General features: G+C 45.0%; 5 protein-coding genes across 10 annotated transcripts; 4 read left to right on the top strand and 1 right to left on the bottom strand.

Annotated features, from left to right (window-relative positions):
- Positions 1-14981: 14981 nt before the first annotated feature.
- RASGEF1C (RasGEF domain family member 1C) lies at positions 14982-41799 on the top strand. Its single transcript, XM_084268649.1, has 13 exons — positions 14982-15164; positions 16811-16933; positions 19486-19623; positions 24677-24889; positions 27013-27087; positions 30999-31094; positions 32107-32209; positions 32312-32391; positions 33013-33108; positions 37770-37865; positions 38467-38590; positions 40610-40682; positions 41058-41799. The coding sequence occupies exons 1-13, from the start codon at positions 14988-14990 to the stop codon at positions 41080-41082; spliced, it is 1419 nt and encodes a 472-aa protein (XP_084124775.1). The 5' UTR covers positions 14982-14987; the 3' UTR covers positions 41083-41799.
- Positions 41800-53449: 11650 nt separating this feature from the next.
- CLK4 (CDC like kinase 4) lies at positions 53450-64746 on the top strand. The gene is made up of 14 exons (XM_084268921.1): positions 53450-53542; positions 55577-55636; positions 56276-56433; positions 57455-57680; positions 58878-58968; positions 59365-59431; positions 60511-60627; positions 60718-60884; positions 61028-61122; positions 62184-62313; positions 62627-62709; positions 62927-63006; positions 64226-64313; positions 64394-64746. The coding sequence occupies exons 2-14, from the start codon at positions 55583-55585 to the stop codon at positions 64529-64531; spliced, it is 1494 nt and encodes a 497-aa protein (XP_084125047.1). The 5' UTR covers positions 53450-53542; positions 55577-55582; the 3' UTR covers positions 64532-64746.
- Positions 64747-67669: 2923 nt separating this feature from the next.
- On the top strand, positions 67670-253172 carry COL23A1 (collagen type XXIII alpha 1 chain; the record flags this gene model as incomplete). Its single annotated transcript, XM_084268715.1, is given in 35 exon segments — positions 67670-67864; positions 67927-68059; positions 68062-68176; positions 68178-68244; positions 68247-68543; positions 72662-72731; positions 202184-202228; positions 209553-209596; positions 227434-227460; positions 229289-229315; positions 229979-230005; positions 233764-233835; positions 235093-235209; positions 235668-235703; positions 236238-236264; positions 236660-236686; positions 237821-237865; positions 238460-238522; positions 239831-239875; positions 240759-240836; positions 241393-241416; positions 242241-242294; positions 243010-243054; positions 243274-243363; positions 243862-243933; positions 244701-244742; positions 245536-245562; positions 245995-246066; positions 246145-246198; positions 246379-246405; positions 246895-246948; positions 247588-247674; positions 249139-249216; positions 251632-251670; positions 252939-253172. Coding segments are annotated over 35 exon segments (2373 nt in total). The 3' UTR covers positions 252990-253172.
- On the bottom strand, positions 250604-280200 carry HNRNPAB (heterogeneous nuclear ribonucleoprotein A/B). Of its 6 annotated transcripts, XR_014617503.1 has the most exons (10): positions 280063-280200; positions 279635-279932; positions 276384-276552; positions 276141-276299; positions 275616-275747; positions 273769-273877; positions 273523-273675; positions 273360-273444; positions 255307-255405; positions 250604-251049 (listed from the first exon to the last, which is right to left on the bottom strand). XR_014617503.1 is itself a non-coding variant. In XM_084268840.1 (9 exons), the coding sequence occupies exons 2-8, from the start codon at positions 279892-279894 to the stop codon at positions 273374-273376; spliced, it is 1053 nt and encodes a 350-aa protein (XP_084124966.1). In that variant the 5' UTR covers positions 279895-279932; positions 280063-280200; the 3' UTR covers positions 254703-255405; positions 273360-273373. The 6 variants fall into 6 exon arrangements, 5 of the variants coding, with proteins under 5 accessions (XP_084124966.1, XP_084124968.1, XP_084124967.1 ...); XM_084268840.1 differs by lacking the exon at positions 250604-251049 and having other exon boundaries at positions 254703-255405; XM_084268841.1 differs by lacking the exons at positions 250604-251049; positions 255307-255405 and adding an exon at positions 272781-273104.
- On the top strand, positions 262286-271115 carry PHYKPL (5-phosphohydroxy-L-lysine phospho-lyase). Its single transcript, XM_084268629.1, has 13 exons — positions 262286-262322; positions 263951-264069; positions 264888-265047; positions 265689-265763; positions 266561-266648; positions 266743-266859; positions 267077-267159; positions 267454-267679; positions 267898-268052; positions 268439-268528; positions 268738-268868; positions 269282-269338; positions 270626-271115. The coding sequence occupies exons 2-12, from the start codon at positions 264015-264017 to the stop codon at positions 269332-269334; spliced, it is 1233 nt and encodes a 410-aa protein (XP_084124755.1). The 5' UTR covers positions 262286-262322; positions 263951-264014; the 3' UTR covers positions 269335-269338; positions 270626-271115.
- Positions 280201-285573: the final 5373 nt, after the last annotated feature.

Below are 285573 nucleotides of genomic sequence, written 5' to 3'. Positions count from 1 at the left end.
AAAAAAGTAAAAATCGTAGGATTCTGGAGAAGATGGTGCTGGAGCAAAACCTTTCCTTGTGGGAGGGTTGTTTGGAAACTGGAAGCTCCTGGAGGCTTTTGTAGAAATGAGCATTGAATAACGATGGACTAAGCTCCACAATAACCTCTTGACTCTGGCTTCTTATGCTGTGCAGTGTGGCAGTGGAGCAGAATGAAGAGCCAGTGTAACATGAAAAGGGATGTTTTAGAAGCGGGGGATTTGGGAATTTCAGAATTAAGTTCCTGCTGAGAAATGACTTGGCTGGTAAACCAGACTGCAGTCCTAGAAAATGTTGGTGACTTGTACCATATATAAGATGGAATTTTTTTTATGCCTGAGTAATTCGTGGTGCCCATCTAAATACTCATTATATTAATAAAAAATTAAAAACAAGAAAGCAATTATATATTTATGAAAGACAGACACACACTTAAAAATTCCCTGGACAATAAAGAAGAATATTGGTCATTAGTATGGTAAAAGAGACATAATGGGCTAAATAACTTAATTTTCCCCACATTTCTGGATTTGGCCAACATGAAAGATTTCACTGAAATGATCACAAAACAGACTGAGATAATCTTGGCCAATATCCTCCTTTTCAACAAAACCGATTCTAATAATAAAATCCTGCTTTTGATTGCTTAGCCCAGTGAAAGGCTTTTAGTAATCTTTCCTTTTCATACTGTTTAATAGGCTGTAGCAATATTGCCAACCAGTCCAGAGCAGGAAGGGAAAGAGAGTTTTGTGCTGGCCTTGGCAGGGAGGTCGGGCCACAGATCCGGCTGAAGCGTGGTGGGACTTGGAGCGACCAGCTGGGGTGACTATTAAATGTGCAGAATGGAGCTGAATGGGAGCACTGGTGTGAAGGGGTGATTTCACAGATATCTCTATTTACAAGCTAATACTTGAATAAAATGCTTATCACAGTATGGGAGGCATTCTGATATGGGCAATCTCCTCATATTTCCCAAAAGGGCTCCTGTGTTGGTGGGACTTTTGGCCCGGCTGAGGTCCGGGAGGTCTCCTGGTGAGGGACCAACCTGGCTGTAGACACTCACTGCTTTTGGAGTTTGCTGCATATGTAAATGGCCATGTGGCCCAAAAAAGGTAGCTTCTCTGTTTAATTTGCTAAAACTCTTTGAAGAACATAAATGTTCAGAGCTCTGTCCAAAGCTGAATTTTATCTTGTCCTGTTCTTGTAGCATAGGCAGGTTGTTTTGAGCACTCTCCAAGTTGGTTTTTTTTTTCCACTGACCATTAAAAATCACCTAAATCCAACATGTTATTTGAAAGCTTGAGTATTTCATTTTTGTGGATATTTTAAGCAGGGATCCTTGAAATCCCTTAAAAAAAAAAAATCCCAAACCCAGCTTGTTTCCCTAAGTCCCAGGCATGTCTGCTGAAAACACAGTAAATCTCACTGTACAGGCTGCCCAAAACAGACACATTGATGTTATTTAGCTTTTGCTTGCCAAGTTGAGCGTTAGGATTTTGTTTTCACATGTGAAGCAGCTATCAGCTTTACAGATAGCCATATTTTCATAAGCTGCATTTGGCTGTCACACCTTCTCCTGTATTCTCTTGATATGCAAACAAGCCTCGGTTATATATGCTCCTGGCCTATAAATTGATATCCCTGAAGAGTTCCTGATTATCCTTCCATTAACTTTTACTCTTCCCTGTCTCCCTTGGGGAAGTAACAAGTAGTCTTTCCTTCATCGTGGGTTTCCAGCTGGTTACCTCCCAGGTTCCCTCCTAAATGGATTCTCTCGGTGTGTCACTAAGGTAATACTGAGTGTGAAATTTCAGTGCCATCTAAAAGTACAGCAGGAATGGCTGAACTAGAGATTGGACAATTTGAAAGGCAAGGAAAGCATCCTGCATCTTGAAGTGCCACCCCAAAGAACTTGGTAACCATACACCACATTTAAAATACGAGGGGAAGGGGCATCACTGTTTGTATATGGTATTTCAAATGACTGACACTGACAACTTTGTTGAAGGCTTGTGTGAATGCTTGTCACTTTATTTTTCTGGTCTAATTAGTATTGCTTACAAACTAACCTTCAAACCTGCATCTTGGTGGCACTGAATGCTGCCCGTTGCATTGTGTTCCTCAGCTCCTCAGTCTTTCCTTTACAGTGTTCAGATTGCTTCTCAATGAAAACATCTTAATGAAACATCCCAGCAAGCACCTTCTGCAGGCAGCCGTGACAGCCAGTGTTTGTGTGAGTACTACCCGAGCCCTGCTCTCAAACACTGGGTCTGTGCAGGGCATGTTGCACTGGGAACCCATCTGTACAAGTTTGGGCATACTGCTGTTGTCTTGACCGTTAATCTCTATTATTATTTAAATTCAAGGTAGTACTAAAATAGCCTTTGAGGTCTCTGTCTTCCATCACATATCCCTACTTGTTTTATATTCAGTTGACAATGGGATGTATGTTTCTTCTAGTTATTGCCTTAAATTGAGCATTAACCAGTGTTTGCTTGTTCCCGTCAATATTCTTTATGTGAAACAGGCTGCTGGCTCAGCTCCTTTCCAATTATTCAAACTGAAATATTATTTAGCTGAATAAATGTTTCAAGGCAAGTTGCACATTTCTGTGTTAGGTAGTAGGTCTCTTAGAAAACCTGCAAATACTGAGACTGAATTTTTAAGTGTGATATGTAACCTTGTGGCCATAAACACTTCTGTGAGCAATCAGTAGTATCTGGGGAGCAGAGGTGCCTCCCCTTATCCCTGCAAAGCAGAAGCATGCTTTTTGAATAGTCATGGTGAATACAAAAGCTTGTCGAGTTTGTGGCTGCCGAACAGAAATGAGATGGTTAGAGTATGGCCCCAGCTACATGGCGATGCCAGACCTCATTTGTGTGTGTGACTCATCCAATTTCCCATGCGGAGTGGGAAGTCAAGGGTTTCCTTCAATTGCATGTATAAATCTATGGGCTTGAGAGATTACAGGTGACATTAGGCTCTTCTTTTTGCAAATCCTGCACATTTGCATATCTGTACATGAATAATTTTACCAGAAATTCCCCTACAGTGTTTAAAGTCCTGTTGTGGATGTCTCTGTCTGTGCAGGTCTGGAGCCTCAGAAGATTAAGTAGGGGTGAGACATTTAGCCCTAGGGTAACAACTGTGGTGTGTGTTCAAATTTTCTATCAGGTAGTTTGTTCTGTTATTAAAATAGTACCATTTCGTAACAGTGGTAGGTGCTGCTTTGAAAACCACACTGCTGCTCAAGCAATATACAAAGCGAATGAATACAGCTTTTTATGCTGGGCCCCATCCTAAATACTTGGGATTTTCCCTGTCTCCCTGTACAGCATGCTTCAAACAGTACAGAGGTGTGGGGGGGTTGTCCCCCAATCTGTGCTGCCTGTACACTAAGTGAGCTGCTACCCTGCAGCCTTTTGTGGGGAGGGGAAGACAAGACACGCATGTTGTTCGTGGCCTCTCAGAGCACCAGCATGAGTTTCAAACACTCCGTGCTTTCTGACGGGTCACATATCTCTCTCATCTATAGGATTTGCACCCTTGACACCATCTTTTGAGGAGTGCTTCCAAAAAGTATGGAATGAATGTAGTTTATGTGGGAAAAATCTCAGTGGTGTGCTCACACAGCTCCAGTCGGCACAGTCTCCCACTGTTAACTGAACATGTCCTTTATGGAAATTGGCTTTGTAACCCACATTTCAACTGCTAAAGAGTTATGAGGTCAGCAAGTGCAGTTCAGAATTTAGCTTATTTTGTGTATATCTTGGACCATATTCACCCCTGGCTTTTATACCACAAAACTCAGTGGAATGATGCCAAGAAAAAAAAAAAATCCCCTGATTTTTAAAGTCAGACTGTCACACACACACACACACACACGTGTGTTTCACCGAGCTCCCCGCTGTAGCTCTAGGAAGGCTTCTGCCTGCCTGTTCCTGAAGGTTATAATTTTATATGGGCACTGAGAATAACTAGCAATAGCGGATTTTGGATGGGTATTAAATCTTGTGCTTCGGGGTGTGAACTAGTCTCTTAACTTCTTCAGAACAGGAGGTGGCTGCTGTAGCGAGTGAGCTGTTGCATTTCTGCCCTCTGCAGTGCTCCTGCCCCTTTCTGCGATGAATGTGGTGGTGGGCAGTGTGAGAGGCAGGTGGGTGAGCTAGATGGACCTCAGGCAGCTCAGCACAGCTGATTTCCAGCTTTCTTGGAGAGCAGATTGCTGATCCCAGTGCTAGAGCATCACATCGCTGGTGCTTGGATAGAAAGCAAAGAGCTAATGTCTGCAGTCCCTTTTAGCGACGAGACTTTTAGCAGTGATCGCAGAAGTGTCTTGCAGAGTTAATTTTCACTAATGAGCAGCTAGTTGGCTCGGCAGGGACTCCCCTTGCCATTTGCTGGCTGGGGAAGAGCTTGGGGCTGAGTGCAGCGCTTCCCTGGGGTCTCGGAGCCCCAGCAAGGACCCCCATGGCCCCAGCACTCTCATCTGTGATGTGCTGGAGAAGAGGTGGCACAGAACTTGGGCTACAGCTGAAATTTCCTCTTTCTGAAGTTGAGGGATTTATTTTCTAGCTACAGGCTTGCTGTGTTATCCTAAATGTCAGCAGTCACTTCTTTTTTTTTCTTTTTTTTTTTTTCTTCTTAAATACTTAATGCAGCCAGAGAAAAATCTGTCAGCAGAAGCCTCCTTGCCTGCCCAAACAAAGGTTGAACTTGCGTGGGCTGAGCATATTCCAGCACGAATGTGTTTAAATTTGGGGATAGCCACAGATGATGTTGCTGCTTTCTCGCCTCATCCGAGAAGCACGGGGCTGGCGAGCGCCCCAGAGCTGGCGTGTGCCCGGCTGCCTCGGGTCATGCCGTGGTAGCGGGTGGTGGGACTGGGAGCAGGCACAGATGGTGTTCCAGAAGGGGAAATCCAGAAGCTCGTGAGCTCGTTTCTTTTAGGGAGACGTGTCCATATGCCACAAGAGCATAAGAGCCTGCTAGTCAGTCTGGAGCGCTCCAGGGATGCTAAGATGAAACAACCTGAATATATAGGGAAGACTGGAGCTGGATGCAGGCTGCAGTCATGTAACCCCTGTGCTCTGTCTGCCTTCCCTGGTAGGGACCATCAGTGCCTCCCAGCCTGGGGCTGAGTGTGATAGTTAGGAGTAAGCTTGGAATCCAGCGTGGCCAGATCCATCTCTGACAGACTCAGCTCTAACAACCCAGTTTTCCTCTGCACGGCTCTTGAAGCCATCAAGGATAGGGGATGTGATCACCATAAATTGGGTGCTCTGTTGTCCGTCCCCTGGGCTGGGCAGAAGCACAGTGGTACTGGCTACAAAGGATGCCTTGCAGTGGCACATAAATCTCAGGGATGCCTGCAGACCATGGCAATCAAGAACAAAAAAACCTAAGAGACATTTGTGCGAGTCTGGTAACGGAGCGTTGCTGAAGTACAGTGTAATTAACAGGGGTGACAAATTGACGTTGGTGACAGTCAGAGCTTATGCTGCTCTTCAGAAGGCATTGATGTTTTCTGAGATAGAGCAGACCCTCTTCCATTAGTATTTTAGTGAATTTGGGAAGAAAAGAAGTGACGTGAAATGTCCCACCCAAACCAGAGTAGAGATAGGTGAGTGACTTGCATGGCTGTATTTATATTTTGGGGAGGGGAGGCATCCTTACATAAATGTGTGTGCCTCTATATAACTGCATGTATAGGCATGTAATGCCCAAAATACATCATTATGTGTTCACATTTGCGTGCAGAGTCTGTCTGAGGATGTATGTGTATATATAAAAGTATGATTTATAGATATTTTTTTAAACCTCCCTGACAGGCTCCAGGAAACCAATTTCTAAATGTATGCCAAGGTTTTTGACTAAGAGACAGGTAGCAGGAGGTGCTAATAAATGAAAGAACTGCGAGTGAAATGTTGTGACATGCACCTCTCCGAACAACCTGCGGAGCGCTGGCAGAATCATCAAACCGAGCTGCGAGTAATCAGCAGGGACTGATAAAGCTGCTCTCGTAATTATTCGTTTGATATACAGCTTTCCTTCTTCCCTCTGCATAAATAGCAGAATTGCTTTGCTTAGTGTGGGAGGGTTTTTTGGGGTTTTTTTTATTCCTGTCAGGGCTTGTTCTCACCAAGATGTCATGAGAGGAGGACTGAGGTCTGCATTTTCGTTTTATTTACGGGCTTTCCATTGTAATTCTGACAGCATGCGGTGGAGACAGCATTCATTTAGATGGGGAGAGGCGTCCTTGCTCATGCGAAGCTGTCGGTGTTGCAGGGGCCAGACTCTGCCATGCTGCTTTTTAAGCCCCTCTGATTCCTTCAGGTTTGGCCTGCAAGAAGCTGTTCCTTGAGAGGAGGCGGGTGCTGAGGTCAGAAGGCAGTCATGATGTCACACCCGTGTATTTAGACGTTAAATAAAATTCCAACAGCAGCTTTTCTCCTTTAGGAGCATGAGCTGATGATGCTGCAGCCCAGACTGCCCTACAAAACCGCCGAGCCCTTCAGATTGACAACTGTTAGTTATCCTTAAATAACTTCCTCTCCTTGCAGAAACAAGCAAATCCAAGCGTTGACTGATTTCCAGGCAGTCACAGTGGTGGCCCGTCAGCGACGACTGAACTGAGCCAAAAGGCTCCTGTTGATGTCAGTGGGTTCTGGGAACACTGCCTGCATGGTTTTGTTCCGGGATTTCCCTCTCTGTCCCTGCCTGGCTGGGCTCTGACTTCACTCAGGGCAAATTTTGCAATTCTGTGCTTAACAAAAGGTGCAGCAATTAATTCCCACTATTTCCTTGTTCTGTTTACGTTCTATTTATCCCTTTTCTTAAGGAGAGAAAAAGGATACTTTGTTTTAATGAGAAAAAAAACAACTGAAGTCCTATACACCAGGGTAGTTTTTATCTCATCAGAGGGTTTTACCAGGAGCTCAGTGGGGAGGGGGAGGCGTAAGGGGAGAGAGGCACGTTAGAGCAGAAAATAGATTTCCTTGCCTGAAGTGAGAGAGAAATCCAGACTGCTGCCTTCAGCGTACATTTAAATATTGTCAAGGGCATGTGGAATGCATTGGTAGGTGTTCTCCTGATAGTAATGCTAAAAAGCTGGTAATGACGAGGCCCAGACACGCCACAGGCCCTGTCCTCCACATGCACACACAGTACTGGGACAGTGGCTGGGGCATCGGACGCTGCCTTCGGCCTCGTGCCAGGGCCGATGCCAACTCACTCAGGAGAAACGTTTCAGACTTGAACCAGATTAATGAAAAGAGAAATTGTTGTGAGACTTAAGAAAAAAGCTTAACACTCACTGCAGTTTTATGGGGGGGATGCTGTTCCTGAGCGATTCCAGCACGTCCCTTCAGTGCTTTCTGATTCCAGGCAATGATGGCATTCTAAGATAAATAATGTGTTCACGGCTCTGCTTGTTATTGAAGGGCTTTTATTATTGCTGATGTTACATGAAAAAGAAAGTTATTAAAAAAATGTGGCACTAACAAATTGAAACCCCCAGGGAACTGTTGCCTGAATGGGATTTTGATTGGAGTTCAATTTAATTGGCCATAAATCTTCTCGTTTCTGATTTACATTCTCCCTCAGACCAGTCTACCAAATTCCTGATAATCAGGTTTTCATTTTTCTCTATTGAACAAAATACTCCAACATGAACATAAACAGAAACATTCCTTCAGCAAGGTGACCTTGTTCTTGCTTGCACCGTGGTGGTAATTGATTTAATGCCGCTTTACCTATAAATTGGGCTTCTTTCTGAGGCATGTCCATCAGATTTCAAGGTAATTGGTTAGCACAGTTGTTTTTCCACTGTAGTATTTTGACTGTGAGATATTTCTCATAAACCTCTAGTACAAGAGTAGCTGTGATCATTCTCACTGACATGATGGAAAAAAAATTCAGCTGGTAGACAGACATACACTTGCCTTTCCCACTGGCTGGTTCTGGAGGCAGCTATGTGCATACCTCAGAGAATAAAAGCTCTTGTTGTAGCCCGGAGTAAATAAGTGAGATGCAGAGCCCAGTAATTTCTGTGGGGTTTCAGTCACCTCTTTTTTTTTTTTTTTTTTTTTTTTAATCCTGTCACATTGCAGCGTCTGTAGGGGAATGAAGTTCTACTGCAGGCACCCCCTGTGCTGGGCCATTCTGGTCTGGAAGTTTGCTGCAAAGGAAGAAGCTGGGCTCTTTTTTGTGCATGCCATGCACCGCAGCCTTAGTTCTGTGGCTTGCCCACGTTGCTAGCAGAGAGGGGATGGAGACCTGAGGGCTTCCCTGCATGTTCCACGGGCCTGTGGAAATGCTGGTTTGTAGGTACTGAGTCTAGTTTTTGGTCTGAATGTTTGAAATTACACTTTGGGATTAGAATGCATTTTAACTGGGGAAGTTGGAAGCCCACCAATAATTGCTTTTTGTGGGGGCTTGTAGCTCAGAATCACTTTGGTTTGGGTAAAGAGGGTTTGTGCTTGAGGTGGTTCCCCAGTGCCCCATGGGAGCTGCAGCTCAGTTGCTCTCATACCCTGTTCTCCCTGGGTCAGAGCCCCCCAGGGCATCCCCTTCCCCACCTTGTGCTGAGGCTTCATCATGTCCCTTCTCCCCAGAAACAAGGATGGGCAGCAGCTCTAAGAACAGTTAGAAGCACTTCAGTTTGGGCCAAACTATAGTGGAATTTCATCACCCCTAAAAGAAATGTGACACAAGAAAAAGTTCTCCTTGTGTAAAAAAGCATAAGGCACCCTGAGGCTCCTGGCCTGCACCCCTCTGCTGCTCTGGGGTGCCACGTGCCACATTGTAGAGCTGTGCTTCTTGCTGTCTGCTTCTCTGAGCCCCTTTCCCTTTCTTTACCCAAGGATGCTTCCTATGGCTGCAGGAGTTTTCCTCCCCCTCCTGATCTGCAACACCCAAAGGAGGCTCCGCAAAGAGGACTGTGGGGGAGAATTCTTCAGGGAAGAGATTTGGGAGGAGGCGTGAGTAAGAGATGAGAACTCGGTGGGATCAAAGGAACCAGAATTGTCATCTAATTCTGATTAGATACCCAAGCCCCTTATATTCACTCACTGCTCTTGCAATCTTGTGTGAATCTCAGTGAAGTGCCTCAGCTGCTGCAAGGAACGGGTAGGAACAGGGAGGGAGCCAGCCTGCATCAAGATGTAATCATTGTTATTGAGTTGAAGAATATTTAAGTGATTTTTTTCCCCATCTTTCCCGCCCTGTAGTTCTTTTCCCCTGTGATTCTTTTGTGTTCCTAAGTTGTATAGCTTCATTATATTGCTCATTTAACCATTTCCAACAGTATGGGGATTGACAGGTTGAGTTTTCTGCAATCTTACAACTTCATGGACTGTAAATTGAATGTTTTATGGCCTGTTGAAATGGTGGAAAGAAAGTTAGGTTTGCTACCACTTTCCTAATTGCACCAGCATCAAATACATTATGAGTTTGTTAATGCCAGGTACTCTTGCTGGAAAAACCTTTATAACCATGGCAAGCAATTACTTTGCAGTGGTTTTCCTTTTGTTTTCCAAAACATCAGAATTCTTTTTCCTCTACTATTCAAAAGTAATAGAGAAAAATCTGAATCTTCACTCACGATGATTATCTTCTGAAGCTTTTTGTTTGGTGAGTTTTTTTTCTCTGCAAAGATGAATAGCTAGGAAATTGCAGAAAATAATGTAAAGAAAAATGAGCATCTGTTACGGAGGTTTTGGCTGAGCCCATCGGTATTTAGGGCTGGTATGATAGTGGTGGGCAGGTACCCAGGGAGATGAGAGCAGACTGTGTCTCCTGCTGTCCTGGCTGAGAATGCAGAGCAGGGTTTGCTCCCCAGGCTGTGGGTCAGAAAGTGAATGCTTTATGTGGAACAGCTGAAGGACTCGCGCCGTGTCCTGACCCACAGGGGATGTGTGGCAGAGATGAGAGGCGTCACTAATGAATGTGTCTTCATGCCAAATAATGCATCCACGAACAGCTACTCCAGTAGCTGCTCTGGTGCTCAGGCTGCCTGTGAAATTGTCAGTGATGTGAAACTCGCCTTTGTTCTGTGGCCTGTTCCACAGCACAATTCTTTTTGCTCCTTAAGTCATTACCTACTTGAGACTCAGTTTAGGAATCAAAGTCTGTTCCAAACGATCTAGATGGTAACTGTGGCTATAGCTTGGACACTAAAGCCCAGGGAGTAGGACCAGGAGTTGGTGGTTCTCCCACCACTGGCATTGCGTAGATCACCTTTGGCTCTGGTTTCCTAACCTATTGTTTGCCTATCACTTTTGTTTGGGGCAGGATTCACCTGTATGTGAATAAGGACAAACAAGGCCTAGGTTTTGGTGGTATTGCAAGGGAACAGCAAAGGAGAAGAGATCTGTTTATGTCTGCTTGGCACTGCTGGCCTGTGCTGTCCATTAGATCATTTGTGCCAACATCCGTCTAGAGAACATGGTGGTTGCTTGTGATTCTTTCTCTTTTCCTGCTATTCCATCTTTTGGTTCCTTATGCTTTTGGAGCAGAGCAAATCCTTCAACAAAGCTCTTTCAATTTCACATGGCGAAGTTAGCAGTGGTTGGATAATAGCTTTGGTTACTAAAATTGGCCAAGTATTCTCCGAGAGGATGTGTTTTTCCTTCTTCACTTCCTGAGACTCTCTGATTTTGGTGCAAGTTTGATCAATAAAGAATTTTTCAGGATTGGGATAGGGAGGGGTGGCAGATGTCTCCCACCTCTGTTCCCAGACGGGAGTAAGAACCAGTCCAGCTCATTCTTGAGTAGGGATATTTGTCAAAGTCTTTGCCTTGCCAAATTCCGCTTGACCTTGAGTCTGCCATACCCTTGATTTATCTCCTGCTCATGCTCACTGAGCACTCATGTCCCGAGTTGTTCTAAGGAGGAGCCCATCATCACACTCAGGATCACAAGCGGAACTGAGCCTCCCCCATGGCACAGATGGACATCCCAGCCTCCATGCCTTCCTTCTAGCTCCAGTAATTCTGGTGGGAGACTGTCAAAAGCTTGAGCCTTTCATCCCTGAAGTGGGAAGGGGTTTGTTTATTTTGTTAATCTGGAAGTTAAGTGGGTGGGAAGATAAGTCTGCAGCCCCGCTCCATTCGTCACATGGTACCAGCTCTTGTTTCCCCTTGAGAGAGGCAGAGCAGATGGAAGGCAGAGATGAAATGAAGATCAAAAGTAAACAGTGTGATTAAGTTTTTGATAAAAGGATAAAACACTTATCACATCAAAGCTGCTGAAAAACACATTAAATGTTTCCTGAACGTTTCGTGTCCACATAAGCATTAACTATACTTGCCGTGGGGATGTTCATAGCAGCAGGCAGTGGAGTTGGGGAATGCTGGTGGGGTATTTATCCTTGTGGCTCTGCCCCAGGTAACCTGGCTGGTACCAGGAAGGCAGAGCTGGCAGCCTTTTAGCTGTCCTCTGGCATGTTGAACCTCTCTTGCTGCAGATGGATGGGCCTGTGGTGTTGGTTATGCAGTCGTTTTCTTAAGCTGTGGCCTGCTCAGTTTTGCAGGTTTGGGCTCAGGTTGCTCAAGGCTGTGTCTAGTTGAGTTTTGAAAATCTCCCAGGATAGAGACTGAACATCCTTTCCAGGTTCCTCTTCCAATTTCGTGAGGTGCTCGGGAGGATTTCCTCTTCTGTTTGAGTGGAATTTCCCTTCTGCGCCCTGGGGTGTTGCCTTTCATCCTGTCACCCTGCTCTTCTGAGAAGGGTCTGGCCCTGTCTACACCACCTACCTCTTCTGTCATCCAAACCATCATCAGCACAGCAAGACAAATCTCCTTGAGGTTGTTTGCTTGTTGATTTTCCTCTTTTTGTGCTTCCCTTGTTGTTTCTGTGTTCTGTGGGTGATTGACAGCATAACCTCGTCTTCCACCTACTCCAGGCAATCACATATTTGGGCTCATTCAAAGCAAGATCTTGTGTCCATTTAGTGCTTTTGAAGAGAGTGCTTTGGAAACTGTGTGAACAGAAAAAGACATGAGGTGATGTGAGCAGAGAATTCCTTGTCCTAAATTCCTGTCTGCCAAATACTAATGTTAGTTATTATCAAGCTTAGTAGTGCAAGAGGCTTTTAGTCTACTTACAGTTGGCCTTCATCCTGCTGTGAACATAACGATATCAGTCAACAGTGAGCAAAAAGGCATGAAATTAAAACCTTCAGGTCTTCTTCAGTGGCAAGTGAGGTGGCAACCGGGCACCAGCACAAATGTGACACAGGCCTTGCCTGAAAATTTGAGATTAGACCAAGAACTTCGTAATAAATCAAATTTAATTTCATAACGATACCCAAAATGGATGTCTCAATGACATTTGTACAGCTGGCTTTGTTCAGGGTTTTTTGAAAGAGGTAACTTTTTCTGGAGAAGCATTACTGTTTCTTTCAGCAAGATTTCTCATGTAATGAGATGCAAAAGTTCAGGCAATATCCTGTTTAGATATGTTTCTATTAGATAATAAAAATGGCATTGACAGTGAGGGATTGTGCTGAATAAATCAGTGCTTTGAATTCTGCTTTACACTGAAGCTGGGGTGTCCTTGAATTCTGCTTTACACTGAAGCTGGGATGTCCTGGAAGTTCACAGCTGTTTGAACTTTTCCTTTTCCTCATCTAGACAGCTATGTGTCCATAAGATTTCATTCTTGATCTATATGGACATGCAATCCTTCTTGGGATTATTGCCATAGAAACAAGACATAACATAGAGCGTGTTAGAAGTAACAAATGGGATTTGGCAGCCTTTCCCATTTACTACACAGAGCCCGAGCTGTGTACAAAAAGCAGCGATTATTTGCACTCGGAGCCTTATTAACAGGCACATCTGCACGTTCATTAAAGCTAGATACTTCAGCTTCCATTCTGGCTGGGATGACATTTGGATATTCTGGTCTTTAACCTAAACTAAAAGCCCTGACATCTCTTTTTGGTTTTCAGCCAAGGCAGGAATTGGTTGGGTTTGACATGTCTGTTCCTTCTTGTGTGATTGCAAATCCCAGAAGCAGCCGGTGCTCCCAGCCCGTGTGAGCCGCCCAGGAGGAGATAAGGCACAGTAACCCAACCGCTGACTCCCAGGGAATGGTCCCTCCTTTGAAGGATGATGTCACCCAAGTTTTGCTCGTAAAGCCTGATCTCCCACGGTGCTGGGACCCAGCTCCCAGCCTCTCCTAGGGCTTCACACCCTGCCTGGCTTCCAGGCACGCTGCCCTTCTCATCCTCTGCAGCCCAAGGTTGCTCCAGGTTGGCAAGTTGCAACAGCCTGAGCTTGGGGGAGTAGATGGGCTGTGCCAGGCAGAGAGGTGCTTTTGCAGAGGGAAATGAAACAAACTGTTCACGTAACCAAAGCTGAACTGTCCAGGTCACAGCACATCTACTGACAGGTGTGAGGGAGAACTGCAAACTCAGAGTTTCAAGCCAAATCCTTGGGGCAGCTTTTAAAGTCATATGGGATGGCAAAGAGGTGGAAAAGCAGAGAGAACAGGAAAAGGACAGAGAAGTATATGAAAAAGTAAGGCATGTCTGCTGAGTGCTTGTGACTGAGCACCAGCAGGATGGGGCCAGCAGCAGGCAGGCGCTGTCAGCCTGTGGCCTTGTGCCTGCCTACATGGGAGGTCGATGCCGGCTCAGCAGGCTGCAGGGTGTGGATCTTGCTCTTCCAGCAGATAGAGGTTATGCTCAGGAGGGATAGCTGGACTGCTGGGAGATGTTTTGTAGCTGCTCAGAGGAGCAGAGGTTGGGTCTGGGACTCTTCTCTTCCTTGATCTCTTTCCCATCCTCTCTCTCAACAAGTAAAACAAAATTTAGAAGCAAATTGTCAGGTCACAGAGGGGTCCCTTGCTCTGGGTGATGTATTCGCTGGTCTGGGAGTAAGGACACACCATCCTTTTCCCAGTCCACATCCTATAATGCTGCCTCTTGTTGAGAGTGGAGCAGCTTCTAGGGGGGATTTCAGAGGCAGCTGGAGATGCATTAAAGCTCTCGGGGCAAAATCTGTCATTCTCCCTGCACAAATTCAGGAACTAAACAACTTTGCGCAGCAGAATAAACATTAAAAGCTGATTGCAAGCTTCAAAATTGACATGGAGCCTAGAAGGCAAGCTGGAGAGCCCAGAGAACTGACATACGGGGAGCCTGAAAGTGGGCTACACGCTCTGAGCTTGCCTGGCCTCCTTTCCAAAGGTGCTGAGGACTCTATATCTCTAGTGAAGTCAATGAGTGCTCAGGATCTTTTTGAAACATTTATTTAGTGCCTAAGTATAGATCTGGGACTGACTAACTTCAGGCTCCAAAAATAGTGCAGGTGTCTGCCTTCTCCCTCTCCCTCATTTCTCTTTTGCTTGCTCTTTAATCTCTTCGTCAGCTCCCACGTTCCCTCCAACTCCATTTTTTTCATCCTCCTCCACTTGACTTCTCCTGCTTCTGCCCCCTCATTCACTCCGACACCTCTCCTGTCCTATGGGAGCCACAGAGTGCTCCTTAAGCGTTCCTCAGCAAGGCTTAGGTGGCATCCCTTCTTTCTTCCTTTTATCCTAAATTCTCCCTGCCTCATTCCTGGGGGGACAGAGGTTCAAACAAACAGCTCTGTTCTGCTCAGGAACCTGCTAAATTCAAGTCCCAAGTCAGTCCTCTCCTACATAGGACTGACCAGGGCTGGTTGCCAAAAGTGGATCATCACAGAGTTCTCGATTGGAGTGGGAGCCCAAAGCAGCTGCTGTCCCTTTCCATCCTAAACACATAAACCAAACATCCCATCTTCCTGTGTATTTCCCATCGCAGGCATGATCTGCCAATGACAACAATAAAAGAGGTTATAATGAAGGGGTAATGTTAATTTTGTGAACAGGAAGCTCTTATTAGTGGCTTGTGTTTTTTGAATCAGTCAGAAGACAGATGGGGCTGTGAGTCTGATGGATCTTGTCCCTGATGTGAGTTTGTCTGTTGTAGGAAGGCATGCCCCAAACGCTGAGCTCTACCAGTATGTTTACCCCATGTGGCTTCAGCCCTCATCTACATACTTCGAAAGAAGACGAACAAGGAGGACTGATCTTCCAGGATGGAAACCTTACCTCAGCATCTCTGGATGCTCTGATCCAGCATCTGATACCTACCACTGATTACTACCCTGAAGTAAGCACTTCACCATATAATAAACTGTTTAATTTTGATGAATTGGGGCAGCGCTTGATGCAAAAGTGCAAATGTGTTAAATTTTGAATTAAGAGGGCTAATTTAAAAGATGCATACAATTACAGCTTGGTAAACTGATGCATTGCTTTAAATGCTGTTTCACTGCTCTATAATTGTTCCCATGAAAAAGCAGAACCCAAAGTTAATGCTGCCTTTAAATAAGAGAACTGGGGATGCAGGAGGTGGTGGGGCGGGTAAGCTGTGGTGGTGATGAATTAGTGATGTAGCAGTCAGAGCGCTTACAAAATAGCAGCGCATCCCAGAGAGGTTTAGATGAAGAGCAAAGCAAAAAGCTTCCAGTCTGAACTGGCATTAAATTAGCTGAGTTTCAGCAGCTACTGAAGTCGTCCAGGTTTGTGTATACAAAGCATTCCTGTGACAAGTGACGCTCCTTCTGGTGGGTTCATAATTTACCTGGGGTTATATTCACACCAACTTTGAAGTCACTGGACAGTACGGTCCAGATCCTAATCCTTGCTCCATCAGTGCTCCATCCTTGCTCCATCTTTGCTCCACTGAATAATCAGTGTTTCTTCACCAACAGTGTAAGGACTGAAATTGTAAGCAAGCTTATGGTCTTGCAAGCCATTGACTTCACTGGATTTTGCACGTTCTCAGTGGAATTCAAGACAGAATTTGACTGGAAGACCTTTAAGTGCTATATCTCTATGGAAATGCTTGTATTTCAAAGCAGAGAGTAACATTGACTTCTGGGCAGTTTAGGAGACTACAGAAGTTATCAATGCAGAGCAGACAGCATGTTTTAAATTACCCACAGCTCAGTTTCTGATCAGCTAAAAATATGTAATAAAGAGGCATATCAATTAAAAAAAGAACAGAAAGGCAATAAAATAGGTAATGGACAGATTAGGCTGTGAGATTGTCATTAAGCAACGTGTGATATGTAATATTATACCTGCTGCTCAGGAGCATGGCTAGGTCTGGGGGAAAGAAGATAATTCAGGTGCCAGGAGGGGTCAGAACGCAAACAACTGAGGATTCATGCACATATTTTAAATTCACTGCTGGAATACTTTAAATAATCCAGCACATTATCCACCAGGCCTGCTTCCCACAGCTTCACAGATGCAGGACTGCATATGATACGGTTTGGCTGATAGAAATGAATTTTGTGGAGTTAGTAGAATAAATGAAATTTTTATTGAAACAGGCTGGGTGGGACCTGCAGGGCAGAAGCAAGGCGTCACTAATCTGGGGGTGTCCTCAGCTCACGACTCAGTACAATGCAGAGATGTCCAAGTGTCCATGTGTTTGCCTTTCTCTGGCCTCTGTGCATCCCCAGTTGTGTGGTCTCCTGTACCCAGTCTCTCTCCTGTAGCGTGACCTCCATGCTGTCATTGATGGATGCTTGCACAGGGTTTGGGCAACCAAGGGTTGGAAGTGGATGCTGTGGAAGAAGGAGATGCCACTGCCTCCTGCACCCACTGTAACCAGTTCCATTTTCAGGGTCAGAATCCTTATGTTTTTCACACATGAATGCAAAAGCTGTGGATTCGAGGCTTTTATAGATAATACTGCCCACTGTGTGGATGTTTACAGCAGGTCTGCTTTTCTTTCTCCCACAGAAAGCCTATATCTTTACATTCCTGCTGAGTTCCAGACTCTTCATTGAACCCCATGAGCTTTTGTCCCGAGTTTGTCACAAGTGCATTGAGCAGCAGCGGCTGGATGACCCTGTGCTGGACAAGGTTAGTTTATCATTACAGCAGGAAAATGTGAGCTGTTTTCAATGGGCAGAGAATTCTGGGGCTCTGGTGTGTGTCCTTGGCCTCCCTTTGGACTGAATGAAGCCTTCTTGTAAAGGATGATGGTTGCTGCTGAGATCCTGACATTGAGACATCCTAGTATCCACATCCAAGAGCAGTGCTTCAGGCCTTAGTCACTTCAAATCTTCTTCTAATTTTCCCTTTCCCCGTCTCAGTCTCCCCAGGTGACTTTCCTTCTTAACTTCTTTAAGGCTCTGATGAAGCCTGCGGGATGCAAGGAGGTAGGATGCAAACCTCACCCACTGTCAGTCACAGATGTTGACACACCACTCTCCCACTTTTACTTAATGTGTCTGCCCTTTTGCTTTCTTGCTTCTGGTGCAGTAATATTTCCTCTTGGCCTCACCTGTCACTTTGAACGCTCTGTAACAGCATGCAGCTACCCACTAACCTCCTGTTGCTGGCACTGACAGACTGCTGCACAGCCGTGCTGCAGAGCAGCACTGTCCGGCACACCAGGAATGAGTTGGAGCAGTGGTGAGGCTGTGACCAGCTAACAGAATGAGGAAATCCAAGCTTACTGTGCTGTCACTCCTCCTGTTTTGCCCTAGGGACTGAGCAGACTGATACAACTTGTAAGAACATGTGCATCCTCTGGCAGCCCCACAGGCACCATGGAGGAGGAGGTGGATCCCACTGGATCCTATTCAGTGCTAGATTCCACCCAAGCCCTGCTAGGTGCATTGAGGAAGATATAACCAGTACGTTCCTGGAGCAGGAGATGCATCTTCAGTGCAGTGGAGGGAAGAAGAATGTGTGTTAGTTACTACTTTCCCAAAACCCCAGGATTCTGAAATGATGATCTCAAGATCAGCCTTCACAGCTTTAAAGCACTATTTTTGGCAGCAAACACTGAATCACCAACATCTGAACACGTGTGCTTGTTTTTGCCCAGGCAACTGGTTGCATGAGTAAGAGGAGCTCTGTCCTCACTGTGGGGAGCAATCACCCAGACCACGTGGAAATCTGATACTTGGGTTGTCGTACAGTCCATGTTAACAGAAATATCTGTGTGATGTGCAGCATCCAGAGCAGTTTTTCTGAGGTGTGATAGGTTCTGATCTCTGATGCTATGGCTGATGCAGATTTAGGAGGATTAAAATGTAATGTTTTGCTGCTTATTAAACCTTGCAAGAAATGAGAAGTGTTATCTTACTGTGAAGATCTCCTGATTTCCCTGAGGTGAGTCTGTGTTTTGGACTAGCCTGCAGTAACACAGAGCTGGTTGGACATGGCTGATTTTGTGTCCCTGAGAGCAGGGCTGGCTTTGGAACTTCACACACAAGCCACCTCCCATCCCCTGTCTGCTGTGACTTGCGCAAAGCCTTCTCCTTCAGTTCATAAGAGCAGTTTACACAGCTGGAGCAAATGTCTCCCTGGACCTTTGTAGTTTCCAGCGGAGCTTTCCCTGCAGCCACCTGCTGGTCTTTGAGCGTGAGCTTAATGCTAGCTGACAGCAGCTATTTTTAGAGATGTGGTTCATTGAAACCTGTTGTTAGTGGAAAGCTGGAATATGCATTTTAACCACCTCGGTTGGAAAGCAGAGAGCTCCAGAGCTCAAGAGTATAATTTTTCCTGATTACAGGGTACGCTTTAGATACAGGACGTAGGCTGCAGAAGGTGGCTGTTTGGTTTGGACTGTGTTTTCTGTAAACAAAAACGCAGTTTGTTGTTTATTGCAATTTCCTTTCCACGTGTTCTTGGATAACGGAGGCTGGAAGCTTTGGAAGCAGCTGTGCTGGCCATCTTTTGAGATAATACTAATGCACCGATTGTGCCGCTCCCCAAATCTCCCTCCTCGCCTCTTATCTTCTTGACTGCTGCATCCTCAGGTAAATCTACACCAAAAGTAAAGGGTGCATCAGCTCTGTGTTATGGACTGGGTGTCTTTGTCCCATCATGACCTTGAACTCATGTGGGAAGAGAGCAACGTTATCAGTTGCACAGGTAAAGTTACTAAGGTGCTGGTGTGTTGTCCATCTCTTCTTCCTCACATTACATCTGCCAGTGGTCACTGAGCTATTTTTCATATGGCCTGAAAGCAAAAGATTGACCTCTTTGGAGGTCAAGAAAGACATGGCAAACAGTTTTACAGGAAAGGATGAAAAATTAGGAGAGTTCTAAGCACAAAAGGTGGTGATGCTCACATGAGCAAAAAGGCCAGATGTTTTTAAAAAAGGTATAAAGGTTGCACCAACAAAACGCCCAACTGGGAACTGCATGTGCAGAGTATTTACATCTGCATGTGAACCAGCCAGCTGTGCATGCATCGAAGTACTGGGACATTCTGCTTGCCAAAACATGTAATCTGTGCACCACACTACTTGTTTGCATGTGTGCAGATTTTGCAGGTGCAACCGTCAGATCCTTCTTTGAAAATCTGGCCCTGCTTTCAGCAAGATATGTATTTGCAGGGAGAGTTCAATGTACAAAGACATTTCAATCCCTGCCCATCATTCTGGTTTCTGTTTCAGGCACGGATCAGAAAATTTGGACCCAAAATCTTACAGTTACTGACAGAGTGGACGGAGACGTTCCCGTATGACTTTCAGGAAGAGCGGATGATTGGCCATCTGAAAGACATGATTCACAGGATAGCTCCATGTGATGAGGTGAGGATGTCTGACCCAGGACATTGCACGGAGATCTTATCTTCATCTTCCCTCTTGGTTCCTCCTTTCCCTCATTTTGCCATTTTCTGGGCCTCTTTCTGGGAACTCTTACAGTTTTATTCTCCTCTGATGGTTAAAACCTGCAGTAGGTCTCCTGAAAGCCACATCACTCTCGGTTTAGGTACCCCTGTAGCAGCCATGTGGGGGCATGTTGGAGTGATGAGTGGAATTTATCTACTGCACATCAAATTGTAAGAGAATAGCATTCCCATTTTACAGATGGAAGATCTGAGGCATACCACAGACTGAATGGGGAGGTCACAATCCAAACAGCAACAAAGCTGTCATTGCATAAGTTATAGTCTAGCAAAGGAGTTGAAGTATCGTGACCTGAGACCAGCCATCCTGCCCAAGCAGGGGCTCAGGGGTCGCTCCAGGATGTTATTTTAGAGAATGAGGAGTGAAGCAAGCAGCTAGTCATCAAGTGATTGTATTGGGGAGCTAAAAAAAGATCTTCAGTTGCTTCAAGGGACCTGATGAAGGGTTTGTCTCATTAAGAAAATGAGTTTTCTGAAAGAGTGACCAACAAAGGGTGTTTATGGTCCGTTTGGTTTCACCTTTTCCATTTGCTTCTGTCCTTAATCACCTGTGCTGAAATCTAACTTTCCATTCCTTGCTTTACATGTCTTCAGCCTGGCAGGCTTTATGAAAACAGTCTTTGCATTTTGTCATCTTTTTCCTTAGTGAACTGAACAAGGGTTTGGCTTTACACCTTCCTGTCCTGTGTAAAGACTTCACAGGCCCTATGCTTGGGCCAGCTGATCTTGTAAAGCAGGGACCCAGACAGGAGGTGAGCAGGCACAGAGCAGCAGGCTCTGATCACAGTTTGACTGCTGCCACTGGAACACCCATCAAAGTTCACAGGACCTTGGCCTAAGAGAGAACTCCTGTTGAATCCAGCCTGCTTCACTGATACAGTGAGGTAGCAAGGGGTAGTCCTTACATTTAAAGGTAACAGAAATGTTTATGGACATGTAGCTTCTCTGGGAGCATGAAAGTGGTAGAAGATAACTGTGTGTGGCCTGCTGGGCAAAACTCAGCCTAGGTGGCTGTATGGTCTCGATGTTCAAATGCATGAGCCACGTGTGTGGCAGAATAGGGTGCAGCGAGTGGAGTCTCTGGGAGCCCTGCTTTCAAATTCAGGTGGGTGAATCCCATACACTAATTCAGAAACATTAAAAATACCACAAAATCCATGAAAATAATAAGGATAAGAGCAAGTAGTACATAAAGAATCTCTAATTACTTCTAGGTTAACCATAGTATGTGGAATAAATCGGTTGCATTGGCTACATCAAGGCCTGGCTTCAGGTCACAGATGGGTGCAATTGAGTAGAACAAAAAGCACATACCCATGAGTCTAAGAAGGAGAGGAGAGGAGTGGAGACATGAGAGAAGGGATTAACAGGGTTGCAGCACGACAGAAATGAAATTGGACCCTCCTACCCACACAAAACACAAGAGAAATGGAAACAGCTGCTCTTGGGCTGGGCTGGCACCACAGCTGGCGCTTTTGGGTGGCTGTAGGCTGGCATGGCTTGGCTGGCTGGGGTGGGAAGGGAACACAGAGGGCTTTCAGAAAGAGCCAAGGTGGCCTCAGTTCCACTGACCAGAGCAGTGAAACTTCTCCCTCACAGGGAAAAGGTAATGAACTTGCTCCTGCCAGCCTCCAAGGAAGGTACATCTGAGGCGAGAGAAACCCACACAGACCCACCAAAATCATCTGCACTGGAAAGAAGGAACCAACCAAAAGGGCAGGGAACAGGGGCTTCTTTAAAAGAAGTATCTGTACTGCTGAAGAGCCATAAATGCTAAACATCAACTTTTTGCATATAAAGCAATAGTTTATTTGCCTAACCTGAGCAGGTGCTGCACACCTTCAACTCTGGAGTGGGCATCGCTGTGTACCAAAGCTTATGGGTGCCCTGAGGGGCAAATAATTGGTTTTCAGATATCACTGGGCACCATAATTGCGAGTGATTATGCCTGAGCAAAATCAATAATTAAATTAAGAAGCAGCTCATATCCTGCAAATGCAAATTGCCTTTCTTAAGGGACAGCGTAAGAGTGGTGGTGCCCATTAGTTATTTGGAGGAAAGTTGTTCCTGTTGTGGATCATAGAAATCAAAGATGGAAAGATTTGTGAGGTCATCTAGTCCGTGTAGGTTAATGCAGGATTTTCCCCTGCAGTGTATGCTCCTGTCCTTTGTAGAGTCCACTTTCTAAGGGCTCTGTGATGTGCTTATAAAGGTGTCCATGCTGAGAAGCGTTTCTTAGTAAGTGCTGTGATTTGCATTTAGAGTTAGAAATTTTAATTAAAATTTGAGCTCCTAAGCCACCTGCTGAGGCCTGCCACCTTCACAGGAACTTTCCCTGTTAAGAATGAAACATTTTCTTTAAATATTAAACAGTAGTATGCTTCTTTTGACTGTTAATGTGGCAATGAAGTGAAATCAGTCGATAGTCCAGCGTGCAGCCCCTGTGCAATGGGGGGGTCACTTTGTGGCAAGGTAATTACCAGCGTGCTGGAGGTAATGAACAATGTTATTTTCACTTAGTGAACATAGTTTAAAGAACACAGGAAATGCTTTTAAAAGGGAAAAAGCAGGGGTTTTAAAAAATTTCTCCCCCAGCACAGACAGAAAGGCTTTCTAGGCAAGGGAGCACCCAACTGATTCCCAGTGAGCCTCTTCAAGACCTCTAATTTCTGGCTTATCTTTTCTTGTGTCCATTGTCTCAATCTTTACTTGGTGGTTGCCTTACCTGAGTCTCTTTACTATATCTATATTTTCATGCCATATTCCCTACAAAACTAGGTGAAACTAGATCCCTTGATAAGGATTTATCAAAAGGCTGGCTAATGCACATATCTTTCAAGCAATTTTAGTCTGCTTTTCATCCAAACAGTGAAGAATTCAATGCTGCATAGACGTGACTGGTCCAAGATTTTTCAGCCAAGCTCCTTTTTGAAAGAGACGTGTGTTTTCAGCTAGAAGTCTTTAAAGATTTTAGCCAAATGTTTTAAATTCTGTAGAAGACTTGGATTTCAGTGCCTGCCTGCACTCTGCCCCAAAATGAATTCCTCTGTTTACAAAATGTGTTCACAAAATACCAAATATGTTGCTACTTGAGTTTCCACTAAAATGTAACATTCCATTCATAGAGCTTGATAAACTGCACTGAGATGTAAACCAGAGAAATGTTTAGGTGATGTTCGGTAGTTTGGGTCCAGGATGGTCTTTGTCAATCAAAAATGTGACTGGCTGAATGAGGATGTATTTCCTTGGAGCCAGGAAACAACCAGATAGGAACTGAAAGCACCTGTTTTAATTTTCTAAAGACTTTTCATATATTTTTACATGTTCCAATCCAGCTCAAGAGACCATCTTCCTTGAATGAATTGAGCGGTCCCTCAGCAATGTGAAACCTCCTGCTAGAAAAGCCGGATGAAAGTTACGGTATTGCAGCAAAAGTTGAAGCACTTGGGATGGTCTGAAGGTTTCCAGCCTCAGACTGTGATGAAACAGGGTAGACATGAGCATGTTGTTCCTCTCTGTGAGGCAGGAGGGTGTGCTGCCTGCAGTGTGCAGGTGGCATCCTGTGTAGGTGAGAAGAACACTGACTGACTTCTGGTACCTAAACCCTGAGTGCTGTCAATGCCTAACAGCGAAGACCATCCACAGTCTACAGAAGTCTGAAGATGCAGCCTACAAAGGCTGTGTCTAAACCATGGCATTGGGGAGCGCTTCCCAAGACTTCACTTGTGCTGCATCCAGCATGGGATGTGACACAGGTGTGTGTTGGTCCTCAGGGAAGGCACGCTCTAGCCAAGTCCCTGTTGTGATGATGAGGACTGCATGGAGGGTGCCAGGGTGTGCATCTGCTGTGCAGTGCAGATGTAGCAGGAGAGGGCTTCATGCCAGCTTTGGTTCACACTGGCAGATTACAAAGTGATGTTACTGGCAGCTCAATGTTACTAAACTCTGTTTGAATGGGGAGTGAGGATTTATTCCACTTGTGAGCAGCTAGAGGATCTCTCCACTGTGTGTCTTCGTGATGGAAGAGGGGCTGGTGCAAACTGTTTTCCCAAGTGACTGTGCTCTTTGGAATTGAGTGTTGCAGTCATGCCTGATGCTCCTTTTTCTGGCTGGGAAACCCATTAGGCTGTGTTCCTCAGCTGGGTACACCCGATGTTCCATGTGGGGCTTTTGCCCAAGGACGTTTCCAATTAATCCTTGTCTTCAGAGCCCATCCTCTCAGGTATCTCAGTGTTATGAAGTCTGCATCTGCCAGCCATGAAGAGTTGAAGGCATTTCATTCTGCTGATCCTCCACGGCCAGCGGCTCTACTCATTGTCTGTAAAGCGCTGCTCCAGCTCTGAGAACAACCTGAGCAACTTAGTAATGATCACCCTGCTGAGCACATGGCTGTGCTTGGAATACAATATGGGCTTCCTTCAGCAGCAATTAACATTTTGGATATTAAATACTCCAAGCCACATGATGCTCAGACCACTCCAACTGGGTAGCAGCTTCTGCTGCTCTCAGCTGAAAAGGATGGAGAGAACAGCATCAAAATGTTTCTTATTCCTAATAAATAGGAGTTGACTAGGCACCACTTGCAGGTAGAGTTCTCAGCCAACACACAACTGACACAGAGGATCAGTACTGAATGCTCCAGAAAGCTGCAGTAACTTGTGTTGTAGCATTATCTCTCCTCTGATCCTGATGTTGGCAGGAATATGTGAGTATCAGTGCCAGCTCAACCCACCAGTCCTGCCTGCCTCTTCTCTTGACTGCAGTCTCTTTCTGTGGTCCACAACACAGAACTGTAATTAAGCCAACTGGGTATTCTGAAATAGGCTTGTTGAAAATAAAATGGTAACCTGTTGCTGGCTTAGGAGTATTTTGCAGAAGGGAAAACTCAGCATAAAAACACTCCTTTGTCAAGTTCTGTGGGTGGTTTATGTTTCTTTCTCTCCCTGTCTCTCCAGGCCTACTGGAAAAAGATGAATCAGCTTTTGCAAACCCTGAATCAGAAGCTAGCAACCCTCAGCCACGGGCAAGAAGGGATTGTCAAGATCAGCCCTGCTGTCTCTGATAAGCTGGTTGCCTTTAAAAGTAAACCTCCATCAATTCAGAGAGAAATCCTGAGTGTCTGCAGTGACCCTTACACTCTGGCTCAGCAACTGACACATGTGGAGCTGGTAAGTGGGAATGGTTCCCAAGTTCTGCAGTCAGGTATTATTTTAAGCCAGCAGCTGCTAAGTATTCCAGACATAACCAAAAAATGTCTGCACTGCTGCAGCACATCCCGTGCTGTATCAGCACTGCAGCAGGAGGCAGGGTTTGACAGGTTGAGGGATGCTTGGGAAGCAACCTATATATCAGTGTTCTGTGCATCTTGGGGTGGGTCACTTTTTCAGCTAGCTTATTTGTGAAATGTGAGTCATAGTCCCAGGAAGGTCAGGGGATTCTCACTCTGCAAGGTGCTCTGAGCCCCACAGCCTGAAGTGAAGTGGCTGGTCATTGGCCCTTTTATTAATTTTATTAATTTGGAAGAAATTTTAACAGTTCAAATCCCTACCTACAGATGCACAAAGCATCCAAGCTGCCTGATGTGCTTTTCATTCTTCCCTTTGAGACCTTGTGCATGGAGGTACCAGGGTGTGCAAATACCACCCCACGAAGTCTGGCTGTTTCCCTCGTTGGGCTGCTGTCTGTTCTCAAACAGGCTTTTGATGGTAATTGCTCCAATTGCAGTACCAGGATCTTGGACAGACTGCTGTGTTGCACACCCTTCTCCCAGGTTCAGGTCATCCATGGAGACCTGGCTGTCCACATAAAACATTGCTGCCATCTGCAGATCTCTCGATGCTGCAGTGATTCCCTGTAGCCAGTGTTCAGCCTTGCCAGGAAGGCTGGAAAAACAAACCATGAAATGGGACTGTGGATTGGAGTGAATGTCCTTGGGAATTATGAAGGTAGTTGATGTTCTATTTGTCAAGAGGTGGAATAACTCAGAAACCCCAAATTTAGGTTCATCATCTCACCTTGGTTAGTTTTCTGAGCATGCTGCTTTGGCTCTCTCTACTTGATATAGTTTAAGCCAGAGAGAAGTCCTTTTGCCTGGAGTTTTTCCTCTTTTTGTACAACTGTGTTCCAAGGGGAGATTCCCTGTGACCAGGGCACCACTGCACTTTTAAAACTGATGCAGCCAGAGGTTTTCATCCCACTTTACTATGATCAGTGGTCTCTACCCTCTCTTTCACTTACATCTGGTACACCAGCTGCTCTGCACTAAAACTGTCTGATGCTTATTTGTTAGTAAGAATCATTCACTTCTTATTAAATAGTTATTTGTTAGTAAGAGTCCTGCACAGTTACCAGATGCAAGGTGGGATGCCAAGAGAAATAGCATGGGAATAGCTGTAAAATTTTCACTTAAGCAAAACTACTGTTGGTTTTATTGTTGGACTTTTTACTTGGACTTGATGATCTTAAAGGTCTTTTCCAACCTTGTGATTCTGTGTTGCTTGAGTGTCCTAAGTTTGGGTTGTAGGAATTCCACAATACCTCCTCTGAAACACCTTTGTGACCAACAACCTGCCAAAAGCATTTATTTCTGATAAATGTGTTTAAGGGAATTGAAAAGCTTCTTAAGAAGGCCAGTGGAACTGCCAGGTTTGTTGAGGAGCTGCTGGAGATGGCCTCTATTTTACTGAGAAGGATCTGGATGCTTTACTTACTCTTGGTTAATCCCTGGGACGCTCTGCAGTGTGAGCAATGCCTTTAATGTAAGCACATGCATCTTCAATGCCTTTCTTCTGCAGTGGCACAGAGCCATCACCCCAGGGCATCACCTGAGCTTCACTGGGTAGGGAGGCAGGGTGAGAGCACTGGGTGTGCAGATGAGCAACACATTGCTATGGTTACTGGATCACAGCATCACTGCCGTTCAGCAGCTGGGGAAGAAGGCTATTGAGTAATGCTGGACCACAGCAGGTCTGTGGCAGTGCCAGGCATGGGACTGAGGTCTGCTGGCTCCCAGATGGGGCCTTGTACACCCAGCACCTTTCTCTCTGCACAGTGGAGAGGGCTCTTGCTGTGGTTTGTCAGTAATGAGATATGTTTATTCTCATTTTCTTCTCTTTGCTGAAATAACTCTAATTGTTCTTATGAATTTTAATGTCTGCTGCTAGTTGGCTGTCTACCAGTTCAGTAACACCATTCAGGGCTGTCAGATAATGGGGTTCTCTTACTAAGAAAAACAGAGGAGATTCTGGGGTGCTTTCTTATTTCTTCTCTTTCTTCCCTCCCCCTCTCATAGGAAAGACTGAGTCACATTGGACCTGAGGAGTTTGTTCAGGCATTTGTACATAAAGACCCCCTGGATGGTACCAAGGTATGATTTGTCTGCATTGTAAAGTGTCTCCTGCACTCACTGTTTGTTCTAGGTCAATTGATGCTGTTCCCTCCTAGGGGATGATGGTTAACATGATTTGGGTGGAGAGTCGAGTACTACAATCATCTCATGTTTAACATGTGTTCCTTTTTGCTCATTAGCATATTGGGAGGGGGTCAGTGTTAATACTCATTTTGCAGTTAATGAAGCAAAAGGTCTCACTCTGGGCACCACGGCTTTGAAAACTCTGGGTAGAAACAATCTGTCTGTTTATTCCACAGTCTCTAGCCAAAGCAGGGATGTCCTGCCATGGTAAGGCTCCCTCCTTCACCTGCTTTTCACACCAACTTTGTGGATCTCCATCCACAATATTTATATAAGAGATAAGCAGACACCTGTATTTGTAACCTCTTATATGCAGTCCCCACAGCCTAGAGCATGTGTTGACCATGGCCAGGCCAGCTGATGATCTGTATTCTCACAGCAGGGGTAGGACCTGTTGGTAGAGCTCGCACTGGGCAGGTCACTGCCATTCCTTCCTGGTGAGAGTACGTCCAAGCCTGAGACTGCCCAGCACCCTCATGTTTTACTTTCTGGCTTGTTCCACCTAACCTGCTTTGACCAGGGCAGATGGCTTGCAGCTGTACACAACCAGGGAATGTCTGTTCCCTGTGTTGAAGGTGTAAAGACTCTGGACATGATGTAATGCCCATAGTGTGTGCCCAGACATCGCAGTAATGAGTCAGTGCATCATGAATCAACATACTCTTCTTGCTCTGCACAATAGCTCTTAACCCAAGACACCACAGGGAATGGAGTTCCTGATCAGGGCTTCATCCAAAGTCTGTGGAAGCCAGTTGGAGTCTTTCCACTGATTCCAGTGGGATTTGAAGAAGCATTTTAGTGAGTGCCTTGATAAAGAAAGAGACTTCCTGGCTGGGGAGGGAGAGTTGGAGATTCCAGATACTGACAGAAAAGAAGGTGGAAAATTCTTCCCCAGAACTGCAAATGGGCTTCCACTGAGATCATACATCAATGGCAGAATTTCATCCTTGGATGCTGAACATAGCAGGAAGACCTCTGTTTATAGTGCTTCCCAAAGAGCACCAGAGTAGCTTATAAGGATGGATGGATGGATGGATGGATGGATGGATGGATGGATGGATGGATGGATGGATGGATGGATGGATGAAAACTGCAACATTGGGCTCTCTCCTTTTCTTACTGGACTCATGGAGATTCTGCAGTTGGTTTCAGGGAGAGGGGAGTAGGTTAGGAAGGAACTCTAAGGTGGCAAAGGTGTATCAGAAACATGAAATACCAAAACAGCTACGGTATGATTTCAGCAACCTGCTGCCAACTTGAGGGGCAAAACTGAAAATGAACAGCCATCTGTTGTGAAGTAAAATGAAAGAGATCAAATGAGGGCACTAAATTTGAATGACTTTTGGAAGAGTGGGAGGGAGGCAGCAATGAGTGAAATCAAATTGCGTAATGCCATAGCGGGGAAGGGATGCTGAGAGGAAGAAGGAAATGTTTGCTAACAAACTAACGTGTGCATAATGGCTGTAGTGTATCTGGAATTTCAAAGGCAGGGCCAGCACAGAATACCACCAAAATGGGAAGAGAAATTGAGGTTGCAAGGTAAACACAAGGAAACATCAGCTAAGGTGGACAGGAAGGATTAGAATGAGAGACGGGGAGCCTGAAGATAATGGTTGGATGGGAAATAGGAGCAAATCATCTTGACAGATTATTACAAGCTATTTGGCAGTTATGCATGTTCTTCAAATGCTCATCTGAACTCTGAGCTGCTGCCCAGTAATAGCTCTGTGACTTCATGAAGTGTGTAATAACAAAGAAAATAAGAGGCGGAAAGCAAGGCCACAGCACTGTGTTGCCTTCAGAGTTCAAGCAGTGACTTCCCCCAGGAGGATCTACTTAGCTCAGCAAGACAGCTGTAACATTTTCTCACAAGACACAGAACACCAATTATTTGGCTTCAAGTTAGCAAGGCTGATGAAAGTAGAGATGGTCTGCAACTTTCCTGCACCTTTTCCCTGGGCTGACCAAAGTTGCCAGTGATGATTTAAAAGAGGCTCCACACCAGGGTAAGGTATAGCCATGGGATTGTGTGGGACCTGGCAGCACACTGTACATAGCAGCACAGACCTTACACAGAGTTGACATAGCAATCTCCAACCCATGGAGACCACCCCTGTTAACCACAGGGAATTGGCTCTGGTCTGAATCCCCTCCAGCTGGAGATCATTTTGAACATCTTTCTTGCATGAGGGCTTCAGAAGGCTTCACTTAGTGTTTATCAAGCACTTTGAGTCACAGATGGAAGATGCTAAGGAGGTGCTAAATATTGTTGCCATTTATAAAGCTTAACCTTTAAAAAGCAGCCTGTCTCAACTTTAACTGGTGCACGTTTTTCACAAGTTTTGTGGTATTAGCTGTGGTTCTCATGCCCTGGCACAGAACAGCAGCGTGGAGATGGAAATACATACGTAGAACAAAGCCCAGGTTTCGTGTGCTTTTTGCTGTGGCAGGGAAGGAGAAATACGAGAGTGCATGGAAAGCAACTGCTACAGCTAGACTGGGGCTGCTCTGGGTTTCCTTTGTGTCCTTTGATATTTGCAGGCTGCTTGCTGACGTCTGCTTCTGAGATGCTTTAAAAAAATACTGTTTTAATTGTACATGTGGCCTACTTATAAGTTTTTAGGGATTTCAGGCTTGTTAAGATTTGCTCCACAGCACAGTGCTGTGATTTCTGTTTCTGAACATGCTTCTATACAGAATCACAGGGGAGTATTTTCTTACTTCGAATTACCTTTGGAGTCATGTTAAGCCCTGTTTCTTAAGGGGTTTTAGCCACTTGTTTAACTTATATAATATGGGTAATCCCGTTGACATTAATGGATCTGTGTTTATGTATTGTGATTTTCTTCTCAGCAGCATGTATTTATGGTAGCTCTGGGAAATGATCTTCATGAAACAAAAAATCTGTATTCTCTGATACCCTCTAGTGGATGTCAATGAATGTTCAAATGAGTCACATGAACTCTTGTGTCCTAGATGGACAGTCTTAAGAATTTAGGGAAAAGGACTTGAGTTCTTCACATCTCAAGTAACATCTTCAGGCTGTGTGAACTTGCCTTGGCACTCCACTGATGTCAAATTATCTGTTGATATCAAAGGAATTGGAAGAGTTCAGCCAAATATCTGCTCCCACAGCCTGTATTGGTTATGGGAATTTAAGTTACATATAAAAAAAAAGTTTAAAATGTGCTTCTAGTAAAGGCTTATATCAACGAAGTATCTCTGGCATGTAAGTGACCTGTTCAGGAGCAGCCATCCAGACAGAGCTGGTTGCTAGAGAACCTATTACTGTGAAAACTCCATAAAGGGAATACTTTTTTTCCATAAAGTGGCAACTATAACTGGGTTTTCTCTTGCTTCTCTCATGTTCACCTCACTAAATAATGGTCTCACCCCTCCAGAAAAGAAGTGCAGGAAGCTCTAGAATCAGAGGCACAAACTGACTGTGCTGTGGAAGACTCTGCTTGTCTTACTTTTTCTGTAGCGCTTTTGCTGTCTGAATCCTGCAACACCCCAGCTCTTAATATCCCAATGAACAAAGGTCAATGCCAAATGGGTGGGTGAACACTTGCTCAGGTGAAATGGGGCTGTTTTCTGTATGCTGGTGTGACTTGTTCAGTGCCACAGTCAGCTAGACCCTGTGCACCTGCCAGCCACTGACATTTTGGAAGGGGCCCTTGAAGCATACTCTTCCATGTGCATGAGAGAGTTGTGGCCAGTAATTACCTTTGTGTAGTATGTGCTTTCGCAGTCTGGCAGTCAGCTGACACACAGTTACCTGTCTTCCCATGCTTTTTCCTCCCCAGACTTGTTTCAGTGAACAGAAGAAGACGAGTAACCTCGAGGCCTACGTGAAGTGGTTCAATCGACTCTGCTATCTTGTGGCAACAGAGATTTGCATGGTAAGGGGAAAGCGTGACGTGCCAGGTGGAGATGGGACATTAATAAGCAAACCTGGGGATTTATTTCTTGTGACCTAGCTAAGCAGCTGATGGTAAGTGTTAGTATTAATGCACTCACAGAAGTGACCTGATAAATGACAAACATACTGCCAACCAGTGCTGGCGACACACAAGGGATACGCTCTTCTCTTGATGTAGTAGGAGCACAGTGTGGAATAATGAACCCTGTGGGGGAAAAGAGAGGAAAAAATACCTTGAATTATCCTGGGAGATTTCTGCCAGGAAAGATTCTAGTGGAGCACTATTTGTTATCTGTCATCCTAAAGCTCTGTTGTGCTTGTGAATTCCCTGTGCGTGGTGTTTTGTCCTGCTGCCCATTACTGCAGCTGTGACTAGTGCTTTTTTAACTTGGTAGTGGTTTTGTTTTGTTTAACTTGGCCCTGTGAAAATGACAGTAATGTTTTCTCCTTTGAAAAGGGTGTGGAAGGGAGGAGTCATAATGGTATAAAGAGCCTAGATAGCCCATGACTCAAAAGCACTACTGTTTGAAGATCATCTTTGGAAAAGGTGGGGTGATTGCAATTAAAATGTGTATTTAAAAGGCACAACACCATTTTCCCTGGATGTATTGCTGGCAGGGTCAAAAGACGGGAAAGGGATTCCTACAGTGAAACAAAGCTTTTCTGGGAGAAGGATGCTGCTATGCCTGCTGAGTTGAGGGATGCTGGCTGGGAGCTGAGGCACAGCTTCAGGCTGTTCTGGCTGCTTGTCCCAGCACAGAGGTATGAACTGCAGCAAGCCTGGGAAGTGCCATGACCTTCTTCTGTGTCACCACAATGAAAGCTTCAATTTTAGAGACTGCCAGTCACCAGCATCTGGATTGCTGGAACACTGACTGACAGCAGGTGACCCAAGCTGTGCAAAGAGCCCTGCTATGTATGTAAAATACCTAAAACACCCCCCCCAGTTCTGCAAAGAATTCTTACAGCTATTCATTTATTTTAATTTTCAGCCTGCAAAGAAGAAACAGCGAGCACAAGTCATCGAATTCTTCATTGATGTTGCCCGAGAGTGCTTTAACATAGGGAATTTTAATTCGCTGATGGCAATCATATGTAAGTACAGCTTCTGGGCAGGTCTCTCCATCAGCTGCCACAGATGAAAAGAGAAAACCTGACTCTCATGCATGGCTTTCTTTCCTTCTTTCTCATTGATAGCTGGAATGAACATGAGTCCAGTTTCCAGGCTAAAGAAGACTTGGTCAAAAGTGAAAACAGCCAAGTTTTTCATTCTTGAGGTAAAAAAAATAAATAAAAATGTGCCTATGCATTGTTTGAATTATATTCTGGATTGTCTTGGTTGTGAATTTTCACCTTTTTGTCCAGGTATGAGATGTTTGTAGATATGCTTCCTGGGCAGAGGGCCAGATTCTGACTGAAGTTTCCCAGGAGTAGTGAGGAAGGTGTGAAGCTGCTCATATGTAGAGGGGAATCAGAGCATTCAGATAAATAGGAGGAAAACCAAAAATACGCAAGCCCTTGTGCTTCCACTGATGTGAGTTTTGTTTGGCCACAGACACAGCACTGAGTGGAAAGCTCCCAAGCTATACCTTGGGTGTCAAGTGAATGAGGCCCAAGGTTGTTTCTTCTGTTGAGGATACCAGTGTTTGGCATACATAAGATGTACAGTCCTTATTCTTCACACAAAAGCCCAATAAGATGTTACTATAAAAATAAAAACTACAAACAGCCACAACCTGTAGATCTCTTGTTGTATCTTTGTTTGGATATGGGGTTTGGAGGGGGTGGTGAAGATGTAGGCTAGGTCCTCTTTGGGGGTTGGCAACAAATGAGGGTAAAGTTGTCTTCAGAGGACCCTGGACACCTTCTCACCAATATGTCATCTTTTGTGTATCCAGCACCAGATGGACCCTACTGGGAACTTCTATAACTACCGAACAGCGTTGCGGGGGGCTGCTCACAGGTCACTCACTGCACACAGCAACAGGGAGAAGGTAGGTGTGACCACATCCCACTTATCTCCAAAGGGGTGGTGTGTGCTTTGCTGCTCCATGGCTTAAAGACTTTGTGCAGGTGCTTTCCTCCCTTCCACAGAGCGCCGACACAAGGCTTGTGTGCTGCTAAATGTGAGTCTCTGGGAAGGAGTGTGGAATGCATCTCAGGGATTCTGTGGACTTGCTCTCAGACACAGGGGAGATAGAGAGGGACACACTGCATGGAAGACTTTGTTCCACATGTTTCTATAATTCCAAGCCGTGCACATTACTTAGATTGATAAACCTGATGGAATAGGGATTCCAGACTTTTATTCTGGTGCGGAGTACCAGCCCAGCAGGCCCAGGTGGAACTCTGCTTTTGTGACGGCCGGGCCTCTGCACAGAGAAGCTCCTGTCATGTCATGTGTGATCTGAGAGATCACACAGGGCACAGCACTCGGGGATGGGGTTGTTCTCCATTTACATCAGGGAAAGGTGACTTCCTGCAAGTGAAGTCTAGTCTGAATCCATTGCAGCAGATTTGGGGTGAGATTCTGTCCTTGTGAATTTTCATTTCAGTGGTGGTTGCTTTCTGAGATGTCACTAGTGTTGCAAAAATCAGATTGACAAAATCTTAGTGTAGGATCCTCCTGTTGAGTGCCCTGTGTGCTTCTTGTTAACATTTTATTTCTCCATTCAATTTGTTTGTTTTATGAAAGAGTATTTGTTTTTCACATTGCAATTGCACAGTCATAAACCTCTGCACAGAGCATGGCTAAGGTAAAGTAGATACTGCATGAAGCATCATAATATAGAATTTATAGCAATCATAATATAGAATTTAGTATTCATTCACTACAGCAGCCAGGCCAGATGCTAATCTCACATCCCTGTAAATTTGATGTAAATCTGCTGGAGCTAATGGAATCTCACAGCATTTACAGTGAAATGAGATCAGCATCTGGTTGCTGCCTGACTCAGCTGCAGTGGGAGTACACTGGGTTGTTCTGAGCAGCACTTCTTTGTGCAGAGAAGGAACAATGGCTTTGGATGTGTGTGACTGGCAGAGAAATTCTTCTAACTCTCACACACCACAGCAAGGACCTGTCTGAGATGCTTCAGCAGTTTAGTAGTTCTGTGACCATCATATACGTTCAAATCAGTTGCTTTATTGTTTGGCTTAATTTCCTGTGGAGGTTAGTAATCTCTGTGAGATCTCTACCTGTGGCTGGTTAAGACCGAGGGCAGAGAGGTTATTAGATTGGAAGGAATCTATTTAACACAAGGAAAAGCCTATATTCTGATTCCCTTTGTACATACGTGAGTTCAGGAGAATGCTCAAACATATGATTTGGTCATTGCTCACACAGGGTATTTTATCAGTGTCAGATACAGCAGGTCATGTAATTATTGCTGTAGGAATTAAGGGATTTTGTTTCTTTTTACAGGCAAGATTATCAGCTATTTTAATAGCTTTGAATAAAATTTAAAGAACATGATCACTTTTTGGATAGAAAATGTTACATTGTTTCTTTGCAAACTTGTAGCAAAACTCACTCTGAAGACAATTTTTATCTTCAAATGGAATTGTGCTCACAAGCGTTTGAGATCCCCATATTCCTCCCCACCCCTTTTTCTCAGCAAGTGGCCACCCCAGAAGCACAGATGGAGGGTTTGGGGCTCTGTCCACCTGCCCAAGAAGGAAGGTGCTGTGGGGGGATCGCTCCTGTTGCAGCCCAACAGACTAAGCAGTGGGTTGTGCCTTGCAGGAAGAAAAATTGCCTGTAGACTCAGAGGAGCTAATATTTAACTGGTGGACTCACCAGAAACTTTACTTTCTTTCCTCAGGGCTAGTGTCTTGGCTGCTGAGTTCTGCTCAGCACTTGAACAGAAACACAGCTCAGGGGCTAAATTAGACCCTCCAAGGGAGACAGACCTGAGAACCCCTCCCTCCTACTACTCTGTGCAAACCTCACCCTCAGTCCTCACTGTTAGAATCCAGCCCAGCTCTCTGTAACAGCATAGTTCTAACTGCTTGTTACTTGCTTAGGAGCAGGCTTGTAAAGAGGTATGGCAAGGCAGCTCTCAAAGCTGAGAGGTGTGATACAGCAGCAGGGAAAAAGCTGCCTAAATACAGGGTGAGAGAGCTGGTAATGAAGAAGGGCTGATGTTTCATGCAGAATTCAGAGGGGTACACTTGATAGGAACCAAGTCTGCCTTTATCTATGCAGTCAGCTGACCTATGGCATCCCCAAAATGAAGTCATTCTGCTGGGAAACCCTGCGTTGTGCTAATGACACTTCCCTGGCTTTGAAACGCTGGGAGTGTGTACAGTGCGGTCCTGTGTGGTGTTGCCGCCTGATACTGCAGAGGAAGAACATGTCTCATCTCATTAGCTGTCGTCTTTCTGCAGGAGGCAATTGTCCTTCAGCATGTGGGTGGGTCAGATGGCACGGGGAGGGGGGAATCAAAAGGGACTGAAATATGAGTTTCTGGCATTAACCCAGATTTTATGCTAGAAAAGGTTCTGGATTGAAGCCAACGTTAGGGTGTAACTACATCCAGTTTTGTTGTTTTCCCGACAGAAATCTGGAAAACAAAACATAATAGGGTAACACATTTTATCAGAGAAATGAATGGTGACCCAAAGACAGAAATGCCCTGGAAATGTATAGGGAATTGGTATCCTAGGGCATGTCTTTTGGATGCAGATGGGAACAAGCTCTCCCCATGCTCAGAGCTGACTGGTGGCTTTGTAGCTGTTAGTATGGCATGGAGCCCACATTCATATCCCTTCCCTCCCAGCAAGGCTTTTCGTTTATGTTTAGTACCACTAATGATGGTGACCTAGCTCCCAGGCAGAGTGGAGCACGGCCGAACAAGCTCACATCTGCCTGCAAAAAACATGTAGACAGAACTTGGCAGTGATTACTAGCTGGAGATCAGTGTCTGACTCCAGCTCTCTGTGTCTTTCCAACTTACAAGACCACAGTGGTTACAGAGTAGAAAACAAACCACATGGACTGCATTGTATTCTTTACCTCAGGTTGACTGACCTAGTTTGGATGACAAAAAAAGGAATCCTGAAACACACTTAGCACAGTCATAATAGCACATGGCTATTGTACTGACATGATGGAGTTTGTCTGTCAGATAAAAAAGCCAAGTATTTTAGCTGAAACAGAAATTGGCTTCCATTGTCACAGCAAGAGGTGGTAGTGGCCTGTAGACCCCTTGCCTCAGTAACTGTTTTTGCCTCTGTGACTTGCTTGAACTCACTGTTGCAGCGTGAATGCTGTAGACTGGAAAGACATCTGCCAGTCCTGCTCTAGGTCTATTTCATATCCCATCACAGCTGATGTACGGCATGAGATGGAGTAACAGTACAACATTAACTGCTTAACTAAAGGATTGCTCCCTTGGCTGGATTTGAATGCCATGAAAGCACTTTAAATTTGGTGCACACTGAAGTTACAGTTCAGCTAATCTACAAGTAGAACAGTGGAAACAGTTGGACACTCTACCATGCAATGTGCTTTCCTTGAAGTTCATGGTGATTAAGTTTATACTTGGCTGCTTAAAAGAGAGGTGTCACTGGTGCAGGAAGATGCTCACAGAAGTGGCTGCTGACAAACAGTTCAAACCCTCCATGTGGTGTTTTTCTATCCTAATGGAGAGGTGGATAGACTAGGATTTTAAATTAAATCCCAGGGCCTGGGCGTCAGTTTTGTCATGGGCTGGTCATGTGTTATCATCCTTTTCCCTCTGAGTTGTGACACCAGAGGACCCAGAGGGAGTTTGCTGCAGGCTGGGTCTCTGTGGAAGTGCTGGCGATGCACTTCAGAAGCTCTGGGGCTGCTTTCTACATCTGGCATCAAATTTATCCCTGCTGTAATGCCATGAATTTCAAGAGCTACCTAGAAGTAATATTTTTCTATAATGATGACCTTACTCTGATGGGTTACAGAGAAGACTTGCCTCACTGCTACACACTGCAGCCCAGGACTTCTTTTCAGTGCTACCATGATGTCTCCAGCTACTGTTAGCAGTTTCCTGTCCACTGGCTTAATATTTTCAATCTTACTGTCTGCAGATCAATTTGCAGAAGCAGGTTGTACTGATCAGGCACCAGGAAGGAAATTACATGCCTCAAGAGGCAGCTATGCATGGAGATGTTGAAAATGAAACAGCTCCTGATTAACTGTAGACATGTCCTTGGTCATCAAATCTTATTCTGTCTTTCCTTGTTCAGGCACAATACTGGTTCTTTGATTTGTAGCTGTCTTTAAATTGCTCAGTTTGTGTATTCAAAATCTTTGCTTATAAAGACCCAATGAGAAAGGAAGAGTTCTGCAATTTTATATTGCTGTCAGATGTTCTCATCAAACAGTGGTGCTGTCGATAACAAGCTGGGTTATTAGCATTTTCTTAGTCATGTTACTCTGCTCAGTGACCATTGTGATCAGTTTATATTCCTTTCAGTGTACATCCTCCTGATGGCTCAAGGTGTATCTGTACCCTGCTGCCCTCATGCTTGCCTGTCACTCACTATACAGCTCTTTAAGCACATGGCTCACTGAAAACTTAATATTTCTTTTCTCTCTCCTGACTGAGTTGTTCTTTCATGCAGAGAAAATACTGAACTGGAAAGATAATAGTTATGTAATTTCTCTTCACAGATTGTGATCCCCTTCTTCAGCCTATTGATCAAAGACATTTATTTTTTGAATGAAGGATGTGCTAATCGCCTTCCAAATGGACACGTCAACTTTGAAGTAAGATCTGAAAAATGTATTTATCCATCCCATTCTGATAGCACTGAGACCCACCTGCAATTTCAGTGCAGACCAATAAAGACTGAACATGCCAAAAGGGGTGATCTCAAGTGACTGTGAAGGTTAAACCTATCCCAGTATGTTTTTTAGAAGAATTAATATGCATATTTTGTATAAACATTGCAAGCAGATATCCTAACATGCTTGATGTCAGTTGGCTGCTGGAAATACAGTGCCAGGTGTATAAATGATTATACTTACGGCTTGGGGGGGAAGAGGACTTTCTCAGGAAATGGGAAAAACTATTTTTCTTATATATACACATGCACAGACAAACAAGTCAGTAGAAAATGCTTTATGCTTTATTTTATCTGCCTTTTTAGCCCTTTCTCAGAAGGAGGGTGTAGCACACCCTTTCCTCTCTCTTTCCCCTGGCAATGAACTGTGAAAACGTACCCATCTAAAACATACAAGGCTCTTTTCTCCTAATATCCTCGTGGATGGCACAAGGGATCCTGGACATCCCAGTCTTCTGCTTGGATGTGGTTATTTTAGTGAGATAATCTTACTGTATCTGAGTGGAATGGTTTTATGTTTACAGAAATTTCTGGAACTGGCTAAGCAAGTAGGAGAATTTATAACATGGAAGCAAGTGGAATGTCCCTTTGAACAAGACCCTAACATCATCCACTACCTGCATACTGCTCCCATTTTTACTGAAGATGGTAAGACTCACTACAGTCTCTAACCACTGAAAAGATATCTCTTCATCACAACTAATTAACACCCTGGTCCGTACTTCAGTGATTCTGTCACTGTTCTTTCAGTTCCAGTTCTTTCCTTGCTTTCCTGTCATGTGGCTCATTTATTCCCCATCAATCAGCATGTATTTACAAATACCACCTCCTAGCTCATGAAGCTGCCACCTGATTGCTTTTCTTTTGCCAGTAGCTTCTCTCTAAGGCACTGCCTAGGAAGTGACCATCGTGGCCCTGCTTTTGTCACCAAGAAGAGAGGCCTCACAACCATGTCGTGGGCTGCTGTCAATGTCAGCTGTTCCTTGGCCACTCATTCCGTGGGCGATGGAGCCAGAACTAACCTCTTCCACAAACCAACACTGTGATCTCTTCAGTGGACACAGCCCAAGGGCGATGGTAGCCCAGCTGACCTCTGCTGCTACAGCAAAGAAATATTTGCCCACAGAAAAGAATTTTCAAGAAAAATCTTTTCTAGTAATTGATCTAAGCTGTAGCTATGCAAGCACTGTTCTGAAATTATTTCTGATTGTCTTTTTATACTTTTCTGTCCTCTTCAATTTGGTATCCAGCATGTCAGACTGTGTCATTTCATGTTTGTGTTAGTTGCCTCTCAGTACACTGTCACGCACAGGATTGTCTGTAGCTGTGTTCCAGTAACCTATACTGGTGCTGGGTTTATTTTTTCTTGATTCTCTAGGCAGTTTTCTGCACTGATCCAAGTTAATCAGACCAGACAGTTTTTATTTCACAGACTACTCCAGAACACAAAAAAGTCCTGCTTCAAAAATCCTGCCTGAGTCTTGAGAAGAAATGACTGCCAAAGTAGAGTAATTAATGTGATTAAAGAAATGCGTATGGAAAGGAGAGAGGATGGAGGCATTTGGTCTGGTTTTTAGGCTCTAAGGGACAGAAAGTGAAAGTCAGGGGTATCTCAGAAGTGGTCTTTAAAAGTACAGTTTTCAGACTGCTGGACCAAAACAGGGTGACCTTCACCCATTAATTGTTTGCAGATTTTTCTCTCTCATGCCCTCCCCTATATCCACACTGCTTGCATGAGATAGATGCCCTTTGCAGAAGCCACAAGAAGTCTCTTCTGTTACCCAGGGGAAGTACAGAGTGCAAAGACCTGCCCTGAGTAAAAGGTGGGAGAATATATTGGAGAGATGCTGCAGTGGTATGTGAATATATCTGTACTCTGGAGGAATAGTGGGCCAACACTTGAATATTCAAAGGCAGTTGAATTTTAGCACCATCCTTGAATACTGGGGTGGTTCCAGCATTGCAGAAGAAAGCTTTGCTAAACAGTCAAATAAGGAAATGCATGTGAACACAAATCACAGCCTACTTAAAAAAAAAAAACCAACCCTCTGTGAAGACAATAAGATATTAATGCACCTCCAGCTTTTGCAGAGGAGACTCTACAGCCTAGACACATTTTGGTATCATAAAATCATCCTACAATGCAAAGTTTTGCTGAACAGAGAAGCTTGTTTGTTTTCTTCCACTGTGTTCCTTCCTCTATAACTCATTCTTACCTTGATCATGTTTTGTATCCATTTAAGGTACCGTGTCTCCATAAACTTAAAAAAGATTTAGAAAGATAAAGTTGTGTTAAGTGATGGGAATAGCCTTCATTTTATAAAGTTGATTTGTATAGCTGTCAGCTCTTGCTGTCTCTCTCTTTTAATGTTCATATAACACTTCAGTAGCAGTGCTGGACTGTAGTAAATAGGCACAGATCTCTATATGCAAAACATTTAACTGTTTTATATTGTTACAAGTAGATCATACCAAAATATTTTAACTCTGGGCTTATTTACTGCTCCATGAAAATTAACCAAGCATCAGTGTTCTGCTAATTACCAGCTACCTGATGGACAGTGAAGTTTTAAAAGTTTTTCAGTGTGATGCAATATAGTACATACAAGAGTGTGGAGAGGGGGCGTTACTGCTGCTGTTGAAATAACACATACTTGCCTTTTCCAGGTTTGTATCTGGCTTCCTATGAGAGTGAAAGTCCAGAAAACCAGACAGAAAAAGACAGGTGGAAATCCTTAAGGTAAACACTCTTTATCAGCTCATTTCTCCAAAATTCTGCCCTGATAGTCAAAGCTCATAAAGTGCTGGTATTTGAGATGTGACCTCTGATGGAGGTCTTTTCCACTTGAGACTAATCTACAGAGCTCAGGCTGCACCAATAAAAGCTAATAAAAATCTCAAAGTATCCAATACCCTCCACTTCTGCATTTATACAGTGCTGTACCCATGCAAAAGAGGCCTAGTGCAGATGAAAAATGGCCTCAGTTTACATCTCTTGCAAGAGATGTGTAATGGTTTGGTGTGAGAATCTGAACTGAGTGATTTAAAACAAACAAAATCCAAACCTTTCTTTTTTCTTCACTTTTTTTTTTCTTCTTCTGTTTTAAATTTACAGATCCACTATTTTAGGAAAGACTTGAAGATTAAGACATTATTGCAGTAGGTCAAGGAAAAGAAATCCGCAAACATTTTGCACTACTGATTCCAAAGATGCCTGTTTGGGATTTAGACAATTTCTTTTGTTTGAGTTTTTTGTTGGGTTTTTTGACTGCCTAACGTGACGGATGAACTGGATTCATCCATTGAAATCAAGAGAACTGTGTGCACAATGATGCTTTTCTAGCTATGAGACAGAGAAGGAGGACAAACAGACCATTTGTGGCTGTGCCCAAACTGCGTCAGGATCACTGTAACTTTCGCCTCTGAAGGAAAACACAAGAAAATCAGGAGTATCAAGAACTGTGGTACTGCAAAGAAGAATGGAAAAGCATAAAAAAAAAAAGGAAAGAAAAAAATACACAGGATTATTTCAGAAGCAGGTGCTTCAGACAGCAGCTCTTTAAACTCTCTGAGGATTGTAAAATTAAATCAAACACAGACACGGCAGCAATCTGGTTAATTGCTGAATGAAGAAAGAAGAACTTAATCTTACGTGAGCAGTCCCTCAGCCTTGTTGAACAAAGCTCTGACTGCTGCAGGTATAAGCTTCCAGTGGATGAAAACTGACATCACTTTCTCGTATGTATACATTTATGTCACATATAGACCACATCAGCATGGGACAGTCCTACCAACCCCATGAATTTTTACAGAGAACAATCTGAAGTATGACTGTTGCTTGGTTATTCTTCCTACCACTGTTGTCGCTTTTCTTACTGTGAATCTTGGCAGATCTGAGGAGGGCAGAGAGTGCAGATGGTATTACTTAAAGACCCCACCACCACCACATCTGAAGTTGAACTGAAGAGGCAAATGACTCTGGACTCAACTTACCACTATTTAATGTATGTAATGTATTCCCTAATTTTGTTGATGCTGAGCAGCATCTTTTAGAGGGCTTTATCCCACTTAAAGCAGATACTGCATTACCATTTGAAAAGAATCTATCAGGTTCCAATACACTACTGTTTCTTTTGCAACAGGATACTAAGAGGATGGAGGGGAGGGTTAATTGCTCTGAATTTGAGAACTACATGGTATGCTTTAAAAGACAAAGGGTTTCAATCTAGAATGAATGCACTAAAGAATTGGTCGTTCGTGAGCATGTAACCATTTTTCTCTTTTTTTACTTTTTAGTAAAAAAAGTAAAACCACATTCACCATTTCCTTACAGATAATACAAAGTAGGGGCTATGTCTTGTGTTTAAAGCTGTACAATAATCATGGTGCTACTGTAACACGTATATTAAATGATAATGACCTATATGGATATTAGATTCTAAACTAAGCCCTAACAGTAGATTAATTGTTTGTGTGTCGAAGGAATGTTCCTACCTGCCACAGAAAATGCCTAAAAAAGTTTAAATGATACCGAAATGCCACATGGTATTGAACTTGGCAATTTATTAGTGAATTGATGCTGGCCTTTTGAGGTGTTTCTCTGTCTACACCAGAAGGATGTAACCCTTTCTTTGAGGTCAGCAAGGGTTTGATTTTGATACAGAGTGATTCCAAGTGGCTGTAGCGTTTTGGAAAATTAGGCTAATCACAGAACCTGGCTGTGTTAGCCTATGCATTTAACCAGAAAACTGGAACTGTTCCTGCCCTCTGCCAGGCCTCAACAGTTATCCATGCCTCGGTGAGCTGTTGAAATGTGAGGCTTTGGTGAGTTAGGGTTTGAGGGCAGCTCTGACAGCTGAGCTGATAGAGCATGTCTCAGGCTGCTGTGCTCCCTATGTGATATACTAAAGGTTTGTAGGGTCTGCAGTGCAGTTCTTACGTTGGGTTATGATCTGTGAAAACCTGAGCAGTCTGGATCATGGCCACCTGGAACCCACTGCTCTTGCTGAGATGAGCAGGACAGTTGCTCCTAGGTTTGCATACATAGGGGCTTGAGGCAGAACTTCACGTCTCCTTTTTGTATAGGTCTGTCAGCACGTGAATTCAAGCAGGAGGAGCATAAAAATGTCACATGTTTACTCAAGCTTCGTATGGAAGAACTGAGTGTAAGGATGGTACAACATCATTCCAGCCAGGGAATGATAACTATTCTGGTGGTGCTGTTAATATGCTGTTGGTTAATTTCTGTACATGAGATGAGAGCCATACAGAGAAATGTATACACAGAGCTGTTCCTTCAAGCAGAACCATTTCCAAAATGATGCCATTAAAAGCCTGTTACATTCCAACCAAATCCAGAGCAATAACCATAAACATATCTACGCCAATGCTAATGCTTAAGTGTGTTTGCTAAATGGTCATTTTTTTTCTTAATGTCTGCATCTTTTTAACAGGCACAGCGTGACTTCATAGTGGAAATGTTTTACTTATTTGCAATGCAATATAGCTACACAGGCCCTTTTGTTTAAACCTGCTTTTTAAAATGCAAATCCTCACTCCTTTTCTAATGAGCCAATAGAGGCTGGTATAGCTGAGATTACAATGCACTCAAGATGAATCAAAATGTGATTTCTCATGATAATACTTTATATTCTTGGGCACCTCCCATGAATTCAGGCAATTTTGAAAGTATGAGTTAAATTAGATCTCATAAAGTTTATCACTGTTGCAAACTAAACCCCTTTCGTAGTTTGAAACTTTCAAACCTCAGTGCTTAATGGAAGCATAAAGGTTAGATTTAGGTAGGTATTAAGGGCTTAGTGGGACTTTCAGAAGCACCAAATTGTCTTTAAGCCTTTATGTAGTCACACATTTTAAAAGGTCTTTTTTCAGAGGTGCTGAACATCCTTGGTGAATACTGAGACAATTATTGCTTTATATAGAGGTATGTGGCATATTGATCCATAGTATCTGATCTCCAGAGATGCTGGCTGCTCTTTGCAAAATCACTTGGAGATTAGTATATAGCACCTTAAAATGAGAAGATGGCACCTTTAAAAAACAGGCATTAGGAATCCTGGCTTGTCAGCACATAAATTCATGGCTAAAATCCCATTGATTTAAATAGAAACAGTGTAAAAGCCTGAAGGTATAGCTGTCAGTTGCATTTGTAATTCATATTTGGCCTAACTAGGGTGTACAGCTCCAGACAGGAGAGTGGTCAGAGCCTTCCTTCACCAACAGGTTTTGCAAAGCACGAGTTCAGCTGAAGACGAAGGATGACAATTTGGGGACTAGATTTCTTTAAAAAATGTATTAACGTTACATGCAAATGAGAAAAAGGCCCTCCAGTAATTAATGTTTTCTCACTATAAACATGTAAAAAATTCCTATTGTGCTGAAAAGAAAGCACTATCACTTAACACCAAGCACTGAGCCATGGTAAGGCATGCAGTCATTGGACTAACATCTGGACAAGTTACTAGTAGTCATGTGGCTTTCTAATTCTGCTGTTTTCAGCAGATTACCCTCCCTAGCATCTGCTTGAATTGGATGTTACACAGAGAACAGAGTAAAACTAGAGCTATAGGTCCGTAGTGTTAGTATCAAAACCCTAAGCTAGTATAATGTGAAGATATGATACAGAGTCCTTCAGAAGCATTAACTTCTGTGTGTACAGCAATATTTTAAAAGACCCAAATACATGAAATCACTTCTGCATCTCCTCTAGTGTAATCAGAGTGGTGGCAGAAGTTCTGTTTTTCCATTTCTTGGGTATACCATTCTGCAGTGTTGGGGCTAGCTAAAAAGCCCAGTGAAAAACAAGGAGGGAATTGTGTGCCTTCAGCTGGTGTTGATGTCAGTGGATGAACTTGCTCAATGCCTTTCAAAAGACACTTAATCATGTAATCTTGCCCTCAATTTCACATCAGCATCAATCACGTTACCTAATTAAAGGCTGTATGGATGTAGGTCTGCTGGGCTGAGTGTTGATGGCAAAAAAACCTCTCCAAATGAGTCCAGCACACGAGAACCCTGTGTGCCAGAGTACACTGAGTTCAGCATATCGTTATTCCCTGTTATGCAGTTAATGCAATCCTGTTACACAGTGGCTGGGAGCTCCCCATGTGGGTAGAGGACATAGAGATAGGGAAGCACACTGTGGACATGGCACTTCTGGACATAGCTGCTAAAGCACTTCAGAAAAGAAACAGTGTAAGCCTAGAGAGATCTTTATCATCTTGAAAATATTTTATTATGTAGTCAGTGGTGATAAGATAATCACACACTTAAAATCAAGCCAGTCTTTACTGATAGCTTGGTTACTTTGTCATGTTTTATTGCAATAGTTTATGCACCTTTTATTAAAGCACATGAGCACTGGTTTGCACATGACTGTAAACCCAGTTTAGAACAGAGCTCAGATTACTGACTATGTTATTGAAGCTATCAAAAAGAAGTCATGTTAGTAGAAAAGATAGTTATACATATCAGTGTAGAAATGTTACATGGTTAACAGTATCTGGCCTAACAAGGACCGTGTTCATGGAATGAGACTGATGCACAGTAACGTGCCAGAGGAAAAACTCAAATTGATTTTGATGGGCTCTGGAGCAGTTCTGCAATTATAAACTATAATAGTTTTAAGTTACTCATAGGAATTAAATTGCATTGACAGCTGGTATAGCCCCTGGCCTTTCTTTTGAGCCAGGTGCAACTCCGAGGTAGACGGGTTGCACTTTATAGGGTGGAAATCCAGCTGTAGGAAAAGTTTTGACATTGCTGAAGTTTCAGCAGCAAATTCAAGGACTGAACTGATCCAGTGAATTAATGTCTGAAAGCAGAATTTTTCTTTCTGGCTTTAAGAACCCTTTTTTCTTTTTAGACTGGTGGAAATTAGCCTTACTGTCTCAGGTGTCTCTTTCTTTGGAAATTTAACCCCCTTTTATTGTGAACCGATTATTTCCATTGTTGGAATTGCAGAATGGGATTAGGGAGCAGTGACAAAGAAAGAGGGAAAAGCCCCTTTGTCACTGCTCAGAGGCTCAGGTGTGAGCCAAAGACTTTTCTTTTGTCCTCTTCAACTTTATCTGTCCAGTGAAATTACCTCAGTAGTTGGTGTGGGGCATTATTGTGGGGAACAGCACACACCTATCTGGTGTCCGTATGGTGGTACATACACTAACAGCAGGATGCAGAGGTGATTAGATGATCCTGTACAAAGCTGACATGCAAATTTAAATCTGAGCCTGCACTCTAAGGTTTCTGGTGCTGGGGCACATCCCTTTTGAAAGGTAAGTTCTTGGAAGTTCAGCTGGGTCTAAACTTACTGTCACAAGAAAGCTTTTTGAACTGAAAGAAGTTCCCCTAGAGCACTTGAAACAGTGAAGAATTTGTTACTTAGTTGACCGATTTTAAGATCTAAGCAACACTGAAAACTAAGTACTTTTCAAAATTATGAGAAATACCTTGATGGTTATTAACTTTAATATTTCACAGCCTGGCAGCAGAGTCAAATCACAGAATGTGTTAGGTTGGAAGGGACCTTTAAATAAGACATCTGTGCACACCTCCTATTAATATCAGTGGCAGCTGGGCAGGCTAAGGCAGGAGGGAATATAGGGAAGTTCTGATGCAGAAAGCTGTACCAGTACTTTTGTTTTAACATTGGGTATGTCAGAAAGCAGGCAGACTGCCTTGGTGTCAGAGTTGGAGGTTAATCTGTTTTGTATTAATTTATTTTACAATCCTTGTTGCATATTTTCAGATAGGAAAAAAAATACTAAATATATGAAGCTAATCCCCATACACGGCATTACGCCCCACACTTTCATATTAAACCAAGTGTAGATAGGAAGCTAATAGCTTGTATGGGTGGTATTTCTTACACTGCATGGGTGCAAGAAACTCAGGCTATAACCTCAGCTACAGCAAAAAGCTAAGTATGAGTAACCCCTGTCTAGATCCCCTGCCTTGCGCTGTGGCCAGATGCAGACTAACGCTGTACATTCAGGGTGGCTTAGGCTGTGCACTCTTCCCTTGATGCCTTTCCCCCCACAGAAGCATATTTTGCTCCATAAACAGCTCTTGGTAAATGCCACAGGAACATTGTTCTAGTTCCCTGTCATAAAAGGTATGCTCTAGAGCTGTCAGAATAGGGGTCATTCTGCCTTCATCCCTGTGGCCCTCAAATTGCCAACCCTGACTAATACTGCAGTACAGCAATGTTCCCAAGCCTTCTTAAATGCAGAAGACTTTGAGTTCAGAGCTCATGAGTCTTAAAAGTTAAATATCTGTTCAGGAAACTTCATTCTAAAATGTGTAAATTCTATTTAATGGACTTTTGACCAGAGAATTCCATAGTCCAGCCACCTTTCAGAGAAATGTGATTTCCTTGGAGAACTGTTACTGGTCAGTACTACATCACTGCTTTCGTTCTTTAATTACGCTTCTAAAATTCCAGTCTCTGAAACAACCATACATATGATAGCTTATTGTAGTTGGCCCATGTGTAAACAGAGTTGAGAAAACGAGAGCTGTAGTCTTGCTGGTTGACATCATAAGTGTTTCCCTGACAGCCCAAGCTGGGTTATCATTCTCAGTATGTCCTCACCTTGAACTAGAAAAATTTGTTCTGATAGAGTCCTCCTAATATTTCAAACTTAGGGAAAGACGCACACGCAGAGCCATTCACGTGTTTCAAGATATGATTCATTCAAATGTGCAAGTATTTCCCATAGGGTTCTGTATGTAAAAGGACTGTTGCTATTAGACAACACAGATGGGAAATAGATTATCTCCTGGGTTTCAGAATGCTTAGCTAATGTTCATCAGCTTACAAAGGTGAGAAAATTTTAAGGTTTCTTCTCACTTTTAGTGACGGTGCCAGTACCAGCTGTCTTAAGCCTAAACTCCAAGAACATACTATTCTAAAACATTTAGTCACAGACCTAAAAGCACAGGGTTAAAAAGGGTAAGCAGCACTGTCATATTGAGGAGTTCAAAGGTTGATATCCAGGGTCACCTGGGAAACATCCTTTCAAAAACTCACCCCATAAAGATATAAAATTAAATTTTATTTTCCTTCCAGTGTATCTCCTTTTTAACTGTGCTTAGAAAAATGGGAACTAAATTATCATTTTAGTGTTTAACAACTATCAAGATAGGAAATTAATATGGATTAAAAAACTGGTATATACTGAACATGTGAGTGATAGTAATGAGGATCTGTGCTTTTTTCTGTATCTTCTTTAAATTAAGTGATTTCATGTTATAATTAGCATTTTTGGTCAAATTGAAATCCTTCTACCATCCATAATACTCAAACCATGTAGCTTTGTTAGAAGTCCTCAGAACAGGTATTGACACTTTATTAATTACACAGGCAGGAAACAGTAAAGTTACTTGAAAGTGGCTGTTATGATTTAGTGACTGTACATAGATCTTGCAAAATGTTAATGGTAATATGCATACTGTACCCCACATAAACACTGCAAGAATAGCATGGTCATTGTTACGCTTTATAGCTGTTTGTGGAAAATGTCTTAACCTGCATTCATGATTATAGTGCCCATCCTATTCCCATGCCTTTTTATACAGTTGTGGTAAGATTGTTATGAAATCCTTTTGTCATGTTCAAGCTAACTTACCTATGTATAGAATTTATATATTAAACCCCTCCCCCCCCTAATTTATACTGTGTTTTAACAGTTTGCCTGAACTGTCTATGGTTTCTAAATTTTGTAATGTGAGTGTCAAATAAGAATAATAATTAAAAAAAAAAACCAACCCTCAGCTGTGTGGATTTTGTTCTTCAGTTTTATTTGTATTAGAGATTTCATCAACTACAACTTGACAGAATAGGCTGTGAAGGCATTTGGGATGCTCTGGAAAACCAAAGATACAAAGATATCTCTGACTGCACGGCAATGCATGGGTACGTGTCTAGGCACAAAAGTGCCTGTGGTTTCTGCTCTTCCTCCTGTTTCCACTTTACTGCTTCTCTCTTCATGCCCTCAAGTTCCAAACGTTGCCCCACACTGCAAGGAAAAGGATAATTTCCCTTAGTACCCCTAATGAAGTGTTTTCCCAAATAAGTCATAGACTCAGAACTTCATCTGGGACTGAGCCCAAGTGTTTTCAGTCTGTTCCTATAAAGCTCCACGGCACAACTGATGCTTATGTGTGTTCTTTTGTTATTTGTATTGCAGTAAACCAAGAGCTTCTACTGAAGTGAGGAACCCATTTCAGTCATCATACACATCCCTGTTTCTAGTAGCTTAAAATTCTTTAAAATTAAGCAGAAACTCAGAGGTGAAACTCATAGGTCTAAGTGAGTGGAGTTTCCTTGATGTAACCTCAGGCATCTGCACCACATTGCTTCCTCATTGTTTCTATTCAACACAGTCTAGTCCTGCCTGCTGTTACCAGGTGAGGATTTCTGCCCCAAGTAAGCAGTGTCACTGACTCCAGAGCTTGTGGAAGTGTGTCCTGCAAACACCTGTCTCAGCACAGTGTTTCTACAGCTGGATGATCACGCTGTATTTTACCAAAGTAAAAACCAGTCTAAACCAGACAGAAAACATCTTGCTGGAGTGGCAATCTCCCAGCCATTTAAGCAGGGGGGGTTGATTACCCTTAATACCTGCTAGGGGCAGGGTAGGCTGTTCCAATCCGCTACTGGCCCCAGCTCAGAGAACCAGCATCTTCCTGGATCCCAACTTTTTACCAATGCCAGTGTGAATGAATGCAAGTGTCCACGCTCACACAAGGCTTCAGGGTCACTGCTCTTCTAAGTAAATTTCTAACAACTCATTAACAAGGAAAATGTGTCTCTGAGTCGTAACTGTATCTTCTTCTTTTTGACGTGGCTTATTATTTGCATTTTCCTATTCCACTGCATAATCTGGAGGAAAAAAAAAAACCCACATCTATTTTAAAGTTATCCTTTGCAAATATAAACTCTCATGGGGTGGAAATAACAGTCACTGGGTTCTTGCTTTGCCTTCCTACTGACCTACCCATCGGGGCTCTTACTAACTAGCTCTTTGAATTTCCGTATGCCACAACAACCCGGACACTGGCTCCCTTGATCAGTAGTTGTAGTTGTTAGTGAAATGAATGATGTAATTTTATGATAAATCTTAGAAATGTTCCTGGTGGTTTTTCCATTCCCATTCAGTTCAGTCCCCATAAACAGAAAGAATTGCCATTACTCTGTCCCTGAGCTCCCAAGCAAAGCTACAGCTGGTACCACAACTGAGGTGACCTATGAAATTCTCTCCATCAGTATAAAAAACAAACCATGAAACTGCAGAAATCCATAAACAACTAAAGGCAAAGCATGACTACTGTCCAATCATTCTCTGACACTAACTAGAGAGGAAAACCAAACCAAATACATCTTTAATTAAAGAAAAAGCAAAGCACTGTACTGGAAGTACTGAAAAACAGGTATTTTTCTCTCTGCTGCTGAGTCTTTCTGAAGTTGTGGCAAGGCAAGCAATCCCTGCTTTAAATTTTGTAACTGAACAATGAGAAAAAATAAAGAGATTTACATCTCCTGAATAGCTGCTGTGAGGATGGATCACCTACTGTTGTAAAGCATTTGAAAAAGAGACCATACAGAATCGCCTTTTGAAGCAAATATTTTGAATGCAGCTTTTCATACATGAGCAAATGTGCCCCACCAGGATAATTACACTGAATTGTAACATATTCCGCTGTACAATGCAATCCGAAGCATGGTTGCTTTGTGTGTTACTCCTTCCTCCACTCGTGCATACATTTGGTGTTGTAAAGTCTAATTAAACAAGGAAATACCTCATATAAACAATAGTAAATACCATTACGGGTTGACAACAGAAGTGGCTGTAACTACACTCAAATGAGTTTCCATTGCAGTTTTGTAAAGGCCAAATTTCTCTGATGTGATTCCTCTCCATTAGATTATTCCCATCTTAAAAGTGGCCATTTCTAGAGTGGCTGTTGCTTTGTTCACGCTACATAACCCGGCCATGGCCAGTGAGTATCTCCTGAATTTTTATCCTTCCCTCAGACACCACTTAAATTCCACCTGACAACTGCTGGGTCTCCACTGCCACCTCCTGAACAGGAAGGAAAATGAACTGCTTTCGATGCTGCTTTTTCTTTTGGGTGTCTGCAGAGGTACTTTGAAAAGCACTTTGTTTGACACAGAGTGCAGTATGAAATCGCATTGCAATCTGTCTATACAGGCTGCTTTTTTATAACATCTGTCATAAAGCGCTTACTTCAAGAGTGAAATATCTTTATGTATATTTGATGTAAAAGCAGTACAACCTTTATATACAACTTTTCTGCAATAAGGTTCAAAATGAGAAACTAATTATGAACTTCTGATAGATTTGTTGCTCTTTCAACTGTCAGCCAAAAACCTCTGACTGAAATTAAGCAGTTTTGCTGGCTGCCCTTCACTGTATTTCCCTATGAACAATAGTTCTTTTCATCCCTTGTATTCCAGGCTGAAGATCCTTCTTTTTGACAGAAGAGACCTGAAATGCCCTAGAACCAAAATTTTTCTGCTTCTAGGTACAGTCAGTTCTGATGGCCTCCTCAGTGTTAGCTTGTTCTGTGCCATTAAATGGGCCTTCCCCAAATTGCTGCTGAGCTGGCCTGTCATCTATTTATATGGGAAGATAAAAATAGCAAAGCTAAGACCTAGTAAAACCCAGAAGAGGCAATGAGGCAAGGAAGGCAGATAACGTGATCCTGTCACATCCCATCTCCTCTGCCCTACCAGGGATAGCAGCCACTGGTTTGTTGCCTTTCAGCAAGAAACTTTCCATAAAATCCAGATATCTTTCCTAGACATTCCTCTTGGAGTAGGAAATCAGTGAGAAACTGTAATTACTGGTCCAGTTGGCCAGTGGCAGGTCAATGTATATTTTCTGTATGTTCGTGTGTGTACGTTCCCTCTCTGCCCTCTCAGGCAGGGGTTTTATCAATGAATGTTGGGAAAAATCCTAACATGCTGCAGATGTCATTACGAGTTTTATAAATAATACCCAATCATTTACACAGTAAATGAGAAACAGTAAACCTCTGCCACCAAAGCCATACTTGGCATTGACAGATTTGATATACGACAAGGACTATGAAGAACAAACTTTCTTAAAAACCACGTGGCAACAAACAGCTGTCAATGCTCCATACTTCAGTTTCTCTTCTTAAAAATAAACCAAGAGAAACAGGATTTTCACTCATGTAAACCACATTTAAATGCTTAAGTTTACTGGCAAGCGAATTTTAAATCCACAAAGCCAAACTTACATCTTCATTTTACTACTATTTGCTGCTAATACTTTGGGGACTGACATTAAAAAGACTTGGTCAATAAAAGGGACACTACACCTTAGATTTTCTGTTTTTTGCTTCAGTTGCAAAACTTTTCTGTATTAGACATAAAACTTGCTAAAATTATTCTGGGAGTCAGGGAGTTCAGGAACTTTTTATATCCACTACCCTTCAGAGAGCTGTCATCTTCCCCAGATAAGACTGCGAGTTAATAAACTGGCAGCTTGTGTTCCAGCCCCACATTTGCCTTGTTTTGGCTCTGCTTTTCTTTCAAACAATCTTTTTGGGGCATATTGAATTCTCTGAATGACTGCTAGAGTGGGCAGTATTTTTCCACTGCACAGCGCTGCATCAGTTTGGACCCGTGAGGTCTGGCTTTCCTCAGAGCAAGCAGGCCTAAGCAGGCCTTTCTGTCTGCTGGCTGCGCATGACTAAGCTCTACACAACATTCACATGGGCACGAGTTGGGAATTGCACGCAGCCTTCCTCAGGCTCTGGTCCTGCAGGGAGCCCCACTGTGACTGGTGTCTCCCAGGGTTGGAAACATCCATTTGCTTCCACCCAGCAACGCACGTAACTCTCTTTTCAGTCCCAGGGGAAGGAGCTGTTGTATCTGGCGGGCTTGGGAACACGATCAGGTTTACGAGGTGCGTGCTGCACAGCCTGTGAGCTGCACACAGGAAGGGCCACACCAGCACACCCCCTGCAGCCCACTCTTAAAGTTAGGCCTGACACTGGAGTCAACCCGGCCACCGAGGTGCTCAAACACAACGGTTGGTGGGTTCGTTATGAGGAGTTAACGGGCGGTGTCACTTCTGGACTGCCCCACCTGTTCGACAAGGCAACGCTCAGGACTAGGGGATTGCGGCCCTGCAGCTCGCTGGGAGCCTTTGGACGCGGGCTCGCTGCTTGAATCCCAGCGTGAATTCAGGCCCGCAACCCCGCACAGCCTCAGCTCCTTGGAGGTTCACCCCGCGAGCGGCGCGGGTAACGCCCAAGCTCCTCACAGAGCCGCCATGGCGGCTGCGGCGCCTCAGAGACCGGGCGGGGCTTCTCCTCCGGGGCTCCGCTCCTCCTACCACCTCCGCTAGGGGGCGGTCTTAGCCTCGCGCCTGCTCGTCACGCTGTGCGTCTGACGTCAGGCCGCACAGAAGCCGCGAGAGCGAGCGAGGGAGGAGGAAGCAGTTTCTCGGTGCTCGGTCGCGGCCGCCATTTTGTTTGTGTGCGCAGGGCGGACTCGGGGCTCGCTCGCCTTTCTTTATACCTGTAAGTGGTGGAGGCGGTCTTCTTTCTCGGGATATTCTTCTCTTTTTTCCTTTCTCCCTTCCGTAGTTTAAGGGGTGAAGCAGCGGGGAAGCGGAGCGGGGTGGTGAGGGGGGCTGCGCCCCTTGCCTGCGCGGCCTGGGGAGTTGGGCGGGCGTGAAGCCCTGCGTGAGGGGTTGGTTGAGGGGATATTAAGGCGGGAGAAGGGATCCTTAGTACGGATCCCCCTGGTCAGGGTCTCCTGTGGCGGAGAGGCCCTCTGCGGTGCGTGTGGGGGCTGGGGCGGGCAGAGCTGGGGCCTCGTGCGCAGGGGTTATTCGGGGGGGCGGGTGGCCGCGTAGCTCGGCTTCAGCCCGGCTGGCACGGAGGTGTCTGGCGCCTGCCCAGAGGGCATCAGAGGCGAGCCCTTCCTCACTCGGCTTCAGGGGCCTCGCGAGGGAAAACGGGCGTGGAAGGTGGGCTTCGTGGCCGTGGGTTGGAGTAGTCGGTGTTTTCTGTAAGGACTTGATCCTTCGTGTCCCTACCCGAGACGCTCAGATTGCCCCGGGGACTTTGGTCATCTGAAAGGAATAAGCCTTTGACCTCGGATCCGAAGAGCCTGCCAAGTGTTTGAGGAGAGACATTTAGAAATTGCTGTGTAGGCAGCTTATGGGGAGGACGTTTGTGACCTTCCTGAGACGCTTTATATAGGGATCTCATATAAAAAATATCCATGGCTCCTATTTTACCGGTTTCACAAAATTGTAGAGATTGGAAAGGACCTCCAGAGAGCATCGAGTCCAACCCCACCCCCACCAAAGTAGGTTCCCTAGAAAAACCTGGCAAAATGTGGGAGTGAGAACGGCCTGTGGTATGGATTAGCACCACATGCTGTATAGGAATGCATATGTTCGTGTCAGCTGTCAGTATTACATAAGTGAAGTGCTCTGGTGCATAAACGTAGAGGGAGTGCATAATAGTAAAAAATCTTAAAGCAGTTCTTGCTGTAAAATGGGTTGTGGCCACTTGGCACAGACCGTTTGTAACAATTTCTTCCTCATTTGCATTTATTTGGTTCCTTATGGGGCAGAACTTGTAACCTCCATCTTAATTTAAGTATTTCTGTGTGCATTTAACTGTAGCGAAGCAGCAGTTAATCTTCACCTACATTTTTTCTTCAGTGTCCGGTGTCAAATGTCCACCCTTTTGCCCCTATGCTTCCCTGCCCTCCCTCGCCACCCCCCAAGACACTTCAGTGGTGATTTTATTTAAATATTTGACCACTATGTAGAATTACTGCAGCCTGCCACATGGGAGAGGAAAAGGCAATCATAAATAAAACCTATTTACCTATAACTGAGTGTGTGTAACTCTTCACCTCAAAAGTAGAATAATAAACCTGTGTGTTTCATAACTTATGTGGGTTAAAAATAGAGGAAAATGGCTGTGGAGCTAGGTAAGAAGAGAAGAAATTCAGGCGTGTAAATGAAGCACTAATCAGTTTTAATTTTGTATTGATCCTTCAGGCATTTTTGTTTGCCATTTGATACATTAGTATTTTTATTTCTTGCTAATGTATCATAAGTAATTGACAGTTTTGCAAGATGTAGATCACGACTGATTCAGAGGATATACTTACTAATCACTTATTTTTAATAGTCTGTCACTCTGTTTGCAATTTTTGTATTTTAAAACCAGATTTTTGTAAAAAAAAAAGTGGTGCAGGTGTCTTGGGGTTTTTTTAACTACCATCTTGTCACATATGTTACAAAAGTAGCAGAAAACCCCATTTTCAGAAGAGACTTGGCATTTACATGCTCTAAAAGTTTCTTAACGCCTCCAGTTGGTGCAGAGACAGACAACATTGTTCTGTGTCAGTTAACACAATAATGTGTGTGTGTGTGCACTATCTTTGTTACTGAACTACTTTTCTTACTGCCACTGCTTACTATGGAAACTTTTTCTTGTCCTGTGTGAGAAGAGTGTGTATATATATATGTCTTTATACTTTAGTTTTATAGCTGTACCTTACTTTTTTTTTTTGTTTTTTCTTTCCAGTTGTGCATGTACCTGTTTGAACACAGAATTCCTGCATATAACATCCAGCAACAGGAGCTGGTGGGTTTTCTTTGGTGAATCAGAAGAAATTTAAAACACGCACAGACTTGCATGCTCACAGGGTTCAAAAATTAGGTCTTGGCTCATAGTACTGCAGTGTTATGTGTTAATACATCAGAGTTCACTGTGATTATTGCTAAAACTTTTAAAGTGTCTGTTTAACAGTGATTTGGAGGTAGGTTTGTGAGAGAAGTTTTCAGAATGTTTGACCATACTTGGCTTTCATGTAGTAACTTCTGTACAATACAGTATGAAGAGCAAAGTACAGGTTTTGTGAGAGAGGATGTTTCAAGATTAAGGTATCTTTAACAGAAGACTATAAGGAAATGATTCTGTTTTGTCACTTGAGTGTTTAAAATAGGCTTTAATGACATACTCGAAGCAATTAACTGAAGATGAGTTGGCCTATTTAATCTTGATTTGTGTTTCATAACAGCGTTACAGTGTTAGGATGAGAAAGCTGTCTGCTCTCCCAAAGCAAAATAATGCATGGGGGAAGCTGAGGAAGAGCAATTACTTGAGGAGATGGTTCTTTCTAGTTTGGTCATATTTCATCTAACTACAGTAGTTGACTCGTGTCTACCAGTATCAGTGCAATGCTGTTGTCTTTTATGTGGTTCTGTTGACTTCTTTTTTCAGTGGCAGATGCGGCATTCAAAACAGTCTCACTGTCCTGAATGGGACGACAGAAAGAGCTGGGATCAGAGAAAGCACAGCAGCAGCCGTAAACGCAGGAAGAGGTCCCACAGCAGTGGACAAGAAAGCAAGCACTATAAACCAAATCACATTTCAGAAAGGTACAAGGCTCTCAATTGAGTAGCACTAATGTTTTTTACCGCTTCTAAAATAAATATGTTTTCAGGATAACAGTTTCTGAGTCCCCAGAGTTGGCAATTCCAAATAATTGGCTCACTTAAGACAAGTGTATAGGTCACTGGTTTTATTAACACAGTAGCTGAACCATTAAGTTCAGAACCATGACATTCTTTTATTAAAGAAGTGAATGTTACAGTTTTTAATTGTTGACAGTCAAGTATTGGTATTGAATACATTCAGTGTTAAATATCAGGTAAAAATTATGTCTTCTCGTTTACTTAATGTGAACAAAAGGAAGAGAAGGTTTGTTTAACGATATAATACAATGGTAAGTATGAGGTTGTCATACTAATTTGGGGTGGTTTGCTTTTTCTCCCACGCTGCTTTCACTGGAAGGATGTGTTTGTTTTTTATCTTGAGAAGATTCCATGGAATTCTTTAAGAGCACATACTCATGTTTATAGAATGCTGGAAGGGGTAGGTGTACAGCGATACAGGGGCTCTTTGCCTCAGTAGCTTAGAGGATTTTTTTCTGCGCAGAAGTTTCTTGATCCAGATACTCTGAGGTTTTTAATGTTTAATGCAGAGCACTAAGAACAATGTTACTTCTCTCAGTCTCCAGGTTTTATTTTTTAATGCTTTGAGCTTTGAAAGCATAAAAGGAGATTATTGCTGTATTGAGAGTGTTTTATCCTATGACTTTATGGATTGTAATTGAGTTGCGCAGTATATTTTAGGAGGCATTTCTCCTTTTTGAGTCTTGAGTTTCTTATCTACTGTGCAAACTGTGGATGGATTATATATTGTTCATGTGGATGGCTGCCATGTATTTGAGACTGACAATGTTATTAGAGTCCTAATAAAGTAATACCAAAAGCTCCACTATTTTTGGGGAGGTTGGTGTAAAGACAAATACTATGTAACTAACTCAGTTCAAGTCACTTATCTTGTTGGAACCTCAAGTTTTGAAGTGGAGAACATTCACTTAAAATATATTTTCAGTCATTATTTGGACGATAGAGCCATAAATGAAAGAGACCATCATGACCGGAGATATGTTGAGGAATACAGAAATGACTTCTGTGAAGTGTATGACCACAGGCATTATCACAGAGACTATGAAAAGAGTCACCACCATCACTATAGCAAATCCTCTGGTCGGAGCAGGAAAAGTAGTCATAAAAGGAAGCATAAGAGACATCATTGCTCCAGTCACCAATCACATTCGGTATGAGTAATTTTTAACTTTATTATTAATGAATTAGAGGTAATAGACTTCTTAAGTGAGTGCTAGAACTTCCAATTCCTGTTCACAGTACTTTAAGAAATGTTATATTATTAAAAAGGATTTGTAGTTGAGTCTAAGCATATGAGTATGTTCTTAGTTGAGACTTCTGGTTCAGGCTGTTGGGTGGGGGTGGCTTTGTCATCAGTACTAGTTATACGCTGGGAATGCAGGTGGCCAGTAGTAAAGATCACTGGGATTAATCTGGAAAATGTTATCTTGACCTTGAAAACAGGTAACTATCGTGTTTCAAAGTACAGTTAACACATTCTAGTTTTACAGAATAGCGAACTATGTTTTTTCAGGTAGACTGAGATGCTATCCATCCTGTTAATAACAGTAATTGAAGTGACATGCTTTTTTAATGTAAGCTTAATTGGAAATACAAAGCGTGCATGCCTGGTAAAAATTGATATGAACAAGTTCTACAGTTCCACGCCTGATTCCAGAAAACTTTGATAAGCCATGTGCCTGGCTAATGGCAGCTAATGCCTTCTTGAAGATGGCGTAAGTTTGCTGCTTGCCACCTTTGAAGGCATGCTTTCAGAATTGGCATGATGCCCACTGATACATCTTTAGCTTCAGGTGTTTTATGTTATGTTTCTGCAGTAGAAACAGCCAGTTGTGTTAGATTATACAATGCAAGGGCTTCAGAGTAATTTTTCTTCTCCCTAAACATGAGGGAAGTAAAATTGCTTGGTATGTGTTTTATATTTAGATTAGATTACATGAAGTGTATGCTTTAAAAATAGAAACATTTCACCTGACTGTAAGCTTAGATACGTAAATAAATACTGTGTTTTGCTATTTGCTAGCAAAGTATTAGAAATAGTGATGTTGCTTTCTTAATCTGTCTTCAGTTAAGCCACTGTTTGAGAAACAAAATTGTGTTGTTTTTTCTGTTGCTTTATCACTTTAAGTATTTATCTGAAAATCTGTTCCTTGCCATGTTTTTCTTCTGTAACATAAACTGTGCCCTGTGAATTTCTGGGGACTGAATTTGAAATTGCTCCTGCCAACTGTTCGTGGCCTGGTGTGTAACTGAATGCCTGAATATCTCCCCGCTGAATGAATTGCGTATTCTGCCCTGAATTCACTCTGATATATTGATTGGCTGGACGATCTTGGTGCCGTTTCCAGAAGAGTCACCGAAGGAAAAGATCCAGGAGTGTAGAGGATGATGAGGAGGGTCACCTGATCTGTGAAAGTGGAGACGTTCTAAGAGCAAGATGTATAGAACATTTTTCAACACTTTTTAAAAACTTTTCAGCAAAAAATCTGTTTAGAATAGTAATGTCAGAGGAGGGGGGCTAAAGAAATCTTCATTGCTCTTTTTGTTCTGTTTTTTTTGTGCTTTTTTGTTCTTTTGCATATCTTCTTTTCTGTAGAATTTAAATACTGTGTTCAAAAGTTCCAATTAGTAAATGAACTTGAATCTTGAGATTAGAACAAGGGATAGTTTTTTAGCTAACTGTTTTCATGACACCTGTCCAATAAAATAATGCATTCAGATGCTGAGATTTAAAGTAATTATGCTTTTGTAATGACACATTTTTAAATCTACATTAATAATATGCATTTGTCTTTAAGTAATTATAGAATTCTAATTCATGTTTGTTCTTTTTAGATGAAATTGTTGCGACTTTAGGAGAAGGAGCTTTTGGAAAAGTAGTGGAGTGCATAGATCACGATATGTAAGTGTCAGTTATTTTTTTATAAATGGATCAAACGACAGAAGACACTAATCTCAGAAATTAAAGCTCAGGGATGCTTCTTTAAAAGAAAGTTTTAATTCAAATAAATTGTAGTGTATTTAAGAAAAAAATTACACTGTTTCTGAGAGCTGCCCACCTTGTAAGCCTGTTTCTACTTGAAGATTTTTAAGAATATTCAGGTGATATAATTCAGTCCCTGATTGTTTTTAAGGTTCAGTCATCTCATACAACATCAGAAATTTTTGTTTTGGGTGTGTAAAGAGAATGAAATTGATTTTGGGAGACAGAAGGTCAGAAGTGCAGTGAGATGCTGACAAAGTACTTTTTTTTGGTTTGGTTTGGTTTATTTTTGTGAAAGCAGCTGTTAGGAATTGGTTGAGAGAAAAATTTCTTTCCTCAGTCTCCACAATAAGAATTACCTTTTGAATTTAAGTCTGTTCAGGAGCTGGAGATTGTGTTGCAAGGGGAGACTGCATTCTTGTGTCATTAGAATGTAAATACATAGAAAATTCAACTTCGTTGGTGAATGTGATGGAATGAACTATGTATATCCGTTCTATTCAAGTAGTAGCCTTCCAGTTTGAATGTTAGACTGAGGGCAGGTCAGTTTTCACTGGTACAAAATCAGGATTCTCCTGATCCATCCCGTAGGAGTGCTGGAAAACAGACAAGTTGTACAAGTTGCAGGAAAAAAGTTACATTCTTTTCAGTACTTTCCTCAAATGAAAACTTTGCTGATTTATTTTTAATCATCTTGCAGGTTTATTCTTGATGCTTATTCTATTTATAGATTCATTATTTGTTATATGATGAGATAAGACAGGGAAGTAGTTACTTTAGCATCTACTATCGAGTATTTGACAAAGGAATGATGAATACTGTATTTCTTCGTAGAAACAGTTCTAGTTAAGTTCAGTGTGCTTTTGCCAAATTCCCCTAATCCATCTTGTAATTCTTTATGAGCTTTAATGTTCCTGGGTTTCTTCTAATGAAAGCTTTGGGATTGTAGGTATTAACAGTAATGGATTCAGTTAGTGATGTTCTACTTTCTTTTAAAGGAGAGGAATGCATGTAGCAGTTAAAATTGTGAAAAATGTTGGTAGATACCGGGAAGCAGCCCGTTCAGAAATACAGGTGCTGGAACACTTAAACACAATGGATCCAAGCAGCACTTTGTAAGTATAAAATCCAAATAGTCAGCATACTAAGGATCTGCAGAAGAAAATTATTCAATACATTGATTTTTCCTTTGTTTATTTCTTAAGCCGCTGTGTCCAGATGCTGGAATGGTTTGATCATCATGGCCATGTTTGCATTGTTTTTGAGCTACTGGGACTTAGTACATATGACTTCATTAAGGAAAACAGCTTTTTGCCATTTCATATTAATGACATTAGAAACATGGCTTATCAAATTTGCCAGTCTATAAACTGTAAGTAAATCTCCGTAGTCTTACCAAATACGGGGTTTTTTGAGCGTTGTGGGGTTTTTGTTGTGTGGTTGTTGTGTTTTGTTTTTCCCATTAGGAAATGAATGTATTTATTATGGAATCCTGTTCTTTTTCTTTCCTTGTAGTTTTGCACCATAATAAACTCACTCATACAGATTTAAAGCCTGAAAATATCTTGTTCGTGGAGTCTGATTACATAGTGAAGTACAATGCCAAAATGGTAAGTTTGTTCTTTGTTTCTCCCAACTAAAACCAGGCCACTTCTACCTGTCTTCATTGGAGCTTTTCTTAAAAAATGTATTTGTGGAATAGGCGAAGTTAGTTATTTCTTCTGATTCGTAGGACTTTTTCTCGTTCTCCTTGAGATGTAATAACTTTCTGCTATGTAATTTTTTTCTGATTCAATCTAAACGTTTTTAAATGTTTTTTTATCAATTGCTAGTTAAGTTATTTCCACTTTAATGAAGTTCTGTCATTCATAGTTGGCATTGGGTTAATGGCCTCGAGTTTAGCCAGGTTGTTGCATTCATATTTCTTGGTCTATTTGAACCTCTTTAAAGCATCCTTGTGTTTTGAGAGGAATGTCAGACCTTGGTTTCTGTTTCATTACCCTGTAGTGCCTTTCAGTTTTGCAGTCCTTGGATTAATAGCAAAGATGAATTTCCTGTTTGTCATCCACATGTGATCATCACGCAGTGTTATTACTGGCGTGGGTTCTGAATAGGCCTGTTCTTGACCAGTGTCTTCCTTTTTAAATCTAAGAAAACACTGAATCATGACGTTAGTGTTGTCTAGTGCTGGCAGAAGTACAGGTTTGTTGCTGCTCCTTTTTTTTCAAAGTGTAAAAACTTGGAGACAGAAAAGCAGTAGGGGCTTCAGGGCCTCTAGTTTATACATAAGGCTTGATTTAATTTTTAGAGCTAAAATTGTACAGATGAGTATATGCACCAACGGATAGAAAAAGCAAGACAGATGTAACAACTAAGTGAAGTTAACTTGATGGTTAACAAGAGGAGAAGAGTTCTTTTAACTGTGGGAATGGTCCTGACTCAGCTGTTTGAGCATTCAGGTCAAATCACTCTACTACCAGCTCTTCTTCCTTGGAGCTTCAGCTGTATAGGTATTAATGTATTTGGAAGGAGTGTTTTGTTAAATAGGTTTAGTTTGTAACATTTTATGTTAACTGGTATTTTGAAGGTAAATTAAGATCATGTGGTGAGTACCTTTTGCCTGTGCAGCGTTTAAACAATACTCATACACAGTGTTCTGGTTTTCCTGCAGAAGCGAGATGAACGCACTTTAAAGAACACAGACATCAAAGTCGTTGATTTTGGAAGTGCAACTTTCGATGATGAGCACCACAGCACATTAGTGTCTACAAGACATTATAGAGCTCCTGAAGTTATTCTAGGTCAGTAGACACACTTAAACCTTCTGACAGTTAATTACAGTTCGTTCACATGCTCTTTACTTCACCGGAGCAGTTGCTCAGGGTTGTAATAATGCAGCCAACTATCACAGATGGTGATGTTAGAATTCATGAGAGTAAACAATAAATACTCTAAAATATTTTAGAAATATTCTAAAAACAAGTCCAGACATGTTCCTCTCCCACCAAGATAAGGAGAAAATTGGCATCAGTTAATGCATAGAAACTGGGCAAATGCTTTGTGGGTTATAAGTTTTGAGAAATACTAAAAAGTAAAACTTTGCTTGTTTTGCAGCACTGGGATGGTCACAGCCTTGTGATGTTTGGAGTATTGGTTGTATCCTTATTGAGTATTACCTAGGATTTACAGTGTTTCAGGTATGAATCTAAAGTTAAATTGAACATTTTTGTTACAGACTGCTGATTTTGATCTTCGAATGACATGTACTTAACTATTACTATAAAGGCATAACCTTGCAGGCTTTTAAAGTATTTACATAGATGAGATTGTAAAGATGACATGGGTATATGAAAATGTGATGTCTGGGTTATCTCCTTCAGACTGTTAAGTGTGTTCATTGCTTTTTCTACACAGACACATGATAGTAAAGAACACCTGGCAATGATGGAAAGAATACTAGGACCTCTGCCAGCTCACATGATCAAGAAATCCAGGTGAGTTCATCATAAGAGTAAGATGCCTTAGTATTTTCCTATTACAAGAGAAATTTTAAAATCTGCATTGTTAGCTGGAGCTTCTCACAATCAGGAAAGAGGCTTCCAGGCTTCTTGTTACTTACTAGTCTATTGCATGAAATGGTGTCACATTTAAGTGAATGGAGTAGTTGACAATACTCTTCTTCCCTGGTTTTAGTCTGATTGGCCAGCAACCAGAATGCCAGGCTCTTAGAGGGTAACAGAGTATGAATGTCCTTAAGTCTTTAAAGCTAAGTTTGGGATGATCACCAGAACATTATTAGATTATCCTTTTTTTTTCTATAAACTCTTGAGTCTAAAGAACCTGCTGTCACCAGAATACTTCAAGTGAGAGGAGAGATGCCAAATGAGAGCTGTCTTGCTAATACAGCTGCTGGCCTCTTCCTCTGTCTTTGACAGCCCTCGAACGCACACTCTGTGATCTTTCTGTCTGGCTCAAAGATAATTGAGAAATTCAGAGCATGTGAAATCTGATGGTCTCTTTCTGAAATAAGTTGTTCTCTTGCCAGCTAATGCAGATAATCCTGTAACTAATGTTACAGTAGAATTGAAATAATTCTAGGTTGGGTAATGTATTTAGTTCATTACATCCAGGTGATTCATAATGCGTTTTGAAAAATCAGGACAAAAGCTGAGCTGCAGTTGGTATAGATTCAGGTAGCATTTAGGAAAACCCCAAAGTAGTACTTAAATGAAGTTTTAATGTGATGCTGAGGTGTGGAGTCTCATGTATTTGCAGTACATTTTTGAAGATATTTGGGAATATCTGATTCTGTTAAACAGTTACCATCCACTTAACTCTGCAGATTTTATAACAAATGTTCTTTAAATGTTGATAGATGGACAAGCTGTCTTTTATTTGTTATGAGCAGATGAGACCAGGTTCTTCTCTTGCAACACCTTAAAGCATATATTTCTTTAAATATCAGTAATGGAAAATAAGTTTTCTGTGGCTTCTTTCTTGACTGGAATGTTGAAGGACCTGTTTGCTAAATATCGTGACAGTTGTAATATAAAAGCAGCAGGTCTCTGTGAGTATTAGCTAGAAGAGATATTAGCTGCCAGATGGAGAGGGGTTTTCTGGTACTCTTGTATGGTGCTTCAGAGCTGCTTAGAAAAGCATCTCCCCACTTCATGCACTGACCCTATCTGACAATTAATTTTCTTTGTAATGCAGAAAGCATTATTTCCACCATGACCAGTTGGACTGGGATGAGCACAGTTCTGCAGGACGGTACGTTAGGAGACGCTGCAAGCCTTTAAAGGTAGGTAACAATACTGGTTATTTGGTTAGATGGGCAGTTGGGAGACATCTCTCTAAAACACTTTCTTCTTTTTCTTTCAGGAATTTATGCATTGCCAAGACACAGATCATCAGAGTCTGTTTGACCTTGTTCGCAGGATGCTGGAATATGATCCAGCCAAAAGAATTACTCTTGATGAAGCCTTGCAGCATCCTTTTTTTGAACCATTAAATAAATAAATTCAAAGATCTTTTATGCTTCTCCAAGGAGATTTCCTAGACTGTGTCAGTCAGCAGAGGTTGCATGAAACTTTTCTAAACCTTAAATTATTTTGTACAGTTAAGTCTGTATATATTTACATATGTTTTGTATAACTGTTACGTATACCTTGTTGAACAGTTGTAGTCCTCTGGGTATCAAAGTGAAAAATAAAAGTAATTTTCATTTTTGAAAATGGTTTTCTCCTTGAAGCCTTAACATCCCCTTCTGCAGCTGGGGCTGCTTAAGCATCTGACTTGAGGAGTACGTGGGCTAGCTTAACAAGCTTTGAACACCTTAACAGTGTTCAGCTGTCCTTGTACTAGACCGGGCAAAGATTTGAAGGGCAAAGGCAGCCTAGTCAGTCTAGGATATTTTGTGATAGAGCACTGAAACGTGACTGAAAGCTGTAGATCCTAAGTAGGTACCTCTTTTGTAGATCACCTCTTTTCTGGATTTTCTGTTAACCAGCATATTGGCTAATTAGTGTTTGGAAACTTGTGTGATGCTTTCAGTGTTAAGAACTTAATAGGTAACTTATTTTTAATAAGGTCTGAAAGGTAACAGATTTTCAGTGTTGTTTTAATTCATTGAAGATCTGTGTTTCTGTGACAAGGCTTTTAGAAAGCCTGTACTGCCCCTGGAGAAAAACAGAGGAATTGTGCCTCCCCTGCTCTTGAGATAGTAACAATCATCTTCAGATATATATTTCTGTGGAGCTTGGTGTGTCATTACTGACAAACACTGTCATTGGAATATCACCTGGGAAAGGGAGGTGTTCAGGGCCAGGTTGGTGTCCCAGCCTGCGGCAGGGGGGTTGGAGCTCTATGATCCTTGGGGTCCCTTCCAACCCAGACCAGTCTGTGATTCTATGACAGGTTCAGGATTGTGACTCCTGAGCTTGGGTGTGCTGAGTTAAAGCAAATGGGTCTCTTTTCTAAGCCCCGTTAACGCACTTGGATATTTTTTGCTCTTCCATGTTTAAGTTGATGTTTTCTTGGTATTGTCCCAACGCTGTTGCAGCCTGTGTCGCAGCATGGGGGGCAGGGAAGCTCCCAGGGTGTAGGGCTCATCCCAGCTGTCTAGATGCAATATGCACATTGTGGCCATTTGCTGCAGTCCTGGCTTGACCACGCAAGCCTGGCTTAGGAAAGGGAACAGTAAATTGCTTCAGCTCTGCAGGAGTTTGACATCAGGTTTTGTGCTTGCTAAGTCCTAATGCGCAGTAAGATTTTAAACTGATGGCCTTGTTCCGCTGATGTGGAGGCGGCTTCATTTGCAAGGGGCTCTAGACATGGGGGTGGAATATATCTGGGACAAGGCTTTGAAAGCTTATCTTCAGTAAGCAGTCACCTGCTGTGCTTCGTTACATCTTGTGATAGGTACCCCCTTCCTAGGATGCTGATATTTACATCATTGTTTCTTCTCTGCGTGACGGAAACCCTAATGCTCTGTACCACCCAGGTCAGTAGGACTGGGGATGGGAGTGAATTCTTTCCCTTCCCACAGCACTTTCCATCCCACACCTTCAGCAGCAAAGCAAGGAGTTGGCTGAGCGTGTCAGCTGAGCAATGCAAATCGAAGGCAGATGGGGAAGAAAGAAGTTTATATGCTGCTAGAACTATAAAACTAACTATAAAACAGTTCTAGCAAAATTAGAAAGGGAAAGACTGTGTGTACTCTTGCTCAAGGAGTACTTCTGGCCATTGTTAATGTAGTCACTAAAATGCATTGCACGTGCCAAAAGAGATACATGCTGGAAAAAAGTACAACCCCCTGTTTAAATTCACTTTCCTTCTGGTAAACTTAAAAATGCAGTATCAAGATTAATAGAGCATCTGCTGTGAGGTGCCAAGGCCTTCTGCCCGGCCTGTGAGGCTCACGCAGCCAGGTGCTGGGGGCCTGATTCCTCCTGGTCTCTGTGCTGCCCTTGACACTTTTGTATTCACTAGGGAAGAGATTTTTATACAGCATGAGTGTCGTTGGGGTAGTGTGTATGTTAGGATTGAGCTGGGGGATCAATCAGATCTACTTTGCATCTTTGTGCTTTTAGTTCCTGTACTGTAAAATCACAGTCTCTAGCTCTGAATGGTTCAGTTGGGCAGCCCAACAATAAGCACTTCTAAACACGGGCAATGGGACAAAATGAAGCTCTGAAGTGACCAGAGCAGGCTTTGTCTCTGAAGTGCAAACTGCACACCAGGTCCAGAAGCTGGGCAGGGTAGAGGAGTTGAGACGGGGGTTAAACTTGATAGGAAAGGGGTAAGGGGTTCTGGGGCAGAGGGCTTAGCTGCTGTGGCTGTGGTCAGTCCTTCCTCTTACAGTTTGTGGTTCTGCTGTAAGGAGGGCTTGGGTCACACAGTTATGCTTTAGGACAAGAGGCTTTGCACCCTGGAAGCTCCCCCAAAATGATGATACTGTGCACAGGCGGTCAATCTCATAGAGCCCCTAAGCAAAGTCTTAGCGGGGTTGCAGAAAGGAGAGGGGGAGAAAGTGGCAAGGAAGAGACACAGCCTGGAGTTTTCTTCTTTGTATCTTCAGGCATTTTTTTGTATCTTCCTGCCAGAGCACGAAATAGTTCTTGGCAAATGATACAGATTTGCTGGGCTAACTGGTCTGGAAGCGGTGGCTGTGAGAAAGCAGTGGCTGTCTCACAGGGCAGTCTAGCTGTGTGTGCGTGTGTGTGTTTTATTAACCGGCACCTCTCCTAGCAGCGTTTTCTAACTCTGTCCTAGGGCTTCAGTCAGCTGTTCCAGACCTAAGAACTGCTCCTAGAAGGGTAGGGTTTGCATCCAGGAGGCAAAGAATACATTTGGCTTTGTGCACTATGTGCTTAGAGTCTAGACAGGCATTAGGTTATCCCAGGATGTTTTATAGGCAAGTTAGGAGTTGACGTGATGCAAGGAAAAGGCAAGGATGTTTGGCGAAGTCATGGGGTATTAAGTGCTTATACATGAATGTGGTTTCTCTCATTCAAAGGTTCTCTAAAGCAAATGGGGTGCTTGACTCTGATAAACTCCGTATGTTTCAATGCATAGTGGAAGACCGCGGAGCTTCGCAGATACGGTCCCTTCCCTAAAGCAGATCCCACCCCAAAGAGAAGGAACAGACCCGCAGCGATGGGCATCTCTGGCAGGTCACGCTTGTTAGGAGCAGAGAGGCCGCTTCACAGCTCTGCGCCCCCGCGGAGGCTGAGCGCGGCCGGGTGCCCGGTCTCCCGGCGGGGGTCCCGGCCTCGCCCCGCTGGAGGGCGCCCGCTCCGCGCCCGCGGCCGTTCCTCCGCGGGATACCCTGCGCGGCCGCTGCCCGCTTCGGTGGTTGGAGCGGGGCCGCCCCCCGCTTCTGCGGAGCACCCCGCACCCCCGAGCGGCTCTAGCCGTGCCCCGCACTGCCCGACCCGGGACTCGCCGCTGGGACCGCGGGGGGCGGCGGACCGACGGGCGGGGAGCGGTCTCCGCGGGGGAAGGGGGTGGGGGAGGCCGGGCAGCGGGGGTGGGATCTGCTCCGCGTAATCCCCCATGGGGGGCGGCGGGCCGCGCTCGGAGCATCCCCCCTTCCCCAACGCGGGGGAGGCGGCGGGGGAGCCGCCACCCCCCGCTTCCTCCGTTTAAGACCCGGGCTGTCGGGGCGAGCGGAGGAGAGCGGCCGTTCCGCAGCTGCCGGTCCCACTTCCGCGGCGGGGCGCGCAGCGCACAAGGGCGGGCGCTGGATGCGCCGCCGGGGGCAGGCGGGCGGCAGCCGAGCGGGACCCCGCGCAGCGGCGCGGAGCGCGGCGCGATGAGCGCGGGCAGCGGCGCCGCCACCGCGGCGGGCACCGCCACCTCCGCCCTGTGCCTGCTCCTCTCGCTCACCGCCGTGGCCGTCTGCCTGCTGCTGGGCGCCAAGACGGCGGAGCTGCAGGGCCGGCTGGCCGCTCTGGAGGAGCGGAGCGCCGCCGGTCCCGGGCCGCTGCTGGACGCGCTGCAGCCCCGCGTGGAGCAGCTCTTCCGCGAGGTGAGTAGGGACGCGAAGGGGCAGCGCCCGCGGAAAGGCAGCACCCGCGGGCGGGCAGCACAGGACCGTGTCGGCGGGGCGAGAGCCTTGGGGAAGGCGGTTCGGCCCCGCTCCGCCGCGGGGAGCGCGGGGTTCGCTCCGTGTGCCGCCGGGCTGCTCCCTTCCCTTTCGCAAAACTTCTTCCCTTTCCCCGGCGTTTGCCCCGTTGTGGTGCCGCTGCCGTCGGTCGGGCTGTTGGGCGAGGCGTGGCGGAGCCCGGCCCTTCCGATTTGGGAGAGAACGTGCCCCAGGTGGAAAGGGGAGCAGTGCGGTGCTTGGGAACATGCGACATTTTTCCCCTCGTTCTATTCTTCGGGACAGGTAACCCGAGCACTTAAATGCTACTTAGCTTTGGATGTAATGAACTGTAATTTCCTTGTTAGGAACTGATGAACGCGATCCCTGTTATCTGGACGGTCTCTCGCAGGGTATCATGTGGTCCAGCAGTGCTGAACTGATTTATGTTGGGTAGAGACAACGAGCAACTAGTTACTTCACTTTCAATCCCAGGGTTTTCTGAAATTACTCAATACAGATTTCTGTGCTGAAAGATTTCTCCTACTTAGAGAACAATTACCCAGGCTGTTGCCCTCCTCCATAACTAGACCAAATCTCTGTGAGAAGTTACACTTGATCCAGAGGTTATATTTTTCCCCAGACTCTTGGTGTTTAGGTTTGGGACTTTTTACAGTCAAGGGGGATGGGGAGGGCTCCCATCACTCATAGGGAACTCCTGAAGATCCCACAGTTGGCTTGCTGGATTTGTGTAAACAGTAGTTCATAAAGTGCAGCAGGATTCAACACAGCTTAGGGGGCCGCTGCAGGCCACTCCCGAGGGATCCATTCTGACATCTGGGGAAGGTTTTACAGTGGGATTTTATTAATGGCCTGAGCGGGGTGCGAAACACGGCGCCGCATTCAAATCGTTACAGCCACAAAGCCTCAACCGTGCAAAAATGTATCTTTATGCAGTGCCTTCCAGCTGGGAGCAGCTCCAGGGAGCCGAGCTGGTTCAGCTGTGTGCGGGGTGGGATGCGAGAGGGAATGGAGCTGCGCTGGGGGGCACGGGGAGACAATTCCCCCTCCTGCATCGGAGTTACGGTGAGGGTATCGCTGGCACCACATCCATTCTCCTGGTAACTCGGTTGTGTCGATGCGCCTTGATAAAAGGGAAATGTTATAAAGTATTTTTGTGAAAACCCTTGAATACCAGAACAGAGGGGTGCCTGCGAGGCGTAAGCACAAAATCTAGTTAACATCTTTTCTCTGGGCAGGAATTAGCCTGCCAGTCGTGGCAGTGGTTCTGTTCCAATTACTCCAATAAATGCGCTTAGCGGTGGGAATGGTTTCTGTGGCACTGCCTAAGATCATGTGCCACCTCTTGCTGAGATTTAGTTAAGTGTGGAAAGCTTGTTTTGTACTGGGAACGCTCAGATGGAGATTGTACAGGGGAAAATAAAGCAAAACCACATAATTGGGTTTCCAATGCAAGAGTGAGCTTGTTGAAACGTTCAGTATGACCCAACTTCTGTCAATACTGAAAGCAAAGTTCGAAACGAGTAACAGATTCAAGGAATGTGTAGCAGCAGCTGTGCTATCTGCTAATAGTCATGTTAAATGAACTTATTAATGTTCAGGTTTCAGAAAGTGTCCCTTTCTTGACCAAGCTGCTCCCTGTTACATAAGGCCTCTCGCTCGTCAGGCAGCTCCGGTCCTTTCTGTGCTTGAGACTTTCTGGAGAGCGAGAGAATATTTCCATCATCATGAACATCAACCGATGCCTGGGGTCAGGCTGTTTGTTGAATTCTGTGTTGGCCCTCCTTTGAAGTTCACCACAGTATTTCAGAAGCGAAACCAAAGCTCCGTACGCTCTCTGTGCGTGACCCAGGGTACTTTGTTCTCTGTCGCTCCCCGAAACGCCTTACTCCATGTACCAGTCCAGGGGTTTGCCGGCGGAATTTATGGCAGAACCGCTTGTAAAGAGCTGGGAATACAACCCCAACATGCTGGCTCTGTTCCTTTTAGTGTTGTTTCAATGTTTGGCACGTAAAAGAGGATAGGAAATAATAAAGGAAGGGTGAGCGTGTCGTTAAGGCTATGAAAGCCGATTTGGACAAGCGGGATTTCATTTCTGGCCCAGGGACAGGCATCTGTCTAACTCTGGAGAGATTGCTGATTTTTTACGTGGTGGGACCTCGCCCTTCCCTTGGCTGTTCCTTCAGTGGGATGTGCCACGGGGTCCTGCTTTGACATCCTGCGAAACGTTTCCACCGGCGTGGCCCGAACGTGGCAGCATCTCCAGTGGCTCTACGTCAGAAGTCCCGGTTCGAAGCCTGTAGTTTTCATGCCGGAGTGAGAATGTTAACGGGAGGATTACAGAAGCATCCAGTTGTTGTAAACAAAGCTGGACCGTTTTGTTCACAAAGGATTTATTGTCCGTGGTAGGCAGAGAGTGTCCAGATTAATCAGTTTCATGACAAGAACAATTCAATGGGAGAACAGAGGACTCGCTCCAGGATCCAGGGTTCAGATCTCCTCCGCTGTTCCCAGTGATGCCTGCTGAACTGAAAGGATGGAAGACCCTATTTTCATTTCCTCAAGCATCTTCATCATTCAAATTACTTTAAAATAAACACATAAACACTGAGTGACTCTTTAACATTTAGACTGCAAGTGGCTGTCAGAGAAGTCTCTTTAGATGTTCTCTTGCCACTTTTCTCAAGGAAAGCCTGTGTTTCACAGAAGGCAGCTGGATCATTTAGTATTTATACTTCCCTTAGCACAACATCTCTGTCAGGGGCTATGAAACCTGGTTGATACTTTCAGGACCTCTTAGCATCATGTCCAAGCAGCTAGAAGGCATGCATAGGACTCTAACAACAAGCAAACCTAATTAATCCCCAGATTAAAAGGAGGAGAACCTAATTCAGAGGTAGCTTAATTCCTGAATAGTCCACAGTCTTCAAATGCTTGAACAGAGCCTGGATCATCAGCTGTGTAAAATTCAAGCCTCAACACCCAGCATTTGAACATGTACTTTTAATTTTCTCTCTTTGTAGTGTGGGGACTCCAGTCCTCAGATTATTGGTTTCTCTCTTGGTAAATACCAGAAGTGAGATGGAGCATTCCTGGAAGGCTGAGAGAGCGAGGATTGGGGTGAAGATTCATTCCCACCCTTGCCAGGCTGCCTCAGCCGGGAAGCGCGATGCCTGAGCTAATACAACTTACCTGTCATCAGGGCTTATTAACTTGGGCTTGGCAGCATCCTAAATGCAGGCATGAGCATTTTGGTTGGCTTGGAGAGCAGGCAGAGTGCGCTCACATCTGTCTGCAATATGCCACGTAGACTTTGCTTTAGTTTTGTGGATTTTTGTGTGTTCTGGTTGTGCCACTGATGAGTTGCTTTACCTTGGAGACGGAAACATTGGGCTTTTGGGGAGTGCGGGGGTGGGTGAGCACCCTGGTCTCACTGGCAGCACCCACCCACCCTGCTGCCATTCATCTCCTCATCCCTCTCCTAATGAGACCTGTAATATTCCACATAGCGTGAATTTTAAGTACAAAATCAGCCAAATCAGGTCACATCTGCTATGCAAATATCACCCTCCAGTGTAACCTCCGTGGTGTTTGGAAGCAGGTTTGCGGTCAGTTGCAGTGGGGCTTTCCCTGGCACAGTCGCCTTGCTGTCGGGGCCGCTGGCTGTGGCAGAGCAAAGGGGCTCTCTCCCCCACCACTCTTCCTGCTGCCAAACGATGCTGACATGTGAACACAGGACCTGTGATGGCTGCTCAGGATGAATCCAGCCCACGGTGCTTGGCACGAGTGGCCACTGGGATGCGCAGAATGAGTGTCTCCCTGTCCCATGTGAGGGTTTAATTTATTTGGTTTTAATTTAACATTCTGTGTGCCGCTATGGCATGGAGCATTATCCAAGGAAGCTGAACGCAACAGGGTGAAGCTATTACCCCTCTCTGGAAGGAAGCGTCCCGGATGGTTTGGCTGTTGGGGTGTGTGTGCACAGTCTGCACGGTGATGTGATACGTTCTCTAAACGTCTGTTTTTATTCCTCCTCCAAACAGAAACTGGGTGAAGGACTAGCAAAGCTGCGGACGGCGAGAGAAGCTCCGTCAGACTGCATGTGCCCCGCAGGTAGGTGCAAACGTACCGGGTGGTACAGCCAACACCAGCCTGCCTGGGAGCCGTCTGCTCGCTGGACCGACCCCACTGAGCTCTTCTCCTGTTTGATATATTTGTCTGTATCAAGGAGAACATGCTAAGAAGTGCTTTCTCCCCGAGCTGAAGCACTTTCTTGCGCTTGAGACCGTTAACTTCTTCCATTGCCTTGCTTTGGCCTGTTTACAGATAAAGGAGTTTGAGGTTTGGACAAAAGCGGCGTTTGGCTATAAGAATAAAAGAGCAAATAGCTTTACTGGGTTGTGAGCCCTGGGTGCTGGGCCAAAACAATTTAGAAGTAGTAACAAAATCACTGGGGCTTAATGCAAGTGTGATAATTAAAAGCTGCAGTGTCTCTCTAAAAGCCTTTTAGGAGGGTAGTGACTTCTCCAGCGCTGCCTTGCTGTATGAAAGCTGTCACTGATTGTTTAAATTCCCTTCCAGAGTTTAATGAACTTCTTAAACTGTCAAAACTTCCTGTTCTGCTGTGGAAGTGCATGCTCCTTGGAAACAATAAACAGCTTAGATTAGTTTGTAAAGGAATCTCATTTATAGAAATGCTCTGTTAAGTGCTCCACTGTCACTGAACACTGCGAATAACTCCGGGCTGAGGCACTTCGAGCCTTTTCTGTTTTTCACAGAAGTAGGGAAAGATGGGTGAAAGATGTGCAGTGCTTTGATGGGGGAGAGTGCATAGGGATGCTACAAAGCCTTGCAAGCAGGGGAGAGTTCAGTTCTGGCTTTAAAGAAAATAAAACCTCCCAAGCCTTAAGTGCTACACGTAGGCACAGAATAGGCAAATGGGTGATTTTTGTTTTACTGACATCCTGTGTTAGTCCCTACAGCATTAATCCATACTCAGGACAAAAGAGATGAACTTTTTCCCTGTAAAATCATGTGTAATAACTGTAGGAACGTTTTGGTAACGATGCTCTTACAAACGTGCCGCTGCAGTTGTACCCACTGATTTTCTAATGGAAGGGTGCTGTGAGCATCCCGTACGCCTCGCTGCCTTGGAACCAAGCCCCATCAGCTGAGACACAAATCACACTTATCTTCAGTTCTTCAGACACTGGTGGTCAAATCAGTTTTCCCCCTTCTGAAGTGCAGACCCAGCCAAAGCCGTCAGCCTCACAGGGCTCCGCGGTCTGCATCTTGCTCCAGTCTGAGCAATGGGGTACCAGTGGTGTGTTTAAGGGGTCAAGAGGCTTTTCCTCGGCTCTGCAGAAAGCAATTGGGATTGAAGAGGTTCCTTTGTGGCCAGGAAAGTCCCAATTTGGTTCTGGGTCACTGGGTTCGTTGGTTGCTGTGTTTGAGAGATGGGGGAATGGGGCAGGGCAGAGGAAGAAGAGAGGAGAGGGAAGGTTTTCCCACATGCTACTGAAATACTCACTGCAGTCATTAGTAATGAATGTCAAAGTAATCTGTGATCTTAAGGAAGAAGTGATTTCCTGGCAAGTAGGAAATGCTGTGGCATCAGTGGCTGCTCCTGCCTACCGCCCTTGGGGAGCCAAGCGCTGTGCCAAGGTGAGGATGCACTGCTGAGCTCTCGTGAATCCCTGAATCCCTTCCACTATCAAAGGAATTGTTACATGCTTGGCTTTTTGTTTGTTTGTTTTCCTCCTGAAGAAAGATGAGTTGCCTTGTGCCCTGTTAAAGAGGCTGGTCCAGAAATACCCTGTGAGCCTGTGGACCTCACCAGAATTTGCTGCAGAGTTATGCCAGGTTACAAACTAAGAGTTAAGCTTCAGTTCACGTCCGTGGACCTAAAAAGCAGCCCTTGGGGAAAAGAAATGTCCCCTGTGGAGAGGATGGGGAGGTGGGGAGATCCTGCCAGCCCTGCCCATGGGCAGGTGAGGAGCATGGCCAGCACTGGCAGCCCCGCTCCCACTTCCCAGGGGCAGCTGGAAGCTGCCTGAGCAGGGGGCTCTCCTCCTCCAGAAAATGCACTAAGCCTTCTTTCTTATCACTGGATTTAAAGCAAGCAGTGGTGGTGGTGGTGCTGTGTCCTCTTGCCAGCGCAGTCCCTGCCTTGATGGCTCTTTGGGGAGTGGGGGGCTGGCTCCTTGCAGACCTGTGGGCAGCTGTGAGAGTAAATGGCACACTGAGAGCTTGCCCTGTGAGCTTGGCTTGTTTGAACAAGACCTGTTTCTTCCTTGAAGCCAGTCAGTTTGGGGGTTTGTTGGAAGTTTGGAGGGCGTGTGGTTTTTTGGGATTGCTTTGGTAAATGCCACTTGCTGCACATGAAAAGCGGTTCAGGAGCAGGCGACTGATCCATTTAAAAGTTAAACAAGGAGTTATTTTGACTACAACAAAGCCCTGAATCAGAGCTTGTAAAACAGACAAACAAGCCCAAACAAAAGAGAAGACACAAATGCACCCCCCAGCAACACCCCAAAAAACCTCCCCCAAACCCTCCCCCTGTGTGTGTTGTGCCCGCAGGAAGTCATCTCCTTGGTACAGAGCTCAACTGGGTTGTTACAAAGCAGCTTGGGATTTCTCCGATGGGATGCTCGGAGCTTTTCGGGCATGGCAGTGGTGCGGGGAGCTGCGGGGGTGCTGACCAGCAGAGGGGGCCCGGCCATTTCACCAGGGCCGCCGAGGCATCCCAACCGGCAAGAAAAAGAATAATTATTAATTTTTTTCCCCAAAAAAGCTTTAAAATTTAAAAATTTAAAACTGCTCTGCTGCCGGGCACGCTGCAAAAAGGTGTCTCTGTAGCTGCTCTCGGCATCTGCACGCTGCTTGGAGCCCAGTTGTTTTGCTTTGTTTATTCAGGCCAAGCGGAGGGCGGAGGCGGATAAGGATGACAACAAGTTTGTGTCACTTCGGCTCCTTCGTGGTTTGGGCATTCCTGTGGCTGAGGAGAGGAGAGCATCCCAGGAGGGGGAGGGGGGTTCAGGACAGCTGGGCCAGGTGCGGGTCAGGGTCTGAAATGCCTTAACGGGGGTGGATTGGTGACCCTGCTCTGGCGGGGAGCGCAGCCTTTCAGCCCCCAGCTATTTGGGAGCGGGCCGCGGCGGTTGCGTGCTGCTGGCGCTGGGCAGGCCCAGGACAGGCTGTCCCCATATGTTGGCTCGCTGTGCAACAGCAGTTCAATATTTTTATTATTGTCGTTCCCCGAGCCAGGCCTGTAATATTTTGCAGAGAGGCTCCTCGTCCCCTTGCATGGAGCCCCTTTCTCTGGTGGGATCCCACACCGCCTCTGCCGTAAGACGAAATGCGGCAGGTGCAGGAGCTCACGTTTGCGGGGCCTTTGGGACAGGCTGATCAGCGCGTGGAGGTGAGATGGAGGCAAAACTAAACCCGTCCTGCTTGCAGGGCTCAGGCTTCATGCTCGCAGGCACTTGTCCATAGTTGTGTGGCCTCCAACTACCTTTTTATTTCTTTTTTTTTTTTTTTAAGGAGCCTTTTATTTAACTTTTCTCCCTTGTGTTTTCAAGCACAGTTTTTTAAAACCTGAGGTGGAAAAGGTTCTTGTTAAATACAATATTTGCCATGCCAAAAGTCTTCAGGGTCTGTAAGAACACCCCTCAAGAGCTTGAGGTGCTGGACACTCTGTGCTAGAGCTTGGGACCAAGTGTCTCCTCTTAAATCCACTAAAAATAAGGCTTAAACTAACAAATTCCACAGAAAATGCCCTGCCTGGCAGCCAGTCCTCGCTGTAAGCAGGGTGAAGGTGTGAAAACCTCCAGTTCTTTCAATGCATATTTCACCGTATGCTTTGTGTTTCCATGGGCCCTTTTATTTAACAGTACCTCCGCGGGCGTTGTGCTCCAGAGCCTTAACTCCCAAGTTTCCTGGCTGCTAGATGATGCATATCCTTGTCTTCATCTTGAATCCATGCTGCGCCGGTGTCATATGCTTTTGAACGTATGTATATATTACAAAGCGGTGTTAAATGTTCGGTGTAGTAATCTGATGTTCCAGTTAATATGTGACAAATATTTCCCAATCATGGCTTGGCAGCGGGAAGAGCGGAGCGGTACCCCAGCCGGCAGGACGGCGGATTGCTCCACTTCTTTCAATTCAAACCATGTGTAACTTGGGGAAGCCGATCGTTTAAAATCCTCCCTACCTCTGCAGACTCAGCAACTCCAGAGGCTCTCTTGCTGTGCTTATTATTATTTATATAATATTATTATTGGGGGTTTTATTTTCTTTCTTTTTAAACTTTCACCCTAAGTTTATACCCAAGAATCACCTTTCTCCAGCTTGCTGGGCAAGTTTAGTGCTGTACTTTCTGTGGTTCCCAGTGACTTGAAAGATCTGCCTCATTTTTACTGGTGTAAACATTGTCTTGAAGTGTCGCTCCCTATCTGGGTTGTCTCCCCAGGTAATTAGCACGACAGAATTTCCCTAATTGCTGAAGATCAAGGGGGAAGAGGGCTCTGCTTGCTTTGCAGTCCTGACAAAGGGCAGATGGTTTCCAGCAGGCCAAATGGGATGCGCTCTTTGTTTCACACTGTCTCGCATGATAGCAGCTTTCCATTACTGCTCTCTTTCTACATCTTCAGTATCTGGGTCTAAATAGTTCCGGAAAAATAGCAAATGAAAGCAAGTATTTCTTTTTTAAATAGTGATCTCTGCTTTTCTGAGTTGCCTTCCAGCTATCGAGCTTAAAAATCTGAACTACTCCTTACTGTCACTTCTTTCTGCCTCCTGAAGCCATTAAAGCTCAGTATTTTTCAGTAATTCTATGATTTAGAATAAGACAAAGAGGTTTGCCACATCTTAAAGCTTTAAAATGTTTTTTAAATCCTCCTTGCCTCGGTTTCCCATCCCCTACCAGTCACTCTGCTTCAGCAGGATTTACTTTCTCAGTCTGACTTTGCCCACAGGAGGCTGGGATGTTATAATTAGTATAAACAAGACCCTTTTTTTTTTCTCCCCCCCCTAAATTTAAAAATACCATAAGAATTTTCTCCTGCATGGAAAAACCTGTGCCAGTATTTAAAGAGAAAGAAAAGAGCCAGAAGCCAAGCGTTAAAGCACCTAAATAACGAAGAAGAACTGGCTGGGGAGGGCTTTGACAAATGGTGCCACTTAAATACAGGCACTGCCTTTCAGTTTTACGTGTTTTCAAGTCTTACCCCTTCGAAAATGCAATCTGATGGCAGATCTTAGCAGCTCTTTTGAGCATAGAAATTACTGCTGGCTACCTTCCATCAGCTCCTTCCTGGCGACCATTCCCCAGTCCCTTTTGGATATTTATGGATGGCCCCGAGGACATCTGGAGCCACATCTGTGTGCCACATGTGCGGGAACCGCCAGCCGCCTTCTCTCAGGAGCTACCTGGGATGGGCGTGGATATGCTCTGTCTTCTGCTGCTGCGAGTGGTGGGTCCCCATCTCATCCTTGGGCCCCTTAAAGCTCTACTGAGGGAGTTCTTTCGTGGCTTCAAGACTCTCCATGGATGGAAACCTGTGGGTCAGGGGGTTGTTTTTTGAGGGGTTGCAGTAGATGGAAATAGCTGGAGGAGAGGGAGTTTTGCTGGATCTGGCATCCCCTCCTGGCTGAGCGTGTGCTGCAGGGTGCCAGCCAGCAAGGGGGAAGGAGCCCAAAGTCCCTCTTGAAAGGAATCAAACCATTTTCTCGTGGCTCTGTGAGTTGCTGTGTGTCCAGAAAGGGTTGCTGGCACCGTGGCAGCAGCCAGATTTGTCATGGTTGTGGTCAGGGGGACTTCTCCTCACGCTGGCTTGCTTTTCTCCATCGCAAAGCCAATTCTGGCACTGCTCTGTGCCCCTGATGAGGAGCTCGTGGTGGTGGAGGGAGCAGCAGGCAACAGCCAGGTGTGCACAAAAAGGGAGGTTTGGGACTGGGAATTTGAGGACTGCTCTCAAACAGAGCTTCCCCACGGGAAAGGCATGTCCTCTGCTCAACACCCATCTGAACAATACCCTACCAGATCAGCTGCTGTGTCAGCCAGCAGTGACATTTAATGTCCTACCGAGGTGACATTAAATGCTGGATGTGGCCAGGACTTTCCGAGGCAGGAAATAGTGTGGTACCAGTGTTATTCCCAGAGCTGGCAGCGCCTCTGACACGGTCTCAGAGGCGTGAGCTAAAAGACAGTCTGGCCTCAAAACCACTGGCGCAGGATAATGGGCCGGAGCCACGTCCCAGGGAGACCGCGGCAGTATTTATCCTGGTGGCATTTGGTGCAGCTCTGGCCTTTTCACAGAGCAGTGTACCAGGAACCAGCCCTTTCCCAGCAGCATTCATCTTTAGACCACTTCAGCAAAAATTAATTAAAACTGGTGACATCAATGGGGGAAGGCTTTGAAAATTTATTTTTTCTACGTCTGCCAAAGTTATTTTGAGTGTAATGAACACTACAAAAATAAACCCGATGACCAGATCCTCTGCAAGAGGCTCTGTGGAACTTTATCTGCGTCTCGACATGCGAAGTCATTTATCTAGGCACAGATATTTTGTGTTGCCAGCCCCTTCAGCGCTGCCTTTCGGGAGAGGAGGCTCGGAAGCAGGTTGGTTCAATGCTGGTGAATTGACTCACCTGGGAGTTTCCCAGCGGTTTCCAGTGGGTTTCCTTCTCTTTCTTGTCCACGTGCTGGATGAATGTCACCCCCACCCCGCCCCATGTGCAGCAACTTGGCTCTGCAGAACTGATTATTGAAAATAGACTGGGCTTGGCGTGGTACCTCCTGTGTCTGCGTGCTGTCTCCTTGGGCTGGTGGTGCTGTCATCTCCTGTCAATCCTCTATGTAACAGGCTGGGAATGTGTTTCGAACCCGGCGTGCTTTATGTTGATCTTCTCATTCGTGCAGCGCTGATGGAAGCAGGTTTTAGTGCAGAAATGATTTTGTGGCAGTCGGCTGCCACTGCTGTATTCCTGAAGCAAAAGCTGCCTTGTTTCTCAGCCACCAAAAAGCTCTAGGCTGATGCTCTGTGACTTGTGTTGCACAGCAAGCATGACTGCACAGGGCTGGGAGCATTGAGGCAACAGGAGTGAAAACCAGACTGGAGTGTGGGGGGGATGTAAAACTGTCATGCCTCTGTGCTCCCTGTGCTGGGGGGGTATTGTTTCATTTCTCACTAGATCTTGTCAAATAACCATCCCTCTGGCCTCTTTCAGGGCACACCAGCCTGGGCAAAGGCTGGACAAACAGCTCCATCTACCCTACTGGCTTGAGAAGCCCCGGACTACCCACAAACTCAATGTATCTCCTGCTTTGCTGTTCAGAGACCAGAGGTGCTGCTCTGGCCTGGTGCTGCACTCTTGCTCCTGTTTCCTTGCTCTAGGCTCTGGTCATTTGTTCTGCTTTGTAGGGCTGCAGGAAGGAGTGCTGCACTTCAAGGGATCTAAATACATCTTCATCGCTCCTTTCACTCTGATAAAGACTGGAATTAATCCCCAAGTTAACGAATTCAGCAGCAGCTTTTTGGGGGTTATTTTACAGATTTCTGGGCAAGACAGTCCCTTTCAATCCTTGCTGAATAGTTTCCTAAAGAAAAGTGTTCCCCTGAACATCATTGCCTGAGTAACATGCCTTCACCTTGCGAGGCAGACTCATCCTTTAGCTGTTGTATTTTTACAGGAGGAAGGCAGGCGAATTGGAGAGTGAGACCCAAAGGTGGTTACAGCTGAGAGTCCTGGTAGGATTATAACCCACGTTGCAGCACTGAGAAATGTGGCAGCCTTGGCTTTTGGGCACTAGGGGGTGACTCCAAATACCAACCACGAGCAGGGGGTCACTGCACTCCTTTCCTGCACCTCTGCTACCAACCCAAACCACAAGCCAAGCACCAACCCTGCCAGATGGGACTGTACTGAGGGCTCCAGGAGTTATTTCAGACATAAAAGCAGAGAAAGATCAGGAAAGTTCCATCTGTTTTCTCAAAATATGAGTCTTGGTTCCCTGGGAAGATATGAAGATGTTTAAGGGGAAACCTGTAAACGTGTAGGACCTGCTTAGAGTCATTTAAGGCAAATAATAAGGGTGGGTCAGAGCTCCAAAGAGTTTGGGGAAAAAAATGAGTTTAGATCATTAAACACTTGTATAATAGAACTTCCTGGGAAGTTGGCTTGAGTGAGCTGGTCAGTGCAGTCAGGCAGTAGGGAGAAAGGAGGCAGGATTTCTTTGGGTGCCAGAGGGTTTCGTAGCTGAAACTGCAGTATCCTGAGCAAGCAGGAGCCTTATGGCACGAAAATCCTACTGTTGTCAGTAGCTGCTGAGCTCAGTGCATCCCAGTCTTAATCCTGAGGGTGGGCCAGGGTTTACCTTTACTGCAGCAGTGAAATGACTTAACTTGCCGTGCTGACAGGCAGAGCACCCAGACCTTGCTCCACAGGAAGGTGGTTTGACACCAGCAGGTTTGTGCCCAGATGTGTTTAGGGGGTGGCAGTTCCCCTGTGCCCATGTGACTGAATATCCCCACATCTTCATTTTTCATGAAGCAGGTCTGGCTGTAAGAAAACGCTGAAAAGCTGGTTTGAAAGCAGCCGGCGTGGAGGACTTGGCTCTGGGTTTGTCCATGCGCGGCTGTGAGGAGTCTGGAGACAGCATTGCTGTGGCAGTGTCCCTGGGGTCCCTCGTCCCTGGGGTGCTGGGTGAGGTGGTGGGACTGTGGTGGCTGAACCCAGCTGGGGTTGGTGCTGGATGTGCAGGATCCGACCATTGAACTGACCTCACTGTGCACGTGCACAAGGTACACCAGTCTCTTGAGTGACAGGTCCTCGTGGTGACTCGCTGCAAGGAGAAGCAGCGTGAGGAGACAGATTCGGTTGCTGATCTTTTTTTAATTGCACCTGTCCTGCCATGATAAACTAGACGGTAAAAAGGCTGGATTTCTTTCTGCTTCTCTAAATCGGACCCAAGAGGCAACAATTCATGTCATTTCCCAGCTATGACCCCATGGTAATCCCACCACTTGTACATAGCATCCAGCCCTGGGGGGAGGCGATGGGCTCTGTGGGCTCTGGCTTTGCAGCCCGAGTACGGTGGGCACAAGCATTTGCGTTAACGCAGCCTTGCAGGTTGCACTCGTGTGGCTTGGTGACCTAATTAAACCTCCACCTGTTACTCGTTTGTCACCATCCGACATTGTTTTCTCGGGTGGCAGAAGGTGGGTTGGTGCCAAGATCCCCCCAACACTCGGATCTGGCAGCCTGTGCGAATACAATGTGCGTCTTGGGTTTCATCCCTGCGGCAGATGGATTGGACTCGCAGCCTCGTCTGTGTGCGAGGCAAAGAGCTGCTGGGAATTCAGGGGATGGCAGATCCTGGATGTCCCCCTGCCCACCCAGTACGTGCTCCTTTGCTCTTTTAAATGAGACCTAGAGGGAGGAAAAAACTGCACGTACAGGATGTAGCCAGGGAACTCACTGAGGGGGCTCTGGAGAGACTGTCATAGAATCACAGAATGGTCTGGGTTGGAAGGGACCCCAAGGACCACAGAGTTCCAACCACTCTGCCACAGGCAGGGCCACCAACCTCCAGGCCTGGATATACACAAAGTTGCCCAGTGCCCCATCCAGCCTGGCCTTAAGCAGCTCCAGGGACAGGGCATCCACCACCTCTCTGGGCAGCCTGTCACTGGGATAAGTGCTAATTTGGTGCCAGAAGGCCACCTTTTTCAACAGATTGGAGTTGTGAAGGTATTTGTGAAAGACCATGTATTCATCTCGTAGGCCACACTGGATCTTGGTTGGGGTAGGGATTAGGGGCTGCATTGGTTGTATTTTAAGCTGTTGTTCACATTTCTGGGTACACTTTTAAATTTGGTCTATTTTGTAATTATTGAAGACATTAAGAGAAGTTGCCTTCTGCTGAATGGTGGCTGCCGTTTCTGATTTAGTTTTTCAAAATGACTGCAGTCATGACAAGACTTGAAGACCAAACACAAATTACTACTTAATCACCCCTGAAAAATCCCATGGCAAGAACAACCAAACCCAACCCTCAACGGCACAGGACTTAGTTCATCAGAAGGTCCCCTTTGGTTACTTGTCCAGCCCACAAGTTTCCTACACACTTGCAAGAAATCCTACATTTCTCCCTTTGCTTTTGTAGGACAACCGTGGTCGTTGGCTGTACAAGCAGCATGTGGAGGCCAGCAGCCCCTGGGTGGACCTCTTAAACTCAAGCCCTGTGCACCAGATAAAAATTTCACCCCTCATGCCCCAGGCTCTTGGGCAGCTTCCCAGCAAGTATGACATGGAGAGGGAAGCATTTACAGAGAAAAATTAAATTGGATCGATGGAGTTCCCAACCATCTGTATGCTTGTGGTCAGACTTCTAAAAAAAAAAGAGAAATGCTAGTAGAGATGAGGTCTATCAGTGCAGTACATCTGGAAATGTTTCTTCTGGCTCGAATTTGTCTGGGTTCTCTCCCCTTTTGTGCTGTGTCTGAGCAGTCCCCGTTTGCGCTACTCCAACGCGCAGCACGCTTGGTGCAGGAGGATCAAGCAGGTTTGTGCTGTTTCACTGCTGGGAGGGACTGAAGAACTTGGATGAGATGTTGAACAGATTTTTCTTTTTCTTTTTTTTTTTTTCTTCTTCTTTTTTTTCCCCCAGCAGATCTGTCTGGGAGATGAGAACAGTTGGTATTGATATGATCTGCTTCATATTTTGGGAAGCTTTGGCAGTAACTGCTACCAAATAATGATGCTTCTGGGTCCCTATTGTGCAAACATTTAAATATGTTCAACCGTGTTGCGCAGAGTCCTTGTGAAGAGACTTAAAGCGCCATCTCAGGGGGACTTGAGGGCAAGGCTGATTGCAAAAGCTGGTCCTGATAGGGAGCAGTAAGGAATGTGTGTCCCATTTCTGAAGAGAAAGCCTGACTTTTTGGCTACTGGCAGCTGGGGTTGGCTCGTCTGAAGACAGGGGGGTTATTTGTTGGAGGGGGATTAGATGGGAAATGTGCTGTTGGTAGTGGGTCATTTGCTTTTGGTGTGGGTGAAGGTCCTTGTCTGTGCCATGGACCTGGGGGCTTCTTGTCTTCATTTGCTTCTTTAAATTGTTTTCCTAGGCTTTGCATCCTAAATCACAGCTTTCCCAGCTCAGCCCTGGAGGGTGGAATCAGGGGTCCTCCTTGTTCCTGGGGTGACTGCTGCACGAGGGTCTGCCTGCCCTTGTCCTGGGCAAGTGTCGATCCCATGTTGGGGTGCAGTGCTAAGGGAGAGGTGCCCCGACCCTGGCCAGAAGCTACATGAGCTTTTCTTTTCTGCTGCATTTATTTATTTATTTTGAATCTATCCATTTTATAGATCAGAAATATATAAAAGTCTTATTTTATAGATACAGTTAAATTCCCCAAGATGAGGTGTCCAACTCCAACTTGGGACTTTCTGCAGACCACTGACTTGAAGGATAAAAGCACTGTAACTTAGCTCCTTGAGGGCTGCTTTAAAGTGAATTAACCCAGACTTAAAGGAACTCTCTTTCATTTTCAGAGTGAAAAGACTCATGGTCTTTAAACTATTTCTTCACACAGACGTGAGGTCAGAGTGCATCAGGGCCTCGCAGCATCCCCGAGCGCTTGGTCATGCCCCGGTGCTTGGGGCAGACGGCTGTGCAGGAGATGATCAGACACGTAAGGTCTGGAGGATCTGGAGGAGCAGCAGCCCAATCACCCCCCCTGGTTTGGCTCCCCTTGGTTACAGGGACACAAAGACACATTCAGGCCTTTGATAGAAGCCAGGCTTCTCTGCTTTTACACACACACACAAAGCAGAGAAGGGGAGGCTGTGTTTTGTTGAAGTAGGGACCCAGGATCTATCAAGAACCCCCCCAAACCTCACTTTTTTGAATTAACAAGGGGTCTGAAGTTGGAAGTACCCTATCTCCATCCATCCATCCATCCATCCATCCATCCATCCATCCATCCATCCATCCATCCATCCATCCATCCATCCCACCCTGTCCATACATCCCATCCCCTCCCTGGGAACACCACCCCCCCCCCTCTTCTTCAGCCCCAAGGTGGTAGTTATAAGGAAAAAGGAGTTTTATATACATATATATATATCGTATCACATATATTCCCATAAAGATATATATGTGTATAAACTCTTCAGTGCTTGTTAAGTGGCAAGGCAGAATGCAATGAAAACAGAAGAGCAGGGAATAACTCAGACATTCCTTTCCCCAGTGACAAAATGCCCACCCTCTTTCACTGGGTTTGGCAGGTTTTAGCTCCTCTCTGCTCCAGCTTGGCCCTGACTGATGGCTCTGTGCCGAGAGCTTGTCCCTGGGGACCGTCATTGTGGGATATGGGTGAAATCCATCATGATTTGGTTTAAGCTGGTAATTGTGTGTTGTTTGAACCCCGCAGTCTGTTGAACTGTTTCACTTTAAAATTATTTTGATACTTAATTTTGGAAGTTTTGCCAGCTGCCTCTGGGGATTCCCTATGTCTGTACCACTGCCCCTTACACAGCAAGCTCAGCGCTGCTGATGGGAATACCCCAAGGAGTCTGGCCTTTGTGACCAAAATGTTCGCTTTTCCCTCAGTGTAAAACTGCTCACTCAAGGGAGAGGGCACCTGGGCAACAAAGCTGTGTCATTTAAGATCCAAAATCCCATTCTATAGCATCTTCATGCACAGGAGTGTTTTATTTTTGGTCTCTGTCCTCATGGCTGCAGCAGGGAATCCCAGACCTCTAAATGCCTCGCAGCATCCTCATCAGGGCAAACCAAGAAAAAACACTCAGTGTGCTTGCAAACTTATTTCTACTGAAGATTTTAATGCACATTTAAAAAGTGGTGAAATAAACAACATTTCTTTCCTTAGCTGTATAGCTCACAGTGAAGGGAACAGCAGCACCAAGCACTGGCCTGGGCATCAGCAGAGCTGTGCTGCTCCAGGGCTGTGACCCCAGAGGGACTTTCAGCCTGAGAGGCACCATCTTGCAGGCTGAAAACCATAATGCTGAGCCTGTATCACCACATTCTTCCATCTCCCCTCTCTCATGTCCCCTTTTACCCCAGGAATGACCCCTAAACTGGCTGCTACCTCCCTTCCTAACCAAGCCAGGAGGGACATCAGGAGCATCTCTCCCCATCTCTGAATATCTCCTGGAGGGAAAAGGCAATAGGGCTGCTCCCCCTCCTCTTTCCAAAGGGAGCATTGGGCATGTTTTTCCTTCATGGAGGCACAGCCTGTCAAGCAGAGGTGCCGTCACCTGCTTTTGCTGGTAAGTGGGCACAGCTGCTGCTCCTGATGCACCACCCTCATCCCAGGCGTGGCTCTGGGGCTCCTCCTGCCCTTCAGCAAAGCCTGTGCTTGGGGGCTTCCTGTGAGCTCTTGCATTGATTCATTCAACCCTTAAGGGGCATCTCCGCAGCAAGGATGGGGCTTTGGTGGTTTCCAGGCTGGTGAGGCCCATGGTTCTGCATTCTCCGTGGCTGTGGTGAGTCTCATGCTGTTTGCTATCTCATAGTTCTGAGGAGGGTGCAGCAAAGGGGTGCTTTGGAAGTGTTTGTGCTGGTGTGGGTTGGGATTGCCTTTCAGACAGGCAGTGGGAGTAAGGTGCAGGTGTCCTCAGCATGCCTGAGCCCTTTGCCTTGCAGTATGTGGGTGAGGGATTGAGGTGCACTGGAGCAAAACTCTCCACAAGCGGGAAAGTGGAGCAGTGTATTTATGTATCTGCCTGTGTGTGGAAGGGCTCGTGTGCAGTTTGGTCTGTGGGTGAAGAGGTTCTGTAATGTCTGGTCCATGGGTAGCTGTTGAAGCAGCTTGGGTGCTTGAAAAGTCCTTTATATTTTTGATGCTGGAGGTGTGTGGCTGCAGCAAGGCTCTCTGTGTGCTCCTTGTTGCTTGCTTGTATGAAGCATTGCTCTTACTGTGGAGGGGCTGCAGAGCCTGATTGCGTTACCCTACACTCCTGAGCGAGCAGTTTCACTGGAGACCATTGCAGGGCCCCTGTTGTAACCCAGCTGGTTTGTCTGTGGAAGAAGTGCCTGAGCAGTTGAGAAACTTTGTTGAGGTTGCTGCTCCCTGCGTCCTCCAGCCCAGGTTTCCTTTTTGTTCAGCGAAGGTCAAGGCTTGGTGGAGAGCAGGGGTTGGGCCTGGCTGTTGGCCCTCATGTGGGGGTTGTGGATCCCAAAAAGGGGCTTCCTAGAGATGACAACAAAGGGGTTTCCCAGGGGGTGGAAGGGAGTTCTGATTGTTTTAGCATATGACGGCATATCCAATTGAGTTGTGTGACTGGGCTGTCCTCTTCTGGGTTGTTTTTTGGGGTGGGGTTGTTTGTTTTGAGTTATATTTTTTGGTTGGTTTTTTTGAGTGTGGAGTGCCTGTTGGGACAGGGTAGACTCAGACAAGCCTTTATGGATGAAGGAAATCTTGCCTGAGAAGGGTGGTGGAGAATGTAAAGGAGAGGAGGGACCCCAGAAGAACCACAAACCAAGCCCCAATCTGGAAAGCCATCTTGTGGGGTGATGGGCAGCAGCTGTTAACTGCTGTTCTGCTGCTCATCCACAGTGACGAAGCACAAGCTCGTGGCTGTTGTTGGGGCTGATGGATGCAGAGGTTGCTGCCATTGGGTCCCAGCTTTTTGCATAGTCAGTCTTGCCTTCTGCTCTCAAACCTCAGTGCTTGGTAGAAGCCAGCAATGGCCTGGTTTAACATAAAATGGGGCCCTGGGTTTAAGCAATTAATCTCTTCTGCTTGGGGCTGTAGCCCTGCCAAGGAGTAACAAACAGCCTACTGAACGAGGCCAGCTGAAACACAGCTCTCAGCTGGGAGGCTGATGAGGGACCCCTCTGATCAAGGCCACTCGCTGAAGCTGTTTCCACTCAAATTAGGACACACTGACAAGGCCTGTGGATGATATGGCCGTTAGCACCTGAGACATTGACTAATAATGCCTGTTAGAGGCAATTTGTACTTATCTGATAGCTTGAAGTGCAAAAGCTGGAAGAAGGAAGATGAAGGGACGGAGGCTCAGTGTGGGGACCAGGGGGTTTGATTTCCCTCTCCCAGCTGCCAGTGTTTTGATGGGGAGCCAGGAATGCTGTGGGCTGTGAAATGTTTTTGTTTCGCTTCATTGGGTTTGTGCAGCCAAGTCCTAATCAGGGCTGTCATTTCCAGGGAGGGAAAATGGGAGGTCCATGTTTTGAACACCTCTGTGGGACTGTTGCAGGAAAAGGGACCTTCTTGCTAGTTCTGGGAGAGCTGAAAGTTGCTGGGTGTTCTTTTTTCTTTTACGAAACTTTGGGTTTAAATCTTATTTTAAAGCAGTGCAGACTGGTGTGGTGGTACAAAATGGGGCTGAAGCTTTCCAGTGCCAAGCATTGCACTCAGCTTTGGTCAGCTGGAGAGCTACAGCCAGCTGTTTCCAGTTCACCTGGGTAAAAACACATCTGAGAAGAACATGTTCCCCTGCCTATGTCTCTTTTTGTGTATCAGCTTGGATGTATGAACGTTGCTAATGTGTTATCATTTAAGTCTTTCATTTCTGTTCACATGCGACTCTTCATCTCTCATCTATAAATAATCCGTCTTAAACTGTGCATAGCAAACTGAAGCTGTTTGTTTGCAAATACTTTTTTTTGCTTGGAGCAGCCTTCATTGGTTTGCTTGTCTTCCTTACCAGTTTATGTATCTTGACATGTCGTTTCCTTTGTGGTCTTCCCACCATCCCCAAATGGATTTGCATATGAATAATTAAAACCAAAAAGTGACAAGTCTCCATCCAAAGTGTCTTTCACATTGGGTAATACTCAACTTTGGGTGAAAAAGAGGGCTGGGATAGTAAGTAATTCCAATGTCACAGACAAACTACCTGGGCATGAAAGGGAACTTGCTCTGCAGCTCCTGCCTCCCCCCACATCTCCTCTCCTCTTGCAAAATGTTCTGCTGCACCTGTACCTCAGAAGAGCAGGAGTGAAGCACAGTGATCAGACAGGAATATGTATTTTTGCAGAGAGTTTAAGGGCAATTGATTTAGTCAGCAAGCCCATCCTCTTCCAACAGCCTTCAGTGCAGTCCACACTCCCTGGGTCTTTGCCTTGCCTTACTCTAAGTTAATCCCAGGTCCCTTTGCTGTATGCAACAAGTCCACTGTAATGTTAAGGCAGGTCCTAATGGGAACGTAACTTCAAGTCCTTGGGTTGCAGTCAGTCCTGGTTCTAGCTTTGGTTGGTCAGTATTGGTTCTGGTTATCATTAATAGATTTATTTATTATTTATTAGGATTGAAAGGCTTTTATTAGTACGTAGAGATTTTTATTAGGCTTGTGTACGCATCAGTCCAACTGTTGCAGTGTCTCCTGTTGAGGAGATCGCCCAGCAGCAGCTCATGTTTCCTGACGGTGGTTTGACTGTATAGTCTGTACTGCTGTGGTACTGCTCCTTAAATAGATTGACCTTTTGGTTCCAGCGCTGCTCTCTTCTGCCAGAATAATTTCCTCTCTACTCTGGTTCACATTATCGAATTGTGAAGCTATTAGTTCTAGTTCTGGGTAAGAGTGCTGCTATCCAAACCAGGGCTTTGCTCAGGCTTAGCAAAACTCAGGATTACTTGCATGGCCTGAGGCCAAGTACCAAGAAAAATGAGATATGGGATTGCATAGACCCACCAATGAGGAATGAGCCTGGTTTTTAAATTATTTCTGTTTTATTTGGATCCTGGCAACGTGTGCTGGGGAGCTCAGTGACAGGACAGGCTGTGAACCCTCTCTAGGGGAACTCAGTGGTGCTGGTTGGCACTGGTCACTCTCACAGAGTGCTGGAGGGTCCCACTAAATATCTGCTGTGTCCTGGCACATCCACATGGACAGCACTGACCTGTGGCACCTCCTGCTTTGCGTTACACTGATTGCATTTGGGTGGGAACCAGCATGTGTGCAGTATCTTTTTCCCCCCTGGTGTTACTGGGTAAAAATTCTATTTGAAAATGTTAGAGTGTTTATTCAAACATGGGCATAAGGAAACTGTTACTGAGCTTGAATTGTATTCATTGCTCCCCTACCCCTGCTACGTACCGACAGGCAACTCAAATGAGCAAACAGTTGTGTGGGAATCAGATTTGCTCTTGGTTTCTGGCTGCTTCGGGACTCCCAGGTCACCCAGTCACACTGGAGGAGCAGGGGCAGTGCTGGTCCTGGTGTCCCAGCTCTGTGCTGCCTCTGACTCATGCCACCATGGAGGAGTTTATGCAAACTGTGTGCCTGCTGAGATCTTGGGTATCCCTATTAAAAAAAAAAACCAAAACCTTTCACGCACACATTGTTGCCTCTACCCCCCTGTAATCCTACAATTCTGAGTATTCACTTTTTAGCTGTGAGTGCATTATCTTGATGGTGCCAGACCACTGTAAGCATCCTACAGTATGTCTGCAGGCTCAGGTCTGGAAAGGTGAATGGGAACCTGCTGAACTGACCACATTTTACCTTGTTCTTTTGCATGGCAGTAACAACTCTGATCTGAAACTGTTTCTGGGAGTTTGAAAAACAGTCTTGGTGATCAGAGCATGCCTGAATGATGTGGATGTGTTTTGCTATCTGATATCAGACTCTTTTGCAGATACCTACTGAATCCAAACTGCGAACCCAGCCGAGCCAATGGTGTGTGCTTGCAGCAGAGTTGAGGCTGGTGCATGTTGTGCTGAGAGATGCTCAAGGTGTTGCTGCTTGTGGGCCAGGAGGGAGAAATCTAGGATGGGAAGGGGGCAAAGTGGCAAAAAGTTTAAAAACTGGCTAGATCCTTGTAATAGTTGTGATTAGTATATGAAACATTGGCTCATGCTGAATGAGGAGATAGTCTTGGCATAATTCAGGGAAGAATATGACTCCTAAAAATGTGTGGCTTTTCTTTAGCTTTCCTCTTAATGCACTGAGTAATCTCTGTCTTTGACATTTTAATTGTACAGCACAGATATGAAAACTTTCCACCAGCTCCTGGCAGAAATCCCAGCAAACCATTTCAAATAGAGAAGTTTACAAGTTGAGGGAAGCATTTTTCTGCCCTTGCAGACCCTATTGTTTCATAACTTACCAGCTAACACTGAACTCTCCAGGCTTTATAAAAAGGAAGATAGGAGTTTTGCAAGCGATAGTGTGGAGGAGATGCACTGGAGGCTCTTGAACATCAAGTAGTGAATTTGGTGCCAAAGAACTAGGAAGCTTTTGACACTTGTTTGGTTTTTGTAAGGTTAGAAAGAGTCAGAGATCCAGTCCCTGGTGCTCAAAACTGGCCTAGATACTACACTTTTAGTACTGCTGCTTTGGATTATTTCAGTGGTACTTCCTTGCAGGGCACAGAGACTTTCCCATCTGTTTAGCAAGCTATACTGGACTGGATTCCTTTTGTATCCACTCTGCTGCCAGGAAAGATAGGAAATATGCATAAAATCCACAGAATATGCATAAAATCAATTAGGTAGGGTTTGGGGATCCTTTTGAGTTTGTCTGCTCTAAGGGACAAGCTCCTTGAGAGGAGCCAGCCCAGCCCTCAAGCGATCCTCTGTGTCTGGAGTGTGTTTGGGGAGATGGAGGGAGCTCAGGGGGCTGTTTCTTCCCTAACAGCAGCATCCTGGCTCTGTGTGTGCATGATGGGGCTCTCCTTTGGTAAAGGCTTCTGCTTTGGGAGATGAAAATGGAGTTTTAGTGCAATTCACTGATGGGTCTTACTGATTTCTGTGCTGGAGGCTTTTGAAATTGAGGACTTAATGGGGCAGTGGCCCCTGACCCTGGCGGGACAGAGAGGGGACAGAGGGGCAGCCCTCTGCTCACACAGCGCTTAGCAGCCAAGTGTTCACTTATTTGTAACGGCCCTGAGGTCAGTGGTCAATAACTCAGTGTGCAGAGCAGATGAGGGCTGGGGTAATGAAAGGAGGCAGCTCTGTCAGCCCAGCATCTCGCATCTTTCCTCTGCTTGCCCTGGGTCAGGCACAGCTGTGCCACCCAGCACCGCCTGCACCCCTGCACAGCACCTGGGTGCTGGGATGGGAAGTGTCCTCTGCTTCAGAGCTTGTCTCGGTGTTTGGAGGGCCCATCAATATTGGCTTGGTGACAATTAAAGCAGTGAGGTGCTGGCCTTCTCCCATCTCTTGATGGGATGCTTTTATCAGGCTAAGAGAAGCAAGATTTTTCACTCTTGCCTGTAGCATGATGCCTTTTGAGTGCAGTGGCAAATTGGTCCAGTATCCACAACCAGAGTCTTAGTTGTCCAGGGGTCTTCCCCTGTCCCTGCGGAGGCTGGAAAACCATTAGGCAAAGATGGAGACCACAGAGCCCCTGTGATTGGGCTGGTAAATTCAGGGAATCCAAACCCTACTCATATGCCTTCCCCGTATTGAGCGGAGTTTGAATTGATGAATGAATTAAATCCACAGAAGGGGGTTGGGAGAGCATGGGGGAGGGGGGGGGGGGGGCGGGGTGTGGGTGTGGAGAGGGGCTGTAAATGAAATTCCCATGTGGGAACATGAATGCTGGAATGAATTAGGAGGGAGAATTGGCACGTGGCATGGCCACTGCTGTAGGTGAGAGGGTCTGGAGCTTGAGAGGACTCAAATATTGAATCAAAGAAACATCACTGGGAGTTTAATGCTGCTGTAGCAGGAGAGGGAGAATGGGGACAAAACTGAGTTTGCAGACCTCCCGTGGCATGGCTAGCCTGCTCGTGATGGTTCTCTGCTGTTACTCTGGCGTGCAGGAGTTTGACATATCCCCTTTGAGCGCCCGGCATCACTGTTTGGAGAGACAGAAGCGCTAACGATGCTCTTGCGCTTGTCTATCTCTCCTCTACACCATGCAGTTTTCCTTTGGTTCCAGTTAAATATTTTTTCTTTCAAAAACTTGGGTTTTCTTGGTGGATTTCCATGCTCTTCCACAGGGCTCCAACAACTGAAATCACAGTAAAGCATCTCTGGTGCTTTGGTGATGTCTCCCAATTTCCATTAGCTTGGAACTGCCCTTAGTGTGCTAATTGTATTTCCCCCACACACCCTTTTTTTTTTTTCCCTTCCTTTTTGCCTGCAGGAAAATGTATGGTTTTTTACAAACACTGTTTGTTATTTAGCTCTGGCTTCGCAGGATGCCTGTGAAGATTGGTCTCCATGAGAATCAATTGCAGATAATTTTCATTGCAAACAGAATCCTGTAGTACATACATGCGCAGCTGGGTTGGCTTCTCCTCGGAGCATATGTAATGGTTTCTAGATGGAAAGGAAAGTCTGAGATGAAATAGATCATGACATGACATTTTCAAAGTTTATGAAACAATAAAACACAATAATCATGGTTAAAATTTGATAAATATGTGGTGGTGTTTTTCTAGCACAGAATATGGTTCTGCAATAACCCCTAATTAATACAATCTGTGGTAAACAGATTAATTCCTTTTAAAATCAGAAACTTTCCATGCCCTGAACTGAGACAAACATGCATTTTAGCAGCCAGGGTCTAACCCAGGGAGTAAAAATGTTTCTGCTCTTTTTTTTTTTTTTTAATTGTTATTATATTTTAGTGTATGCCTTGAGCAAGGACCAGAAAAAATCATCTCAGAAACTGCCCTGGGTGGTGTCAGCTCTGGCTGTGGATTCACAAACCGCTTTCTCTCTTGCTGTGGGACACATAGTTTGATGTCTGCCTACATGGGAATGCAAGAGATTATTTTTTCATGGAAGGATCGATTTCTTTACCAGGTCTGATGTGTTTTTCCCCCCTACAGTGGGTGTGATTTCCCGTCTTCCCTTTCCCCTGGGGCTGAAGCATGTGGCTGCGGGAGGGACACAAGTGTCCTCGGGAAGTAACACCCTGAGTGGGGCGAGGTGCTGGAAAGAGTTTGAGCTGAATTTAATGTTGACTTCAGCTGGAAAGATGCACTTTTTTTTTTTTCCCTGTGAAGAAATGTAGTTAGAATTAATTAGCTTGGCTAGTCATCCTCTGGTAAATCAGGATTTCAGTCTGAGATAACATGGGGCATCAATGTGTGGTGGTGACTCTATCGGGGGTCTCAGGTTTTGGGAGCAGGAGATTTGCCTCCCCACATCTGAATTTTCAAGGCCTCTTGTGCATCAACAAGATGTTTCCTGGGTGACTACACCTAAAATTACCTTTAATTTCTTGAAAGCTGGAAGGTTTCCTAGGCTTTCTGTGTTGATAAAATGAACTTCGTCCTTGCTGCGTACACCAAATAGGATCTGCTCTGAAAAGGAACCTTTTCACCTCTATCCAGCTGTGGTTTTCCTAATGTGTGTATTTGAAACAGACCTGTCTGCCAAGAAAAACAGCAACTCTTCCACTTGCTGGGAAGAGAGGATTAAATTCTGCTTCCTGATGGGATGGTGGTTTGCTTTCACACAGGTAGTTTAGACCTAATAAAATTCCTTTCTGGGGTTTGCAAAAAAGGGGAGATTTTTATATTGGCACTGACTTGTGGCTTGGAGAGTATGTACTTTGGCTTCAGTCATATAGATTGTGTTTCGCTGGAGGAGGGATGCCCAATCTCCTATACCAGCCTCCTACACCACCAGTGCTTCTCTTGCAGCTCCTGCTCTGGCCCCCAGAGAAGATGCTCTGCTGTAAAATGTATCAGCAATGTTACTGAAAAGAATTAAAATGAAAAAATAAGCACAAAGGAGGTAACCAAGGTGTGTGAAAACTTGACAGAATTAGGTGGAGGATGTATTTATATATTTACTATGTATGTGTTTATGGTATCATGGTTGTTGAAAGAAGTGACAGCGATTGTGTTGCTTCTCCTATTTGGCAGGAGCACCTGGGACGTGACTCTTGGAAAAAGCCAGACTACAATAGTATGGTTGAGCATGATGGGGTGTTTTGCATCAAGTTTGGTGGAGTTTAATCACGTCTCAGCTAACTAGGAGCTCTGTGCAGCAGCAGCAGTTGGTTGCCTATGGCCAGAAGCCTTAGCAGACTGACAGTCAGCTGATGCCTGCTATGGAAAGCCAAAGGCAAGATCCCTGCTGGGAGCAGGGATTGGAAATAACAATTTAAGCAAATGTTCCTGTGAAGTTCAGCTTACTGGTGTGTGAGCCTGCGGTCAGAGCTGGCTTTGGGCTATCTCTGCTCTGTAGGCTTAATTAAGAAATTGTCCCGAAAGCATGGGATTTGCTGCAGAGGAATTCCATACAGCTGGGAATTTAAAGTGGAAAGTCTGAATCCTTACAAGTGAAAATGTCTTTCTGTTTGTTAATGTAGGATGTAGGACTCGAACTGATAACGTGCTGCAGAACATTGCTGATGTGGGTGTATTGGGACCTTGTTTGTTTACTGAACTAATTGAGTTTATCATGTCCACAATGTTTATGACTTTCCCTGGAAACCTTCAGGCAAGCACATTAATGTGCTTCCACATACCCAAAATTTTAAAACCCCCAATTGTTTATTGTGTGCTTAACCATAAAGAATTATGTCAGACTGAGTTTTCACACTGATGCTTATAGATGCCATAACCATTTCTGCTGTAAATACCTTCTGTTGCAGCCCTCTGTAGCCTGGGCTGATTTCACTGCCTCTAAAACACAGTGACTTCTCCCAGCCCCTTACATAGGACTGCTGTTGAGTGATGTGTGTGCATGTTTGTGTGGAGCCATATTAAAAAATAAAGACTCTCTGCTTTTCTGTCTGGAGAGAGTGGTGCTCGAGGCAGGCTGTCTTCAGTGATGGGAGAGGATTGACTGCTGGGTAGATGTGTGAAATGTGTATTTCGATGTGCCATAAACTCAGCAAGAGCCTGCTTCCTTACTGCTGCCTCTATTTCAAAGCACACTCAGTACAGAGAAGAGATTTAATAACCTGTAAATGTGATGGACGAGCATCCAGGTCTGCTACATGTCACTGTGAAAGAGTTCGGAATGTTTGAGGCTGGCCTGTGTTTTATGAGCTTGGGTGTATTAGTATTTGCAGTTTGGGGGATAAGACAAAATGCTCTTAAATATCTACATAATAAACTCCCCAGCCATGGGTGGGCTGTCCCCACGCTGGGCTTTGAGAGGACACAGCAAGGTCTACAGCCAGGAGGAGTTTGCTGAGTTGGGATGTCTGTGCACATAGTAATCTCCTCATCCACAAGGGCAGAAGGAGGAAGCGATTGTCTGATGTGTTTATAAGGATTGTTGCAGAAATGCACTGAGGTGTCCAAGTCTCAAATTAAGGTGGTTTATCCCCAGGTTTATAAGCAGTTATCCCCAGGAAGCAACAGGTAGTGGGAAATCCAGTAAGTGAATAATTTTCCCTGCATAGAGTGGTTTCCAGGTTTTCTTCTGAACACCAAAAAGCCTTCAACTAATTTTGACCCAAGTTAAATGAATGCTTTAATTATGTGTGTGTCTGATGCTTAACCATGAGGAAAATCACTTGGTTTGGGGTTGTTTGGAAACCTCTAAATGGCCTGAATAGTTTCAGGCTGAAAACATCCCTTTTTACATCAGCACAGTTCTGATTTCCCCAGCCTGTTTCTTTTCTTCAGTGAGCACAGTTCTAGAGAGCGAATTTGGTGACTGGGGAATGAAATGGATGGCAGTGCAGGCCTTTACATGCTGGGACAAAATGTAGCCCTGAATGTCTTGACAGGAGTGGTGATGTTGGGGCTGAATGAGAAATGCATCACCAGGTCAGACCCGCATCTGTCTGCCCTGTGGCACCAGTGGCAGTGCGTGATGCCGCTTTGGACTCCTGAGTCAGAGTGAAAAGTGAGATAACCCAGCAGAACTAAAGCCAAGAAGTTAACACCTTGCCTTTAAAAACCATCTTGGGTTTCACCCGTTCAGATGCAAAGCAGGTGCAGGAGGTGTTTAGATGTGTGAAAGTGCCTTTGGTCGCTGGGAATGTTCAGCTGTGGCAGATGTTCCTTCCTTTCCCCAAAGGTCGGGTCTTGCATGTTTGCAGAGCGAGTGACTTACTCGCCTCAAACAAAATCCCTCATCATCGTCCCTGGAGCTGCCGCTTCTGTAGGTGTTCCCTCTGGACACCAGTGCCTGCTGTCCTCTTTAATGCCATTCAAATGGGGTAACTTAGATACACAACCAGCTTTCTGCTGTAAACCTCAGAGCTCTGCCTGGCCTGTGGGAAGACGATGCTGGGGCTGCTTTGGGGTTGAGATCTCACAGGCCTTGAAGCCTTGGGTTGGCGCTACGTGGGCACGGGTGGTTCTGACAGGTCTGCAGCTGTCCTGCCAATGAGCATGCCAATAAGCATGCCTGGCCTTGGGGAATGTGGCTGCAGCCCTAAAGGAAATCTTGGGAGAAAGACAAATAGTTGTGTTGTCCTATAAAGAGTGAGTTGAAAAGGGGAGAGCGGGGTGTGGGAGTCTCCTTGAGCTTTCCTACCTGAGCTGAAATGTTGCAAGTGTGAAGTGATGGTTTTACTTGATGGACATTTTTGTGATTGTATTAAGGGGACTGATACAATTCTCCTTTTTCTCCCTGTATTTCTGCAATCAGGAGACGAATAACAAAGTTATTTTATGCATGAGAAGGGACTACTCCTTTGGAGTAATTTTTACTAAGGAGAAGATTGCTTAAGTAACTGTTTATAGTGATTAGTTATGAGTTTTCAGATTGAATCAATAGCAGATGTTACTTTTGAATGACCTTTATGAAATGTGTATGTGTGTTCACGCTAGGCTGACTCTTTAGGGTATCCTTGAGGTAAATCAGATGTCTTTAAAAACCCTAACCTGTGGTGTGCCAGAATGCCAGGCACTTAGAAAACAAATGACAGACAGCTCTGTTGGCCAGAGCAGCTTGGGATCGACGTAAGTGATTTTATATTCTTGCAGCCAACAAACATCAGGATGTGGTTTTCATACAGGTTTTAATGCTAATTGAGTTATACATGGGAAAACTAACATGATACAAAATCAACTTCTTTTTCTTCAAATGACTGCAGGGAAAAAAAATTGACCAGAGCTTTATCTCTGCAGTTGATTTTAGGAACTGTTAATTAAGAAAATGGGAAGAGTTTATTTCTAACATATTACTTCATGTAGTTGGCTGTCTGCTCACCAGCAGGTTTATAGGGGTTTTTGGCTGTGCAGTCAGCAGCTGTCCACATGAACTGAAAGATCAGATCTTTATTTAGATGAAAACCTAAAAATCTGTCCCTTATCAAGAGTGTTTGACTCTGATTTATGTGGCTATTCATCAGGGTTTGTGGGTTTTTTTGACAAGTGATGCCAATTTGACTGCTGGAATCCGCTGTCACTGTGAGCAGGGATACAGAACTGTGATACCTGGGTTGGGTGAACTCACCTTGCGAAAACATATTTGAAGGTAGATGATGAGTGAATAAGGCACCTTAAAGTTCTCCTGGTACTCCCACCTGGTGCGTGAACACTTTGTGTTTTGGTGACTGGGGAAAGGCAAAGCATTTTGGGAGTCTTCATTTTGCTCTCAAGCTGTAGATACCCCACTGAGGTCTTCATTCATGAGTGAGATCTATTGATGTGCTCCACTAAAACAGCAGGAAACCGAGTTGCTGGCAGGCAGCAGCAACTCTTATCTGTCCCCTGTGGTGCTCTGTCTCAAACCAGAGAAGAAATTAAAGTTTCAAATTTCATCATGACTTTTTCTGAATCAGTTGCTAGACTTTGTTGCAACTTGCTCACAAAATTTATTTGCTGTTTCAGGTAGCTCTTGATGTTTTGAATAATACCAAGAATTAAGTCACACCTTTGTTAGCAGCTTAAATCTTTTACTTCCATCTTTATAATGTTGATGAACAAAACCCTGTTCGGAATCCTTAGCAGGGAAGATGTTTGCTGATCAGTATTTTTTCCCTTGTTAGGAAGATACCCAGATCAACTGTAGAACATGAAATCATAGGTCCATTTCCTCTGGAATGACTCATGTTTATGACAAACACTGAAGACATTTGCAGTATGATACCAACTGAATCCCATTTGTGGACAGCATCTGTGCCTGTGCATGCATGATTCACTTGGAGAGAAGCTTTCTTTGCTGTTTGTTATGCTAGCATGGGAGTGCTCGGTAGCATCTGGCCATCATCTTTGTGATGTTGGAAAGCACAGGTGATATCACAACATCACACACTTAAATCTCTCCTGGGGTGAGGGGGCAAGTTGGAAAGGGAAAAACCAAAGGAAATGCCATAAGGTGTCTTCTCTGCAAATGTTTTGGTTTGATGGACTGGGGGCTGCTGTGTATGAATATAGAGATGTGGACACACTCAAAGCTCACCAGGGCATTTCTGAACCTGAAGAAAAAGACAATAGTTTCATTTTAATTGTTAGCCTGCAGTCTGATCAGTAAAGTGAACCATCTTCCAGCTCTGGAACTTGTGTGGAGTGTGGGGGTGTGTTTTGGGAGAGTCGAGCTATGTGGTGGGTTTTTTCCTTCTTCTGTAGCCTCAGTTGAGGTCTGGTACGCACATCCTGGAAACAGTGACCTGAGGGCTCACAATTCACCCGACTGTTACTAAGGCAAGTTAGAGAAAGTGTGAGTAACTTTTTTTTCCCTGTAGCACTGCAGAAAGCACTTGACAAATTCATTTTCAGCATAAGCTGGAGGAGAGGATAATGAAATCTGTCAGATGCACGTGTGGATGTCTCACTTCTGTTTGTCCTCTGTGTGTCTGTGTTTCAGTTCACAGTGTAATTATGTTTAAGAGCAATATGCTTAAGTCTGGTTGTTCTCTGACAATCTGGCCCATCCTCTTGGGCTGGGTAGATAGCATGGGAGATGGAAAAGTCCATCTGGGTTGCATCTGGCTGGTGCATGCTGTGACACTTGACCGCTTCTCCCCAAGGCGAGTGTTGTGGCATCTTCTGCTGCCCTGCGCTGTCTTCTCACCACCTTGCTTTTGCTTTGTCCCTCACGATGTCAAGCTTGTAATACCAAAATCCATTTTTAAAGCTCAGGTTTAGCCCCATGGCTCAAAAGAAATAATGGTGCCGCAGGCAGGACTAAATGGAAAACGGATTTTTAAAGCACAGTGAATTCTGATGCTATTTTGCTCCTGGTCTCTCTCTGTTCCAGTTGTGAACCATGGAAGAAGTTGTGCTGTTAATGCAAGACTTAGAAATTAACAGGGGATGCACAAAATCTGTGCTTTTGGCTCTGTTGCTTACAAGTTTCTATGTTACAGTCTATGTATAAACTTAAGGGGAAGCAAGGTTATTTTTCACATCCTACTTTTCTTTGGGTAAGCACAGCAATGAGACTTAACAGGCCCCTCCCTCGTGATTTAATGGCTGCTTCATGTGATTTAAAGTGGATGTGGGTATTTACGACCAAATTGAATCTTGTAAAGCAGAATTTCCTTAAGAAGGAATGAAAAGTTCAACTAGTATCTCTCACACCCTGGGTAGAAATGGCTTCATTATGAAATGGCCACAGTAAGATATGACAGAGCGCGCTGCTTCCACGGTACTGTGGGCTAATGGATCAGCTGGCTTTTAACTCGGGACGTTCCTGTGGAACTAACCAAAACTCCACAAATTGGCCTACTTCCTGATGCAGTGGGCTTGATGATGCAGAATTGGGACTCGAAACCTGATTTCTGTCTACCTGCAGACATAGCCAACTCCCTGCTATGACACGTTTTGCATCTTGAACTAAGTCTTGGGCCTGTGAAGTCTTGTTACTCATTGCCTAATGTGGGGAAAGAGGCTGCGTGCTCTGTCTCTCCATTGATAAATACATCACAGACTTGTAGGGGTTGGAAGGGACCTCAAGATATCATTGAGTCCAACTACCCTGTGAAAACAGGTTCCCTAGGACAGGTCACACAGGTTGGTGTCCAGATGGGTCTTCAATATCTCTAGAGAAGGAGACTCCACAGCTCCCCAGGGCAGCCTGTCCTAGTGCTCTGTCACCCTCACTGGGAAAAAGTTCTTCTGCATCTTCTAGAATAACTTCTAAAATGATGTCCCATAGTGGCTGTCACCCTTGTGCTGGTCCAGTGCCCCCTCATTTCTTGGAGAATGGAGGCGATCACCTGGGGTTTGCTCCCTGATAGATGTTCCTCATCTTGCTGATGGGATTATCTAACCACTTCTTTTTTCCTTTGCAATGAAAGTGGACTTTTTGATGGCAGTTGGTGACCTAGGGTCTGCAATTCTGTGGCTTAATTATGTATAAATGGTAAGATTAATTTAACAGGGACTAGCTGAGCATTGGATTTGAGTGGCGAGCAACTGTGCTGTCCATCACTCGCTTTGTATATTGTGTTACTGTTCTCTTCTGTTCTATTAAACTGTCTTGCTCTCAACCCACTACTTCACCCTTTCCTCTTCGATTCTGTCCCCCATCCCACTGGCTCTGTGGTTGTTTTAGCTGCCTCTCATGTTTAACCACAGCAAAGAGCATAGGCTGCATGCTTGCTGAAGGGCAGGTGCCTCTGAGGCATGTGAAATTAGGCTGTAAAGGAAGGAATCCAAAACAGTTTGTGACCCCAGGAAAAATGTTCATCTAAACTTCTTGGGCTGCTATTGTTTCCTCTGAAGAGAACCCTGAATCGCAGAAGCAGGGGTGGGAAGGGGTTGCTGCAGGGCTCTTGCCCAGAAAAAGGGGGTTGGTCAACATCCCACTTCATTTGGCAGCCCAAGGCTGGGTGCAGCCCCCAATCTGCAGCCATGCCAGCACAGTGGGTAGTGCAGGTCTTGGCACATGGTGCTGTTGAGTAACTCAAACCAATAAATCCGCAGTGGATATGCTGTCCTCCTCTAGCCAACCCCACCCCCTGCCACCCTGGGTCATGATATTAGTTTGTAAGGCTAAGCCTTGCTGTCGAAGGACGTGACATTTAACAGGCCACACTGTAAAATCCATCATCTGTGTTTGGACATCCTCACATGCCGGTGGGCGAATACAAGGTCACCCGTTACGCTCACCCTTGTGCTTGCACGTGTTTGGCCATGCACCCTCTGTGCTGGAGAGGCTTCTTATTTTTCCCCCAATTCTGCCCATTGCAAACTGTTGCAGCTCTGTGGACCCCCCTAGAGCTACTGGGTTTTATATTGTGATAAGCCACAGCAGTTTAATTCTCTTGTGAAAAGCATTGTTTAAGTGTGTTTAGGCTGAAGGAGCATTTATAACTCTTTGATGTGGTCTGATTATGAATATCATGTGTTGAAAACATAGACAACTCTTTTTCTTTTTTTTTCCTTTCCTTTTCCTTAAATACACAACACATGGTGTGGAAGGTGGAAAGCTTTTTTTTCTTCTTCTTTGGTCCCACCACAGAATATAGGGGAAAAACTTGGTGTGATGCTTGTCATGACTCTGAAGGTTCACCTTAGGTAGCTGTTTGGAGGCTTTCTGCTCACTGGCTTATTTTTAAAAGAGCCTTCAGGGAAAAGCTGGATGCTGCTTCATGAAGCTGCATGCATGAACTGTCCAAGAAAAAAAAAAAATTGGGAAACGGAGTACCAGTCATTCTGCTGAATTTGGGTTTTGAAGTGGATCCCTGCAGTATACAAGGGTCTGCTTTTCTCAAACCAAATGTAGTCTGTATCTGCTCAATTTTCTCGTAGTATCCACCTTGGCTTGCTGGTCTGCTCACACGGGGAAAGCAGCGCCTTGGGTAACTTCTTAAATGTTATGAAATTTATTATCCAAAAGCTTGTGTTTTGGGAAGAGCTTAGGGTGGGAGAGTAATCAGAGAAGAGTGTCTGTCTCAAGGCTTTCAGCTTGTGAAAAGGTAGCAGCTGATGCAGATGGGCTGGAGCACAGTGGCAGAGGTGGGACAGGACACTGACCTGGAGGCTGCTGTAGTTTGCCTTTAATGTAGTATTGTTGTGATTTACAGAAGAGTAAATCCAGCCTGAGTCCTTCAAGACCTGTGAATCTGTGTGTGAGGATAACTGCTAGCAGAGCTGGTTCTGCTCTGCTGAATCTGTAATACCTCCCTGAACAAGAGGCAAATAGTCCTGTGGAGCTCTGGTTCTGCTGAGAGTTCCATGTTTTGGCACGCACTTAGTGTGATTTATCACTTCTGCAAAGAGCTGGTTTGTCCTGAGAAGGTAGGGTTTCAGCAAAGCCAACACATCAGTGAATTCCACAGAAGAGGTGGTAGGTGATTCAAAACACTGGCAATGCTTTTGGTTCTTAAAGCTATTGTAATTGTATAAAAATATCTTGATTAACGTAGTTTCTGATCTTCAGCTGGATTGAAAGGGAGCAGGCTTCTGTGGGAAGTGAGTACTGCTGTGCTGCCAGGGTGGACCAAAAGACAGGAGAAATGGTGATTCTCTGCAAAGACACTCTTGTGATTCAATCAAATTTTGTAAACTGATGTATTCGGGGTTTATTCTCACTAAAATCCAGAGTGGTAACACCTGGTTTTAGTTTCTGAAAGACTTTGTTGCCTGCACTATCAGTAGAGCATGACATTTTCCATTACTTTAGGCAAGAGTTTTAAGATGTTTGTTTAACAGATGTACTACTGTGGATTTTTTCCAGTTTCTAAAAATACAAATATTCTGGTTTTTAGTAGGAGAGGATGTGTTTCCAGGCGCAAGCTGATCACACTCTATGTCTTGCCTTGTTGTTCAATAACGTGGATATATTCTTTTTCCAAGGAAAACCCAGAGCTTGAACACTGTAGGGCTACCCCTTAAGGGCCTGGAGCATCTCCCCTGTGAGGAAAGGCTGAGTGAGCTGGGGCTCACTAGCCTAGGGAAAAGAAGACTAAAGGGGGACCTTATTAATGTTTATAAATCTGAAGTATGGGATGCAGGGGGAAATGGCCAGCCCCTTTTCAGTGGTCTGTGGGGACAGGACAAGGGGCGATGGCTGTAAGTTGGAGCACAGGAAGTTCCACACCAACATGGGGAATAACTTTTACACAGTGAGGGTGACAGAGCCCTGGGACAGGCTGCCCAGGGGGGTGTGGAGTCTCCTTCTCTGGAGATATTCAAGACCTGCCTGGACGCCAACCTGTGCAATATGAGCTGGGGAGCTGCTCTGGCAGAGGGGTTGGACCCAATGATCTCTCGAGGTCCCTTCCAACCCCTATGATTCTGTGATTCCTTCAAACGTGCCCACCCTGCACACATGGATGGACTTAGACCCACTCTTGTAACTGTGATCTGGTCCTTAAAATATGTTTTAACCTATGCATTACACTTAATTGTACTCTTTTTTTGCCTATAAAGGCCTGAAGTAAGTCATCGTTAGGCTTCGCACACGCTTTGAGGGAACTCGCCAAACACAGAGACCCGATGCTGGCAGCAGGAATCAATTACGAAACCTAATATGAGATTAAAAGGTTCCTGAGTATATTTGTAATTGAATTGTACAAAATGCCTGATTTGTGCACTGGACAGTGCACAAGAGACCGCAAGCCCAAATGAAGCAAATTATAATTCAATTATATAAATGCTTCCAGAGCAGTTCAAATCACATCTTTAAGACCGCTTAACACGGAGAAAATCCTTCTTGCTTCTCTTTTTTTTTTTTCTTTTCTCTCTTGAAAGATATAAAAATAAGCCTTTATCTGAAGGGTGGCCTCTCTACCACTTCTGGCAGCAAAGCACAGCGTTGGATAGAACCACGCTGGCTGTGGTGATGTCAGGCTCTACAAGCCATCCATTTTCTTTTTCCTTTAGAGAAATGAGAGAAAATTGCAGTTATTCGTTGTGGTGAAAACCAGTCCACTGTTGGAGTGATCTTGCAAGCTCAGCTCAAATTTTACCATTCTCATGAAGCCTTTATGAATTCAGTCCCCTCACCAAGGTTGTCACCAACTAAGTCCAGGCTGACTGAACTTTAATTCAGTCTGATTTGTGTTTAGCTTGGGGTTTCTCTTTGGTTTCTGTCTTACAATCTTTCATAGCTTTTTTTAACTTTTAAAATAAAAATAAACCCCCAAGAATGCATTGATTTATCATGAGTGTTGTAATCTTTAATTAACCCTTTCATCTGCTTTGTTTAGTTGCATGAGGAATTTACTCCTCACTAATAATGCACGTCTAAGCCTTATAACAGCAAAAAAAATGCTAAGTTTGACCATTAGTAGGAACTCAAAATGCCATAAGGCTTGTGAGATGAGAAGGTTTCAAGGAACTTCTGAGTTATTTTTTTAATTTTGCCAGGAGGTGATAGCGGAGTCAAATATTACCACCCCTAGCAAACAAGCAAGGGTATAACTGTAACCAAAGATTTTCAAAGAAGTGATGGATAAGGCTAGAAGTAAGTTAGGCTGGTGATTTGTAGGAGTCTTGGAAGCTTGGTTGGGTTTGGGATGCTTGCAAATCTCAGGAGAAACAAGAGTTTGCTTGACATAAGTCTGCACTAGTTCTAAGTGTCTTCTAGCAAGTTACTTTAACAGTAAGAAAAAAAAACCCAAAAGCACCCCAAAACCCACTATTAAACTCCTTTTTTCCCTGGTGGGACAGATGAGGGTAAGTTGGTGTTAGACTCCAACAGAGCCAGCAGCAGAAATAACTCTGGCGACAGAGTCGGGTTGTGCTTTCTTGGCCAGACTTCTCAGCTCTTTGGGCATCAGTATTAGTCCCTGAAAAAAAACCCATTTAAACAAAATAAAAATGAGGTACCTTGAAATACTTGGGAAGCAGGAGGGATGCTGTTGTCGGGCCCACTGGCAGGCTGTAGCTGCTCAGTAAATACCTCAAGAAATTGCTTAATGAGGGCAGATATAAGAATATCTCTGCCTCTCAAATTTTTTTTGGCTTGGCTGCTCCCAGATAATGTGAATTAGGCTGTGTGCTTCCTGAGGCCCAGAGGGCAAACTTGGCATGACTTTGCTGCCTGCATGAGGAAATAATTGCTGCATAGATAAGGAAGGGCAAGGTTGCCTATTAATTTTAACTGTAAGCAGTGAATGGGCTTCTTGGTTACTTCAGCATATCCTTTGGGAAAGCCGCTGGTCCTCCATCAGTGGAAATGTAGGAACAAACTTGTGCAATGGTTTATTGTGTCTTGTCCTGCCCAGAGGAGCTTTGACTGGGAATGCTCCTGATGCCCTCCTGGTCCAGAGGACACCTTGTCCAGGAGGACCGGGATTGATGCAGGTGAAGAACATTGATATGAAAATCTCTATTTCTACAGATCGAATTCCTGTGTGAACAAATTGTGTTCAGAAATGTGTTGTGTTTGCAGTGAGTGTCTAAATGTTCAGCGTTATCCAACAGAGTAATGATGAACACAAGAGCTCGTGCACAAGTTTTGCATAGGTGTGATCTACCAATAGGTTTACTGGCTGTCACCTAAAGTCAAATATTTTTATTAATAATCTTCTTCCCTATAAAACTGTTGAATTTCTAGATGTGATGATATAAATAGTATTTCATGGATATGTTCAGTATTACATGCCAGACTTGCTTGTCTCAAAGGCAGGAGAGTTGCACCAGAGACTTGGTGAGTTTAAGGCAAATATCCTGATGTCTGATAGTTCTGGTGTTTGTGGTAGGCATTTCTCAACGTTAAACATCTTGCTCATTTTAGTTTCTTCTTTGAAAATGCTGAAGTCTGAAAGACCGTGTGATGAATTGCCAAAGATCACATTTTAAATTACATTCCTTCTGGGCTATATAAGAAATAAATGAGCATCATGCTGCTTGTGTATTTCTTGTTCACTTTATTATGTTCTGGTTTCAAAAGAAGTGATTTTTTTTTTTAAACTTGTGAAATGAAATATGCTCTTTAGCCAAAATAATGCATGTTCAGATGTAGTGGAGAGCAAATCCTCATGGATGAGGCTTGTGTATTGTGCAGTCCTGAGTTTCCAGTACAGCCATTTGGACAGGCTAACAGAGGTGTTAAAAACCAAGTGACTCATCCTTCCCTGACTTAGGTTCAAGATACCATCCATGGAAGCTGTTTTAAAGAGTGAATTAAGACCCACCCGTATGCTCCTATAATTATCTTTCTTAAATCCTCTCTGGGTTGATTCTGTTCCTTCTGCACGAGCAATTTCTCTGGCCTCCGGCTCCCTGCTCATCATCTCCCCAGGAACAGCTGCACAAATTGCAGAGGCTCACATGAAGCTTTTTGGCTCTCTTCTTGTTTCGTCTCATCCGCCTTTCTCTTGCTTCCCAAGGTGAAATGCAGCAGAGCAGACACCCACAGGTCTCCAAACATGGGGGTATGCTCTCCTTGATCCCCTTCTTATGTCTCATGCCGGTGGGAAGTGGAACTTTAGCTTGGTGGCCAGAAGGTATCTGTGCAGCTCTCCTTCCAGCCCTAAGTTTCTGTGACTGCGCTGCTGCTCTTTGCAGGCATCCTGGTATTCCCAGCTCTGTGGATGTGTTGCAGCTGGGCACTCTGGATTCTAGCAAAGCTTTCTTTTTAGGTATGATGCCCTCAGTTTGCCCTGCAGTCCAGAGCCCAGCTTGCTACTTCATGTGCCAGTTAGCATGTGGGGTAGGGTATGTTTTGGAGGGTATGAGAGAAGGGAGAAGTTTTAGGAGACTGGCTTTGTAAACCTTTGCTAACTTGACAGTGGTTCACACATGGTGCAGCTGCTCAGACCTCAGGTTGTCCTGACCATGATTTTCCTTAGTTCGTGTTCTTTCCCTGGGCAAGATGAAAAATATTCCTCCTCTGACCTCAGTCAGTGGCTGCTGGCTTTCCTTCACCTACCTAGTCTTCCTTGTCTTAAAACCCCTTGCTTTGAAATGAGTCTCCTGTCCCTCTATCCAGACTCATATGAGCCATAGGCTGAGTTCTGGTAGGTCTGCTGGCTTTGTTGGCAGTGTGGCCATTAGCAGCAATGGGATTTTCTGCTAAAATATTTTGAGATCAACTTCTGCTGAGTGGTTAATGGCTCTGTGACTCGATGGCATCGTGCCTGCCTTCCTTGCAGTCCTGGAGCTGTGATGTATTAAGTGTGGCTTTTAATGGGCTTGGATGGTTGGGGGATTGCTTATCATGAAAACAGTCCCAAGTGAGATGGGGAAGCACTGCTGTGCCAGAAGTCATGAGGAATTGTTTCAGTGCAGGGAAAGGGACAAATCCCACTGACTATAGAGGGCAAAGTAAAAACCACGTCCTGGGGCATGGCCAGCAGAGACACCCCATGAGCCGTTGGCCCCAAGCCTTGTACTTCTTCCTAATGTATGCTTGTGAGTGGATGGTGGGAAAACCAGTGGGATTTGAGTTTATTATTACATACCACAACCATACTGAAAGCACCAGTGTGTTTGTAGTGACCTAAATGACCCATTTACTGGACTGACCAATCCTTGTGGTCAGGCTGAAGGAGTTGCATGGCTATTCTTGAATGCATTTTAACACTGAATCCCCCCAGCTTGCTGTATGGAACAGCAGCACATCTGCAGACCACAGGGGCTGCCTTGTGCGATGGGGTCTCTCAAACACCAGCAGGCAGTTTGCTGCAGAACTTCCCTCCTTGGAGCACGTTGAGATCTGCTGAGAGCTCCACATAAACATTTTGTGGTACAGCAGGGAGAACGATAAGCTGCTCCTGGTCTCAGAAATCTTGCTTCCAAACTGTTCTATTACCCTTGGCCTGATATTCCACATAAATACCCTGACAATAAAACCAAGATATGGATTTCTTAGAGCTCAGTTTCCTTCTGCTTTCCTGAAGTCCTCATCCTCTGCTCACGATGTGCTCTCATCGGGCAACAGACTCCAAACAAATCCACTGGGCACCAAGAAGTTTTCTTCTTCCTTACACTTTTAGAAATTCTTCTCCCCTTTTTATGCTTATTCCTACCTCTGTTAAACTGTTTTTATAAGTGCAAATGCAGAGGCTTTGCTTGCTCGGCTTGAATCTTTTATCCTTTATAAACAATGTTACATGCTTGTTCAGCTCTGCTGAACTGAACATCATCTTTAACCATCAATAAAGCTCCCAGTGCAGTACACTACAAATGCCTCTTGCATTAGAAACTCCATTATTGTTTACTTTTTAGCCTAAAACTAAAGGTTTTCCTAGCTCCCTCTCTTGAATGCTTAATTAAAAAAAAAAAAGCAAAGCAAACCTGAAACCAAAAGAAACAATAAACTATGAATGAGTTAATTTAGGAAATGGCCCTAAAATACCTTTTGGCAAACTCTTCTAGGAATGGGCAGCTTGCCATAATGTGTCTTTGGAGATGCAGGAAGTTTAATCCTCTCGAGCTGCTCAAATTTGCAAAGCTTTGAGCTTTTAGTGGCTTGGATTTGTGGTAAATAACTGGGTTGAAACAACCTGTGCATCGCTGTGGCCCCTCTTTGGGGTAAACAGGAGAAAATTTAATGCAGAAAAAGTGCTACTGTTCTTGGCTGCCCTAGCTCTGTGTTGTAGGCTGGATTTTTATACTTACTTCTTGAAATTAAACTTATAAGATGAAAAATGATCTGATTTTGCATAGGACGTAGTGGAGGCTGAGCTGGGTGATTGAGGGTGTGATGGAGAGGTGGAGGCACAGGGGTGGGTGTAGATGCATTGGGTCTGCCGTCATGCCAGGGACTTGGTGCTCTGGTGGTGGGAGTGGACCCAAAACACCAAAAAGCAAATAACAAAAAAAAAAAACCCCAACCCAAAGCACACACCCCCTCCAAACACAAAAAATAATTTTGAGTGCTTGAATATATATATTGATATATACACACATGTAGGTAAGACTGTGCCATACAACAGGTCACCTATTGCCAGTAGTGGCTCTATAAAATCTTTCCCACTGCAGCTTCTGCTGTTCCAGGGCAGGAAAGATAAATGCACTATTGTGTCTTATCTTTAGAGAGGGTAGAAGGTGACAGAAAAATCGTATCTGTGTTTCTAGGAAGGGAAAACATGCTGGTTTTATATATTTTATCTTTATATATACATATATATTTTTATATTTATATATTATAGATGTATGAGAAGTGGGGCTGTTGAGTGCTTACTTTGTCTATTATTTTTTCAAAAAAATAATTAATTTTCCCTTGAAAAAGGTGGGTTTTGTGTGAGTGAGCTATAGTTCCCCCCCCCAGAGCCCTGTTCTGTGGCAGGGTAAGAGGATGTGTAAGAAAATGAAGTAAACCAGACCCTGACCTGCTTCTTTTTATCTGGTTGCCGTCAACCCAACTGATCTTGATTGTCGACTTCTGCGTTCCTGCAGTTTACTTGTTTATCTGAGCTCAGGCCAAATCAAACAGCCGCAGAATGTGCCTTTAATCTCCAGCGATAAAGAATACCTTGGAGAGGAAATGACATTGTAACGCTGGGAGAAGAGGGGTAACGGGAGAGAAATGCACGTGAAAGAGTCGCTCTGCTTTCCAGAGAAACATTTATTTATTCTTTCTCCTCCCCCCCCCATCACGTTTCTCACAGTTCTCCTGGAAGGGGCTGGCGGGAGGGGGTAGGGGAGCTGTGGGGAACAACAGGTTCCTGTTTGCATTTTGGGAAGGAAATTGCAAAATATTAATTGGGAAGATAAAATTTGTGGGGGTGGGATTAGGATTTATCTTGAAATATCAGTTTCTTTCCTAAATGCTGCTTTGGCTTTGCATTCATACTGACCTTTATTGGTCAGAATTTTTAACTTTATCCTTACTTGATTGAGTATTCATTAATTATTTTAAAGTTTTCTTTTCTCTTTCTCCATATTTCAAGCTAGGGCTGGTGGTGAATTATTTTGAGCTTTTTCTGGCCTATTTGAGTCTGTGGACTTAGCCCTCAGATTGTCAGGGCTTTGAGGAAAGGGTTGTATTTCATTATGTGCAGACTATCCACCCAGAGGTTTTCCTTCTCCCAGTTGGGAATGCTGATGCCCATATGTTCAGAAATATTCTGCTTTTTAAGTTAAAAAAAAAAAAAATTGTGAATAAATTTTCCCATAAGCTCCCCCCCCCCCCCCCCCCCCTTCAACCAATGGGCTGTCTGAAACCTGGTTTGTGTTTCCTTATTTTCTTGTGCTCATAACTCTGACTTAACATTGCTTGAAGTTTTACAAGGAAAGCTGCCTTCAGGCTCAGACTACGCATGGAAAACTTGAGTCCTTTGCAAAATTTGTTTAATCAAGCTATTTGCAACTGAAAAAGAGGATTAAATTGGAAATGCCATCCACTCCTAATGCTCTCTGCTGTAACCTATGCCCATGCATGTGCAATAGCTCATATCTTTACTATATCCTCTTGCCTTACCGGGTGGCTTATCTCAGTGTGAAATTCCTGCTTATATATTTTCAGTGAACAAGTTTAAATAAACTGCCGGACAATTGCTTTCCCTTGCTCCTTGTAGCATTTGGCACTTTTAAACTTCGCAGAGTTTTTATGAGGCATTTAAAGTCTCGTGCTTTGACATGGTAACCTGAGGCGAAAGTTAGTATTTGCTTTATTTAAGTGGAATTGGAACGTTCTAATTTAGCTGGTTCTCCAGCTGTGATGGAGACTGGCAGAGATGCAGAAGGTAGCAGGGGATAGGTGCCTCAGTGAGCCATGTGGATCTGCCTCTGAAGAGAAATCTCTGAGATGCTGCTGACCCAGGGCTGCCAAGTTGGCCCCTGCTTTGCATTTCTGGAGAGGATGAAGAAACAGGAGGCATCTTGCTTTGCATCAAGGGCTATTGTCATCCTCTGGAAAGAGGTTTCTCTGGGTTGGGTAATGCCAGTTGTGCAGTTCTCTTCTGCCAGTCTTTCCTCCTGCTGTATGTCAGCACGATCTGGTGTTGGCAGCGTGAGTCCCAATTCTGACTTATTGCCACTTAACACGTTCTGTATTTTTTTCCAGTGCTTTCAGTTTCAATCTTGTATAAGCCAATTGATGTGTTAACCTGGTCCATCAGGTTCATAAACAACCTGGAAATCTGAGGAAAGTAGCTGTTCCCTAAGGAAAACCCTTGTATTATGTTTCCATGTGTGCTCTGGACCAAAGCTGGTCTTGGAAGTGTACCATAAAATACAGAATACAGCACTGGGGACTCTAGTCCCTGGTTTAGGATGGGGTGGAAACTGGTTTCCTGTGCTGTACTGATCAGTGCTTTCACTGAGGAGCTTATTTGATGGGTAGGAATGCAATTTGGTATTTTGAACCTGTCCTACAGATTTTTGGTTGTGATATTTTGCTCTCCCTGGGAGTTTTGGGGCACAGAGTCAGCGCTGCGTATCACAGTCCTAATATTCTGTGGGGGTCTGAGAGGAAGATGTTATCTACCTCTTATTGCTTTTGAGTAAAAAATTCCCAGCCTGACTTAGGCTTTTTGTCTCCCCTGGCTACCCAAACAGAGCAAGTTACATGTTTAATGGTATTTAGTAGCCAAGAAAGGGAAGGAAACCTACGGGTTCCTGGATCTGTTGCCACTGGTATATATTTTTGTTGAGTTTTTGGAGGGTTGGAAAAGAATACGCAATTGTCCTCTTCAATCTAGATCTTGTGACACATTGCAGATTAAATACCATGACTCAAAGCTTAATGTTGCCTGAACATGACAGTTTCAACCATGAGAAATCAATCATCTTGCAATATAGCCTTGCAGCTCATAAAATGCCCCGGCAATTACATTCACATGCATTGCCTGGATTCGTATGCTTTAAACTGCTGCCATTCCTGTGCTCCGTTGGAAACGGAGACAGTGGAGCAGAGGGGGCTGGTGGCATCAATTTCTTTGCTGTTAACACAGAAAATGTACTAATATTTGATGAAATAAGTCACTCGTGTTTGGCTTCGGGATGTGCATTTGGCTGAGCCTGGAACTGGGAGTGGCACCAGTACCTGAAATTAGGAAGAGGCACAACCAAACTATTTTCCTGGGAATTGTGAAAGACCTTGCAAAACGAACTCTCATCAGTCAGGTATGAAATAGTTTAAGTCACTTGTGCTCCTGACTGCACTGCCCAGTTGTAAACGATGGGTTTTTTTAATCTGTAGTTGTGCGAGCTGGTCACAAGCATGGGGCAAATAAAAATTCTTCTTAAACAGGAATATAGCTGTAGGTTATGAGCATGAAGCCATGTGCAAAGCTGCTTCTCTCAGTCCTTTAAACTTCTCCTGGTGGTAATTTGACCACAGCGATGCTATTGATGGCTCAGAGTGAACAGGCAGGTGACTCACCTTTAGTCTCTGAACTGGGACCATCAGTGATGTTTACATCATGCTTCTGAGGCAGACAGAATTCCAACCTCTTGTAGGGTTTGGAAGGGATCTCCAGAGATGGAGTCCAACCGCCGCTGCCAAAGCGGGGTCCCTAGGACAGGTTGCACAGGTTGGCATCCAGACGGGTGTGGAATATCTCCAGAGAAGGAGACTCCACACCCCCTGGGCAGCCTGTCCCAGGGCTCTGTCACCCTCACTGTGAACCACATATTGGTGCGGAACATCCTGTGCTGCAACTTGAAGCCATTGCCCTCCCAGATCCCCCCTCAGTTGTCTTTTCTCAAGGCTGAACAGCCCCAGCTCATTCAGCCTTTCCTCACAGGGGAGATGCTCTAGGCCTTTAATCATCATTGTGGCCCTCCTCTGGACTCTCTCCAGAAGATCCCTGTCTTTTTTGTACCAGGGAGCCCAGAACTGAGGATTGCCATAAAAACCTGGGGCTGACCTCTCTTTTTACTTGCTGAGAAACAGAAGAATCACATCCATACCTTGTTAAAAATGCTGAAAACTGCTTCTCTTCTAGTTCGTGAATTAATGCTGGATTGAGTTTAGTTCCTTAAGGTCTGTTTGGATTCTCATCTCTCGCCCTGTTGGTTTAGAAGTCGATTTGAAAGTGTGTGGGTTCAGAATGGCATTATTCCTTCAGTTCTGCTGTGTTTCCATAAAGAAATTCCTCTTGCTGAGGAACTTTGAGTTTTAATAGCTTAAGGAAGCAAAAGGTTTTGAACTGGATGATTGTGGTTTTGTCCAAATCTGAAATGAAGGTTTACAGTTTGATAAGCACAAGTGCTGCTGAGCTGAAATCACTGTGTCCCTTGGCGGTTCTTTTTTTCTGCCAATGTCACTTTGACCCAACCTTTTATTCTATTTTGGGGATTAGTCTTTGCTGCCTTCTGTCTTTAATCAACCAACTTTTCTTTAATTTTCTTTTTTTTTATAAAAAAAAAATGCTCGTACCATTGAATTCCTTGATCACAGCTGTGGTATATGGTTTGACGTAGATACTAGCTGTTGTTGCTAGTTGCCGTTGCAGTAGTGCTTTTGATATTAAAAGAAGCTGAAATTTTCCTATTTGATTGGAATAACTTTTCAAACCAACCAAAAAATGGCATTTCTCTGCCTGGTGGTGATTGGGGCTGAATCAGACTTTCATGGCAGGCTGAAACCTTGTGGTTATGAAGAATTGAAGAGGTGGGACAATGTCCAGCTCATTGCTGATGGAGACTTGCATGGTAATCAGTACCATGAAACAGTTCTCTTGCTCAGCTAGATGCTTGCCATAACAATGATCTGGTGTAGGTACTGAATTCTGAGATGTGGGCAACGATGTGGGTGCCACAGAATCAGTCACCAGGTCCTAAATGTGTGGTGGTTTTTTTCTTTGCAATAATACTGAATGACCAGTGCGCTGGGTGGCTGTGGAGTGTCACTTCTCTTTTGGAGCAGTGCAGTAACACGTCCCATAAAGCACAGAGTAAAAAGCATGAGGGTTATTGGAAATGCAGTTCTGCCCACTCCAAGCAAAGAGCTGGAATGGGGCTTTGAATTTAGGTAAGCAGCTTCCTGTTAGACAGTAGAGCTGCTGCACTTCAGTGCTGGAAATTCACCTGGTTTATCATTAAAACTGCCAAAAAAGGGATTAAAGGATGAACAGATTTCCCAGGTGATGTGGGGGTGTAGTGAAGTAAGATACTGTGGAGGGCTGCTTGTGGAGTATGTTTTCTTTCTTTTAAAAGATGGTAAAGCCAAAGAAAAGCATGAGTTTGAGAGATGTTACTCAATATATCTATGCAATTCGATGTTTTAAAGAGAGAAAACTCTGTGCAGCAGTAGACGACTTAATTTCAAACAAAAGGACTCCTCTACCATGATCAGCAAGAGTGAGTGTTAGTGCACATTGATTGGGAGGGTGACCAAACTGCTGAGCAGCGTGAGATGGAGAAAGAACAAATGGCTACGGGGGAAGAATAAATTGCAGTTGTTTACAGCTTGCAGCTGAGCCAGCCGCAGGCTGAAAGGTCAGCTCTCCTCAGAGGAAGATGATGCTTGCTGCTGGCATCCCATTTCAGGCCTGAGGACAAGTCAGATGGCTGAAGAGATGCTTAGAGAGGTTTTGTTTTTACTATTATTATTTTTAACTGAGTGTAGGTGGGCAAGAAGCAGCAGTTGGTGGCCCTGGTATCGTTGCCCTCCTATGGCACTGTGCTTCACCAGAGACTGACAGCTGCAAGCAGGCTTTGTTACTTGGAGTAAAGCATCCAAGGAGCTAAAGGATAACTCTGATGGCATGTGATGTTCCCAAAGGGTGTAACTTAAGACACTGCTGAAAACAGTAGCTCTCACTCTCAACCTTGGACTAAAAGAGCTCTCAGTACAAATGTCAGGAAAATATCTGTATTTCCTTGAAAATGCATCTGTGATAAAAACTTGGTTTTGTGCTGCCTGGTGTTTGTGTAGAAGCTCCTCTTGTATTTGATAGATTTCTAAAGATAGCATCATGGACAGTGGCTTTGCTGTTGTTTAAAATGTGATATTTGGAACTGTTGAACATGGTGAGTTTGGAAATGAGACGCTGCACACCAGCACTGGTCTGGGAGAAGCATGGAGCTACTAGTCTTGTAGGAGAAGCTATCCTGGTGTCTCCCTTCCTCCTTCTACGGAAGAAACTGAGAAGTATTATTTAAATAACTTGAACTTCTAAATAGTTTAATAAAAAGAGTAAATATGACCATTTGTAATGGGGTTTGTACTGTAAATTCCCTCTGGCCTTCCATGAGCACCTACCACCCATGCTGGAGATGTGATGCCATGTTTATTGCGGCTGATGTGATGGCTGGGTGCAGCTCCTAGGAGGGCATGGGCCTGTTTTCCTCATGCCTGACAGTGGTGAGTAGCTGGATCAGCTCAAGGCATTGTCAGCCCCTTCTGCAGGCACTCTTGGCTTTGGTGCAACCTGGTGCCCTGAGCAGCAGCGAGTCACGGAGGAGAAGCTTGCAGTTCCTATGCTACGGGAGAGCAAAATGTGGCTGGGAAAAGTATCTCTTGTGCATTCCAAGTGATTGGGAAAAATACCTCCAAGTAACACGGGTCTTAAAATAAACCTGCCCTTGACTATCTTTCCTAAAGGTGTGGAGGAGAGCTGAGGAGATTCTAAGCAGCTGGGTAAGGACAACAAAGGTGTGCGTGTGGGGGGGGGGGGGGGAGTGTTTACTATGTATTGTCTCTTCCTTGGCAGCAGCTGATTCTTCAGGCTTTTACAGCCATGCGTGAGACTTAGCTTGCTAGTGCTTTTAATTAGGAGATACTTCTAAGCTGAGTTGCCTCATTTAGTTTACAGGGGGATTTCAGAAGTCAGTCCAGTCATTTGTCAACTCTGTTTATGTAAACTGAAAACGTCCCTGCTCTGAAATGCCACATGAAACACTCAGGCTTTTCTGGAAGCTTTCAGCTCTCATTGATAAATTTCAGAGGCCTTTTCATTTTCATCATGGCTCTTTAACAGCCCATGCTCTACCTACCTCAGTTTTAATGCTGGGGACGTACCAGGTGCCTCAGCAAGTGTCAGCTCCTCAGCTTTGGGCAGGCACAGCTTAGGCTGCATGAGGCTCAGGCAGGGCTGAGCTGCCTGGTGGTGGAGGTGATGTTCCAGGGCATTTGTCCTTATCTTGGCTGCAGTTCAAAAATGCTGTGTGTTAAAGCACATTTGGAGGCTTAGCCTGGACCTCTGTGTCTGCCAGGTCTTTATGGGGAGGAAAGACAAGGTGGAGCATCCAGCTCAGATGTTGGTGTGAAAGAAGCCTTCCAAAGAAACTAACTCTGAGGTGTCTGCCAGATTCGAGCTTTGTCTATTTATTTTTTCTGCAGATGTGTTTATACATGTGCATGCAGATGTACAGTGTTGTGTGTGAAGGCGCCTCGGCCGTGAGTGCAGAGAAAGCCTCCAGTCTGGATCCTTGCTGCAGCAAACTGATGAGCTGCCACAAAAAGGTGCAGGGTATCTGTCCTGAGTGGTATGCTTGGTCCAGTGGCAGGGAGATAGGGCATCTGTTAGGGAAATCCTGCCCTTAAGTCTTTTGGGACACAAGGCGAAACCTCTCCGTACCACGTTTCCCCAGCAATATGAATCTGCTCTGCTTGTGTTGCCACCAAAAGAGTTTCTTTTTACCCTGTGCTGGCTCTCGTCCCTCTCAAAGGGGAGGAGATAGGAAGCTTCTAGGGATTCAACTCAACCTTGTTCTCTCCATTTGTCCCCAGTAATCTCTCTTCTTTCTCTGTTCTGGTTCACCCTCCAGCCATGCCTGCAATGGGCCAGCATGGGTTTGGAGGGGGCTGGAGTTGGGAGCGAGCAGCAGAGCCTCTTCCAGGGACAGTGCTGGCTTAAACCCCTCCTGCAACAGCAGTGGTAGGTTAAGCAATGTGTTGAAACGTCCATGGGGGAAAAAACTGAAGCTACTGCAAGTCCAGGCTCTTGTGCCTGGCACTCAGTGCTGTTCCTGATGAGCTGTGTGCAGTTTTTTGTTCGCGTTTTGTTACTGCGGAAATTGTAAATATTTATAACCTATGACTTGGGAAAACATGTTTGTCAGTACAGTGTGCAACTTAAAACTTGATTAATCTGATTGGGATGGGTTTAATCCAAAGCATCATTACTGGGGTGTTTTGTTTTTTTTTTTCTCCTCCTCAAGTTTGTGTACATTAGCCTAAAATTCTGGGAAACCAGCCCCTGTGCACAGGGAGGGTGACAGGATGCTAGAGAAATACTGGCAAGTCACATCTGCTTGTGACCTGGTCCCCTGCCTGTTGAATTGGTGGAAGATCTCCCAATTACTTATAAAGCTTATCTCCTTAAGTTGCTTCTCTCCTGCTCTTTAAATTTTTGGGTCTCTGCCAAACCCAGCTAGGGCAAGCACAGGATGCATCTCACTTCCCCCACCTCCATCACTGCTGAGGGATGTCGTGTGGGCTGAGGCTACAGGAGCTGCTACGGAGTCAAAGACCTTAGCTGTTTCCAGGACCCTGCTAAGCTGGGTACCCACTTGTCCCCCTCTCTTGTCCTCATGGATGTGCCTGCAAAATAAGAGGGTTTTTTTTTTTTTTTTTTTGATGCTGGGGTGTGAGGGTGTGACAAGGGCTTTTGGAGGGGGAAGCAGCAAGGTGTTAGGTGGTTTCCCCTGCTTCTTCCAAATTGAAGTGCTTGGTTACTGAGCTGTGCTGTGCCTGTGAGGTCCACCTCCAACCTTCCCACTGGTGCTCGTATACGGGAGCATGGTTCTGCTGCAGTCTGTGGAGGGCAGCAGTGCTGTGGGGTGCTGGTCTCACCGGGTCTGTACTGGGTTTTTCCTATCCAGCCCTTCAACCACAACAGTTCTTTCACAAAATGTAGAGAAGTGACAGCACTGGCAGGCAGGTGGGACCACAGGAAGGGATGAGCCAAACACAAACTGGTGCTGCTGCACTGTCATCCAACTTTTCTGGCTGTACAGAGGGGGCTGGTGCTTCCTTGCAACTCTGTCGTGGGTCATCAGAGCCTTGGAGCTTTTCTGTTCAGGTCTTTTTTCTTGCACAGTTTTATAAGGATAAGTCTGTCTTATTCATATTCTGACAAAAACAAACCAGAGAATCCCCATATGCTGAATACACTTTCAGCCACCTCTGGCTTATCTAAGGAAGCCTGTGCTTGGGCAGAGTTTTGCAGAGGCAAGCAACTGCTTTGCTTTATGAAATCTACATTTAAAGAGTACATGTGCCATTTGGTCACCAGCTGACTTGACTTGAAAACCAAAGGCCCTCTTTGACTTCATAAGCTTTCAACTCATGTGTGGCACCTACAGAGACTGACTTAGCAAAGAGAAGTTTTCCAGTAATAATAATTTCATTCTAAGAATGAAAATAAGTGTATGAGTCACATAGTAGGATTAAACACATGGGGAGAATGTCAGCTTTTTGACTACATGGATTATTTGGAAGCTGATGGATGGTTTTTCATAACACGTTCATATTCTCTGGTAGGTTAAGGAAGTGGAAAGTTATTGCTCTGCTGATTAAAATACCAGGCGTCTACTGTATTGAACTTGAAATTAATTCACTTTGATTTAATTGCCCTTCCTTTAAAATGTCAGTGAGCAACTTATGCAAAAAGTACATTCGGAAAAGATGGTGGGTCCTTGCCAGAGATGCAGGGGTAGAGTTGAAACTGGAGGAATGAAAAGAAGAAATACAGGTTGTATCTGCAAAGGATGAATTTCCTGGGTTCCTATTTTGATGTGCCATTCCTTGCTTGTGTCAAATAAGACATGGAATTGTCACTAAGTTTTTGCAAGGGTAATTATGATAATGCTGTTCCAGGGATAACAGGAAATCCTCTTTACCCAATTCCAGCCTGGAAGAGGCCGTGTGCCCTTCAAGGTAGCTGAGGTTACTTATGGTGTGATAGCTGGGAAGAAGCGAGGCAACATCTGCCTGCCCTGTACAGTAGTTGTGTCCAGGGGAGGTGTGAGCGCTCGGGGCTCTGGTTTCTGTTTGCTGAACACTGGTACCTGTTGTTAATGTGAAGGGGTTCCTACCTTCCAGTTGATATTTTTTAATGCCTATTTCTTATGTATTTTTGTCAACTGAGAGACATCAAAGCTGCTCTGCCCAGGAAAAACAAGAGAGATAGCGAACAGCAATTGTTTCAAATTAGACCTTAATGGGGTGCAGATGTCGAGCTGTGCTTGCTAGAGTTTCTTTGAAACTGCAGATGGTCTGGTAGTTCAGGGGTAAGAGAGGGGCTGGGAGGGTTTTTTGGTTTCATTTTCCCTCCTGTGCCATTTGCATGACATGTTAGATTAGGACTGAATGTAAATGAAGAGGTAGTACCCTGCTTGGGTCTCTGGTCTTGCAGAAGCAGCACGTGTGTAGCTGTGTTGTTGGAGCAGGTTTTGTTAAGCAGCTTGGGATTTAATGTGTAATGCATCCCTGTGCTTTCCCTTCACATTTAATGTCTGTTTGGGTGGAGGTGAACAGAAGAGAGCAGAGAGGCAGTGAAGTATGCAGAGATACTGGCTAGAAATACTTTGGCCTTTTTCTGCTCAAAAACTGTGTGGTGGTGTTTGAACAGGGCTGGCACAAACTCGTATTTAAAAGGCATACAGCTTCCTCTGCTTGCTTAAACTCAGTAAAATGTAAAGTCTGCCTTCTCCCACTAGTTCATACGTTTTACTGCTCTCTGGGGTGAATCTCAATAAATAACTGGGAACGAGATCAAAGGCCCATCTTTAAAAGACTGGCTGTTCATAAATGCTCGTGTTCTCGAGGAGAGATGATTGCGCACGTTGGAGGACAGGGTTTGGTCTGAACACAACGTGCATGGTACATGTAAGGACTGCTTTAAAATACATAAGGTTTTGGTGGCTTTTCTTATCCTGAAGGGGCTGAGTGTTAATGCTAGCTGAACTCAGTGGGGGTTTGAAGCCCTTAGCACGTTTGCAAACCACCCTACCCATGCTTATCGGGGTAAGTGGGAAGCCCCAAGGAGTGCTGTTAAACTGCTTCAACACTTTGAATAGAGGGATGTGGTCACTGGTGCCTGTATCCTGCCCTGCTGGGTGCTCCCAGTGGATTTGGCTCCTCCGGGTGCACCGCTGAGTCCCAAAGCTCCCATCACCTGCTGTGAAGGGAGGATTTCCCCACAAAAAAAGAGGGAACAGGCAGCACCTTGTGCAGCCCCTTATCTCTTGGTGCTGTTTGATGCTTGGCATTAGCCCTCCTGGTAATGGATGTGAAATGAAGCCCTTGTGGTCCCTTTGATGTGGTCTTCTGCATTTCTTCCTTCCCCATGTAGTGTTAAGCCTTTTAAATCTAGATAGATAAATGCACAATCTAAGGCTGTAAAAGCACTAATGTAATTAAACCTTCCATAATAAGGCTACACTTTGTTAGCTCAAAATCAGAGTTGTGCTGAATTAACAGAGTAAACAGGTTTTGGCATCTCAAAGCCTTTTTGGTGTTCGGTGGGGATTGAGGAGGATGTGACTTGGTTTGTATGCTGCCCAGTACCTCCCAGTGATGTGAGGAGGGATGTGGAATGGGCATGTTTCTGATAATGGGTCAGGGTTGTTGGGCCTGGACTGGCTGTGGGTGTGATTGGGTGAAATAGTTGAGGAAAAATAGATTGGTTGGGTTTTTTTACTGGTGCAGAGGTGGAGACACCTAAAAGTGTCCCATATCATGTCCCTCTATGAACCAGTTCCCAGAATATAGATGGTATTTGTCATTTACAACTCACAGGGTAGAAAGTTTATAATACAAAATCTACAAAAATGATAAATTGGGAGTGGAGGCTGTAATTTGGGAATTCATATAATGAAAAGCATTGGCTCTCTTAATTAAGACTGAACACTTCAAGATATCTTAATGAAACATTAACTCAAAGTGAAGCTTTTATTTTGTGATGACATCCAGTTTATGACACTGTTATTACAGCAGTTTGCCTCAGTGTCAATCTGCAGTTAAATGCTTCATTTCAAATGAGTATTTGGATGAGCTGATTCAGCCCACAAATTGGAAGAAGATCTTTATAACCAGCTAAGGGGAGAGGTTCTGCAACAGCTTGCAGGCTTTGCTGAGTTGAGTTGGCTCAGAGAGGAACGTTCTGACCCAGTTGCAACCACTTATGCTGGTGCAGTGGTGGTGTTAGGAAAACACTAGTCCAAGCAGTGATGTGTTTCCTTGACTTTTAATCTTTTGGCTGCAATTAGTCATTTTTTGATAAATAAAGCCAATGTGAGCTGCAATCTCGCACAGCTCCCCTTCTGAGGAAGGGTAATAGGGAGTAATACCTGATCTCTGAAAACATGGTGTCATCTTCAAAATAAAGGGCAGTGTGTCCTTGGGGTGTTGGGTGGGGATGTGCATTGACCTGAGCTGTGCACAAGGGGAGTTAGAGGTCATGAGTGTCTGATTCTCATGTGGGTGCTCAGGGCTGGAGCATCAGGCCCTTTGAAGCCACCTGAGGCATTTGGGTGCACAGTGAGGATCTGATGACTGCTTAGTCAAGGTTTGCCTGGATTTTGGAAGGAAAGAGCCCTTAATGCACTGTAGTTTGTAATGAGCATCAGCCAGTCAGTAGTTATTAAACAAGTTGTACTTGTCCTCTCATTTTCCTTTGAGATAAGTCTTGTGAGTTTTTTATGTAGGTTTATGTGATTATGTAGGATCAACAGAGCTGTAATCTCTGCTCTGGATAGCAGATGCCTGACACCCCCCAGATTACAGATTAGATTTTTTTTTTTTAAGGCCAGAAAGAATTATTAGGGTAGTTAAGTGTGTTTGATACCCCACCACTGCAGGAATTCTTCCAGGAACCGGATTAGATGCCTCTCTAAAATGAGAGGTTTTAATCTTTTCTGTAAGACTCCCAAGCAGTGGCAAGTCATCCATCACAGACTCTGCTAGTCAGACACCGATGGGCAAGCAGCTGAGATTTCAGATTTGGGTTTCGAGCAGCACCCACACTTCACATTCTTGCTCAGAGCTTATCTGGCCGCCTCAGACAGCTGGAGCCTGGCGGATTGTGCGTGAGAGCTGATGAGAACAGGCTTCTTCCTTGTGTGGCTGCACAGAAGCTGCTTTGCCATTTTTCATATTTGGGCCCTGAGTAGAGCAATACACCTGGGATTTTGGGAAGGATTGAGCACAGGTGCTGGTGGTGTCTTACCCCAAGTGTTGAAGCTCTGCTTGCTCCACCTCTGTCTGAAGCATATCTCCTGTATGGACCCAAATAACTATGGAAGTTCAGCCAGGATCAAAACGGTCATGACCCTCCTCTTGGTTTCATGTATGCTTTTCACATTTCACATTAGACTGTGATCCTGGAAGCTGTTTGGGTTTTTTGTGGCTGAAGCTCTGTATCTGGTTAGATCCCTCCTGCATTTTTTTAGTTTTCTGCTGCATAGTTTGAGATGGAATGAGTCCAGGCCTGAGGTGACACTGATCAGATACACATAATCATAGGGGTTGGAAGGACCTCACGAGTTCATCTAGTCCGACCCCCCTGCCAAAGCAGGGTCCCTAGGACAGGTCACACAGGTCGGTGTCCAGACGGGTCTGGAATATCTCCAGAGAAGGAGACTCCACACCCCTTGGGCAGCCTGTCCTGGGACTCCCTCACCCTCATTGTGAAGAAGTTCTTCTGCATGTTGGTGCGGAACTTCCTGTGCTCCAACTTGCAGCCATTGCCCCTTGTCCTGTCCCCACAGACCATTGAAAAGAGGCTGGCCATTTCCCCCTGTGTCCCAGGGTTTAAATTTTTCTCATTTAATCTTTTTGGTCCTCTCCTAAACAACACTTTCTTGAAGGTGTGTGTTGAAGAAGCAGCTTGTACTGAACCGAGGGAGTGTCCACGTGTCCCAGCTCGTATCAGCAGCTGCTTTTGAATCTCCGGGGTGTGAAGCGAGACACTGCAGTGACATAACCTGTCGCCACCAGTGAATGTCGTGGTGCCTATGGGAGAGGAGGAGTGGGACAAGGGGGGGAGAATAAAAATGAGAAGAAGGATAAAATCAACAAACTTCGATTTGATGTTCTTTGGAACTCCGACCTACACTTGAAGACAGAGCAGTTCAGAGAGGGAAAGGTGGTAATGCTTGTTTATTGACAGATAACTGCGTCTGGTTTACCTGCTATTTTTGAAGTATAAAACGTTTTATAAGGATTTGGGACATATCTGATCATAAATGATGAACTGCAGCCTGAAGTGGCGCTTAGGTGGCTGTTAATTAAGGACCGGGTGGGGCTTAAATGGGCCTGAACCCTATCTGAAAGGTGGGAATATTGACAGATGGGTTATACAGCCAGTGCTGTGGTCAAAGCTTCCGTATCTATTGGCAAGGCTGGGTAAGCCTAAAAATATCAGGTGGTGGTAAAATAAAACCATTATGTAGCCATTAACTGTTAATGAGGTGTTTTCTGACTGGTGAAAAGCTGGAGAAAGAGGTTTGGTGACACAGGAATCTTTCTTTGCTCTTTGCACAAAGAACTCTTTTCTTTATAGGAATTCCTGTCATTAGGAGCTTGACTTGGGGTTGAGATTTTCTTTTGTGTAAAGTTCTCTGTGCCTTCTGTAAATGGCTACTAGTGAATTATTTTTTCCCTTGGCTTTTTATTTAAGAGAAAACTTCACTGCAGTGGTCTGCAGAGGCTTTTCTTGGTCTCCCTGTCTGACAGCAGCCCTGTGCCTCCATCTCTTGTTCAGGTTCTGGCCTACTTTGATTTGGGCATTGGCATGGAAAGCAGTAAAATCTTGGCTACCTAGTATAGCAGCTAAAAGAAAAATCAAATATATGAGTGTCTGTTCCTGGCCCTTACCATCGTGGGAAGGAGAGCACTCCTCCAGTGTAGATGGTCTGGGACACGATCTCTCTGAATCCCAAACGGCGACTCAGCTCTTGGATGGGAGCGTTGGTGGTGTGAGCCCAGGCATCTCGTTGCAAAACAGCATCGTGCTTGTCACTCTCACTGCTAGCAGGGCTGTGTCTGAGCCAGGAGCCTTTCTGCAGGGCTGAGGACTCCCTCGCTGTTGGGTTTGCTTTTAACTGCAACGCAACTTTGGAGGGATTGTGTTTGCTGCCCACAGACACTCCTGGAGCAGGAGTGCCAGCCAGACCCAGGGTGGTGTTTCCTCCCCTTAAATGCTCAGCTCCAGTCTGAGAAAAAACTGTGTTTTGGACTTTATAAGAAAAAACTTGTGTTGGATTTGATGATCAGACCTTGTACCGAGGCTTAGGTGTGATGTTACACAGAGGGGGGTGTTCTCCAAACACAGCTGCTGTGCTTACTTGAGGGTTTATTAATAAGTCAAAGTACAGCAGTAGAGTGGCATGAATTTGTCTGGATGCTTCAGTAATACAGGAGGCAGCTGGCAGCAAACTCTGTAAAACTCAGGCAAGCCTCACTCAGGTAAAGATCTTGCTCAGTGTTACCAGCTGTGGTGGATTCTCAAACTCTTCCTTATTGACCCCTGTTGTCCTGAAGAGCCAATCACAAAATCAATTCCAGTAAAAAAAAAAACCCACTTAATTTGGGAAGGATTAAACACAAAGTCCTCCAGAGTGTTGAAACTGGAAGTGCCTCTTGTTCTCAGCAAGGCAATGTTTCTTAGCTGGTTACTTGTTGACTACAACCTACCTAAGTAGCTGGTTATGTGACACCCTGCGAACTGTTTCTAGCAATTTGAATAACTAACATGTTACTACAAACAAGCAAAACTCTAAATGCTAGGAATTGTAAGGAATATATATATGTTTTAAAATTTACATGCTAGAAACTTAAGCAGGTTGGAGCTGTTAGCCTTGTTTTGCACACTGAACGGGACCCACTTGCTTTTTCACTCTAATCTCAGCAATTCCAAACAGTGGAGAGAGGAAATTATAAACTTGAAATAAATGTCTTAAGTCTGGGATAAAATACTGGCAAGGAAGCTGATGGCACTTAATGTATGCATGTGTCTGTCGATGTCTCGGGTGAGTTGGGAGGCTGCAGTCATGTTGGGCCTGTCTCTGCAGCTGGCAGAGGCTCAGTGTCCCCAAGAGTGGCATTGTGCAAGTTTGTAGTGCTGTGTAGTTGCCCCACAGGGCTCTTTGCTGTCCTTCTCCATCATGGTCCCTTTCTGTATCATGGCTCTCCTATCTCCTCATCGTGCCAGGGGAAGCCATTCATTCCTCTGCTGCCCTGCCCAGTCTCCAGCAAAGGACTCAGACCTGTGGTCGCTGGCTCCTTCCCCATGGGCTCTGCCCTCCTTTGAAGGCTCGCCAGGCGTCGGACACGCTGTCCCTCCCTGGGGACATCAGGGCAGGTCGGGTGCCGTGGGGCAGAGAAGCAGCACAAGCGATTCTCATCCTGGTTTTAATCTCTGCACCAGGGATGGCAAAATTGTTTTTCCTTTTGCCTTCCAGTCAGATTTCTTGTCTCTTCCTAATCTAGGGTGAGTTGGGAGGTTGTGTGGCATTTCCTGCCCTTGCCTGTGTTTTCGTTAAAAGATGGAAAATTCCATGTTAGGATTTTGATGTGGCTGACACTAAAAAAAACTAAAGGTTTGATCTGTGCAGTAAACATGAAACCTCTGCTGCCAAGGAAGCTCTTTGTAGTCCTTTAGGGATGAGATGTCCATCTCTATCTGGAAGAAGCTGGTGTTTTATGGTGGGTATGTGAAGCTGGATGTTCAAGCTCCAGCTCCCAAAGGGCACTATTGAGGTTAATCTTGCTGCCTGGCAGTTTCACCAGGTGAAGTGATGCACCAACAGTGTCCTGTGTTTCATGGCGTTGTGGTGCCAAGGAAACATGCTCTGTGTACATCATCTTCTCTGGCAGGAAGTGGGATTTGTTTTCATGCGATGCTCAGCTTCCAGGAACAGCTGCTTGGGAGGGGGGGAATTGCCCATTTTAGCCTAAGATTTTGAAAACTAACAGATAGTGTTTGACTGGGACAGCACAGCTGCTTGCTAGAGGTAATGCCCCCCCGTTGGTCTCCTGGTGCTGCTAGCACTGAGCTGACAAGACATCCATGGTGGCATGGCCTCAGATGGGACTCTCCCCAAACTTTGTGCTCAAGGGAAAAGCTTTCATAGCCTGCTTCTCCAGTGTTTAGAGAACTGGGACTGAGCAAGCTGGGATGCCTTGTAGTGCCACAAATACCAGAGATGAGATGTGTGTTAATAGGGATGGGAGGGGTTGTGTTTTGGTCTTTTAACCGTAGTGTGCTTGTGCCTTTCTCTGCCCACAGGAATCCTGGTCTGTAAAACTGGCTCTTGTGTTTATGGCATTTTCACTTGTGGTGGTTAGCTGGAACAGAAAGTACTTGAATGGTGGTCTCCTGAGAAGGAGGAGGGGAAAAAAAAACTGTCCACAGCCATCCCCTACCCCTTTTTGATGGGGAGGAGGAGTGGGATGCGGGCTTTCTGCATAGTGCTACACCCTCTTGGTTAGTGTGTGGCCTTCCTTTGAGGGAAGCGTGCTGCTCTATCACTCTCTGCCAGCCCCCAGCTGATGCTGCCTCTGGGGTTTTGTTTGTTCTTGGCTCAGTTTTGTGCAAGAACTAACGGACACCAGCTCAAAGACCCTCAGTGCTTTTTTCTTCTTTTTTTTTTTTTTTTTTCTTTTTCTTCTTTAAAGCTTCTTCCTAAGGAGCCTGAGTGCACGCTGGGGTTCTCAGGGAGCATGGAGAGGGAGGCACAGCTTTTTTTCCCAGTCCTGCTACTTTCTCAAGCCAGCTATCTCTGAAGTCAGGGCAGGAAATGAAAGGGCTGAGAGGTCAGGGGTGCCTGGGGAGTGCTAAGGACCAGCCTGCTGAAAGCCTGTAGTGCCTCTCTCAGTTTGTACACAAAAGCAGAAGACTTTGGATGTCCTTAGGTTGGCTTCTACTTTAATTTTGTTCCTAACCAAGCCAGAAAATGAACCCCTGTCCTTTCCAAAAGGGGAATATAACTGTGTTGAACTGTGTCCTGTTGTTGGAGCGCAGCGTTGTATTTTGGGTAAAAGCAGTACGGATGCTGCAGGAAATATGATGCCTTGCTGGTTAAAAGCCTGTAGGGATTTACCTTTGTAGCTGGATCCTTGTTGCTGTCTTAATGAGTTTGCACATCAGCTGTCATCAAAAACTGCAAGATGCTGACCAGAACCTGAGTCAGACTGACTGTCCTCTTGTTTCCTGGTGGTTTTCAGTGTATGAGAGGATATTTTTTTTAACACTTTTTCATATAAATTGTCTGGAGTTGAGCAGCACAGCTCACAGCATCACTAGAGAGGGTTTCTGAGCAGCTTCTCAAAGGATTCTCCATTCATCAGAGCACGACTGAGGAAATGGAAGAGGCTTTCCTTGGTCTGAGCCTTAATTTAAGCTAAGCCTTATTTGAATGCTGTACTGTGGCAGTGTGTGATCTCCTGTCCAAGTTAAAACCAGTTAAATGAGGTCGCGGGCAAGCGAAACAGGAAAGATGTGCAGTGCCTGGGGCCAGGACTGGGTATGGGGTTGGGAACAGGGAATTGAGGAACAAGAATGGCTGACTTCTAGCTGGCCCCATCCAATGTTTTTGTCCATCTGCATCCTCTGTCTCACACAGTATTTGCAGCCACGTCCTTTAGGTTTTTGTCTTTTCCATGCATGCCCAACCCCTTTTGGGTTGGCAGAAGATCCCTCCCAGGTTAAATCCTGTGGCAGTTTAGATGTTTGGCTGTTATTTGGCTGTTTGGCATCTGTATGTGTTCAGTTTAAGGATGGACTGAGAAAAGTGATGAGCTTCTGGCGTGGCCAGTGATGACCTTGCTGATGTGTTGCAGCTGTTCTGCTGGGGCTCCTCAGCCTTCCTTACCATGCAGGGATGCACATTTCAAAAAAGAAAGCTCTCTGAGGAATGGTGTTTCAGGGCTTTTGCTTTTTTAAGTCTAATTAATAGCAAATAGTATTTGATTGTTTATTTTGCACCCCTTTTCCCAAGTCATGGTCCAAGATGGGTGCTGCTTGCCCTGTGGGTGCTGACAGATTGGAGCCTGGAGTGTTTTACCTTAATTGTGAGGATGTTTTTTCTCTCCCCCCACCCTGAGTGATAACAAAGCTCTGTTACCATATGCTTGACAGTCTTGTGAGAACTCAATACATTGCTAGAAAAACTACTTGGAAAGTAAGATTTCTTTTTTCCTCTTTTTTTTTTTTTTTTTTGTCTTGTCCCCTCATGAGTTTAATAGGGAAATAAATTCTTGGGCTTTTTAATTAGAATTTTGTTTAGTACTCCTTTATGAATAATAAATTGGATATCTGCTCTGTATGTCTCTCCTGGCTTGAATTACTTAATTCCATGTATATTTTTTGCCCCAAATCTCTCAGCCTGACTTTACAAGAAGTATGTTCCTTTCCTTTTCCTCTGTCATGAGTTTTGTATTGTGTGCCCTTTTAAAAAAAGAAAAGCTGTGTATGCTTAGTGTGCTTTAGGGGCATTGCTAGTAGGCAGACATTTGTAAGTCATCAGTTTACAATTTATTAAGAAATTTTGCTGGTTCTATTAAATTGGACACTCCTATATCTTGGAGGAAGACTTTTCAAGTCATAAGTGGACCAAGTCCCATTGGCTTTTTGGAAGAGTAAGATGTATTTCTGCCTTATACAGAATTCTCGTAATAGGATGCAACTTTTTGACCTCCTAAGTTTATGTAGATACAACTATAACTGTATGAGATTTTTATTATTATGAAGTTCCAAAGGGGTGGTTAAAAATTCCTGATATTACTCCAATATTCTTGAAGACAAGTCGTGGCTTTGTACTGAATGCTTTTTAAAGTATATTTTGTGTGTAAGCGGTTCTGTAGCCTGAAAAAAGGAGTAGGAAAGGTATTCTCTTTCATCTATGTGGTGATATCTGTAGTTCATTAAAGAAAATACATAGGCTGCTTAGGATGGCTTCATTTCTGCCTCTTTGTTTCTCTTCTCACTTCATAGTTCTTACTGCTTTTCGTTGGTGTTGGGATTTGGAACATCTCTGAGGTTTTCCTGGCTCTTCCTTTTCTCCTGCTGCAGTTGGAAACATCCTGCTGCAGGAGCTCCTGCGTGATGGTCACTCCCATCATATGCCAAGAAGCTTGTGCCTTGGGGCAGGGGGAGGTGGAGGTGCTGTCACCATCCCTGCCAAAAGCCTGGTGTCTCCGTGGGGTCACTGTCCTGGTACAGCCATGGCAGTGGGTACCAGAGGTCTGGCATGGGACCCCTCGTTGTGATGGTACCTCTCAGTCCTTGACCACTGGAAGAGCGAGCTCATGCCTGAAGTAGCAGAGCAGACTTCATGTGGAGGTTATTGTGGCTTTTCCCTTTGATCCTGTGGCTTGCTGCACACTGGGAGCCTGCTGGGCACCCTGTGCAGCCTGCGAACCATGTCAGGCATCAGCACCTTGCGCCAGTTATCATCGTGAGCTGCATTTTCTGGGAGATGAGAGGTATCATGGTCTCTTGTGACCTATTTTTGGTGTTAGGGAGTCCTTTTTCAGACTGATTTATGTCCAGCTCTTGCTTGTTCATTTGCCAAAGCTGTGAATGTGGAGCACTTTAATGCTGATGCTGCTTGTTTTTCCTTGGTCCTATAGTTCTCTAGCACACAGATTCACACTTTAATGTATAACTGACTGTCAGCATTTCAAAAAGTGTATTTCTGTTTGTGTTTAGAAAGATAGGCTCAGTTTGCAGACAGAGTTGTAAAATCATCTCCTAGAACAAACGCATTCTCTGTTACCTCAGTTGGTGTTGCAACTTTGGAGAAAACCAAATGATCTCCCTCAAAAATGACAGAGCTGGTGCCAGCTCTTCTCTTGCTCAATTCTCACATTTTTTTTCAAGCAAGCACCTTCATGCTTGGGAGGAGCTGCACGTAGGCATCTGCAAAGCCATCTCGTCATTCCCACTCATAAATCTATCTCACCATAGCCATTGAGACTTCACAAAATAGAAGAGAAAAGGCTTGGCTGCTCGGGCATTGATACTACATCGATTGTTACAGGGCACTGTACTCCTGACATGGTTTGGTTGGGCTGTTACCTTACCAGTTGAAGGCTTTTTGGGTAGGGGATTACCTTTGTGCTGTGTTTAAGCAGTACGTGCCATGGGTCTTGTGTGTGACTGCAGTGGGATAACAAGTAATGCCAAGAAGTACAAGCGCTGCTAATAAGGGTAAAACTTGCCTGGCAGGACTGTGAGCCCGTTAGTTTCCCAAGGGAGGAATGAATTTCCCTTATGGATGGCAATTGTGTGCTTGCTTCCCAAAGCCCTTGGATTCCTTTTCTTCTCTGAAAACATTCTTTTGTGCTAGAAAACCTCCCAGAGGAGATCTGTACCTTTCTCCTCCCTCACTGCTGGGTTTTGAGGAGGGCTAATATGGAGCCAGGTGTTTGGCTGGGGAGAAAGCCACTGGTGCAGCTGCAGGATGACAGTCCTTGCAGCTCTGCTGTGCCAGGGCAGATCTTGTAGATGTCCCCGTGGCTGGAGCTTCTCTCACCTGAGGGCACTCTTAGCTGAGGAGTGAGCAGTCATTCCTGAAGGGTCAGAGAGGAAGCGGTTTGTCTTCTCTGAGTGCAGTGATACTTCCTTGTCATTAAATGACCTCCCGGTTCTGAACGTCAGGATGACGACTTCAGAATGAAACGAGCGGTCGGGGCTGTTCTTTACTCTAGAAGATATTTTAAGTGTTTGTAATATAATCTGTGTGGTTCATGATCTTAGCAGTTCTCCAGAGCAGCCTGGGAGTCAATGTAGGGGTCAATTACCTATGTGTGGAGAGGAGTTGGGAGAATAAACACGGGAGAAAAACATTGTTTATTTGTATTGCAACATCCAAAGTCCTTCTCAGGGGCTCTTGGGCTCTGGGCTGGGTTTGATGGGCAGCATGAGGTTTGCAGCTGTCATTCTCCAGCCTCTTGATGTGGCAGCTTCATAACCTGGGAGGTCTTTAAATACAAGCAGCAGATCAAAAGCAAGAGGAGGAATGAAGTGCACGAGGGAATTGTCTGCTGCTAGCACCGCAGCTTTTTTCCTTTGCGGTCTGCAGATGCAAATGCACCGCTCAGCGCTAACGACACTAACGAAAAGGTTCTCGCTTTGATTTATGGCTGGGACTCATGGCACTGAAATAGTATCCCTAACGTGAGCACGCTGGTATGAGCGCCACGCGGGGATGTGTCTGCCCAAGAAACAGGTGGTTATTTGGGGGCTCCCGCGTCGTGTGTTTCGTGGAGGGTGAAGCGTCGTGTTCAGCTGTTGGCTGCCTTTGATGGCTGTGCCTGTTTGCACAGGAGAAGCGGCTGGCGCTGCCAAGGCAGGATCATTCTGCTCCTGCAGCTGTATTGGCAGAGTTCCTTGCTGAAGTCCAAACAAATCTTATTTTGGTGCAGGTTGCTATTTTCTCCGGCAGACAAGATAGGATAGCTATTGGAGTCATCCATCCCCCTAACCGCTATGTACAGCCCCCTTTCCTGAAAGGGTTAATGGATTCTGTTGCTGATGTGCAGCAGAAATCTTATTTGATTAGTACCATCAAACACCAAAACATTTCTATTCTGCAGCGAACTTCAAAGGCAGAGAAGCAGAAGAGCAGGGCTAGAAAGAAGATAAAAACAAACATGCTGCCTATCCAGGATGCTGTAAAGCCTTTATTACTTTTGCTTGGGAAGATCTTCATAATTCTACCAGACCTGAACTCAAAGCAATAAAATCTTTAAAGGATTCTGTACCATCATATGTTCTCTCTATACTTGCATTTCATAAGCAGTGTAAACATGGAATTTTACCAGGCTCTAGTCCCGGAGGGAGGCTCTTACATACACAAAGAACAAGGATTTTAGTGCTTTTCCCAATTTCTTTTTTCCCTTGCATGTTGTTTACCATTTAGATTTCAGGGACTCATATATTTTCCTGATTATTATCCAAAGGAAAACCACAGTAATTAGGGAGGTCTTGGTATATACTAACATTGTAGCATGTCTCCATAAAAGAGAAAATGATGATGATATGACTTGGGGTCTCGGGGTCAAATAGTGTTGTAAACCTCCATCTGACAGTCCCTCCCTTGGAGCTTTGCTCTTCATGGCAGTTCAGAAGTAGCACACTGGGATGTTGTTGTGGGGAAGCTCTCAGACTTACATCTCCATGATGAATATCACCAGGACATCAGGGTACTGTTAGTATCTGAAGGCTGGGGAATCTGGGGAAATTGTGTTTTATAAGGGGGAGAAAAAAAAAAAGTAGAAGCACTTGGATATGTGTGTTTATTTTCTTAGGACTCTGTTTTCAATTGAGAACATAATTCAACTATATGGCTTAAAGTCTTCTGCAAATGTTCATGTGTTAGGTTTTGTAGCAGGAATATTGTTTTTTCTCAAGTGCTCTTTCGTGTCCACATTGAGAGATGAGGCTTGTGGACTCCTGCAGAAAGCAAGCTGCTTTTGGTTCTTGTGATGATAAACTGTGAAAAGTGGAGATTTGAGATCCTTGTTCAGTACTAACTCCTGTAATCCTGCAGCGTAAAGTGGAGAAATTGGGTGGCATGGGTGAAAGATTGTGCTTTTCTTGGAGACAAGAGGGGGGAAAGATTTAGACTCCTTCAGGAATGTATTCTTTGGGCATAATCAAGTGGCAGACTTGGAAGAAAGTGAGATCTGCAATGAACTTGGTTTATAACATTGTAAAATCACTGCTCACTATCTAATTTTGTGTTCTTCAGATGGGATTGTCTCAAGTTTTTCACAGATAAAATATACAAAGGCACAATTTTTTGATAAGTGTAGATCTATCTGGCCAGAGCCAGATACAAATTTTTGTGCAGTCAGGAGGTAATTTTTATTTTTATTTGTAGAGACAACTGGTTTTGATCAATCTTTGTCTCTTCTTCACCTACCTCCCACAGAATTCACTCATCTGTCATGGCAGCTTGAAAGGCATGGTGGGATGTTTCACACATTCACAGATTCAGGGAATAGTAGGGGTTGGAAGGCACCTCTGGAGATCATCTAGAGCAGATTGTACAGGATTGTGTCCAGGAGGGTCTTGACTCTTTTCCGAGGAAGAGACTCCATAGCCTCTCTGGGCAGCCTGTCCCAGTGCTCAGGCACCCCTGAGGTAAAGAAGTTTTTTCTCATGTTGAGACGGAACTTCCTGTGTTCTGGTTTGTGCCCGTTGCCCCTTGTCCTGCAGCTGGGTACTGAGAAGACTCTGGCCCCATCCCCTAGACATCGACCCTTCAGATACTTAAAGACGTTGATCAGATCCCTCTGTCGTCTCTTCTCTGGACTAAACAGCCCCAGCTCTCTCAGCCTTTCGTCATACAAGAGGTGCTCCAGTCCACCTCTGCTGCCCTGTGCTGGACTCTCTCCAGTAGTTCCCTTGCTGTCTTCAACTGGAGCCCTCAGAACTGGTTCACAATGCTCCAGATGTGTCCTCACCAGGGTGGAGTAGAGAGGGAGGAGAACCTCCCTCAACCCACTGTCCGCACTCTTCATGTACCCCAGGTCCCACTGGTGGTCTTGGCCACGAGGGCATACTGCAGGCTCATGTTTGACTAGTAGTTTCTATAAAAATAGGATGAGCCTGTGGGACACATCTGTTAAGCTCTAGGGAGCTTTCCTTGAGGTCAAAGCTGAACATGTGTTGTGAAGAACTTGGGTGTGGTTGGGTTGGGGTTTTGCTCCACTATGTGGGGTTTTGGGGGATGTTTTCTAATGGCAAGATACATGTGTGATGTGTCCGTGTTGTAGTTTCCCAACAGCTGCTTGAGTGCCAGGCGATAAAATGACAGATGAAATGTGGTGCAGATGAATAGTCTTGCATGTGGGAGAGGAGTGAGTGATTATTGGGGAAGATGAGAAAAATTGAGGCCTCACCTACATCTTGAAACAGTATGTGTGTCTTCTCCCTTCTCCAAAAGGAGCTAGAGAACCTCTGAAGTGTGCAAAGGATGATGAAAGTTGTGGGACAGCAAAGAATGGATAAACAGACAGTTCTTGTGTGCTTTCAAGTACCTGCCCAAGAGCAAGGAGGAGCCCCTGGGTGCTTTGGTTGCCATGGTTTGGTTTTTTTTTAGCCAAGAAGGAATGCAAATGCAGCCCCCCCATGAGCACAGATCCTGCAGTTGTTTCTTGCATGCAGGGAATTTGCGGGAGTTGGGAAGTGCCCAGAGCAAGAGATGATCTTCAGCCTAGAAAAACCACTCTCCTGGTCCCAGCCATTGGACATGGGTTAATAATAAGCAGAAGAGTCATCCCGCATATGTTCATGTTTGAACTTTTTACTAATGTTGTTGTGTTAATCAGCAAAACTGACAGCAGCAAAACATAATGCTTTCTTCCCCCAGCATGTCTGTACTCCCTTGTGCAGTGCAGTTGGAAATCGCATTGTCAGTGATGGCTATTTGGCACTTTTATGATTAAAATTAAGTTTACCTTATTTCTGAAATGTGTCCAAAGCAGAGTTCTGTTGAAGCTGCAGAACATTTTGTGTGGTTGTGCAACCCAAACCAACCAAATGTTAAGGTTCTGTTGATTTCACAAGAACTCCCATTGTGTCTGAAGTTACACAGAAGCTTTTTTGGTAGGTTGTTTGGGTTTCTGTTGAGTAAAATGTACCATCTCTCAATTTAATGCCACGATAGATGAGATCTCCTGGTCTTAAAGTATCGTGTAGTTGGACAAATGCTTGTCTCTTGTGTTGACACAAGAACTGGTCTTGCTTGTTTGTTTGTGAAGGGGAATCTTGCCATATCAAAACAAGGGAAGAACCTCCAAATGTTAGACAGGAAGATACCTGGAGACATGTAAGAGGCTTTGGACCCCTGAACTTGAATTAATATTAAAAGAAAGAAAACATTTATAAGTAGTTGTACGCCAAAGACAGGCTCAGAATAATTTGCCATGCGTAGTTTTACTGGTAGTGTTCACTAACAAGAAAATGCCTGAGCCCTTTAAGTGATCCATTAAACTTGCTAGTTAGTGTTATCTAATTAAGCAGGCCCGAGATGGGCAGGCACTAAGCTGAGCACTCTTGAATGCCAAAATGTACGTGTTGTCTAGTGGACTCAGACCCAGTTAAAAGTGCATGGTGAGAAGCCAGCTCTTCTGGGGCAGCTGACCTGGACCTCTCCATAGGCTGGCATTAAGAGCAATTAAACCATGACCAATCCTTTCTTTTGACTGTAAAGTCATCTGGATGACCAGCTTTAATGGAAGACTCTACCTTGAAGGCAAGTCGAGGCAGGTGAGAGAAATCCCATTCTCAAATCCTTATCACCCATGCTGGAATAATTTTACTTTGCTTTGAGGCTTTCTCTCATAGCATGGTGCCAAGAATAGTGAACTATCTTCAATTTACTCAAGAATTTAGTTGTTATAACTTCTTTCAGATAGAAACATGTGAACATGCTTCATAATTTCCTTTACAATTGTGTGCATCCATCTATGCAAATATACAGGCTGTTTGAATTACTTAATGTTGGAGTGCTTTGAAAATGTAATGCGCTGTGTAAATGTGAAGTATCAACGAGATAGTCCTACGATTAATAAGGCCTTTTATTAAATAAATGCTGGTTCTTGCCAAAATTCCAGGGAGACTTGTGGTAGAGCATGTGTACTTAACAGGTCAGAATGTGAAAGTAATAACACACATTCTCAAATGGAAAACACATGTATTTGTTTTTAGACTTGGATATATTATTTTAAATTCTTAATACCCTCACCCTTCTTTGATTAAAGGGCCATAGACTAAGTGGGGTTTTGTAAGAGATTTTCTAACAGATGTTCGCTGCTGAGAACATTTCAAACTGAAGACAGAACAGATGAAAATGTGTAGAGGAAAATATAATGTAATATTGATCTTTATTTCCCACCGTCTTCCAAGTTTAACGAGCATAGCTTTCCTTCTCTTAGCAGTCGGTGCTTCGTACCTACCAGGAGGTTGCAGATCTCCATGTACAGCAGTAGTAAGGGAGAGGAATGACATGGCTAAAATCAGAAAACTGGTTAGAGTATTAAACAAGAGTCTGATAATACAGAGAAATTGGGCTGTTGTGTTAATCCCAATGAATGCCCTTTAGGTGAGCAGGTATACAAAGCTGTACCGAGGTTTAGGTCTGTGATCTATCTCGACTGCATCGCCTTAAGTGGAACCATTGCTCAGATTCATGGAGGTCTTGTTATCAAGCTCTCCTTTATTAGTGTTAGGCTCAGCTCTTGTTTCTGTTCACTTTATCAGCTCTTACTACAAACAGATTCTAAGCAATGGAAGCTTTATCTCGGGGAGGGAAAAAGAGCTGAAAGCCTTCAAGATTTGGTCATAAATAATACCATTTGGTTTCAAAGACCACTGGAAAAAACTAATCAGTGAAATAAATTGCATGGACGCTTACAAGCTCAGGCTTCTGAAAAGATAATATCTTTGTATTGAATAGCATGGGCTGCAGCAAATAACTTTATAGTGGTTTGGGGGTGGGAAGAAGGTAGGGGTTTCAGTGTCCTAAGGTATTTGTTAAATTCAAAAGCACAATGTGAAGGTGCCAAGCAGAATCCTTAGCTGCTCGCATCAAAGCGGATGTTTTGATAATTAAGGAAGAATCTGAGATCAAAATCTATTGCAGCACAGTTATAGATAACATCAGTAAACAAACAGAATAACCCCATTTCAAAACAAACCAACCCCAACCTAACAAGCCCAAAAAAGAAAACCACCCGAACTAGAGAACACGTGAGCTTTAATGCTCCGTGTTGCCGTGTGTCCATCCCCCCACCATTCTCAAAAAAGGAGCTTAGGAGGACAAGGAAAAAAGAAAAAACCCAACCAAAAATGCTTTCAGATGGAGTGAGGACTTGAGATGGGGTACTTCCCTGGATCAGTGCTGGGGGACTACAACTTCACACAGAATCACAGAACGTTTGGTTTTAAGGGACATCAAAGATCAACTATTTCCAGCCCCCTGCCCTGGGCAGGGACACCCTCCACTAGCCCAGCTTGCCCAAAGCCCCATACAATCTGGCTTTGAACACTTTAGGGAGTTCTCCCCACACCTTGTTCCTTATTGGGGAGACAGGCTGACTGAAGGGGATGGGCAGCAGCTGTGTGTACCTGGTGGGCTGTTGGGAGGGAGCAACCACACTAAAGCCTGGGCAGGAGCAGTGTATTGATTGGGAAATCCACCATAGATGACTGCCCAGGGGACAAGCAGACACCACCATTGATGTGTCTGGGATCTGATGGATGGGAAATAATGTTTTTTCCATCTTGAACTCTTGGTTCCTGCATGGCTCTGTGAGTGTGTGTGGAGCAGGTGGCAGGGTGCAGTGACTTTGGGCTGTGATGGAGCACAAGGACACTGGCACTGGTTTGTGGGGGCTTCTCCTACAAGCTAGCTCATTTTTCATGCTGCATAGCTGCTAAAAGTGGTTAGTACAATGTGTTCATTATCACTGTTACAATGTATGTTAATTAGTTAATGTGCATTAGTTAATTACTTATAAAGCATTTAAGCTGGGGTTTTTCTGCCCTTTGTTTATGGGTTTAAATAGTGAGCCAGGCAGGTTTGAATAGTTTGATCTCTGCTGTCAGCCTCCTCTAATTCTCCAGTTGTGTTTAGACAACTTTTATAGCATATGCAAACATAAAATGGGTTTCTGATTCTGCAAAACCTTAGTATATCTTCTTTAAAACAACATTTTGCTCTGCTGCTTGTCTTAATGCTCTAATGTGGCTATACCTAATGTGTCTCTGTTTTTTTTTCCCTTTTATTTTTTTGCTATTGAATATTAATAGAAGATGTATTTGGGGGAAGCTTTTTCTTCTGTATTGAATTTAATTTTGCATTAGCAGTGCTGGAGCTCTGTGGTGTGTGTGTGTCTGTGTGAGGAACCAGTGCTTCTGACCAAATCGATATGGGGAGAGTTTGGCTTTGGTTTCTAGACAAGAATTTAAGAGCAGGGGGACCATCTTTCATTTAATTTGCTAAGAGAAACATGTTTCTCTCCAAACTGAGCCTGAAATAAGAGAATGTAGTTTGAGGAGAAAGAAAATTGTCAGGGTTGGGATAGCAAAGGCTTTCAGCTTGGGAGGCAATGGCCCTGCTGCTCACCCACTGCTGAAACATGGTGACATCTATCAATCCATCAAAGAGCAGTAAGGTAAACAACGGCTGTAAACAGGGACATCTGGCTCCCATAAATTAATTGTCCATTTACACAGTGAGGGCTGTTTGCATGTAAAAGAAGCTTTCCTACTAACGCTGTCATACGCTTTTGATTCTCCTGGTTTGTCCGTGAATTAGGTTGGCTTGTTTTAGTCAGCTGGCTTTAATTTATTTTACTTTGTCACTCTTGAAATGAAGAGGAACTGGGCGGTCATGAATCATCTGACACTGACACTTTGTCTTTTGATCCTCTGGGGTCTTGCTTATATTTTTTCTTATTATAAGAAACCCAAGAAAAGGGGATGATGAGCCTGTCTGCACGAACGTGAGTTCAGACTCCTCTTCCCCTGGGAAATCTGTGTTTTTATTTTTTCCCCCCACTGCCACCAGTGCTGTTGAGTGTAACTGATGGTGCCATGAGCTGAAGAGGCTTCGTCCTTGCTAAAAATGGCCTGAAAAGTCCCAGTGTGTGACAGCAGTCCAGGTTCACTGAAACAATGATGACAGTGCCTCCTAAGGTACTAACTGGGCACGATGAGCTCTGAGGCCTGGGCTTTCCTCCAGAGCAATCAAGAAGTTGTAGCTGACCAGACTTTTGAACCACGGGAGGGTAGATGGAGGGGTGTAGAGACACTGCCGTTGGGATGGACAGGGCTTTGGACCCAGTCCAATGGAAAGACTGAAGCAAACTCAATCCAGTGTAAGGAACAGATTTATGGTCCTGGGCTTGAAGCCAGGACATGCTGAATGCATCCCAGAAGTGTTGTACTATTTAGTTCACATGTCTTTTGCAGGGTTAAGAGAAGTTTGCCCTTCAGGGTTGCTCTCCTTGATTCATCCATTAAGTAGTGTTGCAAGGGGTGTGGGGGAGGAAGGCTACTAACATGTTGTTTTAGCTTGAATGAAGTAACCCCTGCTGCCATATGTGGCACTGAGGATTGTCATCCAAATTTTTGAGTCTCTTAAATAGTTGAGGCTTCCTGTCTTCTTCACCCTGAGGTGAACAACACATGGTCTTGCTTTTCTAGGACTGTAGCTGAACTGAGATGTGGGGGGTTCTGGAGGGTGGGTTTTTTTGTTGTTGTTGTAACTTGTTCATTCCTGGCATCTGTCAGCAGTACTGTAGGGTGGGTGGCTGGCAGGGGGGAGAGCTTGCGCCCCACAAAGCTCCTTTTGTTTCTCTGTTGCACCCCTTCCTGAGCACCCTCTGGGGAACAGGAGCAGAGGTTTGCTGGAAAACACGTTGACCACTCCTGCAGATGTTTTGAAAACCTATGAAAGCACCTCAGCTATTTTTTTCACTGATAGGAGTTGCTGAAGAGCCCAGTGAGCACTGGTCAGCAATTGTTGGGATCATGTTGGGCTATCTTGTCCTACGGACAATGAAGCACAGCATAAATGCTGGGAATATGAGGGATGAACTGGTGATGGTTGTGGGAATGGTACCAAAATATTTCTGAAGTTCTCAACGAAAAGACTTGATTTTACTTGTTGCAGGTATAATTGCTGGAGAATATTGTTTAGGGGAGGGGGGAACCCAACAAATCTATCAAAGGTATTTTAAGTGGGACGGTGGGAAGGTGCCTGAAAACAGTTTTTATGTTTATAAATCCTGTGAATGTTTTAATGGTTATTGTCCTTGTCTCCTGACAGTGTCCCCTTGTATGCATCTCCCAACTCACTGCTGTGCTGCACACTTAGGTGTCTTCCACCATGCTCCTGCATAACTTCAGCCATCTCACAGCAGATCCGGGGCTGGGACCACCTGAGTGGTTTCCCCACCGCAACAGTCTGTCAGCCCAGGGAGCTCCAAACACCTTCACAAACCCCAGTGATATCAGGGCAAAAGTTATTTTTTGTGCATGAAGTGCTAGGTTAGTTCTGGCTTTGCAGGTTAAGTGATGTCCCCATAACCCAGGTGCCTCTGTTAAGCTTATTGATACGTTCAGGTTTGAGTTTCTTCTTGAATTTGCTGCTCAGCAGATATTTCAGGGGGTAAAAGAATCAGTCCTACTATATGAAGGGAATAACCCTCAGTAGATACTGGAGGGGAAGAAGCATTGCTGGCTTATGAGACAAGATGCTTCTTCTAGAACTGATGGGTCTAAGAACATGTGTTTTGCTGCTGCTTTTTTCTTGTGAGACTATGCAAAGCTCTTTTTATTATTCCCCCTCTCCATTTGGCAGTCTGTACCCCAAGGTATTGGGATTTTACTCTGCCAAACAGCCCCTCCACTGCGTTGTGGCTTGGCTGGGTGGATGAACCCTCTGCAAACCTGTGAGTGTCTGGTAGATGTTGGTTTCAGGATCAGGACCATCTGGAGTGCAATGAAAAGAAATTTGCCATTTCATCCAACCAGGGAATCCAGCTTTTCTTGAAAAAAGAAAAAAAAAAAAGCATTATGGGATTCTTATTTTTTTTGAATCAGTCTGTAAGCCACTAAGAATACTAAGTAAATATGTACAGTTGGATCAGACAGGCTTTGTAGTAAAGAGGGAATTTATTAGAAAGTATTCAGAGAATAATAAACATCAGTGAGAATGCCTGGGTTCCTGCCCACTGATTTATGAGTTCGTGCTTTAGCTGGATAAATGTCTCTGCCTTAGTTTCCCCATCAGGATGGAGTGACGTGTCCGGCTCCCTTTTCCCTGCTCCTGCCTTGAAAGTGGAAAATCCTGTAACCAAAAAGAGATGTTAATGGTTCCTGTAAGCCTTCCATCATACGTCACTCCGTGGGCTTGTCTGACTCATGTTGAAAGTTCTGTTGATTGCTAAATGGCTGTTACTGTCAGGGTGGAGATTTAGGGAGGTCCCTGCGGGGCCCAGGGTCTTGGTGAGGAGTTGTTGCCCACACAGAAGAACTTTTTTTTGCCTTCTGTTTGGATGTGCCTCCCTGAGCTGTAAGTCCCAGTGGTTGCTTCTGAGCATCTCCAGTCCTGAGAACAGAGGAGGCATATTTTCAACATGAGCATGTAAAAATCAATGAGTTTGAAAGCAGATACTGTTTGGATGCTGTTAAAGAGATCCTGAAGTCTGTTCTGCAGCTTTGTGAGTTGCTATTGTTTTAAATACTGGCACCTTGGTCATAAAAAATACAGTTTTATTGTGACCAATTGAGGTCTGCCCTGGAGAGGGGACAGGAGCATCTCCACTCCACCAAGGGTTTCCTGCAAGAATAAAGGACCGCCAACCCTTTTGTGCCAAATACAAGCCTTTTTCAGGGGATCTTTTCTAAGGAGAAGTGTTCTGTCTTCATGCTGACATATATGAGACCAAATGTAGCCAAAGAGGAGGTTGGTTGTAGTTGCCTGAGCAGGGACAGTTTGAGGTATGGAGACTTGCCACTCATGGGAGAGTAAGAGCTGTCTTGGAGCGCTTCACAAGGGGAGACTTGCAGGGGCATAAAAAACCCACATGACAGAAGCATTGGTTTTGGGATGTTGGTTGTTTCTTGGGTTTTTGGGTCTTTCTAAGTGAAGGTAAGCTAAATGGAGGTAAGAACTCTTCTTCCTACTTCTCACCTGAGCAGAGAAATCTTTCAGTATCTGAGCCCACCAGATTTCATGCTGTGCCTATGATTTCCCCAGCCAGTGGCTATGTATTGGCTTTTGGTAGAGGAAGGAAGATAAGAAAAGTGAATGGTGAGTTGTCTTCTTTTTGCCTGGTTCAGGTAAAGTCTTTCATAGTGCAAAGTCTCCAGAGGTCCAACCAGAAACATGCGGTGGGACACCACGCACCTTTCAGCGGGGTCCTTCTGCATCTCCCCTTGCTCCCTCTCCAGCCTCAGCCTTAAATGCTGAGCTTCCCAAGTTATTTGTTTTGCCAAAACTTTTGGCTGCCAGGCCGCTGTGGTGGTGAACGAAGCAGTGTGTGATTTGAGGAGTGGTGTTGAAAGAAGCCTTCATCTTGTTTCCTTCTCAAGGGGTTCTAGGTCGAACCCACTTATCTCTCTTCCTGTGGAATATCAGGAACTTGTTTGCATGCTCCCAAGCCCTGTCTCTTGGGCTTCAGCTGCTTTCTTTAAAACATAGCAGGTTTTTGGAAGCTGTGAGGCATCGATGGCGAAGCACAGGAGCTGTATGTGGGGCTTGATAGTAAAGATATAAGCAGCAGGGTGGGTTTTTTGTTGTGATTTTGTGCCTCTGTGTGTGTTTGGGTTACTTCTGAACCTCAGAGCAGTGAAGTGTGTTCATTTGTGCTTCTCAAAGTTATCTCCAGAAGGAACAATGTTGGTCTTTGTGTGGCTGCATATTAATTCCCTTAGTGTGTTTCTACTTATATTTTGTCTAAAAGAAACATTCTAATAAATGTTTTTCTAGTGACATTCAATGTTCTCCTATGAAGAAGTTGAAATACATCCATAAGTCTCAAGCATCCTCTTTGTTAGTCAGGGTTGGCTTGAACATTTGAATCTCTGTCCAGTGCTGTAAAGTGTAACAGGCGTTTTGGAAAAGTACTCTGGGGCTATTTTTTCCTTCAGTGTGGATTTTTCTTTCTGCTACCCCTAATTCAAATAACCAAACTGATACTGCTTATGTTTCCTAAGCAGAGAAATAGTTTTGATGGATGAAATACTTTGATAGGAAGAGATTAAAGTAGCAAATGCTTACTTTAATGATGTAGTGAGATACTGTTTGCAGATAATTCCTTGTAAGTTAGGAATTGTTAAAAGTCTTTCTAGGTTTATAGTGCATTCTTTCAGTCTCATTTCCCATTATCTTGTTGTGGTATAGGGACTATAACTTACTAAACGAGGAGCTGGAGCTTTAATTTATGATGGGTAACTCTCTCTTAAAATCCACTTTCATGTACAGATGGTCTTGTAGCACTTTTAAGTGACTGGTGGACAGAATGATGTATTTATTTTTGTTGCTGCTTGATAGAGAAGAATTTTTCCCCAGGGATGTGGTACTGAACAACTGACCTATTGCATTAAATAAATTCTCTGCTTTCCTTTGGAGTAAGCAAACCAGTCTATTCCCAGAGCAATTACAGATGCATGCCCCTTACCCTTGCTGATTCGTACCACATTGGTACAAAGTCTGTAAATAAACAGCTGAATTTCTACCTGACTGTTTTACATGGGAATGATGTGTGTTCGGCTGGCTGAGGGTGATACTATCCACTTGAACTGTTGCAACTTCGCCTGAGAATTGCCTTGACGTGTTGGCCCCGTGGAAGAGGCTTGGAGATGGGTGTTGCAGGAACAAGGGTCTGGAGAGATGCTCAGGGCCTGGAGTGGCTGTGGAGAAGTAAAGCAGGAGCCACAGCATGGTGGCTCTGAGCTGCAAGGAAGAGACAATTAGGGTACAGCACACACTCTTGAGCCATCCTTGGTGGGCAGCTGAGGACAGAAATGGAATGCGGTTCCATTGCAAGGCCAGTGCTGGCAGCTGAGCTGCCCATAGCATGGGAACGGGCGAAGACCGTGCCGTGTTTGCTCTGTAGCAGAGATGATTAAAGCAGCTCTACTGCTAATTCTCAGCCCTGTTCCAGATTTCCTCTCTAAATTTTACAAACTGCTGTTTGCGGGAGAGCCCAGTTTATCTTGATATCATCTGAGCACTTGACATGAGAACAGATGTTGTCGACAGCAACTCCCAAAGAATTGGCACCAGATCTGCTGCTCTGCGTTGTTGTGCCTCTCTCCCCTTAATGAACGGACACCAGCAGGGCAGAGAGGAGCAGTCTGGCCTTCTGTCTCCAGCACACCTGGCACGTCTGCTGGCTTATTTCTTTAGGGATGGTTTTCCTCAAATGTGAATTTGTTCTCATCGCTGGAGTTCTTTTGCTTTAATTCCCACTGCCTTCTTGCTTTCTGATAAGCATTTAAAGCAAAGTGTTGTGCAATAGAGACATGAACAACCAAGTCCTGTTCTCAGTGTGTTTCAATGAATCATGGAAAATGAGAAGGCGGTAATGCTGCTCTGCAAAGCTAATGTATAACAAAAGCATCACAAAGTTATACACGTAGTCTGAGGCGTAGCACTCAGCTTAAGGTTTTACGGGAAGCTCTACCTTTGCAGCAGCTTTCTTAACATATTATGTCTGACAGTGGTCTAAAACAGTAAAGAATTTTGCTTCAGATGGTGAAAAACTTTCCCTTAAAGTAAGACCTTGTTAAACTTGGATCTAAAGTTGGTACAGTTACCTTAAATGCACACATTCAGCCTATTAAGCCTTGCCTCCAGTCATGGTTTATATAGGAGAAACTCTGGAAGGTAAATTATGTATGCTTTTTTCCCTGTTTTCTTATGGCTTCAGGTCTGTCTTACACTGTGTAGTAGTTACACTTCATAACAACTTTATTTGTACAGAATTGACTTGGCATAAGTACTTTGCTTATAAAAGTGCTGCAAGTGCTGGTGTTCCTGAGACTTGTGCACGTTTGTTATTCTAAAGTGTGGAATGATTTCTACCAAAGTTTTAAACTTAGGTACAGAAAGTGAACATTCCCCAAATGTATTCCCATGTCCGTTCTGTAAAACAGGAGTGCTGCTCCTCATTGCCAAAAGGGACCCTGAAAATATCTTTGTACGCAGATGTCCCTAAGAGTTGTTTTCTGAAGGCAAATGTCAGGGTGATCTTTCACAAAGCATTATGGTTATGAAGTTGAGGATCACAAAAAAGCAGTGCTGCATTTATCTGATGGGTCACTGTAAGTCTAAAGCCTTCAACGAAATGCAGCAGCTAATTCCCTACCAGCCTTGTTATTACTGTGGTGTGTGTTACTACCTGCTATTAACATGAGGGTTTTGCTGTTGCAAAGTGAGATTTGATTCTGAGAGAGATATGCCACTGTCCTGCCCATGTAGTCCAGTAGAAACCTCATCAGAATCACACTGACTTGCATCTAGAACTTCTTGACTTTCTGCAGTGCTGATTCCAGCTGCAGCATCTGGTTTCACGACCAGAGATGCAGAATATCGTGTGGCTTTAAATGACAAACAGCTGTCAGTCCAGGCTGGTTGTATCTATTCTTTGCATTGAAACCTGGTACTGCGTTTGAGTGATGTTCTCACAGGAAAAAAAACTGAGACCCCTGTCTTCAGAGTGCTAGAAGGACATGGAGCCTTCCATTTGTCACAATTATTTTCTAAATGAATTATTTACTAGATTCATAGTAAACTGTGGATAGCTTGAAAGAAACTTGTGCCCTGTCCAGGGATAGCTGGGTCTTCCTCAGTTACACACACAGCCTCGAGCTCTTGTGTGATTACTGAAAGCAGCTAATAGGACATCTAAGGAGTAAATTAACTCCATCCCTCATGCCTGTATTCTTTTTATTAGCAGCAGCATTTAATTAAGAACCACAGAGTCTGAGATACTACCCCAGACTATAGGAAGGTATTTCTTGTCCTGAGCAAATGAGTACTTAAGCAAATGGAAAAGCACTTCGAAGAGGCGTAGGCACAGAACTAAATGTACTATTATTTAAGATGGTAAAGCATCATAACCTTGAGTAAGTTATTACTTAGGGTCAGCAGCAAGTAAATCCAGGCTCCTGGAGCTTGGCCATGTCTTCTGCCCCATGGCTCAGGTTCTTCTGAACTTTCTCCTTTATCTCAAGTCACCTTGGCACTCTGTCGTGGTTTTACCCCAAAACCAGGACACACTCCTGCTAGAGTCACTGTTGAGGTTTTCTATTTACTGCCCCTTTTGATGGCTGCTTTGTCTATACTGCCAATGGATTCTCCTCTGTTCCCCTGCTGTTGCTGCCTGCATGTCTCCTGAGGAGGATGCCCTGCACAGCACCTCTGGTTGCAGCTGAGTTTTGGGGAGCCAGGGCCATTGCCAACACCCCTGTCTCTGTGACCTGAAGATGATGTGACTGCTGAGTAGTTGCTCTTCATTTCAGACCTCTCTTGATAGCTTTCTTCCTTCTCTTTAGGGCTCTGGTCTTACTGAGCTTTCTCCTTGTGTATTGTTTTAAGCTGATAACCGTGCCCTGTTGAGACATATTTTTAACCAAACAGGAATTGATTAATCTGAGTGCTGGATCGATGCCATGGACAAAATACATGCATGTGTTTCTGTGTTTTCATCAGTATAGAAAGACTAGTAGTTGTTAATAACTGTGTTTTTCCCAATAAAGATTTTATTTTAAGAGATGCCAAACACCTCCAAGAGACAAGGAAAGGTTTGTTCTGAGTCAGTGGGAAAATCAGATCCGAAATACCAGTAGGAGACTTTTTCTAATCAGGTTTGCTGATCATAAATGAATGTAGTATGCTAAAATGGAGCTCTTTGCAACATGCTATCTCTTGGGTTACAGCAATTATAGCACAGAGAAAAAGTTAAGCTAGTGGAAAAATAAATTTATACTTGACAATTTACATACTGATGTCCAGAAACAATAAGATGTACTTGATGTGCAAATAAACAGATTCTCTTCTCTGATTAATTCGAGTGGCATAGCTCCAAGTACAATAGGTTTCCAAGGAAGACATTTTCAGGGGAAAAAAGCATGGGTTTACTACTTGTTTTCCTTTTCATCTGTGGAGAATGTACAATTTGGGGAATTACAAGGGTCTTGCTAGAAACCGTGCCAATAAATGGACCTTGGTGGTGTTTGTTTTGGCAGCCAACCAGGGAATAATTCTGAATTAGTTTTGAAGGTCCTGTTTCTAAGAAGTCCTAGCAGACCAAGGTCAGGGTTTCAGTGACCCAGTAAGGCAGCATACAAAGGCCATTTTGTGTCTTCAACTATGCCTGTTTCAGCATACGGATCTCCTTGTCTGTGTTGAGCTCTGCTAACTGTGCCTGGGCACCTGTGTGAGCAAGATAGTGCTTGCATGGGCTGGTGGTAAAGAACGCAAAAGCAGTCCTTGACACAACACCCTTTAAGGAAGAAAGTGATAGTGCATGGGGTGTTTCTGGAAGATTGCTGGAGGACGCTGTTGAATTTCGTAACTTGAATGTCTGAGATGAAAATATTCTGACCTAAAGAAGAAATGGTCTGGTTGAAGAATTAATTGACAGGAAAGGTAGGTTGGTGTAAATACAGTGCTTGTCTTCCATGGCCATGTAACTTCGGGGCACAGAGCCATACTGGAGGCGAACTGCTCCTGACTTGAGCAAGAGGAGGGGAACTGGGCCAGCAACCTCAGTGGCTCGGCGGTGGCAGGGTATACCAAGGGACAGGAACGGATGCCTTGAGGTTTAGCACCTTCTTTTTATCTCTCTGGTTGTTCAAGGTCTAATCCTGCCAATGCTAATGAGGAGCATGGACCAGGCTTCTGTGGAAGGGAAGAAGCCCTGTAGTGAACTTTTTGAGGCTTACCAGAAACAATTCCTTGTAGGAGATCACCCAAGCCTTGAGCTCACTGGGGTTTGGCGGAGGTTGTTTTCCTCTCCTCCCTTCCACAACAGGGAAAGGAATAACACAGTCTGTAGGCTTGAATTCATGGGTGAAGCATCATAGCTAAAAACCCCTTAAAGTTTTTTGAGGGACTGCCACCTTCTACCAGTGAAAAGTCTATTGCAAAGCTGATACTGCCGCAAAGCGTGCAGATGAGTTGCATCCATATAGATATAAAAGAAATGCATGGATGTTCTAAGGAACACCTCTCAAGGAACTAAAAATATTCATTTCTTGCTGTTTTGCTGCGTACTTTAGCGCAAAACATCTGAGAGAGGTGGAGTACAGGTGCATGTAGGGGAGCACTGGCTACAGCCTCAGCTCCACGTGTTCCATCATGCGAGGAAACCCCGCTGTCCTTGTGAACCTCGCTGCAGCTGGTGATGCTCTGTGCACATTACTGGGTCTGTGGATCCGCTTGCGTGATTGCAGCCCATGTTTCATGTTTGGGATGACTGTAAATTCTGTAATATGACAAATGCTTCAAAAAAAAAAAAAAATCCAACCCAAACCCTCTTCTACAGAATATTGTGCTGCTTAAACACTGAAGTCATTTTGATTTACTACATAATAAAGTTATACGTGGCTTTGAAATACTATGTGCGTAGTTTACCAAGAGGTCCTTCCAAAATTTTTTTTTTAAATCTTACCACAAATTATCATGACTGTGGAATGGCTTGTATTTGGTCTGTGGTTTTGCAAATAGACTCTGAGACTGGAGTTTAAAAGACGACAGCAATGAAAACCTCAGAACTTCGAAACATATCCCTAGCTCTATTTTAGGATCTAGAGCTACAAAGGAGCTGGAATAAGCAGGAGCCAAGGTCTGCTCTTGGTTACTCTACCGAAGTCAGGAGTTATTTCAAGCTGTCGTCCGACCAATGCTGCTTCCAGCAGCAGTGCCAGCAGAAGTAGTGTCTGCTGCTCTGCGTGGTGAAACGAGTTGGGAACGGACTTGGTTACTGAAAATAACATCTGGTAATGGATCATCTGAGCCTGGGCCAGGTCCTGATTGGGTACCAGTACCCGAGGAAGCATTCTTCTCACGTTGCACGCTTGGGTAACTGCAGTAGCCCTCTTGCTACATGGACTAACTAAGACTGTATGTGGTCAGCTGCTCATTCTCTAGACAAAAACTGTCTGGAAACTTCAAACCTGCTACCATGAAAAAAAGTCACGGGATGCATTTGAAAGGCAGAGCTGTAGGTGAGAGAGCTTGTTGAGGTGGACTCTTTGTCCAGTGCTGCTCCCAGGTGTAAGTGCTTGGTGCAGGGGTGGTGCTCAGCTGTGCCAACGTGACTAAGGTCCTTGTACTTGATTTAACCAGGAGACATCAGCTAAGTAGCAGCATCTGGTGTTCAGCTTGCTTTTACCTAGATTTTCAGCTGGGTTGGCAAAGGCCCAGGCTCAGGGAAGGCCACAGCACCCTGCGCTGTGCCATGCGGTGAATTGATACCTTAGTTTAGTTATAACGTGGTCACAAGCACTTCTAGGTTACTAAAATGCACAGATGTCCTTCGCCTTTAACCGGTAATTCCCATAGTGTTTGTGAACACAGAGAGATGAATCTAACTGAACCTTAATGTTGCTGGAGTATTGTGTTATAATTACTGAATTCATCTCCTTGAAGTACAATGTGTTCATGTTTCACGTGGCACAGTGCTTGGACTGTGAAACCCAGAGAGCCAAGACATCACCTGTGTCTAGAGTAAGCTTCTCTGGGAAATGTCACCTGAATGCAGAGCTAGTTGAAAGCTTACTGTTAGCGTTGGTGTGTCCTGTGCCTCAAGGCATTCTTTTTGTGGCTTTGCTTTTGGAAGTGCACCTTGCTGCCTGAAAGCCCAGCTGTGCTGCTGTCTAGTTGACCCTCCAACTCACAGACCAGGGGGCTGTGTCGTGGTGCTGTTGGCTTTCCTGCTATGGCCTTCAAAAATGGCCCAGAGACTCAAGATATACAAATACCTTTGCTTCAGTGTGATGTGGCAAGCAGAGGGGTCTGGTATCCCTCAGGTCTTATGGGGGAAAAAGAGTTTTGCCAAGGAAAGCTGTGTATCTTCAACTCCCAAACAGACTGGGACTCTTGGGTCACTGAAGGATGCTGTCAGGGGTGGGAAGCACATCTCCAAAGCAAAGACCAGAAATGGAGTGAGCAGTAGCAGGGGAAATGAAATAATCTTTAGTGTTATGGTTTTGGGGTCTTGTGGGGGAGCTACGTGCCCATCTCTGGTACGAGCTGTGTGCTGCTGCGTGCCAGAGCTGAGCTCTGAATCCCCCCAACCTTATGTAATTCAGATCAGCTACACACGAGTGTTTAGGGTTCTCTGCAGTTGGTTTACAGCATTCACATGCTGCTTTCATTATACCTTATGGCCTTATTCCTTTTTTTTTTTTCATTTTAGGGGCGGGAATAAATGAGGAACAAATCCAAAATTAAAATTAGTCATTTGAGAGTCCCAGTTTGTTTTTCATTTGTTTTGCAATTAGGATGGGTTTGGGTTGGGGGAGGTTTGCTGAGGGAACTGCAGAGATGGGTTGTCGGGCTGAGGCATTGCTGTCTCTTCTCTCTCCATGTTCATGTGGTCCTTTTGTAGTCACACCTATAACATATCAAGGTCCTGCTGTTTTATTAGGGGTTTCCTCCCTTCAAATGGCTCTTCTCATTTGTGGTGTTAATGTGGTAGAGAAGAGTTATGGCTTGAGCTGCCCTTGTCAGCACTCACAAGCAGAATGCTCAGTGCTGGGGTGGCTCTTCTTCTGATGGGGCTCCTGCTGCTGTTACTGCTTCATACTGGAGTGACTGGTGGGACAGGGTCCAAGTGAAAAAAATATCAAGGGTCAGATGTGGTCCAGGTGTCATCCCCTACCGCATTCCTGGTACTGGTGTGGTTTGGTGGGTATTTCTGATGTTTGGTCAGTGCACATAGATGGCACCTTTGTGTCCTGTTAGCACTCGGAAATTCTCATGCATTCTTCAGTGTCATAGGGCTGGCTTGGAAATAGTGCTGGGGTCAGGTGAGACAGTGATGGATCTAGTGTGCTGCGTACTCCAGCTTAAGCCACAACCCAAGTTTTGCCCTTCCCTGCCACCATTGTGCCACCAACTTTCATCCTGACTCAAACCCAGCACGTGTACATCTACACCAATTTGTTCATCAGAGGGGCTTCATTAGCTGGAGATGGTTGCTCTCATCACATTGCAGCTTTTGGGATACCCAGCATAGGGACTCTTTCCTGTCACAGCAATTTTCTTCTCTGCATTAAGAAAACTATTTTGCCCAGTGCCTGTCTTCTCCTGTGGCTCCAGCGCTGCGAGTTGGCCATACTGATCATCAGCTCCTCCTTGGCAGTGGGCACAGGGCCAGGCACTCATTAAGATGAACTTGGATCCCTGTTGAATAGTAAAAAAATATAGCTGTTCCCAAGATGTGCTGGCCTCCTACCAACACCCGGAGGTAAAATGCATGTTGTCTATTGCAGTTCTTTAATTCTTTGCCTTCCCTGCTGCTCCTCCAGCAGTCCCTGTGTAGGGACAGGCTCCATCCAGCATCCCTGCACGATGCTGGGCTGCACAGGGGAGGCAGCAGGGCAACCTGCCCATTGTACCTGTGTTTTCTGCTGCTGGGGGATAGTTCAGCTTGGGATGTTTCCAAATGTTGACTCTTGGTCCTGCCGTGGCATTAGCAAACCTGCTGGTGGGGTATCGTAAAGCCCAAACAAGATACATCTCCTTGATCCCCCTGATCCTGCCTTGCTTCTGCCTTCCTCCTGTGCAGGATCATGCCCTCCTACAAAGCTGATTTGATTATTTTAAAAGTAGCAAAAACCCCTGCTTTGCTGCTTCTCCCTGTGGGAGTTTGCCATGAGCTCATACATCTTCCTGATAGGATGTTTCTCCTGGCTGCCAACCTAAACTTACCTTTTCCATTTTCCTAGGGATCAGGTAGCAGTATGCACTGGATCACGCCTGTCCTTTCTGTTTACACTACCTCTGCTTGGTCAGCTCATACAAGGCTCTTTTCTGGTTTTGTTTTAGCTACCCCATAATCTTTTTTATTTTTCTTTTCTCTCCTGTCCAAAGGTCATACTGTGACTGCAGCAGAACTGAAGAGTGACTCCTTGCCACCCTGGTTTCTGGTGGGAGCACTGCAAAAATAAGAGAACCTTCCTCCCTGTTTGCTACCTCGTTACACTGCAGCCGTTTGTCTCAGATTTGCGTTTTCCTTGCAGAATTACTCCTCAGATTTCTTTGTTTCTCTGAAGAAGTTGTTAGGAATGATGGCACTGACCTTATCCAGCAATAACCGCAGCGTAAGGCTGCAATGCGTGAACTTGCATCCTGTGCACATCATGGTGTACTTTTATGGTGTATCAATTCAAGCATCAACTGTGCTCTTATTTTTCTTTTAAAGTTGATAAATCCCCTTGTATAAAATCTAATTTGAGATTTATAAGGAGCGATTTGAAACAGGAAAAACATCTGAGTAGGAACTGAACAGCAATCCTATTAATGATGTGTTATTGACTTTGACGTCAGTCAAACAGTTGTAAAACATGTTATAGTAAAAGTACACTGAGAACAAAATTGCTACATGTCAGCTCTGGTGATTTAGTTCTTCAATGTGAACGTAATTTTATAATATTGGTTTTGTACATTATTAATTTTTTTTAAAATGTGAACTGCATAGTGGCTTATAGGATCCCTCCTGATCGCTCCTAACCCCTCCAACCATGATCCTAATAGAAGTTTCAGAAGAACAGGCTGTTGTACTTTCTGTAAGTTGTTTCTCATGATGTTTTGTTGAGACGTAGAACATATGTCCAAGAGCTGCACGAGTGCCCTTTGGGTGGAAACAGGCTCCACTCTGCGTTTACAAAAATGGGTCGTGCCTGGGCAGAGAGAGGAGGGAGAAAACGCACTCCACGTCCTCCTTCCCCCCCACCCCCCCCCCCACCCCCTTTTCCTCTTTGGCATCAAATAAAACAATGTCTCATATGGTAGAGTACACGGTTCCTGATGAGCTTACTGTCTCTGTACCACCCAGGATGGGTCTGGTTCTTATTGCGCTGACTTGCACAGACAGTGTGGAAAACCAGGCTCCTTTGCCAAAAAACCAAAAGTTTCAAAGCCTGGTTGACTGGCAGCTGTACACCTACTACCTTGGGGGAGAAGCCTTGCAGGATGGATGCAGTTTTCTTCAAGGGGGATTTGTGGGATGGAGAAAGGAGATGGTGAACTCTTTCCTCCTTCGATAACTATTCAGCTCTGATCTCTGGCTTTTGTGGGTACATCGCATCGCCCTAGCGCTCGCTGTTCCCCACACAGGAGTAACCTGTTGGTTTAGTGCTTTGCTGCTCCTGTCCTGCTGTTAGTAATAAACACAAGGACATATGCTGGCAGAGCTGTGCTACTTGACAGAGGAAGGAGGGGTGCTAGGTGAGGGGCTGCAGGCTAGCGATGGGGAGAGCGGTTGGGTTTGTTTTCAGTCTTGAGCACAGCGTGAGGCTATCTTGACAAATTGTTACTGCTTTGTCTCCTACCTATAAAGTGCAAAAATGACTTCAGAGCCTCAGGATAATTACTGGAAGAAGTGGAGGTTGTTCATGACTCTGGTCTGACTCCCAATTTGTGGCCTCCCTAAAAGCAGCAGAAGCACCTTTAGATAAAGTATCTTCATAGAGAAGTTGATTCATCCTCAGCCCTGCTGGTTTTGCATGAGTGACAAAGCCAAGGTAGAGAAGTCTGCTGTTTTACTGCTAGCCAGTTGGAAACAGTGTTATTTGTGTTTCCTTCAAGCCAGAAGCCCAACAATAACAGCTCTAGGTTGGCTTTGGGTTAAGCCTGAAAGCTAGGACAGCATATCACCTCCCCAAAGGTGAGGAGGATGGATCTGTGTGTAAAATGTCTCAGCTGTGAGCGCCATTGGCATAGCTCACCTGAAATCATCTGAAGTAAATTCCGTACTTGGGGGGGAGGAAGTAATTTTTTTTCTTCCCCCCCCCCCCCCCCCCCCCCTGCTTCCAGGTGACAGTTTTATGACTCGAGATGCAGAACAGGTCTGTGATGCACTGGGCAGCTTGTTTAGAGGTTTAACATACCTTTGAATCCCAAGTGTTGTAACACTGAAGAGCCAAAGCACGCTCTAAACGGTTGGGACGAGGGAACCAGCAGAATTTTTGAGCTCAGCATCTGTTTGGGTTTTTTTTCCTCTGAAGAAATTTTTGGGGTTTGCCTAGAGCAGTAGGTGGAGGAATATAACCATGTCCGTGCTAAATCTTACAACACTGTAATACACTTTCAGTGAATTTGGGGTCCAAAAACTCCAAGGAATGTTAAAATTGTTCTGGAGGTGCAATAGAGCTGTGTGTATCTGTGGGATTCACTGTTGGACTTGGTATGGGAATGTAAATAGCATATTTGTGGGTTTTATAGGGGACTCATAGTGCTTTCTAGCAAGGTGAATATTACTGGTTCTAGGTTTGGGTTTGGTACTATTCTGGCACCAAAATGTTGGGAGAGTCTCACCACGGGACTTGCAACGTTAGGGTAAAACATTAAGCTCACGTCAAGTGTTTTTTCCAGATAAATTAAAGATTGTTGTGACATGCTTGCAAAAGATGGGGGAGCACCTCACTATCCTGTTTTCACACTGGGAGGCCCCCATGCAACATTCCCTGAGCTCCAAAGCTTGACACGAGTCCTTGCAAAGCACATAATAGAGGCTCTGTCTGCCCACGCTGTCGTGAAGAGCCAGCGTTGGCACTGCCTGCGTGCTAAGAGCAGCACAGCTATGCAGAAGAAAACAGCTTAACAGCCCACAGAAACCTTGTAGATGCCAATATACTTCATCAGTCAATGTTTTTGTGAGGATTAGGTGAGGTTGGTTGATGAAGCGCACTGGGTGCATACAAGAACCATTGTGTGTTACTGTCTGGTCTGCAGGGGCAGATCTGCATGAGCACTGATGTGCTACCGTGCAATGAAAGGCAGCGGCAGTGACTCTTCAGATGTCCGAGGAGCCTGATGACAAGTGTGCTCACTCAGACCCCTTCAATAAAGTCACCGGTGGGCTGCAGTATCCCTTCTGTGGGCAGTGTGGTTAGATCAGGCTGCAACTGGCAGGCAGACCCACCACAACCGATGGGAAACCCAACGAGGGCTCTAGCGTGGAGATAGGAAGAAATTAAGAGTCATGGGCAGAGAAACAGTTAGATAAACAGAGATTATGCTTAAGATATTTTTCTTTCATTTTGATTTATGGCAGCTCCACAGCCAAATCTAAATAACTTAATCTTGCCTAATGCAAACACAAAGTCATTTACCCACAGGAGAGGGCAGTGTTGGGGGAGGGATGAGACACGACAGCGCAGGGACTCCAGGGTGAGAATGTTCCTTGGTTTTGTGAACTTTCTGTTTCCACTGGGGTCCTTATTCTGCTCTTAAGGATGGTGTTGTAAAAAGTCAGCCGTTTGAAGCATGAGAGCTGTGTCCTTGATATGTGCTGTCTTGGAAAGAGGCAAGAGGGTGAAAAGCTCTTTGTTCCTGCCATAGCTTTGTGTTGGGTATGCCCCAAGGGATGCTCATATGGGCCTGCAGGCACCTTTCATATGTGGGTCTCAACAGTTCCTGACCAGGTTCAGGGATCTGCAGGCACAGCTCAAAAAAAAAGTTTCCTTGTTTTTCAGGTTAAACAAAAAAAAAAAAAGATTTGTTTTGGGTTTTGGTTAGAACACAATCAGAGCTTCAGCAATATCTTCCTAATACAATGTGCTCAGCTCCCCCCTCTCAGGCTGGGCAGAGTAAATTCAGATTGACATCTACAAGCAGGTCTCCCAGGGTTGTCCCTTCTCAGCCAGGTGGTTTTGGTGTAGTGGAAATGAGGAGCTGAAGCATTGGGAAGCAGCTGTAGGAATTAGCTCTCCGAAGCTGTAAATCCATAGCCCTGTAGCTCATGAGTACTTGGGGGGTGAGGGGTGGATTTTCCTTCTGCTTTGAGCCACTGTAGTTTTGCTAGTGAGGGAAACAAAGCTTAGCAGCTCCCCTCAGCTGTGGTTTGAACTCTACAAAGGAAAAATAGCTTGTTTTTAAGGCTGTGTTTTAATACTGCGCTTAATATACCCTTTCCAAGACCTAAAATTTGCCGCCTTTGAAAGTGACCCTGAGGTATTGCATCTGCTACACACACACATTAATAAATTCCATATTGAAGTCTCCACTATGACCCCCTGGGCTGTTGTGTTTTCTTCTTTCCCGTGTTTCAAATATCTCTGCACTCCACCATGGTGTGTCTAGTCCCAGTTAAAAGCTTTAATGGTGTCTCTGGGAGAAATACAGAGTGGGTTTTGCTTTGTAGTGAGGTTTAAACTCATGCACCCAAATTATTTAGTGTTAAATAGCAAAGAAGAAGGTAATGCTGTTGAACAAAGAATAACCAAAACTCATATTAGAAGGAAAAGGGAAGGTGTTACTGGTTAAAACCAGGAATGGTTAATCTTTGATCTTAGCCAATAGTTCCTGATGGTCCAAATCATCAGCACTATTAAAATACACACACACACACACACACACACGTTCCTTATGCCTAAGTTATTAAAAGTGCGATGGCCACTGTGTGCAGGCAGCAGGGCAGCAGTGTGTGAAACAAGATAGGAGCTTTGAAAAGCATCTACAGACTTGAAAGTTCACGTGGGTGAAACCAGACCTCCAACAGTGGTGCACTGAAGCAGCGGAGGTCTGGGCAGCACAACTCGTGCAGCTTCTTGACTCTGAGCTAAACACCAAAGAGCAGCCTCTAAAAGGAAAATACCCCAGAGAAGCTTGTATGGACTAAAGCTTTGAAAATCACTATGAGAAAGGGAGCAACTTCCCGTTTACATGGCAGAACTTTATCACAACATGGAAGTGCTGTGCAATGTATGGCAAATGAAGTTATCTCTTCAGATTACTGTTTGGCTTACTCTTCCCATTGCTTCAGAGCTCTTTTTCAAGTGAGCAGAGATGTTACAAACGCCAAACTATTGTTCTTTCATAGGGTTCTTCACTCTAATGTGCAGTTTCCTTGGGCTTGGAAAGTTTTTTTCCCTCTTTAAACACCGTAGTAGGAGGCAATAGGAGTTTCTGAGAAGAAAGGGCTGTGTTGGATCCCCTGATAATAAGGGTTTGCTGCCAGTAACTTGCTGCTTCTGAACTCTTTTGACTTGGGACAGAAGTTCAGTTATAGTCTACTATAGCCAGGCAGGTCATTCCCACCCATGTGTGTTCCCATAGGCTTTGCTGGCACACTCTCAGTTGTTGACACAACCTACAGGGAATTTCCTATATTTCCTTTAAACATTCCTTTGGAAATGCATTTGGGAGGGCATGTGGTGGGTAAGTGGGCTGGCAGTGATGGTGAGCTCCCATGACTGGAGCACGGTGCTGGGAATTGGAGGAGTTGGGTTTGGGTCTACCTGTGTGATCATGGCACATCAGTGCGGATTATAATATATCTCTGTGAATCCATTACTGTCTGAGGGTGGGGAACAAAAAAAAAAATCACATAAATGTTCCATTGTGAGAATTCCAGTTCCTCAAAGGTCTGTTAAGATCCTGTCTTGTATTACAAGTGGTAATTAGTGCTTAAATTCATCCCTTGCCTGTAGCTGCTGTTGCCTACTAATGGTGCGAGTTTTCCCGGTGTTTATGCCATGGGTTGCTCAAAGCCTAAACCAGAATACACCAGAGTGGATGTAATTCCCATCTGTTTTTAATCCTAACCTAGGTTAAGACAACCTCTCCTGGAAATGAGTCTTCAAGTAATCGTGACAGTTTGGCACAAGAGAGGAGAGCGTGTTAAATCTTGCATTACCCGACCTACCATTCTTCTTATTGAATCATCTACTTTAGTCACTTCTTGGAAAGGAGGCTTTTATTTTTCTTCTGCTAGGTGCTTAGCAAAGATTGTAATCCTATTAATGTTATTAGGGGGGTGGGGGGAAGTTTCATGTGTGTCTCCTGGTACTTTGCAAGCAGTACCAGTTCATTCACATGCCTGCCCTTATTAGGGTTGTTACCTTGAATAATGATGTAGGTTTTGGATTACTTGGGCAGTAGCTGGATGTTAATGCAGTTAGTTACATGACCGAATTCCTCATCTGCTTTTATGTAGAACCAGTTGAAACTGTTCAGTGGTGCTGGTCCCCAAGTAAAAAAAATAAGTGTTAGTAACTAGGATAAGTAAAATATCTGGTGGGGCAATTTGTCTTTACGGTGTCACTTGACCCTTATGAACTTGTTTTCTTTTTGGACCAAAAAATTCTTCATAACTGACAGTTGAAAAGCCGAAGGAAACCATAATTCTGCAGTGATTTATTCTCATCCGGATATTTGACTGTTTAGTGCTGCCCTGAGCAGCCTATTTTCATTAAAGACAACTGGATATCAACAACATTCAACGTGTAACACGGGAAGGGTGGTAAAAGGCCACTGGATTAGTGCTTTCCTTCCCCTTCTTGAAGTCTTAGAAATTGAAATATTGGTGTAAAGACACAGCAAACTGACTCCCAAGCCTATCTTACCAGAGACTAAGTCTTCCTAGGCATGAAAGGTCAGAGGCTGGTGTTCGGAGGCAGGACATCAGAGTAACTGTCATGCAGACATTTTTAAGAAGCCTCTACAACTTCAAAGCCCAGACAACTGGGTGCTTGTGCCAGAGGGTCACTTCCTCTATGAATTGCTAAGATGCACTAAGAAACCTTTTGGAGAAATCCATGGCTTTAGAAATTTGTGATACGGTGCCAGAAATTTAATACTCCTAGGGTCATCTTTGTTGTTCGGGGTTTTTTTTCCTCCTTATAAAAATATTTTGGGAAGATAAATACTGCTTTTCAGGACCTTATTTTTATTTAATGGGGTTTTTTTTGCAAGCCCTGGTGTAGTACCTTGCAAGTCTTTATTCTTTCATGCAGAGATAATGTTAGGTTTGTTTATTTTATTGTATTGTCGCATCTTGAAATATTTTTATTCCCTTTTTGTAATTAAATCTCTTGCATTTCTTTCTTAGCTCATTGCCTACCCTGAGGTCAGTACACAGACGGGTACAGTTGGGACCACCAGAGGAGGATGGAAGGGCATGGCATGGGTAGTAGCTTCTCTATCAGCTTTTGGGATGGTTCTACTACTGCTGCTACAGAAGATATTTTATGTTGGGGTGTTTTTATCGTTCAAGCAGCAGCAATTTGAATTCTCAGCCTAGCAGTGAAGAAAACAGAACCAGCTCTTACTGAGAAAAACGTGGGTGTTGGGAGCAGTAAAACCAGGGCTGTTGTTCAAGGGTTTGACTTAGCACTACTGTGCTGTACGGACAACAGGATCGCTTGTTGAGGGTGCTTATTTTAGACTAACATTTTTGTGGGGATAAATTGCCTTTGTCCGTTCTGCCCCTGCTTGGAAGCTTGCTGATACTGTGATTTCAATAGCTGGGGTGCTGTGAGATGGCTTGCGAGCATGAGCGGCACTTTGCAAGAGTGTGAGCTTATTTTGCAGTGGTTTGGGCAGCTGTATGTGAGCACCCATGCTTCCCTTTCCCGTGGTACCTGTGCTTGGGATCACTGAAAAAACAACTTGAAACAAGCTGTCACTGGGGGGAAAGAATGCAATGGAAGAATCGGGCTAATCTTGAAAGCTGCTTAGGTTTTCCAGCTGCTGGGCTTGTTTTATGAGCAGTACGTGGATCTGATGGAATTCCTTTTGGAAATCTCACTTTGAATTGCAGTCGTGCAGCTTTCCAAGAACTAGCGTGTTGGCAGACTCTCCTGAGAGTCATTCAGATTCAAGCTAGACCATGCTTGCAGGAGGGTAGTTTTTCCCTCAAGACCTGTGCAAGCAGGTATGGAATTAATTTTTTCAAAATCATTTCATACCTGTTCATGGAAAGGGGAGGAGAACAAACAGCGTTGCCAGTAGCCACCTTATTTGGTGTTTCATATTTCCCTGAAGCCTAATTTGGTCTAGGAAATAACTTTATGGGGCAAACAGATCCTGATGTGACTTTGGTTAAATGTCTGCAGCTCTCTGGGAACAGCCACTGAAAACACATCAAAGAGGAGAAATGAACTCATGTGAGAGGGAAAAGTGGCTGTCATCTCCTTTTCCATTTGAATTGCATTGATGGGACCTGTTCCACAGGGTCCATCAGCAGTGGTCCTCCCAACCACCATAGTGGTCCAGTTGACCAAGTAAGGTCATTTCTCTGGCCTTTTTCCTTCTGAGGACGATGGGATCGCTCTAACCCTGATTACCTAAACGTTTGCTTTCCGCCCTCCCTGTGAGTCTGTCCAGATGCTATTGCACTACTGCTCAGGTCTGCATAAGATCAGAAAATCAGTTGCCTGTGTGGCCTGAGGTTGGTTGGTTGCCATGAAGTCTGTGTGAGGATCTGCTGCATGTTGCTTTCTTTAAACTGAAACTTAGCTGTGTTATGTGGTTTTCTGAACTTCTTTGTAAATTCAAGAAAGACTCTAAAGCATGCAGTGTTTCAGTAGCTGTATGAGGGAGAAACCAAGTTTTTGGCAAATAAGGCAAAACCTTTTGTGTGTGGGGTGGATTCTGTTCTAAATGGGGCATTTTAAGGCATGTTGGTGTGTTAGAAATCGTTTCAGGATTGATGGTAGGTCTTGTTTCTGCAGTGAGTATCAGAAGCAGCTAGAGTTTTACATACAGTGTAAACAAAAGGATGATCATCAGCTGTAATTAGATTTTTATGGGTTTGTAAGCTGACTCATGCCCCCTGGAACTTTTGCACAGTGAGCTAAAGGCATGCCAAGACTCAGAGAAGCATGATTGCTCTTTGGCTTGTGAAAATATCAAGTTTGGATGTACAGCTGTTGTGTGTTCCCTAATAATAATACAACGACAAAAATGTTGTAACCTTTACTCATCCCTTCTTCCAGCAGACTTTCCAGGAGATTGAGTAAGAGCTTTGGGATATAGTTTGTGGACATTGGCTGTTAATGTTAGATTGGAAGGCCAGCAGCAAAAATAGTCAAACTCTGATGTTTCTTCAATTTTGGGGGACACCATAGACAGCAGGCTTCTGAGTGGGCAGTGAATCTCAGTCCAAGCTTGGAAGTGCTGGAAAATACCAGCAAGTTTTGGCCTTTTGGAAGACCTGAACCCATATTGTATGTGGTGGCTGAGGAGCAAGATGTTCTGTAGGACACTCCTGAAGTTCTTGAATAGCTGTAGAGAAGTTCCCTCTGAAACACAACAGGTGACTAACTCCTGAGCATGTCATGAAGTCTGGGTCTTGTACTTACAAGACTCTTACAGCTCCTCACAACGGTCTGTTGACACAGCATACTGGATTAGATGATTCTTCTTTTGATCTGTTGACATTAATTTCTATTTTCAAAACTGTTCACAAAGATGTTTTCTTGAAATGCAGCTTGCCACTGAGGTGGTCCCTGAGGCACTTGGCTACTACTGGAGCTCTTCTGGCTCTTTAGAGATCAGAAGTTCAGTCTGGCACTTTGAAGGTCTGTGGGTTGAATGTGCTAAGTAGGACTCAGGGACAATAATGATGCCCCATCTGCATGTGCAGCCTGTGGTCTTCTACCATGTCTTTCAGTCTGTGCCTGGATAAGGCACATGATTGACCCTGGACTCAAACCGTCTAGGCAGCTGCTGTCTGGGGCTGGTGGATTTGGACACCAGTTTCCCTTGTCAGTGTCTGTACATCACAACCTGCTCTGGGAAACTTCTCAGCTTCTCATGTCTCTACCCCAGTATGTTACGTTGATGTGTGAAAGACGGGAAAGTCCTCTTCCTGGTTGACAAAATAATTGCATTATTTCTCTGAATAAAACCAGAAAATTGATAAATAAGGAACTACTGTCCCTCACAGTTACCATCCCTTTGAGGTTTTTTTGGTAGATGGAGGAGGTTTCCTGCATAGTTATGCAATACTGAGACGGTTTAAACGAAGGTATGCACGTCCTCGAGGGGCTGAGCACACAGATGCATGTAAACATGGAAACAGGCAGAGAGGTTTCTTAGTGCTGATCCCCCTATTGCAAGGTGCAGAGTCACTTCTCCAGCTCTACTGAAATGCATGAACTGGCCTAAGAAGGTGAAATGCCAGGATCTGTTCAGACTGCGCTCACATAGATGCACTGGGATCGATGCTGCTTGTTTAAAAGAAGAGGGTTGCTTTACCACTGTGTTGAAGCCAAGTGATAATACAGTAGCATAATGCATAGGGGTCTTTAGCTTAACACTGTTGGTACTGCTGCTGGTCATCTGTTAAGTCAGATTGTGCAGGAAACAGTCCTGTGTCACTTGGAAATAAGCAGAAGTGAGAACTGACTGGTGTTTGTACACTTCCAAAATGTAGTGTTCTGGAAACCCTTCCGCAGAAGTAGGACCTGTGGGCTGTGCAGGGTCTGACTTTTCAGTTGCCTACTTGTCCTTCACCCCCTTGCCGAATCACTGCTGGGTGATGCTGAAGGTTGGTACCCAGATGACCCAGTGGGGCTTGTGGCTGTTTGAGAGTTGCTTTGACTTCAGGAGTGGCTGCTCTGCTACCTCTATGGAGATTTTATTTTTCTCTTTCAGCATCTGTTGTACATTTGTCTATGGCAAGAATTACAATCCCCAAAGGAATTGCTGGCTGATGTATAGATGATGCCAGATGAGGAAAAGCACCGTTTGGCACATTCCAAATCAAGCAGCTCTCCATGTATGACACTGTCATTTGGAGATGATTTACACAGCCACTTTTGCCATCAGGATGTCATCTGCCCTCTCTTCACTGCTGAGCTTTAAGGCTTGGATGCAGCCTGACTACTTAAACATACTGCCATGATTGGAAACACACCGAGGCAAACAAATGCATGCGCTTGCCTTTTGTTGCAAACTGTTTTATTTCAATGGGAAGCAGAAGTAGTGGAGTAATTTTTTCCCCCCTCTGATGCTGATGTCAGGATTTCAAGCCTGACTGCCCAAATGACGAGATCCGTGGTATTTCCATAGGAAAGAGCCGTTGTCAGGTTTCAATGTGTTCCTGTTAATGTGGAGGGAGAGAACTTTTAGTCTCCTTCCCATCTTGGCCAGATGTTTCTAGGCATTAGTGTTGGTATCTCGCGTGTTCTTCCAGCTGCATTTTGTCTTTAGGAGATGTTGTCTTCCATCCTTTCCTCTCCATTTTGCACAATGTAAAACCTTGGGCAAGTGGTGACAATTAGCACTTGTCTCCAGAAAACGTCTGGATCCTGCGCTGGTGTAAATCAGTATAGATCTGTTGACTTCTACAAGCTGACCAACTCTGATCGCCTTGCTGGTTGTTGCATTGTTGTGGAAGGGGTGGTCTCCATCCCCCATTGTGGGTAGCTGCGGTGATGCTTGACTCTAACGGTCTTTTCTGAGACCGCGAAGTAACTTAATCCTTGCCCACAAGTGCTGTCTTTACCCACCAGAAGCTTCCAACTTGAGACAGATCCAGTTCTGCAAACTTTTCAATAAAGTCCCAGTTTTCCCAGTGTCTGTCTGCCCTTGCTGGCTGCTTAACGTATTTGTTGGAGCAAGCCTGTGGCTCTGAGAGCATGATGGTGGTATCTTCTCCCCTGTGCATGACGAGCAAACTCAGGTGAATGTAAGTCAAGCTTAAAACTGGAGTTTTCTTCCTCTCTCAGGTAGTGTACTGGCTTTGAGCTGAACTTAGGACGACTTAGACAATTGGCTTGCTTCCTGAGTTTGGTCTGTGGAAGCTAAATTTGGTATTTTCAAATGAATAAAGCAAAAATTACTTTCCATTCTGCCCTTGGCACTCTATCAACGTTTATTTAGCAATGTGAAGGCTTGAAAGTGTGAAAGAAATAATCGCCTGGTCTAATCAACATTTTAGGGGAGAAGGCTCATTGAAGTGCTGATACGTTATCTTTAGACTCTTGAGCAGCGTCCTTTCCATTTACAAGAACTTGAACTTTCCATAGCTGCTTCGATAAACTTTTCAACAGGGTTCAGAAGACTAACAAACGATCCCATTACACCATACGTTAAAAATCTATTCATCTTATACTAATGAGTTAGTGGACATGCATAAAATAAAAATATCTGTTCCTTTTACGTTGTTTAAATTGCTACTGTCAGGTACTTCAGCTCCAAATGATAACATGTGTTTAAAAAAACAAATACGTTAATGTTTCATGTTATTTTAAAATGTCTGTGACTTTGTTCAAATGATTTATATTGTGTTTGTGATCCAAGCCTGAAAGTATGTGGAGAGGCCTGGGGAGAAGAAAACTTGCTTTAAAAGCAGAGTATTTCCCATACTGTTACCCCAAACCAGTGAAGTCATGAAATACGATAAAGAAGTTGGAACAGATTGCTGCTTTTTATCTTCAGCAAGTTTATTTAAAAGGCAATATTTTAGAAAATGACAAATCAGTTCAGTGATGAGACCTATAATATGGAATGTCTGAGTAATCCTTCTGCATTACGCTTCCTCTGCTTCCCCGTGTGCTTTGAGAGATGCGACTGTAGTATCTTGATTAAAAAAAGTCAGGTAATACTGTAAGCACCCTTTCAGGTGGTGGTTAGTCTGCTGCTTTGATACACATCTTCAGTGTGAAATTATAATGCAGAAAGAGCGCTGATCTTTAAGAAACTCCTTGTAGGTGCATGCACTTAAATGGAAGGGGCTGTAAGTACACAAAGTACTTTGGCTTAATCCGTAGGGGTGAGAAGACAAAGACCCTATAGAGAAGATACATGTTGGGTAGTATCTCCCATACAGCTGCAGTTTAACCTGCCCTGCGCTGTGTGGATGTGCTGTCAGTATCCCTCTCCTGCTGCAGTAGCCATGTGTTGATGTGTTCTGGTTGCCTTCAGTGGTCTGATGCAACTAGGTTTGGAGAGTGCTCCAATAGCTGATCTTGACTAACATTTAAATAAGAGATCCAGCAAAAGCCGTCAGGGATCAGACTGCCAGTTCCTGTGCTGAAACAGTAACACATGTGAAGTATAATTACCAAGAGGAGTCGGGGTTTATAGCTGCTGATGCAGCTCATCTCCAGTGACCCTGGATGATCTAGTTTGTCCCAACAGGGAACTTCTTGGTTCGGCTCCCTCCATATCCTTCAGAGATGCTTCAGGAAGGTGGAAACAGCACAAGGCTGATTGATTTCCAGGAGCACTTCCCAGCAAGTCATCACATTTATTTCATCCTAGTTTTAAATCACTGAAGCTCTGTCTTAAAACTAGTTTTTTTTTTCTTTGGTCTGTACTGATTTGCCCAAAAACTATTCCAGATCTTCTGCTGGTGTTTTTTTTAACATCAGTTTGTTCACAGGCAGTTTATTCTTATGCCAACACTGTTCTATACTTTAAATGGCTTTTTGGAAACAAAACTGGGTGTATCTCCTTTTTGTTGTATTTAAGATGGCAATTTATCCCATCTGTCTCTGTTTTTCTAGGCGAAGCAGGGCAGGCTCCTCTGGTTCCCTTGCCAAAGCTGGACCTCCAGTGTCCTGCTCCTCTCTGGCTCCTACTAGTTAAGGAATAAAAGTAGGAATAAACATTTCAGCTTAAAGCCTCCTTCAGAAGGTGACATCAAGCCAGGCTTCTCTCTGGAGCTTAATTGTTTTATTATATTTCCTGATGCAGTTTAACAAGTGTGTGTGAGAAGCACAGGAATGCTGTTCTGGGTCCAAGGAGCAGTTGTGCATTTGTGGTGTTCAGGCACTGGTGAAAATGCTGTAGCGCTGGTGTATTTCCATGTCCCTGAGGCAGTGATTGTGCTGCTGCTAATTCAGAGGGAACAAAGGCAAAGCCAGCTCATTGCATTTCAGTAACTCAGTAATTATGAAATTAATGGGGGTTTTTAGTACCTTCATACTTAGCAAATCCTACTGATGCTTTTGAGAGGACTAATTTTTTGAAATTTGGTTGGCTGCTTGGGGAGGAAGAGCAAAAATCATTTGGAGCCTCTTTGTAAGCATGCTCTTCCCTGAAAGCATCGACAGATGTCAAGTTGATGATGATGTCGTGTCCTCCTGAAGGTGCACCTGGGTTTGAGACAGGGCTGGCAGGGGAAAGTCACGTACAGCCCATGCTGTGGATTTACCGATCCGATTTCTGTCACAGCAGTGGAAATGCTGCTTATGGATTAAGACTTATTTTCTGAACTCTGTGGCTGAAAAACAGCCGATCTTAAAAGCACTGTCCTGAAAAACCAGCTGTGTAAATATTTCAGTACATTTTTCCCTCCTGATTTGTTATTCTTCCCCCCACCCCCAGCCCCCTTTGCGATAGCAGATTATTCACTTTTCCTTCGGAAAAGGGCCTTTGCAGTTTGAAGTTTCCCGGCATGAAACTCCAGGGGGGAACCTTCGCTCTCCTTTGCAGCAGCGTGTCAAGCCCTTGCTGTCCCATCGGTCAGAATTAAAACTAAGTGATCCCTGGTATTTCCTTGCCGGATGACCAGATGTCATGCAGAGCAACAAGGACAGAGCGGGCAATTCCAGCACCTGACTGCCCACATCTCGGGCTGTATTCTTCCCATTTTTGGTTGCAGACATGGGAATTCTACTGCAGGTCTTGCAGATAGAGCTGTCTGAACCTGGGGTTTTGCTTTAGCCTCAAATCTATTTTATTAGTCCTATTGCTATCTATTTTCCAATCTGCTGGAATAATTTGCAGGAAATCACTGTGACTTTCTGTACACTGAGATAAGCAGCAAGACTTTGCTCTCTTGTTTTCACAAGAGCTTTAGTCCTGCAGGTTGAAAAACCCAGTGGGGTTTTTTTCAGCTTGCAATAAACTCAAGTCAGTAAATATTTATTCCGCTTCAGTTACTGTCTTAATGGGCAGAGAGAGAGGTGTCCATCTCCAAAGTGTCCTCCAGAGTGCAGCTGCTCTTCCCAAACAGCCCTAACTGCTCAGGCAGACATGGCTTACTGCAGCCAGAGCCTCCCTGATGCTCCTGAGGAGTTGCTCTGGAGACAGACCAGGTCCCGGGTGGGTGACTGACCCATGTCCTTCAAAATGATGCAGACTGGGGAGCTTTGCTTTTGTTTTCTGGATGGGTTTGCATTGGTTTTTGTCTTAACATGGCCCACTCTGGGCTGGCTAACTGTATGCTTGTGGGTAATCTTCAGAGGAGCAACTGCTGCCTTGCAAGGTGCTGAGCCTCCCTGACTCCCATTTTGCTGTAGGACCTCTGTGGAGCAGCACAGGACCCATCAATGCACCAAATGAGGCTTCACATGCTCGATGAGACTGGGCAGGACACCGTGCCTGGGGTTTCTACCACCTTGTGCCTCCACCTCACAGCTGGAGGAGCAGTTCCTGCTCGTGTCAGCTTGTGAATCACTGGGAGAGCTGGGAGGGAGGACGGGACTGTAACTGGTGGATCTGTTCAAGTGTGAATTGGTGGTCAGCTGGCGAGCAGCCCTCCTCTGATGCTACCATGGGGACTCCATTCTTCTTGTTATAAACTCCAGCTTGGATTTTTTCCTTAGTTAACACTTCATACATGCCAGTGAGTGGTTTGGGTGTGTTTGGGGGTTTTTTGTGTCTTGTAGATTTCTATTGCAATGTTGTATTCTAGTTTCCATCTAGGGATGCCATCACAGCTGCGTTAATGATGAACCCTGCGGACTATGTGGTTTGCGCTCAACTTCTATTAAACTGGGAATTGCAAAGCCTGCAAGAGCTGGCACTGGGAGCCTTAAAACAGAATGGCTTCATATAACTGTCCTAAAGGGATAAATCTGTGCCTATACAGCTTCTTTATATGCAGCACGGTAAAGACTGTATAGTCTCTCCAATGTATAGGGTATTTTTCTGAAGTTAAATGCAAATGCTTTGTAAAAGATGGGGAAAAACATCTTCCTACTTTCCTGCAAGGACCACTCTCTTCATTCAGGTGTCGGTTTTTAAAAGCTGAATGTTTGGTGAGGGACACTGATGCCATGGCTGGGTGACTGTCACCTGTGTGTGTCTGGCTCAGGGTGTTTGTGACCAAGCGTGGCAGGTACTGCTCAGAAACTGCCCAGGCGTGGAGGAAAGTGAGTGCCTCACGTGAGTCATGGATGTTCTTGTTCAATGTGTGCTGCTTTTAAACATCAATCAATGTGTGGACTTGAGAAAGGGGATCTGTGGAGTCGGAAAAGGCTGGAAATGTTATAGGCAGTAATGTGCTCCCTGCAGCACTGCTCTCCACCTAATGCACTTTGCAGGCTGTGAACGAGCACTATGAAACTCATTAGTTTGCTACTGAAATGCAGCTTGGGACTTCTTATGTCTGTCTTGACTCAGAATAGAAAATAAATGTGAGAGCGGTGTCCAGCTGAGGTTACAGAGGACTCTCTTTAACAGGCTGAAGGAAATTCCTCTGGCCAGAACTTAGTGTAGCTTTCCCAGCCACACCTGTGGGCTTCCTCATCTGCTGCTCACAGGAGACACATAACCCCATGTATTGCTTGTGTGTTCGTTATTCTACTCAAGTACAGCTGCTAAGAAATGTTTTTAAAGAGAAAAAAGTTACCAGGGGGGTGGGAAAATGGGACCAATCCCAGTGGTGTGGCACTGGCTTGTTGGGAGTGGAGACAAATGGGTCCAGAATGGGGCGAACTGGATCATTCCAAGGAATCACACAATCACAGAACGTCCAGAGTTGGAAGGGGCCTCAAAAGATCTAATCCAACCCCCCACCAGAGCAGGATCACCCAGACTAAATCACACAGGAACACATCCAGGTGGGGTTTGAATGTCTCCAGAGAAGGAGACTCCACAACCTCTCTGGGCAACCTGTCCCAGGGCTCCGTCACCCTCACAGGGAAAAAGTTCCTCCTTCTATTCACATGGAACTTCCTCTGCTGCAGCGTGCACCCGTTGCCCCCTGTCCTGTTGCTGGCATCACTGGGAAGAGCCTGGCTCCATTCTCCTGACTCTCACCCTTTACATATTTATAAAGATGAATAAGGTCACCCCTCAGTCTCCTCCAGGCTAAAGAGGCCCAGCTCCCTCAGCCTCTCCTCATAAGGATGGTGTTCCACTCCATCACCTTGGTGGCCTTGTGCTGGGCTCTTTCAAGGAGTTCTGTGTCCTTCTGGAATGGAGGGGCCCAGAGCTGGATGCTATTCCAGGTGCAGTCTCAATGCTAATGAAGAGTTTGGACTCCCCATATTTTAGATTTTGCTCTTTCCTCCTCCTAGCTCTTCATATCCATCCTGAAGACAGGAAGGAAATAAACTTCTAGGCTTGTGTCAGAGGCAGGATTTGTGTGCTGTTCATGCTGCTCCAGAGGCAACACAGGATCACCTTTATGCTGCTTATTGCAAAGGAAGCTGTGTTGAGCTCCTCACACCCGTGGGTTTGCAGGACCTAAGTTACCCTGAGCACATCTACCTGTGTGGCACAAATTGCTGAGGGCAGTTTGTGTGCCAGCCAAACTGGAAGCCGTTACACGGGGGGAGGCCAATATTCTTACCTCAGGAGTGGTTTGGGTCGCTGCTTCTGCATCGCTACAGTTGCATGCTTTATTTAAGTGATTGTTGGGTGTCTTAGGAGCTGAAGAAGGTGGTAGCTAAGCAGACTGTGCGTATTGTTCAGGTTCTGCCCTCAAGTACTGACTGGACATGTTAATGCTTGACGCAAAGCAAAACTCTGCCTGGCTTAGGGAGAGATGTCAAGCCTGTATTTGAGTTAGCACTCTGTGCTGTGCCCCCCACTGAGGGACAGTATTCCCTATGATTTTTTTTTTTTAAGGTAGCAATTTAATACAGTAGAACTTAATTAAGTGGAAACTACTTCAGGAAAGCACTGACTTGTACAATGGCAAAGGAAAAATCGGCTCTACCCACCATCATTCCCTAAGTGTAATTGGTGAAAAAATACTTACATCGACAAAGTAAATGTGATCTGAATCAGAAAATGATTCCGAAAGACTGTTTTAGCTTAGCTTCAACTAAATTAATGTCAGTCTGGTTAGTGGCTTGATAATAAACATGCTTCTGCTTTCTGAAGCCACTACTGTATAATCTGATTACAGCTGATGGGGCTGGCAGGGAGCCAGCCCCCGCTCTCGCGGCAGCCTCCTTCCCGCTGGAATGTTCCAATAAAACACACGAAATTCCCTTTGAAAGGGCCCGGCCGAGGCTGGGGTGTTAGTCACGCAGCAGCACGGGATGGCAGCACAGGATGGCAGCCCCACCGGCGGCCCCACTTCTCGGCTTTAATGTCTTTTCCGAGCTGCAAGGGGAGAAGCAGCTGGGGTGGCAGTGGCATGGGGCACCTTTACGGAGGCACGTCGCTGATAGCTAGCTCGTGCCAAGTGGGCTCAAGTTGGAGGGTAGGCTTTCAGAGGTGGTGGCTCTCCAGGGGGCTGGTGCTAGCTGAAAATGAGGAACACAGGGGTTCCTCACGAGGCTTTACTGGGTGTCAAAGTGCTGCTTCCGCCGCTTGTGTCGTCTTCCCAACCAGCCGCCCCGGTGTGACTCTCCCAACACTTCTCAGAGTTGGAAGCTTTGCCCTCCAGCCCTGCTTGTAGTGGAACTTTATTCCTATATCAAGTGGTGTTGCTTAATTGCAGTCTTGCTGATGGCATGTCTGACAGCGCGCTCTTCCCCTCGTGCGGTGAGGGCTGTTGTGCTGCTGTCTGCAGCACCGAGTGGGGTTAACGCAGTGATGAAAAGCTGCGACTTTGTGCAGTGTTGTTGGAACAGGAATTTCTCCTCTGATCAGTGCTTGTTAAGTGGAGATTTTTTCTATTCTTTTAAAAATAAACTTGGAAAATGTCGGGGTTTTACTCTTTCTTCTCTGCTTTTATGGGGGAGGCTCTGCAAAGTGGGTTAGATACCACAAGAGTGGTTTCCCAGGCAAGACAAATGCAGAGAGAATCATATCCCCTAGATAATTATTTTATTTCTTGGCAGCTGAATTGCTCTTAGTGTCTAAACATCTTGAAAGACGATAAAAATGGAGACTTGTAACTGCTACCTCAATGACTTTGTCCAAGTTGTTGCTTCTTGGATGATACAGACATATATATGTGTGTGTATATATATGTCTATATATGTGTATATATATACACACACACACAGTGTCTGTTTCTTGTATTTCCGAAGTTGCTGGCATGAAAGCTAATGTAAGAAGTCAGAAAAAAGCGTCTTCTGAAGTGGGGAGAAAACCTAGACAAACATACCTTCACCTGAAGGTAGCTGATGATGAGTAAAGCAAGAGTTTAAAAGAAAAAAAAATAGTGAAATCTTTCCGTATTGCTAGTAAAATCAGCAAACTATTTTGGTGCTTTTCTGACAATGAGCTTTTCCTGCACTGGTGAGTTGCCCAGCCCTCTTGGAAAAGTTTATGGCATACAGGATCAGCTGAGCTCATGGGCAGTGAAATACTCTTGGGACATGTCCCTAGAGCCAGACTGAGACTCCAGAAATGGCAGCTTGTGTGGTTTTGGTCTTTTGGGCTTTTTAAAGTCAGGTTTTGTATAATATGGGCACAGCTGCTTGCTCTTGGTCAAGGCTCTAAATTCTTTGAAGCCAGTTATCAGAGCCTTAACCACAGAGCAAGCAGCTTTTTGGAAGATAGCAGTGATGGTCAAGGCTGGCTCTGCGGAAGCACTTGTTGGGTGAGAGGGGGGATGTGAGCTGCTCTAGGGTGGAAATGGGCAGCGCTGAGGTTTCAAAAGCTTTTAGATCAATAAGGAGACATCTCTGGGTGCCCCAAGTGCCTCTTGCTCTGCGTTGTTAGTTTGTCCTGCATGTTATAAAGTGGCACCTCCTTCAACCCATGCACACCGGTATGTGTATGTGGGGGTGAACTCCATCTCTCTATGATAAGTTATAATGTCAGCTAATAGGAAGCAGAACCACATTCTGTTTGTTAATGGTCATTATGGTAAATAAATTAAATTTTTATATTCCAGCTGAAAAGAATTAGGCATAGGTGACTGACATGCAAAATAGAAGCTTGTGATGAAAAAGAAAATGATGTTGATATTTTTAAAGGAACTGACTCTAAAATTGCTTTTAATGTTATTTAATGGGTTGCTGAGAGAAGCACCTGAAACAATTTCACATGAACTGCAGCTTGTTAGTGGGTCTTTAATAACAGCAGCAGAGTGGGAATCTGAAAGAATCTCAGGAAAGAGAAATCGACTCATAACTGGGATATAAAACATGCTGCCTCATTTCCTAACAAGCTTCATCTCTTAATTTTCTGAATGTTTTAAGTGTCCTCTGAAGTCCCATGGATACTGAAATCTGGGGAGTGTGCTGGTACCCCAGTAAATTGAAACAGGTCTGCAGCTTCAGAGAGGCATTTTAAGTTTGAATATAGAAGACAATATGCACCAGAGAGGTCTGGACTGTAGAGATGTTAACTGTTTCTTTGCCATGATGAGGAAACTTTCCAATAATTCTGTGGTAGATATGTTTTCTCATTCTCTTCTCTGCTTCCCGTGAGACAGGAGCAGTAACACGTATCTCCCAGGCTTTTGTTTACAAAGAATTTGTTTGGGTTTCCAATACCCTGTTGCTGAATACAGGAGATACAGACCCTTGAAAAATATGGGCTTCTGTGTTGCTGGCATTTATTTTGCAAGAGATCATCTAATGTTTTAGTAAATTCTTTCAGTAGGAATGTTTGCTTTGCAAAGAGGAAAATGGGACATTAGAAAAAATTTCCCACTTCATTGTCTTGCTTTGGGATTGGCTTTTTTTACATGTTTCTGCAAAGGTTTTACAGATTTTTTTTTTTAACTGGAACCTTTATTGGGACCATAAATCACTAAATTTCATTGGGTTTCTTTTTCTTTTTTTTGTTTTTATAAATAAATCTCACTGCCAAAGCAGACAAACAGCTTCAAGGTTAATAAAGGCAGAGGAGATGCAGGTTCTTCCAGAGCCATGAATGTTTTTAGTTTATTTGTTGCTATTGAATTTGAACTTTTCAATAAAACTGGAAAGGAAGTGCTATTATTTTCCCACAAAATTGTGCCAGGAAATGAATTTGCTGTGATTTGGTTTCATTTTGGAAGCTTTGCCTGAAGATCTTATTGAAAGGTCTCAATTATGACAGCCTTGGTCATCCTGCCTATGGCTCCAAATGGGGAATTGAAGTCTTTGAGGGTTTCTTGGAGCTTGGAAGTACAATCCCAAGTGTTCTGGTCCTGTTTGACATTTGTGCCTTTGGTCTCATGTCAGCCTGTGCTTTCCTATTCTACCTAAAGGAGATGCTTATTTATTCCTCGTGCATTTAGTGGCATGGATGGCTGTAGGAAAAGGCAGGAACTGGCATATCTCTTTAGGCTGTAACTCTCTAGGTGTGATGTGTAGAGCTATGTGTACACAGGGGCGTGGGCACCTCTTCTGCATGCAAGTGCCTGTGCACAGATGTGCACTACTCAAAGCCAGGAGAACTTCAGTATGTGGCAAAACTCTGCTCATTGTGCAGGCAGTGTTGTGCCTCCGTGCTAATTACTGTGCCCCAAATGGGCTGAAAACCCATTTAAAAATGGGGTTTTGGACGTCTTGATCTTGGGGACTAAACTGTTGTAACTGACTGGAATGAGGTATACAACCTCTTGTAACACAGTGTGTGTGTGTGTGTGGTGTGTTTGTGTATGTAACTTTTTTTTAAGTAAAAGCTCAGTATGTTGGGGTGTTTTTTCTGGTTCTTTCATTTCCTTCCCAGCACTCTGCCTGCACCTTGGCTGTGCTGGGTCAGTACGAGCAGCGATGGGGGAGGTATCTGACCTCCTATGAAACCAGCACTGAAGGACATACCTGTGGTGCACATAGAGACACAGGCTCCTGTTGTTTTTCTAAAATATGTGAGGCACCTCTAAAGCCAGAGAGGATTTCTGGATCAAATGGGAGGTGGATGTCCTTGTTCTGGAGGTACCAGCAATTCCCCAGCCTGCTCCCACACTGCCGCCTCCTCTGTCAGGCCATGTCCATGCACTTGAAAAAAGCAGAATTTCTGAATCCAGGCTGGTAGTGATGAAAACAGCTTCATCAGCTCCTGGTCCTGGCCTGTAACCTCTCTCTTTGCTGGTCAGCTCAGTTTCCCCCAGCTCTCTAATAAAGTCACAGGCAGTTTCTCTGATGACTGACTGTAGCTCAGAGGGATTTCTTTGCAGAGTACAGTACAAAACCCAAGTGCTTGGCCCTGACCCTCCTCCTGCTCCAGCCTGGGATGATTCCACTCTCATTTTGCAAATACTTGGCCGTGATGATTTGAGAAAACACAGCAGCTGAGTTAATGTTATCTATCCCATTTTCACCAGGGGAAGAAGAGGACCTCCCTGTTGCAGCGAGTCCCTAGGGTGAGACCACCCTTTCTCCTTTGTTTAAAATCTTCGAGTTGGTAGATGAATGTGGTGGCATCTGTGGCTCCTTGCTGCCTGGGCAGGCTCCCTGTGGGAGGCACAGCAGATGTTGGGACCTGCCATGCTAACTGTGTTGGAGATTGTGGCCAACAATGCTGGAAAAGCTCTTCCCTGCAACAGGCATCGAGAGCACTGGCAGTTTCCTGCATAAATAATCTGCTCTAACTCAGTCCTGGTGCAAATTTGGGTTTGCATGTGACTCAAGTAGAGGAGGAGGGGTCGCTTCCTTCCCTTTTTCCATGGTCACTTGTGAAACGAGGAGCTGTGAGTCTTGAGGCAAAGAGTAGCTCTCTGTTCTGGATTCCTACAGCACCAGGTGTCCAAAACTCAGAGCTGAGGATATCCCTGTGCCCTTGGAGCTGAGAGGCTTTGCAATTTTATACCTCCTCCTCATATTGAAGGTGGCTGTGGACATCCCTGTCCGCTGGCGCCTGTTACCATGCGTAAAGCTGCTCACCAGCGCAGAGAGGTGTTCAGCTGTGCTGGTGGTATCCACTGGACGTTTTCCAACAGTCTGATTCTTTTTTCCTTTTTTTTTTTTTAAAGCCAGCTGTTCCTGGAGTGGTTGCTGGGGCAGGGGGAGGGTTGTGTGCGTGTCTGCATGTTTTGGAATTGCAGAGGACTTTGGGTTCTGGTTTTTTAAGCAGACTCGTAAAATTCTACCAGGGTCTTTAACGTGGTGTGTACTGCTAGCACTGCTGCTCTGCAGCTGTATGGTTATTGAAATGGTTTATTATTTCAATAATGTTTTGAAAGGGCTGCTTCCCTCCCTGCTCGAGGGAAGAAAATTGAATCCCCTTTCTCTTGTCTCGTGGCTGTGGGACTTACATTGATGTGTGCAGACCTGAATAGGGTTCACTGCCTGTGTTCATGCCTAGTGGTGTGGGAGAGGACAGGATACTGCCCTCACAGCAGATATGTCTCATACCACCTTTATGAGTATATATTGCTCAATGTGAGATGCTACTTGTGAATATGAAGGCAAATCTTAAGAGATTTCTGGTGTGTGTCTCTGCACAGACACATGGTCTAGCAAGGACCAGCAGGTAATAGATTTATTCTACAAAAGTCTGAGTAGTTTTTCCCAGAGATTCTCTAGTTTATGAAACTATAAATAACTTCATATCAGCTGATGAAAAAAGCAGTGAGCTTCTCTGCTCCGTACTGATGGATGTGGGGATGTACACAAAATCCTCTCTTGCTTTCATTGTCAGCCCCTGATGCTGCCAACCTTGATGTGCCTGTGCTGCGTGATATGTGCCTTGTACCATGTCCTGGGTAGGGCTTCCCAGCCTCCCTGCTCCCAGCCTGGGCAGCCTTGGAGCATCAGATGGTGTCACTTGGGATTTTTTGAGTCATCACAACATTGCTTGGGCTCAGCTTGTGTCGTGCAAGGGGGGGGTTTACTTTGAAGTCACTCCTGGCATATGTTCTGTTGAGCAAACATGTAGTGGGACCTTGTTTAGTTGTTGTCCTTCTGTGTTGGATTAGTTCATTCCTGGTTTCATGTGTCAGAGAGTGGTGGCTGACAGTTGACATTAAGACCAGGTTTTCCTGTGCTCAGCGTTCCCTGCTTAGATGGGAATGGGCACTGATGGGAAATGGAGATCAGTTTTCATTGTTTTATCCATTATTTTTGTTCCTTCTTCTGAAAGGAGGAATTCCCACATAGGTAGGAAGAGTTTGCACTCTAGTTAGGTTGAGAAGTTATTTAGATCCCATGCTGAAGTTGGGTGATCTGTTTAAATGTGTTTCCAAAGGCAACACATCCTACTGGTTTAATACTTTGGTGTATTGGAGTAATGGGGCTGAACCAGCAGCCACAGCAAACAGCTTTGGAGTTGCCAATCTGGCAGCCGGGACCTGCATTCTTCAAGGCTGCAAACACCACTTTGGTGGTGCAAAAGAATCCAGAAATAAAATGCATTTGTTGAATTTTGTACTCTGTGACTGGAAATTAATTATCCTGATAAAGAGGTGCCTCCAGTGAGGTGAATGAGCTTTGCTGGGGACAGGATAGCTGTGCTGCTGGCTGGGAAGGCAAGGACAGGGTGTGCTTCAGAGGGATGGTGGGACTGACAGCTTTTGACTCTTAAGTATAAAGTATAAAACCTCAGGAGCAGTGGAGGGGAACTGTTTATAAAACCTGGCTGAACAGAAAGCCTCCAGTGAAGGTGCCGGGGTGGTGTGAGCCTCTGACCCTCGGTGCCCAGCCAGTAGCCAGTTGGTGCTTTACTTCCAGCCCAGCCCAGGTGCTTGGGGCAGGGAGTGCTCCCTTTCATCAGGCTTGGTTGGATGCTGAGCACCTGTACGTGCTCGTATCTCTGACTGTTGCTAACACGAGTGTTTTTATTGCTATTGAACATTACACACTGTCATTCATGCTGCTGTCCTGTCTCAGAGCTTCAGTCAGGAGCTGGGCTCTGCTCCGCGCTCAGCTCAACGGAAGGAGCTGCCTGTGCAGCCAAGGAGGTCCCACCATGCTGCAAGTCCCAGCTGCAGCTGCTGAGCATCACCCAGGGCTGGCTCTGCATGGAGCCTTTCCCAAACTGCACCCAGATTAACCCATAGTGCAGGCAGGGCTGTGCAGTGGCGTTGGAATGTGATGTACAACTACAGGTTAAATTGTCCAAGGCGTCACCAGGAATTTTTCCTTTTTATTTAGTAGTAGATTACAGCTTTGTTTTCTGAAATAGATTCCAAGATGGATGATTAAAGGGGTGAATTTGAAAGCATGCATGTCCCTAACTCCCAGATACAACAGAACAAGAGGAGAGGGGAAAAGGGGGGAGGGAAACCCAACCCAAGCCTCATCAGGTCAGTAACTGGGAAAGCACAGAGGGAAGGTAATGCTGAAGTCCCGCTTAGGCTGACTATTATATCTCCCCTTGCTTGATTTCTTCTCTTGCCCCACCATCCCTAGCAACACATGTGAAAATGAGATGCCCAGGGTGTGGACCTGATGACAACACGGGTCCTTTTGTTTGGTGCTACGCACAGGGTTCTGTAAGTGAACCAAAGGATTAATAAAATAAGTTCCTATGGCCGCAATGAAGGCTGACTTGATTGCCAAGAAACTGTCATTCTAATGAACTCCAATGGTCTGTTTGTTGGAGACACCAGAAAATGGAAATGGGCTCACATAGCTTTATTATATTCAAAAATAGACTTTTAACTAGAACATTCTGTATTCTTTCCTGTTTGAGTAAAAACAGGGGCTGATAGAAGTTGAAAGCAGCAGATAAGCTGATGTGGAGACACATATGGCTTGAAGCTAGTGTTTTAAAAAGCAAAGAAACTGTGATCAGTTGAAGGTAAAAAGAAAAATGTTCGTAGTAAAGAGTCCTGTTCTCAAGGCATCACTTCACGTTGGTATGAAGACAAGTTTCTATTAACTCCAGACAAGTTCTTTTTTTTTTTTCCCCCTTTTTTAATGTGCACCTCATGCAGGATGGAGGTTTGTCACCGTCCATCTTCGTTACTCGTGAGGAAAAAATGTGGAAGCATGTTGTGGCTCGAGTGTTTGGAGCCCTAATGCTAGAAATCAGTTCAATGTGGTCATCTTATGAAACCACTCTAAGCAGCTCACGTGCTGCTCTGATTTTTTCTTTTGGTTGAAAAGGAAGAATTTCCTTTGTAATCACTACTGTAAGATGGGATACAGAGAGTACAGTTCTCTCTCTCTGAAAGCTGCGTTTTCTAGGGGTCTTCAGCGGACCTGGGAGATGTTTCAATAAAATAACTGAGATTTGCTGAAGGAGGGAAGATCTGTGGTGGTAGGAAAAGGGACCCATCCCATTCCACTCCACACAAAGCATGGCCAAAGCAAGGACCTGGCTGGGTCCCTGCTGGTAGGATGCTGAATGGTGGTCGTTAGGATATTTGCTAGGAACTTTCACATCCACATAGTGAAGCAGCTAGAGGGGGATGTCTGTGTAAAAATGATCTCTGCTTTGGGCACTTTCAATTTTTTAAAGAAAGGGAGTGGAAAAATTACAAATTCAGAACATTTCAACTTCAATATTACTTTTTTGATTTCAAAATGTAAATTAGTGTGGTGAATTCTTGGTGGTTTACTAATTTTGTCAAAATACTCACTGATAAACACCCCCACTTTCTCTCCACTATCTGGGCCTTGATATTTTGTAAGAGGTGATGTTTTTCTGGTCTCAGTTTCCTATAGCAGAAGTACAACTTTTAAAGCATTGTTGGCCTTTTATAGATGCTCTGAATTTCAGAAGCAGCATCCTGACGCTAGCCAGTGAGCTCCATGATACAGGCTATTTCATATAGACATGAATTAAATATAAAAAAGATTACTTTTTTTCCATAAACTGTTGTCCTTAATTTTCAGCAGCTGAATTAAGAGTATAAAAAGCAAAGGCAGTTACAGAAAAATGAACCCAAAGAAATAATTTGCTTGCTTTCAAGCTTTATTTGTATCTAGAATTTAATTGGTAGGGTCTATGTGAGCGATTCTTGAAGTCAGCCAGCAGTAGAGCATGGACATGGGTGAACACAGCAGTACGAGTGCTCCAGCTGGTACCCAGGGTGAACGTTGCCTTTTGAACTGGAAACCAGAAAATTTGACATTATCCCTGGCTGTAACTGCTGTTATTGGGCAAGCATCTTAAAAGCTGAGGAGTTGTGTTCTCTCTCTGTAAAATATGAATAACTGTATTGTATAAATGTTCTTTGATCTCTTCCCATGAAAAGCTCTATGGAAATTCCAAGAATTCAATATTAACTGCTGTATTTAACCTCTTCTGAAAATTGAGACTATGAAGTTATTTATAAATATTTCTTTAAGTAAAATATTCATTTGGTGCAGCTAATGGCTGTTACTATAGTCAAATCCAAGTGGCTAACAATGAAGTAAGTTCTGTGGTAGCAGTGGTTAAACAACAGCTGAATGTCTGTGGCTATGGGATGCTTGGAGGCAGATTAAAAAGGCACAACACGATGTGCAATGCAGTAACATGGGCTTTCTGAATTACTAGAGGTAACTGAGGCAAGAGTGGTGGTTGTCACTGTGTAGCACTGGAAGAGAAAGTTGTCATGACACATGAAATGAGTTGAAATAGTGCTTGTCTGAGTCAAATGGGGAATTCATTTGTCATTGCTGGTTTAAGAGGCATAAAATATAAGTCAAGAAGAATATAGCTATTCAGGCTTTGACACCTCATCTTGTCTCATTTGAACCAATGTGCGATGGCTTCTTGACTCCCTGCCATCAGCCTTCTCCTTTGGAACGGCAAGCTGGACTTAATGGCTTTCATCATAACAGCAATGAAAATACAATTTACCTATTTAAATGCTCATCAGGGAAATGCTCAAGACTGATGCCTTGTGCTCCAGGCTATTCATCCAGTTTGATGAAATCTCAGTTTTCCCTTACGGCTGTGCGTACGCAGACATGCCATGAAGCTTTGAGCTCTCTATACATTTTTGAGCGTGATTAATTTGTGTCCACACCAGAGAGCTTGTTGTGCATTAGGCCCTGCCAGCCAGCAGATAATTTTTCTAGCGCTTAAACCAATTTATGATCTAGCTGACGTGCTCATTGCTTCACTAAACCTGGCCAGTCAGCACCATCTCTGCCACAGAGCAGGAAATGAATCTTTGTGGATATTTGACTCCATCAGCTCTCCTACCTGCTGCATGCAATTGTGGAGGAATTTGGGAAGACTTTCTGTAAGAGCCTTGTCCTCAAATTGCATTTACCGTAGCTCCCAGTAATCCTCCCCTCCCTTTCCTGGACCATGTCCCCCAAGGCATCATCTCTTCTCCCAGCCAGCCTAGTGGAGCCAGAACATGGAAACCCAGGGGAGAGGGTTTGGCTGTGTCATTTGTACAAGCCAGGAGGAAGTGTCTGAGACTCATGAGTTAGATAGATAGTAAATATGTGACCAGGGTGATCTGAAAACTCACCTTAAATCCTGTACTGTTGGCTCTAGTAGCTTGTGGCAGTGAAAGATGTGAAAGACTCGGAGGGTACCAACTTAGCTCCCTGGTTATGTCCCTGGTCTAAGATATGGGCATGGATGCAGTTAAGCTGAAATTTCAGCAGGGTAAAGAAAGAATTCATGAAGGAGCATTAGTCAAATCGTGTGCTTTTACCTGTGTGTTCACACAGATGCTTTACAGAAAGACAGATCTGAAGCTGGTGTGGTGATTGTGCACTGCTGTTTTAATGGTCACTCCTAAAAGATGAAAAAGCAAATAGGAGCTGGAAAGAAAATTCCATTAGTGTTTCCCTTAATCAAGAGTGTAGTAAAACTGGCACAAAACCAGGTCTGTGCCCACGTCCTGTTCAGGTGTAAAAGCCCCATGAGCATAATGCAGATGAAACCAAGTCTTGTGTACATCCCAGAGGGGTCGGGAGGTGCTGCTCTGCCAAAACCTCCATGGGACCTCTCTTTTTGACATTCCCAACATCTACCTGTGTCGAGTTCACCTTGAGTCTGATACACAGTTTGAGCTAGTCGTTTTAGGATGACTTCTTGTTTAACAAGAAAGCTGGTGAATTCAAGTTATTTTGACTTACAATTTGTCACACTAGGAGAAGGCATCCTTGTGTGGATTCAGGCCTGGAGGTTGGTGGCCCAGCCCGTGTCAAGGGGGTTGGAACTCTGTGATCCTTGGGGTCCCTTCCAACCCAGACCAATCTGTGATTCTAAGGCAGCTTGATTTGGTTTGTTGACTTTTCAAGGACTGGGGGGACAGAATTACTGTGTGGGGAGATGCACAGCAGGTAATGAGATGCATCAAAAAGATGCAAGGAGATAAATTTCAAGTAATCTGAAATAAATTCAGAGATCCCAAGGAGTTCCTACTAAGTGACCAGTGTCTTGCTGAAATGCCAGCATCTCTTTTCTTTCTAATTTTGTTTTCTCTCTGAGCCGTATCTGTTGCCTTTGAAGTAGCTACAGCTGAGGCCAAAATTTGTGAGTGCTGGAAACCAGCAGCTCTGAGCAAGGGAAAGCCTTTGTAGTCTGTTCACAGACAGACCAAGAGTAGGCAAAGACTTTTTTTTTTTAATTAATATTTTCTTTCCAAGCCTCCAGCATTTGGCCCTCAGCTTCAGCCTGGTTGCATTGAGATGCGTGGTGCAATCGTAGAAGTCAGTCAGCTGCCAAGCAAAGAGCTTCCTGGTCAAGGAGACCTGATGGGGAGAGCGTTTCCCTCCATGGTCCTGTGTCGACATAAAACTACGTGACATATTGTCTCTTCTGGGCAATTGCCTTGGTTAATTAGGACTGTGGTGAATGTAGACAACCTAGCTCTGGTTAAACCATATGCAGTGCTTCCATTAACTGACTCAGAGTTTAAAAATCGGGAATTGTGGGCATTAAGGCTAAGCAATAAAAGGTGTGTTCCTTGTGGTTGCCCTTTGCATCTTGTAGCTTGGTTTTGGGTTTTCAACCTCATGTCCATAGCAGCTAAACTGGAAATACCTCTGGGTATGACTGATATGGTTCCTGTTACCACTTGTCTTCCAGTCTGTGGTGTTCTGAGAACCAGTGGTGATGATGATTGATTAAGACATATTGAAAAATGCAGATAAAAACAATATTAAATGTTACAAGCTGAGCAAAAGAACTTGCTATCTTCCCCTCCCTGGCAGTGTGCAAGGCCAGGGCTGATGGGGCTATGGACAACCTAGGCTAGTGGAGGGTGTGACTGCCCATGGAAGGGGATGGGACTAGATGATCTCTGAGATTCCTTGCAACGCAAACCAGTCTAATGCTATGGTCCTGTAGCATGGATCCTGCCATTGCAAGTGGAAGGTGAAACTGAGTCCCTGACAGTAGTGGCATCAGAGATCCTCAAATTTTCCTGTGATACTGTGTTCCTTTCAATTAATTTCAAAAGAAAAGACAAAAAAATTTTAAATACAAAAGAGTCTGGATGTCATCTGGAATCTATTTGACCTCTTATATTGGTTCTAGAAGAAATCATAAACAAATAAAACTCCTTTTCTACGATTAAAATAGACACTAAATAAATTAATAACTAAATTAAAAAACAATTTAAAACTTACTGGGGGAGGTAGTGTGTGGCACAGAAAGGAAGAAGGAGCACACTTAATTTTAATGGTAAGTTGAGATGCTGCCAGTTCATTTGGTATGAACCTTTGGTCAGAGGTGTGAAGAAATTCCTGGTGTGCTGAGCAGCCCACGGCTGCAGCAACCTGTGCTTCCTCATGGAAGTGAGGCTGGGATCTTTTTTTGGGGGGAGGTTTAGATATCTGAGGAAAAAAACAGTTATTTTCTTTCGGAGGGGGTGAAATCTTAAGGCCAGTATTTGGAATACAACATCTTTCTTCATTAGGCAGCCCCAGTCCTCGCAGATTCCTTTAAAACAAACTGATGACCACTGCTCTTTCCCTGGAAAATGAATAGACTGGCTTTCTCTACCCTTAAAAAGCTAACTTTAATTTAGGGCCAAATGTACAGTTTGGATCCCTGGGGGGGGGGGGTGGGGGGGGGGGTGGTGTTTGTATGACATGGTCTCAGCTTTCTTCCTGTCTCTTCCCCCCCTGCTCTGTCCTCCCATGAGACGCCACTGTAGATCTCCCAGATAAAATGTGTTGCTAGACATAAAACAAGAAAGAAATGTGTTTATTCTGCTGCAGACAGCTGTTTAGGATGCTGTGAAGTCTAAGTCTTATACTAGTTTGGTGGCTGTTGTTTGTACATGTCTTTTTCTTGGAAACCATCCTTGTTAGGAGGCACCAAGGGTTTGTGCATCCATTGCCGAAGAGGGTCATGTTCTTTTCCTTCAGCATCTTTGTCCAAGGAGCTTGAAGGAGGGATGGACAGAGGAGTGTTGCCAATGTTTGGTCAAAATAAGGACCCATTCAGCCTTCAGCTACCTAAGAGTTTTCTCTGGGCAGGAATTAGAATGTTTAGTGTGTCCAAAATCCAACTGGGTTGGAAGATAACTTTCCTCCCTTCTAGAAAAATATAGAGTAGACGTCAAGTGACCTGTCTGCAAGTGGTGGACCTTGTCTAGAAACAGGTCTTTGTTTTTTATGCCATTCTGGATGGTCTGTGTTTTCAGTCCAGCTAAAAAGAGCTGGTTTGGTAGGATTAATCTGCAGATCTCTGGGGTGCTGACTGTAGGGCAATGCTGGTTTCTCACTAGAGGTGGGGATGCGCATGCACTCCCATTCAAATACTTATGTATTTTCTACTAAGATCATTCAGCCAACAAAACATATAGCCAAGGGTGATGGAAATTGAGGAATGCGGACTCTTTCTTGGCAGCTCAAATCTGGCTTGGAAGCGTTTCAGGGGAGGATTAAATCCCACTGCTTAGCAGGTCAGGGTTGGGGTAATCGGCAGAGGTTGGGGATGGCTGAACCGGGGATTAGTTCAGCACGGCAGAGAGTCTGCAAATGAGGATGCAAATGAAAATATGTCAAGCATCTTTCATCCTAGGCATTTCCAAATGGGTTGGGGTATTTTTAGGAGCTTGAGCCTGTGGAACGGGGAGAGGTCGATGGCCAAACTGCTATCTATGCTCAGTGTGGGTTTCTGCTCAGGGTTTGGTGAGAAAGCAAGAGTGCTCCAGGCTTGGTTGATCCTGTTTTGTTTGCCTGGGGGGGACTCAAATACCTGAAGTCCCACAGCGAAAAACTGACTTTTGTGCCTTAATGTTGTTTGCTTTGTGAAATAAATCTACTTTGTCATTATTTCGCCTGGATTTGTGCAATATGTGCATTGTATGCAAATTAATGTGGTTAAACCAATGTCAAACAGGCTTACACTTGAGAAAAGTTAATATTTCTCTTGGCAGTTTGAATATCCTTTGTTCCTTATGTCCTGAATTAATTTCTTCTGCTGGCTCTTGCTCCGTGCGCATGGCGATAGCGTACGAGTGACTTGCTGAAAGGCCTCAGCCTTTCCACTGAACAAGGTGGAAATTCCTCTGTTACACAGAGTGCGTATCTGAGACGTAACTGCCACTACGAAGCTGCCAGAACCAGACATCTGACCAAAACCAAAAAGTAAAATTTAAACAGTTTGTGGTATGAAGCTACTACAAGCAAAGCAAAGCTGGCCTCGGCCTTGTGTTTGGGTTTCTCCTGTTTGCTGGGTGGACTGTGCCAGGAGGCTTGGTGCCAGGATGTGGGATGGATCCGGAGCGGTGGCTTGGTGTTCATGTTCTCCTTGCCGTGCGGCTGTACGTGCCAGTAACAGAGTTTAAACCTGAATGGAGGATGCAGTCACCCAGGTTCCAAATGCAGACTGCGGTTTTGGGGTGTATAGCTGCAAATTTGGATCTCATCCACAGTCAACGAGAGCTAAAACCAGAGATGGTGGTGTTAATTGCCGCCTGTAATTGCTGGGCAGGAGCTGCTGATGATAGTTCAGCAGCGCTTCAAGAACAAAGCGTTTCTCACCCATTTCTCAGGTTGTCACACTTAAGTATCCATTACAACAGATTCCAGTTGGTTTGTTGAGTGTAAGTGATGCTTCAGGTTTTGTGCAGGCTGGCTGGGTGGTGGTATGTGCTGCAGGTTATCATGGCCCTACAAAAGGTGCAATTTCCCCATCACCATTTTCTCAGCTTCAAAGCAGTGCTGGTTTTGCACTTACTCAAAATCAAGACTTTTGTGTTAGAATTGCTGATTTCTGCAGTGTTGTCCAGGGGAGCAAACCTCCTACTGTGTCCCTGTGAGCTGCTGCTTCTCCTCCTCCTGGGCTCCATCGCAGCTTCCTCTAACCAAATGAGCAAACGCTTCAGGCTTTGAGGTTTCCACTGGCTTAACTGAAGGTGTTGACACATGGCCCAGACCATGTCTGGTGGAGCACATCGGGCAAGACCAGGTCAGCGGCCATAGAGGAGCAGTGCTGGAGAAGGGACCGTTCAACATAAGCACACAGAGGTTTTGGGCTGAAACCATCCATTATTCTCATGTTTATTTCTCATTCCATCAACTTAAGTTGTGTTTCTGGCGATTATTTGTTTGCTTTGGGCAGTTATAGTTATATTAGTGTAAATATTTTCTAGTGATTGCCAAGTGTCCAGTTTACTTTAGTTTCTTGCAATTTCCTGCTGTAGTTTTAAAAATAAATAAATAAGAAGGGGTGGGGTGGGGGATGTGGAATGGGACATAGGACAACAGAAAACTTCTCTTCCCATAAGTATGAAACTGCTTTTTCAGGCAAAACTCATACCTCTGAGATGCCAAAGGAACTTTTTTGGTGATTTGAAAACTTTAGAAAAGGAGGTGCCTGCAAGATTGAAGTGAGTTCTCCTCCATGGCTGTAAAATGGTGCCATAAAACTCATGTGAGCTGCTGCTGGAGTTAACTGACCAGGGGAAATTTATGGTCATACGCTCGTTCTTGTTTATCCTCTGCTTTATCGCATCCGTTTCCTATTCAGACTGGGTTTTGTTGTTGTGTATGTATATAGAATAGCAGCGTCCTTGGAACAGGAGCCTTGGCTGTGTGCGTTTTGCAAAGCACAAAAATCTCCTGGTTGCCATAACAGTAATAGCACAATAAGTGCTCCGAGTCAAACCACGCTGAGTATCTGGGATCTGGGATGCTAATTCTCCCCCTTCCCCCATGATAAAGGTACCCTCCTTTTTTTTCCTCTAAATTATTTCTTCACTTTTCCATTCAGATCCTGGGCAAGTGGGCGCAGGCATCATGAGAGCCAGCTCGTGCACTGAGCTGGCCCTGGGATGCCCTACTTCTCCAAAATGAATTTCTTACAAAAGTACAAGCAAGGGCTGGATCTTATTTATTTTACCAAAGTAATTTTTTTCAATATGAGAACAATTAATAAATGATTATGGAAAAGAAACTCAGCATTTGTCCTCCAACCCCTATTTAATAAGGTAATTGCTCTCTCCAGAGGGAACAGAGTTGGCAGAAGTTTCATGGGGGAACTGTTGGGCTATGGTATTTTTTTTTTCTCCGTGTTTTAAATGGTTTACTGAGCAAAATCAGGCACAAAAGGGAAGGGGCTTGTCAATCAGGCAGCTTGCACTGGGCTGTTAATGTCATCCTGTCCATCAGAGCAATAGCAGCTTTCCTAGGTGGCCGAGGAGGCGCTGAAGGGAGCGGGGGAGCAGCTGCAATAATTTGTGGGGGTTTTTTTAGGCTTTCCCATTTTATACAAGTGACACATAGTTTCTTGGAGGATCTGATTTATTATTATATGGATTCAGGCAGAGTGTTTGCAAGATTTACTCTACTTTATGGTATTACAGCAAATGTAAACACGTATAATTTGACAGTGCCAGAAGAAACTGAAGGTGGAAAATAGCCTTTGTCAGCAGCAGGAGGGGTTTAGAGAGAGCTGTGAAAAGGAGAGAAGAGACTGAGCTGTGACCAGCAGTAAGATTTATAATTTTTTTTTCCCCATCTCTGGAGGGAAGAATACAGATTTTTTTTCTGAGGAAAATGGAGGTGAAATGATGCTGAGGGTTAGGGGAAGCTCACGCTACATGGGATGTTGCCTGAGGTTGGACTGGCTGTGGGTAAGATGCTGCAGTGGGTTTCCCTGCCTGGGACCCTGGGTGCTGGGGGCCCATCGGGGCTGACCCCCATGGCAGCTGGCTCCTTCACTCAGCTGGAACTTGTTTTAGCTCCAAATGCAAGCAAAAAAGATAAGAAACAGAAACATCAGCAAGAGAGGTTTGACAGCCAAGTTGTGCAGAAACCAGATGTCATTCTTCATGCTTCTCTTTCACCCGGGTAACGTGGGTTGTTCCACCTCTGCTCTGGGTAAGGGAATATCTCCCTCCCAGCCAAGAGTCTGGCTCAGGAGGAATATTTCACCATGGTTGCAGAGGAATTCCTGGTTACGGGTCTGTGCAACCACTCGTGAGTGTGTACCAGTGATGTACAAACACAACTGGAGATTCCCATGAGGCTCCTTGGCAGGAGGAGATGCTTCCCAGAGACATGGGGCTCCCCAGAAGCATCTCCCTGGGGAAAGGATTTTGTGCTCCTGAGTTCAATAAACATCATTGCTCAGTATCACGCTAATTTAGGGTTGGTTGTTTTTTTTCCAAAGGCAGAGAACTATGCAGTGTGAGACACCCACTCCCTGTTGTGGGGCAGCATCGCCTTTGCTCCACGCTGCAGGCAGCGGTGTGTTTGGCAGGGGATGTACAGCATGCGTGGGACTGGCTGAGTGTGCAGCGCTAAGGTACTGCTGAGGTGATGTGGGTGCAAAGCAAAACATAGTCTGGGGATTTACTCTGGCTTTGTGGTCTTTGTAATTACCTGGAAAATCCCAAACCAGAAGTAATCTGTACCGAGTTCAGAGAATAGAGAAATTTAGAGGGAAGGAAAAAAAATACCAGTTTTGGTTACTTTGTACGAGCTCCTAGTTTAGTGCTACAGACCTGTATTTAGTTTCTAAATATTAGGTGGTTGGACTTGATCTCTTGAGGTCCCTTCCAACCCCTACAATTCTGTGATTCTATAACACACTGTTGGATCTTTAGGTATCTGTTGGATCTTTAGGTATTTCTGCTGTTTAACAAGATTTGGCTTTATATGTTTTCTAAGGCTTGCAATGAGTGGAAAAGTTGGGTTTGTTTGCTTTCAGGCTGGGCTTCGTTGCTCAGCATTCCTTAAACCTCTTCAAAGTGCCATCCTGTAACACTGAAACAGGCTGTGCATTATCTATCTGTGGATGTAATAAGTGCTAAAAGGTTGATTGTGGATGTTTCTTCAATAATCAAGTTGCACCAACCCAATTCTTGGAGGAATAAATCAGATTTTCTAAAGAATTTTGATCTGTGGGGAGAAAAAATTACTGACTGAAGCAATGGGTTTGAAAACCTTATAGCCCTGTGGACCACTACCAGCATGCAGGGCTTTTCCAAGGTACAGTTGTATTTACCTGAAGACATTGCAAATTCAGGTAATGAAACCCAGATGAGCTTGTGGCTGTTCACTGTGGCCTCACAGATCACAGTTTGGAGAGTGGTTGCCCAGAAAGGAAAACTGGAATATAGATTATTTTTTTCCCTATTCTGAATGTTAATTTCCATCCATTAAACTTTTATACTTGGTTAACTGCTCCTCCAAAGGTTTAATTTATCTCCATTTCAGAATTCAGTGGCGATATAACTATAATCATGCAGACACTCAAGGTTTCTACTTGAAGTACTCTTAGATCCTCAGGTGAAATTACATCCAGTATATCAATAGTTTAAAAGTCTATCCTGGAATCCAGAAAGCAAAATTGAAAGCAGGGTTCGGCTTATTGAGTTGCATCTTAAATCCAGGTCTGATTTTAGTTAAAAACTTGGCAAGATGCAGCAATAGGCATTGTATATTAATCAATGAAAGATGAAGGACAACCCTGTTGCTCTGCTTTGGGGAGAGACTTGCCTTTTCTTACTGTCTTTCAAGAACACAGTAGACTTGAAGAGTTAGCAGAAGTCTTCATGCAGAACTTGGAGGATATGATTGGGAAAATAGTGGTCTATGGACAAAATGACTCATGAAATGGTTTCATCAAGCCTCAAACTGATGTTTTTGGGAAGTGAAATCTTACGTGTTGATTCTGTTTGGGTGAATCTTTTGTCCAGTGCTCTGGCAAAAGGATGTGCTGACTCTTCCATGCCCATTCATCTGCAGCTTCAGTCCGTGTGACCCCACCACTGCACTTATCCTTAACACCAAACCAAAAGAAAGTTAAATGCATTTTGAGTTTCCCTTATGTGTTTCTCTGACCTTATTTCCTGCTTTCGCCGTAGTTTTCAACGTATTTTTCACCATTTTTCTCAAACGTGGACTCTTTAACATACAAGTGGAAACTGATGGTAGTATCCAAACTTAGCAACATATTGGATAGCTTTGCTTCAAATAATTGCCTCTTTCTTTTCATCTCATCTCAATGTTTAAAGAACAACAATACCTCATCTCCGCTAAACCTTTGAACCTTTCCTGGATATTGTTTGGAAAGTAAAACTGGCAATCCAGCATTGTTTAGCTGATCTCTAAAATGCACAGATGATAGGACTTCAAGTATCTGGAGGTAAAAGTTGCACTTTTGGGATTGTCAGAAATAATTTAAATTTCCTGTTTGATCCTTGAGATGCTTTTTGCTGTTATAAAAGAAAATAAAGCACTGTGCATCTCCCACACTGCTGCCTTTCTATTCTCTCAGTGCTTTAAAATGAGGAAAGGATATGTTTAGATGTCATGTCAGAAGACTTATAGACCTGTTGCTTTAAGGATGACCGAAACCTTGGAGCTGAATATGGTCTAATTACCTCTGGAAGATGCATTTTGCTGTTTGATAATGAATTAAGCATCTGGAAGAAGCAGCTGAGCAAAGCCAGTCACTTCATTATGGTTCTTTGAGCTGTTTGCAAGACTAGTGATCCTGAAACAGCCAAATAAACCAAACTGCTCATCAAGTAGGATGCATAGAGTAAGCAAATGGACGTGGTTAAACAAATCACGGGGATAATTTTGGTAATAAATAAGTCTAACGTGCACTTGCAGAGTTTCCCAGTGTACCCTCACATCTTGGAAAGCTGTTGGCTGGAGCCACGTGCTTGGAAGGAGTTTGGTGCAACGTGCTGGCCCAGGAGAAGACTTTGGTCTGAAATGAAGTTGTTACTGAAACATTCCTCAGATGTGTGAGCAATATATCATCTCCTCTTTGCATGTGTGAAAACAGCCATTGCATCTGAGTTCAGGGCCAGAGCAGGCCCAAAACATGGTAAAAAGGGGCTATAACAGAGTTGGATTTAGCAACTTTTGCGAGTATTGGCTCGTGCCGTTACATTAATTGTGCCTGTTCCCCACCTTGTGCCAACCACCTTGGGCATAGTGTGTGCCAAAGAAGTGTCAGTAGGCTTTCTGGTATCTCAGCTATGTTTTTGTACATGCTGCTATACCTCTTTTTTTTTTTTTTCTCCCCCCCCGGTCTTCCCATGGCTGTTTCACTCTCTCTCATTGCTACCCGTGTACTTCGCATCCACATTCCCAGCTCAGAGTGAGCTCACTGTCTGCCCAACTGATCTCCACAGCCTGGGCACCTGGTGCTGGGCATGACCAAAGGGAGATTTCCTGTGTCTGTGGCCAGGTATCTTAGTTCTGAGGTGTCTTTCCTTATTTTTAATCTCTGGGTTGGCCTCTTACATTTCGTGGGGTTGCCCAGAGGCTGCTTGAGTCCAACCTGAAAGTGCTGGTGCTCTTTGATTTTTATTATATTTTTAATTTTTTTTAATTGATGCCTTTGTGTTAGTCATCACCCTTCTGCTTGTTAATTGGATTCAGGGTAAACATTGATTAGCATTATAGCTGGAAGCCGAATTATTTAAATGGAGAGACAAATGCTGCTCTTGAGTTAGGAATTTATTGCTTTTATATATCAGAACTCTTAATTGTGCCCATTTAGACCTCAGCTAGCACTTTCAACTGCAACTGCTCAGTGTGTTTCTGCTGGAAGCTGTGTCGTGCAGGTCAGATACATGGCAGTAAAAGGGATTATATTGTTTAGATCATTCACACTTGCTACAGGAAACACCATATTCTTTCTACAGAGTCAGTATGTTTGCAGCACGTGCTGGTTCTGTCTGTATAATGGAAACTGTATTTCCTATAAAAGATCATGTATTTTGTTGTTGGAAGGATCTTGGGTAGGTGGGAAAGCAAACTATTTACACACAGCAAGTCTGGTGTTTGCCCAGGGAGAGAAGATGATTGTACCTTTAATTATATGCTCAGTGAAACTGAGAAGCTTGGTGATTAAATGTTCAGCGTGGTGAAAACTCCAGGTCTAACTGTTGCACTTGAACCCCCGACAAAACCCAGGTCTTTAAGAAATAAATACTTTTTTTTTCCTCTCTGCATCTCTCCTGTAAAAATTTTTCATCACTGATTTCATTGCATTATCAGGACTAAAATGAGAAACACTGCTTACGAGCAAATATAGCATCTGAATATGGGCCAGGAATTCCTTTTACAGTATAAGCTTTTGTGTGAAATAAAAGCCAAACAGCTGCTCACAACTTAAGCCTGAGTAAGTGATCTAATGCTATTGCTCTGGTCTCGAATTTGAGGCAAAATTGTTTCTCTGCCAAAAGCCCTGTGCCAACCTACCTGGTCCCAATTTGTGAGAACAAAGTACATTGTTTCTGCTGCTCTGGGAGTGAAATCATTTTATTTGACATTTTTTTCCATTATAATTTCAACCCTGATGTGGGAAACCTCCACGAGGCTGAGACTTTATTTCTCACCTCCAGCCTTCTATGATACAGCTCAAGTAGGAAAATAACCCTTGCAAGGTTAGTCCAGGGTGATGTGTGGGGATATTTTATTAAACCTGAAGACTCTTTTTGGCCATTAATGTAATTGGCTTTTGATTTATTTTACTCTTCGTTTTTTGCCTTTAACATTTTTTATTCTCATTCTTTTTCTGCTACTCTCACTGTGCTTTTCATCAGCTGCTCTCCAGGCTTTCCCCAGGATACTCTCTCAGCGTGTAAAACCCCTTCCCAGGTGCTGATTGTGTAAGACCACCACAGCCTGAACTGGAGATCCCCCCCATCCAGAGCTGAGTGTTGGTAGAGCATTAGCTGTCATCAAGTCTTTTAGCATCAAAGCTCCCCTACTCCTCAGGGAAGTACTTGACTTGGGACAAGGCAGGTATCCCCCCCATTACTGAAGTAAAGGTTTCCAAGGACTTTGGGTGCTCCTAAATACAGCAGAAAACCAGGAACTAGTACACGTGGGGCAGTTGATTTTCAGTTGTCCAATTCCTCCTCCATACAACCACACTTCTATTTTGTTGGGAGGGTGGAGGGAATGTTTGAAATAACTCAAAAACATTGGGGCCCAGCGGTGTTTAAACTTAGACCAATAGTTTTCATGCTTCAGGAAATAAACATTAAAGGACCAAGAGGAAACTTTCCCGGCTATGGGAAAGTTGTAACATCCAAAGACTCTAAATTGGGCTGCAAGTGTGCAGATAGAATCATAGCATTATAGAATGTGTGAGGTTGGAAGGGACCCTTAAATGTTATCGAGTCCAACCCCCTGCAGCGAGCAGGGTCATCTTCATTAGATCAGGTTGCTCAGAGCCCCATCAAGCCTGACCTTGAATGTCTCCAGGAATGAAGCCTCCACCACCTCTCTGGGCAACCTGTTTCGGTGATCTGCCACACTCATATTGAAGATTCTTTCCTAATATCCAACCTAAATCTCCCCTTTTTGAGTTTAAAACCATATCCCGTGTCCTACTGCTCCATGCCCTCATGAACAGTTCTTCCACAGCTTTTTTTTATAGGCCCCTTTCAGATACTGTAAGGCTGCTATAAGATCCCTCCAGAGCCTTCTCTTCTCCAAGCTGAACAAGCTCAACTCTCTCAGCCTCTCCTCATAGGAGAGGTGTTCCTGCCCTCTGATCATTTTTGTGGCCTTCCTCTCCTTAGGGCTTAAGTTCCTGTAAGATCTATTGCAAATGAATTAGCAGAAGGGGAGAGAAAACCCCATTGACCAAGAAATGATAGGTCCTGTCCTGTGATGGTAACTGCCTGGTTACCATCTAGCTGGTACCTAGAGAAGTCTTGGACTGACACTGGTCTTGTTTGTCATAGGGCAAAATGGGATTTACATGCTTGTTCTAAAAACTAACTGGTTTTATAGGAACCAAAGCTGAGGGTGGCTGAAGTACATGTGAACTGCATTTAAAAGTTACATTGTATTGAGCTTTTCTTCCTATTTAAAACCTAACTGCAGTTTTCCAGAATTTGGGTGCATTGATGTGATAAGCACAGTATAAAAACTTGTGCCCAGAGACAATGGGAAAAGCTCCTGAAGTCACCTGGTGTATCTCCTGAACATGTTTACTCATCTCCTCAATTCACATGGTGCAGTTACCTGCGTTTATTCTGATAGCTCTTCCATCCCATCAATGTCCAGTTAAAACATAGATTTTCCTACCAATGAACAGTGTTGCCACCATCTTCAGAGAAATTCCTATCAGTTGGGTGACTGCCATCTGAACATGAGCCAGCAGTGTGCCCAGGTGGCCAAGAAGGCTAATGGTATCCTGGCTTGTATCAGAAACAGCGTGGGCAGCAGGTCCAGGGAAGAGATCGTGCCCCTGTACTTGGCATTGGTGAGGCCGCACCTTGAGTGCTGGGTTTAGTTTTGGGGCCCCTCACTACAAGAAGGACATCCAGGTCCTGGATGTAGAGAGGTGGGTGTTGGTCTCTTCACCCAAGTGACAGGTCATAGGACAAGGGGAAATGGCCTCAAGCTGCACCAGGGCAGGGTCAGATTAGACATTAGGAAAAAATTCTTCACTGGAATGGTTATCAGGCACTGGAACAGGCTGCCCAGGGAGGAGGTTGAGTTACTGACCCTGTATGTATTTAAAAGATGAGTAGATGAGGTGCTCAGGGATATGGTTTAGTAGAGGACAGGTGTGGTTGGACTCAATCTCAGAGGTCTTTTCCAATTTAGTAATTCTGTGATCTCTGTGAGGTCACAGTACTGTTAATAACAGCCCGTTCCTGTGTGCTGAGGGGCATTTTAACAGCATTGCTCAGAGTACCTCTCCTGGAGTTGTTCCACTCACATATTTACTGGGAGAGTGGAGTTCCTGATGGCTGAATCATGTCTCCTTTAAATTACGTTGTCAAAAAGATCGTTTTTCTTGTGTGTTATGACTGACCCGAACAGTAAATTTAATAACCCAGCCAGAAATCATCTACCACACTGCTCTGCCCTGCAATGTAGCTCATCTTGCAACATCCTCTCCTGAAACCATCTGCTCTGGTTGCCTGGCTTCAGAGATAAGAGTTTGGGCTTCTAGATCCCTCAGGGTGATGGGTGGCAGGTGAGATGCAGTGTCCTGAAGCCATATGCCCCATCCCTGCTCAGTCAGCCCTTTAAACACCCTCGCCAGGAGAAGGGTCACTCCATATGGGAGAGAGGACTTTATTTTCTCCTTTTGTATGTTTTGTTTTGGGTTGTTTTCTCCTTGTGTCAGCAGCTGGCTGCTTGCAGATGGTCTGTGCTCTTAGATGGACTTTTTGTTGGATAATGAAGGGCAGTATGAATTTTGTATGGGGTGTTTGGGAGAAGAATCGCCTGTGTCCCTCCAGAAGGCAGCGTGGTAGCTTCACTGGGTATTTTATATTGGGTAAAGTTATTGTGGAACGGCCAACTCTGTGAATATGCATAGTTTATTTCTGTGATGCTGCAGTCTTGTGACAAAGCGATGTGATCTCGTTGTTTGTCCAGCCTTTACTTACATCTTGTAAGGCTTCATCAACACTCGCTCGTTGCCAATGGCCTGGTTGGATTACTGGAGACAACAGGCTTTTTTGGCAACTAAACCAACAAAGTGCCACTAGGTTTTCAAAATCAGTTGTTGTTTGCTTATGCTGAACGTGGCCAGGAGCACACAGACACCACATGGCTGCTGTAGTTGGTTGGGAGCAAAACTTAAATCCTTGATCTTGTGTTGTCTGTTTTCCCTTGATCTGCAGCATCTGCTGGGATGCGCATGTGCTGGTGTCATGTAGAAGACAATATCTCTAGCTGTGGCATTTTCTCTCCGTGCACATCCCACACAGAAGAGGGTTTGCTGTTTGGGTTTTATTTCCCTAAGATGTGCTTTTGCTCTGTCTTTTGAAGCATATGGCATTGTGGAGCCTGGTCCGGGAGTAATGCAGATAATGGAAATAAACAGCTCCAGAAGGTGACTTCGTGTTCGTGACTTTGAAAGGCTAATCCTGATCTTTTCTCTTTTTAAAGATGATGTGGCTGGTAGGGGAATGTGTAGGAAAACCAAGGTAGCTTTTAAAAAGATGAAGGAAATTCCTTCTGCATACAGAAAACTTGGAGGGGTGAAAGAAGATTAAAGAAACAACATGTTTCTTGAAGACCACAGGAGGAAGAATTTAATAGCTTTCTTAAAGATGCTGAAATTGTAACATGTAATAGTGCAGTGCTGGATGAGTTTTGAAACAGGAAAACTTTGATTTTTATGTTTAACTTGATTTGTAACATGGAATCGAAATCTGTTGGTGATATTAGCGCGATCGCTGTGGGCTTGCTCTTAGGATGGGCTTGGCCCCATCCCTCAGATGCTTTATGGTTTGCACATGGCAGCCTGTGCTCTGGATTTTTAGGAAGCTGGGAAACAAGGGGGGAAAATCCTGCCAAAACGGGCATTAACCATAGACTATGTCTGCAAATGTGTTCATGCAAGAACAACATTTAAATACAAAGTATGTGATTGTTTTCTTAAAGTCTCTAATGTATACACTTCTCTCTATTTCTGGGATCTTTTCTGGATATATGAGAAACCACATTATCCAGCTGCTCTCGAAGTCTTGATGTGCTGATTTCTCTACTCTTGCAAATTTTATGTATTGAAAAATATTGAGAATGACAAGGAATATTTTATTAACTTAAGGTTTTTTTTGCTGTGGGATCCTGGCTCTGGAATGGCTAATTCTGATTGTAGATAATAGGCTTTAGCTTTGAGTACTTCCGTGCTCCAAAAATGCAATTCATCAAAACCCAAGTACTTTGTGTCAGATCTGAATGTTTCAAGAGAGATTTTGTAATCCAACTTGTCAAACTTGTTTAAATGTGAGGTTGTAACTGAAAACCAAAAGAAGCAATAAGTGCTTCATTATCTTGCTTACCTTATAGAAGTGTCTTGCAGTTCTTGGAAAAGAGAAAATGATTTAATTTCTGTAAGAAATAAACAGCTATCTCATGTTGTAGAGGCACTCCCAGGGTGTGCGTATGTTCTTTGTGTTTGTAAACAGGTAGGGGTAAGTTTAGTGACTCAAGCAGAGCAATGCTGATCTCCATCTGCTGAAAGACTCCACTCAACTTGGTTGCTGGTGAACTTCTTGCTTCTTCCCAGAGGTGGTTTGGTGTCAGCAATAATCTGAGCAGGAAAAAGCCTAATATACAAATGCTTTCTGAGAACATAGACCTTAAGTGTAGCTGTTTGCTCATCTGTTCCAGGCAGTGATGCTTTAAGTTACCTAGAGATGAAGATACGATAAGGGTGATGAATTTCAAATGCTGTCACTGTGTTCCCCCAGCTCTAGCCCTACATGGCTTCATCACTTGTATCCATAGCAAAAAAAAGGAATCTGTGTTCATTTTCCACACTTATGTTGAAGATGCTGTCCCTGGCTTGCCTAACTAGTGAGTCTCTAAAGAGAAATGACTGAGACTTGAGTATGTCATGGGGTGTTTTAAACCTTTATAGGTGTTTTGAGTGGTTGGTATGATTCACAGAGATGGTCGCTGTCTCATAAAGAAGCATGAAACTGAATATGTGTGCATGTTTGTACCTAGACACTTAATTTCTGAAAGACTTTCAAAGTTACCATCTCAGGCCAAGACCCGTAGAGGAGCATTTGCCTTGATGCAGATGTGGGAAACTGAAATCTGCCATGAAAACTGTCCCACATTGCCTGTAGCAGCACCCCCCAACCCTCCCCCCCCCCCCTCCCCCCCCCCCCGCCAAAATATGCATCCTCTTGTTTTAAAAATAGAGGAGGGGGCTGTATTGCATACATCAGCTCCAGCACTGCAGCTGTGCCAGCACATTATCTGGAAGTGGCCTGAGTAAGACCAGTCCTAACGAGGGGAAAAATCCCATGTTTGATGTAAGTGCAATTGTGGCTTTATTCCAGTCACTTCTTAATTTATATCTCAAATTTAGTTTATCTTCGTGCCTTGGTGACTAAACAAAAGAGCTGTATGCACTTGACTGTTTGAAGAAACTGTCTCTGGGTGTGGGAAAAAGAAATTGTTTGAGGGGGGAGTGGGGGAAATCCAGAGTGGGGAGCGAGCAGCACCATCTCAGCTGGTTTAAGTGGAGAGCGATCAGCACTTTGAGTGGTTTCAGTATGTGTGTATATATCATTTCACTCTTTGAATGAGCTTGAATTATCTTTTTTTACTTATGCAATGAGCATCCATCCAGGGGAAGAGGGGCCTCCAATTTGCTACAATTAAGAACATCACATAAACATCCCACATTTTCTTCTGGTCTTGAAGAATAAGTTGAAGAGTTGCTGCTGCAAGCTGATACGCCTTGGGTGCAGGGTCCATCTGTGCTGGTGAACACTTAGTTGGACTTGGATTTGTTGTGCCACATCTCGTTGGGGGGATTTAAGGCTGTGTACCCCCTTCCATTCTTCCTGCCTGAATCCCTCATTTCAGCTCAGCTGTAGGAGAGCTTGAGGCTGTAAACCTTTAGTGCTAAGGTATTTAACATACTTTAAATATTGCCCCCTGATTATTCCAGTAATAATAGCTATATTCCAGTTTGGTTCCTGGAGCCAGGGGTTTTTCTCCCCAAGGTTGAGTGCAGCTCCCTGACATGTTGTGAGGAGGATGCTTGTGTGTATCCTCGCTCAGGAAGGCTGCGTGGAGGTATAAGGAGAAAAGCAATTTGTTACTTGTTCTGTATCTTGGAAGCAACTGGATCACACATGGACCAGCAAGGAGCTTTCCTCAACTAACAACCAGAGGCTGCTTTCTGGGTGGCTTTTCTACTAACATAAGACACAGACCAGGATTTCAGAGAGCTTTGGGGTTGCTTGGGCCAAATTTGAAATGAGTCTAGATGCTTTTTGGTTTTGTTTGGAAAACTTCTGCAGACTGTAGGTGCTGTGTGTTTCAAATCTGCATCTGGTGTTTGCTTTGAATCTTTGGGAATCCAGAGCCAAAGAAGGTTCACGCAAAGTGTTGTGACCCAAAACTGTTTAATCTTAAATCTGCGGTTTCAGAGCCCGCAGCCCAACCTGAGTATCTGATGAGTATCAGCTGAGCAAGCATCGCAGGATCTGACTTCTGCCCATGAACCATAAACCTTTTCCCCAGGGAACAAGAAAGTAAATTGCCCTTTGTGCGGGAACAGCCAGCTAGACTGGGGCCATGGCTTCCTTGTGCTCAGTACCAGACCCCATGATACGCCGATGCGGAGTTCTCCTCCTAAGCGAAGCCATATGAGGTGGGGGGGCGGGGGGGAATCCACTTTTTCTGAGTGGCTGAACCAACCAATTTGTTCAAGCTATTCTTCTGGATGACTCATTTTTAACTGAAAAAACACTGATGTATTGAAGCAACTTCAAAAAATGATGAAAGGGAAGAAAGGGAAACAATCTAAACCATTTCAAGCCCACCGAAAAACCCCAAACAAACAAAAAAGCACCCAAAAAAGCCCTAACCAAAACTAAGTACAGGCACATGAGCAGGTAGACCCTCTAAAGCAGTGTAAAACTTAATCCCATGTTAGACCATGATGAGTTTATGTATAAGTTCACCTAGAAAATAAGGTCCTAAAAGCAAGCTGAGCATATTTATGGTTAAGAAATCACAGCACATAGTCAGCTCACTTGCAAGGGAGGATAAAAATCCTCTGATTTAAAGATATCCAGTCAGATAGGTCTTTATTTCACTTGGCCAAGGTCTCTAATTGAATGCTGTTCTTAACTACTACTTTGTTGCGACATGCCCCACCCCCCCACCCCCCCACCCCCCCCCCCCCCCGCAAAAAATACCCTCCCAAGAGCCTCAGCAGCACGTACATGGCTTGAAAAAAGAGGTGGGCACTGATTTATGGTTAATATTTCTGACCATATGTTCTTAGTGGAAGAGAGTGACATGTAGGAGAAGTGTAAATGGAAAGATGACACGAGCCTGGTGCCACAAGTCCTTAGGTAAAAATGTGTTTCACTGACTAAACATTTCAGAAGCATCAGCTGTTTTCAGTGAGGTTTGGCTGGGCTGAGCTATCAGGCTTTCTCTCTTGCTGGCATCTTAAACCAAACTTAGTCTTGATGAACAGTTTGGCTTTAATGTGACCAACAGTAAGGCAAGAAGCAGTGTGCCCATCTAGCTGAGGGGACAGGAGGCAGCGATATAACCTCCCAAGCTGGGGAATGTGGGTCAAGGGCCAGATTTGATTTCATTATGATGGGTAATAAGATGTTTAAGCACACGTAGTGTCATAGACCTGTGTTCCTGGTATTGATGGATTTCGGAGTTCATTGAGCAGCCTGATTTGGGGAAATTAGTTCAAACAAGGGTAATTTACTGCACTGTGAACAAGTGCTTGGTTTTGGCTCTTTACAGTATTTTACATGAACTATAAAGTGTTGTTGATTTTTAATATTTCATTTACACGCCTGCAGTAGATGACATAAGTGGCTGCTGCACAGCAGAAGAGCAAAGTCAATTGAGTCTGTTTACTGTGAACTTTTTACCTTGTTTGTGAGTAGCTATTCTTCAGATACATCCATCAGCTCTTCCTCATAATGCTTCCAAATAACAATACGTTTCATTCTCTTCCTTTGTCTTTGTGTTACTAAATCTGTCATCTCACTGGAAAGCTTACAGTGGTGTCAGAAATTGCATATTATGCCCTGGATTAAGGCTGTTTATGTTGAACATGACAAGTTGTTTAAAAATAGACTGGTTTATGCTTTGTGTTCATTTTCCTCTCCCAAACTGCCTTTCATAACAATGTAAATAAAGAACTCCCCAAACTGATAGAGCAGAGCTGGCACAGTTAGAAGAGGAGGCTCAGCTATTACCCAATTGACTTTAATGCAACATAAATCTTAATTATATTGAAGAAGCTTCAGACTGTAACGTCTTAGGAGATGGAGTCATTAGGTAATAGCTTCAAGTGAACATTTATCTTCAAACAAATTCCCAGCCCTCCTTAATTTCCTTTGTAGTCTGTTAATGGGGTTGGGAACGAGAGGTGTAATATGGATTCACTTTATGCCCAGCTCCTCCACCAATATTCTGAGGGGTGAGCTTTGGATAGGCTATGAATTGTTAAAATAATAATTTCCAATCTTGCAGACCACAGAGTTAATCATACTTGCACAGGATGAGATTGTAGATGGCAGTAATGACTCCGGAGTTACTCCTGTGTGCTCTTCTGCTGTGGGGAGCTGGGGAGTCTCTCTCCTTCTGCTCACTCACACCCGCATCACAGAATTGCAGCTCTCCCTGAAGTCTTGCCCAAACTGGATACTGGGTGTGATATTCTTTCTCTTAATCCCCACTAAAGTTTTCTTTCCTCAGAGATGTTTCCACATTCAGCCATTGAACGGCAGCAGGATTCCAGATGTTGTTTCCAAATACTACTTCTTTTAAGAAGTAGCCTCAGATAAAGATGAGAATGATTTTCTACTTTTTTGGGTTAGTTTCTTGACTTTGGTTTGTCTCATGGTTGCCACAAACATGCTGTTCTTGTAATTCCGTGTGCTGCACCCATTTGACAGTTTTCCTTGAAGACTGTAGGGAGTTATGAGATCATAGGATCACGGAACAGTTTGGGCTGGAAGGGACGCTTCAAGGTCATCTAGTGCACACCCCCCCAGCAATGAGCAGGGACATTGGGTTCCAACCCTGTCTGACCTGACCTTGAATGCTTCCAGGGATGAGATCTCTACAGCTTCCCTGGACAACCTTTTCCAGGCAATAGTAAAATTTTTCCATTTTGGCATGTAGTATTAAGAAATCTCTTAAATAAAACAAACAAACAAAAAAATCAGTATTAAACTTCTTTCCACCAGAACATTTGGTTTCTCACGTTCTCGGTTACAAGGCTCCAACCTGAGCTTTATGTGTGGGAGCTCCACACGTTCACCCTTCAGTATCAGCCCTCCTCAAAATTGCCTAAAAGCATTGCTACCAACTCACCAGTCACTTGGTTAAAAACTCTGCCTCCCTCTCCTATGCCTTTGTTAGGACACTTCTTACTCCCCAAGAAACCCTGCCGTGCTTTCTCACCACCGCTAGCAGAAGAGGTGAAGTAAAATCGTTACCAAGTTGGTCTTGATTAGATATATCAAGAGACACAGAAGGATTAAGCAAGGCCGGTGTTTAAAGCAGCCCCCACCCCCATGGGGAGAGGTGGGTGCATGGGGAGGCAGCATCCTGCTGAGGCTTGGGCTCTGCCCATGGCAATTAGCCAAGAGATGGTACAGGGAGGTTGAGCAAGAGATATCTGGGCAGTTTGTCGTCACTTCATAGGGAAATCTCTAGGCTGTGGCTGGAGATGTAATTGCACATATGGGCACAGAGGTGTTTAATGCAGAAGGAAATCTTGAAATGTCTTATATCTAATGATGTTTAGTGGCCTTTTGCCTTAAAAAAAAGAGGCAGCAGGAAAGAGGGAGCAGTATAGTTTCACTGATAGAGCATGAGGTCTGTCTTTGTGTTGTGAACATTGCTGTCACCCAGCAAATGCTCCCCTGGAGCCAGCTGACCTGCTGCAAATGCTACAAAAGGTGGCTTTTTGTCCCCACCAGGCAATGTGCTTGTTGCAGGAGTGAGGATGCTGCCAGCTCCCGGGCAGGGAAACCTGGCTGCAGCCACTCAGCTGGAGCACGCCAGTGAACAGCACAAAGGACAGGGTGGTATGGCTTCGTTGGGGGCCTGGGTGTGATGGAGTAGTGGTCTGCATCTGTCCTTACTGCTTAAGTGCCTTTTTCTCTCAATTAAGACCATTTTTTCAATTGACATTGTTTTATCCATCACTTACCTGTCTGGATAGCGTTGACTGAGAGTAAAAGCAAGTGGTTTATGTCTGAAACCTGGGCCTCTGTGATGACACCTAGGCTGTTTCAGCAGTACACGTGGGAACTTCTTCTGACTCAGAGAATGATTAGGAGCGAAAGGTTTCTGTTCTCTGTGTTAATTCTTTAAATACTGTGATTTGCAAGACTGTAGCAGCCATGTACCACACACAGAACTGCCAGTTGCTCTGCAAAGTCTTTTCCAGAATCTTGGAGGATTTAAGACCTGGTTTCCCTTACTACATGGGCAACCCTAATAACTTCAAATCCTCCTTCCCAGATTCCCTTGGAGCCTGGCCTCAACTTTCACCAAAATTATATATTTTGTGAAAAAAATGTTATTTAGTGTGTATTTTCTCAGTAGTTGGGAAAAGGGAGATGATATGAGGTGGTTGGGACCCAAAGGGGAAGGGCACATGGTGGGTCCCCTCCTGATCTCTCTGCCCCTGGGGCATTGCTAACCCTCTGCTCTCTGCTTTCCACAGGCCCTCCCGGGAAGCGGGGAAAGCCTGGACGTCGAGGAGAACCTGGTAAGCATCACCTTTCCCCAGCAACATCCCTGGGCATCCCTTGGGAGTCATTGGGCTGGGTGGGAGCCCAGCCACTGCCAGTCGTCTTCATCTGCTGGGCTGTGGGATGGGGGCTTCCTGCATGCTGGATATGAAGATTTTATAAAACAATAAAAAGCCCTAAAAGTATAAAAAAAAAACCCTCCAAAAAAAAACCAGCCTCAAAACACCCCCGATGTTGTGTATCTTATCAGTCCTCCCACTTACTTCTCCCTTGTAGCGTTCAGACCCGTTATTACCCCATCCAACTGTGAGGAGGGGCTGTGAATTAGCACAGAACTGCAGAACCCATGCTGGATGGGAAGTGTGTGCTGGCTTGTTCCCAACATACAGATGTGTCCATACATTGCCAGTCCCATGCGTGTGGTGGACAGTGTTTGCGTTTCAGGGTCAGGGGTAAGCAAATCTCAGCCCTGGGTGCATCCCCTAAGTTTTTGGTGTCCCCCCAGACTAGGTGAAACCACACCCCCACCTCACTGGGAAGCTTTTAATGAGCCATTTAATTTAATTATATGCCTCTGTCATTCTGGTATCTGGTGGAGGAGGGGAGTGTTTTCCTGTCTTGTGAAGTGGGAAATCACCAGTCCCTGTGCAGCTTAGGGAGAAGCGCTGTTCATCTGCTGCTGTTAGGTCTGATGTGCTGATGGGAGGGGGCAGAGCCATGGTTGGCATTGCTTTTCCCAAGGAAAATGGGCAGGGATGTACCTGGAAAGCTGCACAGTTTGTAATGGCCTTGACACATCACAAAACAGCATGTGAAATTTTACACCCATCAGTTCTTGGGCTCTTGAACGCTGAGTAAATCATGGAGAGCAGGAAGGTTTTTATGTAGTGATCAAGCTGTTCTCAGCTGCCTGTTTTTTTATAGCAAATAACTTTCTGATCATCAATATTTTAATGGATGCTTTTAACTCCTGGGAAAGGAAATAGGGGCTTTGTGCTGGGGGCCCTGGGCTGATATCTGTGGAAGGCAGGCAGGCATTTCCCTTCTCTTTCCCATCAACAGTATTTTATTGTGCATCATGTGTGGTGTGCTCCTGAGGCATCAAGGGGTTACTGGTGGCCAGAGGATGGGCACTGCATTCCTGGGGGTGGTGGTGGATCCCAGCTTCATGAAACTCCCTTTTCCCAGCAGTTGGGCTGTAGGAACAGCCATTGGGTAGCTTTGATTCTTTGTTGTTTGGTGGTGTTTAAATACCACTGTGCTCCTCAGCACCCTTAGTGTGGAGTAAAGCATTCAACCAAGAGCAGGTGGTGAGTTTAGCTGGTGAATTTGGATTTGCATGCAGGCAGTTATGTAAATGTTATCTAAGGTGTCTCTCCAGCCTGTACAAAAAATCTAGGAGGTAGCTCTGAGCTGGAGTGAGCCCTGGCCCTTCATTCCTCCCTATTTCATGCAAGAGCTTCTGAAAACTGACGTTTGCCCTCAGGCTGCGACACATCTGCAAGTGCCACTTGAGCATCCATCTAGAGTGGAAAGCTGCCAGGGGGTCAGTGCAGGACCAGCAGGAAAAGAACTGTTATAAGATAAAATGGAGGGGGGGGGGGGGTGGGTGGAATTATCATTAGTTACAACTCACCTCTCTGAACTTCTCAGTGATTGTGGAGGAAACTCAAGGGGAGTGACATACAGCTGAGGGAAGGGTGATCCATAGGGCATGCCATGGCAGTGGATGCTCAGAGGGATTTCTCCCTTCTGAAGCAGAAGGGTGGCAGCAGCAGACACACTTAGGCACCCAAATGTGGGCACAGCAGTTACACCTCTTAAGTGGTGCAGCCCCGTGGATTGCTCTGCTGCAGTGCAGATAGGGAAGAGAGCAGACATCCCTCTGTGTATGGGTTTTGGCTGGGCTGCCAGACGTTTGTTTTCACAGATAGCTTGAACGTGTATTTCCATATTTGTTTGAGAACCTGACCACACATAAACATTCCTTCCATAGAGCTGATAAATAAAACTTTGTTGGTGCAGCACAAAGTTGTCCATCCCCAGGGATGCTGTGTGGTTACAGCTTTACAGCCCCTGGGCAAAAGCTGTTGCAGAGCCAGAAGGCTCAGCACTGGTCTCAGCCCTGCCAAGGGGAGGGTTGATTTTCTGGCAGCTGTTGAAATGGTTCTATTGAAAAACATTTTTATGGTTTGTATTGAAACTTTCAATATATATCTCAATTTCCAAGAGATCATTTTGTCCTGCTTCAATCACACCCTCTTGTTGATTCAAACCAAGACTGAACTATTTTTTTTTTTTTTGCCATGATGGGGCTTGTGTAATTTAAAAAAATTAATTAATTCAACAGCTCTGTTTCTCTAAAGCAAAAATGCATCATCCTGCTGAGACAACTGCTCTGTACCATAGGAAGCCACCATACCAGAAAAGAATCACTTTAAGCCATTTCTAGGAAAAAAACCCAACTATTTAGAGTGTTTGGAAGGGAGATGATCCTGTCTGCGTGTGCTTCAAAAAGCAGGTACCAGAGTGCTGGGGTGAAGCCTGTTGTTGCTTCCTTCAGCCCCTGGGGCAATGCTGAGGGCAGACAGTGAGCCATGCTGCTAAGTCTGGACTTGCCTTGGTGTGTTTTTGCAGTAGAGAAGCATAAATGAAGCAGGAGGGGAGCCTGGGGCTGGGGGGGGGGGGGGGGGGGGCGGGCGGAGGGGTGGCTGTGTTAAGCCCCAGCCTTTTATTGTACTTTGCATCTCTGCCACTGGCTCGAGCTTCCCATGGCAGCAGGTTTGTCCTTGCTGTCATCTCTTCCTGGCCCAGACACAAAGACTGGTGCCTGGGGAAGGATTCCTGCTGCTCCCAGCCCAGCTAAACAAACCAAGGAGTGATGGAGTCAAACGGCTGCATCAAACCCCTTTTATTCCCACTGTCACCTGGCCCCTTGGAATTGCTCCCATGGCTGCAACCAAGGAGCATCCCACGTGCCCTAGAGCTGGTCTCGGGGATGGAGTTGCTGCAGTGAGTCACCTGAGTCCTACTGGTGTGGAAGAAACTGCTTTTAGAAACCAATTTATTCTACTGTTACTGCCACGAGGTCAGGAAGCTCACACCAGCAGCCTCTCTGGGGAGGTGTTGCTCCTGAGCTGGCCCTCCCACAGTCTGGTCTGGTGTCTCCCAAGCTCCACCCAGTCCTGCCAGGACCAAGGCACAGGTCACATCATCTTTATTCCCACACGTGAGCATCAGCAGTTCTTGTGCGACTGGAAAGCAAGCATAATGTTGAAGTTCTACTTGCTCCCACCCATGGAAACCATGTGGACAAGGAAAACCCCATTTGAAGACAGCCTGACATGGGATTTGCAGCCTTCTCTTGAGTGCGAGGTGAAGGAAGGTTGGGCAGCACTGGTTGTTGTGGTTGGTCCTGACAGCCAGCCTGTACATCTCAGATACCATTCTCTTTCTATGCCAAAGGCAAAATCATGTTTAATGTCATGTTAGCTTATATTTTTAATGTGATATGTCCCTGTGAGGACACAGTTCAACTGCTGTAGTGAGTGTTTGTGAAACAGCACAAGGTTTAGCAGGAGAGCTGGAGGTTTTGCTTCCCCTCTCAGTGCTAGCTGATGCTGCGTGAGCAGGAAGGGCTATGGTCACAAAACCAGCCCAGGGCTTTGTGTTTGTTCTTGTAGAGATCAATCTGTACCAGGGTGTTCCTGAAAGATGGATGAATTTGGATCTAGGATTAGGGAGCCTAGTGAGTTTAAATATTGGTCCATAGTCTCTGTGCAACTGCATGGTGGAAAATTATGCTTGTGTCTCTCATAACAACGTGCTGCTTTCTTCTCCTGGCCTGAAGATTGGCCTGAAAACTGATCTGAACCTCAAGATCCAGCAGGGAGAAAACACACCTGCCCTGTGAAGTCTCGGAAGTCTGTGTACATCCTTCCTGTCCTCACGTGAATCAAGAGCTGGTTCTGGATATAAACACCCAACCCTGATCACTGCAGCCTTAATTAGTGCCTGTGAGCATCAACTTCAGCAGGAGGGGAGAAACCTTGGCCATTTCGGGCACAAAATTGCCCCTATGAGAAGGTCTGGAAGGGTGTTTCTGATGAAGTGGTGTTTCATTGGGAAACACTGACTTGGCAGTTTTGCTGTTCCTGGCAGTGTAAGTTTTGTTTACAAAATTTTTCTGTTTCAGAAACACTTGTAGGGAAAATGCTTGGAAATTGTTGAAATGGGATAAAAGTCTTCTGACCCCCTGACTTTAGGTTTCCAAATTTACATTCTGCTACAACTGTTTCTTTAATTTGAACTTCTAACAAAGTTTTTATGCAAAGTATTTACATTGTGTTTTTCCTTACAGCTATTCTGTTTACAGAAGTGTCCCCAGTTTGGAGCAGGGAAGAATCTAAAGCTCTTGCAGAACAAAAGCAAAGCATTTTCTACATAGGGAAATGTTATTTCTCCCCCAGTGCTTGGCATACTTAAACCCCACGTTTTGTCCATTAAGACCCTTTCAAGCCTCTTGCCTGTGTGATTGTGTGCAGAAGAGTAAATATACAGTTGGGGGGGTTTTCCCCCAAGACCATTGTGCATGTGTGCACATGGACAAGTCCTGCAGAACTTCGTGTTTATCTGGGAGTTAACAGTGCTCCCTGTATTTCTCATGGCAAGTTGCATACATGTGCCCTCATAGCTGAGGGCTTCTTTGGCTTCTCCTAAACTTTAAGAAAAATCAGTGACACAGACAGGAACTACTGAGGTCAGCAGGGACTGGGAAATGCTCTTTGGGAGATTGATGTAGAGCCAATCTCATCACTTTATGTAACTGTAGCAATTGTCCTCCTTCCTCGTGGTCCATGACTTAGTTACTTCCCTTATAGCATCCTGGATTAATAGCCTTGTGTCTATGTATATACATATGTATGTGTATTTATACATACACACTGTGTTTTTATAGAGATACTGATGTGTATTTATACACATGGGGTTTTAATTGGCTTTTTAGGTCTTCAGGTGGCCACAGATATGCGTGTGTCTGCTACCCTGGGGATGGGTCCAAAAACCTGTAGACCAAAACAAACCAAAACCTGTGTGTTTGCAGGTTATTTTTTCTCCTCTTCCTTCTGAAATAACCCCCCAAGTTAAGTTGTTACAGAGTTTTAAATACAGAAATGCTGTTTCCAACTTGGATTCCTTATAATAAGGAACTCCAACTGGTTTCATTCTTCCTTTTGAGCTCTCAAGCTGATTCTCACCAGTCTAAATTATTAGCAATAAATTCTGGCAAGTTTCTCTGAAAAGAGCTTGTCTCTTGTGCAATGTGCCCCCATGGGTGGGGGGCAGTCCCTTGGCACCCGATTAACTTCTGCATTTATTGTTGGCTTGCAAAATATTTGACTTCCTTCCATAGGGAACAAGTGCCTTGTGCCTGGGCTTTTGAAAAAGCATGTTCAGCAAGCCAGAAAGCTATGTTGTTCTTAGGAAGGGGGAAAGATCCCTGCAATAGGTTTAACTTTAATGAAGATTTATCTAGCCCCTTTTGGCCAACAGCACTGCTAAAGATTAATGTAACTCTAGTGATGTGGATGGAGAGCATCCTGTGTTGCATATACAGACCCCCCATCCAACTTGGATTTCCTGTATTTGAGAGGAAGGCATTTTAAAAGAGCACTTGCCTGCACGTGTTGGGAGAAAACAGTAGCTGAGAAAAAGGAAAAAGGCAACAAATTCCAAGGAGATTATAATTGGTACATGATTGAAATCCCATATTAAAATAATTTCCTGACTGCTGCTTACCCAAGGCTTAGTTTTGACTTCCCTACAAAAGGGCTTTTGTGGGTAGCTTGGCATAAGTGAGTTAATAAATCAGGTTTATGATTCTCCGTTAATAAACTGGCACAGAGCCACCGACTTCTGTATTCATAAGAAATTAAACCAAGGAAAGCGAGCTAAGAGCCTGTGTGAATTTTAGCACTAAAGAAAACAGGCTTCTGGGCACAGGGAGAGATGTGGAGATTGTCTCTTCCCCTCTGTGCTGGCTGGGTGCTTGGCTGAGGTGGTGTGTCCAGCTGACCAAAGTAAGCTGATGAATGCAGGTTAATGAGCTAATTACTGGCATCGGGTGCTGCCTGTTGTTACTTGCTTCCAGTTTGGGTTCTTAGGTGTTTGGGGGGGTTTTGTTGTATGACTTACCACAACTTGAATTTTAAAACACATTCAGAAAATCTTGAAAACGCATTAGCTTGAAATATACATCTTGTTTTATGTTACTGAATGATATAAAATTAACAAAGCTGATTAATTCCCCCCTAGCCCCCCCTTAATTTAATTTTCCCTACACTTTTCCTTTTTTAATTGTGATTAGTTTCTGGTTTTGATCAGGCAGGAAATGGGGCCTGAAGAAGCCCCAACCAGAGCGACAGGCTGCCTTGCAAGCAGGAGTGAAACATGGATTGCATTAGATGAAGGGCTCAGCATTCACCTCCTCATAGCACCAGCCTGGGCGAGTCAAGGGGAAGCCACAGAAATTGGTGTGGCAGGCAGCAAAGACCCCCCTGCTTTGCAGGGCAATATAGAAGGATATTTTTTTTCTACTGCTGCTAATCCTAGCTTCAGGCTGTGGCTCTGGTACCCACTGCGTTTTGTCAAGGATGGGATCTCCCCATGGATCCACTGCACGGTGCATCAGCCCAGCGGCTGGCTCGGAGTATGGCAGATCCCTCAAATGGGCTGTGCAGGGGTGGCACAAGACTCTGGGGTTGTGTGATGTGTTTTGAGGTCAGGGAGAGATGGGGACCAACTAACAGTGACGTTTGGGATATGTGGCAGCTGGAGCAACATCCTCACTGGGTGCCTCCAGCGCTGTGCTGCTCTGGCTCTTGCAAGCATTAGCTCCAGCTCATCTTGCCCAACCTGAAGATAAATAAGCTCCATGGTGAAAATGTGCTTTTTGCTCATAAAATTCCAGCTGTTCCTGTCTCTCTTTGCTGGCACTGCTCTGTGGTTGCACGTGATGCCCCAGGCTCTGAACATGGGTGATGCTTTGTAGTGTGTTGGGGGTCTGGCTGGGGGGAGAGAGAGCGGAGTCGAGCTGGGGAAAAGATGGGCAAAGAATGGTTGTACACCCCATAAGTACTGTCACGCCAGTGGCATGGGTGAGTTGGTCCCATAATGGGAGGATAGGGATGCTGTTAATTGTGTCTGGAATGTCATCCCTTTGGAAACGAACTGGAAAACCACCACATTGTTCCAATGTTTGGTTCCTGCTATGTGCTGTTTTGTCAGATTGAGTTTTGTCATTAAGTGACTTTTTTTTCCCCTTCTTTTTCTTTTGTTTTCCAGGACCTGCAGTAAGTATCGTGGATTTTACTCTTGGATCAACAAAGTTAAGGCTTCCCCCTTCCCCCCTCCCCTGCCTTTCGGTGTCGTTGCAAAAACACAGCATTTTTTGGTAGAGGTGTGTCTGGAAGCAAAATTGGTACCAGATGCTGCTGTATTTTTTTTTTCATGATTGTAGACAAATAGAGAGGGGAAAAAAAGTTTAAAAATGTTTAACTTGCTGCCCTGAGGGAGTGGCAGTAATTTTAAACCCAGAAAATATTCAGTAAGAAAGAGTTTTCCCTTTAAAGAGTTGTTTAGTCCACTACTATTTAGCAGAAAGAGTGCTGTACTAATATTTTAACATTTTAGTGGGGTTTTTTTTAGTTCTAAAACTGCCTTGCTTTTCTTATCTGTTGTGTTTCCATCATTTAATATGGGTTTGGTAGCCTCACAAGGGGGGCCGGAGGGAAAGCCATAGCTTGCTTGCTTGCTTCTCCCTTTGAAGTCTTGGGGAGAATAATGAGCATTCCTACCAATGCCACCACAAAATTTATGGGGAATTTGTTGTTTGAAGGGGTAAGAGTTGAAAATGTGTCAACTCCTCCTTCCAAATGTTCAGACGTGCTTTTGGCTGTGCTACCACCACATCCAAATTTGATGTTCTCCCAACTGATTCTTGGAGTGAGAAAACAGTGTTTCATTTGTGCCCTCTGACTTGCTGAGGGATTGTTAAAAACACAAATTATGGGCGTTAGGTGCTTCTGGTTTTCCACCTTTCTACCCCAAAGGAGGAGGAGGGGAGATACAGGCTGTTTGCAGCCACATGTTTCTTTCTCCATCATTGCGCTGGGATGCTTCTTCATGTTGTTCTCTTCCTACAGAGCCTCACTGGGTCCAAAAAGGGATAATTTCAGGAGAAATATTTTTGCTAACTATTCCTGGCTTAATTTCCAGACCTGTAAATCTGTTTAAAAGCCAAAGGGTGACAAGGAAATGCATGTGGAGTGAGGGGCTGTTGCAGCAATGTGGCTTTGGTGGTTCTGGGATGGAGAGCACTGCTGGGTAGGGGGTTAGTTAATGGCTTTTACCCTTTGAATTTTTGCTTCTATTTCAAACTTGTTTTTTGCTGTGAAGACTTGAGAATTGGTTGAATGAAATTATTATTTGGCTAAGTTTTGAGCAAGCAAATAGGGAAAATTTTAAGACCAAACATCTTTGGCTTAGCTGTTCCTGGAGGAAATTGGAGTGATTTTGCTCTAAAAGTTGTGCCCAGCATTAGCAATAAATCCAAGACTCTGGGTTGAGAAATACCAACAAATGAATTTTTCTTGTTAGTTTGTGTTCAGAAATGTATCCTGTCAATAAATCCATTTTCCTGTAATTAAAATCTGCAACACAGTCTCTCCAGCCCACACGGTAAAAGTGACTCTACGTGTGTTTGAAATATTGGTGAGCTGGGCATTGACCTCTGGGAGATGAGTCCCTGCGTCACCAAATCCTGCATCACCTCATCGGGCGAGACCCTGAGGTCATGGAGAGCATCGCTGAGGCTGGGGAGCTCTTTTGGGTGCTGGAGCTGGCCCTCACAGGGCTTTGGCAGAATGATTGGGGTTTTTTTTTCCTCTCTGCAATTCATGCAATTTGGCTTAATTATTAAAAAACCCAAGAAAACATCTCTCAGTGATAGGTTACAAGTGAAGAGCCTATTTCCTATTTAAAACTCCATGTAGACATCCACAAAGATGATTAGAGGGCTGGAAAAGCTCCCCTACGAAGAGAGGCTGAGGGAGCTGGGCTCGTTCAGCCTGGAGAAGAGAAGGCTGAGGGGTGACCTCGTTGCAGCCTTCCAGTCCCTGAAGCAGAGAAACAGGAGGGGAATCCGCTTGTTAGAAGGGTAGACAATGGCAGGACAAGGGGGAATGGATTGAAGCTAAAGGAAGGAAGGTTTAGATTAGATATTAGGGGGAGGTTTTTTACAGAGAGAGTAGTTAGGTGCTGGAACAGGCTGCCCAGAGAGCGGGTGGATGCCCTGTCCCTGGAAGTGTTCAAGGCCAGGTTGGATGGGGCCCTGGGCAACTTCATGTAGATCCAGTCCTGGAGGTTGGTGGCCCTGCCTATGGCAGGGGGGTTGGAGCTCTGTGATCCTTGAGGTCCCTTCAACACATGCCATTCTGTGATTCTATGATCTTTGAAGGGACATTTTTGTTTTCATTAAAGCACTTTGGCTTATTTAAAATGGCTTAACCCTTCCAGCTCCACTCCTGCTCAGAGGCTGCTACTGGCCCACACACAGCCAGCTGGGTCACACTTCCTCACGCGTGCTGTCCACTCACTTTTATCGTGCACGATTCATCGTAGGCAACATATGGTGCACTATTAATTTTCCTTTGTCTCAAGTTGGTTTCATTTCCTGGTTCCCACGGCACGATTGAATTGCAAACGGAGCACAGGGGAGATTTAACACAAACAGGAGTTAGGGTTTCATTTTATTTTGGTGGTGGTGTTCCCCCTTTCCCCTTGCCCTTCTTTAAAAGACAACTCCTGGTTTGGTTAATTTAAAAAAATTACAATAATAATCCTGCATTTTTAGCAGCGTTTGCCAGAGACTCCTTTAAACATAATATAGAATAAAAAGTCCTAGAACCCACAGAACCACAATATTATTTTATTTCAGCAGTACCGTATTTAGCTCTATTGGCTCCTTCTGCTTCTTGATTTTTGGCCATAAGGAATCGATTACATCTTTACATGTACGGCATCGCACTCCGCTAAAACCGTACCCTCAATTCTGTTGTTCCCTAGTAGCAGTTGTTCTGGTATTTTCCTTTTTTGGCTGTCATAAGCTAGCTGTGTCTATGAAATTATTAGAATTTGTGGTACAGGACTTGTGGCTGTCGGGTGATTGATCATCCTGTCTGTGAGTAAGGGGTGTTCTGCTCAGATGTGCTATAAAACCTCCGTTTCCGAGGGTATTAAGATCACATGCTGGGTAGGAAATTTCTACAATTGAAGGATAGACTTACCACAGGCTGTAATTAAACATTTACAGTCCCAGATATTAGCAAACACTTTATGTATTAGCATGCTGGCTGGGGAACTCACCAGCGAGCGAGGGCTGGGAGTTACAAGTGTTTCCTATTTATCTGTGTGCTCCAGTGCCATACGTCTCCATAAAAATCTCACTGTACGCTGGATCCCAAGACTGTAATTTGTTAAATAGGTTGGTGGTTGAACTCAGTGTTGCTTCTGGATGGCTTGGTAGCGCTGCAGGAGGTATTAAGTGCTGTGGGGGTACTTAGCAAGGCAGGCAAACCACTGTACATGGTACAAAGGGGGGTGGCAGGGCGGGCTCATGCCGTAAGAAAGGGTGTGAATCCGACTGTACGTCCGCAGCATGCTGACGTAGCCCGGGTTCATGGTAGCAGATGACATCGCTGTACCAGATACATGCTTTACTGCCTACTTGTGTACCAGCTAATCCTTAACAGCTCCTTCCCTGGAATCTGCCTTACGTCTGGCTTGCAGCAGGCCGCTCCGCTGTAGCTCGTGGCATGTTTAACGGCAGCTCGAGCTGTAAACGCCTCTGGGAACCCCCCCAGGGGAGCAGAAAAGGTGAAATATCCAGAATGGGTTGTGTTTTATTCCCCTGCTTTTGCAGGTGTCATTAACAACTTCAGTAAGGTCATCCCCCATATAGCATCAGCTCTTCTTTCTGCTTCGTTGCAAACCAAAGCAACGAAAGGGTGAGCAGGGGAGCTGCATCCTGTGAGGAAATTAGCAGAGCTGAGAGGGTGAAGCCTTAATTGAATTAAGGGCTGGAATAGTTTGAAGCTCAGCGATGACTCCTGGGCAGACAGGCTGTCCTGGCCTCTGGCTTGTAGTGCTGCAGCCTCCCCAGCCTCTCCCCAGTGCCCTGGTGTCCCCATACCTCTCGGTACTCGTGTCCCAGGGCAGGCTTCTGGCCGGGATATAGCAGGGGTTATGCACATCTATGGCTTCAGGGGTGGCAGGGGCTGAGCACAGGCAGCAGGGATGGTGCTGAGTTGGTCAAAGCCTAGGTAAGTAGCTAAAGAGAGGTCAATATGTGGGGAAAAATATGCCATAGGTGTGACCTTTGATGGGAAAATTTTCCTGAGAGGTTTCTCTGGAGTGACGTTAGTCCTGGGGTTGGCTGGGGAGCGATGGCTCCATCTCCTGCCTGCTGCTATGTGTTGTCACACTATGTGTGCATTGACTGACGTGTTATCTCACTTGTTCCCCCACCACAGGGGCAGTCAGGACGTGATGGTTACCCGGTAACTCTACTATTCCTTTTATTTTTATTCTTTTCTAATTTGCACTGCGTGCTCCTCACCATCTTTTCCATGACACTTGACTCTTCTTTGCCTGTCTTGGTCTCTTTTTATTTTTATTTAACCTTCTTCTCTTCCTCTTCATCACTGATAGCTTTTGAGGGATTTAGCTCTAAAGCTCTGGAGCCAGGACAGTATTCTCCATTGCTTTTTACAGGGGTGACATACTTGAGTCCTCTCATGGCATTATTAATGCTCTTGCCTAAGAGATCACAGGACTGAAAATTTAGTGAGGGTCGCGGGGTTTGTCCTGCTTGGCTGTAGGTGACCAAATTTAAGGGACATTGGTGAGAGAGCTTGAGGTGTTGAGAGAGATCCTCATTCACCTATCTCCAAAAAATATTACGTGGGAGCTGAAGTGTTCAGCCAAGTGTGATGGCAAGGAGAGATTTTACAGAGGAAGAGGAGGAGGGGTAATTCTGATGCCCATGCCCATGAGCACTGCTGAAATGTGTCTGTGCTAGAGAAAGGAATCTTCTGGGGGAGAAATGAAAAGTAAAAGGCTGATAAAGGCTCTGGGCTACTTTCTGCAGGAGGAAGGGGTCCTTGTGCTGGCCAGATCCCAAACTGCTGTCTGGCTTCTTTAGTCCATGTTAATGCACTTGGGTGGCTGCAGCGCTCCGGCTCCAAGGGGCTTGACAGCTCATCAAGAAGTGAATACTTGCACACACTCAGTGTAACGGGTGGGCAAAGGTCACTGTGTAGATCCTGCACATTCACAGCATGTTTCCTGCTCTGTTCCTGCTTTTGGAATGGGTGCAGTGAGTCCTGCACTGCCTGGTGCTCTGGAGGGGGCTTCTTGGCCATTTCTCCTCCCATTCCACTTAAAAGGAAAAGAAGAGTGGTTAGTCTTCTCCTTCCTCTGGTTGATGCTGTATTTATTTTTTGTTTCTTCTTCCCCCATCCCCAAGGAGTGTGTTGGGAAATCCTGCTGACTTCCAAGGGAAGGGCAGCCAGGGCGCAGAGCGGTGGTTTGTCTCCCTCAGGTGGTACGTGTCCACAGCCGGAGCGGCCCTGGCCCCCCCAGGGGTGCTGGAGGGTTGTATAGTGTATGTGTTAGAAATGCACGAGTGGCTTGTTGGAAATAGTTTGATTTATTAGAAATTAAAATGGGAGATTTCACTCTAATTGGAGTTTATAAAGACAGCTTTAGGGTGGCTTTCCACTCTTGTGGGATGTGGCTAACCACTTTTGGATTAGCGGTGCCCACGGCAGGTTTGTCCCCATCTTCTCTGTGTTGGTTATATTCTGGGAAAGCTTGTGCATGTGGCTTAGTTGAACTTCTGAAAACGAGAAACACAGGGGAAATAGTGACTTTTCCTTCAGGCAGAGCATCAGCTCTAGCACCCTGTTCATCCCAGCTCCTGGCAAGGGGTTTTGGTGCTGCTCCAGCTCTCCTGGATGGTGTTACATGCTGGGAGTGGCCTCCAGATCTGTCTGCATTGGGAAAATGGCATCAATGTCACCAGAACGTTTTTCCTCCTCTCTCTTTGTCCCCAGGACCTGCAAGCTGTGTGGCTGGTCTTATGTTCCTGGCTTTGCAAAACTGGCAGGGCCAAACCCAGCACACAGTGAATTGCTGCATCCACGCGGCCGTGGCTGTGCTAATTAGCTTTATCTAATAGGGACAGTGGCAGTAGTTGTACTTCCAAAGTAATACATAAACCTGAAGAAGGAGGAAATCAAACACAAAACAGGTTTGAGAGTCTTATTCAGCAGAAGCATATGGACAGGCTTTATCACAGCCAGTTGTGTAGTCAAATTGATTTAATTATTTGATCACCCTGAAGGGAACTAATAAAGGAGGTAGATTACAAATGCAGCAGCAGTAAGTGGATATGAAATGGTGTTTGGTATCAGAGAGAGGTGAGGGAACACGTGTGCCTCTTGGCTGGCTGTGCTGTGAGGCTGTGTAGTGTGTAACCGGGCTGCGAGCAGTGGGAGCTTTAAGGGGATGAATGAACCAGAGCTCTGGGAACAAGGCTCAAAGAGAGAACAGCTTGTACAAGATGCTTTCAATATTTTGATGTTTAGTGTCGTAAGGAGAGGGGCTCGTGCCCTACAATAAAACTTTACAGCAGAAACTGTTTCTTCTTTACAAAGTCCTATAGGTTTGTTATTTTTAAACCCTGGAGAGGATTTCTTTTCTGTTCCTAGGACTGTGGCATATCCTGCTAGCATTGTCATAACAGTGATGAAGAACATTGGGTTTTGTTGCTTTTCAGGTCTCATTTGATTCTGTCTTGCCATCCCATCAAACATGGATATTGCAGCATATCCCCCAGCCTGACTGTCAGTGGGGGCTGCGTGGGTCTGCCTTCTCCTCCCTTTCCCCAGTAACTTTGGAACTTGGCCCATTTCAGCCAGACTTGACAGAGTCAAGTCCCAACTTGTCCCGAGCTGTGCTCTGTGTGGCAAGCAGCACCCATGGAGCAGAGCAGTTCCCCTTGACTTGATGCGCTGTTGCGGGGGCATGTGCCCTCATAAGGCTTGGAGGGGAGCAGAGGGATTGGCAGCTGCATCTGGGCAGGAGGGGAAAATAGAAAATGAGGAGCGGATGGAAGAGCTGACTGGTGAGAAAGCTTTGCAGCTGACCTTCCAGTGCAGGTGGATCTTCCCATAGCTCTTTAATTCAGTCGGATAATGTGTGGAGGGGAGAAGCAACGGGTGGGTGATGCTTTTAACAGCCTTGTCTCTGTCCCTTCTCTGCCACATCCCTGCAGGGATGGCTTTCTACTTGCCTTCAAACTACTCAGCTCTCCTCCGGCATACTTCTGTTTTTCAGTGACACCCTGCATTTGTGGTTCAACAGAACCTGCTCCCTTTCTTCTTCCCATCTACTGCAGAGGCATTTTTGAAGCCAGAGTGTCTTCTAGAGAGTCTAATCTGCCTCTGCTACTCATCCCTCCCTAAAATCAGTCTCTGCTACGCCGCTACGTGACATTCCCAAAGCAGGGTTGTCACTTCAAGTGGGAAGAAACCAAAGGAATGAAGTTGATTAATGAGGGGAATTACTTCATGTGCATGTCTTCATTAATAAAGAGCAGAGCAGGGTAGAGACTTTGCAGAGAACAAGCCTGATACGAAACAGAGTTGTCTCTGATTTTATACGTTTTCTCCAGAATATTAGCATCTATTTTTAGTTGAGCAGAGTGTTATTCATTTTGTTTCTCCAGCATATAACATTTGCCTTCTGAATTTTGTAAATCACTCACGTGTTGCCTGAAAGAGGCCAGGCATCATCTTTTAGCAGTGGGAACTCTTTGGGAAGACAGGGAGAAAACCACTTCAGGTTCTGCCAGCTCAGAGGTAATGCAGCTTGTTCCTCAAAGTAATTCAGCATTGAGTAGCAGTGTCCTTCTCTAATGACAGGTAACTGCACTGATGCAAGAAGCGAAGGGATTCAAGGTACAGGAAAGACACAACACGGGCACTGCTTCATGCTGGAACACCTTTTGGGAGATAATTGCTTGGTCAAAATTGAAATACTCTCACACAGGCCACTCCTGTGTATTTAAAGTCCACCTCAGGCCAAGGAGCTGTTGGAGCTGAGCAGCTCAGCGCCTTCAGAGACTTTATTTTGGGAGCCCTGCACAGCGAGCTTTGGCTCAGACATCTTCCTTTGGCTACAGCGTTGTAAATCCAGAGTGATCCACTGAAGTCAGCTGTAATGCCTGTAGCCGGAAATCAACTTGTAAGGATGATAAACTCTGGTTTTAATTAATTTCCAAGACATAAAGTGAAGCCAAATGTTTTTTCTGAGCTGATGTCTGGGAGAGTGGTTAGAGGAGCATGTGCAGAAAGGGAAGTTGGTTGCTTGACTTGCATGACCCCAATGCAGTGGAGCAGCATGACAGGGGCTTTGGTGGCAGCTCTAGACCTTGGCCATAACCAACAGAGTTTGGGGTTTTCTTAGTGATTTCAGTGATATTTGAAGATTTCAGTTACTGTAGATAACATAGCAAGGGAAAGGCTGTGCAGGCTATTTGTGTGCAACCCATAAATGCATTGCATAAATGTAACACACTATGAAAGCCTGTTCCTGGTGGTAGTTCATCCTGTTGTGGTCCCTCAGAGTCTACTAGAAAGCTCCAAGACATGCACTTAGCCGGGTGCTTGGAACTGGCAACACCAGAAAACCAGATGTGACAATAGTAAACTGCCTTTATAGGGGAACTGTAGAAGTAACTTGGAATTGGGCTACTTGATGAGTTCCCTCCGTCTATGCAATTATCTCCAGGTCCTGCTTGGGCACGTTCAGGGTGCAGCTCCCCACAGAAGGAGCTGTGCATCACTTGAGATTGCTCTGTACCCAAACCAAAAGCAACAGGCAGTGCTTTAATTCTTCAGGAGGGCTGCCAGAAATCCCATGTGAGAGGTAGGAGACCACGCTACATGGCCACATCTCATGGGTTGTAGGGAAGAGCATGTGGATCTCAGACTTTTACTGTTTTTTCCACTGTAGATTGGATGCTTTCCAGACCCTGGGCGGCAGCTCGTGTGCAGACACAGGTGCCTGTACATTGCATGGGTGTTCTGGTTGGTTCTTCATGCACATAATTAAAAAAAAATAAATATTTAACATCTGATAATTGCTAGACTGAGATATTTTCAAATACAAACGTGATCGTTCAAATACTAATGTGTTGTGTGACTGGTATCCATCCCCAAAATGAAGGCTTCTGTTGGTAGCTGGCTATTCAGTTTTCCTAGCTGGATTCATCAAGGTCTTAACTGTAGTTTAAGTTACCAAACCGTAGTAGGGTTTGGTCCTGTGTTTGTTCTCTTGGGCATCTTTACTCGTAAATGCTCAGACTTGAAGGAGCATCTCCTGTGGGTGAAGTCGTTTGCACAGATACTTCTCTCAGTAAGAGCCCAAAACACAGAAGTAACAAATGCTCATTTTACAAGAAAGCTCTAGTTTTTCTCATTTTATTTTAGTATCAGTTTTGTGGCCAGTTCACGTAATTATTTGCCTAGAGGGGAAAACCTCTTTAAGCAGGGAAAGCAGATGCAGCCTGTTTTCCTGCTCAATCCATTTGCTGGCTCTCTGATGAGGAGACAACAGTGATTTTGTTAAGACCAGCTCTTTGTAGCAGCAAGTTTATTTTTCTTTTGATTTAGAGGTAATTCTTCTGCAGGGAAAATAAAAAGTTGTCTTATATCCCACCCAGTAGAGGAATTGCAGATGCATTTGTTTATCTCCTGTGCTTCCAGTGCTTCTGGCTGAGGAGAGGGCCTGGTGAAGGTGCTGATGAAAATGGCAAGGAGGACTTATTTCTGATACAGGGCATGCATGGCTTTTCCAGGGATGACTTGGACTCAGCTGGCTGCCTTAGCCTATGCTGTGTCATGCAGGGAGAGGCTGTGAAGATGGATGGTGGAAAAGGCCCTTCACCTCCCAGTGTCTGGGTTGAAGCAGAGCTTTGGTTTCTAGCTTCTCAGGCTGCTCTTCCTGCAGCTGCTGCATCTGCATCTGAGTCTCCAGTGTGTTTGGGCACAGCCATGGGGTACCAAGGCTTGGCTTGTGTGCAGAGGAAAACTGAGAAAACCCCAAAAGTTTGTTCATTAACCACAAAAAGGGGGGTAATCTGAACAGGAGCCATCCCTCAGGAATGGCACAGGTGGGGGAAGAATATCAAGGCAGCTACCTTTAGCTACCTACCAGCTTCAGAACTGCATCCCCACTGCAGAGGCCCTCTCCTCTCTTAGCTGGACATGAAACAAAAAGTATCCAAACCCCAATTGGGCACCAAATGCTCGAAAGAAGCAGTTTCACACCACACGTGGAAGTCATTTAAGCCTCAGAAATTTAGGGGAAGTCAGGGGACTCTTTCTTCCATGAAAGCACTTTGTTGTTTTGGAACAAAAACTGGTGCAATGTGATGCACAGATGAGCAAGCTCTTGCTTCTGAAATGATGCTGAGCAGCAGATAAGATGATTTGATGTGCTGGGATGCTCCTTGCAGAGATTGGCTGGCCCAGGAATCAAGGCAGTTGGCTGCCGTGACTCCTTCCCTTCCCACTGCCTTGGGAGGAGCAAACATATTGGCTCTGTTGTGGCATTTCTTTGTGTTTTATCTGAACAACCTTGCTGGCAAACTCAAGTGTTGTCCTGCACAGCTCCAGCACAGTGTTTGCTGTCCACCCCTTTGGACTGGTCAGTCTTAAAGTTGACTCTGGGTGTTTTTCTTGAGCATCTTTGGGAAGACATCCAGTAAAACAGTGAGGGAGCTCTGAGAACAGATAAAGAGGCATCTTATGTTTAAGGGAAAGGTGCTTTATCCCTGTAGCGAAGCCTTGATGAACCTGGGTGGGGAAAAGAGTCCTGGGAACCAAAGTGCTCTGGTGAGCATGAGGAGGGGCTGAAGAGAGCACAGAGCTCAGCAGTGTGCCAAAACCATTCTCAGCATGAGGTTTGGGGGGGCTATGGGGGCATTTTTGTTGTTGTTTTGGTGTACCCCAAGAATTTCAGAGGCCCTTGCAGTTATTCACGCCCTGTGCTGGGCTCTCAGGGCAGGGGCCGGCTCTGCGTGGCCACCGGGTGCCCTGTGTGGACCAGCCCAGCCTCTGAGGTGGCTGCTCCCTTGCAGAGCCCCATGGTCTGGTTTGCATTATGGGTGAAGTTTTTAACAAATTACTGCTCCTTTCTGCTCTGTTTCCATCAAAGAATGGGCAGAGGCCGCCCAGCACTCTGAGGACAGAGCTTTCTCTTTCTTTTTTTGGAGTAGAGCAGATTTCTGGGGTGTTTTGGTTGGTATAACACGTGCTTGGCCCTTATCAGGCTGCTGCTGTGCATCAGTTGCCTGCCACCTCTGCTCGGGGATCTCCTGCTGTCAGCTCAGGCTGTGGGATGTGGTCCCCTCCCCCCTGAAACGTTGCAGAGGGAGCTTTTGGGGGTTTGGTGATGCTGGGCAACACAGATGCTGTGGGTGATGCCTGGGATGCGCTTGGGTAGCCTTTTGGGAAAGAAACTTAGGGGAGAGGTGAGGGCTGCCATAGCTGGGGGATCTCTGCAGGCAAGGAGGGATCACCTCACCCCTCTGCCTGGAGTAGCCCCATTGGGATACCCCTGAGGCTGGGCCAGGTGTTACACGCAGGGCTGTGGTTTGCACAGAGGTGGATTTTGGGGAACCTCTAATTGCTCTCCCCTGTAAAATGAGACAGGGTTTTCTAGTCAAACAAGGAGAGCCTGACTCTGAGGTCGTGCAGGATGGTGTCAGCAGATTGAAAGGAGGGGAGAGATCCAAACTAGATGATGGTTTCCTACTCAAAAACTTAGTGGCAGTGAATTGTGGCCCAAAATCTTGTACACCCAGCGGTCTCCAGATGTGGGGTAACGAACAAGTAGAGGCAGCAGCAGCTGTGCCTGGGTTTGAGTTCTCTCATGTCTTGTGCTATACCACATGTGTGGTTTGGTCTAGTGATGCAGAGTGAGTACGCTGAGAGAGAGCTTGTGTTACACAAGTGCCTCCCACTGTGCTTTAAATGCAGAGATGTCCCAACAGGAGCTGCCACTGGTGGTAGTAACTTGTCTTACCTCCAGCTCTCAGGCTTCACTAGCATTGATCATGACGTTTAATGCCATTTCTTGATCCAGGAACACAATTCAGTGGCTAAATGAATACCCATGGCTGGCTTATCTTTTTTTTTTTTTTTTTTTTTCTATGATGTCTTGCCCCTGACAGCTTGGAGAAGACCAAACATCAGCTGATGTTTGTGTGTGGAAACACACACAAACCCTTTCAAAAGGGCAGACACTGGCAGGACAAGGGGGAATGGATTGAAGCTAAAGGAGGGAAGGTTTAGATTAGATATTAGGGGGAAGCTCTTTACAGAGAGAGTGGTGAGGGGCTGGAATGGGCTGCCCAGAGAGGTGGTGGGTGCCCCATTCCTGGAGGTGTGCAGGGCCAGCTTGGATGGCGCCCTGGGCAACGTTGTGTAGATCCTGGCCTGGAGGTTGGTGGCCCTGCCTGTGGCAGGGGGGTTGGAGCTCTGTGATCCTTGGGGTCCCTTCCAACCCAGACCAGTCTGTGGTTCTATGAATGGGGTATTTATCAGGACTGGCTTTGCACTTCTCACTGGTTTTGAAAGCAAGACACGAAAAAGGGGTGCTTTTTATCTATTTACCCAGAAGATACATTTGTAATACCTGTATCCTTTTCTGGGCAGCCTAGGCTAGTGAAGCTTCCTTCTTTTCAATTATTCTCTGCGGCTTTTTTAAAAGCAAATACCCTGATGTGTGGCCTGACAAGTGTAAATTATTTTCAAAGTTAAAACAACTTGTCTTACAAACATTTAAAAAAGTCATGCCTCATAAACATCCCTGCTTTGTGCTTATAAAAGAACTGCAGGAGCTATTTGCTTTAAATAAAAAAAAAAAACCCTGTCACCTGGTAATGAGAAATGAGTTTTCTGTCTTGCATGTGGTCATGGGCCAAAGGGGAATTTGTGTTGGACAATACTGAAACAGTGGGGTTTTTCCAAACAAAGAAATGGAGAAAATTATTAGCAAAGGATTGTTAATAACCATGTTCATGCTGAAAAACTTGTACTTGTTGATTTTTAAGTACAGGGCTGTACTCCTGTGCAGCGACCCCACCCCAGTGAGACCATCCGCACTATGTGTGGTTAAATATGGAGCTATTGTGATTTTAATGATCTTGACACTTAAATATGAAGGCTGCTGGTAGGAATGTTTCCAACATGGTGTCATGGCATGGCACAGTTTTGAGGTCTCACACCCAGGACCCCAGAAGTCAGGGCAGATGCAGGAGGAACCTCCACCCAAGGACTTGACAGGAGTTACAGCTATCGTGGTCAGTGTGTGTGCAGGGTAATGCCTTGTATGACCCACTTCATACATAGAACCTGTCTTTCTACAGGTATTTATATTCTTTGGAATGGCATACGATTACTGTAGCAGAGATGGATGATAGGCAGAAGGGGAGGGAAGCAGTACTTGGGGATAAGAGCTAGGTGACATCCCAGAGCACTTACTGTACTCAGTTCACCACAGTTAGTGCCAGTCATTCTCAGCTGCTCTTTAGAGGACTCATGTTTTTCCCAGTCCCTCTTCTCCCCTTTCCCTTCAGATGGGAAGCTCAGAGGAGGCACAGCAACCTGGCTGCCCTTCCCCACTTTCCATGTGATGGCTCTGGCAGGGTGTGCTTGGCTACAGCTTTTGGCAGAGCTGCTTTTTCTCATATAAAAACGTGCTGAGGAGCTGCCTCACCAGCAGCCTCTGTCCTGCTCATGAAGATTTACAGCTTAGCCTATAGGAAAGGATGGTCCCTGCTCCCTGGCTGCGCTGCTGCCTAATGACCGTGGGCCCTTCGTGGGGATGCTCAAATATTGTCCTGCTCTTTTGTTCTGACACTTTCCTCTTTTTCACAAATGTGGGGTTTTACCATTTTTTGAAACCACAGAGACAGAGATTGAAGGCAGCCCTTTGAATCTGTTAAAATTTGTCTGCAGGGTTCCTTCCGACCCCTGTGCTAATTTTTAGCAGAGCAGGAAGCATTAAAAATAACCATGAGAGAAAATTTCTCAACTCAGAAGGATTGTCCTCTTTAATAATCTCTGGCTTAGTTTTCACTACTTTTCCCCCTTAAAATTCCTGTAATGTTGCTAGAGCAAACACATCCCTGCCAGCACCAGAAGAGGAAGGCAGAGGGCCAGTTAGCCAGGCTGGCACCTGGGTTTGCTCCAAGCAGGGATGACAGAGGTACAGGGGGGGAAATGCTTATTATTTCTTGGAAAAGCTTTTGCATGTGAATCAGAGATTGCAAGCTCCACATCTTCCTGCTTTGATGAACCTAAAATTGTTCCCAAGCCTTCAGCTGCTCTCACACAATCTCAGTTTTGCAATGAGAGGTGATGTTTTGGTGCTGAGTCTCAAGACAGCTGATATTCTACTGTGAAACAAAACAAAACACCGAAATTTGGGTTAAAATGTGTAAGAATGCAGCCTCCTTCCTCTGAAGTGGAAATATCACATGGCCAAACCAAGGCATGTCCCAAGAGTGTGTGACATAGCAACACCTGACTTGTCTGCATTCTCAGTATTACTGTATAAATTATTATATATTATAAAAACATATTTCTTATTCAAATATATCTCTTTGAATAAGAAATAATATATCACTAACGTATCCTGTAAACATATATCTTCTATATAAATAATATTCTCACCCAGGCAATGGCAGTGGGGATGCACCCTGGCTTGGGTGGCTATGCCTGTAGCAACACCATGTGCTTACGTTACTGTTTGAGGGGGAAACCCAAGGTGAGAAATCACAGTTGATCTCTGATCTGTGTCACCAGCATCTCCTGCCCTGGAAACCTGAGGGCTCTAGCCAGATGTTCTGGATATATTTTATTTATCAAACTGTCAGCAATGTTTCTTCCTGTTTTCTCTTCAAATGTGGAGGATGCCTTGCAGAGGGGATTGGTCCTTACTGGTGCGTGGTCAGAAAATGAGATCTGAGTTGGTTACAGCTAGGGGAGGGGGTTCTGTCATCCACCAAATGATATTGGCTGAGATCACATCAGTGTCTTCTTCCTTGAAGCACCTGGGATTGATGGGTTTTGTCCCTCTTGGCTGGTGCAGCGATGGTTTTGGTCAGAACCATGTTTTGGGGGAAGATGATTGAATTATCTCTTTACCTTGTCTTAAAGCATCAGGTTTGTCCTTGGCAGAAAATTCATCCCCTCCTGATCTAGAAAGCATTTAATTACCTAAACCACAATCGTGGTGGTGGTGTGATTTGGAGTGAAAGGTTTGTAATCAAGAACAGGCAAAAGCCTGAGAGAAACTTATCCCTGGGCAAAAAGCACAAAGCCACCTGGCAGCACGAAGCCACTGCGATGCTTTCTCTTACTCGGGCCCTCTAATGGGGTGTCCAAAAAACTCACCTTTTTCTTATGCTCTGTGCTGGTTCTTTAACTGAAAGGGTTTTATGCCCCCCCCCCCCCCCCCCCCCAGAATGGAAACTTCTGTAGAGGTGTGGTTTGACTGGGGGATAGGGAGTTACTTGTTGGGTTCCTGTTCTTTAGTTATCAAATAGACTGAAGATTCTTTCATCTGTCATTAAAATGGCAGCAGTATTCAAACAAAAGACAATGACCTCGACATACAGGGGCTCCTGAGATTCAAGCAATTAAATAAGGAAACCCAGATTGCAGATGCTGTCTCCTGCTTTACATGTGTGATCCTCTGGCTGCTCTCGGAAGCCCAGCCCTTGCTCACGTGGGCATTTGAGTGAGCAGGTAGAGCCGAGTTAATTAAAATATCCAGCTCAGACTAACAAAGCATTTAAAAGTCTGAGTTAGTCATGTCCCTTCAGCGACCCGCCTGGCCAAGCGCCCCTTTGAAAGCTCGATGGATATTGTTTCTGTCAAGCATTAAATCCTTTCCCTCAAACAAACTTCCTTTGAATAGGCCATTGTTTTTCCTTCTGGATCAGTCCCTTTGTGGATTGATACACGAATAACTAAAAGCTGATGAATTGGTATTGTAAATTTATTTTTAAAAAATAATAATTATCCCCTGGCACCTCTACTCCTTTGAGAAGTTGGATGAGCTACACGTTCCCTGCTCACCTTGTCCTCAGGAGGTCAGAGCTGCACTGGGAGCTCCAGGTGATCCGTCTCAAACAGCGTTTCAGGAAAGATGCTCCATGGACCTGGCACCTTTCCCAGGTGTTATAATGTAAAGGAGTTGGGGTGAGATGAAGTATGGAGGGTGTGTTAGGGGAAGTAGTAGTGGTTTGGTTGTGACCCACGAGCCTTGGCATTAACAGACACAACCACAGTTTCATTACTACTATGTAGCAGTTGTGTACTGGTAGGTCCTTATGAGAAACAGTACACATCATGTTAACAGCATAACCAAGGTTTGGTCACTTCAGAAATCTCATGTGTAAAGAAATCCCCATTTACTTTCAGGTGAACATCTCTTGTACAGGTGCCCTAGTCTTTACAACACAGGTACTGATCTCCTGCCCAGGATTCAGCCAGAGCTCTGTGTGTCCAAGCCCAGTCACCACAACAGACAGACTTCTTCCTTGTTGACAGACAGAGCTGGGAGCCAGAAGGATGCTGGTTTCACGCAGGCATTGGGTTCCCCTTACACCCCTTTCTCTTCTTTGCTCAATTTCACCATCACAGGTTTAAGCTAAACTGAAAAAGCTTCACCCTGATCGCTTCCCTAAGACATACAGACAAGTCTGATGCTTTATCGTTGTGTTATACCCTAGTCCAAACTGATTTGGTTCAGTAGCTCCTTCTGGCTTGCAGGGCTGGAAGATGTTTCAGCCCAGCGTGTGTGCACAAGGGACCAGGATGATGCTCGTGTGCCACACGCATGTGGCCGTGCTGTGCAGACGGAGCAAGGTCAGGTTGGGTTTGGGATCACAGGGACAGCCGGCTGCACTGCAGCACTGTCAGGCCTTCCCACAGGGATGCAGTGCCCGCTGTCCAGCACGGCCCACAGATCTTTGCCCAGCAAAGCATCTGAGCACATGTCGGAGATTTGAGGGTGGCAGCAGGTGTCTGAGGGCTTTTTTGACTCATAACAATTGTGCCATGTCTCTTCAGGAACAGTTTGCAGGGCTGGGCCTGCTCTGGACTTAAGGAGGAAAGATTTTAAGTTCTTGGGCAGCAGTTTGTGGATCAATGGAAACATAACTGGGATTTACCATTCCTGTTGTGTGCTCCTCTTTGTCCCCAAGCGCCTGTGGGCCAGCTCCAGCTGACAGCACGGGCAGCATTGGGTTTGTCCTCATCCCACACACATCCTTTCTCAAAATCAAAGTTTCCCATGGCTGGCCCCATTCAGTGGTTTCATGTTAATGGAGGGTTTGTGTGCTAGAAATGGTGGGGAAATAACTATTTTTCACATTGGTCTGCAACCTACTCCTGCAGCAGCTCTAAACAGGGGAGACCTGGAGAAGAACTGGGGTAACTGAGTGCTTGGTCCTGCGATAGAAGTGTGCTCCCAGCTTTGTATCGCTGCAAGCAAGCAAAGCACTTGGATGGGGCAGGTCCCTTCCCATCAGTGAGGCTTGTCATTATGGACTGAGGGCGAGGGATGATCCCCACACCTTGGATAAAATGGTGGAGCTTCACCAAGTCCTTTTGCAGAAACCAGTGGCTCAGATCTGAGGTTGATGTGCATCACTCCCGGGATCTGTGCAGCTTAACCCAGTCGGGCATGTTTTACTGCTGCTCTCTTAAACACCTCAGGGAGGCCCAAGTGCTGTGCCAGCAGTGTCACCTCAGCCCTGTCACTAATCCTGTCGCTTCCTTTCACGCTGCTTTATACTCTGCGAGTTGTTTGACGCCTCTTACTGTACTGCTGTGAACCCCTCCCGCTGGATCGCATGGATGAAGGAATTAGGTATATAAGTAACGTAGCCAGAGACTGTGCCATACGTAAGTAGAGCCTCTTTCAGAGCATGGCTGATATTGTGATGGTTGTAAATGGATTTGATTTTTTAATTATTATTTCTTTCTTTAATAATACTGTCTCCTCCTTCTCTTTTCAGGGTCCTCTTGGTCTGGATGGCAAACCAGTAAGTAGCACTGAGCACCAAACCTAGCAGGTCTTCATTCGTGCTGCTCTGCAATAGAGGGACAGGCTCTCATCTGTTCCTTGTTTATTTCTACTTCTATCTGTTTAGGAGACAACGTTTTATTTAGGAAAATTATTCTGTGGTCTGTAACACGTGCAAGTTTAAAAGCCAGGGGCTGGCTGGCACAACTGGAGTTGAGCTTTCCTTTACCTGTAAGCTCACCTTGAGTGCTGCTCTCCCTCCAGCACCAGCTCAGCTAGTGTAGGCTCTGCGCATGGGCCACAGAACAAATTTGGGAAATAAACTCCAGTAGCACCTTGGAAGAAGCAAAGCCAGTCACTTGGTTGAGTGCATCTGGCACTGCAAATCAGTATCATAAAAATAATTGTTCCCAAACTGGGTTTATTTGCCTCCAAAGGAGCCCAGGTGAGAAGTGCTTGAGAGTGGCTGGTATCCATGCAATGTTTGATGGAACAGCCTAGACATCACTTCATGAGTTGTTTGCTTGACTTTATTTTTGCTTGGAATACTTTGGGTGCTCAGGTGCTCCGCTCTCTTCTCACTTATTTTACAGAAACACAGACTTTTATATTTTTATGCTAGCTGAACAGTAGCCAGGTTTGATTCCTTTGGCTGCTCCAAGAAGCCACGTCTCTGTATTTCATGTCCTAGTCCTCTTCCCTTCCACCACGTTTGCTAGGGGACACCTTTTCAAGCTCTGGTCCTAAACCAACTGTGATTTTCCAAGTGGGCAATGAAAAAAATACTCCAAATACTTATTTCTAGCTGGTATTTTGTAATAGCTCTATATTGCTGTGGTTTGTTTTTATCCTAGCTTCCAAGATGAAAAATGTGAATTAGATCTAGAAATAACACACTAGAAAAGAAAAAATCCCAAGAAACTGGCCGGGCAGCTCATGCTGCTGCATTCAGAGCCTGGCTTGGATGAAAGAGCAGCACAAACCCCAGCCACACACTCCTGTGTGCACTGGCCTGTGTGCAGATGCATGTGGGTGCAAGTTGTGCCAAGGCAGGAGCGAGACCTCTGAGTGAGAGGGAGGGAGAATCTCAATGAAAAAGCCGACTTATCAAATGACCAAACTCCAACCAGAATGCTCATGATCTCTTCCATGAGAGCAAGGGGCTGTCAGCCTTGCTTAGAGCCAAAACGCCAGCAGGAGGGATGCTGCATGGGGATGCAGATGCTGCTGTTGGCCTCTCTGCTGACCTTCCCCCGCTGCATCATGTTTCAGCAGACACTGTGAATTGGGCTGAACCCCAAGATTCAGTATTTTTGTGTGCTGGAAGGAGGATGAGGAGCGGGCACATCAAAGTGTGGCTCTGCGGCTTCTCTTTGGGGCTGCAGTGTGTCTCTGCCTGCCTGTCTTACAGAAAGCTGCTTAGAGGGAAGATGACTTATGCCTTCAGCAAATAGGCCAAAGAAAGCAGCCCATCCTCCTTGTTTATTTCAAACAGATGTATAATTGTTGTAATGATATGCTGAGCATGTGTTTTTCTAGAGTGATTTAATGGTTCAAGAAATCTCTTGCATCTATTTAGAGTCACGTGTTTGCAAGTGGCTGTCACGCTGCCTGCCCTGCCCCGGTCCTTCTCCAGTCCTCTGTCCTGTCAAGAGCAGGCAGGACCTCAGTGGTGTGCTGCTCATGTGAAGCAGTATAGAGCTTAAAGTAATAGCACATATAACTTAAAATAAGAGTGACCTTGGCTTGGGATTGCCAGTTGATAAACGCGGTCTCCTTGGTTGCGATGTTGCGTGCACTGAGAACTCTGCTGTTTCTTGACTTGGATCCTTCTTGTATATTTCCAGGGACCTCCAGGACCAAAAGGGGAAAAGGTAAAGATTGCATTAATAATGCATGGCTTTTGAGGAAGCAGCCACGTATCCTCCTCCTGCTTGTAATTCTTTCTGTTTGGGTTACCCCCAGTACGCCAGCATGACTTCACCACTGGGTTTCATTGGGATGTGGAGTCATGACAGCAGGTTCTCGGGTTGCTCTTGGAAAAGGCCAAGGGAGGGGAGGGCAGAAAGAATTTGCAAAAATGTAGGATGAATAAGTATGGCTGTCGGGAACTAATCCCTTACGGGTTAGGCGAGTGCCATACGGCTCTCCTTGCTCTCCTCCAAGAGCTCCATCGCCCTGTGTTTGCATGACATCCTCCCACAAAACTCGAGCTGCCAAAGGAGGTCATTACTCTACTGGAAGTGATGTTAATCCTCACATGTGTAGGACATAAGTAGTTGCTAGGGGAGCCTTCGGGTTGGAAACAATCTGCTATTTCTCATTTATTATCTGTTTCATTGCCTGCCAGGGCAGAATCATTCCCTATTGTGTTGTCTTGAGCCCTTCTCCTCACTGAGTTTGAACACGTTAAGCAATAGGACTCGTCCCACTTCCCTTGTGTGCCCTTCCCGCGTCCGGCTGACCCCGTGCTCGGTCCTTCATCACTGAAATTGGAACTCTAATAGCTGACCCTTGCCTTTTTGCTTGACACACAGGGTGAAGCAGGGGACATCGGCCCGAGGGTGAGTAGTGACACAGCACGTTGATGTACTCCAAAATCTGGTTGGGTTTGGTCTCCACACCAAACAAGGCTTTGAGCAGCTCTGTGGCAGCAAACAGAGGTACCATAACTGTTCTGGGAACGCTTGAGTTTGCCATCAGAGCTCTCTGTGGTGGTGGTTTTCCTCGCTTTGACCACAGGGAAACGAGTTGAAAACCTTGAGGTACCTCATGAAGGGTTTTGCTTTTTACTGGTCTTTTCTATCCTGATTCCCCCTTCTGGTATCAGTGACAGACTCCCTGTTTCTCTTGAAGCTGTGCTCCCTATTCTCTGGCATTAGGGTGCCAATGCATGGTAGGAAGACTTGATGTCCATCCCAAAGAAAGGCCTGGCATAGTGTTCTGCCAGATGGAAAGTCCCTCACCTCTTGCTGAGCTACCTGCCTGGGAGCATAGGCTGCCTTTGATTGAAAATAAAGGCTTTAAAGTGACTGTATGACAAAGGAAAACTGTGATGGTAGCAATAATGTAATATCCTCTGTCAGGGATGAGGCAGGAGGGTTCACCACGAGGTCTGTGGTGTTTCCAAGGTGGGCTCTGTCACAGTGACAGGTGCAGTTGGCCATGGGTTACAGCACCTGCTGGTACTCCAAGGTGGGGATGTGCAGGGATGCTGGGGATGGGCCCCATGAAGAGGCTGGATTTGGAGCTGGCACCCAGCTCAGCTGGTAGGTTGCTGGAAATGGAGCCAGGACTTCAGTGGTTAATGTCTGGCAGAGATGCCTCAGAGTCATTTCTTTTCATCAGAGGCTGTGAAATCACTTTCTGAAGTCAGTGTTGTTTCTGTCCTTTCACCCAACCGCCTTGGGTGTCTTTGGAAATGTGACCCTTGGGCTCAGAGAGCCCCTAAAATTTCTCCAATAGATTCATGCCTTGCCTGGCTGAGGAGGGGCTCAGCATAAGGTCTCAACCTTGTCTAAGTACCCACCCACAGCTTCAGAAAAGGCTTTAAGAGGTGATTCAGCAGCACATGGGTGTGAGTTTTTGCTCCTCAGCCGGGGCTGTGGATGACTTCAGAGCTGGTAACTTGGGTGATACTGGAGGAGATGCTTGGGCTCCCAAACACCCCGTGGTCTGTACTGCTGGGATCTCACCTCCTGCCACGGCTCCTGTTTGCGCTGCGGGAGATGCTCTGGGGACAGGCTCCATCTGGACTCCCAGGAGTGGGTGCAAGCTCCCAAGGTAACACTTGTCATATGTTTTAATCTACTGATTAAAAATACATGGGTTTTTTTATCCTGAATTGCACTTGTCCAGATTTTTTAGGTTTATGTATGACTCTTTACACAAAACTAAGAAGAGGGCTCAGATGCAATTTGGGAGGAAAGGGGGAGAAGCACAAGTAGGTTTAACAACTGGTGCCTGGCTTTGAAAATAGCTCCCTTTACGTCTCCAGACGCTCTGGGTTGTGGATTGGATACAAAAATTCTTAATACCATCTGGCCCAGATTATTTTTTATATTTCCTAATTTAATCTATCTTCCTCCTCGAGTTTCAGGGGTGGCTTTGTTTAGCTGGTTTTGAAGGATGTGTCGCAGCAAATCAATGGGAGGATAAACAACTAGGAATACATCCAGTGCTGCCTCCCTCCTCAGTGCATCTGTCTACGGGAGGCGGATCGAGGATAGTCTGGGTCAGCAAGGGCAAAAAAGTTATCACTGGGCATGGTGGATGAAATGAGAGTAATGCTTGGGGTGCCTTTGGGGGGCTGTCTGCAGTGGAAGTGAGATGAAGGCAATTAGGGATTAGCTACTGAATATACTCGTGTCTGTGCTGCTTCTCTTTCTGTCTCCCATTAAACACCTGCCAGCAGTGGAGACATAAAGAGAGAGATTATTTCATGTGTTGAGTCCACCTCATGAAGATGTCAGGGGGCAGTTTTGGAGAGCTGGGGAAGGACTTCACGCTGGGTTGTCTTCAGCACTGAATGCCAGTGCTTGCTATGGCATCAGGGAGCCTGTTGCACAGCCCCACCGAGGTGGGATGGGGAATAACTGGGTTCACATACACAGATAAGTGTGTTTACAGGGAGAAACTGAGAGCAAACATCCTCTCTGCTCTGGGGAGGAGAAGGATTTGAAGCAGGGTACTGCCAAAGCCAGGACAGCTGTGCCCTGATGTTTGTGCTTGCATTTATCTCTTAAAAATCAAATGTGTCGTTATACCTCTGAAAAGGCCTGTTTTTATAAGCCAGGCTTGCTCCCTGAGCTGGCACTGGGATGACTCTGGGTTTATTGCCTTAGCTTGGGCGATACTGTCCTTACTCATGGTTCAGATGTTTAGACAACTGGTGGGGTTGATGGATTTTTGCATGTCTAGGCTAGTGGATGCACAGTGCGTGCAGCTGCAGTGCTGGGTTTGCTCTCGTGCTCTTGAGAGGGAGAAAAGGGGCTTCAGCCTGTGAGAGATGCTTTTGTCTGCAGCGGCCTGTGCCTGCTTGATGGCCAGCACCCATGGAGATGGTACCAGTAGCGTGTCCTGCTCCGTGGGCTTATCTGAAAATCCCACTTCATGCTCTTGTGTATCTTCCTGCACATATGAAGCCATACAACTAGGTCCTTTGGGTCTGCCACAAACCCTTTGCTCTCAGTAGAGCCTTTTTGGTGTTCTCTGTTGTATCTGGAGAGCCTCGCCAAGCACAAGAGCTCTGTGTTAACTTCAGTGTGGCATCATCTTGCTTTTTTAAAAATCTCAGGATTTCAGTGTTATTCCTCCCCAAACCAGATGTATTTAGGTGAGCTAAAGCCCCTCTGTACAGCTTGGAGGGGGGAAACCACCCCTTGGGGGAGTTACTTTCCAGGATTGATTACTTTTTTCTTCCCACTTTGCTTTCCCCCTCCCTTTCCAAGAAAACTGAGTTAAAATACCTGTGCCTGATGCCCTGGGCACACTCACTGCTAAGCCTGCCCTGGGAGGCTGGGCAGAAGGTGGGCTTGCCTAGACAGTATTTATCCCCAAACTAAAGTTTGGGGTTACGTGTTCTTTGCCTGGGAGGTTTAAAAGCTCTCTGGACAATGCAGACAAGAGGCTTGTTTCTTAGAAACTTCTGAAAATTTTCCTGGAATATGGACTGTGTGTTCCCATGGGGCTTCCCACAGCTTTGCTCCATCCCTTTGGTCCTCCTGTGGATGTGTGCAGGGATGGACCAGGGGAAAAGAGAGGCAGGCAGTGTCCTGAGAAAGGAAATGTCTTGCTGCCTCTCCCTGGATAGATAACTGGAGAGGCTAAAAGACAATAGCAATGACTATTGACATGGCCTGAACACATTGTTTTTGCATCATATAAATCTGGGAGATTTATCTGCACTTTGCAGGCTGGGGAATACATCAGTATTCATTTTGGCCTCTGGAAAAAAAATAATATTCTGTCTTCAGGAGAAATGCTGGGGTAGATCCCTTGTGGGGGTTACTGGAATAATGCTCCTCATTCTGCAGAAAGCCCTGCAGTTGGGGAATCCTCTGCACCCCAGCTGCTTTGAATGTCCTATTGTGCAGTAAACTATCGAAGATACTTCATCCCCTCTGTCTGTTTACTGCTCACCAAGCTCCAGAGCATCCACTGGTTAAAACAACTGCTGTTGGCTACCTGGAGTATTCCTGCCACATCCAGCAGTTAATTTTCAAAGGGAAAGAAAGTTACATACTGTCACAGCCTTTAAAACTCACTCTGCTGAGCTTTCATCCTCAATTCTTGCTCTTTCCTCTCTGCTTCACCTGGCCAGATGGTATTTCCCCGGCTCAATCACGGATTTCTGGCTAACGATCAGCTTGTCTTTAGCCGGCGAGTGCTCAAGGTAGATGGATCAGCTCTCCTGCTGCTGGTTTGCTGTGGTTCTTTGAGTTAATTTGGTTTCTTCTTTCATGTTGGAAGTGTGCAATTGGTATTTTAAATCATCACTATGTTGAGGTGCTTGTTGGGAGCATGCTTGAGTGGAGGCCCATGGGGATTTAGAGGGAGTTTTGTCAAAGTGGAGGGACTCAAGTGATGGATTTCAGCATTTGGTCCTTTGCTGTTTGATTCCCAATTCTCACCATGTTTTACAAATGTTCCTATGAGCGTTGCTGGTATTGTAAAATGAAATGCATTAAAACTGAAGTCGTCTAAATCCTCATACTCTAAAAGTGACGTTTTAATTGGGAAAAATTCAGTGGGAGCCTCTTGGCTTGGCATAATTGGATGCAGGGCTCAGCATTTGCAAAAGGATTTTTTTTTTTTTTTAAAGCTATGCAAGTGATTTAGGAGCCCAGATCTTGTTGAAAGGCCGTAGGATTTGTGCTGCTAAGTCACTTAAGGACTTCTGAAAATCCCACACTCGTCCCTGATTTGAGGGTGGACCACATATTAAATACAGTCCTCGTACTGCCTCGGTGGTAACCCTTCCAGATGTTCCTAAAACACTTACAAGATGGTCTTTCCATGAGGCTTCCCATTGTGCGGCCGCATGGACGTGCCCAGCCACAGCCCCAGGGCTGGGATGCAGCAGGACATTGGGGAGCCGCTAACTGGGTGCTGGAACCTCCTGGGGTGCTCCCCTCTGGTGCAGGCAACTACTGACCCTTCACATGGATACTGCTGCTGCTTCCTTTGCATCCAAGCACTGCTGGATGTTAATACATGACCTTGGCTGTATTTAAAGGATAGTACTAAGAGCTGTGGTGTTTTGTGGAGGGGAGGGTTTGGTGTAGTGCACTGAGCTATGGGAGTGTGTGCATGCTCTGTGCCAGCATGTCGTTGCTTCTGGGCTGTTTCTGGGTGCTGTCAAATTGGTGCTTTCCATACAGATGGTTGCTGGGCAAGGGCTTAATGAGATAACCCCTCCCTTGGAAGGCACTCAGCAAAATCCTGGTTAAGGAACTGGACCCAAAGGGCATAAGTCAGCCCCAGGCTCACTTCCAGCCTTCCCCTTTGGAAGCTGGAGTTCAAGTTCCCTGGTACAGCGGAGATCAAGATGCTGGTGCCCCAGGGATGCAGCATGTGTGTCATGGGCACCTCACGGCCACTGCTTGCCAACGCCTCTTCACCTCACCATGTCTGTATGAACTTCTTCCAGGGTGACCAAGGTCGAGATGGAGCCACTGGCCCCCCTGGTCCTCCAGGACTCCCAGGTGCCCGGGGGCCTCCCGGTGACACAGGGAAAGATGGCCCAAGAGGACCTCCAGGCCCCCCTGTAAGGATGGGAGATGTGCAGTGAGCATGTGCTAGGGCAGCTCCCACCCCAGCAAGGGAGAGGAGGGTGAAGGGTGTCCCCTTCCCTGGTGCTGCCGCACCAACCGCTGGATCCCCAGCCTGAGCCAGCAGTTGGGCCCTGATGGCTACTCATATGGCAAAGCTTTGGGGTGTGGGGACAAGGGAGCAGGAAGGGGGTCTTCCATCTTCTGTTTTGGAGCACAGAGCTGGACCTGGAGCTTGTATTTGCAGGTGCTGTTGTAACTCAGAGAGCCCAGAGGAGATCTCTTCCCTGATCCGCAGCCTTTGGATGACCTGTTGCAAACCTCCAGATCACTGGCAATTTATTTAATTTAAAAAATAGGCTAAAATGTAATGGTGCTGAGCATTGGGATTCTTGCTGAGTAGCTTGGAGAAGGAGGGGTAATAGTGTCAACACTGGTGTTTGTACTTTTTCAGGGTTTCAAAGGTGAGCCAGGAGAAGACGGCCTCACGGTTAGTATTGCCCAGAAGTATCCCTGTGTGTGTGCCCCTTGCCCCCACCTCACTTTACATCACCCTTCAGCTCCCTGCAGCAAGTGGGTTTGTCTTGATACTTATAGAGGCCAAAAAAACCAACCCCGTGGGAAGTTATAAATGCCCCCAAATGGATGTTTGTCCAGGGGTACCTGTGCCCTGGGGAGAAAAGAGGCCAGTCTTGGTCCCCTTGGCTCTCCTGGAGAGATGTGCTGCTTCTGTATCCTCTGCTGCTCTAAAGCCTCCTGGCTTTGTCAGACCAGTTCACTAAGGTCTAGGTTGGATAAAAAGGGAGTTACGTATAATTTTTATATGTAAAATATACAAGCCATGAAAGAATGTTTATTATTTACTGGGAGCAGAGAGAACTTGTGGCTGTATTTGTAAGGGAAGGGGGGAAGTTGGCATCTGCGCTGGTTTTCTTCGTGGAGATTAGAAGTATCCTTGGAAGGATTGTTATCCTGTTACACCCTGTTGTCAAACAAGCACAGCAACTACTCTTATGTTCCACAGGGTGCCAGGGGACCTCCAGGACCAAAGGTGGGTAATGTGCAATTTCTTACCTCTCTAATTGCAACACAAATTCTTTAAAGACTGCTGCACAAAGGAGGTGGAGATGAAGATAGGGGCTTACAGTCACATGTATTGATCAGGTATAGGATTGCAGCATTAACCACTTATCTGGGGCTGCAAATGTTCTGGGTATGTCCCCTGTTCAGGTATTGCAGCCACAGCCCATGAAACAGGGCTGGGGGAGACATGGGGGACTGGAAGCTGGCGTGCTGTGGGAATGTGCTTTCTTGCATTTAGAGGGGGAGAAAGATGATCAGCACAACCCAGGTGTTTTAATTTTACAAATAATTTTGACTATCTGTACAATTGGTCTTATTTTCTGCTACATCCCTAAACTTCATTCTCTTCTGTTGCTGTCAAAGGGTGAGCCCGGTATCCAAGGGAAGAAGGTAAAATGCTGGTTATTTTGGGGTTTGTTTGTTTTTTCCTTTGCTTTGCTCTGTGCTCAACAAGGGAAACCATTGTCATGGCCATAGCTGTCCATACCAGGCCCTTCCTTGTGTTTCCCAGGTTCTCTCACGCATGCGACCCCGAGGCAGGGGCACGGCTGTGCCTGCAGCCTGCTTTTCATTATCACAAGCCAGAAGCTGTGATCACATCTGCCCAACAGACAAAGAATAACACAGCAAATGCCAACCAAAGCAGAAGGTGTTGAGCCCTTTCACTCCAATAATTCAAGCTGAACTGGGAGGTGCCTGGAGGGTGTTGTCTCCCCAGGGGCCCTTGGGGTGGGTTTTATGAGGTTCCTGGGACAGGCATCGCCACGCAGCACGCTGGTCTTGTGGGGATTGCCCACCCTCTTAAGGACAGGGATGCTGCTTAGGCCAGGCGTTGGGAGACTGCTGGAGATTCTTGTGTGCAAGCTCTCTGTGTTTTCCTCTGCTGATACCATTAAGTGGTGGATAAATCACTGTCTCTAACTGGAGTTAAAGCGCTGACAGGGCCCGGACTCCCCTCCTTACTGCTTGGCCCAAACCAGCTGTGGCTGTGGGGCCTTTTCAGGGCAGAATTTGGCTTTAAAGGTTTTGTAACTGGCCGGCAAAATTGACCTGTTCAGCACCTATGAAGTGGTTTTACTCCAGGAGAACAACAAAGCGTGAGAAGTGGAACAAGAAAATCTCCTCCTGGCAGATGGATGTCATGGTGACATGTCATGAAGTCCATGGGGATGGGCGGAAGCTTGCAGGGGGTATTTGAGACCCAAAAAGTCTAAATGGATCAAATACCTAATTCCTATTGAAGGTGGGAGAGCCCCTTCCCTAGGGCCCATTGTAAGCAGCTTCTGGGAGATGTTCATCCACCTCCCTGGAAGCAAGAGGGGCAGAGGCAAAGCTGGGTGGTGGGAGCAGGGGACTGTGATGGAGGCTCCTGGGTTCCATGTCACAGCTTTCCCCTGACCTCCTGGAAACCCAAGTGGGTCTCAGTTCTGTGCAACACTCAATGGGGCCAAATGTAGTGTTAGAACCTGATCATAAGTGTGTGCAAGTTCTTTGTATTTCACTTTTTATATTTTATTTCTTCAGGGTGATGATGGGATCCCTGGGGAACCAGGACTTATGGGCCCTAAGGTACGTTCTGCTCTGTGTCCATCTCATGTATCTGCTTGAATCACAGAACAGCCTTGGCAGCATCTTTTGCTGTTTCCTTTGCACAGTAGCACAACTGGGGCAGGTTGAGAAGCCCAATTTCTCCCCTGACATGGAAAACCAACAAAAATATGAGAAAGAGAAGCACAACACACCCCTCTGCCACAGTAGGACCGCCCAAGAGAAGTTTGTAAACAAAGCTTGTCCACTGCAGCAGAGAACTGCTCTTTAGAGGCTCCTCTTGCATAAGCAGACTGGGAAGGGTCGCTGGGGGTGGTCCAGAGCTGGGGTTCAGGATGTGGGTTTGCACATCCCATCAGGGGCAGCTGGGTCTCTGTGAGAGCCTCCTCCAGCCCCTGCAGTTTTGGGGCTAACTTGGCAGCTGAACATACCACTCCTGGCCCAGCTAAGCCCAAAACCTTCACTTTTATCTCAAAACCTCTCCTTTTGCAACATGACAAAAGGGCTTTGCTCACTCAGGTCTGTGGAAGTAAAGATAACGCAAGGGATCTCTAACCTGGAGGAACTGCTTCCATCCGGCGTGTACAGCGTTTGTTTTGGTTGTCTTGTTTTCAGGGAGAAAAAGGAAGCACGGGGCCCAGGGGAGAAAACGGCACGGCTGGCTTCCCAGGGCACAAGGTAAATGCAAGTCTGTTAGCTGAGGGCCTGGGTGCAGAGCTGCTGGGGCTGGGGGTTTCAGCTGGGTTCGGTGCTTTAAGTCTTCACTCCCCAAAAGGCTCGTAACGTGCCCAAACGCATCAAAATGAGCATGTCGGGAAGTATTTTACCTTTTCCTGGTGATTTAAAAGCAGGGTTCAAGCAGACACTAGCAGGTTTTAAAATTGCCTCCTTGTGTGGTTTTCACTGAATTTCCTCTTTCCCCCCACGAGAGCTAAACCTCTGATCACGCTTGATCCGATACATTGATGCCCGTGGTATCGGTTCAAACCCCAGAGCACTTACACACTGTCCTGTTCCTCTGACCTTCATTACTGCCAAGAGATGTAATGAGACAGTTGTGATATGCTAAACAGTGATGATGAGACCTGGACAGCACTCATGGGGCTGTTACTTATCTACTTATCCCCTCAGCTGCTTCTTATTTAGTAGGATCTGTCTCCAGTTGTGGTTTCTATACTGAGCTGTGGCTCCTCAGTGGGCAAGAAGCTCTAGGACTAAGATGCCCCTTACCCAAAAGTCGAGAACCATAGTAGCAGTGCGGGTTTCTTTCCCCAGGGATCTGCTGAGTTGAGTTTTCCCATGGAGAGTCTTTGCATTTATACCATATTTTTCCTTTTTGGAGGGTTTTAATTTGGCCAGAAAATAGATTTTCACGAGTATGGCAAAACTGTACATTGTTTGTATGGTTGTTTTTTGAACCCTGAACTTAATTTCATGTCACTGCTGTGAGAGCACTGCAGCTTTCCAAAGCTTCCTAACATTCAAAAAATAAATAAAAAAGGGGGGTGGGAGGGAAGGGGAAAAAAGAGGAAAAAATAAAAGGAGGGGGAGGAAAAATTTGGCACAGCCCTTTTCCTAAAACACGCCCTCAAAAATGGTTTTAACATGTTGGCTGAAACTTTCCACATGCAAAATTCAGCCTAAAGCAAAGAGAGAGCCATGTGAAACCAGCACAAAGAGCCCAGCTTGGCACGCTCGGAGCACACAGCGGAGCCAGGGAGTGGCACGGCACATCGCTGTTCCGGGGAGCTCAGCCCCGCACGGGCCACCCTGCTCCCTCTTGCCATGAGACCTCTTCCTACCCTCAGCTGGCTCGCAGCGCTGCCTTTGCTCTGAGGGCAAACCTTTGCGCTCCGGAAGTTGCTCCTTGCTGGTGCTGAATCTCAAACCTATCTAGGCATCTCTCCTAGTTACACTGTTTTTAAGATAAATATCCTGTGTTTTCCTCCGTGTCTTTGAACTAAAAATGTGATTTTTGATTTTCAGGGGGAACCCGGTGAGAAGGGAGGCATCGGCTCCATCGGACCCCGGGTAGGGATGCTCAGGGCTCTGCTTTCTCTGTGGAGTTGCACAAAGGGGCTGGAGGGCAAATCCTATGAGGAGTGGCTGAGGGAGCTGGGGGTGTTCAGCCTGGAGAAGAGGAGGCTGAGGGGAGACCTTATCACCACCTGCAGTTAACTGAAAGGAGGGTATAGAGGGTCTCTTCAGCAAGATGACAGGAGACAGGACAAGGGGAAATGGCCTCAAGCTGCTCCAGGGCAGGGTCAGATCAGATGTTAGGAAAAAATTTTTCACTAGAAAGAGTTGTCAGGGCCTGGAACAGGCTGCCCAGGGAGGGGGCTGAGTCACCATCCCTGGGTGTGTTCAACAGATGGGGAGATGAGGTGCTCAGGGATCTGGTTTAGCTTAAGATGGGAACAGTTGGACTTGATGATCTTAAAGGACTTTTCCAACTGTTCCAACTGTTTGCCCCTCTCTGAGCAGTCACATTCTCCAGCACCTCTCTCTGTGGAGTTTGTAGCTGAGTGGCTTTGGGGTCCTTTGGTGCTAGATAATGGAGATGGTGCATATTAAAAGAAATCATTACATGGCTACCCCACGCTGCCAGGGGAGAGATAGCTCTGGGAAATGTACTCAAGTCCCATTTTCTTATCAGCGTGACCATCCTGTGAGCCCTCTTTTTTGCAGAAGAGAAGCTGTACTAGGATAATCAAGTGGGGGTTGCAATGCACTTCTCAGTTACACAATTTCAGGTCTGGCTGAAGCACATTTCAATGCTCAGACTAGGGATTGATTAAACTGATGGGGTCTGTAAGGTAATAACCCCCAAACACCTGGAGGTCAGGTCTTGGCTTTCATACCACCTGCTTCTCTGGTGCTGCAAAACCCAAATAGGATTCATCTCTGGTTGCAGGGTCCCCCTGGCCTAAAAGGGGAACAAGGTGACACTGTGGTGATTGACTATGACGGCCGAATCCTGGATGCACTCAAGGTAAGCCCCGCACCAAGGCCATACTGAATCCTGTGGGTTAATGGGAAGGGACTGAAAAACTGCCACCCTGATGTTGTGGCACTGTGTCTGCCCACATCCTACTTCTCCTTCCCAAGATTTTGGCCTCAGCAGAGGTGGCCAGCAGGGAAGAGCTTATTGCATGAGGGTATTTAGGATGTACCAGTAAAAAAATGGTGACAGAATTGAGGCTGTGAACCTCGAGGGATGAGGATGTGGGGTGCGAGTTAATACCCTGCAGGTAAAAGCAGTGCAGCCTGTGACATACAAATACCTGAGGCAATGAGTGTGATCAGACAGAGTATGGCCATGGGGGGTTAATCCATAGCGTGGAGCTGTGGTTTCCACTGTCCATCCTCGGGAGCGGGGTCTCTCTGCAGGCAGCAAGAGGGATGTGGGAGGAAGGGGAACAGTGTCTGAGCCCCAACCTGCCCGACAAGGCAGCACCCTGCCATTCTCACTAAGATTAAAGAAGCCATATAGAATAAATACTTAATTACAGACACATTTGAGAACCATCCTAATTGTTTTATAACAGGCTGCAGGGATACACAAAGTGATGGTAATTACCGTTGGGCAGATGTCTGCACGGCATGCAGCTTTGTGAGTGGAGACTGGGGAGCACAGTGGTTGGAGAGGCTCCATCAAACGTCTGGAGATGTCAGATGCAGGGCCCAGCCCCTCTGCATGGGGAGGTTGAGGGGCACGTCAACAGATGTAGCTAATTTTGCTGTTTTCTGGCTTATTTTAACTGGTTTTTGGTGTTTGTTCACTGACCTGTCCTGTGGATGGAGCTTTGGGAAGAGGTGACTTTACAGAGTGTGATTAAACATAACTGTGTTGGAGTGTGCAATCGTGGAATGAGGTGCATGGGCATGGGATATGGATTTGGTTTTCAGCTCAGCCAGGTCTTGCTGCTTGGGATAGATAATTGGCAAGTTGCAAAGTATGTTTGCCCTGAAGCAGCTCACGGTCTACACCCAGCAGTGCCCAGGAAAAACAGCTCCCTTGAGCGTGCACGGCTCTTGGGCCACTAGTGCTCACACAAACTCCTTCCTTTCCCCTCTTTAATCACACCTCACTGCCCGGGTGTTGCTGTTCGTAGCAGGATGCTTCTCCCTAGCCTGGCTGGCTGGAGGGAGGGAAAGGGGGGTGGGACACAAAACCAACCACCAGATCTGGGGCCGCACCTCTGGCTTGAGGCCTTTCGCCTCTGAACACGGGTACTGCTGCACCTGTACACCCAGCTGGCTCGGGTTGGGTTTTCCTTTGCGTGACCAGCCCCTGTGTAAGCAGAGTTTGTCGTTCAGTGTCTCTTGTGGGTCGTGGCTGGGAGCTGCTCCCAGTCCTGTCGTGCTCATGCCCAGTTTGTTTGCTGTGTTTCAGGGTTCACCAGGTCCCCCAGGCCCACCAGGCCCCCAAGGTGCTCCAGGTCCCAAGGTGAGCCGGCCTCTGCTGTGCAGACGGTGTTTCCTCATGAGTGACGCGGTTGTGTTTGGCTCTGCATATCATGAGAGCCTCCCAAGCCAAAATAAGGCAGACAACGCGGGCTGCAGGGCTTCTGATGCTTCTTCAGGCTGAGAAGGGAGGTTTATGCACAGAAGTCAAGGTTTTGTTGGCCTTTCTTTGGTCTCCAGCCTTTTCCCAGATACAAATCCACTCCCCATCCCACCTGACGGGTGAAATCCCAGCCCCTTCAAGATTTCCTTGTGGCACGTGGCACAAGTCAAGAGTTGTGAGGAGGGGCAGGCGGGCCCAAAAGCCGTGCTGAGCTGCCCTCCACCCCTATCCCCCCGTGCAGCTCTTGCTGCCCTGCTGCCATGTCCAGGCAGGACTGCGCTGTCCTCCTGCCTCCCAGGCCATAGCCCGTAACCTTCGCTCAGCTGTAGTTTTTCAAGAGCAATTTAACTTGTGGAAAAGCCTCTCTTGGAAGAATGGAAGGGTGTGGGGTAATGGTGCCTATCAAAGATGTCTGTGCCACACAAATTTAGGCGAGCTGGAAACGCCAGCCCATCGCTGAAACCCCCTTGCCACCACCCCTGAGCACGGTGATGCCAACCCACAGCCACAGCAGATGATATGTGCCTCTAACTCCTTGCAAAACACTGTTCCGGTTCCACTTACCCACGGGCTCCCTCTCTTTGTGTCGCTTCAGGGAGAGCTGGGCTTGCCGGGCCTGCCCGGGCTGGACGGTGAAAAGGTGCGTTGGGAATGGCTGGAGGGAGTGAGACCTCGCAGGAGCTGAGCTAAAAAGTTGTTGTTCGTGTGTCTGTGGGAGCTGCCACTGCTAAAAGCAAATCTCAGCCTGCTGGGAGCAGGCTTTGCCCTGTGACAGCAGCAGTGAAATGGCAGAAATGGCTGTTGGGGAGGGGGATGTAACAGTTTTCTCCAAACTGAATTGTTTTCTGTACCCTTGCAGGGTCCCAAAGGAGCGAAGGGTGACCAAGGCAACGCAGGGATCACAGGACAGAAAGGAGAGAAAGGAGAAACGGGCTTATTGGGCCCACCGGTATGTCCCTCCTGGTCCTGTGCATCTGCTGCTCGGTCCTTCGATGGATTCACTGCTGTCAGTGCTGAGTCTGTGCCTGGTTTGCTGATCTAAGCAGTGGTGTATTTATGCTGCGTTACTGGAGGTGTTCAAGGTTGGACAGGGCTCTGGGCAACCTTGTGTAGATCCAGGACTGGAGGTCGGTGGCCCAGCCTGTGGCAGGGGGGTTAGAACTCTGTGGTCCTTGGGGTCCCTTCCAACCCAGACCATTCTGTGATTCTACTGCAGAGCTGGGGGATGTGTGAGCTTTGAATTTTCTTTGCTAACACTGCTGATAACGGCTTATTCAGAAGGTGACCCAAGCCAGAAGCAAGGAGAAAACAATCATGTCCCCTGGGGCTGCACATGGGCTTTGGTTGGGCCAAAGATGGAGTTTGGAGGGAGACAAAATGCATTTTTCTCCCTTGTTTTTCTTTCCTGGAAGACACACATCATCAGCATTATGCTTTTATCTTCCAGGGAGCAGAAGGGCCAAGGGGAGACAAAGGAGAGAAGGGAGACACTGGCTCACCATGTCTACAGAATAATCATGTAAGATCTTGGCAATGTGAAGGCTCTTCCATGACATGGGGTCTGGTGCAGTTTAGGGGGTGCAGGCCGGAGCTGATGTATCCACATCCATCAGCAGAGAGGAGAGAAGCCCAACTGCTTTCTCCAAGGACTTGCAGACAGATCTAAAAGGGGTTTATTTGTTGGGGAAGGAACTTTGCACCCTTGACACCACAAAGCGACTTTGTTTTGCACTGGTAGTCAAGATACTAGGCGCTGCTGGTGTAATCCTGTTTTGTTCTAAGAACAAACCATTGAAGTTTTCCAGCATCTCTGCATCCTTTTCCCCTTATTCCCACCTCTGGGTGGGATTGGATAGTTTTTTATTAATGACACGAGGGGTCTAATGTTGTTCTGTGTTTGGGGGGGATTATTAGTTGTGGGGTTTGGGTTTTTACGGGTTTTCTGGCTGGTTGATATTTGGTTTGTTGGGGTTTTTTAATTGGGAAGGCTGGTTCACTCTGCTCTGTGTAGAAGATCACATCGTTTCCCAATACATCTATTTAGCAACTGGCACATACACCGAGTGGCCTGGGTCACACCTCCCGTTTCAGAGGCTAGCTTGATTCATATGCTTATTAAAGTTGATTTATAAATCCTACAACCAACTAACTCCTTGATTAGCAGGTATTTTTTTATTAACTCAGAGGGCATTAAAAGATGGTTCTGGGCCATGGGAGGTTTCCATTCCCAAACTGTCATCTCTCTCTGCCCTGCCTCACTAATGTGCCTTTAATTCCCTTCCACAGATCAACCCTGAGCCTGGACCCCCTGGATTACCCGGCCCTATGGTAGGACTCTGGGAAGTGGCTCATGCAACTGCACATTGGGATTAAGGATGAGGATGTTAAGGACACTGTTTACTGGTGTCACCTTCAGAGAGGTGGAAGTGGCTGATTATGGAGAGCGTATTGGCATCAGTGGCAGGGTTTGCAAATATTCCAGTTGCTCCTTGGGATGGGGGAGATAAAACCCTGTGGGCTGGGAAAACCCCCACAATGTTGGCTTTATTCCCACAAATCTGGCCTGGTCAGGGACTTTTTGCCATTGACTGAAGCAGGAGAGCAGGTGGGTGGTGATGAACACATGGAGTGTTCTTGATACAGGTGCCTGAGGTGTTTGGTACCTATGATGCTCCTAAAAGCTGAGGAGCTGCCAGGAGCGTCAGGAAGGTCAGGATGCCACTGCTGTGTCTGAGAGGCACCTGGAGAGACCCCGCTTCAAGCCCAGACCACCTTCCAGGCAGCGTTCATAATCTAGGGGTGTCCCCTGCCCAGGATCAGAGGGCTGTGGTGACATGGTACCCCCCTCTCCAAGCTGCCACTTTCTTCAGCAAAGCTCTTGCTGGGCTCACTCCCCAAAGCTCGTGTTGCAGAGCTTTATTGACTGCAAAGTGGTCCTTTCAGCTCCTCTTCCCCTCTGATTTGATGTCAAAGAACCAAATCAACTGCCACCTGTCTTGGAAAGAAAGATCTGGCTGCTGTCAGCCCATCATTCGAGCAAGGAATAGTTTGGGAAGCGAACTTTGAGGTTTGGGGTTTTTTTTAATTCTGTTTTTTAAATGCACCATTGTCTTTCCCACAGGGTCCTCCAGGAATCCAGGGGCCTAAAGTAAGTCCATAAATGAAATGTCACCCACTGTTTCCAGGCTGCCAGTGCATTATTTACAGGCTCACAAAGGCCTGTCAGCTCTTGGGACTGGTGTTTTTGTGACTGTTTGTGACAACACATCCCTTGGTGATGCAGTTCAGCATTTGGAGGTTTGGAAAACAAGCCGCTTTTCCTTCCAAACACATTTCCAGTCCTAAATCCTCCTCCAGCCTGGAGTTCTGAGGGCCAGCAGCACATGTGAGTCAGGGTTTCCAAACCCACAGGCTTAAACCTGTATGTTCAACTATTTTATGGTCCAGTCAGGAGGAAAATGTTAATGGTAGTGGGGGTAGAAGTGTCCCAGAGGTGTGGTAGGACGCAGCAGATGCACAGGGTGGCCATCCTGGGCAGAGCTGCCACATCTTCTTGGTTGATTCCCTTTTATTTACACAGGGCTTGGACGGTGCCAAGGGAGAAAAAGGTGACAGCGGTGAGAAGGGGGAGCACGGTGACACTGGACCTGCTGTGAGTCCTCTTCCCAAACCTCATTTCTGGCTGCTGCCAGCAAACCTGCCTTACAGCACCTGCCTCTTTCTCCTTCAGGGTCTCCCTGGTGCTCCAGGGCTCATCGGTTTACCCGGTACCAAAGGAGAGAAGGTAACTAATTATCTGGGTGGGAAAGGAGCAGTGACACAGCAGTGTGACCCTGAAACCAGGGCTCCTCTCCACTCTGGGGGCCAGCCTGCGCTGGTGCTGCTGTAGTATTTCACCAACTAGACATTAAGTTTGCCTGCAGCACCAAACTCAACATCTTAATTTTTGTTTTTACAACTGCAGGGAAAGCCAGGGGAGCCCGGATTGGATGTGAGTATGGAAAACGGGGGTTGTGGTATGTAGAAACATGAAGCACATGCATGTAAAGGCCATCATATTGCTTGAGATCGTTGGAAAAATACATTGCTAAGGCTGTATAGGGTGTTTTTACCCTACACACCGTGCCTGTGGGACTATGTCTGGAGGAAAGGGCTTAACTCGGGCCGGATGCCAGACTCCTTCCCCACCACACAGTGGTAACCACTCCACTGAAGATGCCACAGGGGTTTCCCTCTCTAATTGAGAGTATTTGTATTGAATTCAGTGAAATGAAAATCTCCAATAGCTGTAATGTTACTGGGGTATGGTAAAGCCATTTCCCAAGGCAAACCATGGGGAGAAAATGTCATGTTCTTCCCCACGGGTGGATGGGTGATTGTTGGAGACTGCTCTTGTTGGACTGAGACGCTGGGACATTCGTGCACTAAACTTCCAAACTTTTTTTTCCTTTTCTTTTCCACCCAAAATTTGTCATGATAGGGTTTTCCAGGTCTCAGAGGAGAAAAAGGAGAGAGAAGTGAAAGAGGTGAGAAGGTGAGTGGGTTACGGCTCTGGAGATGCTCGTGGGGGTGGGATAGGCAGCGATGCTTGCCCTGGGTATTGGCTCCTCCCTAGCCCAGCAGTCTCTGGTCACTGCTGCAAGGCCAGTTCCATGGCACAGGTATCTCAGTGGCCACAGTGTAGGGCAGGATGTGCAGTTAATCCCTACCCACTTGGAAAGGCTTTCTGCAAGCCTGTCCCCTCCTGGCACAACCACTGTGGGGAAACAGAGCAGCCTGACAGCTCCAGCTTGTGAAAAATTGCCAGGTTTGGCTTATTGACCCTGAAAATGGATCCAAGGCAAAGGCTTTGTTGCAGATCTCCTTAAATAGAGAGGTTCCCAGCTGAGCACTGGGCAGTGGCTGGAAGCTGCTGGTCCCACTTATTGTCAGGTACCAACATGGCTTCTAGCAGAAACCCATCTTTCAGCTGCCTTGTTAGAAAACTGTCAATGCAAAGACCTCTGCTCAGCTTTGGTAGATGATTTTCAGGGCTTTAATTACTCGTTTGAGGTTGCACTAGTGCAGACATCCCTGCTCCGGGGGAGGTGTGGGGATCTGCAAGTGCTGTGCGAGTGAAAGGGGATGTCATGCCCCCCCTCCTGTTTCTGATGCTCTGCTGCTGCCTCAACAGGGTGAGCGAGGAGTACCGGGGAGAAAAGGAGCCAAAGGACAGAAGGGGGAACCAGGCCCCCCTGGATTGGATCAGCCTTGTCCTGTGGTACGTCTTTTATGTTGCTTATGCTAAGCGCGGGTTGCCAGGGCTGAAAAGGGTCGTGTAGCCAGGGGAAGGGAGGGAGGATTTGGTACTTTGTTAGTTTGCAGTAAATCAGAGCAGATGGTTATTGGTTTTTTTCACTTTTCTTAATGGTTGGTTTTATCTGCGCTGCTGGAAGTTCACTGCTGGCTGTAAGGGCTCCTCTCAGCCCTCTCTGGCCAGATGGAGCAAGCCACAGCAGTAAAAATAAAGACTCTTTCTGTAAAGACCTTCTTATTGTAGTCGGGAACAATGGGCTTCAGTAACACTCTTGAGGAGATTGTGTGCCCTGGTGAAGCTGCCAGTGTGGCTGTCGAGTACATTTGAGATTGGGGAGTCGTTCAGAGCAGTGATTGGGAGAGGCCATCTGAAAACACCAGCTCCATCCCTTCATCTCTGTGTGGTGAGCAAGGGACAAGCCCGGCTCCAGCTCTCCTGTGTGGGGAAGCAGGTTGGGGTAAACAGCATCCTAGTGCTGCTGTTGAAAAGCCATGTGTGAGCTGGAGCTCCCCAGGCTGCTGAAAAACGCCACTGGGAGAGGAGACCTGCCTGTTTCTCCCCAGGACAGAGCTTGTGGCTCAGTTCTGTCCCTTCTCAGCCGGGTCCCAGGCTGCCACCACGCAGTGGATATGCAGCAAAGCTTTCTGGGAAGCCCTGGGTGTTTGAGCCCAAGGAAGATGAATAATCCCAAGCTCACTTTCCTAAACCTCTCAGTCTTTTGATAGGGCCTGGGGAGGGAGGGTTGGGGGGACCTGTACTGGTTTGTAAGTTGTTATCTGGTCTGTTAAAATGCACCTTTTTGCATCACTGTTTTTCATGTAATGACTAAATCCAGAGAGAGATCCCTTCCCTAAAATGCTTTGGGGCTGCAGGGGGAAAATGGGATTTGTATCAACTACTGAACTGAAACTGCTCCAGTGTAGCTGTTACCCCTAAGTTCAGCTGCACCTAACTCACAGTACCTGCTCCAACATGCTCTGACACCCCTATTTGTTTTCCAAACACATGATCTCCTCTTGCCCCGCTGGCACAGCTATGGCAAAGCTGTCCCATGGCCCCACCACGCCAGCAAACGGCTCCTTCAGCCTTATGTGTGCTTTGTTTTGCTTGGAGACTGAATGTGAGCTAGTTAATTGTATCACTTCTGATGGATTACCTTTCCTCCCTCAACATGCTGGATGATTTAACCCCCGTCTTTCTCACTACGCCGTTACAAATGTGAGTCTCTGGTTCGTGTCCAGAAGATCTTTCCCAGATGACAGGCCCTACACGCCTGTGCACTCCCCATAAAACAACCCTGCTGACTTGCTGTGTCATCAGAAACAGAGGTGTACAGCTCTGGACCTGTCCTCCTCCACTGAAATGTGGGTGTCTGAGTAACTCCCGTGTCCTTTCTCGTTGTCACCAAGCAGTTATGTTTTCAAACAGGGAGGCCGTAGCAGTGCAGGCAGCAAAGGGGACCCAGGTTTCCCGGGCCTGGATGGGGTGAGCATGGCCTGCCCTTTGGCATCCAGAACCTGCTCGTGCTCTCGCATGGCTCGTGTGTTTCTGCTGTGCCAAGCGCTGCCGAGGAGCGGGTCCCTCCAGGGAGAGGAGGGACACCGGCAGCAAGGGCCTGTCACCTGGAGAAGGATGCCAGTGTGTTGTGCCTTTATCCTCCCAGTTGAATTACTGTAGAAGAGGAGCGCAAGCATGAGAGATCACAGCCAGGATGCTTGTTGCCCCTTGATAGCAGATGCTAAAACATGAGTTGTTGTTTCTCTCAGCACCTACAGCCTGGTGTGGGCCATGGGATTCCACACTGGTTTGGGTTGGAAGAGACTCTCTGGTGCCTGTGCTGCCACAGCACGATGAGGCCAGTTCCTGGCTGGGTCTCCTCCAAGGAGCAGCTGGCTCTGGGCACGGGGGTCACCAGCACCTGGGCATTTGCTGACTCAGCACACAGCATGGCCCACAGAACTCGGGTCAGAGTCCAGTAGTTGTGCAGGAAGGTTTGTGCTCCACTCCCCCAAAGGGCTTGGCACAACTAGCTAAAAGAGGTCATTGTCTGATTTTCATTTTTTTAACCATAGAAAATGCTGCCTGTTAGATGATTTGCAGTTGTCTCCAGAGAAACAAAAGGGCAGTGAGCTGTGTCTCTTTCAAAAACCTAAATTACTTTCAGATGTGTCAAGGAAACCAACTGCTAGCAGCAGGCCTGCTTCAACTCCCATATTTACTCCCCAGAGCTGTTGTCTCTCTCAAGTATCTCCCATCTTAACTATACAGAAACCACCAGACCTATCTGTATTGAAGGATTGTAATCTACGGTAGGTGGTTTCTCCAATATGTAACTACTGCACAGCTAGTTAGTAAAGCACTGGCAGACCTTCCTACTTAGGCACGTGAGGGGGGTTAATTGCATGTTGGTTGGGAGTGTCATCTTCATTCTCAGCTCATCCATGGGAGCACAAGCCTTACGCTCAGGTGGCAAAGCTCAGTTTAAGTTGGCAAGTCCTTTTGGAATCACTTGAGTGAGATGCATAGAAAGGTTTGGAGCTTTGGGAGGCCCAAATAGGTGTTTTGAGTACACAGGAAGGAGAGAAATCCCAGGGTAGAAATCAACCCTGTGCCCCTGGGTGTTAGGATTTGCTTTAGCAGCAGATCAGGATCTTTCTAGGTCAAAAAACTGCTCTGCACCTTGTTCCCCTCAGCCCTTCACCCCCAGGCAACGCTGGCAGATGTACGAGTTGCATGTTGGTTTTCTGGCTTGGTTTTTCTGTGGATAGCTACAAACCAAAATATTTACTGGTGTCAGCAGAAAAAATGTGTATGTTTTCTAACTAATGTTACAGGAAAGCATGAAAATAACTTGACCTGTTACACTAGGAGTAGCTGGAGAGGGTAACCTTACTTCACTGCATCTGTTTTATTGGCCAAAGGCTATTTTACATATAAAATCAATACAGAATACAAAAAAAATGTGATGACTGACATTTACAGTAAAAAAAATGTAAAAATGCATTTTGACCTACAGTTGCACTAAGCAGTTCCCCCCACTGCGTACGCATCCTCCTCGTGGCTTCCCACCCCTAGTGGAGGTGGCTCTGTGGGAAGGGTCGGTGCATGTGTGCTCTCTGCGGCGCTACATGCAGAAATTCATGCAATCAGAGATCCAAGAGCCTAAAAAAAAATCCAGCATCAGAAAAAGGCAGCTGAAGTCAGCTAGTTCTTCTAAAGTATCTTGAAAGGGTTGGTCACACATAGTCCATTCTCCTCTTCTTCTAAGGGGCTCCTTCCTTCTCAGGGTTTTCCTCCTGGTAAGCAAGCGCTTCTGGCTTTCAGATTTCTGTGTTTCTTCTATCTCCATCAGAAAAAGACAAATATTTTCACTCCCTTTAAATAGTCCACAACTCATCCTATTTCAATCAGTTCAGCAACTCACGATTCCCTAATGAAGCTACGGACTGCAGGATCAGATCTAACACAATCAGGAGATCATCTGGGGATAAAAAAAACGATCACACGGCCGCTCCCAAACTGCAAAGTACATGTATGCATCGTGCTTCTCAGATGTATTTGGTTAGAAAAACCACTACCTCATAAAGCAGGTTATAAAGTTAATTCACTGCAGTTCCCGATTTTTTACACTTGCTCACATTTTCTTTTCTGTTTAAAGGAAAAGGGAAGCATAGATTTGTGTCAGTGTTGGTTTTGGGGGTGTTAGATTTTTTCCCCAACCTGGGGTATACTCAGGTTTGTGTGGTGCATGGCACAGATTATACTGCCTGCGTGTTTATTTGTGTGCACAGTCAATGGGTTTTGCATGGTCATTAATGGTGCTGCTAAACCTTTCATGGTTGTGAGGACTGAGCTTCAGGTTTATGGGTCTGATTTAAGTCACTGTCAACAGGAATTAAATCTGTAAATTCACTTTTGCAGGGACCAGATGGACTGCCCATAGCAGGATGTTGGCATAAGGTATGGTAACAATAACTGTAAAGTCTTGAGTAATTCTGTGTGCTGCATGGCAATTGTTTAGCAACAGGTTATATGCCTGGCAGGCAGGTCCTGCCTGGGGGGAGTAGGGATCCATCCAGCTTCGTGTCTGGGACCCATGGCTGTAGCCTGGTGCTAGGAACACCACTCCAAACACTTGCTGAGCGTGGCAGTTGTTCTCGTTATGTCTGTTGGTAGCAATGCCTTCTTACAGGCTTGGCTTTCGTGATGGCCCAGGCGGTTTAGGAACCACCACTGCAGAACGTGCTCATGTGACTTACTCAGCCCATACCCTCTAGCTGAGACTTTCCCAGTGGGTTACCTCTTTTTCACAGATTACAAAACACTTATTTCCAAACAAAAGCTTTTCTGCCATTGTGATTGTAATCCACAACCACTACGCTGCTTCATGGCTGGGATCAGTACATCTGGGTGCAGGTGGCCAGGTAATTCATACTATCCTGTGCACCCCCAGCAGCCAGGGCTTGTAAGTGCTACAGAGCAGGAGAATGAGACGTATCCTCCCCGCTTAGGATGAGGGTTTGATCCAGACCCGGAGGAGGACGTTGTAACCTCATTCTCTGGGAACAAGGGTGTGACACTGAAGCTGAGTGGAATTACTAACCCAGCTGCAAACATGTGGTACAGGAACACAGTTCGAGTTAATAGCAAGCATGTTACTAACTAGTTGCAAACCCTCAGATAGAATGTGAGCATGCCCTTAGTGTATATAAGTGGTTTTTTGGTTCTGTGGTAAGTCATTTGGATGTGCTGTTAATATTAAAAGAAATCTGAGTGCCAGTCCTTGTAATATTAACAATAAGATCAGTGAGTGTACAGACTGGGGTGTTTCTCTTTGATTGAATCGTTTGTCTGTGTGTTCTTTTTCAGTGATCTCTAAGCATGAAGCACAACATGTAAATAATGTGATATATTTTGATCCTTTAAAATTTTTGTATAAAAAAAGGAAAAAAACCCAACCTTTCAACAGTAATATATTGACCTTTTTTTATACTGGATCCTGTCTTGTCATATATGGACTTTGAAAATACTGTAAAGCTCCCAAACCCATAAGACAAGCATGATAACATCAGGAACAGCATTCCAATCCTGCTAACCTTGCTGTGGGAACTAACAGTACTGAGATAGCGTGTGTTGCCTCGTGTGCCGCATCGCATGAAGGAGGGAGGAATCCCCATCCTGCTTTGGCTCTCAACTCTGTACTTGTATTGCACATGCACGTTTGAAAGGGTGAAAAAACCTGGCTGAAAACAAAGAAGAAAAAAAGGATGCAGCCCTAGACATGAAGCAAGCTGTGTTACACCAGCTGGTCACACTTGGGAAGGACTTGGAACTTGCAGAGGAAGCAAAGCTGAGCTCCGTTCGCTGCTGCCTGCTGCTGATACAATGGAAAGAGTCAATCTTTGGCTAACCAGAACAAACTTGACTACCTGTGTGGCTATTTCCACTTACTACCAAGAAAACCCTTTTAATCTCGAGAGGAAGCACCTCCAGATCCTGCTCTGTGGTCTGTGGCTGAAGATGTGCAAACCTTTGTTACCGTGGAACTCCAAATTCCCCACGAAACCTTCATTGTGGAATTTGAGAACACAAAAACCTGGCTGAGACTTTCAGCATGGAGTTGCAGGATGGGGGGGGCTGCTGAAGCCTTTTCTTAAACAACAGAGCACATTGTGTTGCTGGTGGTGCTCCCAAAACTTGGGGAGTTTGGAGTATTTAGTTGTCTTGGTTTGTAGGGTTCATTTGTGTTTGATTTTTCTTGGTTTACATGGTTTTAATGTAAACTCTGTGAGTCTGCACACTCCTGTCCCTCTTCCTTTTCTCCCCTTTTTTTTGGTCTCTTTAAATCATCTTATCACATCTCATGCAGGGCATGGCAATGAACCAAAAGGAGGATTATGGTTTTGCTATCTGCATATGGCATTGAGAGCAATTAAAAATTTGCAAACTATTCCACCATTCACATTTTTAAAGACGTTGGGGGGGGGGGGGGTTGGGGGGGTGGTAATAAGACTGTGCAGTAAAAAAGCCCCCAAAAATTATCCAGAGAGGAAGAAAATGGCTTACAGCCAAGTCTGTTCAGTTTACAAGGAAGATCAAGAGGCAATCAGATTCCTTTACAGGCAGGAGATGCTTTATATTAACAAGTTCTTAAATTGAACAGAGCAAGTTGTACAAATATCAATCCAACGGGTGGCAGCTGAAGCTACACAAAATCCAATAAAGTCAGTCACAGGTTTTTAATGGTGAGACTGGTTAATCTTAAACAGAGAATGATGTAATCCCCATCACTTAATGCCTTTTTGATTTAACAGATAATTTCTGGAGGGAATACTTTAGCCCTGTGCAAGTTGCTAGGCTCTGAGTAGGAGTCGTAGGTGAAATCGAGGAGTCTGCCCATGGTCTCAGACCAGACGACGTTAAGGGCTCGTTGTGACTGTGATCTTAGAGAATATCAAAAGGAGTCTCTTTTTGGTGCACTGAATAGATCTGAACCCTTGTTCTGACATGTTTCTTATAGCAGCTGCTGCCAGAGAGGATCTGAGGGGATGTGACTGTCTGGGGCAATCTGTCCTGTTCGGGCTGACCTACTAAGGTAGTTCTTGCTCCGATGCTCTGAGGGAGGGTAGGAACGAGCCCGGCGCTCCACACAGGCAGGGTGACGTTGGACTGATGTCTCTGAGTTCTCAGCTCTGACTGCTCCTAACTGTCCTCGAGCTCACCCTTTCAGTTAGTGGGAGTGTTTGTTGCTGGCAAATGCTGAAATGGCCATCTAGCTCAGTAGATGTGGACACAAAAGCCTTAGGGCTGTAGGCAGTGAACGTCTGTGGCCTGTCCTGGTTAGCTGCTTGGGGTCTACACCTACGCACTGCTTGCTCTGTGGCTCTACTTGGCATCTTTACCCGTTACTGACCGCTTACTTGGTCACCAGATAGGTTAAATCCACATAAATTCAGATCAACTAACAAATCAAGAAACAAGAACTATGTAACTCAAAACAGCAATGAAAATGCATTTTATTTACTTCCATTTCATGTTGTTAGCTATCACTTTTGGTGAAGGGGTTTTTAAAGGCGTAAGGAGCGGTTGAACGAGCTCCCACTGGCTCTTAGTGCTTTTGAAAAACCCCTTTATTTCCTCAAATTAAAGCTAAAAAAAATCTTCTTCTGTGGAAGGTTGAAGGCAAATCTCTCATTGATGTCACTGGGAAGAAGATCTGCAATTGTTCCCTTAACGTACAGTTGCTCTTCCCATCTCCCCCGGTCATCTCCAAACTAAAAGCAATTCACTACTCCAAACCAAACGATGGGTTTCTACACTCAAATTCCTGCACGTGCCCTGTTCATGGAACCTCTGTCGATATCAATGAGAGTTCAGTCCCCAGAATGACTGCAGAAAGCACAAGAATCTGGAAGTGTCCACAAACAAACTACAATGCAGATAGAAAAGTCTCATTTTACATACGCTGGCAAAAACTAAACAGCTTTCTATCTAGCTCCTACTTGAAGAAGTTTGATATCACTGAAGCTACAAGACAAGCTAACCTCCAAAGCTTATGAAATTATATTAAAATTTATATTTTCTCTGAGGAAATACCCCGAAGTCCTATTATCTTCAGGTAAACAAGTCAGTATTCCGTCTTCAACTTGTGGAATATCCAGTGCTTGTAGGCATCAACTGTGACCACTGCCAGGCCTGCAAAACATTGATACAGAATACCAGAATAGTGCTTTACCTAGTGCTGATGGCTCTGCACGGCAGCCATCCCCCTCCCAACACAGAGCCTCTGCTGCCACAGAACCCAAGACATTTGTTTGTAACAGAGGACAAGAGCCCTTTTTGCATGGACTAAACCTCTTAACTGTGGTTGTTCTTCCCTGTCCCCGTGGCACAGCCTGGCCACTCTTGGCATGTTCATGCCAGTCAAGGAGAAAGGCTGGAATCATCTTCCTAGCACAGGACTGTGGCTTGTATCCATCCCCACTGGTGCTACCGTCTCAGCGGCCAAACCTTTTGGTGATTGAGCACCTCTGAAAACTCCCAGGCAGGTGATCTCTCTGCATTGCTTTACTCTGCACCCTGAATACAGTGAGTCCAGCAAGTACAAGGAGATCCATCTATGCACCTGCAGCGAGTCTGGTATGCTCAGGAGCTCTGTCATCCCGCACACCTATAGACCGAGCCTCTCTGCAGGAGCTCCTCTGCTCTTCTGCCACCCTTATATCCCCAGAAAGGCTGGCAGGAGCCACCTATTGCCACTTCGGCTGTGAGGATCTAATCAGTAGATCTCCAAGGATCTGCTGGTGGTACCAACATCTGCTCTACCAACCCCTTCCATCACCGAAGCAGCCAAGACCTGTGGAAAGCAGAGCTCCTGGGCACAGAGCAAGGTATGAACCCCCGGGGAAGGGGGCTGGGATTCTGATCTGTCCTTCCCTGTCCTCAGCTCAGATGGGTGCGTTTGGCTTTTCTAGTCTGAACTCGGTGTTCTTATCGATCGCGTCGTGCAGACCGACTGATGGGTATGGGGACTGCTGATTTTTGTATCGATTGCACAGAGTCTGAGAGGGACTCTGGGCTTCCATGTGCTTTCCACACACTCCTATTTAGAAGAGGAGGTTGTTAAATGGGAAATTGTTTCAGAGCAGTCATATTTTTTTGGGAAGAGTCAAAAAAACATGTGCATTGCCAGCAAAATCATGCCAGGTCAGTTGATTAGTTTCCCCTTCCATATGAAAATGTTTACGTGGGTCTTTCTTATTGCTTTAAGTTTGCAAATAGCTCACATGGATAAATTTTAGGTAGTACTGGCAGTTATCTCAGCCTCTCACATAGCACAGTGTGTCTTTCTGCAGGAAACCTCTCTCTCCCCACCCCTGGTTTGAGAGAATGTACAATGGTTTTACAGGAATTCAGAAATGCAGCCGAATGTTACCACTGGTTGTCAGTAGCAATAAGGGTGACTGACAGGGAGGCTGCTCGTGTCCACGGAATGTAGGTCAGTGAGACTGGGCAATTGATTTATCTTGATCACTGAAATATTTGGTATGTTGGCTTCACAGACTCATCAATAGATGCTTTGGATGACACACTTTAAAAGTTACTGAACTCGGGGGAGTTGCATCTTTGTTTTCTAGTTTACAACACAAAATTCCTTGGTCTGAAGTGACCATGCAAGCATGGTGACTGCCGTGACATTACAATAACCACAGCTGCCCAGGAGCGCAGGACAAGCAGCTTTCTTTACAGCGTATTCTAGTTTAAATTGTAGCTAAGGACCATCTTTGTGGTTGCTGCCACCGCTCTCTCTCCAACATACTGTTCACAAACCAAGTCCTAAAGGCACAAGAACTTGCTCAAAACCCCTACACAATGGTTTTCCAGCCCCAAAGCTCTGCAGGCAGGGCCACACTGCCACAAGACATGGCAAACACATGATGTGACTAAGGCCAGTGCTGCTGTTGGGTGGGTCGTGTCGGTCCCTGGTGCTCCAGGAGGGTGATGCTACACCCAACTATATGCAGTTTGAGGGGGGGAGGAAGGGGTTTTGGGGAAGGGAACATGGTGAAATACCCCCCCATCTGTAATTGTAGCTGTGGGTTACTCATGATTTGGCCTCTGCTCATGGGGCAGGTGACATGAGAGCTTTGCAGCTGAACCGTGGGCTTGGCCAGGGAGTTCAGGATTATTTCTTGGGGTTATGGAACAGGTGACAGAGACCAAACACCCAGTGTGACTCCAAACTGAAGCTGTTTAAAAACACACGAAAAAAGGCCAAGACGTTGCCACATGCCTTGTTTTGTTCTCACGAGTCACCTTTCTTGTATACACTACTTCTAATGCTTGTTTTACATATAATGATGAATTTATTTTCATATGGAAATATTTAAAAATAGGAATGGCAAGAGACTTTCTAGTGTGTTTTCTTTTTAGGAAACCATAAGATGAAATATTTAAGTGAGCTTTTGCCCTCTAACTTCATAAATTCAGCATTTTAAATCCTTAAGCAAACCAGTAAAACACGTGTGAGGTTTCAGCAGTTCAAGACATGCTAATGCAATGATGGAAAGTATTCCATTGAGAATGAGACATGGGTTAAAACCCCATGGTTTTAAAATTGTTATAGTAACGTACTACCTAGAAAGAATGTTTGTGATGACCAAGGGTTTTGTGCCAGAAGCCAAAGCAGTTTGGCTACTTTCTTCTCTCCCCCATGCAAACCCAGTCTCCCACTTCAGCTGCTGTGACTGAGCACAACCACGCTGGCTGTAATAAAGCTGAACTACATCACGCCAGCAAAGATTTCACAGTGGTTACATCCTGCCAGCCCACAGCTCGGGCTCAGTCTGTCAACTTTTAGACGTGGCACGTGGGTTTGCAATCAGCCACATATAGTGGACTCTTGGGCAAGAAAGCAGGAGCTCCCCCAGCTGTAATGCACAGCTTAATGAAAATAAAACAATGCTGGAAACTTCCAGCTTTATCTCAAGTGGTAAATAACCACCCTGGGCCAATGGAACGGTGCCTTATTAGCCTGTAAATGCAGCGCGTATTATAAAGGCGTACGGGAGTTGTGTGGTGCTGATTTCATCCTGCCCTCTACAGGAGACCTGTTTGAATGGAGAGACACATAAAATGTGTTTATGGGGAGGATCTGAAGCTGTGAGGCTGTCCCTCGAGTGCCAGCACACCTTAGGGACAGGCACACCTTTTGCATAGCTGTATTATGCAAATATTTGTAAAACAGGAGTGAATAGATAGAAGCTTTAATCTTGTTCTAGATCGGTATTTCTTTCTAAGGAAATACCATCATGTTTTCACTTTGTTTGGTTTTTCTTAGTCCAATCATTGCCCAGACTATTTAATGCATAAAGCAAACAGGATCTATCTGCAGTAGGTTACCTGTAAAGTTTCCATTTTTACATTTTAGAGCACGGGAAGCTTTGAATTATTTTCTTTACGGAGAACTGATTCATATTAAAGATATGTAAAAATATTAATAAGATCATGTAGAAATGACCATGTCCCCAACCCCTTATCCTGGACATACACTGTAGGTATTGTGAGTTTGGTTCCAATGTGCACTGTCGCAGCTAGGAGTGTCCTTAGAGAGCATCCCAGCGTGGAGTAGAACCTCCCCTACTGCTTTACTGATTGGAAGAGCCCAAGTTTTACCTGTGAAGTACCTGCAGACGTGCTTAGTCACACAGCCATCCTTCCTGGTTTCTAACCAGGAAGATTTTCAAGTGAGCGGGGAAGCATTTGGATAGATTCCAAAAGGCCTTAGGACACTCTGGCTTGCCAGTGCACTCACTGTGGCATATGCTGGCCGTGGCAACCTTACAGCAGAGCATGCATTATGTAAGGATATTTCTTGAACCCTTTGCAATAGTGATGGGGTGGGGAGAAAACATCTGGTCACTAGTTAGCCAGTCACCTGCCTTTTAATTGTGTCCCTGGCACTGGGTGAACCTGACCCTACTGCAGACTGAAGCAAGCCAGCGAGTAAACAATTTCTTTCCTAAACTTTGTTTTTCTTGATTATAATTTACATTTGTAAGCTAAAAATTACATACGGCTTTTCACGTCCCCAGGTGAACTACTTCAGCTTTTCCATATGCTTGTGTACAATTAGAAGGCACAGCAAAAGGGATGTCTGACTGTTGTGCAATCTGCAGCTAAAGTAAGTGCTGAAAACCTGTCACTTAGAAATGAATGGAAAGAGGACTTAATAGATTGTCTGAGTCTATACTACTGTAGAGAGCCTGGGGGGAAAAACTGCAGAAAAGCTGGGAAACATGAGTTTTCAATGCATAAGAAGTGGAATTATGGACAACAGAGTGGAATAAGAAAATACATTATTAACATTTGCGGTTTTCCTGTGTCTTAGGACAACAATCAATCCCTGTTCACTAAGTTCTGGTAGAAGTTGCCTCATAGTTGTGCATTTTCATGGGACAGTCAGCTGGCTTGTGTGTCTGTGTGTGGTAACTTATATAATGTAGGCATTAATGAACAGAAACTGGGAAAAGGGAGATGTCCCAAGTATCTGTAAATGACACCAGTACCACTTGCTGCTTTTTTATATGCTTTGAACAGCGTGTTTTACACGATGTTATTAAGTAGAGGTGGGCACACACTGAAGTAGCTATTCTGCAATTACACAGGAAGAATTAGGTGCTGGTTTTGCAAAGCAGAAGCGCCCATGTTACCTACTGGATTTCTGAATTAAGCAGAGGAGGTAGCGAACTGCTGTGACTTAATGTGAGTCGGACTCCTGTTGTGTTTGTGGGTTATTTTCACAGTGTGGTTTTATAGGCATTTTATTTAGCAACACTTTGTGCTACTATTTGGGGTTCTTTTTCCTGGTACCTTAAAAAGCAATCAAAAATACTCAGTACAATGAATGTTCAGCCCAAAATACCACAGTCAGAACTGAAAGCCACCTGCTCTGTCGCATTAAAATACTTTGGGCATAGAAATATTTTAAAACGAGCTTGTATGGCAGCATTTCTGAAACAACACAGTTTGAGAAATACCTGTTGGCATTTATAAATCTACATTGAAACCTCACTTATTTTGTATACTTGTTTAGAAAGATACATGCCAAGTGTGCTTTATCTGGCCATATCTGTTCTGAAATTATGGTGATAGGGCTTAATCCTCAACCATGTTATGCAAGTGTCCCTTATTTATGTGAGTGGTTGCATCACTCCAGTAAGGCTGTTGAGAGGAGAAAGGGTTATTCGTGTGTGTGTGCAGATCAGACACCTTGTGAAAGTGAGTTTTGTTTTGAATGTATTTACATGGTTATTTTATACAAAGCTGACTAGATCTCTGTAAAACGTATCACCTTTAAAAAGAAATCTATATATTAAAAATAGCAAACACATACTTAACATCTCTGTTTGCAAACTGTTGGTGATTTTTAATCGTGTATGTGCCCTGAAAAGTATTTTATTTACTCATTTCTTTGGGGAACAACTACTTTAAAAATGAAGGCATTAATAACAGTATTTCTTATCCATTGTTTTAACATGTTAAGATGGTATTAACTAGTACTGCATCATGTATTCCTAGTTTAAAGCTGTAATGGACAGTACGTTAGCTTGAGACCTCCAAAAATATTTTTCTTGTGCTTTCTGTAATAAAAGCAAAGACTAGATTTTTTTAAAATGGTCTCTCTGTACAGATTGCTTTTATAATTGTGTGAATATGTATAATGAACTCCACATTTCTAACCAGGAATAAACTTTCCAAATTGTAAATGTTCAGGTTGTTATAAATAGCTACTAAATATCTTAACCAGACAAGAGTTCAAATAAAGATTAACAGCCATTATTAACTTTTCCTCCGCTGTCTTTTGTTATTTAAAACCTGACTTTTATGCAACAACTGACTTTGACTTCCTGAATTCAATCTGATTTTAAGTAGGTAGCAATTTGAATTCTCTGCATCACACAACTTCAATTGCTCCTGTGTTTATCAAGTAACTGCAACTAGAGATAATTCCTGGCGCATGTCTAGTGTATCTGGTCAGCAACAAAGACTGCCAGGAGTATAGTTTTAAAAGGGTCTGCTCCATTTTCTAGAGACTTCTTAACAGATGTTGACAGCTTAATACAAAAGAATGTGAACATGTACTTGGAGGGGGAATAAGAACCAAACTGGGCACTCTTAGAATGGAGTTTGGTAAGTTTGTGAACTCAGTTACGGGACACAACCACTGGCAGTGGCAGCGGACTCAGCCAATCCCAGAACATCATTTCTGGCTCTTCATCTTCCTATTGTCTCTTAAGCAATTCCAATCTAACAGGAATGGAGGAATGACTGACCATTCTGATCTGATTTCCTCTTTTAATACTAACTACTGCCTATCCTAGGGACTGGCGTTTAAATAGTCAGTCCTACCTATCTGTCACAACACTATGAACAGTTTGGGTTTACTTTTGCTTAAATAGCGACAGGTTGAGCAATTACTGCAGCTGTAATGCCTAGGCTACAGTCTCAAATTATTTTCCACTGCAACATAAACTTCTGTGATGTGCAAGTTTTTCAAAAGAGAGTATTACAATAAAGCTGGAATAATGGTACAGAAAACCCCTCCAAAAACCCTGTGCCTGGTACCCGAGTGGGATGTGGGGCTGTGGTGTAACAACCACCCAGGACCACAGTGGATGACGCTGCCTCCCCCACGGGCTATGGGACCTGGGAGGTGAAATCAGCACTGCTGCCACCGTAGTGATGCGCCCACCCTCGGAGCCGCCTGACAGACGGGTAAGTTACCCTTGTCCTTGTGAACCCGCTCCCCTAACGCTACGCTTGGGGTGTTGCCCGGGAGGGCCGGGAGCAGTTCCAGTGCTGCTGGAGCTCTGCCCCTCTGGGGAGGACGCCCTACGCTGTCCGGCAGCGGGGCCGGCGCCGCACGTCCCGCCCGGCAGGCGGCAGCACCGGCCCCGCGGCGCCGGGCCCCTCCCCGGCCCGGGCCGCCCTCCGAGGCGGGCGGCACCTCCCCGGCCCAGCCCGGGCCCTTCCGAAGCGGCGAGAGCGGCCATGAGGCCGGCGCAGCGCTCCCGACAGGAGACCCTGGCCCTGCGGCAGCGGCTCATCGGGTAAGTGCCACGGCCGGGGAAGCGCCGGCGCCCCTGGGAGCCGGGAGAGAGCTACCGCCGGGCTGCCCGCATCCGCCTGACGTGGCTGCGGGGCCGCGGGCGCTACGGGCCGCAGCGCAGGCTGGGAGCGGGCCCGGCAGCGCGGCCTCCCCCCGCACACCGGCGGCGGGATCTGCCTGCCCCGAGCCTGGAGCGACTGCGCTCGCCAGAATTTCAGGTTTAAACCAGCAGCATCCCGGGGAAAGTCGGTGCTGTTCGCGTGCAGAGCCCGACTTCCCGGTGTAATTAACAGCAATTAACAGTTCTGAAAGAGGGAGGTAGGAAATAAGGGTAGAACCGCCTAGCGTGGCAGTTCTTGTACTGCTCGGAGAGCAATTCCTGCCAGCCTGGCTGGGAGCATCTGCTGGCTTCTGCCAGCTCTGTCCCTCGGCCAACTTGTGCCCACCAAAGCCATGACTACCACCACACATCCCATCCCGCCCGGTTTGCCGGGACCGAGTGCGGGACTCAGCTGCAAACGTCCCATTACTCACGTTACCTCAACTGACCTGAATCACTCTGAGTTCTGTAGGCTGCTACAGGATCAGCAGTTACTGCTTCTGCTAAACTAACTGTGGGAATGTTTTCACATTGCATCCTATACATTAAAAACCTCTAGTTATTTTATGAACCCGCAAATTGGGTAAGTAAACGCTGGAATAGAAACGTGCCCCGACACAAACCCAGAGAAGGCCATTTGGCCTTCATCCTTTTTGAAGGTGCTTTCTCTGTCCCTGGGAACAAAGACCCAGCCTAAGTGCTTTCTCAGTATCTGCTGAACAGTCAGGATAAACTGCCCCAAAAAAACCTGTCTACTGCCAGCTCGTAACACAGAGGATCCCTGAAGGAGGAAGGATAGTGAACGAGCTTATTTTATCTCCCTCCCTCATTTGACAATGACTTTGTATTTACGGTTAAACTATTTTGTATAGGCAATTTTTTACTAAATGAAGCATGGAAGTTTTGTGTTGCCTCTGCAACTTAGGCAAACGTGTTTCAATTTTACTTGTTTGGCAATATATTTTTTTTCAAAAAATTGAAAACAAACCAAATGCACATAGAGTAAGTCGAGCCAGCCTTATCACTCAAGTTTTTAGCTAGGATTGGGGAAGCTCTACAGGCAAGTAACCATCACCTGCACCATGCTATCTAGAAAATGAGGATCTTAGAGTAGAAAGAATAGGATAAAAACAATCACAAGGTAAGAGGCACCAAAGAGGGTTTTTAAGATCACAAAGGGCTGACGGCGTACCCAGTAAGGCACTGTAGGCGAGTGGATCAAACTGTAGAGGTATGCCTGATATGCGTGCTGTGGCAAGATTCCTAGGTGAAGGATTTAAAATTCTGGACAACATTTTCCCCCTGAACATCCTACAAAATTTGAGTATTGAATTAAAGCACAAGTCCTGTTCCCTTTTTCCTATCCAAAGCCTTGTTTTAAAGAGCCAGAATTAGGATGTCAGCATGTGCTAACTGGGGAAATGTCTTTCTCTGGATTAACTGGCCAAACCAAAAATACATTACCAACAGATTAAACTATGCAACTTGAAAATTCACTAAGATTCCTTTTATTTTCTGGTGCTTGATAGCTCTTCTTGCAAGCTGTTTTTCTCTAACGATCCTGTGAAGATCGTGAAGGCAAAAGGCCAGTACATGTATGATGAGAATGGGAGACGGTACCTTGACTGCATAAACAACGTTGCTCACGGTAAGTTAACAGTCACATCATTTGCTACTCTGACTTTCTAAGCAGGACAAGGAACAAATAAGTGCTTTTTACCACTGTTGCATTGTGTTGGCAGAAGGGTTCTTTTACATGGAAAAGTGGCAGAAACCTCTTGAGTCTACTGTTAGGGAATTATGGTTCATACTTGAATTTCTGTGCACACGAGTGTGCTTTCCAGACTAAAACTTATGGGGAGGGAGGAGAGTTTCCCATGACAGCTCAAGTAAAGCACCTAACTGTAAGACTAACAAATGCCTTAAGTTTCTTCTATCTGTAAGTTACTGCCAAGGGTACAGTCCCAGGACCACTGCTCAGTGTGGTGCCTTCGTTGTGTATTACGAAGGAGCTGCTGGTTTCTTGTAGTATTTGAAAGCTCTCCAACTGGTCAGTACAGCCACTAACACCCCAGCACAGGTAATACCTCTTTCATGGTACAGTTTACCTGCACTTATCCAAGCACCTACTCAAAATGTCTAAATCCAGATACCAACTTAGAAAGTAACTGTTTTAGCAAATCTATTTCCAGCATTCAGCTACAACCCATAAAATACAGTAGCAGGCCACTTCAAACTTTGAGGAAAAAAAAAAGTTTTAAGTGAAAGCTTCTCAGGTGTACTGACATTGTCTTCTGCTGACAGTATCATTAATGCCCCACTGACGAAATACAGTCATCAGTGATGCTAACTCGCTGTGTACTAACAAACAGGGAAAATACAAGTGGTAAGTCAATATGCATTTGTTAATGAACACCATGGCTAATACAGAAGGACTCTCAGACCACTCTCCACATTTTCTTGCAGTTGGACATTGTCACCCTGATATTGTAAAAGCAGCTCATGAACAGAATCAGTTGCTAAATACAAATTCTCGTTATCTTCATGACAACTTGGTGGATTATGCAGAGAGACTTTCAAAAACTCTACCTGAGAAGTTACGCGTCTTTTACTTTCTGAATTCTGGGTAAGTGGGGTAAATGAGGAATTGACACTATGTTTGCAGTAGTCATATAGACACATCAAGTACTTGATGTAGCAACTGCAGGATCTGGTGTGGGAACCTAGATACTGACAAAACAATTGTTTGAGGGTTTTGTTTTTGAAGAAACTGGGATCCTTTTTAGAACTTCAGAAACCCCCAAGTTCCCATTTAGCAAGCTCTCTATCAGGAATGAACTAACACTTTATTTAAGAAGGGGTTTATTCTGTTTTGTAGGCCTCAGACTACAAAACATTAACATAAATATTTACTGTACTGGTTTCAGCATCTTCTGAACTGGGAATGACTTCTATAATCCAAGTTAAAATACAACAGTGCGTGTTTCTGCTGGGGCCAGGGGTTGTGTTCCCAAGCAGACAGCTTAAAGAGTCAATACATAAAAGAAAAAAAGCTGGTTTAAAATTATTTTCTGTAGTCCAGCTTTCTAACATTAATTCTGTTCTGGTGAACAGTTCTGCCTAATGAGTGGTGGTTACTAAGGGATCCATGAATAACATGCAGAGTTCTGTCTGTTCTCTGCAGGCAGAACCAGCACTGCAAGGGAGGTCAGAATTTCAAAATTCTGGTATCTACAATGAAACACTGACCACATTTTTCAATTCCAGCTCTGAAGCTAACGACCTTGCCCTCAGACTGGCACGACAGTATACAAGACACGAAGATGTTATAGTTCTAGACCAGTAAGTATACTGGCAACTGTATCTACTGTGGGGTACAAGGCACAGTTTTGGTTGGAGATAAGAGCATTTCAGAAAACCTGCTGTAGCCATGGAGTTGAGGGAAGTATTGTTTCCTGACACTCAGTATTTGTGAGACCAGGCCAGAGACCTGCATCCAGATTGGGGTCTCCAGTACCCAACATACATTAACATACTGGAGCGAGGCCAGCTATGATGGGGAGGGAGCCATCAGAGGTTAGGAAAATTGGATTTGTTCAGCTGTAGAGAGCTAGAAGGAGATCTTACTGTAACTAAAACTGTCTAATGGGAAGGACAGCAAAGATGCAGCCAGGCCTGAGAAGTATGGTGACAGGAAAAAAAAATAATACAATGGACAGAAGCAGCAGTCTGAAGAAAGCCACTTTTACCATTAAGGTGGTGGTCAAATATTATAATGGGATGCCCAGAGACCAGAAACTTCATTGCCAGAGGATACTCAGCAGTAGGGAGACATGTTGCTTCCATTGTTCTGCAGCCTTCTAATATTGCTCATGATTTACCCTGCTGTGATTCTTGTCAGGGCCCTGGCCAACCAGTGACAAGGACTACTGTCCTTAAAGCCACACTGTGCAAAACAATCTAAATACTACTGAACCAGTGGAAAGAAATAGCTTTTCTCAGCCTAAGTGTGACTCTCTTCCCACCAGGTGACAAAGCCTAGCTACTTTAGCTATCAGTAATGCTAATATAATCCTAAAAAATTCCTGATACTGAGGAACTTACTGTTCAATTCTGCTAATAATTATTTTTTTTTTTAGTGCTTACCATGGACATCTGACATCCCTGATTGACATAAGCCCATATAAATTCAGAAATCTAGAGGGACAGAAGGAATGGGTCCATGTGGTATGTACTTCAGCCTGTAACTACTGACTTCTTGTCTATTTAATGAAGTCTTATTTTCTATGTATTGAATATAGGATACCATTTCTTTGTATAGGCTCCTGTTCCAGACACATACAGAGGTCTTTATAGAGAAGACCATGAAGATTCAGTTACAGCCTACGCTAATGAAGTGAAAAACATTATTGAGCAAGCACAGAAAAGAGACAGAAAGGTAAGAAGTTTTCCCATTTGCCTTCCCTTAGAACTGAGCATGGCTGGCTGTCAGTGCCATTCAGCTTTACTGAGCTAAGTGGCACAGGCTTGTCAAAAAGCAAAGATCACATAATCTTGCAAGAGCCATCTAATGACAAAGAGCTTGTTAACAATTAAGACAGTTTCCACAACTTTCTGTACTGGGTTCAAAACTTTACATGCTACATATGTTTCAGATTGCTGCGTTTTTTGTTGAATCTCTGCCGAGCGTGGGTGGTCAAATCATTCCACCAGTAGGCTATTTTCAGAAGGTTGCAGAGTAAGTGGTCCTTCATCATCTTAACTATTAAATTTAACATAATTGCTAAATATAGCTGATAGAGAATTTCTCTGCCTGTTGCTGTATACAGCTTGACAGGCAGGAAATGACCTATGCTTTCATGTTACAACATCAACTTTGTAGGGTAAAGATTTGGTTTTAAACACTTGATGCAGAATATAGGCCTGTACAAGTTTTCTGGAAGCTTGCCAAGGAATGCTTTCTGCATATTTTTAAACAGTGAATATTATATTGTTTCCTCTTAAGAGACAATTCAAATCTGTTGTGTTGCAGGCACGTGCGCAAGGCAGGTGGTGTATTTATTGCTGATGAAATTCAAGTTGGCTTTGGCAGGGTTGGCAAGCACTTTTGGGCATTCCAGCTTCAAGGAGAAGATTTTATTCCTGACATTGTCACTATGGGGAAGCCAATAGGAAATGGGCACCCTATTGCCTGTGTAGTAACAACAAAAGAAATAGCAGAAGCATTTGCAGCCACAGGAGTAGAGTATTTCAATACAGTAAGTAAAAGTGACCAAACTCTCCTCTGTGTATTAAAGTTAATGCTGCACTTCCATTAATATTTATCACCCACACAGTTGCTGTTTATATTTGTATCTTTCTCATATATAACTTTATTTAATGGCTCTAGTGTGACATAAACGGCTGTATGCTTATTATATCACTGAGGCTACACTTTCAGTGACAGTGCATCATTCTTCACTTTCCCTGACCTCAGTTTGGAGGAAACCCTGTTTCATGTGCCATTGGATTGGCTGTGCTAGATGTCATTGAGAAGGAACACCTTCAGACTCATGCCAATGAAGTAGGCAACTTCCTTATGAAGCTACTCAAAGAGCAGAAAATCAAGCACCCCATCATCGGTGATGTCAGGTATCAGTGTCTTATTTACACTTTCAGCTGCTTTTGGGTTTAAGATTATAACAAACTTGACCTTGTCAGAAGTCAGATACACTTCACTACACCAGGCCCATACTGCTCTATTGATTTATTAGTTGCTAAAGGAATTAACTTTCCTGATCTGAAGTCTTACTTCAAATTGCACCAAGAACAGAGGTAATGAGGTGGATGAAGAAAGTGTTTAACAGTGTCCTGTGCTGCCATTCTGGGCAGGTAAAAGCCTGTCATGTATTACAGCATTTCTTCAGAACAGCAATACCTTTTCTATCAGTAATTCTTACACAGTAAAACCATCTCAATTTTTTTCATTCCCCTTGTAGTTCCTTTTTCTGCCAGAGTGACTATTTTTATTTTTTAAGGGGTTCTGGCTTATTCATTGGAGTGGACTTAATCAAGGATCAAGCAGAAAGGACCCCAGCCACAGCAGAAGCAGAGCATCTAATAACAAGGTACAGACATGTAGTTCCTCCATGTTCAAGGCAAGCACACAGTTACACAATAACCTTGCTACTCACTAGTCACTGAAATAGAGCCAGCTAGCAGAAAAAGAAACCACTCAGTGCAAAAAGGCATTGTCTGGACAGCCTGCATGCTGATGCTTTTAAGTTCTGAACTATATGCAAAGGTAAACAGAATTCTTTGTTATTGCTCTTTCCAGACTTAAGGAAGAATATATTCTACTGAGTACTGATGGGCCTGGAAGAAATGTGCTGAAGTTCAAGCCCCCAATGTGCTTCAATATGGAGGATGCAAAATTTGTTGTGGACACGATAGACAAACTCCTAACAGGTACCACAGATCAAAACTGCCTTAAAATCAGTGCTAATCCCCTGAGCCTGCTTTACAGAAGTGCTAAAACAGACACAGGATGGTAGGTGCTGATCACACAGTCTTTGTCAATGCAAGTTTAGCCTTCACTTCTAACACAGAACCATCCAAAGTTCTCTAACAAAACCATTTCCTCTATAGGTGCATATGCCTTTTAAAATAACTTTGCCTGGGCAGAGGCTCAATGTTTGTCTATCTGAACAAATTGGACAGCTTTTACCAGTCCCCCTTTCATTTCCTGACAGGCATAATCTGTGTGCATGTGCCAGCTCAGCTTGTGATATAACTTGTGCAAGCTCAGTGTTAACAGGTCAGTCTAAAAAGTTTGTCTCTGAAGTCACAAGTTTGCTAAATTGAACTTATTCTCTCTCCAGATATGGAAAAGGAACATCTGAACCAACAGAACACACCCACTTGTTCTACCTGAGCAGGTATTTATTTCTATTCACTCTTGACTATTTAAAAGCCAAGGTTCCTAAACACAGCTTAACAAGCATTGTCACTGGCAGAACAGGACCAAGTTTCCTCAGGGATGCTTTTACTTGAAGTTTGCACAACAAGCATGGACCAGGATTTGTGCACATCTGGCATCCATAGCTACCTTTTACCAGATTGATACTTCTGGTAACACTATATATTCATTTGTTTGGTCCAACATAGCCCAAAAACATCTACCACTACCACATGCTCTGCTTGCCTGGGAAGCCTTAAGAATGACTGGGTTTAAGTATCTCCTCGATATGGAGATGATAGGCACATCATGACATTAACATAGCTTTTATGGTAGCTGCTCAGTCTCTCAAGTCTCCAGACAAAAGTTGTTCCAGCTGCTCAACACAGTGAGCTTCCACTGACCTGCCTTAAGGGCAGGAGCACCATATGTTCTGCATGCCACAGTTAAGGAACCTCCATTTCTGCTAACTGCTTTATGCAGAGTTAGTAAAAGTGCTGTTTGTAACCTCTGAACTCATACTGCCTTTTGTTTGTGTGTATTTTTGACTCCTCACTTCAGGTTCATGGTTACCTCATGCTTAAGCTTCAATTTACCCCCATGATCAGAAGTTTGTGGGCACTAGTAAGAACAAGTCCTGTTAGTCTCACTATCTGTTAAGGTCTTGCTTACAGAGAAATGAGCTGCAGCTCATTTTTCCATACACTTGTGAGCACAGGGTCCACAACACCCTTTGGTACTGTTAATACCTCTTCAACCTATTCTGACTATGAGACATCCAGGTGTTTTTTTAAACCAAGTGCCCAGTACCACTCTAGGTACCTGGGTAGGAATGTACCTAAGATCAGCATTGTAATCAGTGTAATCACCACACTACATTCACACTGCTGTGGCCCTGGGCTAGGGAGAAACATGCTTTTAGTTCAGTGCAATATTACTATAGCAGGCACAAGAAAAATGTGTTAATATTTTATTTAGCAAGTTAATGGAAAGACATACAGCTGTTTAACTACTTATTCTTGAGAACAGAAAGATTACTCAACAGTGCCAGTTTAACTTAGAGGCCTAATGACTTAATGTGTTTGTCTACATCTAAACTATGCAAGAAAACCGCCTTTATTTTCTACAGGAAACCAAGAAAGCAGAAAGCCTCTAAGTACAGTACCATTCTGACACTTACATATAATGTAAGCGGAAATGAGGCAATGAAGGAGATGCCTTTTAATGATGCTTTCACAAAAAAAACATAACATTATTTTTTCCATAGGTTTCAAACAATGTTCAAGATCTACTACTAAGAAACATCATTCTACTATAATAATGAACATTTAATCTTCATCCTAGCATGTATTAGACCAGATAAGTTACCTTTGATTTTTGTTGTTTTCAGTTATCTTGTTACTAGTAAAAGCTTTAGGAGAAATAAACTTTACAAGAGCTCATTTCAACTCTGGAGAAAGTGTGGAATTGGCTTATTTAAAACAGCATATCTAAATCTGATTATAAAGGAATATATTTCTAGTAGCTACTATAAACTACATTTTCTAAATTCATGCTCTTTTTCAGGTTATGACTTTTGGAAAATTAAGATAAGCCAAGGGGTTCTCTTTTTTTATATCTGCTGCTACCTACTGTAAACACCACTCTAGCTGCCAGCACACCAAGTCCTGCCCAGGCTCCTCTGACCAGTTTCCATAGCCAGTTTCACAACAAGGCCCCTAGCAGCACTATATTCAATAAACAGTCTCTGTAGCCAGATTATGTCAAAAACTTCAGTCCCAAATTCATATCATCATATGCATGAGGAACAGACAGCTGAGGGCCATGGCTCCCAAACCAGTTCTTACAAAATACTGTCCTCAAGAAACATCCAAGTAGGATTAGTAAAGTAAGAGCACATTATAGCCATAAGCAACATCCTCGTGTACAAGCCCTCACTTTCACCAGGAAATTACATGTTCTGTGTATCACAAACTTTTCATGCAAAGAAGAAAAAGCCAGCTCTGCATATAAGTACCAGTACCCTCAATTTCTGCTTGAGGCCAAGCATTACCTGAGAACCTACTTCCAAAAAACACCAAAACAACAGCCAGCTGACAAGCTACTACTAATACACTAGCCAGAAGCACTGCAGCAGTATGGTCCTGATACTATGCAAATTCCCTGCTGGAAAGGCAAACTCTTTGCTAGAAAAATATTCTGCTGCCCTTTATTTCATAGCAAGTGTGCAGTCGAGTAAAGCATTTCAATTTTCAATCTTGAGACAGTAATACTTTTAAATACTGTACTCATTTGTTTCAGTGATCTGCAATTTTTTTATTTGCAAGTCAAGCATTAACTTCCATAGCTGGAGTATTTAAGCTGTCATGTCAACTATCAAATTTAAAATCCAAGGAAGTCTCAAAGACTTAACTTTCCAGCAAGTTTTTCTTTTCAAGGACAGCCAGCAGGGAGCAGCATATTACCATCCCTGTAGGAGTAGCCACATCCCTCGTTTAAAAAAATTAAAAGGTCACTAGTAACATTTGTTTGTCTTAGTTACTTGCTTTGATTCCACTTCTGGTTCCTACTTATTCAAATAGTGTTACAAGAAAAAACTGTCAGGTGTTAGGTCTAAAAGGAAAGCAACAATCAAAACTCGAAGTTTACTTTGCGGAACAGCACTTGCTACTTATTTCTAAGTCTGAGATTGGGACTATTCTGCAGCAAGACAGGCAAATCACATGACAGGTACTGCCCTAAAATAGTGGCAAATTCTTCAGGAAAAGGAGTGGGTATTTCTAGCTGGTCACTCATCTCTACAGAAAGAGCTGCCTCTTTAAAGGCAACTTTGTTGTTTTTTCCTCCCACAACTTCAGTGGAAGTTCTTTAGCTGCAATACACAAAAAGGCTGCCAAAATTCAGACTTTGCATTGGTAATTTAATGTTTAACCTGTCTTTCAAGGCAGGCATACATACTGTTAGCAACTTGTAGAAAAGTCTTACTCAGAACAGTGGAACAGGAAGTGCAGCTAGCTTCTTGCACACCTTTTAGCTTCCTCCTGCTGTGCTGTCTAGACTCCCAAGCCCTACCTGAAACCTGTGCCTCTGGCCTCTCCTAGCAAAGCCCTACCAGGCAGACACTAACACAGTTACACTGAGCCTCTGCTTGTCTGGAACAAGAGACACCAGCACAACCTCCACAACAGCTGGGGCATTCAGCACCCAAGCTCTCTTCAATAACCTCCAGGCAGAAGTGACTGCAGGTTTTAGCTGCCACTTAACTGCGAGTGAACACAACTACCAATACAGCCTTCTAGATTTAAGATTAAAAACCATTTAAGCACAACTCTCCATCTATCGAGGTACTGCCATTGAACTAATTTCTGGGAACAGTATACTGGCATTTTACTAATACATAAGCTAAAGAATGGCACAAGACACTAGATTACGCCTTTTTTATTTCAAAAGCTAGGATAGCTTCAATATCCATGTCATGGTGAATCAGAACACATGTAAAATACCTTACAATACATTAGATTCCAAAAAGGTACCAAAAAGTACAGTAAAATTAACACTTCCGTTACAGGAAATGTATGACACAAAACAATACAAAATAAAAAGGTGGAAAGTGACACTGGTTCCCTAAGATGCATCTCATTCTGTACAACTGGAGTAATGCAGAGTCCACAGTTAACTCCAAGAGGCAGTCCCTAGATGCAGAGCTGCAGCTTTAAGCAGACCCTCAAAATCAGTTTCAGTTTAACCTATTAATAAAATCATTAATTAATACCTTCAGCAAGGCTGAAATTTACACACCACACTGTCTAGACAACTAGTTATCTGTAAGTATTAAACATGTAAAACATTTCCAGGGAGCTCTTCCAAGTAAGATGCACATTTAACAGGCCATAGAAATTTATTGTAAAGTTAAATTTGGTACAGAACTGAAATAGCCATCTACAGCATTGTATACAAAACCTATGCAGTCATTTTCCAAAAGAGACCATGCCACTGCATACCTGAATAAGTTTGATCAATATGGCTTGTAGTTATTCTGATGACCACCACGTCTTGGTGTCTTCCCATAATTTGCACTGCCTTGACCTATGAACAAGAGAACAAATGCATTAAACTGCTAATTAGTTACGCTTGCTTATACCCAATACAGTTCTCTTTACTTACTGTAATCATAGCCTGGTCCATATCCATAATACCCATATCCTGAATAATCATAGCCTCCATAGCCACCATAACCTTGCTGATAGCCGTATCCTTGATTCCCATAACCCTGGTTCCAGTAATTGCCATAACCTTGATTCCAATTTTGACTTTGAGCTATAGAAGGGAAAACCATCCACAAAATCCCATTTTAGTACACACAACTTATTTAGAATGTGTCCATACTAAAGTAGTGTGTGTAGTACTTACCGCCGCCTCTTCCACCTCTGCCTCTTCCTCCATAGCTACCTCTTCCTCCACCACTACTGAACTGTTGCTGCTGGTATACTTCTTTTGGCTGTGCTACCTTAATCTCGCACTGAAATTAAAAAACAAGGATGAGTATGTATAGTGTCTTATAGCAGCAGCACCCAACCTAACCACCTAGGAAAAGCCAGAGGTAACTCTAGAGGCAAAGGAGGTACACATGCTGTGCTCCACTGTGTGACAGAGGCCAATGCACATCCAGAAGCACCTGAGTTACTGTGCCACCTTGGCAAAGGTAAGTCACTGTTGGCTATCCAAAGCATGTCACTGCTTCCAGGGTGTTTTATACTGGCTATTCCCTACCACCAACCTCCCCATGGAAGAGAAAGGTCAGTAGTCATTACTGGCAGTAGGTCACTGTTTTTGAAGTATTTTAATGCTGCCTATTCCCTGCTATCAATTCCCCCACAGAAAAGGTGCTGAGGCCACCTCAGCACAGTCAACGCTCCTTTAGGAGCCAGAGGCTGCCCTTTATCCTGGCACAGCCTCCAAGAGAAGGCTGTTGCCAACAGACCACTTCATTTGAGCTGCACTCAATGAACAGGGCTCTAAGAAGTCACCAGAGCAAGTTCTCCTGGCAGCCTTCATACACCTTGCACACAGGCCACCCGTGTTGGGTTCTACAACCAACCAACACTTCAAAACATCATTTAGAAACTACTAACAGCAGCTAAAAACTACAAGAATTGACATTTCTAAGACAAGTTCCCAAGCTGCCGGTCAAGCCATCAGCCAGCTTCCTAGTTCCTCAATCTTTGCACAGTCCAAGATGAAAGGTACTGCTGCTGTGAAAGTAACTACTGCCTGTGATAGCAGCACCTGAGCAACCCTGGTCTGGAATTCTTCACACAGGAGCTTTAAGATAACCTGCTCTTTTTATTATCACTATGACAAAAACAAGCCATAGTTGTGAGATAGAGAGTAGATTTCTTTTATACATCATTTCTCCCTTTACACATACATATCTCCTGAAAACAAACTTTATTGCTAGTTACAGCATCTTGAAAACTACCAGGGCATCAGGTTTTATCAAAGTTTCTTCTGTGCTATATTAGTATGACCAGATCAAACAGGGTTTTCAAGTTAGCAGATGGTCAGCACTGGCCATGGAGCAAGGAAAGACACCTCCAGCCAGCACACATCATTTGCCTCTAGTCCTCACTGGCTTAACACAGGAGTCTCTATTGGCAATCCCCACAGATGAGCATTGTCAGCTGTTCAGAGCATCCTGAACCATTTTCACAGTGGTTCACATAACCAGCTGACCAGACAGAAGTTGCCCCAAGCACACATTTACTCTCGGAATCCTTGTATTTGGTTTACATGACAAGGCTTTGCCAGCAGGGAGGGCTGCAGGGGTCTCTAAGATACCTAAACCTGTCCCCATGTTAAACAGGGCCAGTTCCAGCCAGTTGCTTATACAAGTAGTGTCTGTAAGCCTTGAATGCAAGTGCTCTGTGCTGAAAATGGGTCTCTGTTGAAATAGCTTATATTGCCAGATAGATGCATAAGCCAGTTTTTCCACATGTATTTCAAGAATGGAATTCAATACTTTGTTACACAGAGAAGCCCCCAAAAGAGTTTTAAAATTACAAGTATTGGCAAAGGACCTTAGTAGCCTCTAGGACTGAACTTATGGCAGAAGTATGGCACATGATAAACTGCAAACTGCCCATACTGTAATTTGGGTACCTTGAAATCAAGGTCTGAAAAATCCTTTTCAGATTACAAATGTAGTGGTATTATTCTTAAGAACTTGGGACAAAGATTTACAAGTCAAAAGTTTATACCTTGCTTCCACTGACGTTATGGAATTTCTTCTCCAAAACCTTCTTCACTGGATCTTCTTCCTTGAAAGTGATGAAGACAAACCCCCTCCTTTTGTTGGTCTTTGGATCCATTGGAAGTTCAATTGCTTCAATCTGAAGACATGAAATACTTTTTTTCAGACTTGTATTTAAGCAGAACAGTTAAGCAAATGGCATTTCAGATAGTAAAACAGAAAGTACATTTCTTATCTACATATATTACGCAACACCAAAGTTGCTATATTCTTTCTACACTAACACTGGCTGTCAGACCAGAGGTTTCAATTTTACAACTCAAAACCAATTTTTATTTCAGGTAAAACAGTTTTGAGTTGGAGATGAGGGTATCTCACTAGTAACAGAAGCTTTTAGCACAGTTATGTGCCTGCCTTGCTCTCAAGATGGGAAGCCTCTGCATCACTTAAAGTGATACATCAAGCCACTTGCAAATTCTGAGCGAACAGCATCTGGAGACTACAGTTCCTAGAGTAAGGTACCATTACATACCTCTCCAAACTCTCCAAAGTATTCCCTGATTTTCTCTTCTGTGGCTTCTGGGTTTAGTCCGCCAACAAATATTTTCTTCACTGGATCCTTTTTCATTGCCATGGCCTTCTTGGGGTCAATTAGTCGTCCATCTAGCCTGTGTTCTTTCTGTTCCAGAACCTGAAAGGTAATTTGATAGGATTAACTCAAGCTGAAAGGTTTCCCCTAAAAGTTAAGAATCTGGAATATGAATCTTAAATTCACCTTTTCAACGCTCCCAGGTTCTTTGAAGAGAATAAATCCAAAGCCTCTGGATCTTCCTGTGTTAGGGTCCATCTTTATCGTGCAGTCAGTTACCTCACCAAATTTGGTGAAGTAATCTTTCAAGTCTTTTTTGCTTGTATCCCAACTGAGGCCGCCAACGAACATCTTTCTGAAATGTCAAAGTAGTAAGAGCTATTTAGATTCAGTAAGTACTGGAGAAAAGCACATGCAGCAAGATGCTCAGTGGTGTGCACTTCAGCAGCATTGTCAGAAACCAGCCCAACTGTTGGAAGTTCAACACTTTTGCACCTTATGCAGAAAGCTAGTGATACTACAGGAGTGCACAGGGATGGGTGCCCCCCCTTGCTAAAGGAATGGCACAATGCATCCTGAAGTTTACTACAGGCTATAGAAACCAGTAAAAATTGCCTAACATATTCCTCTCCAGTAACTTACATTCTTTCGATGTTCTGTTATTTGCAACAAAGCAGTATTGATTATCAAGTACTGCCAACTCAGTGTTTTGGAAGAACCTAGGATCATTCCTACTGCTCAGAAAGCCTTCAGGATAGAGTAGGGCATCAAAAGCAAAGTATCTGAGCTCTTTTAGGACTTGGACACACAGGTATTAAAAAATTTAGTCTGAAGAGCCATCTGCAGAATTGAAACCAGGTATCTGACCTCCAAGAACAGTCAGACACAGAGGGGACTTTGGACCTGCTTTAACTACGTTGTGCACTTCTTCCTGCTATATTACTGAATCTTTTTCTATCTTTATCAATCCCACAGGAGTATCTCCACTACTATTTACTTCTGTGAAAGGCCAATACAGTACCTCCCTGCCCACCTCCTCACAGAAAAGACTCTCTGAAGCATCTCAAAGAATTATATAGTAGTGAATTACAATACAGAAGTGAAGCTAACAAACAGAATTTAGATCCATCAATATGGCACTTTTCAAATGCTTCACATCAAATGCAAACATTAATAACATGGCTGTATTTTCTATTTTCAGAGTTTCCAAGGTAACAAACTAAGCTTTTAAAAGCAGTCAAGCCTTTTTATCTAACTATAGACTAAAGCAGTTTAAGTTGTCATTACTCTGTTTAGAGGCAACCCAGATTTGGCACTAGAACCCAGCAGCACTTCAGAAACTAGACTATGTTTAAATAGAATTGGCTTTTGGTGTTTACATGTAACTTCAGTTTGCTAAAACTACCATCCTTTTATGTTCAAAAGGCAACATGAGGAAAAAGAACCTGTAGGCACTATGGTCTTCTCCTTAAACTGGATGAATGTTTTCTTTATAGACCAAGCCCTTATTTTTTTCAGATCAAGCTCTGTACTCAACTGACAAGTGCAGCATGATACACAGGGTCCAAGTAAAGCCTGTGCGCTTCTTGCAGCCATTACAATAGAACCTTACAGAAAAGGCCTTACAAAGTTTACTAAGCCTTTCACAATGGCAGGTGAAAGAAGAGTAACTTGATGGATTCCTTCTCATCACAGCACCTTACTGACCAGGCATGATCTGTACATTGGACAGTGGTTTTCCACAGCATATCCTGTCAGCAATTGACTACACTTACAGAAGGATCAAGAAAAATTCAGTGCTTGAAGGATGACAGGAATTTGTCTGGAGGCAGCTTTAGAGCTGTTCTATGCCACTGGGTCAGAGCTGTGGTACACACAGATATTGCCACATGTTCAATTCATCTCTTCCCACAGCAGGAGATGGTGCACCTTGTAATTTACAGTCCTTTGTTTTGTAATTGGAATGACTGATAAAGATAAATAACACAACATAGAACCTTTGAAATCAAGGCTAAATTCCTAGTTTTTAGCTTTGTTTTCGAACACCACACAAGCTAGTCAATTACACTCAAAATATAGTCCCCCTTTCTTCCCTCCTCGCTATATTACTAGAGCTAAGTCAAAGCAGATCTCAGCTTTTAAGAAAATACTCTCATGTCAGAACCTTAAACACTGCCTTGGACAGCACTTGTTTCAGCACAGCTCTGCATGTTCCCCTAGATCAATACCTCTAAATAACTGTTTTCCTTAGAAGTTTCATTTCACATATATTTAGGGTTGAAATTTATCGCCTTTTATGTGAGAAAGGGAAAGACTATCTTCCACTTTGCAGGGCAGACCACTAAAACAGTAAGTAAGAAAATTCACACACAGCTAAAGAGCCTGGTTCTGCAGAAGGCTCATACAGCTCTTGCTGGTAGGAAACTTGTGCAAGTCTTGCTCCTTCCCTTACAGCAAAAATCTGTTCTGCTACTGTGGTTTCAGCCCTCTGTTCAACCTCAGGGATCTGCCCCCCCTGGTTCAGGGCCCGGGGATAACAAAGGAGTTCCACTTAAATACAGGGGGTAGCTTGAATAACAAAGACCCGCTCGAGAAACAGGCAGGTTATTTTTCCAAGTCGAGCACTTATGAAGTCAAGCACGGATTATTATAAACAAACCAACTCTTCTGTACACAAAGATGCCACTACCAAAACACCGCGAAACTATGCTGACTCCCCCAGGAATCGCTCATAAGAGATAAGCTGTTTTCTGACAATGCTGCAAGCAAGTACAACAAAACCGTTCTTGCTGGCTTAAACACACCACACACAGTCTTGATCACGCTGTTTTCCTTTACTCCCTCCAAAAATACTTAACTCTACCCCGACCAGCTTCCGAAGGTAGCATTGTTTTCTGTGCCTCAGCCAAAACGCGTTCGCGTTTACACCGACGCCGGTGGCGATCGGGCACGCAATCCCTCCAAAGTTTGAACCAGCCCAACCCCCGACAGAAAACAACTCCTTCCACCCGCTCCTTTCGTTAAAAAGGGCAAGGATGAGGAAAACGCGGGATGCGAAGCGAGCCGAGCTAAGTCCCCTTCCATTTTACAGCGTGAGACGGCAACAAACCCGCTCCCCGCCCCTCCCCCAGCCACCACATGGCGCCAACAAAAGGCAGCTCCAGAACAAAGGAAGCGCTGGTGCTGCAGGGCCGCCGGCTCACCGCCCGCCCGATCCCTCCGCAAGCGGGGCCGCCCGCCGCCCTCCCCCGCCGGGCGGAGCGGGGCCCAGGGCGGCGGAGGGCGCCAGCCGCCCGCATTGCTTCCGCTCCCGCCGAAGGGCCGCGCCGGGGCCTAGCGGCCGCGCTCCGCCGCCGCACATGGCGCCCGGGGGGGAAGGGAGGGGGGAGGCGCGGCCTGCTCCCGCCTCAGCCCGCCGAGGGAGGCGCGGCGCTTACCCCGCGTCCTCCTCGTTCTTGCTGGCGTTGATCTGGTCGCCTTCGGCTCCGTTCTGGCTGGCGGCCGCCCCCGCTGTTCCCGCCGCCGGTCCGGCTCCCGCAGCCGCCGTTCCCGCCGTCGCTGCAACCGCCGCCGCTGCTCCCGCAGCCGCCGGAGCCCCGCCGGTTTCGGCCTGCTGCTCCCCGGCGTTCTCGGCCGCTTCGTGCCCGTTCTGGGTGGCGCCGGCGGCGGCCGCCAACTGCTGCTCCGCTTCGGACATGCTGCCCCGCCCGCAGAGGCGACAAGGACGACAGGCGCCTGCAAGAGACGAGCGCGGCCCACGGGTCAGAGAGGCAGCTTCCCCCCTCCCTTCCCGCCGGGCCGGTCTGATCCGGTCCCGTCCCGCCCCTCCCCCCGCTTCCGCCGTCGCCATCCCGCTCGTACTCACTTTAAAACCCGCTCCCAATAAAATCCGGGCCGGCCGGAATCGAATTAAAATCCCCCGCACGCTGGAGCCGACACCCCTTCCCGCGGCGCTCGGCTGCTCCGCACCGGCCCCGCCGCCACCTTCGCCTCCCCCTGAGACACGTACTCTCCGGCCCGGAGCCTTAACGCGTGGCCGCCTTTATACCGCCGGAGCCTGAGCCACACAGTAATAAGGAGCTTCCTCGTTGGACGCCGCCGTCTGTCATTTACGCCGCTTGGCGGTTCCTGTTGGCTCTGTCGCGAGGGGCGGGCGGGGTGAGGTGAACGGCTGCCCGCGGGACTGGGCTGGGTGGAACGGAAAGGCGCGCGGAGGCCTCGCGCCTCATCGCTGAGCGCGGCCGCCCGCGGCCCGGCTGGTGTGGGGAGGAGGAGGAGGAGGCGGAGAGCGGCCGGGGCAGCCCGGGAGCGCGGGGCGGCCGGGAGCACACCGCCACCCCGCCGTCCTTCGGGGTCCGGCGCGTTATCCTCGTGTGGCGGGCGGGGGAGGGCCCCACCGGCGGCCGCCCTGCCGGGCGCTTCAGAAGCGCGAGAGGGAAGAAACGCAACCCCGGAGGGTGCAGGGCCCGGGCGGTGTAGCTCGAGTCTGCGCCCGCCTAACGCTCTTCCGTCGTTCGGTCACCGTTCCGTCGCTCGGAGCCGTTCCCGCCGCACCGGGCAGGCCGGCCCCGCCAGAGCCCTGCTGCGGTAGCCCAGGCCCCGGGTTCCCGCGCGGGAGAGTTATGGCAACAGGCCTGTGGCTGGAGCGCAGTGTTTACTTACAGCGTTGCACTGGTCTGGCTTAAGGTGTGGCATGTACACTGAGTCAGTTACTCCAGTACGAGAGGTTTGCTTAATGTTTCCAGCCTTGTTGGTTTTGCAACCGAGAGGACCAGACTTTGTTGATTTTAGTGGAATCCTAAATTTGGATATTACGTAAGTCCAGGAGCTGGAACCCTGAGCGTGTGCTTAGGCCTTAATTCCTTCTGCCCGGGGATGTTTCAATCATACTGACAAAGTAGTGTGTGAAAAGTGCAGAAGACTTGCTCCTTGGAATCATGCTTTGAGTTCTAGTACAGTATTACCATTCTGTGTATCCCATGTGTCCACATCAAAAGGACAGCGATTGCCTTTTGGATAGACCGCCAGAACTTACTTTTTTTTTAAAAAAAAAAGTCTTTTGCTTGTGGGCAAAAAGTTAACAATCATTACTTAACTTGCTGTACTAATGAATGCATATACTATTGCTTGCTCCACCCTCTGTCAAATATCTCCTCTGGCGCAACTTGCATATTTTCACCTGCTATTGCAATTCAGAAAGTGCACATGGCTACTTGGGAATAAAATAGTGGTGATACATTTTGCTGTAAAGTAGCTGGTTTAGGATTTGGGCTGTACTTCAGGGAACTGCTTTTAGAGCACTTCTTATCCTCTACAGAATTAATTTTCTGAAGTAGGAACCTGGTAAAACTGGGAACGTTAGGTTTGGTTTTGTGAGCTTTGCAGCAGTACAAGCAGAGCATTAAAGATGAGCATGAAACAAAATCAACATGGGATGTTTAGGGTAAAGGACTGATCTGCTTCTCTTTTTTTAAGTAACATTCCATTGCTTCAGGCTATAAGTCAGACCTTTTAAGGGAAAAACAAACAAACAAAAAAACCCCAACAGGAAACAGAGCTTTGTATTGGGAGCGCATATGAAAACCAGCCCTTTACTACAGCCAAGAATTTCCAGCCGCTCTTTGCTTTGGTGCTTGCAGTACTTGCCACAAGCATGGCTTTAACTGGTCCAAGCTGAGCTTTCTGCTTTGATACCCATGCATGCGCACAGCAAGACTGCATCATGCTTGTTCCTGGAATTGCAACTGGTTGTCTTCTAAGTTCTGGATTTTTAAATCCTCAGCTATAGTTGCCGTTTGCTTTTGTAAATCCCCCCATCCCCCCAACACACACACCCTTTTGCTGCTCACAAATGGGAAAGTATTAAAGCAATCTATAAATAATTGCCACAAATGAGTAATTTCAAGAAGCATAGTGCACTGTGTGTGATATGTCAGCCAGGTGCTCTTCCTGTGAAAGGCATTAAGTTCTAACTGTTCTGCCACGTTTTTCAGCCCAAGCTGCAATAGCTCAGAACTTCATCTAAAGATGAAGATGGATGAGATACTTACTTCAAACTGATCGTTGCAGGTTGATCTAACTGGGATGTATCCTGTCGCCCTTCTTATTTCCAGGTATGTCTGCAGCTGTGGCAACTGACTGCAGAAACACATCTGTGCTGAAATTACAAGTTTATAAACCAGGACCTGAGAGTAAACTGAAATTGGCAGCAGTCTGTATGAATCTGTTCATGGAAGTTTAGGCTCAGCTGATGGATGTAACCTGAGTGCTTTAGTGCTTCTGATGATATATTTATTACTTGTTACTTGTAAGATTCACTTCCCCAAACAGCTCCTTTTTATTTCTTCAAGCCTTGCTAAGGACTTGAATGACAGTCATATCTATTTGGACTTTTCCATATGTTTCCCTTTTCTTTTTTCTCTCTCTTTTTTTTTTTTTTTAGTTCTACTTCTCTCCCTTTGCTGAATCTGTCTTGTCTTTCCTTTCACAGCTGTTGCACTGGTACTTTGGCACGTGTTTTCCTGCTTAACAGTGTTTTTAAAAGCTGTGCTCTTTTCCATGTTGCCAGTTTCTCCTGGTCAGGTCCAGCTCAGTCTCTCATCTTGCAATTCAAAATAACAGTTTCCAAGTGCCAAGGCTCTCTGTGAGTCCCAGTTGCCCCATTTCAATAGCTGTTTGATGCTTTATACATCCCATATAACAATGGGATAACAATGTCATCGTAGAGTGGTTAAGCAGCCTGTTTTGAAAACTGATTGGCATGACAGACAAAGTCCCTCTTTACATATCTAGACATCGAAAACTGAGAAACTTGAGAATATGGGTTATTATCTGTCTCACCAGGCCCCACTGTGCCACAGGTAATTTTAAAGAATTCCTCTGTGTTGTGACATTGGTTTTGGTCTTGTTTCACTCAAAGCCTGTGGTTAATCAAAGGAAAATAACACGCATACCCTCTTGAGTGGTCATTCCCCTTACATGGCACATTAATTGCTGTGAAAAAATCTATCATTCTGTTTGCCATTTCTTAATCCTGCCATTACTATGATTATTCATAGTGTTGACTGAAATCCAGTTGAACTTTACTTGTGTATGGTCTTTTGGACCTTGGGCCTAATTTTGCCATTCTATCAAACTTGCTCCAAGCCCTGCCCTTGTCAGTTCATTGTCTCATTCCCTTTCTTCTTTATCCTCGCTGTTTTGTTGTTGTTTGTTGATTTTTCTAGTTCCCATCTTCTAAAAAAAGAGAACCAATATAACATTCACTACCTTGAAACTGTTGATGTAATTTATCTGTTTCCTACACCCTATGTCTGTCTTGTCTAAATTGATTGTAAGCACCTCAGGTCACAGACTGCCTGCTACATACGAAATACCATGCTGTAGGAAGCTTCTGTCTGTGTTAGTCTTTATGCATGGTATGAATAAATAATAACTATGCAAGTAATCCCATTGATTTTATGGTATGGCTGCAAGGAAAGTGCTCTAAGTAAGCATGGCAAAAAGGGTGCCTTACTCTACATGGAATTAGGAGGATGAGAAGATGCATTTAAGGAAGCATTGGTAATATAACTTTTTAAAAGTGCCTTATTGCCTCTTGTAATTTGCCAAATATATTTATTGTTTTATTCATTCATTTATTCATTGTGGATAGTATCACACTGACTACTTCCCTCTGAGCTTAGTGGCCTCAAGGGTTGTCCAAGCCAGTATTATGTTAAACATTATGTAGGTCAATGGAAGAGTGAACTTTTGCAGGTTTTTCTGCTCCAAAATGTTGGGTAAAAGCCTAATACCTATATACAGTATCTATACACAATGTCTATATATATATGAGGAGGGGTTTTATAGGATGTCAGTTGTTAACACCAGCCTCTATGGGTGTCCCAGCAGGAGCTCATCCTGAGCAGCAGTGTGGGATGAAGCAGGAAGGTCTTTATTTCAATGTGCAGCAGTGGAATTTGCTTGCACCTGCTGGCAGGAAATAGGAGCTAGCCTTTCAGAGTGAAGCAAAAGGTACGTGGGTGATCAGTGTGTGAATGGGCTTGCAACTGAAGAGTGGCTGTTTTGTGTGGGATAGAGAAGAGACTCTTTGGAAAGCTGTGGAAAAATGAACATAGTTAAGCTGAAGAATTTTTTAATGGAAGTGAATGTTTTATTTGTTGAAGCCAGAGAAAAGGTTGTCAGCAATAACTGAGACGAGGAGATCCTGTCCAGGATTCCCAGCTCTGTCAGTAAGTAACAATTCCATCTTGGTTGATATCTCCCCAGCAGTTTAGACCAATCTGAGCCCAAACCCCACAGTCCTGGCTGCAAGGTGCCACGCACTCCTGTGCACAGTTGGCTGTAAAATAATGGTGTAGCAAGAGGGCTGTTTTTCAGGCAGGTGTTTTGTCTGACACATGCTCATTACTAAGATTTTAAATTGCAGTGGAGACACCTGAATTTTGAAAGGAGACGGTAATGAGAGGTGATCACATCTATATTTGCCCATGAGGATGTCAAGCCATGAGCTAGAAGGGAAGGGAGGAGAATCAAGAACAGCTTCACCCTGGCTCTTGCAAGAAAGGGTAAGAAACTGACAGTGCTGACAAGGCAAGCTGCAAGCAGTGACTGGGGAAGCACTGTGTGAGGTACTGGCAAAAGCTAGGATAGGGCGCTAGCTAGCTGTGCTAACCATGACTGATGGCCAAAAAGAGATTGCTTTAAGAGAGGCTGAGAAGCTTTCAGGTGATGAGAGGAAGCAAAACCAAGTTTGAAGGGGATTTAGGGTAGAACAGGACCAGAGATGTGATTGGAAGGTGTGTAAAAGTGAGATGACAAGAGGCGCTTCTAACAAAGGCGCTTTTTTATTTTTTTAATGTTGAAGTGTGTTTGTGTGGGTGCTGAGGGGTCAGAACAGACTGAATGACTAAAGCTGTGCACAAACGAAAGAGTGGGCGTGAGGAAGATAAGGAAATGAAGTAGGGTGAGGTTAATAGGGCAAGTGATGGAGTTACAGAAGATGTATAGATAAGATTTTTGTTATTGTCACTCAGAAACTTTTAGAAAGGGGAAGCAGCCAGACAGTATTTTGTTAATGCTATCTTTAAAGAAGAGGGCAAGATAGATAGCAAGTAGAGGAAAGCAGAAAGGAAGGCTTGACTGGTTAGCCAGCAGCAATGACAAGCTAGCTAGGATTACAAGCATACAAATAAGCTGCAGTAGTAGAATTGTTTACTGTAAGAAGGCAGAAATGGAGGAGAGAGCAGGCTTGCAGGAGAGGAAGCTAGCTTGATCACAGGATTTCCGTCAGAGACAGCACTGCAAAAGCAAGCATGGATGAAACAAGTGCCGAAGGTAAGTGGGTACTATGGGTAGGAATGACAGTTTATCA

The sequence above is a fragment of the Gallinula chloropus genome (genome assembly GCF_964237585.1).
Source record: "Gallinula chloropus genome assembly, chromosome: 10".
Lineage (NCBI taxonomy): Eukaryota > Metazoa > Chordata > Aves > Gruiformes > Rallidae > Gallinula > Gallinula chloropus.
This window is presented reverse-complemented; position numbering and strand designations above follow the sequence as displayed.

Excerpts from the sequence above, each read along its gene's own strand:
- RASGEF1C (XM_084268649.1), top strand. The coding sequence starts at position 14,988 with ATGCCCCAAACGCTGAGCTCTACCAGTATGTTTACCCCATGTGGCTTC. Across the intron at positions 19,624-24,676 it reads GGATAGCTCCATGTGATGAG|GCCTACTGGAAAAAGATGAA; the intron begins GTGAGGATGTCT and ends CTGTCTCTCCAG. Across the intron at positions 40,683-41,057 it reads GACAGGTGGAAATCCTTAAG|ATCCACTATTTTAGGAAAGA; the intron begins GTAAACACTCTT and ends TTAAATTTACAG.
- CLK4 (XM_084268921.1), top strand. The coding sequence starts at position 55,583 with ATGTACCTGTTTGAACACAGAATTCCTGCATATAACATCCAGCAACAG. Across the intron at positions 61,123-62,183 it reads TGAAGTACAATGCCAAAATG|AAGCGAGATGAACGCACTTT; the intron begins GTAAGTTTGTTC and ends GTTTTCCTGCAG. Across the intron at positions 62,710-62,926 it reads TAGGATTTACAGTGTTTCAG|ACACATGATAGTAAAGAACA; the intron begins GTATGAATCTAA and ends TTTTCTACACAG.
- PHYKPL (XM_084268629.1), top strand. The coding sequence starts at position 264,015 with ATGTATGATGAGAATGGGAGACGGTACCTTGACTGCATAAACAACGTT. Across the intron at positions 264,070-264,887 it reads CATAAACAACGTTGCTCACG|TTGGACATTGTCACCCTGAT; the intron begins GTAAGTTAACAG and ends ATTTTCTTGCAG. Across the intron at positions 268,529-268,737 it reads GCAGAGCATCTAATAACAAG|ACTTAAGGAAGAATATATTC; the intron begins GTACAGACATGT and ends TGCTCTTTCCAG.
- HNRNPAB (XM_084268840.1), bottom strand. The coding sequence starts at position 279,894 with ATGTCCGAAGCGGAGCAGCAGTTGGCGGCCGCCGCCGGCGCCACCCAG. Across the intron at positions 276,553-279,634 it reads AAGAACGAGGAGGACGCGGG|AAAGATGTTCGTTGGCGGCC; the intron begins GTAAGCGCCGCG and ends TTGACATTTCAG. Across the intron at positions 276,300-276,383 it reads AACCTGGGAGCGTTGAAAAG|GTTCTGGAACAGAAAGAACA; the intron begins GTGAATTTAAGA and ends ATTACCTTTCAG.